General features: G+C 39.1%; 2 protein-coding genes across 12 annotated transcripts; both read left to right on the forward strand.

Annotated features, from left to right (window-relative positions):
• Positions 1-15,334: 15,334 nt before the first annotated feature.
• DOCK10 (dedicator of cytokinesis 10) lies at positions 15,335-231,430 on the forward strand. 11 transcript variants are annotated; one of them, XM_064372931.1, is made up of 57 exons: positions 15,343-15,584; positions 66,692-66,811; positions 81,182-81,271; positions 99,364-99,446; positions 109,532-109,604; positions 109,867-109,989; positions 110,674-110,808; positions 120,870-121,053; positions 122,325-122,410; positions 122,736-122,819; positions 122,938-123,093; positions 132,183-132,404; positions 132,599-132,721; positions 134,293-134,375; positions 139,616-139,738; positions 143,038-143,117; positions 144,900-145,087; positions 145,583-145,648; positions 148,482-148,574; positions 151,751-151,874; positions 152,069-152,190; positions 152,551-152,637; positions 155,019-155,111; positions 157,020-157,138; positions 158,917-158,986; positions 162,443-162,556; positions 167,095-167,166; positions 174,313-174,459; positions 179,941-180,024; positions 182,413-182,509; positions 185,084-185,128; positions 188,704-188,879; positions 189,006-189,122; positions 190,545-190,656; positions 191,373-191,494; positions 191,582-191,696; positions 191,783-191,849; positions 192,067-192,114; positions 192,687-192,788; positions 194,886-195,010; positions 196,682-196,794; positions 198,986-199,123; positions 199,796-199,978; positions 200,504-200,614; positions 201,485-201,700; positions 203,113-203,170; positions 203,499-203,597; positions 207,363-207,469; positions 209,429-209,551; positions 209,689-209,802; positions 218,327-218,473; positions 221,842-222,052; positions 223,600-223,790; positions 225,961-226,061; positions 226,257-226,395; positions 227,580-227,655; positions 230,685-231,430. In XM_064372931.1, the coding sequence occupies exons 1-57, from the start codon at positions 15,423-15,425 to the stop codon at positions 230,744-230,746; spliced, it is 6,621 nt and encodes a 2,206-aa protein (XP_064229001.1). In that variant the 5' UTR covers positions 15,343-15,422; the 3' UTR covers positions 230,747-231,430. The 11 variants fall into 11 exon arrangements, with proteins under 11 accessions (XP_064229007.1, XP_064229009.1, XP_064229006.1 ...); XM_064372939.1 differs by lacking the exon at positions 203,499-203,597 and having other exon boundaries at positions 15,337-15,584; positions 191,400-191,494; XM_064372929.1 differs by having other exon boundaries at positions 15,340-15,584; positions 191,388-191,494; positions 227,580-230,776.
• A 40,563-nt stretch (positions 231,431-271,993) lies between these two features.
• On the forward strand, positions 271,994-284,644 carry CCDC195 (coiled-coil domain containing 195). The gene is made up of 3 exons (XM_064372943.1): positions 271,994-272,228; positions 277,832-278,078; positions 284,521-284,644. Exons 1-3 carry the CDS (start codon positions 271,994-271,996, stop codon positions 284,642-284,644), a joined length of 606 nt encoding a protein of 201 aa, XP_064229013.1.
• The last annotated feature ends 3,714 nt before the right edge of the window (positions 284,645-288,358 follow it).

Raw genomic sequence — 288,358 nt, forward strand, 5'->3', positions numbered from 1 at the left:
AATCTGCCTTTAGGTCTAAAACTTTCTCTGTGGCTTTGAACCATATTGCATGTCTGGTAGCGGCTCTCTTTCTGAATTCTACCCTGGTCCTTTTGGGCCTGTAGGACATAGCCCTGGACTTCCATCCTGTGCTCAGCATTCCTGCCTCACACACTGGGTGTTGCATGTATCCCACACGGGCTGCTCTGACATCAGCAGATACATGTGAACCATGCTTATTGCAGGTTGTACATGGATGGCAGTGAAGAGGAGGGCAGCAAAGGTCACCCCAGTGTCTCAGGGAAAATGATGTAGCTGTTAAAAACAACAAGACAGCCAGGCAGAGTGGCTCACGCCTGTAACCCCAGCACTTTGGGATGCCAAGGTGGATGGATCATCTGAGGTCAAGAGTTCAAGACCAGCCCAGCCAACATGGTGAAACCATCTCTACTAAAAATACAAAAATCAGCCAGGCGTGGTGGTGGGCACCTGTAATTCTAGCTACTCAGGAGGCTGAGGCAGGAGAATCAGTTGAACCTGGGAGGCAAAGGTTGCAGTCAGCCGTGATAATGCCATTGCACTCCAGCCTGAGTGACAGAGTAAGACCCCTTCTCAAAAAAACAAAACAAAAAACAATAGGACAGTTGCAAGGCAGAGCTGGTTTAAGAAACAGACCCCAAAGGCAATGTTGAATTTGGCGGGGAGCAGATTATGAAGACAAAAATGTGGAAATAAGCATATGGGGCTTACAGTCGATTATGAAGCTAGAGGTGAGAATTTGGAGATGCCAGATGTAGGGCAAACAAAGATCTTGCAAGGTTACATGAACACTGAGGTGGAACTGTTGTGTCCTTTCCTTTTCCTGCCTCTAATCAGAAGTCAGCGTGGCCAGTGGAGCTTCTGATCCAATTCCTATTCCTCATTCCAGCTTCTCCGCAAGACAACAGTCAGCCTCTAATCTGTTCTGCCTGTTGCACCCCTCTACGTGCTAGATATTTGTCTCATACCACCCCGATGTCTGGCTTCTGAATCTCCTTTCACCCTGAAATTTAACCTCCCAAAGCTGACCAACCTGCCTGCAGAGTCAAGTTCAAAAGCTGCTCAGTGCTTCTTGTTACCATGTCATTCAGATAGGACCTCTTCGTTATTAAGCCCTGGTCATGTTGCTGATACTCATTGAGGTTATTATGCCAAACACCTGGCTAAATGATTTCACACAGATGTTCTTATTTGACTTTTGCAGTAGATATAAGGGTTAGAAACCATTACCAAGGTGGCCTGCATTCCACCTTGTCTGTGAACAGTCCCTATGTATGCATAATTATTAATAGCACTCTCTCTCACTTTCAGAGGGTTCTGGTTTGGATGGTCAATTATATGGGCACCCTAACTGTCATTACGGTTACTCTCCTCAGTTTACAGATGAGGCGCAGAGAAGTTAAGTCCCTTCTCCATTGTCACACAGCTGATAAATGGCTGAGCCAGGACTTGAACACAAGCAGTCAAATCCCATTGTGGTTGAATTCCAGTCTATAAGTCCCCTTGAAGTTTGGACAGACACCTGGCCTTTTAGGATTTGTTTCTTCTACTAATTCAGTTGTGATATTTTGTGTCATATCAGGCAGCTTATCCTCGTGCACCCCCATCCGACTTCTAGTGGCCACCAGGCTCCACTGTGCCTGATGAGAAACAGCAGATACAGGGTGAACTTTTATCACACAGTGTGATGAAGAGGAGAGAAACAAAGTGCTTGCTTGAGTGGGTAGGAGACCTGAACGAGACTTTTATTGAATAAACACCGGTTAGCCCAAGTAGTGGCCTAGCCATTTATTTTGGACAACTGATTAGTTGACTCAAATTACCCCACAGTCAGTTCCAAGGAAGCAAGTAACATCGATCGTGTAACTGGCTAAAATGCTTAAGAACAAAAATGACATGTAGAAGTTAACCAAAAAAAAAAAACGGGGTTTTTGCAAAAATTGGAGTTTGGATGCCAATAGCGTCCTTTTTGTGCTAAAACAAGCTCTTGGCCGAGAGTGTGAGCAATACACATTAAAAATTCTTCGAGCTGATATAATACCTTTTTCTTAAATAAAACCAAAAAGTTAACAATGCAGCAATCACTTTCCACATTCTGAAAATGAGGGAATGTATTGAGATTTGCACAATTAGCCATGCTTTTTTTAAAGCCATTCTCCCCAGCAATTGATGACTTATCTTTTGGGTCATTTGGACTGAGTGGCTCTCCCTGGCTCTGTATCGTGAGGAAGGAGTGCAAGCAAGTCACTGTGGGCACCTATGCCATGCAACACCCTCTCAATGCTAGAAGAGTAAAAGTTACATTAAAATATCCAAATTGTTCAAACCTAGAAAAAACTACAAGAGGCCCTCTTGTGTATTATTGGCATGAAATAGGTAATAGGTGTCCAATTAAGTGTTTGTTGAATTATATGCATTGATGTTAGCTGATTTACTAACGATGCTTCTTAGACATATGATTTGTGTGTGGCAGAGGGGTGTCTACAGTGAGACTGTCTTCAAGGTGGACTCCAACAATTTCTACCTCTGGATACTCATGCCCTGTCTAGTTCCTTCCCACTCTGAATGGGACTAACCCATAGACCCAATAAGATATTGCAGAAATAATAGTGTGTAACTTAGACTGCTCATCAACTTCAAACTGCAGTAACTTACACTGGTCATTCTGGCTTCCTCCTTATCCTCTTGGATCCCTGGCTCCAGAAGAAGCCAGCTTCCATGTCATGAGGACACCCAAGCAACCCTTGTGGAGAAACCCACGTGCTGAGGAAGTCAGGTCTGTCAGCTGCCCCTCCTGACTTGCCAGCCATGTGAGTGAACCGTGGGAAGGCAGCTGCAGCCTTCAGATGACCATGGGCCCAGCTGACATCTTGTCTGCAGCGTCAGGAAGCACCTTGAGCCAGAACCACAATCTACGCTACTCCTAATTCCTGACACACAGAAACTGTGAGATAATAAATGTTTATTTTTGTTTAAAGCCGTTAGGTTTTGGAGTACGTGTTATTCAACAATAGATAACAAACACAGATTTATGCAGTGTGTGTGTGTGTGTGTGTGTGTGTGTGTGAGAAAATTTGCTTTGTGAACTAGAAAAAGAGCTACATAAAGTGAGTAGGGAATGACACAGTATATACCCTGAATCAGACCAGTTGGAGGAACATCTTGTCTGCCAACACTGGATGTGTACCAATGACCTCTTCCCAGGGAGCTCCCAACATATGTTAGCGCTGATGATTCAGTGTCAGGCCATACTAAGATAGAAACTGCTAGAAAGAAGTAGTCTTTGTTGTGAGAATATTTTAGTGAGTACTGCATTTCACATATTCAATGCGTGGAAGAGAAAACAGAAGTAGAGACTTTCTGGTTGACAGTGTCTTCCACATTTTGGAGACAGTAATAGTAGCTGCCATTTGCTGACCCTGCAGTACTACTTCCTGGCACCATATTAAACTTTTTATACACATTATCTCACTTAATTCTCACAGTAGTCTTCGGAGGGAATTGTGAAGCTTGAGAGGAGTTAAGTAACTTGCTGAAGGTTACCAGGCTAGTAAGAGGCAGAACTGACTTTCAAACCCAGGCTGACTTTTCCTAGAATCTTCCTTAACCAGTATGGATACTACCTCTGATGTCACGTTAAACTTGATTTTGAAGCTTTATATCACCATTAGCTTCTACAGAGGTGGCCATAACATATCACCTCTATGCATCTACACCACTACACATCGCTACACATACGCTACACATCAAGAGTTGACAGGCTATTCTTTTAAAAAATCTTATGTATTAAACAAAATACAACGTGATCTATGTCACCGTTTTTATTCATAGACATGTTGTGATAGACTGTGTTTCAGAAGCCAAAGCATGTTCGTGCGATATGCCTTCTCTTCAGCTCTATATTGAGTGGGGACAAGACCTTTATCAAGACTGCAGTAAGATAATTTGTATTCCCTTCAGAAATGTAATAGGATCATATCCTAACCACACATATTCCTAAGGACCCAAGAGTACAAGTAGTTGATCAGGTTTAAGGGTTTTTCAAGGTAGAACACTACCAGCGTGGAGGCTGGGCTCCTACCTCCACATAACCCAGGGTCCTGGAGCCAAATCTCCATTTGAACTTCAGCTTTGCCCTCTGGCAGCTTGGCCATGTTGGGTAGGGGACAGAGTGGGCTTGGGGATAGAGGGAGGGGGATGCTTTCTACAGTCAGAATTCAGTTGCACTTGAAAATTAAACAGGATAACAATACTTCGCCTAAAAGGTGGACATGAATATCCTGCATCCTGTCTTGCATTCTTCTCATATGAAATGCCAGGATCCCAGTGATTTCTCCCACTTTAGGAGGTTCTCTGTTCTCCCATGACTGCTAGTGCCACCCTGCAATGGAAGGCACAGTTGACTCACTTGGTGAGTTGCTGTGGAGTGTGGATGCTCCCAAGTTGAGCCCATAACCAGTAGAGCTTCTCTTTTTCCCAATGTCTCAGGTGCTGTGTCAAGTGCTCCATTTGGATTATCTCATTTACACCTCCTTGTCATATAAGAATCTGATATAATACATGATTACCGTTCCCATTTCTCCACTGTGTAAACAAAGAGCAAAAGATCATTTGACAAAAAGTTACAAATCCAGGAAATGGTAAATTCAGGTTTGTTGGGCAGCAAAATGATTAAACTTCCGAAGAGACACCATTTGAGTCTTAGTATTCCTTCCATCAACCTGCACCACAGGGCAATGCTGTCTACATATTAGAGTGAATTGGGGTGACTGTTCCGGGCTTTGCTGGACCTCCTTCCACTGCCTGATTTCCAATGCTTTCCTCTTATACCTCACTTTTCAGAGTGCTCCTACCTCTTTTGTGACACTGTTGGTGATGTTTACTATAGCCTTCAAAAAAATATATTGTTAGGGGAATAGGGTATATCCCAGCAACAACTCCTATCTTCACCTCTACCTTAAAGTCCAGACATTGGTCATTGGTGTTCTAGCTGAATCTTTTTGTTAGATAATGCTATAGAATCCTAGACCTGGAAGAACTCATGCCATATGCTCTAACCCTCTAATTTTATGGACAGGAAAACAGATCCAGAGAAAGAGGTGACAAGATTTGTCTGTAGTCCTAATTAGTGTTAGAGCCCAAAGCCAATTTTCTGCTTTTCCAACCTCGTCGCACAGAAAGGAAGGCTGCTTTGGGGGAACCACAGTGGCTTCAATTGTCAGTAAGTAGTACAAACTGGAGATAGTAGGAACAAAAACTTTAAGAATCCACATCCTGCAGTTTAGGTTGTAAGGAGAAGGCAAACATTATCATATCGAGTTAATCTTCTGAATGTTGCCTATGTCTCCTATTCCTGCTGGATTTAAACTTTGATTTGTCCGTGTTTCCTTTCAAAATCCTGGAGTTGGATGCTTTGCACCAACCCTAAAATGATACATTGGGTGGCTCCCCTGAGTCCTGACAAATAATGTAAAATGGAGACACACTCAGGCTGTTATCTTTTTACCTTTAAAATTGATTTGGAAAGAACATTGTAAATGACTTTAAAGACTGCCATTTTCATGTTTGGAAAGCAATTCGTGATTATTGTAAACTAGATTTAACTTGGAATGTTTAAGACGTGGGTGGTTAATTCCTGCCACTATTCAAAGGGGGGAAATGAACACAGAAAATAAAATAGAACAAGTACAGAGAGTACAGTTAATAGCTCATTTATCCTGTGTCATCCAAAAATATTTTTCACATAGCTAACTCTTGAAGATAACAAAATTCACCCAATTTAATCACTAAACTTTTAAAAATTGAAAGTAGTTGCTGATGGAAGTTTTATCCAGAATGTGTCACAGATTTCTCCCTCCTGAGCCCAAGGCCACTTGGACATAATTGGTTTTTCCTGATGCATTAGTGTCCTTGTTGTGAATATATACCAGCAACAACTCCTCCTATATTCACCCCACCATAAAGTCCAAACATCAGCCATTGATGCATCAGTCATTTCCCTAATGCATCAGTTTCATCCTTCGTACTGGGGTAGAACACTGCTTATCCACCTTTCCAGTGTTTACCACCCCCAACATGGAGTAGTCCCAGATACCGTGGATGTTGATTTTATGTTATCTTTTTCATGTTCTCAGATTGTCTGTCATCTAACCCTTCCTTTGGCGGGTGGCTCATACCTTTAAGTTAGCCTGACTCAGTCATGCGCCCTGGGCCCATGGGCTGGTGAAGAGAGGTCAAGGAAACTTCCTGTCCCACCTCTCTCTTGTCCTTGCCACTTCGTTCCAGCGCCAAGGCTCTCTCTGCTGTTTGAGTTACTGTTTCCGCATGGCTTTATTGACTTTGAGCCTTGACTGGCAGGACTGTTATCTATCTTCTTTGGTACTAACTTTGAATAATAATGATAATATCACAAATGGTTGTAATAATAATAGTGGTGAAAGAATAACGTCTGCTGTTTATGCCAGTGTTTTGTATTATGTGCCTTTGTTACAACAGTTCTGTAGAAGGGTTCATCTTACTCTTATTGGCCAATGGAGACAATAAGGCTCAGAGAATTAATGTTTCAAGACAACAAAACTAGGATTCAAACACAGGTGGGTCCTTCAACTCCAAAACTTGTGCTCATTGCTCTGAATCACTTTCTAGGCTGCATTATGTCACCCTCATTTCTTTCCTACGTACATAGCCTCAGCCCTATCAGATGGCTGAGTCTTTGGTGGGCTGGCTTCATAGCTGGGCCCACCACGAACCCTTGAAGAAGCTTTCAGCCCACCAGCCCACCTGCCTTCAGCAGAGACATCCTTCCAGTAGCGATTGGCTGACCAGAGCAGGTCAGAATGATATTGCTTCTGGTCAAAACTCACTGTAAGCTTAGCTCAGCAAGCTCTTTAGAATCCTGCATAAGATAATGGCATTAACCATGATGATAGAAATACCTCTTCACTAAGCCACTACCATAAGCTTCATAGAACAAATTATATGACACCCTTTTCTGGCTCTGGAGAAGTTGTTTCTGTCCCTTTTCAGGACTTGACTGTGATCAGAATAGTTGATGTTGCAAAAGAAATGACCTCAGGATAAGTGAGGTATTACTATATTATTTCAAATTTGTTTACTCATGAAAAATAACAGGAAAGGGGATTTGGAACTTGTGTCACATTCTCATGGGAGATAACTTTAAGGCACAGAGGAGACAAATGCAAAACCTATTCCCCCATCATGCAGGGAACACTGTGTGTCCCTGGCCAAGGAAGAGTAAGGAGATTTTTTTAAAAATACTACTTAGTGGGAAAGTGGGGAGAAAACAAGCAGTGTTTAAAAGTCTTTAGATTTTCTCTTTTCTAGTAATAATTAAAATTTGTTGAATTCTTACCATGTGTTTGGTACTGGGCCTAGCACTTTATGTGGATATTAGATCCTCATGAATATTCACTCATTGAACAGATGAGGAAACTGAGACTTAAAATTTTTCTCAAAGTAGCAAGGGTAATAAACAGCTCAACAGGGATTTACATTTTGGCAAGCTGCTTCCTGATCTTTTGCCTAAGTGCTGCACTATACTACCCTTTATTAAAAATAAGAAAGGTTTAGTATGAGTTGAGAAGAGTTCAATCAAACATAGATGCCAGAGAAAGGTAAGTTATTAATGGAACATTTAAATTATCCATGCACTCTACAGGAAGCTGATTTAGAGAGCAATGAAAGATAATTTTCTGATGCATCTAAATGTACCAACAAAAGAATAATCTGCTTTTGAGCTGCATCAATGCCAAAGGTAGAAAAATGAAGATAAAGGAAAGCTTGGCAACAGCACCTGTATTTTTAAAGCAAAAGAACAGTGTGCTTTTTCCAAAGTGATTAATTGTACAACTCAATAAATGTCAGTACATGGGAAAGATGCCTGCAAATTGGAGGCCACTATAATTAAGTGAAAATGAAGAGAGAGAAATTGAAAGAAAAGATTTCTAGAAATCATAGTTGTTGGGGGAAAAAACCATCATGGGTTGCTATCACAATAAACTTAAGTCCCAAGTCCTTGAGTAGAGGTAGCAGTAGGAGGAGCACAGATGAAAGTTGATAAAGGGTAAGTGGGTACTAGGAAGAATGACTTCACTGGGTTGTGTTTTCCGCTTTTCAGCTAAGAAGGCACTGATTAACTCTCTCCAAGCCATTTAATTCAGTTTAGACCTGAGGGGTGTGGGGCTTACCCATCTAGAAACAGACATGGCAAAAGATTCTCACTAATCTTGCCCTGGAAAATGACCAAATCCCATGACCTGGTTTTACTGACTGAGGGCAAAATCCCCTGTCACTTTTAATCTAAAGGGTTCTCCTCTTTTGGGTCATCTTGTTTAGCAACACTTGCTGAGCCTCTGAAAATTTTACGAAGAAATCCAACATGATTAAGAGCTTGATGATGACGATAATGACGATGATGGTGTGATTTTTATTACCTATTGATTCATTCATTCCACTAATCATTTCTGAGCTCCCATGGAAAGGTAGTACTGTAGCTTAAATCAGTAGATGGAAGTTTCCTACCCTCTGCCTTTGTTCCCATGTTTCCTCCCATCACAGAAAATACTTGTGATAGAGAAGGAAGATGAAACAAAGATTGGGAGGCACTTGAGCTCCCATTAACTTGACGGTCACCTCTAGATCCCCATACTAGCCCAGGAAGGAAAGTGGCTGGTTCTCTCTGCAGCAGTGACATGTGTGAGCTGTCAGCCAGCTCTCCAGGGTCAGCCTCCAATGGATTCAAGAGTGAATGGCAGCTCTTCCAGCATGGGCAACCATACCCAGGCTCACAGGTGTCCTGGGGTGATGGCTTCATTTTCCTCATTCTAATTGGACCCAAAATAGCCTTTTTCTGGGGGCATTTTGGTGTTAACCAACATTTTATTCATGTAGGAGGAAGCACGGAATGATAAAGGGGGCCCATTGTGTCTCTGTATTCTAAATATATGATTTCACAGCCAATTTAGGCAGTTGAGTCACTGCTGACAGTGAATACTTCACACAGTAAACACAGCACATTTAAAAAATTGATTGATCAAATTCATTACATTTAAGAATGTTTTCAATTCCCATCAAAATGCAATTGAAGTCATCACCTTAAAACAATCTGCTAGATCACTAGCTGGTTTCTGAAACTATCATCCAAGAAAAAGTTGCAAGCTTTCCTGTGAGGGACAGACCAGCTCTTAAAGGGAATTTTCCAGGGCTGCCTCACTACCCGCTACCACGTGCCAGTTTTAATTCTGGTCCTACCACTTACTGGCTATGATTATCTGAGGGAATAACTTAATATGTCTGTGCCTCAATTTCCTCAACAGTAAAACAGGTATGATCACAGCACTGCCTCATAGAGGGAGGAGTAGATGAAGCTCAATGTGTAAATATTCATTAGAACTGTGCCTGGCACATGACGAGCTCTGTGTAAGGGCTTGCTTTCTTAGGGGTATCATCATCATCACAATTATTATTCACTGAGCATGTACTCCAAGGTGGGTGCAGGATATATAGTGAACAAAGTAAGCACAATCCTATATCTTACAGAGAGGAAAGACATAATTTAAAAATTACATCAATAAGGATGTAATTATAGCTGGTATGTTAGAAAGGAAACCCACAGGGTACAGTGCTAAGGACTGAAGTTCAGGGCTGTGAAGCAAGGCCTGTTAGGGGAGGCTTTTCTGGGGCAGTATCACATTTAAGCTGATCCTGGAAGCTGAGAGGGAGGAGATCAAGCCTCTGTTATCACCCTAGCAGAGGCAGCATCACACTGGTTCACTGAGTAATTATGTGCCAGGCTCTATGTTGGCCTTTGCAGTTACTGTCTTCCCACCAATACCTGAAAGCATAAAGGACGATCTCCATTTTGCAGCAGCTCACTGTGAGTTTTTCTACTGTGCTCTGCTGGCCACCTCTTCCAGCAGGTTGTCATTTGGACAAGCATCAAATTAGACTTGAACCAGGATGCTCAGTCCATATTGACTGCAGGTCCTGTCAGTCGTACCATAAGTTAACCCAAACTAAGAGAGATCTACTTAGTTTGGGGAGCTAGAGTACTCTGCCTTCTGGCCCTGGGATCAGGGAGAGGAAGAACATTGAATCCTCTCCTTCAGTTGGTCAGACTGACCCTGTTGACTAGCTCTTAGTTTGACCAGCGCACCAACTGCAGTCTTCATTTCAGGATATGTAAGCCAGTCTGCCAGGCCGACTAGATACATACCCAATCCCCACTGGCCACAGCTAAAATAGTGAGGGGCTCCACTGAGGTGCTGACACCTGTGCTAGGTATTCTGGAAGTATTTGCCTTTCTTGGGATATTTGGTGGCAAGTGCTCTCGTGTTTTGTCTATGCTGAGAACAGGGTCCAAGGGCAGTTCTCCAGTTACTTTCTCACATCCAGCCCCTACTTTCGAGAGCTTGGAGCCTTTTTTGGGCTCCGTTGTGGCAGTGGCTGCCATCTGCTATATCCTCTTGCTGTGCCTGTAAATTGTTCCTAAATGCTTCATTTTTAGTTACTAATGCAATCAAACTCACTTTCATCCTTCAGAGATGCTCAAAAATTCTCATTTGCTGAAAAAGTTTTCCCACCTTTTCTCATTTTGCTATAATCAACATATTCCCTTTATACTTGTTTGTTGTCATTTCACTTGGATTTGGGGAACGAGGTAGATTTAAAAATGTACTCCATGTACCACCTTGAGCTAGAAGTCAGGGTCTCTGGACTCCAAATGTGGAAGTGATGTTCTGCTGGCCAGAGGGCAGGCAGATGTAGCGAAAAGCTACTTCAGAGGTGACTCTTGAACATTTGTGTTTTAGAAGCAAGGAGGAAGGTGGGGGTTAATTCAACCTGGGTGGATTAAGAAACTTTCTCTGAGGAGGTGATGATTCACTTGAGGCTTCACTGTTAGAATTTGGTTTTTCCAGGCAAGGTCTTTGTATTGGTCTGCTAGGGTGCTAGGGTTGCTATAAAAAATACCACAGCCTGGGTGGTTTAAACAACAGAAACTCTTCTCTGCACAGTTCTGGAGGCTGGAAGGTGTCCTTAGGGTTGTTTTCTGGTGAGGACTCTCTTCTTTTCTTGAAATGGCACCGTCTCACTGTGGCTTCATATGGCCTTTCCCTTGTGCACACATGAAGAGAGCAAGAGAGAGACAGAGAGAGACATCTGGTGTTTCTTCTTCTTTTTATAAGGACTTTAGTTCTAGAGAATGAGGGCCCCACCCTTAAGACCTCATGAAACCTTATTACTCCCTCAGAAGCCCTTTCTCAAAACACAGCCACATTGGGGGTCAGGGTTCTAACATATAAATTTTGGGGGGACATAATTATACCCTTAAAATCTTAGCCTTTCTCTAAATTTATCTTTATAAATAAGTTCTGATCATGACCTTATTAGGGTCTTGAAATTGACCCGCCAGAAACTCACAGTGTATGAAGCAATGAAACCAAGCTGCATAGCATCAGGTATACCCATTTCTCAAATTTTTTATTTCTCAAATATTTTATCTAAACTCATCTTTGTTTTTACAAGACAAACATCTGTTATCAACAGTAAGTTTCCATGTACTTGATATCTTACAGAGGATAGCAGAAAACCTCTCCCCATCCAAGGTCAGCATTATGCGACAGAAGACTCAGATGCACCAGGTCTTTTGGGGAGGAGAAGAATATGGGCTTCACCTCCATCATGCCAAACATAGTCCAGTTTAACACAGTCAAAATAGATGTATGTATTTTGCGACAGATTAGATATATAGATTTAGACATACAGCTTTTATATAATTTAACAAAGCTGGGAAGGTCCAACACTTTCAATGGACATTATTTATTTAAATTAAATATGTATTTCCTTCCCATTGTAAAAAGATCTTTGGACATATTTTCCCAGTGGTAGAGATATCTATGTGTACAGCCAAATCATTCTCAGGCCAGAAGGTTTTAGAAAAGTGTTCTGAAAACTAAATTCATTACTCAAGATTTGTTGAAGAAGGATGGGCAGCCTACAGCTGGGTAGGTGGCCCCTGAGACAGAGTCCAGAACCCTCCTTGGATTCAGCACAGTATAGGTGGTTTTTGTTTGTCCCTTCCTTCGTATTTTTCTTTTTTTCTCCTTAACTTTCTTTTACTTTCTGAAATGACTTACTTTTTCTTCCTACATGTCTTTCTCCCTGGTCAATATGATGTTAAGATATCTCCCTCCATCCTTCCTTCCATTTCCTGTGTACACTAAGGCTACTCTAATTTATACAACATGGCAATCTCTGCTTTGCAACAAGAATGTTTTTCGCCATGCACAAATTTAAGATTTCGTAAGTGCCGAATAAATTCATATATATGAAATAACATATTATAATATAATATAACATATAATTAATGGCCCAGAATGAAATCTAGCTTCCAACATCTCTTTGGAAAATTTAGCCTTATGAATTATTAGTGACATTTCCTAATCTAAGACAAGAACTTAAAAATCTTGTTTCTAGCATTTTAGGTTTAATAAATATCCTACTGAGTCATGAAATAAGACCCCGTAGGGGAATAAGGCAGATGAGAGAGCAAAGAAGAGTCTCCAAAGGTCATTTATTAGTAAGGCTGTGCACATTTGATATTTGGAGGCCAAATTAATGATTCATCTTATTAATAGTTCAAATGAAAATAGCAGACACCTACTGAAGAGTTTCTACCTAATCTGCAAACTAATCTGAAAATATTTCCTGTGTACCAAAAATTAGCATGGTGTAGTGGTGCACGCCTGTAGTCCCAGACACTCAGGAGGCTGAGGCATGAGAATCACTTGAACCTGGGAGGCAGAGGTTGCAATGAGCTGAGATCCTGCCACTGCACTCCAGTCTGGGCGACAGAGTGAGACTCTATCTCAAAAAAAAAAAAAAAAGAAAAGAAACAAATTCCCATGTATCAACATGGATGTTAAATGTGATAGAAACATGGCCATGTCTCTGGGTAGATTTCTAATTTCTCCCCCAACCCAACCCAATCTCTGGCTTAATTTACTATGTAAAACATAGAGCTCAGAACCCAACCCATTTCTTGCAACTTTGCTGCATGTTTGGAGTCTTTTATGAGAAATGTTGGAGAACATACTCAACTCTTCTTTCCTGCATTTTGTCTTTTTGTTTCTCATCCACTGGATAATGATCGTGTGCATTGAATTCCAAAGAAACTAATCCTCGAACGTTCCTTTAGCTTGATAACCGAGGCTAACAGAGGGAGGAGACGGACAAGAAAGAGAGAGACTATTGAGTCTCTCAGCAGCCCATCAATAACAGGAGTGAATTCCTCAGAGGCAGAGAGGATCGATGAAAGTGGGACTGTAATAGCTAGAAAGCATCTCATTTGTCTCCCTAAAGACTTTGGCATCTGCCAAAACATCTGATTCCAAAAGCCACCCCAGAGGTCAGCCAGATTTAGAGAGAGCTGGTTAGAGAGGAGTTTAGGACGTGAAGTGCATCTTGCCTGCCAAGCCCATGGTGAATAGCTGAGGGATCTGTCTTCTCTCTCCAGTTTCTGACTGGAGCTGGTGGACTATTTAAGCGTTTCCGTCTAGCAACTTCCTGTGTTCAAGCTACGCAGCCATGAGCAGATGATCAGGACCTATGGAAATGATTGGAGAGAGATATGTCCTGGGGGATGGGAGTAAGTGGATGGGGATGGGCACTGCCATATAGGGAGCCTGAGGAACTGTCCTATTTGAAAAGACACATTCACAAACAAGCCTACTCTGCACATTTGTCTCTAGTGGACACCGTTATATATAGATATTCAATACACACAAGCCAGACAGGCTAAATCGTAGCCTCTCTGCAGTAAATGCCCTAGTTGTTTAGAGTAAAAATGGTTTAGATTAGCACCCGGGCAGTCTGACCAAGGTCCGGAGGGAGTTAGAGGACTTGCCAACATCATTAGCATTTTTTTCTTCTTTTTCCAGCAGCACTAAAATATGTTTGCTCAAAACAGAGAGAGATGAAAAACTACTGGCAGCCAGTACTTCTTAAAAGAAAAGAAAAAGAAGCATGTTTTAATTCTTTGGCCAACATACCAATTAAAATGATGTTGTGTTGTGACAGATTACTGAGCAATTAATGCCTAATTGGGCATCATGCTGGATACTTCCGCGAAAGCAACCTTACTGAGGCTGGGGCGGCCACACGTCACAGCAAAGCAATCCTTCCCCAAACTTCCTGCAGCACCCTTCACGCCAAGGAGCCCAGAAACCAAAGAAAGCATTTTCTTTCTTTGAATCTCCGAGAGTTACACTGGAAGAATTAGCTTGGCAGAAAGATCCCGACATTGAATTCTATTGGGGATTTCATACTTTTCTCATTTGTAAGCAAAATCCATTTTCCATGAGATATTTTTAGTGCGAGCAGCCCCTGTTGTCCTATTCCCTTTCACTATACCATTAGATGCTGAGGCCATTCCAGAAAGGACACGTGATTTCTAAGCATCTCTCTTTGGTTCTTTCCTAAGTGACTAGTCTCGCAGGAGTTAGGGAATACTAGACTCTTAACTACCAAAGACCTCAAAGTCCTTCCCACCTCCTTGAATTCTTATTGATAGGATGTTAAAATGCTTTACAGCTGCTTTTTCTAAGAGGTCAGCTTGGCGGAGCTTGCTGAGTGACCTCGGTAATAGAGATATTTTCAGCCCTGCAAGCAGCCTATGTAAATATAAAAATGTATTAGGCTGCAGAACTGCATGTGTGGGAACAGAACAACTATACTATTGAAAGGAAATCGCAGGAGAACACTGGTGTCTCTCACTCAGGGCTGGTTAATGCGTGCATACTTTTGTTAAATCATCTTGATCTAGTGAACTCTATGTTTCAGATAAGCCAATTTCATTTCTGGAATTTATTAACCATGAAAAGTAAAAACCTCAATCACTTAGGGAAATATCCAGCAAAATTTCCTTCAGGAAGTGTTTATGTTTTTAAAAAACAATCCTTTCACTCTTTACATGATGCTCATTTGCCTCAGAAAAATTTGTCAGTGTGAAGTCAGATTTTCAGTTGTGAAAAAGAGTAATTTATTTGTGTATCTGAGTGGGAAAAATATATTTATTCAGACCTCTGATAGGAGAATCAAAGATCGTCATTGTAATGAACAGGAAACATGCTCTCAATGTAAACTGAGAAATACTCTCTGAGCGCAGTGCTCTAATATTCCGAGTGTTTTCAGTTTCCGTGGATCAAATCTTTCCCATCTCTGCATCCAAGCTATTTGGCCATGATCAGATGATCAGAGCTCAAGGAAGTGATTGGAGAGTGAGCCGGCTGCAGCTGCAGTGTAGGCTGTTTTCAGGGACAAGGAGCCACTGTTTTGCAAACATAGCATCAACATAGAAGTTATTTTGTAGGCTCCAGGATGCAGCAATGGGCTGCACTGCCAGCATTGTTCTGCTTCAAGCTTTTCGTTCTGTGGTCCAGAGGAGCTGTCCACACATTTGTAGACGACGCCAAGAGGAACCATCCCACGAAATTCTGCCTCTGGAAAGTGACGATGAAATGAATAGACCCAGAACCCTCATCATAATGGTATGGTATCCGTGGTAAAGCAGCCTCAGTGGATTGAACTGTTATTATAGAGAGGTTACAATTTAGGGGTTTTGGTGTTCAGCGTTAGATAAAGATGTGTGACCTAGAGTTTACCACTTGCAGTACGTTTGGGGAAAATTTTTCAGAACTATTTCTATCACTCAAAGAGTGTATTTTCTTCCTCTTGTATCTGTCATGAAACTGTGCAGCTTATTGGTCTACTAGAAATTCTCTTCTGTCTCACGTTTTGTATGTTGTTGTTAACTTTTGTGCAGAAAATAAGAGAAAATTTTGGAGTTTGGTTTAAGTGAGTGGATTTTATTTTATAACTATAATTTGAAAGAAGAGCCCAAAATGGGTATTTTCTTTTTATGAGATGTAACCATTGAAGTTGTATAGACGCTGTTAGTTAGATCTTTAACTTCAAGATATTTGGGGCTTTTCTTTCTGCCTCTGCAAAGGAAGTGCCTTTCCAGAATGCGTAACGTAGGCACAATATTAGAATAAAGAATTAAGAATTTTGTAGAATGCATAGGTTTTCATTAGAAAGCTGTTTCTTGCCACTTGTCAAATTACATTTTTGTCTGTGCTTTAGTGTAGTAAACAAATGTTGTTCTGTTTTTGTGCATCTGTTTGATCAGCAAGAATAAATTTGAGGATAGAGTTCTTTCTTTCTTGAAGTTTAAAAAGAGATCTGCTTAGTCACTGAAATTAGAATAGGTGATATGGTAAAGTTTCCAAAATTGAAGAGACATTGAAGTCTAGGTGGCTTCAGCATAATCGACTTTTTTCTCTTAGATTTCAATGTTGAGATATCAAGGATGTAGTAAATAATGAATGAAAAATACCTGTTACTCTGAAAGTTCTTAAATGAAAGTCATTTGGCTTGGGCTATGCCTCTGAGTCACAGAATACTAAACTATAATATTGTTTGCCCATTTCTTCAACAAATCAATATTTTATTTTCAAAAAGCAATATTGTTCTTGAATTAGTGGGCTGTGATTATCTCTAAAAGGAAACACTAAATAAGGATAGCTTCATGCTTATTTTTTTCTTAGGTTTTTAAGGATTTGAAACAGTTCAAAGGTCAAAGAAATCTTTGTTTTCCAAGTTTAATGCTTGTTAATAACATTAACACATTCCATAACTATGTATATGGTTCATGCTAGTCCAGTCTTATTTTTTCTAATTTTGTCAGCCTATAAAATTTTGCAGCTAGAAATTTGCAAAAAAACTTACACTTCAAAATAACTGAGAAATTTTTAAAAATTATTCATCTAGTCATAATATTTTTCCAAGAATCCTTTTGATTTATATAACACCTTTATTGACATTAAATAAGGTGATGAAGAGTATACTGATAAAGAAAATAGAGTTTCAGAAAGGTTGAATATCTTAACATCACACAGCTGCTAAATGCCAGCACTCCAACACTTAGAGCAATGATTCCAAAAGCCAGTATATTTTCTAGTCTATTCACACTTTTAAGGAAATAGTGATAAAACTGATAAACTGAATTTATATAAGAAGTCTGGCGGAAATCTTGGACTACTCTGAGGAACACGTGCTCATACAGAACCATCGTGCATCTTGAAAATTTCTTCTGGACCACTCCAAAATTCACACACTCAGGAATCATTTGTTTCTGGCCCGCTGTGGGCCAAGCACTCGTTCAGGCACTTGGAATCTGCCAATGAACAAACCCATCAAAAGTTTCTAACCTACGTTGCAAAGTTTGAAGATGATAGAAGATTTTGCCAGTTTTGTTGTTATGGAAACACTATACTAAAATTGTGACGCTTAATCTACAAACTTTAGCTAATGAAAATGTTTTCTGTTTTCCAAGATGGTAGTTTGAAAATTTTTGTGTATTTCAGAATCACCTAGGAGTTTTCATTCATGCAACTCCTTGAGCTCTTGACCCCAAAGACTCTATATGAGAAGGTCCGGAGTGGAGCTCAGGAATCTGCTCTGGTAGCAAGCACTCCCAGCTGATTCTGACAGAGGAGTAACTTTGGATGACACTATGAGAAACGTGGCTCTGGAAGATGATAATCAAAACCGTCCACCCCCTCTCCTCCTCCAATGTGATGTTCTTATATTGGCCAATCGTCTTCTTACTCTGGCTCTAAGCTTCTGAACAAACTTTGATTTTTCTTTTTTACTCACTTTCCCATTGCCCATTAGTCACCAAGTTTTGTATATTGATTTTTTTTTTTTTTTTTTTTGGTAAGATCACAGGCTCTGGAGCCAGAGCGCCTTGGTTGGAATCCTGACTTCATCACTTATCAGCTGTGTGACCTTGGGCATGCCATTTAACATCTCTATGTCTCTTTTCCTCCTCTGTAAAACGAGAATAGCAATTTCATCACATTAGAGCAGTTATGTGGGTTTAATAAAGTAAGTGTTAAGTGCTTAAAACAGTGCCTGGACGTAATGGTAAGATGTTCGATATGGATATGATCAGACCTGACTGAAAGTGACATTTGAGGAAAGACCCTAAGGAGGCAAAGGAATGAGCCATGCCACTTTCAGCGGGGAAATCCCTTATGCAGCAGGACCTGCCAAGGGAAAAGACCCTAATGTGAGAAGAAGCCTGGGGTGTTAGAAGAACAGCACGGAGGCCAGTGTGTCTGGATGAGCCAAGGAGAGAATTGTAGAAGGTGAGGTCAGGGAGGCAGTGAGGTCAGATCATGTCAGGCACACAGCTGTCAGGAAGACGATGGCTTTTTCCAAGTGAGAAAGGAAGCCACTGGAAGAAGCAGGCACAGAGGTTAAGCGCCTGGGCTATGGAGCCAGAATGTCAGGGTTTGAGTCCTGTCTCTGTCAGTCACCAGTTGTGTGATGTTGACAAATGACTTGTCCTCCTTTCCTCTTTGTGTCCTCACTGATAAAATGTGGAAAGTAACTATACTTACCGTGTAAGATTATTGTGAGACTTCAGTATGTTAACAGGTGCAAATCTCTTAGAACAGTGACTGGAGAATAGTGAGTGCTATGTTAACTATAACCCCACAAATTGGGAGGCCCTGAAACAGGGAAGTTAACAGAGTCTCTGGCTGTAGAGGGTCGAGGGTCAAAGCAGGGAGACCTTTAATCAGGAAACAGTTGCAATGATCCCAGCCAGAGACCTGGATGGTAGTGGTTGAGGCTGTAAGTAGTAGTCAGATTCTGGATAGATTTCAAAAGTAGAACCAATAGAATTTGCCTGTGGATTGAATATAAAGTGTGAGGGGAAAAAAAGGAGTCAGAGTTGACTGTGCTTGTTATGACCTGATCATCCAGAAGGACCAAGTTGCCATTCAGATAAAGAACCCAGGTGGAAGGTTTGGAGAGAGAATCTAAGCTCACTCTAAGGGTGCTGAGTTTGAAATGCCTGTTAGGTCTATACATGGAGGTGTCAAGTAGGAAGCTGTATATATGCATAAGGAGGAGTAAGCCTAGCCCAATGTAAACAACAACAAATGATTGATGAATAATCTTTCTCTTCTAATCTCCTATAATATTTATAGTGTATAAATCCATTTGGAAGTTAAACATGTACTCGTGGTCTATTTAATTGAATTTGTAATTGTTTATTTACTTTGCTGATCACATATTTTTCTTATCTCACTGGTAGACAGGAAACTCCATCTACCAGTGCAGTCCTTTCCTAATTAATGATCTCCTTCTTTTGACCTTGACCCTCAAAGGCAGAAAGTAAGCCTACTTTTCTTTTCTTTTTTCTAGACAGAGTCTTGCTCTGTCACCCAGACTGGAGTGCAGTGGCATGATCTCAGCTCACTGCAACCTCTGCTTCCCAGGTTCAAGCTATTCTCTTGCCTCAGTCTCCCAAGTAGCTGAGATTATAGGCATGTGCCACCACTCCTGGCTAACTTTTGTATTTTTAGTAGAGACAGGGTTTCACCATGTTGGCCAGGCTGGTCTCGAACTCCTGACTTCGTGATCTGCCCACCTCAGCCTCCTAGGATTACAAGCATGAGCCACAGCGCCCAGCCTCTAAGCCTACATTAGTGTCCAGCTCAAAGCCTTTTACAGACTAGAAGCTAAATAAGTATCTGTTGATTATTTGACATTTTTTAAGCAGTTGGCACTAATATGAAAAGTTCCGTTGATAAAGATGCCCACTTAACTTGTAATTGAAATGTTCAAGAGTATGTTAAGGATGAAGAAAGTTGCCAAGATAAATACAAGGATTTGAATATTGATACACTTCAGAAGGCTTTGGCATTCAAAACTTCATAATGGAAGGTTGTATCAAAGAGTCTCATTCCTGGGGTCTAGGTTCTGAATCTTTGTGTAGAGATAAGATTTGGGCTGCAATAATTGTAGTCTAGCTTATATAGCCCAAGGTGGAGAGAATTGCTAAACGTCAAAATTAAATAATGTAGATTCTTATTTACAAGAAACACATGAACCCTGATGTCTGAGACCATTACAATGGCCTATTATAATGCAGTCAAGTTTAACAGGGAAAAAAATGAAGACATTCCTTTAAAGCTCTAATTTTATCTCTCACTCAAAAAATTTGTTTTGGTAGGCAAATTAACAGAAACTCATAATTTTTTTTCTTACTTTATAGAGTATTTTGTTAAAGGTCTCAGACACTAATTTAATTTATGTAGATATAGTATTTTCTGGTTAATGTCTATTATTTCTTATGTCATTTACTCATCACCAGCCCCAGAAGTCAGCTTCATTTTAAGCCTTTTTCTTCCCCACTCCCCTCAAAGAGAATGTTTTTCTGTTCACACTTTGAAGTTTAGAGGTGGCACAAGAGGAGAAAGAAAAGCAGGTGTTGGTCAAGCTACTAGTCTCACCTTGGTTGTATGACCAATACCTACACACCAGATTCACAGATCTCAACTCAAAAGTGAAAAGACTTCAAAATCCATGAACATTCTGGGGTTTCTGTGAAATAGCAGAAACAATAAAATTTAAATTTAGGACTGCCAAAGATGTAGCATATACAGCAAGCCAAATATGGCTTCGTCTTGAATTTTAGTCTAAGACAGGAAATTAACAATAGCCTAAATTTGCGGTAAGTCAGGAAGGTGAAATCTCTTCTGTGAGTCAAGGATGTGTGCACTGATATGGCAAACATTTCTGAGTAAGAGAATTGCAGTTACTGCTCCAAGACCTCCCAGCAAGTCCTCTGTTGGTGCTCTAGAATTTGCTCAGTCCAGCCAGCACTCTGATTAACTAAACAGTTTGTGGATCAAAATCTGCCTGCAGCCACACAGTGCTTGAGCTAAGAAGGATTCTCACAATTTTGAATTGTTATAAAACAAAACCAAAAGCAAAAGGAGGAGGAAAGGGGTGGCGTGGGGCAAGAGACACAGAGACCATGTATGGCCCAGCAAGCCTAAAATATTCTGACCATTTGCAGAAAATGCTTACTGACTCCTGTCTGGTGAATGACCTGGGCTCAACCACAAAGGAACCATTTTTGTTTTTGTTTTTGTTTTAACTTTGACCTCTACAGTGTATTTTTTATTGTCCCCAACAAGATACAAAGGAACTTGGCTTTTTCCCTGAGCACCTGTTGTTCACCTGAGGGTCTAAGAACTGCTAATAAACTAGAGTTCGAGTCAGAGTCTCAAATATGTTACTTAATATTAATAGAAGCCCAGATGACCTAGACATGCTGACTCATTTCTCCTAGTTGGCTAAATGGGGACTGTTATCTGTCCAGTCTGTTAGAAGACCAGAATATTGGCTTTCTTTCTTTTTTGTTTTTTATTTTACTTTAAGTTCTGGGATACATGTGCTGAACGTGCAGGTTTGTTACATAGGTATACATGTGCCATGGTGGTTTGCTGCAGCCATCAACCCGTCGTCTAGGTTTTAAGCCCCACATGCATTAGGGATTTGCCCTAATGCTCTCCTTCACCTTTCTCCCAACCCCCAACAGGCCCCGGTGTGTGATGTTTCCCTCCCTGCATCTATGTGTTCTCATTTCAACTCCCACTTACAAGTGAGAACATGCAGTGTTTAGTTTCCTGTTCCTGTGACTTTCGTAGAATCACACTGTAAACTAATTCACACTGTAAAGCAATGGAGTCTTGCAGGTCAGCAGGCTCACATAGCTTATGAGAAATTCACAGTGGCTACTGTGCTGGTGAGAATTCATTTTACCCATTGGGTAACTCACTCAGCAATACAGGGAAGCGATTTACATTAGGATTTCACTGTATTTGTTCCACACCCAAAGAAGGGTGGTGCAGTGAACAAGAGAGGCCAGGGAGGTTGTTATCAAGCTTCTTTTTGACCTTCAACAAATCTCCACATTTGGGTCTCCCACTTGTAGGAGACAATAATTCTTTCTAGCTCAAGTACTTTGAGAACCTGGTATATGGAAACAAGTTTAATGAAGGAAATGAATTATTTATGAAAACAGTAATTCCATATCTTTGGAACATGCATTTGTTTACATATGTGTCCTACAAATACAATCGGGACCAGAGAGGGACATACTGTGGAAACTACTCCAAGGGAAATAAATTGACTCTCTTCTTATCTCTGTAGTAAATATTCAAACCTAATAAAGTTTTATTATCAATGAATTTTAACATGTTTTGCCCAGTTTCATCTTTTTGAGTGTATATATGAAGAAGATGAAACAATTTCCAGACTCTCTAAATCCTGAGCTAATGTTTCTATTTCATTTTATCAAAGCTGAAACTTGAATACACTAACATTATCAGGTTCCCCAGGGAAAGAAAGCCTGTGTCATGGAGTATGAGTTTAAATGGTCTACCATAGATAGGTATGACGTGGAGCTTTAGAGCGCAGAGAATCTTTGGCAGTTATTTTCCCTTGTGAACCAATTTTGAGTTGAATCCCAAAGCCACAGAAAATGGACAAATAAATTGAACGGCTTCTCTATGGGTATAAGAATTAATTGAATGTAATGAGAGCCTTAGTGATTAGCAACGTAAATCTTCTAGGCAAAGGCTTACTAAACTCAGATTACATCCTGTATCATCTTGTTCCAATAATCTTGCATTTTTTTAATTCTCCAAATTGCAACAAATTTAGAAATGATTAGAAACAAAAAAATACGCAAAATCTAAAAAGAAAAAACGAAACAGCTTAAAATCTAAAACCAACACAGCGATAAAGAAAAGCAGAAAATTGGATCTGGGCGTATTGGTTGGGGGAGGTGATATGTAGAAACTTTTATCAAAAACAAAGCAAATTCAACTAAATGTAGATAGAGATATAGATAAATATATATCATATATACACACACATGCACACACACACATATGCAGAATATTAATAAGTGTTTTGGTGGAAATCATAGTGTGAAGGTGAAAAACATCATATTACCAAGTAAAAACACACAGTTTTATGGCTAGAAGTGTAGACTCAAACAAATGACTGCCAATAAAAAGTCCATTAATTTTTAAAACCTAATCCAATATAGAAAACAAATTGGTATGCTTGTTTTGGGTTTTGTTTCTTTGCCTTCTAGAAGAGTGGGTTTTAGGATTATCCCCAAACACCAGGCTTCAATATAATAAAACTTTGTGAAAACCAAGTAATACAATTGAGAATATAAGCGTCTTTTGGCAAACCAGATATAAGCACAGTATTTTTGTCACGCTTCAATAAGTTTCTTGTGGATAGCTGTTTTATTCTCAGGTTTTATTTTCATGGAGCTGATTTACTCTGATAGGGGCTAAAGCTTAGAATTTTTGAGATTCATTTTTCCAAATCTATTTCATTCTGCTGGAATGTATTTTAGTTTTTAAGACCATGCCCAATACATTCAATTTGCATGCAGTGAGTTTGTCATGGTTAGATTGTCTAAACATCAGAAAATCGGTAGACAATGGAGACAACAGCACCTTGCATTTGGTAGGCACAGATGACAATAGGGTCCCGCTTCCCTGCTCTCACAGCACTTAGAGTTTGGTGGCAGAGACAGAACTCAAACAAATGGAAAATTGGATTCATGATAAGTACTTCCCTGAGAGTTACCTTCTACCTTTAAACTGCATCTTTTGAACATCCCACCTCCTCAAAGCAGTCAGTGAAGGCCTCTCCTAAGGCAGTGGCACTGGAACTGAGACCTGGAGAATAGACACTAAGAAGAAAGAGAAAAACACTCCATACCCAGAAACCACGTGAGAAAATGCCACTTGCCAGCCCTGATTTACATTGCAATGCCATGGGTAAGAAACCAGAGTGTGTGGGTGTGAGTCACTTGCATAAGCACGTGCTGGCAGTGTGATCTCTTGGTCAGTTATTTAAATTCTGTATACCTTGGCTTCCCTGTCAGTAAAATGAGAGTCGCGAGGGTACCTATCTGCCTTAGTTTCCTATTTCTCTTGTCATAATGACCACAAACTTAGTTTTAAACAACACACGTATTATCTTACAGTTAACACACATGTATTACATTTCTGGAAGTCAGAAATCTGAAACGGATCTCACTGAGCTAAAATTGGCAGAGCTGCATTCCTTTCTAGGGGCGCTAGGGGAGAATCTGTTTCCTTGCCTTTTCCAACTTCCAGAGGCTGACCACATTCCTTGGTTTGTGGTCCCGGTTCATCTTCAAAGCCAAGAGCATAGTGTCTTCCAACAATTCTCCGACTCTGACCTCTGACTCTCCCACCTTCTTGTTTCATTCCTAAGGACCCCTGTGATTACATTGGACCCCCCCCCCATGATGCAGGCTCCTCTCCCATCCCCAGGTTAGCTGATTGGTAACCTTAACTCCATCTACAGCTTGGATTACCCTTTGCCATGTAAATGACATAGGCAAAGGTTCTGGGGATTAGGACATGTACATTTTTAAAGGGTTATTGTTCTACCTACCATACTATCTTTTGGGGTTGTTTTAAGGATTCACTGAGTGAATTCAAGTAAAGGACCTGTAAGAGTGCCTGGCACTTGGTAAGAACTCACTAAATTTTACCATTTTTGCATATGTTGTCTTATTGAAACAAAGAAAAGTTTACAAACTTAACTTACTTTAAAGAATTATTATTAAAAAAAAGAATCGAACTGTTAAGCAGGAACTTAATTTGTGCCTCATAAAATGTGTGGAAATGGAAAATCAAAGTTAGCTTATTTATGAGAGCACTGTAATATTTATCAAATATTCACACAAATAGATTATTCAAAGAACATATAAGTTCATTTGAGTTATCCTCTGTGTTATTCACTAATTCTGTGTTATTAACTAAATAACTTTTGGTTTCTTCTGGTTTTCCTTTCATCATTTATTAAAGGAATGTTGCATCCTTTAATACAACTGAAATTAATCATTTAATTTCAACTTTGTTGCTCCCAAATTATGCCAAATTTAAAAACTATAAGGAACGAAATGTTAAATGTTTAGGATTTAAAATCACCACAATCATAAAGAAAAGTAGAAAATCAAGTGAGAGGGAATGCGTTTTAAGTTCAGTAGGTACAACTGAAGTTATTAATTTAGAGATGGAGAATAGATCATATCTTATTTGTAATTTTAAAGTTATCTCAATGTTTTTAATGTGAGTAGATTTTTTTATTACAGATTTGCAATCATTAAGAAACTTAAGAATGAAAAATTATGGAATCTTGATTCTTCTGCCAATAGGTACTCAATCAAAGGTTTAATGAATGAATGAATGCAAGCCATATCTTGTGGGTCATAAAGGTAGAAAGTAGGAATCTGTGGGGTGGGAAGAATATGGATTCATTTGGTAGATTATCAGCATCCTTAATCTTGGTCACTGAGTAATCAAGGGTCTTCTTTGCTTTCATACACTTTATGAGAACTGAGTGACCCACAGATTATCTTAAAATTATGCTTTATAAATAGTCGGAGTAAGTAAACATGAAAAATGTCCAAAAATAATAGTTCTTTGGTGAGCATTTCAATTCTGCCAGTCACGTTGCTACAAACTTTGCTTGGTATTCTTTTTTTGTTGCCACAGCCACTCCTGAAGGATATTGTTATTTTTATTCCAATATAGTAGAGGAAAAAATTAAAGCACACAGAGTATCTCTGACAAATTGAAACATAATGTAAGCCACATACATAATTTTAAACCTTCTAGGAGCCATATTTGGAAAAGAAAAACAAAACAGATTAAATTAATTTTAATAATATATTTTCTTTAAATCTATATATACAAACTATTATTATGTTGCTAGCATGTAGTCAATATAAAAATTATTAAGATACTTCGTCTTTTTTTCACACCAAATCTTCAAAATGTAATGTGCATTTATACATACAACACATTTCAATTTGGATACTAAATGTTTAATCACAAATATTTGTTCAGCATTTAGATTTCATAAAATTTATAGTTGAAAGAGTAAATTCATATTCCAAAGTTTCTCCAAAACCAGTTAAATGCTTTCCAGTTACTGGATAAAATAATCGGTACTTAAAGTTAAATAAAAATTAATTAAAATTAAATAAAATTAAAGATTTAGTTCCTTTGTCACACTAACCACATTTCAAGGACTTCATAGCCACTATGGCTAGTGGCAGCTGCATTGAACTATGCAGGTATAGCTGTTGCTAAATTTGTCCAAAGTCACCCATCCAGTGTGGCCCTAGGCAAATATGTATCTGCCACCTTCCCTGCAGCCCAGCCACGCCCACGTCTTTCACTGCACCCACCTCCCTGCCCCGCTATGGTGCAACCACGCTCACCCCTTTCATTCCATCCACTTCCTCTCCTCTCTTCACCTGCACTCTGGCCACACCCACTACTTTCGCTCCACCCACATCCCCTCCCCTCTTGCAACATGGCCACGCCCCCTTCCCACTGCACCTCCCTTCCCTCTCTGTCTCTCTTGACTCAGGTCTGGAATCTCTTGCGGAGGCATTTTTCTGTTCAATATCCAATAATACAGGGACATTATTCTGCTCAAACGGTGCTTCTCCTTAAAAGTCAGGAGTTTTAATATAGATTATATAGAATAATAAAATGTTAGAAATTTGCTGTTATAGAATCCAGCTGCCTCACTGGAAGATGAAATCCAGGGCCAAACAGGTAAATTGATTTATCTGTGGCTTCTACAAGAGTTGCTGTCAGAGCAAGGATATTTGTTCAGGTCTCAAAATGACGAGACCCACTTTCTTTTTAACTACGTAGTACTTTCTCCTCTTAATCCAAAAATAATGAGCTATAGTTCCAAGGTATGTGCACAATTTTAAGTGAAACTACATAGATGCTAGCTACAAAATACAAAGTAATGTCAATAGCGTAGCAAATCCTATCCAGTTTCTGGTTATCTTAGAGGAATAAATCAATTTGGAGATGAAAGCCAATTTCATCATAGAAATTCTTGCTCCAAACTAGTTTTTTGACTTTTCTTTAAGGATTAAATACAGAGATAATGAGTTCAAGTTAATCTGTAGAGTAGAGCAGTGAGCAGAACAGATGCTGTGGAGATACAGAATGCAACTGTGAGGGTTTATGGGTCCCACGGCAGAGACAACAAAGAGAAAAAAAAGGGAAAATCACTTAGTTGTAATCTCTTCAGATTAAAGGGTTTATAGAATTCTATTTTGGGAACAGGCGTCCCTCTTGTCACCCTGCAAAACTCTGAATCTGGAAATGCCATGTTAGAAAAGAAACAGAATCGTATAATGACAAAAACTGGGTATTGATATCAGGCTTGCTGTGCCATTTGAGAACCGTGGGACTTTGGAGTAATTCCCTGAGTCCCCTGAGCCTCAATGTCCTGATTTGCAGCATGGTAGGGATTCCTCACAAAGCTGTTGATGATCTAAATGAAAACTGAATAAAAACACTGATCACAGTGCCTAGATCACTGAGGGACTGCACCTCTTCTTAGTTTGTAAAATGAGGAAAATACCTGCTGCCCACTTGCGTTGTAGAAATTTAAGTAATGACTTCTGTGAGTAGAAACATACTGTTTATGAGATTGGATTTATTCTAGGGAGACATTTTGATATGCATGACTATTCTTCGGTTCTCTGCTAATAAGGAAACTAGAATATTAAATACAGAACACTCATCAGGTGAACAGAGTTGTTCAAAAAGAGGACTCGGTAAAAAAGCTAGTGAACCCAGTGATATTCCCTAAAGGAAAGTCACTGGAGGAAATGAGTGGGCCAAAAGGCAGAGAAAGGGATCAAGGACAAGGAGAGATGTAGACAAGGAAGAGGCTCCCTGAGCAGGGAGACAAATGAAGCATGAAACTCAAGTGGCCTGTGGTTGTTAAAGGGGACGGTTTGGAGGTTTCCTTTAAAACCAGCCTGCTTTTCTACCACTCTAAAACAACATGATACGTCAGTCTGCGTCATTCCTCCACTCTGGTTTTTATTTCCTTAAAGATGTCTGTTCTTTCCTAGTGGCTATCATATTTTGTCTCATTTTTGCCTATGCTGTTGAAAAGAATGTTGATGAGTTTTAAGTTAAAGATTACATGTATCTATTTCTTTCTTTTAACTCTGAAAGTTGAGTGAAGCATGGCAAATCTGTAATTAATGGCACCGGGGTAGCATCACATCTTCAGAGGCTGACATGATGGGCATCAGAGGCTTTTGTTTTGACCTCTAGGCAAATAAGCCAGTGAACAGCCCTGGAGAACTCATTTGCAAAGAATTGGGGAATAAAAAGTCTCATCACAAATATGTCTTCTTTTTGCACAACTATGATAAACAGAAATGATAAACATATATGTGTTCATCGTGAGACAATAAGGACCTTTGGAATCACCCAAATTCACCTACAGAAACTTTTCAGATCTGTTCTTAGATATCTTTGCTACAGATGTGGTTAAGGTTATTAAAGATCATCAAGATTTTAGATGACTTTCTTAAAGATGGAGATTGAAAGGAGAAATGTTAGGATTGTGGAGTGATATCATCACTGAGTGAATTAAAAAGTAACAAAGGAAATCTGGTACCCACATTTGAGAGGACTGCGACTGCTTCACACAAGTGCACATTGTTAACACCTTTTTGGCAAAAGCCAAGATCCTAATTTCAAACTGACACCACCGAGAAGTAGAAATATCACAGCTGAACAGCTTTGCCCTGGGGTTCCACAGAAGACACTGTGCCTCTCTGCAGCCCTCCTTATTGCCTGGATTTGGCAAGCCCTACATTGAGTTCACCTTCCCAATCTTCCGCCTCTGTTTGATTGAAGTGTGTGTAGGGGGACGGGGGCAGTAGTTGTAAGTGTGTGTGTCTGTGGCTCTGTTTGCTTTATAGTCAGTTAAAGACATGTTCACACCTTGTGTTGCCTTTACACATTCATCCCTGTTCGTATGCATATATGCACTATAAATGTTTGCCTGTGTACATACCATGTAGCTATTAGCTGGATAAGGACTTGTTTATGATATTACATCCATTATCCTGGTAACCAGATTTTTAAATGGACCCTGTATGTATGGAAAAAAAGTCATCTACTACTTTAGTCGGTCAGGACTGAATCTGTTATTTTAGAACCTTGGGAAGGTAAAAGCATTAAGGATGAAATTCTTGAATTAGAATTCATAAATCTTAGCAGCTGTCTCATTTGATCGCTTACTTTCTAGTAGTAAATGTCAAATTGTCACCATTTTTAGAGAGTTACAAATCCCAAATACTCAATACCAAATGGATTAAAGGCAGCTATGTGCCAAAGGCCAGTGGGAAATTAGGAAGAGGGGCTGGGGAGGTTGCAGGAGATGAGAACTGTTGTGTGGAGTTGAGCTTCCTCAGTCCCAGCACCTGCCCTGCCTGGGATTGTCTTTTTCTGGGATTCATATTCCCTGTGGTTTTATGAATCAAAAGTGTAAACTATTCTTAGTTCCTGGAGGTCATTTTCTGGTGCTCTTTTTAAGATACCACATGGGAATTTTCAGTCAGCAAAAATACTGAACATACCATTTTCTCTTAGCGCTCTCCTTGCCATGTTTGTTTCACGCATTCTTGATTTCCCAGCAAGTGCTCCCTTTTACGATCATATTCATGACTTAAATTTAACATTGTTTTGTTCTCCGAAAGGTTATCCTACTCTATGTTCAAACATTTAGATTTGGAGAGCTCAGTTCAAAATTCAACTTGTGATTTCCATTTAGATGTTTTCCCAAAATGCGTAATGGATAGGTATTAGAAAACTACAGTTGCAAAAGAAGTATAAAAAATTAAGACAGAATAAAGCCTCTCCATTTTTTAAATATATTTTTTAATTGTAAAAGAGGTATATACTATGCAAAAAAATATAAATACTGCATACCAGTATAAGGTAAAAAGTGAAAACATTTGAGGTCATTTTTTTGAGGAAGCTAACTTTTTTTTATCACTATGCTTTAAGTTCTGGGGTACATGTGCAGGTAGTGCAGGATTGTTATATAGGTATATCCATGCCGTGGTGGTTTGCTGCCTCCATCCCCCTGTCATCTACATTAGGTGTTTCCCCTAATGCTATCCCTCCCCAATCCCCTCCACACTCCTCTCAGATCCCTATGGGTAACCATTATTAACAACTACATGGATAAGTTTTTTTACAATATGGATTTCCATGACATTTAACATCTCACTCATTAAGAGAAGGTCTTTTTAATTAGAAACTTACACATGATCATGATGTAGTACACACAGTACGAGCCAGTTTGGGGCTTAATTTTCTGCTGTAATTTGGTTAAGGAGGCCTATTGTACTCACTATTCTATTTCTATCGTAGTCACCAAGTAAAGTGGCAACTTCAGAGACCTGATTGTAAAATAACACTTTGGGGATGACCTACCCAAGGCCAAGCCATTGGACAAAAACCTGAAATTGTACTCATTACGGAAATCATTAAGACATCTGAGGGCAAACTTTTTAACACCAGATAAGACTAGAGGATAAGGCTGAGTTTTATCCATTTGGTCCTGATATTCCATGAACAATGGACAGTGTCATTTCATATATTCTTGTTTTAGCACCTACAATATTTTAGACTGAAGGGGCTTGTAAACGTGTGTAATTTCTGCCTCTTTCATCCCTGATACCATGAAATGTGAGCCTGTACTTTTTTAAAAAACCTGAATACCTGCTTCTAGATGAGCTATTGAACTTTATTACTGTGAGCTAGCTGGTATGAAAGGTGTATCCATATTTGTTCACAGCCTCAATAAAATATAATTGGCCATAAATCCAGCAAGTGTTGAGGTCTAGGTCCAAAGAAACTTACTTTGTAGCCCATTTTACTCTTTGTCACACTTAGTATCTTTCTACATTTTAAAATGATAGTTATTCTCCTCTTTCTCAGGGATGCTATCTGGTAACAACTCAGATTTAAAGGCTGTGTGATCGCATATCGGCGGTAGTAGCCTTATTGACTTCCAGAAGGAGGAAATAAAGACTTGAGATTTCTAGAATATGGTGACAAAGCAAACATCTCCCTTAGGTTGACCTAAAAATTACATTCTGGAATTTACAGGTGCATAAAAGAAAAGAGTCAGTCTTATATAAATCTTAGCAGGCCATTGAAAATTTGGTGATGGTTGCTTTGTGTATGCAGAACAGCATGTGTTGCATCATGCTAATAAAGAAGCCATTATTTTCAAATAAGGTTATCTCTCTATAGGGACAATCAGGCAACAGTCAAGGGTCACAGTGGGGGAGGGGCACCATCCAACTGTGCTTTCCTCGTTGCCCATGTAACTTTTAGGTATTAAGAATATGCAGGCCCTTCAGAAAAGCCTCTCAAATCAAATTGGAGGAAGTGAGACAGCTAAGAGCGGGTAGTGTATAGGCTGGACACTCAGTAGTATTTGCCAAATATCTGAAGGCGTCAGAGAGTCTGTTGTGCCCACTTGCATGTTTATAGGAGAATGTTAATCAATTAGTTCAATTCTGCTATAGATAGTAAGTAATTACATTCACTGGAAACCACAGCAATGTGATTAATAATACATTCCAATTTCCCAAAGTAGCATTTCTCCCAGCACTTAAACATGGCTCTTTGAAAAGTACTTTTTTTGTTTATAAAAGATATGGTTGAATTGAAATTCATTTCCCTGAGAATAATACTGTGAGAAGAAAAATATAGTTTTATATGATGTCATCTGACTCTTCCTACATAAATGGATAAAATCTAAGTTTCTTTTCTAATAATTTTCAAATAAATTCTCAAGAAAAAGTATTTTAGGCTTAAACAGTATTTTATGCTATATGGAAGTATTAGGGAAGTCAGTTAATTTCTTAATAATTATGGAGCACCTGCTGTATTCAAGTTCTGACACTAAGTTCCCTAAAGGATAGAAAGGTAATTAAGCTACTATCTGTGCATTTAAGAAAATATCACAACAATAGGGCATTTGGCCTGTAGTAAATACAATCTAAAGGGAAATAAGATAATTTCCACAAGAAAAGCACAAAGAAAGTGTCATGAGGTTTCAATAGAGGGATAAAGAAAACAAGAATCCATGCAAGAAGGATTGTATTATAGACTATATACAGAATCATACTCAGAGAAGAGGGCAGAAAAGTTAACTGCAGACTGTCTGTGTAGGAACACTGACCTTGAAAGAGTGCCCAAGAATGCCTACTATTGGGCATTCGATCAGCAAACGTGTACTTTTCCTACACGCCAGACTCTGCTGCCTCTCTGACACAACATGAAATTTGAGCACTTTTAGGATTATCGCCAAACCTCCTTGAACTTTGCACACACTATGAAGTTAAAACGTTTTCCTCAAATAAGCTATTTATTCTATATACCAAAAAGGCTGAATGATTATGTTTTTGGGAAAATCTGCAGCATGAGATACACAATATAATTGTTTTATAAAATCAACCCTATTCATTGCTAATATTTTTGCAAACAATGAAAAAGTTGATTAATGAGAGTTCTTGACTTCTACCAACAGAATTTCTTTTTTATTTGATATAGTTCTATTGACATAAACCATCAAAGAGAAGTATTTTTGCTGCAGACATCCACATTAGAAATAACCTCGCAGTTCAGTGGGCAACACGTTGTCCTATGTCTCTACCCATAGCCATTGTGAATTATTCTCTCAAAAGGATATCTTGTATCCTTGAAGTATAGGTTCTTATAACCAGACTTTTCTCCCCTTTTGAGGTTCCGTGGTCAAAGGGCGAAGAGAAATAAAGAGAAGGGAAAAGAGATCTGCATTTTTGAGGGCATGTTGCCAGAAGGTGAAATTTAACATTAATTTGATGATATTCAACACCAGTCATCACCTTTTCTTAGAAATATTTAAAGGTCAAACCAGCCATGGTGCCTCACACCTGTAGTCTCAGAATTTTGGAATGCCAAGATGGGCAGATGGGTTGAGCCCAGGAATTCGAAGCTGCAATGAGTTATAACGATGCCACTGAACTCCAGACTAGGCAAAGGAGTGAGACCATGTCTTTATTAATAAAAGAAGAAAATAAAACATACTTAAAGGCCAGGACTTAAAGCTATAGAAAAATCATGATCTTATTCCTGCCCCCATGGTTCCTGTGCCTCGTTAAGCCTTCAGTAAGGAATTACTGATGCGTCAGGTGGTAGCTCTTTCAAAGAGGTTTGTTATTTTAAGATCAAGCTATATTAAAGAATCATTTGCATTTAGAAAATGAACGACACATTAATTTTTATCCAGTCATCAAATACCCTTTATTATTACAGAAGCTTATTATTTAAAGAGTTATTCTAATTCACTTTAAATTCTATGGTATATTTTTTATTACATCCACCTAAATACAGTCATCTAAATTTCACCAGGGAAAACTCACATCAGACGTTTCACCTGTGCTAACCCTCTGCATCCTGTATTTTAGTTCATCTTTCAAACATAAAGTTTTAAATAGGTATTTTGAAAATATATAAGAAATGACTCTTTTGTAAAAAAAAAAAAAATGAATTTTAGACCAAATTGTGAAAACATATGATTGTAGACTGAATAATCCTCATGGCCCTAAGAATCATCCAGCTGGATCGCATGCCCACCACACATACACACATCCCAAGTGCCTCCTTGCCTTCTTGAATCTTCTCTGCCCTATTTTGCTCTGCTGTGTAAAAGATAGGACTGTTATATTATCTCCCCACAATTATTTACATATTCATCTTTGCTTTCCAGGCATTATCACACAAATGGTATTTGGAGAAAGGAGCGATAGATACATTCCAGAACCAAATAGCTCTTTCCCAAATTAAACCACAGTGGGAGTGACCTATGCTCCCTACATGTAAGGCTGATCTTATTACATTTTATTCCAAGAGGATTGAATCCAAGCCTGGGCAGTTGATAATTGTTTCTCATTAATGCTTTGTAAAAAGAATTTCAGAAAAATGGGCTTGAACGTGCACTGGAGAATTTCAGAACTTTATTATAATGTTGACTTCCCCTTCCCAATCCCATAATGTTGCTGCTGCTGCTGCTGCTGCTGCTGTTAATGAAATAAAAAATATCCCATTTTATAGTTACTCAAATTTAAAATTTTCAATTACTTGTCTTTCACAATTTAAGAAAAAGTGGATGCAATGTCAGATTCTTGTTGATATTCACTAACTATTTCTCAATTATTTATATTTTTTATTACTTTTTTTTCTTGCAAGGGAAAGAATTTGATGTAGAGTCCAACTGACTTTTGGAACAAGAAAGTTAAACTATCAGCACTTGTCATTAATCCAAAGATCTCAGAAAACAGTGTTTTGGCATCATGTGTGGATTATACCCCTAGGATGATTTAAAGTCATGTGGTTTAGTGTTGAGAACAAAGAGACCAGAAGGGTACTTGCCTGGGAGATTAGTTAGGTGCACTGAGGAGTGACTCACTGCCTGACCTCAGCCTCCCAGCTTGGAGACCAAGAGATGGATATGGTAAGACTAGAAGAGAAAATGATACTGGTGATTTGCTGGGAAGTTTTCTGGGATAAATTCATAACCAAATAATATCCTCTCACATTAGTAGGAGAAATGCTAGCACTACTGTACAGTCTTTAGCCATTGCGAGGTATGGTAGAATCTTCTAGGACCACCTTTTAAAGTGTAAGAAAAATGCAGCCATAGCATGTCTGGAAACAGTTTCATAAAGTCATCAAATTATTTTAAAAACTTTTGTCTTTCATCATGATTCACATCTTATTACGGATGTAGGGACTCTGTGAATACAGGAGAATAGTATTCCCTTAGTTTTCCAAGGATAAATGAGAGAGGAAATAAAAACATTTGTTAAACTTTATAGCTATACTCTCAGAACATAATATGGTCTTAGAGCAAAGAGTTTTAGAGATCATAATCTGTCACCTTATTTATAGGATTAGGAAAATGACCAGTTCATGTACTGGGTTTCTTACAGTGATGTATGCCATTTCTTTTTTTCTTTTCTTTTTCTTTCCTTTTTTTGGGGGTTGGGGGTGGGGAACAGGGTCTCACTCTGTCAACTAAGCTATAGTGCAATGGCATGATCTCAGCTCACTGCAGCCTTTACCCCCCAGCCCGCCACCAGGCTCAGATGATCCTCCTGCTTCAACCTCCTGAGTATTGGGATTACAGGCGTGTACTACCACACCTGTCTAATTTTGTATTTTTAGTAGAGACAGAGTTTCTCCATGTTGCACAGGCTGGTCTTGAACTCCTGGGCTCAAGTGCTTGCCTCAGCCTCCCAAAGTGCTGGGATTACAGGTGTGAGCCCCTGTGCCCAGCTCACTTCGAAAAGTGTAGGCTAGAATCATTGTAGCTTCATAGATAAATAACAGGAGTATCATGAGTGACTTTTCATGTTAAAAGTCCTTATTATATTTCTTTCATTCTTAATCTAAAATTACTACCTGAAAAAATGTTTTCTTCCCCTTTAAAATAAATCTCTGTCACTTCTTAGAAGTTTTGCTTAACATCATGTTATCTTTATCATGAAGAGGCATTGAGCAATGCCATTAATTGCCACACTGATTTCTCATATGTGCTGACTCTGCCTCAAAATGGTTAATTTTTTTACATTAAAGAAGAAATTTGGTGCAACGTAATGATTACAATGGCTTAATCAATACAAGAAATATTCTCTTGTCCCATACATTTAAGGAGAGGGCATTCTGGTTAGACCAAACAAAGACAATTGTATTACTACATTCAAAATACTGACACATTATTCACATTTCAGAAATCCTCACGAGTAAACTAGTGATCTTTTGCAAACCTGTATCCACTGCCTATATATGAGCAGTAGAAATCTTTAGGATTGTTGTCTAATGTAGCGTGATCAGGAAAGGCTTAGATCAGAGTCTCAATCACAATAGTCTTCCCAAAAGACATGGTCTTAAATGCGGACCCCTTAAGGGTTCCAAACTCCATGCCACCAGACCTCAAAGGGAATAAGAGAAGCAGGCTAGACAAGCAGTCAAATCGGATTGGTGGGTGGCATAGCAAAGTAAGGCAGTCATGGCATCCAGAGGGTTCAGTCACTGCTCAGCTTGGACAACAGCTTTCGTGTCAAAAGGTGAGATCAGTATGGTTAGATCTTAAATTTTTCAAAATAAGCTAGTAACCAGGGCTCATACATAAAAAGCTCCCAATTGTTAAATGCTGGCAACAAATTCATATATCTGAAAACATTTTTTGGCAGCAAAAATACAACTATGGGACTAACTTGAATCCTAGGCTGCCTAATTGTTATTCTCTTCTAAATTTTCATTAGGGTTTCACTTTAATTCAGTGTTCCAACTTCAAGATACCAGTGAGAACTATAATGTCTGAAATCCATTGCAGTATACTTGACTGATATGAGTGGAAAATGATTTTGCTATGAATGTAAATGTAGGATTAAGGATTATACTTTTGACTTTGCGAAACATCCATTCTGGCTCCTGATTCAGAAAGATTTCCACAGGTATAATGGAAGAGTAACAAGTCAGACTATCTTTTCTTGACTGTAAAACAGTAAAAAGGGAATTTGGTAATAAATATCTGACAATTTAATTTTCAGCAACATAATGCAGGTAGGAGATGTGAGTACTAATGCATCAAAAGCAGCAAATCCTTTTAGAAATCTGTTTACAAAGCAGACCAGATATATCACTGGTTATTGAAGAGAGCGAGTAGAGAGTGGACTCTCATGTTCCATATTTTTCCCTTAACTGTGTCATAAATTATTTTCCTTGCTGACTATAGTGCTTATTTAGTGCTTACTATACAACCATGAAAATCTGTCCATGCCTCACTGTATTAAGCTGAGATTTCACAGAGACCCAGTGAACCCAGTGCCACATATCTCTTTTTTTTTTTTTTCCCCCCCGAGACGGAGTTTCACTCTTGTTACCCAGGCTGGAGTGCAATGGCGCGATCTCACCGCAACCTCCGCCTCCTGGGTTCAGGCAATTCTCCTGCCTCAGCCTCCTAAGTAACTGGGATTACAGGCACGCTCCACCATGCCCAGCTAATTTTTGTATTTTTAGTAGAGACGGGGTTTCACCATGTTGACCGGGATGGTCTCGATCTCTTGACCTCGTGATCCCCCCGCCTCGGCTCCCAAAGTGCTGGGATTACAGGCGTGAGCCACCGCGCCCGGCCCCACATATCTAATTATGTGTCGTCTTTTATCGAGTCTCAAAAAATAACTCGAAGGATTTATTTAAGTTGTGCATTCCCCCAACTGATGTCCACAAGTATCTTGATCAAACTGCTATGAAAAGATTTCTAGTAGAGATGAGTTATTTGGCTGGGGTTCATTTCAGGGAAGGAACAGACCAAAATTTGGACAGGTGCAGAGGTCTTGCCCTGAAGCCTGTCAGCCAGCCACCATGCTCTCAATTCTTTATTTTAGCACCAATGCAACCTGGCACCTACCCTAGTTCAGACTTTCGTGGCTCCTCAATAAACTCTTGCAATTCCTGTCCCCCTGGAGAAGATGTCATTGTCATCTTCTTACGCTAAAAATTTGAAATTCTATCTCACTAGGTTTTTGACTGTGTCCCAGTTGCACAGACCATTTCCTAAACTGTGTGACACATAATAAGAAGTACCCTGTAAGAAAATGCTGCTATGAAAAATAAGCATGGGAAATATCGCACACTGTACACAATGGAGAGAGGACTGTATTGCACAATGGCAATTAGAGCTCTGAGAGTTCTCCAGTGAGAAGGTTGTAAATCTCTTCTCTGTAATCCTGACTAACACATTGTGAAGCTCTAGAACACAGTTGGGGGAACACTGATATTGACAAGAGGGGATGCTACTCAAGGCTTCTGAGTTGGGAATAACGTTATGAAACCTGGCTTTAACAAGGCAAGTTGTCGCAATGAGGAGAATTACAAGAAAATATACAATCATTAGAATTTAGTTGGGCTTATTGTGGACATAAGGGATAAGGGAAGTTGAAAATGAGTACCAAGTTTCAATTTTATCACCTAGGTGGATGGCAATGTTATTAACGTCATGATAAAGTTGCATGGAAGAGTATTTGGAAGGAAAGGGAATGAGCTGCTAGTGGATTTGATTTTTTAGCCCTTGAAAGAACATATGGAAGAAATAATAATGAAATTTTCATTTGTTTGACTTTTAGTGCTTTCTGATGCAAATCTCCCATCACAGCACCTGCCAAACCATCTCCTCTAAACTCTGTGAAGCCAAATAAGTTATTTCTGGTTATCCTAAATATTTATCACAATATCTATACCCATTTACAGTGTAAATAAACACATGGTTGCAAATAGGTATATGGTTGTGAAAAGAAAATGACCTTAGCTAGGTCAAGAAAAATAAAGAGTGCAGGTGGGGGAAGCCCCTCAGACCAGAGGAGTGGCTCAGCAGGAGGCCTCAGTAAGCACAGGAGGGAGCAGGACCCCAGGAACAATAACACTAGTAATAATAAATGTGCAGCACTCGAGACACTGTTTTTGGTATAAATCATGGCTGTTTTCTGCCTTTATGTGTCATTCCTCTCAAGGTTCAAGTTCAGAGAAGGGACAATCTGGTTGGTGGAGGTGGGGTCTGGTCACCTTGTTTGACTTGCTCTGGAAGGGGATGGGACAGGGGAGATGTTCCCCACAGGAAAATCGGGGTACAATTTCCACAACAAGGAGGACTGTATATGTCACACCCATATTGACTCTGCCTCTTTCTCCAGTGGATGGAAAGTTCAGGCTTTTTTACAAAGACTCAGTCTTGGCGATGACCACCGAAGTCAGCCCAAGGAGCAGAGGGGTATGAAACTGAACATCAGGCATGTTGGAAAGGAAGGGTTTCCTAGTGTCGGCTTCTGTTTTACAGCTACATTCAAGGCAAAAGTAACGAGATGCTAAAAAAAAACACAACTGAATATTCAGATTTAAGCAAGATATTATCAGTAAATTAAGTGAGTGTGAAAACAGTCCCAAAATTATCTCCAATGCTTTATTTACAAATCATGTCAAGGGCAATGTCATCTAGTGAGAAGGCACAGCTGTTTCCCTCTGAAGTGGAATCTAGCGGAGAGCAGGGAATGAGAGACAGGTAGCATCTTTTTGGGAGCATCATCTGGACTAAATGTGAAGAAAGAGGAGCTCTAATTGAAAATCATTTTTCTTGCCTAATTGGTACTTGAGGTTTAAAAAAGAAAAAAAAAAGGGGATTTTTTTTTGGGTCCAGTCATAGGTTTATCTGGAAATGGCTGATACAAGTTGTGTTATTTAAAAACACACAAACATAGAAGTTTAGAGTTTAAAACAAAAGCTTCAAGACAAGAAGTCTAGAAAGGTTACTGTTTTTCCCGAGATCACTCAACCCATCAGCGATAAATGTTGAATACAGGCTTCCTGATGCCATCCAGTGCTCTCCTCACTGTGAAACAGTGAGATGCACTCGGCCTAAAAGAAAAAAAAAAAAAAGAACTGGTTTATCATGGCAGTCTCCACTCTGTGGTTATGGGCAGTGAGAGAGAAGAAGTGAATGCAAATTCAGAACTGGTTTCTGAAAATATGTTCCTTAATGCCAACCAAAGCAAGAGGGACGCCGATTTAAATGCTGCCGAAGATCTTTTGGTGCAGTCTAGGTATTGGATCTCCTTCCCAATCTATGATACCCTTGCAAAAGAGAAGAAAGCCAGATTAAATGTCTCTTTGTCAGTGTACTTTAATAGTGGCCTTGGAAATTTATGCAAAGGAAGAAGGGAAAGATGGGCGGAAAAGAAAGTGCAGTACTCTTTTCTGCTGTTCACAACATCAAATTGGTAATTATAATGTTGGTATTTTCAACAGGCCAGTAGGAGACCCCGCACCATTGAAACATAAAGAGGATACTGTTTATTGCTCTGTGAATTTACAGTCCCACTTAGGCAGAAAAGTAACCATGAAAAGTTGTTGTTTTTTTTTTAAAGCATATGATATCAGTTAAAACTTGGCTTTCTTAACTTCCTTGGCATTTGAGTCTTTTTTGTGGGATGAAGGGAGATGACAGAAATAGGATAATTGGAACCTTTTGTAGTTGTGCACAGAAGGATTTAAAAATGAAGTAGCCAGTGTTGCAAGACACAATGAGTACAAAGAAGTCAGTTGTGGAAGGAGTGAGTGTGCAGGGGAGGAGAGGCTATTTAACCTAATTATCCTCATCCAAACCAAGTGGGTCTTCTGACCACTCCCTTCCTTTCTGGAGCATCCTATCCCTTTCACTGCCACTTTCAAAGCAGCTGGTGCCCTTTTTGTGCCCGGATCTCCTCCTTCTAATGATCAATGCACGAGCAGCTGGGACCGCCCTGCACCCATAAAGCATACACTGTAGCAGCCTAGCTCAAGAGGACATCAACACAATTACTTCATAATCAAACTTACAACCAACATTGACTGAACATTTTATTATATTCCACACATGTTGCTAAGCACTTCACAAATATTCTCTTACTAAGCCTCAAGACATGTAACGAATTAGTTACTGTGGTTGTCCTTATTTTGCAGATAAGAAAACTCATGTTCAGAGAGGTTAGGGAACTCACCCTGAGGCACTGGGCAAGTGAGTGAGAAGGCCAGCACAGTGGTCTTACCCACAGTGGCCAACCCCAATGACAAGCTTTCATGCTTGAAATGTGTATCCTCATCCCTAATTCCTTGGACCTTTGCCTAGGTGACCAGCTTGCCTCTTCTAAGATATCATTCAAAGTTATTGAAGATTATAATCCGTTTGTAGCTTTTCCAGGCAAGTGAAGCTGCATTTTAATGGAGACATCCCAGATCAGAAACAGAAAACTAGACAATAATAGTGGGGTTTTGAGACATATGGAGAAGTGAAAGAGGGCACTGATTTGAAGGTCAGTAGGTCTGAGGTTCTTCCAAGCAAGTCAGATTGGCTTTCAAGAGGCATTAACCCTGGTCCGAAGAGAAATCTTCACCATCTGCCAGGAGATCCTGGCCCTGAAAGCCATCATCAAAGGATTTAGTGGCTCACACCTGTAATTTCAGCTACTCAGGAAGCTGAGGTGAGAGGATCGCTTGAAACCAGGAGTTCTAGACCAGCTTGGGCAACATAGCAAGACCCCACTTCTAAAAAAGTTAAAATGAAAAATTAGCCAGGTACGATGACACACACTTGTAATCCCAGCTACTCAGTAGGCTGGGGCAAGAGAATCATTTGAGCCCAGGAGTTGAAGGTTGCAGTGAGCTATGATCACACCACTGCATTCCAGTCTGGGTGACAGAGTGAGACCCTATCTCTGAAAAAGAAAGGGGAGGGGGAAGAGAAAACTAAATACCAGATTTAGACCTTGGGTTGGGGAGAGAATTTTCCTGCCCCTCCCCCCGCCCCTGCCCAAGAAGTTCTGGCAATGTTTGAATGGTTGTCACAGGGGGTGGGGAGTTTGCTACCAGCAGCTATGGGTAGAGGCCAGCCAGGGATGCTGCTAAACATTCTGCAATACAGGGGACACCGCCCTCCCTGCAAACAAAAATGATTGGGTCCAAGATGTCAATAGTGCCGAGTTTGAGAAACCCTGATTTAGACAATACCTGAGCGACATGACAAGCATGACCAGGTTTACAAAGTCCAAGCAGAGCAGTAGCCAGTGAGGAGGATGGCTTTATTCCAGGGTTTTCTCCTCTGTTTCCCAAACATGCAGCGTGATCCAGCTGGTTAGTTAATTCCACCTGACTGACTATACATTAAGAAAAGAGAATATTTGATTTTATATAGAAGACCTCAGTATAGTATAAAAATAGTTTGTATTGGGAGGTAGTGCTGTAGAGGGCACTATTAGATGATTTTCTGCCTAAGAAAACTGTTAGGTGAACCAGCTTCTGAGGCATTATTTCTCAGTGTGGTCTGTGTAGCACCTTTCACAGGCATCACTTAGATGCTGTGTGTGTGTGTGTGTGTGTGTGTGTGTAGTCTCGCTCTGTTGCCCAGGCTGGAGTGCAGTGCTACAATCTCAGCTCACTGCAACCTCCACCTCCAAGGTTCAGGTGATTCTCCTGCCTCAGCCTCCCGTGTAGCTGGGATTACAGGTGTGGGTCACCACACCGAGTTCAATTTTGTATTTTTAGTAGAGACAGGGTTTCACCATGTTGGCCAAGCTGGTCTCAAACTCCTGACTTCAAATGACCCACCCCCCTCCGCTTCTCAAAGTTCCAGGATTACAGACATAAGCCACCTGGTTACAGACATGAGTGCCTGGCTATGGTTGCTCTTTATAAAGTCAGATTACTAAACCCCGTGAGAGGTCCTGAGGTCCTGGATAGGGCTGAGGAATCCACATTTTTAACAACTTATCCATGTGATTCTTACAAACACTGGAGAGTCTCTTCTCTTGGGGTTGTCCTTACAGTAGTAATTTTGAAAGTCCTGCTATGTCCAGGTCCCAAATCAAGTCTCAGTGCTTCTGTGAAGACATCCTCCTTCACCTTGGCCAACACAGTGCTCTTCTTTGTTTTCAGATTCTGCAACCCGTATTCTTAATTTGTCACTTCATTTCTGCTCTCTTGTGTTTTATGTGTACTGTCATCTCTCCACATGGACTATGTCTGTTCTTTTCTTTTTCTTTTTTTTTTTTTTTTTTTGTGGAGCTAGAGTCACTCTGTCACCCAGGCTAGAGTGTAGTGGCACAATCTCAGCTCACTGCAACCTCTGCCTCTGCCTCTGCCTCCTGGGTTCAAGTGATTCTCCTGCCTCAGCCTCCTGAGTAGCTGGGACTATAGGTGCCCGCTACCACGCCCGGCTAATTTTTGTATTTTTAGTAGAGACTGGGTTTCACCATATGGGCCAGGCTGGTCTTGAACTCCTGACGTTGTGATCCACCCACCTTGGCCTCCCAAAGTGCTGGGATTACAGGGGTGAGCTACTGTGCCCGGCCTGTCTGTTTTAGTTCTCTCTTTATCACTGATTCCTGGCACTGAACAGACATGGGCAATGTTTGACAGAGAGTCATCTTCATAAATTAGATTAAATAGGTATGGGTGCCCTTATTAGAGTTATTGAATTCTTGTTTCTCTGCTATTTCAGTTCTTCTTGTTTACCTAGTGAGGTGCAGAACAGATACCCAGAGGTTAATTTGTCCTTTAATTGGGTACCTTAACTGCTAGACATCAAAAGGTCAAGAATTTACAGCAGTGTGAGTGGCTTAATAAAGTAAATCCAACAATTCATTACTGCAAAACACAAAGAAAGCTCTTGATTGAAAAGCCAAGACCCTACCATTATTCTCCAATTTCCACAATGCAAGGCATTAAACACTTAAATCAAACTATTTTATTAGCTTTTTCTCCTGGTGGAGGCCTTAAAAGACACAAATGCGTTATGGTGCCATTAAAGAAGGGGTTTGTAGGGTGGACTGGGGTGCAGAGATTGTACCTAGGCTAGCAATCTGATCCACTAGCAATAGATTGTTGGTCTATCTGGTTGTCTTCACACTCAGAATTGGCATTTACACGACAATTTGTTTCCTTCTCAAAATTGCTTAGGTAAGAATGCTTTATCGCCTTTCATCTATAAAGACAAATCCTTCTGCAGTAAAAAGACATTCACAGGAATAAAGTATATGTAATGCTTATATTCCATAAATTGACCAATTTTTCCATTAGAGCTTTACAGACTTGAAAGACCTCAGTCTCCCCACAAAAGTTACCTACACTGTGCTTTCCAGGGTAATTGTTAAAACAGTGGGTGACATTCATATTGAAAGCAAGGTAATGAGCAGTTGGAATGGCTACAGCAGGGCAATTTTAGGCACTTGTGTTATTTTAAAGGAAATAACATTAGTCTGTAGTTAACTTTGCCAGTAGTGGGAAGCTGGAGTAGGATCCAAACTAGCAAGCAGAGAGGATACCTCTGTCTCCAGGGAAAATGCAATCTGAAAACAGTCCCTATAAGGTAAAAGATAACTGTATTGATTCAGATCTCCTCAGCCTCATCTTCCTGGAAGCTACATTTGTGTATCTTCACCTGATCCTGGGTGGAATCAATCTTCTGCTTCAGTTTGGAATGCCTTTCAGTTTTCTTTAAAAGACAGAGGGATAATATTATAATGAAAAATCTATTGCTTTAGAGTTGATTGCTTTTTAATAGGAAAAGAACACTGTATGCTAGGTGAGAATTAGCTGCATGCCTTTGTGAAGAGCATTAGCAGTCCAGCCATATGTATTTTATGAAACATGTTTAGAAATTCTATGAGCTAGCTATAATATTTTTGTTGTTGTCATTGCTGTTATTGTTATGCCTTGGCTTCTGAGGATGGAAGCAAGGGCATGTGAGTTAGAGTTTTTATGGAGATAAGAATAAGTGTTTGTCCCTTAGAGATTTCCCATTTTCAACAACAGAGCAGACTGAAGCTGGAAATATTAAAATACACGTAACTTGTTGAAGACAACTGGATACCTTTAGCAAAAAATATCAAAAACTTCAAAAAGGGTGATTAACTAAATGCCCAACAGGAAATTCAGAAAAGAATAAACCCAAAATCAATGTTTTTTATTTTCTAAATACCACACTAAGATACTTATTGGTAAGATATATGCATATCTCTGGACTATCATTTTTTTTTTCTGGAAGTGAATGTCTGTGACCAGTGATAAAGTCCACTATTGAAAAAGTGTAACTCCCTCACCGCTTCCTGTTAGATTCTAAGATGGGCTCAGTAAACTGTTTAAGATATGAGTTTCTTACCTACCCAAACCCCTTTCCCATCAAATTCTGATTTGATGAGAAAATCTAAATGAGAATTTTCACATTCTAACCTATTGAAATACAGTACTGTAAACAAATACTACAACTTTATACCTGTCTGAAAGGCTATGAATGGAGTGCTATGTTATTTTAATGCAATCAAGATATTGTATGCCTACATACATGTACAGACATACACAGCAAACACACATCATCTACACCACACACACGAGCATGCATCACACACACATTGTGCACACACACAGAGACTTACACACGCACCACACACTCACAAACTGCAGTCTGTTTATTGTTGGCACATCTACATTCTCACATGTGCACAGCACTCTAGTTTCCATGAAATTTCTAAATACTTTATTAGTTTGGCACAAAGGTAATTGTGGTTTTCGCCATTATTTTTAATAGTGCCATTTTAAAATAACACCATTTAAAAAATAGTGGCAAAAACCACGGTTATCTCTGCGACAACCTATATTTCACAGACATTGTCTGCTTTGAAAAACTCTACATTTAGAAATATGAGGTTTTGTCATGTTCATTTAAACTCCCCCAGAGAGGTCTACTCTCATTGGTAATTTGGAGCTGCTCAATTGGGTTGACCTTTCTAGCAGGAAGCAGTGAGCCTCAGTACTACTAACTTTAAGAGCTCATCTGCAGGGGCCAGGCTCAGGAGAGACCACAGTGAAGGAGGAAGTAGCTACTTGCTGCTTTACTTCCTTTAAACAAGGTGTACAGTGGCTGAGCTGAGCCTGCAGATGCACCGTGGATCAGCCTTGTCTTTCCTATGACAGAAAGGCTGTGCAGCAAACTAACCTGCAGGTGCATGGGGAAATCTATTGGAAATGGAAGAGAAAAAAATAAAATGAAGTATCCAAGCATTTTGCAATGATAAAGAAGTAATAACAGTAAATGCCAGAAAGCTCAACAGGTTAAAAAACTTGAAATAAAGATAAGATGTAATAAGGAAGTAATAACTAAAGTGGGCAGAAATGAATAGGAGCCGCCTTACCAATTGCTCAATTTAGGACTTGTGAATCCCATTATGACATCATGTGCATGTGTATAAATTTTAACCACTGTTTCTAGTTACTCTAAATTCCTAATGGTACTTTTGGGGCCATTTCAATGGAATGGATTCAAATGCATTGTCAATGAAAGCCAAGTTTCTGCCCCCTGGTTACTTAGATTCAGTGATGATGCCATTTACAGATTAGATAGCCTATTTAATTGAAAATAATTGTAAGTGAGCATATTAAAAAATAACGTAATTGAGCATTTAAAAAGCACCTTCACATAGTATATTGACTTTGCTTTCTAACTTTTCATCCACCATTATTTTTCTTCCTTTCTTCCATCTTTGTTCAGCTCTGCTGTGCCATTCGACTTCTCACCTTTATTTCACTGCCACTGTTTTCCAGTAAATGATCTAGAAGCCAATTTTCCGTATCCTCCCAGTCATTTGTTAGGTCCATTGCAACCTAGATCTCACCTCACTGATCAGTGGAAACCACAAAAGGCCAAGTGTCTTCCTCGTCTACACCTTTTTCTCAGTACATCCTTGATGTTAAAATTGAAACACACATATACGGAAGTCAAGAATAAGACTTAGTAGACAGTATTTTAAAGATGTCCCCTCCAGGCTCCCTCTGATTATTCAAACCTGAATCTTCATACAGCTGTGAAGGGACTTTGCAGTTGTAAATTAAGATTGATCATCAGGTTGCCTTAAAGTAGAGAAATGATTCTGGATTGTCCTGGTCTAATCACATGAAGCCTTAAAAAGCAAGGCTTTTTTTCCCCCTGGCTACAGCAGAGAGGTACAGAAGAAGAGATAAGTTGGGAAGATGAGGCAAAAGGAGAAGTCAGAAAGATTCAAAACGTGAGGGATTCAGCCGGCTATTTCTAGTTTAGAAAGGGAACTTGAGTTAGGGGATGTGGGTGGCCTCCAGAAGCTAAGAATGACCCCTGGCTAACAGACAGTAAAGAAATGTCCACCTCAGTCCTATAACTGTAAGGAATAAATTTTGTCAACAATCTTGCATATGACTGAAAACAGGTTCTCCCCTAGAGCCTCCAGAAAGGGGCACTACCTTGCTGATACTTAGGTTTAAGTCTTGTGATTCTCCAAGCAGAGAATCAGCTGAGCCATACTATATGCAGATTTCTGACCCATGAAAACCAATCATAAACGGGGGTAGATTTAAGCCACTAAATGTGCAGCAACTTGTTATAGTGGAAGTAAAAAGTAATACAGATTGCCAGAACTTTTTCTTAGGTTTCTGACATCTTAGCATTCAAATTCCTGTGTCTTCTAAATCATGGGTAAGTGTCCCATCTTACTTAATTTCCAAACATCTAGACTCTTCTCTATTGAAAATGGCAAACTTACTTTCACTGACTGGACACCATGGGACCAGACTTTGAATTCTTATATAAGAATTTGTGAGATTTGTACATTTTGGGTGTACATAAATAAATACATAAGACCTGGAAAATACCTATTATATTCAATAATAATAGTTTACATATATACACTATAGGAAGCTTAGCCATTATCCAGATACATGTAGGTATTTTTTTCTCAACTCCAGGGACGAACATATATTGTTTCACAGCAATTCTATAAACTATATACTAATTGTCTATTCTCACATATAAGAGTTAGGCACAAATTATGTCTAGAGCCAAAACTGCAAGGTCTTTAGTTTCCAGCCTGTCTATCTCTCACATTGAATCTTTTTGGACCTTCCCAGGCCCTACATCCATCTCTGCCCAGGTGCCACGCACCACCTTCCTTAACCTCACCTGTTTAGGACTTTGAGCCTCTGTAATACCTCAGTAGTTTCCCCTTGTATCTCTATTCCTTCTCAATATTTCCTGAATTGCCCTCCATCTACCATATGTAAAGGAACTTCAAGACTGTGTTCTTAATTCTGTTAACTCTGTTCTCCAAAAATTCAATCAACTTTTAAACTTTTATGACTTTCTGTTCCATGTCTCCAGTCCTAACTTTTTCTTAAGTTATAGGTACACATATAATAGCTGGACTTTCCCTTTTGATGATCATCTGGATGCAACATTCAACATGTCTAAATCAGCATTGCACATTAAATAAAGCAGGGAAACCTTCCCTTCTTACCGTCCTTTTTCCCTCACTCATATTATCCATCTCCTTTATGTCAGTCAGAAACCTGCTGGCATCTTTGAACTTCCCTTTTGGCTAAGAGGGTGGACTCAGGAGCTGGACCCCCTGGATTTACATCCCAGCTCTGCTACTGACTTTGGGCCAATTGCTTAATTTCTCCAAATCCCAAATATTCCTCTGTCAAACTGGAGTAGTGATAACAATGATTACAATACTTACCTCACAGGGCTGTTGGATGGTTTAAATAAGGTTCCATAAGAATTTCAACCAGCACCCAGCACATAGTACTTGCTCAATAAATTTCAGCTCTCATTTTTTATTTAATTGCTAGATCTTTGTAATCGCCCTGCAATCTATGGTTAATGTTTCTGTTGCCTAATTTTCTGTCTTCCTCCACTCTATGTTAATATCTAGATTAATGCAAACCATCTCTGGATCACATTCTCTGCAATCCAGCCGGCATGTGGCTACTGAATGAATCTTTCTAAAGCACTATTTTAATTATAATTCAAAAATTCTTTAGTGGTTTCTCACGATTTCAGGATACAATGGAAACTTTTCATTATCTTGGCATTCAAAGCCTTCCATGAACTAGCGCCTGGCTTCCATCTTCAATTGATTTTATCTGACCTCTCCTACTTAACCCTGTAGACAGGCAGGTTTCTAATTTTTTCTTAACTACTCTGATTTGGCCTGCCTCTTTGCCTTTGTTGTAACTAATAGTTACTCATACTATGTACCAGGAAAGGCAATGGTTTGACTTTTTTAAGATGTCATTTTATTTATCCTCACCACAAATCTATAAGGTAGTGACTACGCTATCCCTATTTTACAGATGAGAAAACTGAGGCCTGGAAAGGGTGAGTGATTGGCCAAAAGACACACATTTAGGAAGTGATGAATCCAGGATTTGAATCATAGATGATTCTGTAATTTTAATCATTCTACCTTGATGCCTTCCCTATGCTACATTTCCTTACCATTAGGATGCTTTCCTCTACATTCATCTCTTTGATTCCCACCTATTATTCAAAGCTTACCTTAGAGATATCTTTTCTATAAAGCCTCCTCAGACTCCTTCAAACTCTAGTGAACTCCTCTGTAGGGTACGAGCTTCTAAAATCTAGGAAAGACGTTATATATTTCTCACTAAATATATTTTTCAGTGATGTCTTGAGTACAGTACCTAATAAATTCTGATGATTTATTGGTCTTGGATTTCTTTTCTAATGTACTTGGAGGCATCTCCTTGTAACTAAGCCAGCAAATCTCTGATTGCTCCTTATTACTGGTTTTTGCCCATTGTCCTAGCTAAGACTTTTGATTGACAATATGTTTCTGAAACTAAAGCAGGAAAGAAATGTGTTGGAATGGTGTGGAGTGTCTCAAAGAATGGTTGAGAAACAGGCTTGGTCCAGAAATGAGAAGAAAGCCCATAGAGGGTCCACCAGTGCCGTCCCATGGAATACTCCATGCCATGCTGCTGGAATTTCCCCTCCTTTGCATCAACACAGACTCTGTCTATCTGACATCCCATATGCTGATGGGTCATGCCTCTTTTTGCCAGTATTTCAGGAAGCTGTAATTAGCAGCTGAGGAAATGAAGAAATGAGTCATTCTCGCATTGCAGAAGTTGAAGAGTGGGAGGAACTCTAGGATAAAGAACTGTGGCACTTAAAGAGGAATAGAGGACAAAATAGATGCAATATTAGACAGAGAGAAAGTCACTTCAGAGTTTCTCAAAATAATTCAATGCTTTGTAATAAGACAGTATGCCTCTCTTCTAAAACTGTGATTCAGAAATTTAAGGCACCATTGTTAGGTGGATCCACAGATGGTTTTCAGAAGTTTGTGTCCCCTGACGATGCATGCACATTTTCTGAGTGCTTGTATTTTTTCTGATGAGTGGGTTCATAGCTTTTATCAGATTCTCAAATGAGTTCATGACCTAAAAAGGATTGTAAAATATTATTTTTAGCCATCAACATAGACACATAATCTCACCCCAGGAAGTCAGGTGACCCAGAGTCAGACTCTCATAGCACCATATAAGGAAAAATAAATAAATCTGAAGATTCTGTTTGTGTTATAATGTACCTGCTCTTCTGTCAGATGTCAAAGAGTTACTTCGAGGGTGAAATCTGTTTAGCACTAAAGACATATAGTGGAATTTCTACATATCCATTGATGGATTAAAGGACTTCTTAGTGAAATGCTTAGTTTGCCTAACTAAGCCAATTACAAAGTAATGATATGATTTATCTCCCCAGCTGTCATTTTATGGCATCATGCTATCTTTCTGATTGGTTTCAAAAGAAGATCTTCTCAGTCTCCATGCTTAGACAGGAATAATCAGAATCCCTTTGTTCTTGTCTGGCACAAATCACTGCATGACAAGGTAGAAATGGGTGAATGGCTCAAGCCTGGGGTACATGTGTGTATCAACTAAATCTAATTATTCCTGGGGAAAAGAGAACAGCCTAGTCCTGTGGCCTCTACATATTTCTGTTTCACCCAGTAGAAAAACCTGAACATAGTCTATATTGTATATTTATTTATCAATTATATAGCTAATACTTCAAAGCTAATACTTCTATCAATAGCTAATACTTCAAAGCACTAATATATATATGTGTGTATATATATATGTATAATGAGACAAGGTTCACTGATAAGAATAATAAATGTAAATCCCTCATTTATTCTTTTTTGTTTGTTTGTTTGTTTTTTTGTTTTTTTGAGACAGAGTCTTGCTCTGTCACCAGGCTGGAATGCAGTGGCGCCATCTTGGCTCCTGGGTTCAAGAGATTCTCATGCCTCAGCTTCTTGACTAGCTGCGATTACAGGTGCATGCCACCCCATCCAGCTAATTTTTTATACTTTTAGTAGAGATGGGGTTTCACCATGTTGGCCAGGATGGTCTCAATCTCCTGACTTGGTGATCTGCCCGCCTCAGCCTCCCAAAGTGCTGGGATTACAGGCGTGAGCCGCTGCGCCCGGGCTATTCTTTATTAAGCATATATTTACCAAATATATACTGAAAGCCTTTTGAGTGTCAGGTGTTCTAATCAAAGGGGACTCAGTGAATGAAACAAAATCCCATGCTCATGGGACATACAGCCTGGCAGAGGAAGACAGGCCCTAAGTGAAACAAATAAATAAACTGGCAGTTGTGTTACATGTCAGTGATTGTGGTGGAGAAAAACAAAACAGGAAAGAGCATCCTGGTGGGTCTGAGGGCGAAACTGCACTTTTAAATTAGCCCCAGAGAAAGGGCTTGAAGATCTAAAGATGAAGGAATTAACTCTGTGGCTCCTTGTAACTGTTTGACATACAGATTCATGGAGTCCATGTCTGTGTGTATTATATTAAATAACAGTCAAGCATAGTTTCTTTATTTAGGTAGCCAATAAACATAGAATTCTAAAATTTTCTTCTTGGACCCTAAGCAATCACTTTGGGAACTCCTCTCAGAAGATCACTCAGTTAGCCTACACTTAACATGAACAGCTCTTTTCAACACAATTCTCAGACCTCAGTCACATTTCTACAGTTGACTTTTGGGATCTGGCCAGAATTATAAAGTTTAGGTGGCTGTTTTGACAGCCGTGGAGTCCTGTTGTCAATTAACTGTTCAATTCAATCTTGATTTGGTTTCATGGGTGGTTTTTACATCGTATGGTTTATTTAGCTGTGAGCAATTCTCTTAAACGTCCAAAGTCATTTTGTGTTGCTTTATTGCAGGTGAGGAGAGAGAATATATGCACAAAAGCACTATCTGAACAGCTGGTAGTTAATTACTCACAGGAAGTGGTAACTCGACAGTTTTCCTTTCCTTTCTGTTGAGTTACATTGATAGAGCATGAGCATTTCCCTTTTTACCAGGAAGAAAGATTTGTTCGGCCTGGTGACGCTTCAGAAGAAAAGAGTTTAGCGACACTGATATTTTAAAATATTTTGTGACTCAAATTACAGCAGTACGATGAGCTTTCGAGGAAAGGTTTTTAAACGGGAGCACAGTGAATTTCGGAAGAAGAGACGAACAGTGAGGAGAGTAAATCAAGAAGAAATCCACAAATTTAGTTCTGTAGGTATCCAAATGTCAATGTTTTGCTTTCCATCTTTCCTTCAATCCTTTCTTTCAAAAATAATTCCCTCTACAGTGGCATTCTAACACAGGCTGCTGCTGGGTGAAGTCTTATATGGAACAGAAGATTCCATTTGGGTCGTACATATTCTGTTCTACTTACATCATTATTTTTGAAGTCACATTGTTCTCAAACCACATGTAACTCTTTTAAAATATATTGATAGATAATTTAATCATTAAAACGTTACTAGAATTTTTGGAATTCAAGGTTATCTTAATATTATGATACAAATAAAAATTTCTGAAGAAGTTATTCTCTTTATTAAAGAAAAACCTCTAAGTGCCTAAGAACCCAGTTGATAACATGTACATAGTTGTGGTTCTAAGATTTGTCATTGCTCTATTTTACCATTTGCTACTGATTATTTATTTTCAAATTCTTAGGAAAAGTAATCCAAAATATGAAAAAAAGTAAATAAGTATTTGATTAATAGAGTCAAGGAGGACGTTAAAAAGTGATACTTTTAAAGGTTTTAAAGGTTAAAAAGATTTGGTTTTGTTTTACTGTTAAAAACATTTCTGCCTTATTGTTTGCGAACAAAATGAGAGCTTGAAAACTTGTACTTCTAGAACTTTACAGTTCAATAAACTGTAGACTTTATAGAACCTTCGAGTTCTATAAACTACTGACAGTTCAATATCAGAGCTGATTGCTACGGCACTTCAGTGACTTTCATGTAATGTGAAGGGCCCACTTTGTATGTTAAATGGCTACAGCAATATTCCTGGGTAGCTTATTTTAGAAGAATATTCATTTTACAGGGCAGGTCTAGCTTTGCTTGCCTTCTTCGGAGCAGGGTTTCTCAACCTCAGCACTATTGTCATTTGGGGTCTGGGAATTCTTTACTGTGGGGGGCTCTCCTGTGCAGCGTAGGATGCTTAGCAAATTCCTGGCTTCTAACCACTTAATGCTAGTGGCAATACCTCTCAGTTGTGATGACCAATTACATCTCCAAACGTTGCTAAATGTCTCCTGGGAGGATGGTCATTGATCACCCATGTGAGAACCACAGTTCTAGGGATAAAAGATCTTTTTGTTCATAGAAACATCTTTAATATAGAAACAGAGATGGCTTTTCAAAAAAAATATATATATATGCACACACACATGTGCATATATATAGGCTCTTTATGAATATGAATAAGTACATTGCGTCTCAATGAATAGAGGCCCTCTTTATACTAACAATTATTTGGCAGTAACTTGACATGAATAGGGTTTATTAGAGTCTGGCTCAGAGGATTGGTACTGTGTTGTAGTTAGTTCAGTTCCTATCTCAGGAGTGTGTGTCTGATATTGTGAATACATGCAGTTGAGCCCCTAGCCTTCTTCCCATGAAATGTAGTTTGAATCTTTCCACTGGGATTTCATAACTAGAATATACAGGTCCTGGAACTGACCTCTTCCTCTCTGTTGGTCAGAAATAAGAACCTAACCACTTCCTCCCGACTGGTCAGATAGGTCTTCCCTACTGACTCCAAAAGAGCCTCGTCAGCCTGTTAAGGAGGATAACTGTTTCAAAATAATGTCTGGTTTGAGATTAGTTTTAATTTGAGTCTTGTCCCTGAAACATAATTTCCCTGCTGTATTTATCTCAATGGAATTTAGAAGTACCATGGATTATGTCAGCCTGAGAGTTACTTCTTGTGTCCACTAAAAGAGAGAATGCACAGAAGAACATGTCTATCTTACCCAGACCACACATACAGTGTTGGCAAGAGGACAGTCCCCAGAGTCCCACCATACAATGAAGCTAATCACTCTATGAATTATCTTAATTGAATTTGAACGTATTGCTACTGAGTACTATGGGAAAAGCAGCCAGTAAGGACATGGTATTTTCCCACAGCATTCAGTTAGCAATGCATTCAAATTTAATTAAGATCATTCATACAGTGATTAGTTTTCTTCGACGACAGAGGGCACTGGGGATGTTCCTGCTACAGTTGCCTGCTTTTGGTCTGCCTAAGATAGGCATATCTGCTTTCACAGGTTGTCTCTTGTATTGAGTGCAGGATTGTTCTTAAGTATTATCCTGAGATGTGATTTTCATTTTGGAATCCAAGAAAGTGAAATGTGTAATTAGGGCACTAGAATTTGAAGTAGATATCGTGATGAGGCTGTTTTCCCTGCCACTCTCACCTACCATCTATCTATATGGTAGATATAGAGAGATGGTTACTATCTATATCTACCATACAGATAGATGGTAGGTGAGAGTGGGCAAGTTACTTAAATCACGCTAAACCTCAGTTTTGTCTTCTGTAAAATGTTCGTAATAATAACCTATGCTGTGTTAAGATTGCTTATTAGAATTCAGTTTGGGATTGTACCTTCTTGAACAGTGTTCAAACCAATTTGCAAGTGTTGCAAAGTTTTAAGTGTTATATAGCATTGTTAAAACTAAGAAAAATATTTCCATTTCCAAGGACAAGAGAAAAAGGACAGTGAAATTGTCTTTCTAGTGACTGTAGCAATTGAAGTCACTGGACTACAGGTCACACTTTTCTCTTGGAAATCTTTTTTTGATAACAGAGTCACCCAGGAGACAGACTTCTGAATTGCATCAAGCTGAGTGCTTGGGGTCCCAGATTTTTCGATGTGTCAATACAGTTTGTTTGAGAAACACCATGGTTTTTTATCCCCGGTCTAAGCCCATTTACCTGAAACCCACTCACAGCCTGATTGTACTGTGCCCAGCACATTGAGCTAAGCTTTCCAAACTCTAAACCAACATCCCTAGAATGGCTTTAGAGCCTATTCATTTGAATAGTGATAAGGGAAGGAGCAATTCAGTTGACAAAATGCCCAACAAATGAAGATGAGGCCTAAAGTTAAGGAAGAAAGCAATAACGTCTTTTAAACTTTTGGATATACTCATAAATTGTAGTGAAAGAAGAAAAAAGGGACTGTTGCTGACAATTACCGTATTTATTTTTGTAATGATTATGTAGATCTTGCACTCAAGTCATTTCTTAATCTAAAATAAATTAGAAGTGGTTTAATTTTACGGTAATCTTGAATACCTATCCAGAACTCTATGACTTCCTAAGAATTATGCAACCCCAATTTTTTTATACCCTCTTGACCCAGATAGACTATTCTGTATAATGTCTTTTTTTAAAATGCTTTTTGAAGCTGTATATTTTATGTAGAATTTTTAGTTGTTTTGAAAGTTTCCATTATTAATCTAATTTTCAAATGTATTTTGAAATACCACTTATCACAAATAACATACAATTGAGAGACTACAATTGTGTTATGAGAAAAGCTTAAAGAAAATGAAACTGACATGTTAGATCATCAAGTAGAAACACTTCCCTTAATTTTTGAAATGTGTGTGGTGGTCTGCAGTTGATGGTTATCTTTTTAACTGCCTTTCGATTTTTATTTTATTCTTTATTTTACTAAAATGTTTCAGTATGATCTCTGATGCAAAGGAAGTTAATAAAGAGATCATTTCCTTCCTAAATTGCATGTCCTAATTTAGAAAGATTAAAAACAGAATTAAGTTGAATTACCATATCAATCATCTGCACAGTCATAAAAATATGTGAATTTGTTTAAAGAGATGTGATTTGTTGTTTTTAAGTTGTGGCTGATTTGCAGATCATTGATCTGCAGTATTTCAAGGTATTTGGGAAACTGGATACCATGAAAATTCATCCTCTCATCTTTAAAGTACCTATTAGCACTTTAACAGGAAAATAAAAATGAAAACTATAGGTAGAGGATCTAATCTGAATAGCCTTAACATATCTCTAATGTACATTATTTTATATTGTATTGTACTCTTATCTTTCAAGTCAGTTTTTTCTTCTTGAATCTTCCATGTTAGTGTGACCAGCCTCTCTTGCTGATTATCTGTGCTTCATTGGGTGTTATCTGTTTTGTACAACCCTTCATAGGGCATTGTTTATTTAGGCCACTGTGAAATGAGCCAGTTAGCTGAAAAAAAAAACAATGGATGGGGTCCTAGGAGTCAGGATTTTGTTTCTAGGAACAATGAAACAAGGCTGAATCAGGGTCGAAACACAAAGGAAAACAGGAATGAATGTTATAAATGAACAGGTTGAAAAATGCAAAGCAGGAGTAACTGGGGAATGTGAATTCAATCCAAGAAATGGAGAAGTGAGCATTGAAACTTGGTCCGCCTAAGAATCCAGGTGAACCCAGGTCAGAGGATTCTGGGTGTGGGCTGCAAACGGAAACAGCTAGCTCAGGTGCCGGGGAGCTGCGGAGAAGCTGCTTCCAAAATGGAAACGGGAGGAGTACCTGCAATTTAAGAATTTCGGTCTCCCTTTCCCTAGCAGCTGACTGCTGAGGGAGGGAGAAGAGTTAAACCAGAAGTGAGCCACGCTTCTGAGCATGGGCTGGACCATTTGCTAGAGAATGGGAGTACCACCACAGACAGGAAGGAGGGTCACGATCCCAGAAACCCTTTATTTCCTGGATGGTGGCAGGTACAAAACTTTTTATTCATTGTGGATGTTGACATCCACATTAATAGCATTCATTATATGGTTTCTTAAATCTCCCTTTCCATTTTCTTTCTTCATCTTCCTTAACCTCCTATAAAAAATTTTTTCTGTCCTCCTTTTTTTTTTTTTTTTTACGGAGTCTCGCTCTGTTGCCCAGGCTGGAGTACAGTGGCAAGATCTCAGCTCCCTGCAACCTCCGCCTCCCAGGCTCAAGCAATTCTCCTGGCCCAGTCTCCCAAGTAGCTGAAATTACAGGCGCATGCCACTACACCCAGCTAATTTTTGTATTTTTAGAATACACAGGGATTCACCATGTTGGCCAGGCTGGTCTCGCACTCCTGATCTCAAATGATCCTTGCATGCCTCGGCCTCCCAAAGTGCCGGGATTACAGGTGTGAGCCACCGTGGGCCTGGTCCTCTTTGTTCCTTTGAGGTGCCCAGTGAGCTTATACCAGCCCCAGCTTTCTAATGCCCTTTGCTCCAGAAACTCAAAAGGGGAGCAGAAATAGTAAGCCAAATCACAGCTCTATTCTGGAATCCTTCTAATGGGGAGTGAAGATAAAGCATTTCTGTTTTCCATTCTCTGTTCCTGCAAGGCTATGTTCTAGCTGGTGGAGTGGAGTGGAGTGGACTACAGGCTTCAAACTGAGCTGTGTTAAAATACCAATTTTTCCATCAACTTGCAGCCAAGTTGTTGAAGTCTTCAAAATCTAAGCTTCCTCATCCATTAAAAAAAAAAAAAAGCAGTAATGATCTTTCAAGGGTTGATGTGGGCCTTCAGTGAGAGAAGATATTAACAACTGATTATGGCCTTTGCCATTGAATATGATAGTGGTAGGAGAAAAATAACCATTATTGGCATTTACAGAGTAATTTATTTTAAAATGGTAGTGTCTATTATTTGGCATGACTGTTATTTCTACAAGAAAACATATATCAATTAATTTTAAAATAATAAAGATAGCAAATGTGACTCATAAGATGACAATGGCAGGAGGAAGAAAGGTGAACCCTACAATGTACAGCAGATGAGACACCCCTAAACCATTGCTAGCTTAGGTATGTCCGGTCTGTTGTTTATTATAGGAGTTTGCCGGAACTTCCAATACAAGTTTGCTCTCTCCTACAGAGAGCAAAATTATAGTATGTGACTATCATCACTTAAAGTAAATGGGGTCATAAACTCATCTTTTGGCTTCCAGATGTTCTGGTGTCATAGAAGAGTGATGAGTTGAGTGAGTAAGGCTTAACGGAAAATTACAGATTGAGGCTACACTGAATGTATCTCCCTGGAGAACTAGAAAGGTGTGCTTAAGCCCCCATCTCAGGGTGCTTGATACCTGATGTACTTTTCACAGAATGGGACAATCTTGGGTTGCACCGGTAATTCAGGAGTTTACCAAACCTAAATTTCCACACCTCAAAGACAAGGGTCATTGGCTAAAAGAGGTCCTCCTTTAAGACCATTCAAATCCAAATAAACAATAAAATTGAGGAAATAATAGTCCCTTATTCTAGGCACTATTCATTGTATTATATCACGTTGGATTCCTATAGTTGCAAGCATTAGAAATCTACTCCAATAAACAAACACAGTCCAGAGAAGGGGACAGAAGGAAGGGTGGAGAGATGAGCTCAGAAAAGAACCAGGAATGGACTTGGAGAAGCTCAGGACAGTGGAAAATGGGTGGTCTTGATGATTGGAACTAATAGAAAGTCTTATGGGAGTATTGCCCCGGAAATGAAACAATTCCAATCCTTTCATCAACATTTGCATCCTTCTACTCAAGATTCAGAGTTCTGCAGGAAAGGGTTGAATGGGCCTCGCTGGGGTCATATACCCTTGATGCCAGCAAATCAAGACCCTTTAAATAGTCAGACCCAGCAAGGCTGCTTCTGATGGGAATGTGGAAAGAAGTCCCCAAAAGGAAATTAAAATACTAGTACTAAAACAAAGTAGGATGAGTGCTACATAGGCCAAAAGACAACAGATATCCACTATGCATATTCAATTTCAAGTAGCCACGGGTAGAAAAAAAATAAAAGATAGTCTGTTGTTATGGGAAGACATATTGAATTTATAAAATGCATGTTGACAAAACTATTTACATTTGTATGTCTGACATGTATGTGTGTGTACACCACTTGACCTGTGCTTGAATGTTTTTGTGATTAATAAAATAATATCAGAGGTTAAGCTGGTAGCAGCTCTTATCACAGATTTTATATAAATTCATCTAAAATTCCCCACAGTTTACTCCAAGGCATTAATTTCCATGGTGTCTGGCAGCCTCGTAATTGGGTTGTGATGTATTTTTAATGATATTTATTATCATTCCAGTGTTTCTAGAAAACTAAATGAGACGCATAATTTAGTTTGATTTAGATATTCCTGGATATTTTCTACTTCTTTACAAATACAAAGAAGCAGCCACTTTTAAATTTTATTTTTATTTGCTATCCAAAAATGTATGAATTTTAACATGCTCATAAGAGATATACATGGTTGATTTCTTTAAAAAGAAAATAAGACTTCAAAGATTCAAATTTAATTTGAAAGCTCACTTTACATCACAAATCCTAAAAAGCTCATTTGTGTCCTTGCTTTCCCTAATGAAATTAAGGGTTAACAAAATAGAAAATTCTGATTTTTCTAACTATAATGTGTGTGTTGAATATAACAATACTTATATAATATAAGTTGTATAATATAACTCATCTCTTATATCTGCAAGACACTTTATGCTTTATCGACTTTCACCTGCTTTATGTCACTGAAATGGACTAAGACATTCAAAGAGTTACTGCTGATTAATTTCTTCTGAGATCTGTGTCCGTCTTTGTTACCAAGGGAACCATTTCCAAAGTCAGCTTAATCTGAGTTTGCCCAGCTGCACAGTTGTTAACTTTGATTTGGCTGGTGTGTTTCCATTCTCATGGAACTGTGTGGCTCAAGACAGACAGAAGGTTAAAGGGTTAGTATGAGATGGCTTATTCTTTACTTAATCATTTCCTTTTTAGTAGGAAAAACTAGCCTTGTTTCCTGAAGCTCAAACATTTGCGAGGTTCTCCAGGGGAACTCCCTCTGATGAAAGGCTGAATTAAATCTGTCACACGACCCAGGCTGACAGCTGCGGCCTTGGATCCAGCTGTATGGACTTGCTCCAATCTTATTTGTTTTAAACACAAGCGGTGTGGAAGTTGGCTTCATTCCAATTACATTAAGGTCAAAGGGTCCTGGATAAAGTTAAGGTCTAAAGAATCCATGTGTCATTTAGATCTTCTATTTCTTCTAAGAAATCTAATCAGTTATCTTGATATAACGCTGAAATTACTTGACAGCTGTGTTGCTTCTAATTTGTTTTGGAGATTTCAAGATTGGAATTTTTGGGGGATCTCCCAAAAGACCCCATGAACTATCACTGTGAGTGATTTGCTTGTCCATATGCCAAGATGTGAAAAGAATTTCAAAATAATTAGCATGTGGTGCTCTAATAGAGCCTACTCTATTGGTACCAGACTAAATATCTATTTTTTGTTAGTTTTTCTGTGTCATTAACCAGGATGAATAGTTCTGCAAACTAAAGAACCCATTCAGATATAGGATTAATTCTGTTGTGAATATTGAAAATAGAATTAAGGTTCAGATGTATGGGAACAACAGTGCCGGCTGAGGAAGAGGGAGGGAGGGAGTTCCAAATAGCATCACAGGATGCACCACATGTCACAGAAAACATACAACTTCTCAAAGGAAGCAGGGAACACTTTTTTCATAGAGTTTCTGGAAAGTATAGGTTTTCCAAAAAAGAGAACCAAAAATAACTACTTCAGGTAGACAAAACTAGAGCAACCCCAATGGCGACTAACCAAGACATGGCTCCCTAATGACACTCAAAATGCAGATCCCAAATATGTGGCCCTCAGTCACGAGGGATTTGCCATAGAGATGTTCTCTCTTCCCCATTCCATCAATCCTTTTCCTGATTAGCTTTCCAGGGCCGACAAGCTCACCTTGTTATCTGTGTAGGTCAGAGCTACAGAAAGATATTCAAAGTATCTGCAACATTGATTGTTCTTTAGATTTTTCTATTTGCAAAGCTAATGAGTTTAATATTAAACCAATTCTAAATTTAATCCTCTTTTGATCTGCAAGTATAAATACATGAAAATATTTTCTAGGTCATTTCTTAAGGAAAACAAAAGGTAGAATTTCAAAGTTACATTCATTTGCAGATATGCATAATTAGGTAGATTTCTTTCCTTTTTTTTAATGGGGGATAGAGTAGTCTTCTGACTTCATTCAGGAGATTCTGGAAGGAGAAGCTGTCCTTTTCTTCATATGAGTACTCTTTCTTATGACTGCCTTTTTTGACTCCAATAGAATCATTAATTTTCAGAGTTTTATTTTAAGGAAATTTAAATAATAAATATGAAAGCTCATAGGACAGTTCCTGGTACATGAAGAATTCATTGTAGTTGGTTTGATTGGCTGATTGGCATACGTTTCTTGGGTAAAACAAGTAGGGTAATTTTCAGTCATTTTCAAATAAAAACAAATCTACATTTGCTTTTATTTGTCTGATATTCGGTGGTTCACTTACCGCTTTTACATACTTTATCTACTTGATCTTTGCAGCAACACTGCCCTTTTCCCATTTATCCCACTATCACCTGTTGCAAATGACTTGTCAGGTTACATAGCTGTAGGTAAGAGATCCTGAACTTCCAACTAGAGATTCTGATTTCTAATCCTTTGTGACAATGACCGATACACACGAGTATTTAAGTAATTTACCAGATGTTGATGGTTCCCTATAGAGCTGAGAAATATTTTAGTTATTAAATTGTTAATTGCACATCTCCTTTTTGCTAACATTAGCTTCTAGAACCACATATATAATCTGTAATTATTTTCCTGGTCTCCTTTCCCTGGGGTTTTGTGTATCTTTTCTTAATTACTTGAAACTGTTAATGGTTGAACTTCTATGTGAAGTTTCACCGTGATTTTTCTAGGCTCCCTCTCTGGTGGATTTTCGAAGGGTAAACAATTTTAAAATCAAGTAACTCCCCAGTGTTTCCATGAATGGATGACTTTGAGAACCTAAGTTCATTTTCTCACCATGAGGAAATCTATACATGTTTATTATAGAAATTTGGAGAACACAGAACAATCAAAGTAGCAAAATCCTAAATATCATAACTAATAATATTAGGATCCATATCTCTAATCTTTTCTCTTTAAATTTCTAAAATATTGTGTGATTCTTCTGTTGTATCATGTTTATTATCACTTTATTGAACAATAATGTATAAGAAATTTTGCTTTTATTACAAACTTTAAAAAATTTAATTTTAATGGATATGTGTTGTTTCTTAGGATGAATGTATCATAATTTTCTAATTATTTCTTATCCATGATGATTTACTGTTTCCCATTTTTAGCTAGCCTGTACCCTTACTATTCTTAAAGATGTAGGTATTCTGGGCTCAAACTCTAATGTCATGATAGGTATGAATCTAGAACCATTGTCAAGATGACTTGAGCCTCTTCCTTTCCGAGGTAGCAAATGCCCTTTCTTTATCCTTCCTTTTGTAGCAGTGCTTGCCATCTTGATTATGAACTCCAGTCACTTTGTGTTTTCCAAGAAGAAAAGCCAATTATGTGCAAAATATTGTGAGTTCACTAACTTTGCTGAAGAATTAAAGAGTTCGGTAAATTTATGTCATGCAATGCACCATTATTTATGGCATGTACTAATAGTTATTCACTGATTTATGCCAACTCCTATTCTAATTTCAATGTCCTTCCCAAAGTGCATTGCAGCCTTAAGCCTCTCTCCGCCATACACAGTTCTCTGAAAAAGATAGACCACTTGTTTGGAACAGCAGCTGTGGAGTCTTCACTCACTGGGTATAACCTCCACTAGCCTACCTTCCTCCCTTATACCCTTGGATTAGGACGACTATATTTTCTCCATCTTGTTACAAAGATAATATTGCAGAGACATCCTTGTATAAATCTGGGATTATATGTGTGCTTGTTTCTTTAAGATAGAATCCCAGAAAAGGAATTCTTGGCTCTGGATGAAAGAATATAAACTTACTTATTCAACAAGTATTTATTGAGTGCCTACTATTTGCTCTTTGTAGACCTTAAATTTACAATACTGATGCTTTCAGTCCCCGACTAGTGAACATTAAAAACCCATAGCCTTTATCTATTAACATTTGGGTAATGAGAATTATAGGTGTGAGCTCTTCTAGGGGCTTAAAAAATATTATCTCATTTAATCCTGTGAGGTAGAGCCTACTAAACCATTTTACAGATGGAGAAATTAGTGTCTGGGGATTTTAATTACTATGCCTGAAGTTCCACAGCTCATACATGGCAATGCCAAGACTGGAATCCCAGGAATTCTGGCATTAGAGTATGTTAAACTCTCTGTTGTATCTTAACGTAGAAAACCTATTCTCGCACTCTCCTTTATACCTGGGACTTTTCCAAAATAAGGCTGGGTAATCTAGCTTATTTTTCAGTTAGATTGTACTTCCATCCTGGAGAAATATCAAGGTTAGTAATTTAACCACGTAATTTCTAGTGCTACATATTTTAAATGCTTCTTTTCTTCAGTGTCATTTATTCATCCTTTTGCTTTTGAATTATAGCGATGAAAATAATTCAGTTATTTGTAATGGCATACTTTTTGTTCTTGCTTGTTTCAAACCAGTTGAGATGCTCTGGGTAGCCCAGACTATTATAAAGAGTTTTACCACCCCGTGGCTTAGATATCGTCTTGGCGTTCAGTAGTGGATTCAGGTAGAAGGGAAGCAAGCATTTGTTTTTGTGACGGGAGCCCATTCTTCTGCTGTGAAGTTGATTTGGAGGAGAGCTGTGGATTTGGGGAACTAGATCAAACAAATCTCTTAATTCTCCGTAAGAAGAATAGAGCCTCTTACCACTGTGGTGCAACACCCACTCTGATGCATAATAACAGGTACTGGTGGGTGCCTTTTCCCATGTAGAGTGACTTTAGAACAGCTAATGAAATTCATTACTCATTTGAGAGAATGAGAGAAAGAGTAAAAAGCACTATAAAAGTCCAATCCAATTCAGAGTAATCTTGGCACATACTTTATCCCTGTTGGTGCATTTCCAAAAGAAACAAGCACATTAAATTCAAAAGGGACAACCCAACCCTTGTTAAAGCTGTAAATCAATGCTGCTCGGTTCCCAGTTTCACTCAATGTCTCTGCAAGGAGCGGTAGTGAGAAATGAAGTGATCCCAACCTCCTTGTATACATCTGTGTCTTTACACTGAGCAGGCAGCTCCCTTGCTCCAGAGAGAACTACTGGTTATATAGCCTGGATTCTCGCCACTACAGATGCGTAAAGCATCTGCGACAACTCTGGTGTAATCCCAGGCTCTATATGCTATGGAATATATCATTGCTATTTCTTTTATATATAGATATATAATATTATATATATTATATATATATAATATATATATATTATATATATATAATATTATATATATTATATATATATATACTTTTTAAGTTCTGGGGTACATGTGCAGAATGTGCAGGTTTGTTACATACATATTTCTTTTTAAACTTTATGTCCACAAAATTATGATACATTGAATATCTTGAATGTTACACAATGATCAACAAATTCACTGGAAAGATCGGACTTTACCAGTGTATTCCTCCAGAGGCCAAAACTTAGTAAATTACATGAAGTAGATCTGCTGGATTTTGCAGTCCCATGTCAAAATAACCCCAGTGCAATATGCTAAACAGGAAAGGCCTAATAATATAATTCATTAGTTGATGTAAATGAACGAATGAATACCTGAAATGAATACTTAAAATTATGCCTTCAGATGTTTGCAGGCCATAAGTTTTATTTGGGTATATCAAGGAGAGTTAGGATTGAGTTTCTCAGTGGTTTTATTAATAACTTGTGACTGGGAGCTCTGATTTGCCCATTGTCCTAATTTAGGTAGGATTGATTTTAGGTAACATTGGGGTCCTAGTAAAAGATCTTCTTTGAAAGATCTTGTCTCCAACTCCTTAAATAATGCTCAAGTTTGGGACTAATGGGTGATAAAATGTAAAAGATAGTGAGAACCTGATTATAGAAGCCCTCTCAAAACATCCGTATGTGATTTGCCTTTAAACCTATGAATTGCAGTGCACACTAAAGCCACATTGTCATACTCCTACTCACTTTGGTGTGAGGAGGAAGAAGATAAAAGTGTTATTAGCCACATCATGGGCTATTGTTGTAAGTACCAAAGGCCATCGTATACTTAAGCTTAAGAACTCTCAGGGACATAAACAACCAACCAAATCTAAGGCAGACATACGGGCTTCCTGAAAGGGTTTGACTGTACATTTTGTTTTGTTTGCTACATTTGATACCTACACACTTGTTGCAGGGTGAGGTTTCAAAATCAGCCAAGTACTTTGGACTTGAAGGCCTGTGGGGGCAGTTGGTAATATAAAAATAATACTCTGCAGGGTAAGATAAAGACTACTGAGGCCTGCAACTGAACTGGACTGAAATACATGACTTAAAGGCATTCAAAGCCAATTAAAAATAAAATATGTGTGGTGCCAAACCAAACATCTGAAACCCGTGTTTGCCTTTTGAGCTATCAATGTACAATCTTTGGAATTAAACTTTGCCTGGGAAATAAGGAGTTGGAACTTAAGTCTAAATAAAACAATAATATCAAAAGGCAGTGATTCCAAAAAGACTTTTTTTTTTTTTCTACCCAACTCGTGCCATAGCATCTCTGCATTTTCTGCCTCAAAATACTCAATGTCTCACAGGTCTTTCATTAAATATGTTGGTCAACTGAATTTCTTTTCTCCGAATATTGCATAGGGTATTTCTTTTTTACTAAACTAGCCACCGTTTTTGAAGGACTTTCTAGAAAGAATATTCACCTGACATTACCCTTAGTTTCCTTAGGCATTTGTGAAGTGAGCTGGGTTTTCTTGATGTAGGAAGTACACGATGATCCTTGCCATTGGTCCACTATGTTCACATTTTGGTTTTTTTTTTACATTTGGAAAATTATCAAAATATGTATCGACTGCTACTTTGAGAAGTCCATTAGCATTTATTAAAATGTCAATGAAAGTTTCTAGGACTTTATCAGAAGATCTTCCAAAGAAAACCTAAGGAATCAAAGCTAACTCTGCGTGCTTTGTGAATGACGAAGCGTGGCACGTGTGAGTGTGGGGAAGGAAGAGTTTGGTGGGAAAATATCTGTTGATGTCACTTATGTGAAAAGAAAAATAATGTTTTTTTTTTACTTATGGAATCACTTTAGTGTTCAAATTTTGTGGGAACCACTCAAGCTTCTAGGAGCCCCAAAATAACCCAGAGGACCACTGCTTTTCACTTAGGTTGCATAAATGCTTCATCAAAAGGGTTAGAGGATGCAGATTGTGTTGTTGGTTTTCTGTTTTGGATTTTGTTTCATTTTACAGAAGGGGATGTTCCATTTTTCTTACCTTATGAGTTCTGTACAATTGGAGCAAACACATCAACCCTATCATGAAACAATTACATTTCTCCCTCTAGTATTTTATTTGGGGCGCTATAGGAGGCTTCTTTGAGGGGAGTGCTTTCCTTCTTGGCTTCAGGAATCTAATGCAATGTGATTATTGGGCTATTTTTTCAGACTTATCCATCTTCTTCACACTGCATCCATAGTAGTCCTGTCATTTAGTTCTATTAGAAAATGACCTAGCTTCTCTCTGTAGAGACAAAGAGGCTCAGAGCCAAGCAATTGATCCTGACACAAATCCATGCGTCTGTGACAACCAAGGCCACCTGTGATAATTTGATTGCTAGCAAGGTGCCAACATTTTAAAATTGACCCAAGCAGAACTCACGAGGAAGTATCTAATTCAGAAGAAATGATGATAATCATCCTAATACCATAGCCAGAAAGCAGAAGGCCTTTCTTCATGTTGACAAAGATAAAATTTACATAAACAACTAGGGGTGGGTATCGTGAGCCTTGGGTACTCAATAAAAGTAGCTTGAATTTCTGCGGGAGATATCAGGTATTTTAGGATTTCCTCATATTATTTCAAATCTGGAAATAATAGTTACGTGGCTTTGCCCTAAATTCCTGGAGTCTGTGACTGCACGGAAGGATTGTGTGGTAAAGCCTCAGTGATAACTAAGAAATGAAATCCATCCAGATGGTATATATCAGTGATTAATACCATATTTTCTTTTTCTACAGCAAGAAAAGCCTAGGCTTCTTGAGCCTTTGGATTATGAGACAGTCATTGAAGAACTTGAAAAGACCTACCGGAATGATCCTCTTCAAGATCTCCTGTTCTTCCCCAGTGACGACTTTTCAGTAAGTCTTCTCTTCTCAAGCCATCTAGATTCAGGAGGGCCCTACACATTGGGTCGTTGCCTTTCCCTGTAGATTCAGGGAGCCCAGCCCTCCCTGTGGCCACCCTATGTCACAGTCTCCGCAGCAAAAGTTCACATCCAGTCATAGAAAGTATCCCAGGGCCCCTCAAGTTGAAAGATCGGAGGCTCAGAGAGTCAGTGGCCACTGGGGTCTGGCAGAAGACCCAGGACATTGCCCGGTTCCAGCTGGCACTCGTGTGCCCACCAATGTCCGGGTTTCTAAACACTGCCTTACCTGGACTCCCAGAGTACTTGCTTCCTCAGCCATTTCTAACTGAAAGCTTCCAAGCAACTGAAACCAACCAATGACAAAGACAGGACTCTATTAGCACAAAAGATGCAGCTTTTAAAAATCACCCTTAATCTTGGTTTGTCTTTAATAAGAAGATACTTGGAGGCAAAGAACAGTAGGCTGGAACATTGTCATGGAGAGTTTTGCGATCTGAGATAAGTCCCCTTTAGTGCAATGCGCACTAGCGAATAGACAGCCTCTGAGGATAGTAGAGGTAATGAATGAAAAGGAAATTTGCTTTGGAGATAAACATAAAGTTCTGGATGGCGACCATCCACATGTTCCAGACATAAATACTGTTACTATGTGGTCTTCAACATTTTAAAATTGTGATCTGATAACTAACTATGCAAACGGAGATCTCAATGGGCAGTTAGTAAACTTGCCTTTCTCTTCCTAAAAGAAAGGTAGTCTCAGACATCACAAACCTCAGCCTCTTAAAGCAGGTGAAAAGGCAGCTGAAGGGTATCCCTGTGAAACACCCATTGTCCCTGCCAACCTCGATCAGGGAGCATGGGTCTCAGTGCCTACACATTCCTCAAACAGCCTCCAACTTCCATTTTCTCTCTTACTTTGGGGGCAGATCTGGCTTCTAGCTTTTAAAGGATTGTTTGTTTGTTTGTTTGTTTTTTCACATTCCTCCATGGATTCATGGAAAAGAGGTATATGGAAGTTAATAATATTATTTTCCAAGTATAAACAATCATGGAAGAAAGGAGACAGATATGTAAATAGGAAGAAAGAAACTCTTCCGATCTGTTTTTCAAATTTTTAAACGGCTTCCACTTGAGTGCTGGCACATTTTGAGAGAGACTTATCTCATGCAGAAATCTCATTTCCGTGGTTGGACCAGGCCACTTGGAGTTGAACTGTAAGCATAAAGTTAAACCACATTTTTAAAATTTCACATCCTTATTTTCATTTTTCAGACTGAAGATTAACCTGATGAACAGTCTCTCTCTCTTTTTTTTTCTTTTTCTTTTTTGAGACCAAGCCTCACTCTGTCACTCAAGCTTGAGTGCAGTGACACAATCTTGGCTCACTGCAACCTCCACCTCCCGGGTTCAGGCAATTCTCCTGCCTCAGTCTCCCGAGTAGCTGGGAATACAGGTACCTGTCACCATGCTGGGATAATTTTTGTAACTTTAGTAGAGACAAGGTTTTGCCATGTTGGCCAGGCTGATCTTGACTCGTGATCTTAAGTGATCCACCCACCTCGGCCTCCTAGAACACTGGGATTACAGGTGTGAGCCACCACGCCCGGCCTTGAACAGCCTCTTTATGTCAAACAACACCAAAAATCATGAATCCAGGAGCATCTTTTCTCCTAGTTGTGTCCTTCAGAAATATGTCAAATGCTACCTCAAGGCCTGCTAGCTCAAAAAGAGAATGGAGGATGCAGGTAGATGGGCTGTAAGGTTTGCACTGAGTTTGAATTGTTTTGGCATTTTTTTTATGCTCATTTAAATTGAGGAATGTCTCTGATTATTCCTTGATCTTTACCATCCTTAGCAGTATAACAGCAATACAATAATAGCTCTATTTTTCCAATACGAATATTCCAATAAATGCACTGAACTATTACTCTGTGCCTGCTTAAAACCCTTCTGTGGCTCCCCCATTGCCTTCAAAATGAAGTGCAGTCACCTCAGCATGGCCCAGTACCTGCTCCAAGATGTGGTCCTTGCCCATTTCTCAAGGCCATAGCCTTCCCTCTCTCACCCCATCCTGGCCCATCATACACAGTCACCCTCATTCCCAACTAGAGTAAAAGACCTGCACAGTTCTAAACATATCAATATACAATTCTATAACACACCCCACACTATTTCCTTCCTTTATTCATTCAGCAAATGCATAATGTATAATACTGAATATGGGGCATTATTCTATGCATGGAGACAGCAGTAATTAGAAATCACCTGGGGTTCTAAGGGACCTCACCTTTTGGTGGGTTTACTTATTAAAGATTTACTTATTCTAAAAAAAAAAAAAAGTAAACCAATTAATTTACCAGATAATTTCAGATAAAGACCAGTTCTATGAGGAAAATAAAACCAGGCAGAATCTGATGGTAGAATCTCAGTATGGTAAGAACTATGTTGGTCTAAGTGACCAAGGACAAACCTCTCTGAGAAGGTGACATTTAAACTGAGTTCTGAGTTCTCAAGAAGGATCAGCCATACTGGGGAAGGCGTGTTTCAGGCTGAAGGTGTAGCCGGTGCAAAGGCCCTGGAGAGCTCCAAGATTGGAGTTTGGCATGGCTGGACAGGATAAGGCATTTGCATCTTATTCTAAGTACAGGCAAAGGCAAGTCACAGGAGTGTTTCAAGAAGGAGAAGAAATGACTGAGTGTGGATTACTAAATATGAAAAGCTCATCTGGCCTCTGTGTGTAAAACACAAAACGGAACCTAGAGGAAGTCGGGAGTGTGGTTTGAAGAGTCTTTCCCAATTAATATCTGTCCAAGAGCTTTCTGATGCCACCTCAACCTTACTGTCCACAAATGTCACATCCTCCAAATGCATACATTTTAATTTGCATTAAGCAACTCACAAAAGGATAGTGTCAAATACTATCTTTACATAAAATTGCCAGGTTTTGAATAATATGTGGAGATTGTTCCTCATTTTTCCTGCCCTACAGAGTATGGCTTGGCAAACTGTGGCCCAGGGGTGACCTGCTGCCTATTTTTTATGTCCTATGAGCTAAGAATGGTTTATATGTTTTTCAAACATTTTAAGGAAGAAAGATAATATTTCAAAACACATTCAAATTATCTGAAATTCAGATTCTGATATCCATGAAGAAAGTTTTCTTGAACATGGACACCATTCCTTGACCTCTGGTCAGTGGCTGCTTTTATGATGCAAAGGCAGGGTTACAACAGAGTTGCAGTAGTGACTACAGAGAAATAACAGCTGGAAAAGATTTATTCTTTGAAGCTTTACAGAAAGGGTTGGCTGATCCCTGCCCTACAGTACAACTGCATGTGCTTTTGACTTTTATCCTCACCCTCTGTGGAATAAAGACGTGTCTTTAAATCTCTGATGTTACCTGCGTCATCCACAGCCTATGTCACATTTTAGGGATGTAGCACACCAACAGGAAGTGTCCAGCAGTCGGCAAGCATATCATTTCCTTGGCTCTCCCTTGAGCGGTGGGTGAGGCTCCCCTGGGGTGTATGGGGTCAGTCTCCACTGAGCCAATGTGAAGTGGTCATAGAATGACCTCCCCAGTCCCAAGGCATTGTGGGATGGAAGGAGAGGGGCAGCTCCAAAAGTTCCCATCCTCCCTCTAAATGTCCTTCATCCAGTTTCTGCCCCTCAGATTGGAGAATCCAGCTCACTCATATGTTTCCACGTTACCAAGCACCCACACTTGCAGCACTCATGATTCATTACTCGGTTTGTTTAATCAATATTTATTCAGCACCCACGAGGTGCTGAATATAGAACAGCACTTCCTTGACTAGTGAGACTGACAAGAAAAGCAAAAGCCCTGTGTTTAAGGAGCTCATGCCCTTTTATGGATGAAAAGCAAGTTTTTAAGAATGCTTATGGTTAAGAAATACCAAGAATCAGAGACTTCATCTGGTACCTGGTACACCAAAAAGGTTACCTTTCACCAAGGCAGTGTTCTTACATTGTGACTGTATATATTAGAAGTTTTTCTCTATTAACGCTGCTGTCCCAAGCCCCAAATACCCTCTTGTGCCTGGACCACACCCCTCTCCCCAAGAAGTGGCTTTGTAACTGGTCCTCCAGCTGTCTTCTTTGCTTGCTTTGATTCATTCACACACAGTACTCAATGGAAGCTGTTAGGAACACAAATTAGATAATGTCATGCCTCTGCTTAAAACTTCTCAGTGGCTTCCCATTGCCTTAAGAGTCAAATCCAGCTCCTCCCATAACCCCTGCCATCTGGTTCCCCATGATCTCTGAGCCCTCATCTGGCCTGCTTCCCTCTGTCACTGCACAGACGTCGAGCGTTCTTTGTTCCCCTAATTAGCCAAGCTCATCCCTTCTCTGGGGTCTTTACACCCTCTGTATAGCTGGTTTCTATTTTTCAATCACAATTCAGTTTAAATGTCACCTCTACAAAAAAGCATCCCTGACTTCCAACCCTACATTGCCCTCACACCCAGTTACTTTGTAACATCACCTCACCTGCTTCTCTTGACAACACTTGTCACCTCTGGGAAATATCCTGGTTTGTTTTTTCACTTCTCTGTCACTTGTTTCTCACTGTTAGACGGTAGCCTCCAGCAGGACAGAGATGTCTTCTGTCTTGATCACTGAAAGATTTTCAGCAACTAAAGCAGCACTTAGCACAAAGCAGGTGGAAAATAAATATTTATTTCATGAATTATCTTTCAGAAACATCTAGATTGCTAAGATTGCTATTTTAGAGCTTAATATTGATCTTTTGAGTATCTTGAGGAACCGAAAGGCGATTTTAACAAAATTATTGAGAATAAAGAAGATGAAGTAATTGGTTTTTGCTTGATGGTGGGGAAAATACTTCCCTCTTTGGCACAACTCAACATATCACCTTAAAAAACAGCGCTAAGAACACAATTCCCTTTTTAAAGAGGCCTATTCTTCTAATATAGTGCCTGGCTCATAGTTGATATCAACAAAGGTCAGCTTTCTCTCTTTAGCACTTTTTTTTAAGAGATGGAGTCTCTCTCTATTACCCAGGCTGGAGTATAGCGGAAAGTCACTGCAGCCTCAAACTTGGCCTCTCAAAGTGCTGGGATTACAGGCGTGAGTCACCGAATGACTAAGAGAATGTACTGATTCACTTACTCATTCACTTCCTTTCTGTTACTAGGCAAGGGAGATATCAGTTCATATCTGTACTTCAAGTACCCAACACAATGTCTAGTTCATGGGCATTCAATAGATTATCAGAAATTGAATTAAAATAGTTTTCTTCCAGGTTAAGGGACTGACGCAGAAGCACTTTCCTTTATTTTGGCACACCAGGTAAAAGCTCCCCCTGGTATGTGGGTTCTGGGACTAAGCAGTATGAACTTCTGCACTACGTGTGTCCTAATGATTCAGTAAGAATAAGCAGTATTGATGTATTTATTAACCCATTCATTGCAAAAACATGTACTGCTTCAATAATTGCATTTGCTACTTTTGTTCATCTTTCTTTTTCAAGCTGGTAGTAATAGAAACTCTAGAACAAAACAAAAAATAAAGAACTTAGTCACCAAAGCGTGTGACTCAGTAAAGCAGGCAAAGAAAGTAAGAAAAGAAAGCAGGGGCTAAGAGGAATGGTTTCAAGGACACATTGAATCATATTGTCAAATGATTCCGTTTAAAAAGAGGCTGATGCAAAATAGCAGAACAAAAGTTGAGAAAGTCAGAAATGAGTTTCTTCCTGAGCAAAAGATGTAGAAAGCCTGAGGTGGGATCATTTCTGGGAAGTAGAAACCATAGGTAAGAAAGTCCTGATGACTGAAAGCTGGTGACACTGAACACTGTGTAGGAAGACCACCTATCACCTGTACTTCAATACTGCCCACACCAGTAAAACTCTATTTCAATTTACCTTCATGGACCACCTTCGGTGATCTAAGCTGTATATATCCAGGACACCAATAAGATTAAGAAGCAGGCCTTACATTTAAACAATTAGATTTTCAACACTGAACAGTGCGATTTTCAAAGTCAAAAGTCTGTGTCACATGACTACAATCACACCGCCCAGGAGTTTCATTATCTTCTCACATTCCATCTTCATATTAGTAGGCAAGAATTGTGTCCCCGGGAACTCCAAGGCATTCTTCACTTTTCATTGGCTTACTATTAAAACTTAGAGAATGGTGGATATCATAATATACCAATGGCTTGTTCTTTTCATAGTATGTCTTTAGCTAGAAAAAGCAAATGGTATATGGGGACTTCCAGACTCAACCGCAGGGGTCATTCTTGGAGAGGAAGCAGAAAGACCTGAATATGTTTTAAATTGCAACTCAGTAAGGTCATGAGTTTTCTTCCTTTTTTTTTCTGAGACAAAGATTAACATTTTATAAGAATCTCAACCTCTTTTAAATCTGTGGTTTTTGAGCCTGAAAAGCAGGCTTTAAATGGTTCTTGGTGTTCGTGTAAGAACATTATAATTGCAATTTGAAAGCTAAGTAATAGTCTCTGTCGAATTAGATTCTTTCTATGTTATAATATTCTTCTCATTTACAAGATAATGAAGTTAATATTCAGAAAGGCTGTTGTTCAAGGAAATAGGGCAACTGGAAGGACAGAAACCCAACATAAGCACCTTGACTTTTGCTATTAGTTTCCGTCTAAACAGCATGCTTTTGGCCAGATGCTTCTTAGAAAAAGAAGGCACACAAGTTGGAAGAAATATTACCTTCCTGAATCCCACAGCGAGTGATGCCATTACAAAATAAGTACTGTAGTGAAACCATTGTAGTTGCTTATTTCATTTCAGTAAGAATGTGTGTGGAGACTCTGGTCTGTGTTTGATTGTGCTAAGAATGTATGTCCGCAAGACATACATTGGACACAAGTGTTCATAGAAGCATTCTTCATAATAGCCCCAAAATGAAAATAACCCAAATAATCCATCAACTGATGAATGGATAAAAAGAATGTGGTATGTCCACACAATGGAATATTATTATTATTCAGCCATAAAAAGGAATGAAATGTTGACACATGCTACAACGTAGATCAAGCTTGAATACATTTTATTAAGTGAAAGAAGCCAGTCACAAAAGACCACATAGTCCACATATATGAAATGTTCAAAATAGGCAAATCCATAGAGACAGAAAGATTAGCGGTTGCCATGAGTTGGGTAGATGGAGAAATGAGAAGTGAATTCTAGTGGATGTGGGGTTTCTTTTCGGCATGACGAAAATGTTCTATAATCAAATAGTGGTAATGGTTGCACAACTCTGTGAATATGCCAAAAACCACTTAATTCTACAATTTTAAAGGATAAATTTTATGACATATCAATTGTATTTCAATTAGACAGTTTTTTTAAAAAACCATTCTATGTATTAGGATAGAGGTTGTATACATGGTCATAGGAAGGGTACAAAAGAATCATGAAAACATGTATCTGGATACAAGCACTTTATTCTTTAGAAGGAATGAACGGAACATAGCAAAGGAGTAGTAAGGAACATGGAAAAACGCATTTTGCAGTTGTTATATTTTACTCCCAAAGCAGATGTACTGTGGCTTGCTTATAAACAATAAAACACATAGGTAAAATGACTGGCTGAATTCATCAGCAGCATAACCTTTGGGCCTGAAATACTCTATAGGTAAGCTCCAGACTCCATGTGTGCTGCAGGGAGTAAGTAATAGCATTCAGGGAAGAGAAAATGTGTGTTGGATGAATTAGAAAGCTTTTCAAAAGGAGCTGGCACCCATACAAAACCTGAGATTTTGAAAGAATGAGGGAAAAAAAAAAAAGATTTTTAAAGAGGCAGAGGAGATGGGCAAAGGCCCTGTACAGGAATGAGGCTGCCCTGAAGGGGCAGTTGTGGGTTGGAGCCAGTGAGAGTCAGCAGTGCTGGCTGCTCTTCAGTCCATTTCTCTTCCCTGGATCGTGCTGGCTGCTCTTCAGTCCATTTCTCTTCCCTGGATTGTGTCTGCAAGCCTGACAGCAGGCAGGCCTCTTCACTGGGCCTTCTTGGATGACAAACTTGGACCACAGACATTAGAGTCTTTGCCAGGGGGAGGTCCTGGTGCAGTAGGTGTCTTTATATTGATGGAGCACTTTGTTTCTATGAATGTTCACATCTTCCCCTAGGTAGAATGTTTGGTCCTCACCTCTTTAAAGGAGATGAGACACGTTTTGGAGCCTGGAAAATAAGTCGCACAAAAAAAGTGAAATGACTGGCTCAGTGGTTTGTCAATCCAAGAGTAAAACACCTTGAACTTCTTCTTACAGACTTCTATCCCTACTATATAACTTAAATATTACGACACTGTGTCCTCGTGCTTAACTTGGCTGGAATGACTGCTATCCAATAATAGGCAACTGCTCATTATTTGTATATTTTTCCATACAGTTTAACCCCAGCAAAACAAAAAGGAACTTCCCTTTAAAGCACAAGTCAGGTACTGAAGTAATATTCTCGTGTATTTAAACAATAAATAAGATAAAATCACAATAATACTCTTCTGAATGTGATAAAAGATGTTTTTCAAGCAACTAATGTAATCTAAGGACATTCTCTAATAGAATAAAAGGCAATATCAGTGTCTGAGAAAATCACTTGTAAACATGCTGAGGGTTGGAATTGATCATGAAGTTTTAGTTAGTATTTCTTATTGTGAGGCTTACAACTCCCCAAGCTTTGATTGATTGATTAAACACCACCATTTTTGAACAGGTGGAAGCTACAATACTGTCAGAGGAAGCTTTTCTCAGCCCCAAGATAGGATAAGCATCCTTGTTTTAGACTTTTACACTGACGTCTGACCAATTGAGATATGGTCCCGATGATCTTGGAATGAAGTGTTTTGTGGCCAGTGTAGGCAGCACATTGGCAGCTATGACAAAACCCACAAGACCACCCACTGCAGGCTACACGGAACCAGAAAGCGACAGGGCCCCAGGGAAGGATGTCCTAATCTCATGGACCTGAAACTATAAAGACAGGCCTGCATGCCTCATTTCATGACCATTTTTATTTCCAAATGCCTGACCTCTGGACAAGAGATAGGCTCCTTGTAAAATTCTACCACCAAAGGAGAAGCTCAGCTGAATTCCACTGCAGTCTCAGATCCGTTTTATGCTATTGAGCTGTACTAATTGTTGACCAGAGTTTTATAAAAGAGAACAGGAAGTCTCTTGTGGCCAAGGCAATCTGTAGTGGTCTGAAAGCATCTGATTCTCAGAAAAGAAAAACATTCTTTGTAACCATATTAAAACCCTTACCAAATATGACTGTTTATAGTTTCCTTCTTATTTGATCAATTCATTTTTGTTTCAGTGGAGACATATTAAAGGGCTCTAAAATGAGAAGAGATCCACAGTTTTTAAACTGGAAACTTGTGTAGTCCTTGAAAATTCTTTTTCTTTTTTGAGACTGAGTTTCACTCTTGTTGCGCAAGCTGGAGTGCAATGGCGTGATCTCAGCTAACTGCAACCTCTGCCTCCCAGGTTCGAGCAATTCTCCTGCCTAAGCCTCCTGAGTAGCTGGATTACAGGCGCCTGCCACCATGCCCAAATATATATACGTATATATTTACTTGTTTTATTTTATTTTATTTTATTTTTTTTTAGTAGAGATGGGATTTTGCCATGTTGTCCAGGCTGGTCTCGAACTTTTGACCTCAGGTGATCTGCCCGCCTCGGTCTCCCAAAGTGCTGAGATTACAGGTGTGAGCCACCATGCCCGGCCCACTTTATTTTATTATGTCACAGAGCAGTGATCATAGTGGGACAGTAAGTTTGCTACATTGATGGAACAGGGAGCGGTTGTGTCACATTCAAAGTATGATAGAACCAATTTAGATCTTATTATTTATGTTTTATTATAAGCTCAATTTTGAGCCATGTTACTCTGCTCTCCACCAGAATCAGACTTACAGTATTTTTTTTTTTTTTTTTTTTTTGAGACAGAGTTTCACTCCGTCACCAGGCGCCAGGCTGAAGTGCAGTGGTGCGACCTTGGCTCACTGCAACCTCCGCCTCCTAGGTTCAAGCAATTCTCATGCTTCAGCCTCCCGAGTAGCTGGGACTACAGGCACGCACCACCACGCCCACTAATTTTTTTGTATTTTTAGTAGAGACGGGGTTTCACCATGTTGGCCAGTATGGTCTTGATCTCTTGACCTCGTGATCCACCTGCCTCGGCCTCCCAAAGTGCTGGGATTACAGGCGTGAGCCACCGTGCCCAGTCCAGTATTTTTTAAAAAGTCAAGAAAGCCATAATGGAGACTCTAAGTGGAAAACGAAAAGAGGAATATCTTGCATTTTTGTATAAAAAATTTATTAAGTAATGGCCATAATAGAGAAATTTTTTGAATTAGAGAGAAAAAAGTCTAATGTTCTCAGTAGATTCTAATATGTAATATTCCCTGGAAACCAAGCAAGTAAGACCATGTATCTGTAAGTTATCCAATCAAACAGGAAACAAAGGCATCCCAGATAATTTAAATTCAGCAATAGTCCCCAAAGCTCAATATAGCCATGGTTCTTAATATTCTACTACAAAATTTCAATAAGAGTTTATTTTCTGTTTATCTTCTAACAAAGTGAATAGCATAAAAGAAGCAACATTAAGAAGGGAACTCAAAAGGAATTTAAAATATAAAGTGGGGCCGGGCACAGTGGCTCCTGCCTGTAATCCTGTAATCCCACCACTTTGGAAGGCTGAGACAGGTGGATCATGAGGTCAGGAGTTCGAGACCAGCCTGGCCAACATAGTGAAACACCATGTCTACTAAAAATACAAAAAAATTGCCTGGGCACGGTGGCAAGTGCCTGTAATCCCAGCTACTCGGGTGGCTGAGGCAGGAGAATTGCTTGAACTCAGGAGGCAGAGGTTGCAGTGAGTGGAGATCACACCACTGCACTCTAGCCTGGGTGACAGTGAGACTCTATTTCCAAAAAAAATAAAAATAAAGTGTCAGACGCAGTGGCTCATGCCTGTAATCCCAGCAGTTTGGGAAACTGAGACAGGCAGATCACTTGAGTCCAGGAGCTGGAGACCATCCTGGGCAACATGGTGAGACCCTGTCTCTACAAAAAGCAAAAGAAGTAAAAATTAGCCAGGCATGGTGGCATGCACCTGTAGTCTCAGCTACTGGGGAGGCTGATCACTTGAACCCAGGAGGTTAAGGCTGCAATGAGCTGTGATTGCACCACTGCACTCCAACCTCCAACCCGGGCAACAAAATGAGAACTTGTCTAAAAAAATAATAAAATAAAAATTTTACAAATTTAAAAATAAAAAGTAAAATGTAAATATTAAGATCCAGATTGGCTCTATCTTACTTTGCATGCACAGCAACCACTCCCTGTTCCATCTGTGGCACTGTGCTTGCTCCCTGCATCTATGCCTGGTTTGAATTGGTAACCACAGTTCCTCTGAGCTTTGTTCATACAGCTGCAGTCAAATCCTGGAGCAAGTGCAGTGGCCCAGGAAGCTCAGTCCACAGCTGTGCTTTAGGGCAAGCATTCATTTTTACCATTGATGTATCTAGAACCTAGTTTTCTCATTTTTCATTCTCTGATCTTGTTAGATCTACATGACATTCTTCTTTCACAGAATACAAAACCCCTGCTTTCTGACATGCATGTGCACATGCACACACACCCACACTGACACATCACACCCATTCACACATGTACATACACATGCAGACACACTCTACACACACATACCACAACACCACCACACACATTCACACCACACATACACACTCACACCATACACACCACACCCATTCACACGTGTACATACACATGCAGACACACTCACACTGACACATCACACCCATTCACACGTGTACAGACATACACATGCAGACACACTACACACACATACCACAACACACACCACACACATTCACACCACACATACACACTCACACCACACATTCACACCACACACACTGACACATCACACCCATTCACACGTGTACAGACATACACATGCAGACACACTCTACACACAGTCACATTACACATACACCACACACACAATTACACCACACACACTCATATCACACATACACACCACACATACACACATTCACCACACACACTCACACCACACATACACACACCTCACATACACATGACAAACACTCACACCACACATACATCACACAAACACCACACACACACTCACACCACACACACATCACACATACACAGACTCACCACAGACACATCATGCATATGCACACCACACATATGCATACACTTACCATAAACACACACACACCACACATACACACTTATACACACATTCACACCACACATATACACACCACACACAGGCACACACACCACACATACACTCACACCACACATACACACCACACATATACATGCACTCAAATGCAACACACTGTCATGTACACACACTAACACACTCCACACATACTCATTGCACACACACTACACCCAATTGCACATGCTCACAGACTCACACACATACACACACCATACACACTCCATGCATATACACAACACATACACATACATTTACCATAAACACACACACACCACACATACATACATACTTATACCATACACACATTCACACCACACAAACACATACACACACACACACACTCACACCACACATATGCCACACATGCACACAACACATACACATGCATTCAAATGCAACACACTCTCATCGCTCATGCACGCACACTAACACTCCACACGTACTTATTGCACACACACACTACACCCAACTGTACATGCTCACAGACTCAAAACACATACATACACCACACATATACACACGACACAGACAACACAAGTACAAACACACCACGCATACACACATACACACCACATATGCACACACCACACACATACCATACACATACACACCACACATACACACACTCACCACACACACTGCACATACACACACACACCGCACACGAGCACAGTCACTCAAATGCAACATACTCTCACGCACACACACTCCTCACACTCATTGAACAGACACACCCACCCAATTGCACATGCTCACATACTCACACACCACCACACTCATGCTCCCACATACGCTCATCCTCTGATAGAACACACATATACACAACAGTCAGTACATTCAACAAAGAATTACATAGGTGTATCCAACTAGGCACTGAGGTTATAAGTGAACAAAATAAAATGTTGTGCACTCACTGAGCTTACATCAGGAGTGAAGAAAGAGCAGATTTGGAGAAAATAAGAGTCCAGGATTGGAAGAGAAGGAATGATGGGAAGGACGCCACCCTTGGTGGCAGAGCTGCCCACAAGGGCTGTGAACTCGGAAGACAAAATTCCCTTGACCTCTCCCTACCCATCTTCTCCAATACTGAGGATGAGTTTGGAAATTCTTCTCTGTTCCAACAGCTAACCTAGAGCAGTTTAAATGAATAGCTGTGATTTGGGGGATGTGCAATGTACAGGATCTCAGCTGTTGGTACCACGGATGCCACAGACTCATCTCCTGAACCTCCCTATGACCACTGAGGTATATGGACTGAAGGAAGTGGATGGCTGGAAGTGGAAACTTGCTGTTTTAGGGCATCTCATTCTCCTATGCTTCATGGAGCTGAAGATATATAAGATGCAATAACCTATGAAATTCTGTTTTTGATGTTTTGTTTTAGGAAGTACTTTATATATTAGTTAGTGTATAATCATTCAAAAGAATATTGTTTATTTAGCATGGAAGTTGAGAAGTAGTTTGCTTATTTCAACTATTTCAAAAATAAAGACACCAAAAACACGACCTACTTTTTCAAGGTTCAGATTTACTAAACACTCTTCCTTCCCACCCCTAACTATGACTACATGTGCACACACACACATGCACTCGCACAGCTAGCTTCTAAAAAGGACTGTGTTTATCCCTTGATATTTGAGATTATTTACAATATTATTAAAATAATGCTGATTTTGTAAGTTTTCTTTTTCATTTCAAATTTATTTTAGCCTTAGCAGCAACAATAGAAAAGATTCCAATAGAAATAAGCTAAGTTGAAAATATACAGATGCCCCAATTTTTTGTTTTCTGCAAAGAGGGAAACAGCTTAAAACTATGAGCTGCACTAATAAAACAGTAGCTGTTGTAAAAATGCTAGGACTGGTAATCAAATAAATGTCTGCATCTTCTCTCCTAGAGATTAAATTGGGAAGAACTACGGAAGTATCTCTGCCTTCTGTTATCCTTAAAGGCTAAGATTTAAGACAACTTCCCTTTTGCGGTTTCAGTGTGCTGGTCTGCTCAACACTTCTAAGTTGGAGGACTCAGTTTCTTTTCGTTGTTCATTTCAGGCAGCCACAGTTTCCTGGGATATCCGCACATTGTACTCAACAGTACCTGAAGATGCAGAGCACAAGGCAGAAAATTTACTGGTGAAGGAGGTAAGCATGATGCTTCCAATGCTTTATTTATAAGGCTTTTGTTTTTTCCAGGAATTCTCAATACAACTTACTATTATGATAATGCGAAATATTCTAATTAGTGGATTTTTTTTTTTTGAGGGAGGGTCTCGCTCTGTCACCCAGGCTGGAGTGCAGTGGCATCATCTCTGCTCACAGCAGCCTCCACCTCCTGGGTTCAAGCAATATTCGTGCTTCAGCCTCCCGAGGTAGCTAGAATTACAGGCATACGCCATCATGCCTGGTTAATTTCTGTATTTTCAGTAGAGATGGAGTTTCGCCATGTTGTCCAGGTTGCTCTCAAACTCTTGACCTCAAGTGATCCGCCCACCTCAGCTTCCCAAAGTGCTGGGATTACAGGCATGAGCCACCGTGCCTGGCCCTAGTGATGTCTTTCAACTTTCATTACTTGTTAGAGGGCTTTACATCTTCCTTTTAATCATTTCCCATTATCTGGTGATTGTTCAAGTTTTAGATTTTCTTTTCTTTTGTTTTTGATTAATTTAAAACCCCCAAGTCGAGAAATATTTAAGTATTCCTAATACAAATATTTTATTTAATTTTGTTTACATGGATTGACTTTTCAGAACAACCAGACTACATTAGAATTTTGGAGAATGGAGTTCTTATTTGAAGATGTATCTCTTTTGAGTACTAACTATGGAAATAGTTAATGATAAAACCCTGTGGACAGCTTGAAGAGACCATATTAGACCATTGTTGCATTGCTATAAACAAACACCTGAGACTGGGTAATTTATAAGAAAAAGAGGTTTAATTCACTCACGTTTCTGCAGGCTGTCCAAGAAGCATGGTTCTGCATCTGCTTGGTTTCTAGGGAGGCCTCAGGAAGCTTACTCTCATGGCAGAAGGCAAAGAGGGAACATGGTGAAAGCAGGAGCATGCAAGAGAGAGAGGAGTGGAGGTGCCACAGACTTCTTTGATTTTTTATTTAATTAATTATTTATTTATTTTTGAGACAGAGTCTTGCTTTGTCGCCTAGGCTGGACTGCAGTGGCATGATCTCGACTCACTGCAACCTCCACCTCCCGGGTTCAAGTGATTCTCCTGCCTCAGCTTCCCAAGTAGCTGGGACTACAAATAGGCACCACCATGCCCAGCTAATTTTTGTATTTTTAGTAGAGATGGGGTTTCACCATGTTGGACTCCTGACCTCAAGTGATCCGCCTGCCTCGGTCTCCCAAAGTGCTGAGATTACAGGCATGAGCCACTGCACCCAGCCAAATGGCCAGATCTTGTGAACTCAGAGCTAGAGCTCATTTATCACCAGGGTATGGCCCAAATCATTCATGAGGGACTCACCCCCATGAGCCAAACACCTCCCAGCAGGCCACACCTTTCACACTGGGAATTACATTTCAACATGAGATTTGGATGGGGACGAGTGTCCAGACTCTATCAAGGACTGATAGAACATCTCTGGGTGTAGTGTCGACTTCCATTCTATTGGTTTATAGGAGATCTACAAAACATCTTCTTTTTCTTCTAACTAGACTCCAGGTGGCTTTAGAGTGGGAATCGGGCCAGTGTATAGCAGCTACTTAGCAGATGTTTACTGCATAAATAAATGATGCTTATCCTTTCCTTGTAGAAACTATGGTGATAAAATTTAGCCCGGCACCAGTCAAACTGAAAGTAGTGGAATCTAAGTTCAGTCTTGAATCCTGAGAAAGTGGTGTGTCGCAACTAGGATTTCATTAAAACTTCATAAAATAGCAGTATATTTTCTCACCTCTTAATACGTTGATGTTATATAAGCTAGCCTTATTAGTGTACATATTAATATTAATATGACTGTACATATTTTCTGTTGTACTGTTCAGTTCAGATCATTGTTTGCCATTTTTTTACCTGCCTTTTTTTTCCAAGTCCATTATTTTGTATGTATTTCCCAAAATTCACATTGCATTACAATACCTTTTAAGAAGACAGAAAGAGGAAAAGTTCAGACTCAGATAACATCAGGATATCTGAGAATACTGTCTTCATATTTACTGATAAAAATAGTGTGTGATATCAGTACTATAATATTTTGTTTAGAGTTGCCTTAGAGAAAGTCTTAGCATACAGTAGGGCATCACTGTTCTTTAAAAAAAACAGTTGGAAAATAATTTTTTATATCAGATAATCAGACTTATTGAAACCAGGTCTGCAATCAATATGTGTTAACTTAGGCAGGATTTGACATTTTTTTTTCCACATTGACTTCCTTCTTATAATTTAGTCACAAATGTGAGTGGAATTTTAAAACTCCATTTCTTATTCTTACTATTAATTACTGATATTTTTAAAGACCTGTTGATTTCCTAATGTAAATAACTAGCTTGTTAAACTCTTATCCTAATAGTTCATATTTAATTTTGTAGGCATGTAGGCATAAACAATTAAAATTTTCTTCTCTTCTATTAAGTATATAGTTTCTTTAGTTTTTATTGTATTCTACTGTCTACTATCCCTAAAACAATGTTGAATAATAATGCTAATACCAGGCAATATGCCTTTTGAATTTAGGGGGAGACCATAGAATCTTTGATGCTTTATGAAGGATGGTGTTTTATGTTGGTTTCTGGTGTTTCTTTATTGTGTTTTAAAAGCTGTCTTTCTATGAAACTGTAGAGTGTTTATAAAGACTGACTGTCCTGTTATCACATGCACATACAGCCTATTGATACAACAGCTTTCCTGTTTTATTTAGCATTGTAATAGAATCAGTGGGCTGTTGCCATGTGGATTCCTACTTGTACTTCTGGTATAAACTTTGTACTTCAAGTTGTATTATTACCTTAATACCCTGTTGCCTTCAAAATGTTTTTAGTTTATGTCAAATTTTGGCATTTACATTTTGAGTGAAATTTGGCTCTGGTTTTCTTTTTTCCTTTGGTATTAGAGAGATGCTAGCTTTAATAAATAAATTGGGGCACTCTACATCTTTTTCTGTATTCTGGAATAAACAAATAAACAAGCGAAACAAAAAAGTACCTAGAACAAATTTAAGTGCATACAATTAAGAAATAGTAAAGATGGCACTTAAATTCTCTGGGAAAGAGTGGACAAATACTACTCAACTATCCATTTTGGAAGAAAATAAAGTTATATTCATATCTCATTTTATATACAAAAATAAATTCTGGATGAATAAAATAATCTAAATTTTAAAAACAAAAGTTTTAAAAATGTAGGGAAACGTTTTTAAGTAGGAAGTTAGGGAAAACAGATTTAACCAAATAAAAATTTAAACTTTGTATATAATTAATGGTACTGCAGATACAGTCAAAAGTAAATATTTAATTAGAAAAGTCATTTGTAACTCATTATATCTTTTGCCGAACACACAAAATTAAAGAATCCTACAAAATTAAATTAAAAAGACAAAAACTCAAGAAAATGTGAGCAAAAGATATGAGCAAGCTGTTTGAAAGAAGAAATGCAGCTGGCTAAGAGGCATACAAGGTTGCTCAGCCTCGCTAGTAGTCATGGAAATAGAAATTAAAAAAATTTTAGGGAAGAAAAAATTTAAGATAAATACTTTAAAATAAATATCATTTAGCAATGATAAGAATATAGTGAACGAAACACTGTCACGTGATGTTTGAAATACATCTGTAACTTTTGAAATGCAATTCACAAGTATATTTAAAGTAGCATATAAAAATATACAAATACATAATATAAAAACACTCGGGAATAAAGATCCAATTAACGGACATGTATGCTGCATTGGAAATTTTGAATTATCAATTAGTAAAGGTGAGGCTAAAATTTTTTTCACATTTTTATTTTGTAGCAATATACACCAAAGAAAAAATAATATATATTTAAATAGCTTAGTTGTGGCGCCCATAATGTTTTGTTTTGTTTTGTTTCTTTAGAGGGAGTCTTCCCTCTGTTGCCCAGGCTAGAGTGCAGGGGGCAGGAACTCTGCTTACTACAACCTCCGTCTCCTGGGTTCAAGCAATTTTCCTGCTTTAGCCTACCGAGTAGTTGGGATTGCAGGCACCTGCCACCATGCCTGCCTAATTTTTGTATTTTTAGTAGAGATGAGGTTTTACCATGTTGGCCATGCTGGTCTCAAACTCCTGACCCCAAACGATCCACCCATCTCAGCCTCTCAGAGTACCGGGATTACAGATGTGAGCCACCATGCCCGGTCTGACACCCATAATATATTGTTAGGAGGAAAAGCAAGTCACAGAATTGTAGTATGATATCGTGAAAGATAGAAAACCTATACTTATATACACAAATATGTTTATATAAGACTAGAGAAAGTATAAAAGAATGCATGCATCAAACTGATAACATTGGCTACCTCACAAGTTTGGGACTGTAGTGGGAGGGGATCGATTTTCAACTTATATAATTCTCTTTTATCGTGATATTATACATAAAAGCTATTTGGGAAAAAAAAAAAACTAGGATACATTTTTAGTAGAGAATTATTAGTTAGAATGTATTTTCCATAGAGATTTTTAGTAGAGATGGGAGGCTGGGAATGATAGCTCACACCTGTAATCCCAGCACTTTGGCAGGCCGAGGCGGGTGGATTATCTGAGGTCAGGATTTGGAGACCAGCCTGACCAATGTGGTGAAACCCCGTCTCTACTAAAAATACAAAATCAGCTGGGCATAGTGGCACATGCCTGTAATCCTAGCTACTTGGGAGACTGAGGCAGGAGAATCGCTTGAACCCGGGAGGCAGAGGTTGCAGTGAGCCAAGATCATACCATTGCACTCCAGCCTGGGTCTCAAGAGCAAAACTCCTTCTCCATTAAAAACGAACAAAAAAAAGGTATTTTTAAATGCTGCCAGAATTGGAAGTGACCCAAGTCTATTGCCTAAACTTGTCTTCAAAAGTTAAAAATCCAACACAATTCTTCAAGTCATTGGATAATTACCTAAAAGACTACTTCAGATTCATTTTTATTGTTTTGGTTTGCTGATGAAAATGGCATGTGGAGCACTCAAACTCTCATGCCTGTCCTGCTTTAGGATTCCACCTGCTGGGCTTGTCTGTCACTCATAGAAGTCAATTAAGTTCAGCGGACATAGTCCATTTTCAGCCGTTTTTAATGCAACTACAATGAATATATAAATGTATCATTTAGGGACTTTTCGTTTCATGGTCCTTTTGCCTGCTGTCATTGTGGGTATATAGGGCATTTGTATATTTCCAGTTTTCAGCGGTTTCCAATTGCTCTCACATGAACAAGTTTTCCTAGCTCATGGCTCTGGGTATCTAGAACCCAAGGCTTTCGCAACCTTGGATTTGGCTGGCGGCCTCCTTCAACTCCTGCCTACTGCCTCATTTTATTGTCAAGCATGCTTTCAAAGTAGGGCCAATTGGCCCGAACTCTAAATTCTGGAACCATTCAGAACCTCCACCCCCAATCTCTAGATCCAACCAAGGTTTCAAGTGTAGCTACTTTTCCAGGGAAAAGATGGCATAAAAAGCAGGTAAGTGGATCCATACAACAGGAGACTTCAAAAGACTATTCTAGTGCCCCCAGGGGCCTTCAGTTTTGTTTGTGTTTCAAGAGCTTCTACCTCGAAACATCAGATGTCCAGATCTTTTCATCTATCTGTAGTTCTCAGTAAATTTTATGGTCAACCTGTCACATTCAGCTGAGGACAGGTTGACCACAAAATTTGCCTTTATCTTGTTATTGCTCCTGGGGGGAAATTTCTTACCTTCACTTTTGTTCCCACTTTAACTCCCTTTCAACTGCTTGTAGCCTTCTCTTCTCTCTTGTACCTCAGCGTCTTACTTCTCTAAGAACTGCTGCAAGGAGAAACCAAGTAGACTGCCTTTCGTTCTAGATCCCAAATATCTGATAAACTTTTATGTTGCAAAACTCAGGACAGAACATTCGATTCTCTTTGGCAACATGAATGAATCTTCCTGCCATATTTTTCTCAACTGTATGGATCTAAAGTAGAAAAAAAAGAAAGGAGGAAGCCTGAGACAAAACTCTTTTCTTTCCTGATAAATTTTCTGTGTCACTAGTACTAAAAACCCTGCAAAAACTCCACATTAGTCCTTGGTTTTAAGGATAGAGATAAAGTGAAACCTGTGCTTTACAGGATGGAAAGAAGATAAGCCCTACTTAGAAATATCCCATGATGATAATGAAACATGAACAGTCAGGCCTGGAGACAGCAGATAAAAAGAAAGAGGTCACCACAGAGCTGGGCTAAGACTGAGAAATGGTCCTAGGGAATTACACTGCACAATGTCTTGATCCCAATTGCTAATAGCTGCTAACCTTTACTGACTACTTAACTTTGTGCCAGATACACTTCTAAGCCCTTTACTTGTAATAATTACATATGTTTGTTATTATCATCGTTATCACCTTTTAATAACAAGGAAACTATGTCATGGAAATATTAAGAAGTTTGCCCAGCCAGCATTAGACAGCCAGGAATAGACAGATCCAACATCTGGACACTTGCCACCAGCCCCGCCCCTGGGCTCCTAACAGCGATGCTAACTGCCAATAGGGTGCTTTGCTGTAAAATTGCTATGTTCCTCTGGAAAGAATATTTCTCTCAGTCTTCACCCTCACAGCCCCACCGTGGTTTCTGCCCAGGTGACTCTGATGCATATGGTCAGTGGACCACACTTTCAGGAACATTGGCTGGATTTTTGAAAGTAGATTATGCTAGCACTGAAATGAATTCATTGACGTCGGTACAGCTTTGTAGAAACACTTGCTTGCCCTACCACAAGTGTATTAAGCAACACTATTGGTCCACCCTGTGCTAAATTGCCCTGCGGCTCCCTGTGGGGTGGCAAGGGCAAATACCATGGTTGCTAGGCAACAGATTGGCAAGAATCTAGTCTCAACACATCCAGCTCAGTAAAAATTTTGGGGTTTTTTGTCCTCACTGCTCTCTACTTTGACAATTCTCAGCTTCTTGTGAAAGGCATTAGGCATTCTTTCCTTTTTTTAATCTTGAATGACTTCATATTTGAATGGGAGTTCACTAAAATGAACAGCTTCTTCCATTCCTGTTTCATCTGTTATTAATTCTCCTGTCTCTTAAATGTAAAATTAAATATTCCCCACACAAAAGCATAGGCTTATTTCACATCCATTAAAACACTGCATGCTAACATCAAGTTCTAGTTGAGTACATAGTTGTATAGACATTGTGCATACCTGAAAACTTTTGAGCATTCTGTGAAATAGGCATTATGACCTCATTTTACAGCCTAGAAAACAGGCTCTGAATGAATAATGAACTCTCCCAAGTTCATACACAGCCAGAATTAAGGCTCTGTTATTTTTGACCTCATATTCCATGTTCTTATGCATTTGATTGTATCTGATACTTTGATAAGTTTCTTTAAGACACATGCTCACTAGTCCACCGCTCACAAGGGAATGTATCTTCCATTTTGGCAAACTATTAACCTTTGTGCCTCAGTTTCTCCATCTTTAAATAGGGATATTAATAATCTTAGTGCTGTGATTCTGAAAATAAACATAGCAATAGTATGAAAACACTTGGAAAACAACTACTGGAGAGCATTGTCTTTATCTGAATCTCATAAGTGGCTTAAAGTGAACATCTATAATCATAAAAAAAAACGTAAACACTTCCGTGATAAAATAAGCACCACTCCCACAGGGGGTTTGAGGTGGAGAGCGGGATGATTAAAGGGATCTATAAATAGGATGCAAACTTCCTAAGCAAAACTTCTCTAACAAAGTTTTTATTTTAATATACACAAAGAGATCATATAAAGTCGGAAGGAAACTCAGCACACCAATTAAAACTAAGCTCTTGGTTCAATCTCTCTTAACAGAAGGAGATGAGGGAGCAGAGAATTGAGAATAATACAGTGGCTCAAGAGGGAACAAAGGTCTAGGGACCACTTGAACTGAATGGCTGAGAGAAATACAAGGTAGCAAGTTACTCTGACAACAAAGCCCTCTCCGATTCCTGGAAACCAGCCCTGCTGCAGTTGGAGAATAATGATGAGATGAGGAGAAAGTAATGAATTCGAGAATCCAAGTTTCATTTTGGTCATGGCATAAAGTCCCCCTTGGGGACTTAGGAGGTATGACAACATTGAAAGAACAGAAGTGGGCTGGGTGCAGTGGCTCACACCAGTAATCTCAGCACTTTGGGAAGCCAAGGCAAAAGAATTGCTGGAGCTCGGGAGTTCGAGACCAGCCTGGGCAATATAGTGAGACCCCCATCTCTAAAAAAACTTTTTAATTAGCTGGGTATGATGGTGTACACCTGTAGTCCCAGCTACTCAGGAGGCTAAAGCAGAAGGATGACTTGAGCTCAGGATTTCAAGACCGCATGATTGAGCCAGGTATATGCCACTGAACTTCATCCTGGGCACCAGAGTGAGACTCTGTCTGTAGAAAAGTAAAAAAGAATAAAAGCAAATACTTATCTCTACGTCCATATCTACACATGTACACACACATGCACTATGATTATGTACTGTCTTCATCCAAATAACACTATGTTACTGGGGCAAGGAAAAGTTGAAACCAGAAATGAATTTTGGAAAGGAAAAAACAAAAATGAAAACAGGATCCAAGACTAAATGGTAGATACAAATAAGATTTAAGGCAAAGTAAATGTTGTTGAAATCTCTAGCTGACCATAGAAAATTCACGCTGGAAAAAAAAAACAGAAAAACTCATGGTTTAAATCAGGGCAGAACCCAACTTTATGTAGGTATAGAATGTTCTGTAAAAAGCCAGGTCTGCAGGATATTCCTAAGTGTCTCACACACACAGAAACACACACACACACACACACACACACACACATTCAGTCTTTAATTAGCTAATATCCATCAAGACTGTCTTAGAAGGGAAAATGAAATGAAACATTTCTAAAATGTATTTGACCATGTGGAATGTCTGTCCATTTTTCCCCGAGTATGTTTAAGAAACACCTGTGAGAAATGCTCATGTGAATGTGATCCAAGGAGATCGCCAGATACTGGGGACACAGCCTAGTTCAAGTAAAACAGAATCAACTATTAGGTGAACCTGAGTGAACATAATCAACTATTAGGTGAAACTGAGTTCATTCCGGCTGATTCTAATGAAGAAAAAGAAAATATTAAAGCCCCTAGGAGATCAGATAAATTAGTTGTTTCTTTTCATGGCCAAACCTCTATTCTTAATTCTTACTGATAGCATCGAAAATGTCTACCTGTGTTCAAGGAGGCCATGCAATTCTAAGACAATTCCACGTAAGCCCCAGGAAGTTCTGTGGACTTACCCTCATACAGCAAATTATAAGTATAAATAATGTTAATCTCAAAGTTTGAAGTACTTAACAATGATCATAAATGTCAGTGTAATACTCTTTTGGCCCTTAAATTTCTCCCCTCATTCCCCTACCTAATTGTCAGATTATCATTTCTCTTGTCCTAAGGGCAAATGTTAATCCAGTGGCATAAATGAGGTATATAAGAATCTGCTCATTGCAATTCACTTAGGTGGAGTTAATTATCCTGTCTTTACAAAGAGTGAAATTTACATAGAAACTTCCTCTCCCACTGATTTACTGTTAATACAGATCACATTGTGTCAAAAGCTAAAGCGTATGTGATAAGGTGCATCAACCATTGGATAGAAGAATAGACGAGGTTCATTAGCCAACATTTATTACTGGCTAAGCAGATGATACCATGTGGATGTAGCGCAGTCCCTGCCCTCAAGCTGCATACCATAAGGCAAGAAGTAACAGACCTATGATCAGATTTCTACAACACACTCAGACAAGTACCCCCTGGAGTACTACTTTAAGACAAACAAGATCAGGTTTGCATGTCAGAAGAAACAATTAAAAGCATACCAGAGTATGGATTGGTTGGCTTGGGAAGGATTAAGACTGAGGAAAACTTGGACGGATAGGAGACTATTTGTTTTAATAGTCCAGGTGCATGATTAAAAAGAGCTGTACTAACATATGGCTATGTGACTGTGGTACCAGTAAAGACCTATTAAGGAGATAGAATTGACAGGAGTTAGGGACTGAAAATAAAGTAAAGGAGAAGAATGTGTTTGTGATGACTCCCATAATTATGGCTTGGGCTGTTACCTAGATGGTTGTGCCATTAATTTAAATAAGGTGCTCAGAATAGATTGAAGGATGAAACAAGGAAGATAACCTCATTTGCCAACATGCAGAGAGAGACGTCGAAGAAGAAAGTAAATACATAGGTCTGGACTACAGGAAAGTGTGGGAAGTTAACTCTGGATTTGAAAGTTGAAGCTTCGAACCTGAAAGAGTATGCCCATGAACACCAGAGAACGGGCCAGAGTTGAGCCTGAAGGCAGGTCCCTGAGCCACAATCTCACTAAGGGGAAGGCAAAGAGGACCCTGTATAGGAATGGAAAATGAGTGGGGAGAAAGGAAAGAAGGGAACAAGGAGACATTGCTATCTCAGAATTAAGGAAGAAAGGTAATAGCGAGAGAAAGTGCATCAGTGGCATAAAATGCCAAAGAAGAATCAAGATGGGGGCTCACTGGATTTGGCAATTCAGGATCATTGGTGGTCTTTAGCAGACCAGTTTCTGAAGCTGGGAGCACACCCTGATTACAATGGGTTAAACTCTGAAGAATGAGATGTGTTTCTTATCAAGCAAGGTGTTCATATATTGTTGTCCCTTTACTTGCAAAGCATAAACCCACTTCAGGAGTAAACCCAATAAAAATATTATAATTCTTCAGGCAGAATACCCAATACATACAAAAGTTAAAAAATAGTTCCATAGGCCATTTATTGATCTTTAAATTATGTACCAAAATACTGCTTAATGTATTGCAGAGCAAAATTCGGTAAACATGAAAAACAATATGATCCAATGAGTGTAAGATTGGAAATGAAATTTCTTTCTCTTCCTCTTCTTCCTTTGCACCATTTGGACTCAGACAAGTGGCATTTAATTAATTCAGGAGAAAATTATGAATATTCAAGATAGAAGCCACATCATGTGACTTCACGGAAGTAAAAGAGATCTTAAACAATTTAAGAGTCCTAGACATAGTGAAGAACGTTACAGAGGAGGAAGTTGGCTATAATTTAAAAGTACTTCATGCTGCTCATTTTTAACTGAAAGAAATATATCTAACTAGAATGAAATTTATCTTGTCTCAAGAAAACACAGGGAATTTCTTTTCTTACTTTTATAGTTAAATTAATTCTATATGCTTTGCGGTTAATTTTGGACTGTATATTATTTAAGTTGACAAAGAAACCATTCTTTTGACCAAAATGCCTTTGTTTAGTATACTTTATACTAACTTTCAAATTTCATGTGTAGAATAATGTGCACTCACACTTGCCCAGAAATAAGAATGTCTCTTAATAGTTGAATTGGGAGAATGGGTTGCATGTATAAATAAATTAAATAAAAATGAATGTTGTTTTCTGATCCTGAAATACTGGAGAGCAATTGAATGACTCCAGTGCATTTATTAACTTTAGACCAGAGCACAGTTAGCATGGAGTTTCTCATCTTAGAACTAACTCCTATACTGTGACCTCAGGGCATATTGAGAAGAAAATGAAATTACAAACATTGCTTCAAAATTTTTAAAAAGTTACATTCTTTCTTAATAAAATTCAAGTAGATAAAAATATTTGTTTGTATGTTTTATTTTGGTTTTGTTTTAGGAGTTTGGGATTTTTTTTTTTTTTTTTTTGAAAAATAAGGCTCTTAATTTACTAATGAAGGACTTGCTGATCTTGTTGGAAGTTAAGAGACTTTTCATTTTGTGTGTACTTTTTACAAATAAATTTAAAGCCATGTTTATGTTATGACTTTAAAAATTTAATGGAAAAATTAAGATATTAAAATCTGTTGTCTTACATTTGGCCTATTTATGTTCATGTGTGGTGACTATATTCCTAAAGCCAAAACAAAATGGATCACCCCAATTTTTTTTTACACTAAATGTATAACACTAAAGGCAATAAATACACAAAAAGTAATTAAGATGAATTCAAGGGGATGTATTATTTACTGAACTTAGGATAAAATATATCTGGAAAAACAAACTATTGAAAACTAAAAACAAAATGATTACATATTTCATGTTAAGAATCTGAAGAAATTTATTTTCTGTTCACTAAAATTTCTAGAATAATAGTCTTGTTTCCGAATATGAAAACCTGTTCCAATTCTAAGTTGGCTTTTCCTTCTCCACAATAAAAATCCCTCTGAAATATTTGGCAGTAATTGAGTAAAACACAGATGTACAAGTTAGAGGTCTTGGAGCATAAGAATAAAAAAAAAATTTTTTAAGTTTAAATGTAAAATTTCAATTGCATTGAAAAATGACCCGGTTTTTATGCCTTACATGGGAACAATGATTGGATCATAATAGTACCAAGGTGTTTTAGTACCATCTGTCATTCATGTCCTGACAAATGACTTGTGAGATCTAGCTGGGAAATTAGAGTGCATGTTCCCAGGTCAAAAAGTCTACTTTTATAGTTTGTTCAACTGCCTTAACACAGCACATTTTGAAAAGAGAAACCAAATATTTTGGTTCACTTTCAATTTACCATCAATAAAGATATTGAAGAAAAATTTAGGCTAATATTAGTTCAAAGCAACAAAATCATCTTAAAATTATTTTCCTCTGGATTGGTGCTTAATATGGCATTATATTTTACAAATGGGTATGTATGCTTAGGTACATAATAATTCTACCTCGTGTCAGGTAGTATTTTATTTAAAAAATCAGGATCAATTAAATTAGATCATGCTGTGATTTCTGAAACTGAGACATACTTGTATTTACATTATTTGTTTTGCCCAAATTCATTATTTTTACTTCTCCCTCAAGAGAATGGTATACGTTTTTAAATATTACTAACTGTTCAACTGGTTTGTATAGTACAGAAGCTAATTATTGCACTTTAAAAGAACACATAGTGTGATCTAGTTGAAAACCAAAAAAAAAAAAAAACATTTTCAGTGCCTTTTCCCTTTTTCACTAAAATATCAATGTATTGGGTAACCATACATCCTAGCTCACAGGAATAGTCTCACGTGCTAAGTGTCAGCCTGTCAGCCTTGCTAATAGTGCCTCCTTTCACTCTGAAATGTCTCAGTGTGAACAATAAATTATCTGGCCACTTTTTCAATGCATAATTTGCCTAAATTCACTTAATTTCATGATGCTTCATTTTCAACATTTATACAATAGCCACAATTACTTCTCAACTTTATAAAGAATGGCATGAATATTAAAATTGCCACCATCGTTTCACAAATACAGAATTATTTCCAGTGGTGACTAAGGGCCAAAATGAGCATCATTTATGCTGGCATTAATCTTTCTAGCAAGAAACTAGTCAGGTAATTAAATAAACCTCTATAGCCAGAAAGAAAAATAATTTTCCATCTAAAAAAAAAATCTGTTACCTGCTTATTACTATGTAGCTGGAATTCAATAATCAACCCTTTTATGAGATGAACAAATTGTATTGCCAAACCCAAATTGCTATTTGAGGTATATAATACGATTTGAATTGATTCTAATGATTCTCTGAAGCACAGGAACAAGGAGAAAAATGAAATATTTTCTTTATAATAGTCCACTCATTTTTAAAGTATTTAGATTTTTAGAACTTTCAAAGTATTGTTTAGTCATTCCCAGAAGAAAATGATATAGAAGATCACTGATTAAACAAATAAATATTGAATATCCACTATAAATAAAACCTCACACTGGAGTTGATATGTCCTTTTAAAAGGCTGTGTCTAGATGAGTGAAAACAAGCAGATAACTCCAGCTACAAGAATCCACTGTGTGAAACTAGGACCCCAAGGCTCTCAGTTCATGGTCAGACAAGGCTGGACCACATTATCACTGGTGAAGTAGCAACATGTCTCCATCTCCTTCAGAATCATCTGTAGTACTTCTTACAATGTAGATTTCTGGTACTCCCTCTAGAGATTCTGATTCCATGGATCCCAAGTGAGATCCAGGAGCCTGAATTGTAATTATCAACTCCAAGGACCATGGACACTATGCTTTTTAGGAAACTCTATCCTCACGGCATGAAAGCCTTTGACCATGTTGACTTTGGCCTGCTTTTTGGTGTCTAAACACATACAGGCAGAGATGGCAAGGATAAAGGCTGAATAAGCAAATATAATAAATTTAAAAAAGGATAAGCCAGGCATCGCTGTTTGGAGTAATCAACCATCTCAGAAAGCTCTTGCTTAATATTCACACCCTTTGGTTTTGAAGCTGACTATGGCAGCCTCCAACTGAAAGGGGATAAGGAGCTGGTATTTTGAAACAGGTGCCGTGGGCTGGGAAGTCAGTAAGGGAAAATTGGAGTCATTGTCTTACTGTAACAAGGAGAGTTGTAGCCTGTGACTTTGAATTTGCAACAGATCATTTCAGCTTAGTTTTTGGACAAAGAGGAGCTGTAGTCATAATTATAATAGTTTTTAATGATCTCCTTAGAGTGACTGTGTGGGCTGGAACAAAGAATAGAGAATAATTTTCTGTGCTTAACATTTTCAAAATGCCATAACTATGTAGGAGAAATGGTTATGTGTTTGTAAAATGCACTGGCTTTCTCAAAATCAGAGAAATCACAGATTTAGAAGGATTCTTAAGAGTCATCTAGTCTAACTCTGATTCTCATCTACCCACCACCAGATATAAAAAGCCTAGCAAATAAATTCAGAAACAATTTGATTAAACAGAACTCTTCGATAATCAGGCCTATTTCTCAAAAACTTCATTTTTAATAACTAAGGAATACGAATTGTTATTAACTGTTGTGAATGTGAATTATAGGTTGAAACAAACGTGCTGAGAAAACTGATGTTAAAGCAAGTACTTATTGAGTGCTTACACTATACAAGGTGCTTTAGACGAATTATCTGATTTGATGCTAGCGAAGGTGGTATTACTTACGTAGATAAAGGCATTTAGAGATATTAAGTTATTTTATATCCCACAGCTAATAAATGGCAGAACCAAAATTCAAAACCAGGTCTGTCTGATTCTAAAACAGAAACAGAAATACTACACAAAACATCCCAAATGATGGTCCAAATGTGTGGTTCGTTTTTAAAGTTTGCAACCATCAGACAATTTATAAATTAGCTGAACAGACTTTTAGAATCAGACAAATCCAATTTGAAATTCTGTTTCTACCACATTTGGTGCCTAGGTCAAAGATCTGAATCTCTGCTTGCCTCTCTACTCTATAAAATGGGAATAATAAAGTCTCATAGAATGCTTGTTAAGACTGTATGCAAAGTGCCTAATAGTGCAGTATCTGACAAACATTTACAGCTCTTTACGCTCTTGTTTTTCCATTTTAAAATTGGTTTTGTTTCATTTGAGAACAACAGCAAGGTACAAAAAAAAAAAAAGGAAGAGAGAGAGAGGATGAGAAAGAATTATAACCATGAAAGTTCTGTCTCCATGGCTTGGGATACTGTTGACCCATATGCTCCTTGTCTAAATCCCTGGCCATCTTTATCTAAAATGAAGATAAACATTTAAGCTAAGGGGCATATTAAGGCTCAATTTTCCTCTTATTTCCAGAAACATGTGCTTTGCAGAATTGGCTCAGGAATTGACAAGTTGCTACAGCTCACTGTACCATTTCGCTCAAATTCTCTCTTCATTCTAGTCCTCCCAGATCCCCTGACTTCCCTTTTACTATTCTTGTCTACATTCGTCTGTCTTGCGGCTGTTTTAGTTTTAAACTCCCCTTTTTCCTGTGTTCATAGCTGTCATCCTCCTACGCCCATTTCTGTCCCAGGGTCACTCCTTGTTTTGTCCTCAGTCCGCAGTTTGTGCGTGGGCACCTCCCTGAACAAATAAAGCTGTGGTGCTGAGAGAACTCCAGGCCAGAGAAATCCAGAACAGCCCCATCCCCTCTCCCTGCCTTTTTCATGTATCTCGAGCCTCATGCCTGGAACGTGTGTTCTCCGTCCACCTTTCTATGATGTCCACTAGGCCACCCCCTCCGTCGTTTCTGCAAAGGCAGTGCTAGCGCTTTCTTGCTGCAGCAGTCCTGTACCTTACCTATTCCCTTCTTGCTTACAAAGACAATCACAAGTCGTCATTCCTGACAGTGCATTAGGTTTATTACTCATTTCCCTCCTAATGCTAAAGAATAGATGTTCTTGGTTTTGTTTGTTTGTTTGTTTGTTTGTTTGTTTGTTTGTTTTTGAGACAGAGTCTTACTCTGTCACCAGGCTGGAGTACGGTAGTGTGATCTTGGCTCACTGCAGCCTCCACCTCCCTGGTTCAAGCAATTCCCCTGCCTCAGCCTCCCGAGTGGCTGAAATTACAGGTGGATGTCACCACACTCGGCTATTTTTTTAATTATTATTTTTAGTAGAGATGGGGTTTCATCATGTTGGCCAGACTGGTCTCGAACTCCTGACCTCAGGCAATCAACCCGCCTAGGCTTCCCAAAGTGCTGGGATTACAGATGTGAGCCACCTTGCCCAGCAAGAACAGATGTTCTTATAATCCCAGTGATAGCTGCTTACTCCCCAGAATCATGTAATTTTAAAATAGAAAGGAATCTCAAAAGCCATTAGGTCCATCAGGTGAAATCCCATTACAGATCTATGATCAGTATGGCACTAGGTGCATGGTAGGTGTTTGGAAAATATTTGCCATCCATAAATATTATATAATCAGTTATCATGTACCACTATATGATAACTATGTTGTGCCATTAACGTTTCTAAAACCATTTTTGCTTATCAGTTATTCACATCTGTTTATAAAATCTATAAATAAACTGGAGATCATTATGTTAAGTGAAATAAGCCAGGCACAGAAAGACAAACATTGCATGTTCTCACTTACTATGGGATCCAAAAATGAAAACGATTGAACCCACAGAGATAGGGAGTAGAAGGGTGGTTATCAGAGGCTGGGGTGGAGGGGAGGTGGGGATGGCTAATGGGTACAAAAAAGTAGTTAAAATGAATGAATAAGGCCTACTATTAGATAGCATAACAGGGTGACTATAGTCAATAATTTAATTTTACATTTACAAACAACTAAAAGAGTGAAATTGGATGGTTCATAACACAAAGGATAAATGCCTGAGGGGATGGATACTCCATTTTCCATGATGCGATTATTACACATTGCAGGCCTGTATCAAAACATCTCATGTATCCTGTAAATATATGCACCTACAATGGACCCACAAAAAATACAAATAAAATAAAATAGAATCTACGAGTAATCACAGAGAAGACTGTGCTGCAGTTTAGGGCTAACAGGAGCAATGATACTAAAAGGAAAAGATTGGTTACTGAAGTAAGAATAAGAAGAAATGGGCTAAAATCATGACACAAGGCTCTCATATAAATAATAACATCTTCACCTACTAAGAATTGTTAGATTATGTCAGGACTTGCCAAGGGGAGCTGAAAAATGTTGGTTCTTGAGGTTAGCAGCCTATCTGGTATGATTCAGGGGTGATTAAATTAGTTTTTTGATTGAGTAAAATATAATAAACATGTTAAATAGTTCCTCCTTCATGAGTCTGGAAAAGGTTAGATTTCCATTGGAAATGAAAAATGATTAGAAAGAGCAAGCTCCTTACGTACCTTAAAGTTGCTAATATTCACACCACCCCAGAGGCACAAGACCTGTCTTCATGGTACTTCCTTTTTCTCAGGCAGCTGATTTTTTTGATGATAATTTTTTTTTTTTTTTTTTGAGACAAATCTCTCTCTTTCACCCAGGCTGGAGTGCAATGGCGCGATCTTGGCTCACTATAACCTCCGCCCAGGTTCAAGCTATTCTCATGTCTCAGCCTCCCAAGTAGCTGGGATTGTAGGCACGTACCACTATGCCCAGATAATTTTTGTATTTTTAATAGAGACGGGGTTTTGCCATGTTAGTCAGGTTGGCCTCAACCTCCTGACCTCAGGTGATCCACCCGCCTCAGCCTCCCAAAGTGCTGGGATTACAGGCGTGAGTCACCGTACCCAGTCTTTTAATGATAATTTTTGTATTAATACTTGTCTTTTTCTTTCTTTCAGGCTTGTAAATTTTATAGTTCCCAGTGGCATGTGGTAAACTACAAATACGAACAGTATTCTGGAGACATTCGACAGCTACCCCGGTAAGAACCTATTATGAGCAATTACTGGCTTTTTCCAAATGTAGATGATGTTCTCTGTTCTCGTCCTGTCATTGTTTATGAATACATGTACATTAATCATGTGTCAAGGCACATTTTCCACAATGTATAAGTAAAAGTCAAGATAGTACATTTTGTTCAACACAACATTGCATTTTGTGTAGCTTGCATCTTCACAGAGTGTGGAGTGAGATATAAATATACTCTGATTTAATTTTTAAATGTAATTTCGACTTTCATTTATCGTTATATTATTATTTTGTGAGCTGTTATTTTGTGAGCTGTCTTTTCAATAGAAGGTACAAGAGGATTAGAAAAGTACCATGTGGCCAAAGAGTTTTTCTGACAATATTCTGTGTAGCAATCATATTTGTTATTTGTTTTATGCATTTCTGTGCTGGGATATCAGAAGTCATTAAAATAAACAACTTCCACAAAAGTTATATATATATATATATATGAACAACCAAAAGGAAAATAAACACCAACTTTGTCCCTGACTCTCAGAAACATAAGCCTTTGGAGAAAGTAACTTTGTTCTGCTTCTGCTCAAAAGTCATCGCCACAGAAAAGCTCACCTGACTACCTGAACTAAAATAGAAATTAATTCAGTGTCTGTTTCCCTTCTAAAGTAAAAATTCCCAAAAGGCGGGGACTTTTCCCTGCAAAATCCCCTGCAGGCTGATAAAAAGAGGCACATAGTAGGTGTGCAGTACTATAACTATTGGATGAACAAACTGAGTAAATGGCAAATTTTAAAATATAATATTCCTGGATGGGTTTGGAGTTGCTCATATTTAAAGAACTACCTTGAACTGGTACTACCTAATTCACTGGTTCATCAAGCTAAGATTATGCAAATAATTCAGAAAAACACTTGAGACAATCAAAAGTTAAGTTTTTATTAACACTTTGCTCAAGTGGAGCATTGATATGATATACATTGGATCTAATTTTTAATGGATACATGGTAGAGAGTTGGGAAACACTTTGCTAGATTTCCTGTGGCCCCCGAAGCATTTTTTCGAGATTTGCATACCAGGAAGCACTGTCCTCCGTTTGTGAATGTGGAATTTGAAAGAGGAATAATGCACTAGATTTAAGAAGGTGACATTTGATCTTAGATATGAATGAACAGTAGCTGCCAACACAGGCATCTTGGAAAAGGATTCTGGGGATGATGCAAGGCAAAGACCCTGAAGTAGTGTAAACCAGTATTGTCACTGGAGTAGAATGAGTCAGGAAGGCTGGAGGTTAAGGCTGGAAGGGGCATAGTAAGATGAAACCAAGGACCTTATGCAAGGGACTCCGCGTGCCCTGGAAAGGAGCTTGGATTTTCCTTTCATTGCAAAAAAAGCCTTGGGAAATTTCAACCAGGGATGTGGCATGATCTAGTTTACCTCTTTGAGATAACCCTTGGGCTACTCTATGGAGAATGAGACTGCAGAGGTGGCAATCGAAGTAAAAGACAGAAGGGGGCCACTTTTTTTGGGGTTTCATTACCGTGAAGAGAAAAAAAAAATATGCTCCTTCTAATCTGCAAATCTTTTTTTTCAAAACATTGAACAGTAACGTTTACCAGATCTTTGAGCATTCTTTTAGACTCGAATGGATTCTGATAGACAGCCTCCAGGTTGGGAAGGTTCACCATACCCTAGGCATTCGTGAGTAATTGTTACATTTAGAATGTCTGGGTGATTCAGAATGTCAGTTGTGCCTACACACACTTTTTGTAGGCACAACTGAAAAGCAAAGCATCTTTTAACATCAGGACTTCCTCTTTCTGAAAATAGTTCTGAGAAGTGGTTACAGCTCAGAAGCTGTGTCCAAAAAGTTGGGAGACTGCATCTTAAGTTGAGAGGATGGAGACAGCAGTATTTAGCTGTCTTTATAACTAAATGTGTTCCCGCCGTCTTTAGGTCCATTGCACAATTCAGTGGCCATATCCCCAAACACTGTTCATCTTTCCTTATATTCATGGTGCTGTAAAGAAAGCAAGCAAATTAGAGATTTCACATACACAGTTTTCTTCCTCTACTGAAACAATAGAATAAGCACCTCAAGAAAGAATCAGTCCTGGACATTATTGTTGAATTGCAATTCACATGGTTTGCAAGATTAATCTCATGAGAAGAAATGAAAAAAAACTAACTGAAATATTGTTGAGAATTTCCCTTACTTTAAAGAAAGTGGAAGTTGATACCAAGAAAGGGAAGGATCAGACTGTCACAAAGTAAGAAACTTCATGTACTCAAACTGAAAATCAGAAGTTCTAGAATATAACCCTTTCACATATACCCCAGAACAATGAAGATGAGCACTGAACGGCAGAATTATTATTTAAAAAGATTTTACAGAGCTAAGCATTCCCCTCTGAAGACCACATGTATTTAGGTCAGTAATGGAAACAGACAATTTACTTGGGTCTTCTGAGGCTAATAGAAGTAAATCATTTTCATACCTCCTGGATTAGAAGAATTCTCCTATGTCTGCTACCAATTTAAATTGCTTATTTCTTTTTATGAGTTGCTGAAACTGCAAAATGAAAATTCGCAATTCTAGAAAAGCAAAAAAAAAAAGGTGAAGTTTATTATTTAAATTTAAATTTGTATTATTGACCCTTAAGATCATCACTTTTATTTTTTAAGCAAGAGTCCATAGGAAGATACTGAAGAGATAGATTATTTCAGGCTAGAATGTAAAACACAAGCCTTTACACATTATGAATAGAAATCAGCACTGAACTTGGAGGTCCTAGAAGAAAAAAGTAGCATAAAAATATGTGATGTCACTGATTTCGTTAATCCACCAGGTAAATTACAGAGATGTGTGACATATTAAAAATTTTTACCATGGTTGATTTGATAGAAAGAACATGTAAAGAAGAAAAATTCTTAAGAGTATAAATTTTAACTACAGATAAAATAACGTGTGACCAGCTTAGCTGGGCTGAAATAGAACATGTATTTTTTTTAAATAAAAGAGCATTTTCTTGAATGTCTACAGTGAGCTGGGTGTCATATATGCATTATTTCATTTAATACTCATAACCCTGTGGAGTAGGAACTGTTATCCCCATTTTATAGAAGAAACTCGGGAACTGAGAGGTAATTTACCCCAAAACTCACAGCTGATAACTGATGGCACTCAGTCATCCCACTCTGGGCAATACAGGTCATTTGGGGGAGAAAGGAGAAAGGAGGCTGCCTATAGTTAAAACCAATGTTGGATTCAGATATGGAAGGGTAAGGTCTGGGATAAGCCCTTTATCTTGGGATCCCCAAGGCTCTTAGAGACCACAGAATGGTCCTGGGGGAGGAATTTTAAAGCCAATAGCCACAGGTGCTAATCTTTTCATGTCCTTTAAAAGAGAGAAGTCATTGCATGCTAGCCCCACAGACAAGGGACTGAGCTTGAAAACTGCTCTTTAAAGGCAGGAAGCTGTGCCCTGTGGCTTATTAAAAACCGGATTGGGAAATAATCTTCAGTAGCCCTCAAGCTTCAGTAATGATCCAAGCACTGTCTTCCTTACCTACCCAGGGGCATTGAATAGGCCTCCCTCCCACGGCCCTCCCTCCTGCACTGTTTCCAGCCCCTACAGCCTTCCTTCCTGGATGCTCCATGCTTGGCCCCTCCTCAGAACCTGTAGTCTTGCAGCTTCCTCTCCCAGGGGATTTTCCCCCAGATCGTCACACAACCAGCTGCTTCTCCTCCTCAATTTAAATGTTACCTCCTGAGAGAGGCCATCCTTGAAGAGCCTTTCTACAGGTAGCCTATGCCATTTCCACAAGCATCACTCTTTGCTCTTCTACTCTTTGATTATTTTTTTTTTTTTTTTTTTTTTTTTTTTGAGATAGGATCTCACTCTGTCCCCAGACAGGAGTGCAATAGCACCATCTCAGCTCACTGCAACCTCCACCTCCCAGGTTCAAGGGATCCTCCTGCCTCAGCCTCCCGAGTAGCTGGGATTACAGGTGTGGGCCACCATGCCTGGCTAATTGTTTTGTGTTTTTAGTGGAGACAAGGTTTCACTACATTGGCCAGGCTGGTCTTTAACTCCTGACTTCAAGTGATCCACCAGCTTTGGCCTCCCAAAGTGCTGGGATTACAGATGCTCAGCTTTGATTTTATTTCTTTTAAAAAAAAAAAATCTTTTACTATTATTATTACACTTTAAGTTCTGGGATACATGGTCAGAACATACAGGTTTGTTACATAGGTATACATGTGCAATGGTGGTGTGCTGCATCCATCAACCTGTCATCTACATTAGGTAATTCTCCTAATCCTCTCTCTCCCCTAACCTCCCACCCCCGACAGGCTCTGGTGTATGATATTCCCCTCACTGTGTCCATGTGTTCTCATTGTTCAACTCTCACTTATGAGTGAGAACATAAGGTGTTTGGCTTTATATTTCTGTGTTAGTTTGCTGAGAATTGTGGTTTCCACCTTCATCCTAACAACCATTTTCATTTGGAGAAATTATCTTGTTTATTTATACTTAATTCATGATTGACTCTCTCCTCCCCTAGAATACAAGCTTCCTCAGTTCAGGAAGTTATTTTCTGATATGTGGTTGACATTACTGCCACTCATCTGGGTGCCAGGTAATATCTGGAAACTGGAATGTTGAATGGCAAGGGAGAATGGCCCCCAAGAATTAAGACGGCTCTCAGTAATGCACATTGATTTAAAAAAATGCACATCGAATTTGATCAAGCAAATTCAGAATTAAGAAAAGCCACCAATGAAGTGGCACACTTACGTTCACTGCAACCCCAGACCCAGATAGGACTTAAATTGACACTCACTGGTCTGCACAGTTTTTTTAAATGAAAATTAAGATCAGCATGAATATGGCTAGGGACTACTGGGGTTTGCTGAGCTTTGCTATTGGCTTCATTGGTGTTCTCTGTCTCATAACTTCTGAGTTATTTTTAAATAATTAATGCTTAAAGTGGATGTTTAAATAAAGTTTTATTTTACTAAAAAAAAGAGTATGGGGATGTCATTGTAAGGGTTAGTGGGATCTCGCTGAGTTTAAAATGAAGAAACTGAGGCCAGCACAAGAAGATCCAATGCAAAGGGTTTATTCGGCTCCCAGGCAGGGTTCTGCGGTCTGACAGGAAAGGCCGGAGAAGTCTCACGGACTCCTCTCAGACGTGGGGTTTTATAGGGAGTGGAGGTGTTCAATTGGTTGTGGGAGAGCAGGGTGTAGGCAAGGTAAGACTGCTATTGGGTAGGGTTACAAGACTTCATTTACATACAAGACTCAACTGCTATTGGCTAGAGTTACAAGACTTTGTTTGCATACAAGACTTGACTGCTATTGGCTAGGGTTGCAAGACTTCATTTGCATACAAGACTCGGCTGCTATTGGCTAGAGTTACAAAACTTCATTTTCATTTTGGCAGGGTTTTTAAGGGAGGGCTAGGCTGTGCGAGGGGGTGGAGGAGCTCCCGGAGGTGGGGGGTTCGAGCTCCCGGCAAGGCAACTGGCCTTACAGTCATAAGTTGTAACATAGTGTTAAATTTGACATCTGGGAAATTCCTAGAAACATTTCCAACCATTTGTCTGAAGCTCTCATCTCTCTTCTCTAAATTATCTATTCTTCAAAAATATCAGAGAAAAATTATTGAGAAATTTTTACTCAACCTTTTCTTTGAGAATAGTTTATATGTATTTGTCATACAATTTTTTATTATCTCTACTCTAAAAAGGAATCAGCTCAGAAGATACCATTTTTGGTCACTCTGTGTACAATTTCAACACTTTAAAAATGTTCACACATCACTTTAAAGATTTTAACCTAGGAAAAAGCTAAAAGACTGGTGTACAATGAATCCCACTATTCCCACCATCTAGAAAGTGTCTTTTACATTTTGCTCTACTTGTTTTTTTGCACTACCTGTCCATCCATCCATCCTTCTAGGCATCTATCCATCTGTTTTATTTTTTGGTCATTTTAAAGTGGAGTTTAAAACATTAACACATTTCCTCTCTAAACTCTTCATAATGCACACCTTTAAATACAAATATAGATGTCTGCAGTTCATTTTTTCTGTTTTGATATCAAATTTACATACAATAAAATGTGCAAATTGTAAGTGAACCATTTGATGACTTTTGACCACAGTACACCTGTGCAACTCAAACCTCTGTTGAGATACAGACAATGTTATCACCCCCAAAGTGTTAATTACCAAGCCTCCCTGGTTAATCCTCTCCTCTCCTTTTCTCTTCCCCAAGAGACAATCAGTGATCTGATTTTCATAACCGTGGAATCATACCATGTGTGTTCTTGTTAATGGCCTTTTTTACTCAGCACAGTGCTTCTGACTGATATCCACGTTGTTGCACGTATTAGTAGCTTATTTTCCTTTCTGAGTAACATTCCTGTGTGTGGATCTACTGTAGTTTGTTTAGCCATCCTCCAGCAACAGACACTTCTGCAGCATTCTGAGCTGAGTTGGTCATAAGTCACTTTAAATCTATGGGCTTTCATGAAACTGTTGTGAAATTTATAGACTATCTCAGTCATTATTTCCACTTCTCAACTGGAAGATTTGTGAAAAAAAATTCACAAGCATTTAGCCTTTCATATTGAAATTCATGAGAACCTTACTTTGTTTCTTCACTTTTTTGTTTTACATCCTTACTAGTTTGAAAGACTTTATCGCCTCCTTGTTTATAAGGATCTTGTGGAAATTGATATTGAGACTCCTGGCCTGTAGTGTGATCCACAGTTATTGGGAACAAATGCCTACAAAATTATTCTTTTGGAAGAAATGATAAGCCATGCTGGCCAAAAAGGACAGAATAGGAGGTTCAGAAACAAATGCAGGTCAAATGAAACTGATGGGAAATGACCAGCATGGGACCAAATGTTGACATTCCACGTTCAAGTTTGTCTTTGTTGCCTCTTCCTTGGTTTTCCCGATTCACTCTTTTTTCACTCACTTGGGATGTTTTCTCTGTTCCTTTACTGCTGTGCCACCATTTTAAGAATCTCAGAACACTCATCATCTATTTCCTGCAGACAAGTCACCTCAAGCAGTTGCTCTGAAATAAGCCATTGGAATCTGCCTCTAAATCTCAGGCAACATGTCATTTCTCACAGAACAGGGAGAGAGGGAAGGGTTGTGTTTATTTTGCCAGTCAAATTAAAAGGCGAGAGAGACTGCTTCTTGTTCAGAGCATGTTAGATCACATTAAGGAGAAAAGGAATATTTTTGTTGGGTAGGAAAAATTTCTCAGTGATCCTAAAAGAATTCTATGTCCTCTGCTACTTCCTCTGCCTGCCTATAAATTTGACCCTGACCAAAATAGGCAGAACAAGTTAACATCAGTGCAGGCAGTACTGATAGGCTTAACTATCTCTAAGTTTCTGCAAGAAGGAAAGATAACTTCCTCTGGAAGAGAGAAATGGCAGCAATCTTCCTCAATGTGCTTATTAAAGATGGTTATAATTCACCTTTCCTAAGGCTTCTAATACCATCTCTTAAACGTGGTTAAAATGATCAATCTTTATATTATGTCTATTTTACCACAATGAAAAACACTTTTTATCAGGAAAGGAGAACATAGTCCTGATCTCAGACTTTTCACAGTTTAGCAGTGATGCCCATGTTCCTATGTTCCTTTTGTGCTCTAACTTTCCCTTCTGAAAATGAAAGGAAGGTAAGAGTATTTTGAAGCCCCTGCTTAGCACCTATACCTTACCTTATGTGAGTGCACAGTATGGCAATTTTATGCATACTTAAGTCTAAAGAGCGCTGATCATTCACCTTCCTATCTGGAATACCATCAACATAGGGAATAATTTGTGATGTGAATACTAAATGCACCTCTGATCTTTCTTTCTCAGTAGTCAGATTCAGAAGTTGCTTTTACACAATGTAAATCATCTTAAAACATATGTTGTTTTATTATCTCTGTTTATTTGATTTTTTTAAGATTCTACTTATAAATGGGATCATACAATTTTTTCCATGTCTGGCTTATTTCATTTAGCATAATGTCCTCCAGGTCCATCCATATCATGGCAAATAGCAGAATCCCTACTTTTTAAGGCTGAATAATATTCAGTTTATACACACACACACACACATTCACACACGCATACATATTCACATATATATTCACACACACATACAAACACACATATATTCACACACACATATATACACACATATATTCACACACATGCATACAAACACATATTCACACACATATACATACACACGTATATTCATACATATACACATGTATTCATACATATATACGTGCACACACAAATATATTCACACACCATATACATACACATATGTATATATTCACGCACACATATACATACATACACACACACATATATAGAAACATTCTAAGTATCCCTTGACAGAGGAATGGATAAAGAGAATGCTAGACACACACACACACACATATTAATATATTAAACATTCTGTTAATCCGTTCCTCTGTCGATGGACACTTAGAAATGTTTCCATACATCAGCTAGTATGAATAATGCTGCAATGACAACAGGAGTGCAGATATCTTTAAAAGCTACTTAATCTCCTTCGAATATATACCCAGAAGAGGAATTGCTGGATCATATGCTAGATCTTATTTAATTTACTTAGAAACCTCCGTACTGTCTTCCATAGTGCCTGTAGCAATCTACATTCTCACCAACAGTTACCAGGGGTGAGAGGTAACGGGGAGAAGTCAATGAACTGATGCAAAGTAGCACGTGTGCAGGATGAAGTCTAGAGAGCGAATGAACAACATGAGGACCAAAATTAGTGAAATCGTATTGCACTAGTGATTTTGGTTAAATCTGTAGATTTTACTGCTCTTTTTACAAAAAAGTAACTATTGACATGATCGTTATGTTAATTTGCTTCACTATAATACCATTTTACTATCTATATGTGTCTCTCCCATATCATCATGTGGTAAACCTGAAGCATACCCAATAAAATTTATTTTAAAAAAGAAAAACATCCTGTAAAATTTCTATACATAGGATTTTATGTAGTAAAAGGGGCCAAACAGCTAACCATCAAGAAATGCCTGGACTTTGGATGGTCTTGTCTGGTTTCCATTCAGCCATTAGTTATGGGATAGAATCAAGCCAAAGAAAACTTAATTCTGGCTTATCTTACCATTTATAAAACCAGGTGCACACTGTTGCTTCTCTGAGGTGGTCGGAGATGTTGTGACTTAAATAGGCATTTCTAGGATACTGTGGAAATGCACAAAGTGAGTGTAATTGCTACCAGCCCCTTTGGTGCACATTTTTGAGGAGGCCATGGTTAGGAAGTAGCACAGCCTAGTGGCCACAGTACAGACTGGTTCTCAGGATCATGGTCCTTCAGGGCTGGACTCTTCAAATGACCACTGTGTGTACACATACAGATGACACAGAAAACACAGTGAAAATATCACTACTTAATATTCTACTTACAAATGTGGAGGAAGGAAAATAGAAAGTCCCTCACCTTTCAAACTGTCCTTCTTGCCTACATCTAACTCAAAAAGATATGTATAAATATATGTAATTAGAAGGCCAAATGCTGGTGGCTCATGCCTGTAATCCCAGCATTTTGAGAGGCTGAGGCGGGAGGATAGTTTGAGGCCAGGAGTTCAAGATCAGCCTGACCAACATCACAAAACCCCATTTCCACAAAAAATACAAAAATGGTGGTACATGCCTGTAATCCCAGCTACTACTGGGGAGGCTGTGGCATGAGAATCACTTCAACCCAAAAGGCAGAGGTTGCAGTGAGCCGAGATCACGCCACTACACAGTGAGACTGTCTCAAAAAAAAGTTTTATAATTAGTAACACCATGGTTTAAAACAGAGATTCATATACTGGAGATAAGATGTCATGGTAGAAGAAAGTTAATACTTTCAAAGGAAATGGAACCCTCAAAAGATTACATTATTTTACAAAAATTTGTAAGAACACCAGCACCATAGCTGTTATTGTTACCTGGGGAGCAACTTAAAATGAAAGCAGTCTCCAATGACAAATCAGAATCTTTTTCTTTTTCATATCAGAGCAGAATACAAACCAGAGAAGCTTCCTTCACATTCCTTTGAGATTGACCATGAAGATGCTGATAAGGATGAAGTAAGTAAATTGTTGAAAGTGACACGTTTAAAGCATGAGGATAATCAGTTTCTGTCTTGCACTAAAAGGTTTCGCATTCTTGTAAGTTGTAGTAGCTCTTGGTGGTAGGGCTTTTAGTGAAAATGAATCACGTTTGTTTTGAAACTGAACATGCTTATTTAAGATGAGTCAAAGAGAGGAAAAGAGTCCCTTTTTTAAATGCAGTGTCTAGAATCTGGGATCCACAAAAGATGGTTGTGATGCTAATATGCCTTTCCTACAGGATACAACTTCCCACTCATCTTCCAAGGGGGGTGGAGGAGCGGGAGGAACTGGCGTTTTCAAGTCTGGCTGGCTCTACAAGGGGAATTTTAACAGCACTGTGAACAACACCGTTACTGTCCGGGTAAGGAGACATCATGACTCATCTTTGTCTCTGTCACCTTTCTTTTTTTTTCAATGATATGATGAATAAATCATTTTTTTAAATTGCATTTTAGGCTTTGGGGTACATGTGAAGAACATGCAAGATTGTTGCATAGGTGCATACGTGGCAGTGTGATTTGCTACCTTCCTCCCCTTCACCTATATCTGGCATTTCTCTCCATGCTATCTCTCCCAACTCCCCACCCCCTGCTGTCCCTCCCCTATTTCCCCCCAACAGACCCCAGTGTGTAGTGCTCCCCTCCCTGTGTCCATGTGTTCTCATTGTTCAACACCCGCCTATGAGTGAGAACATGTGGTGTTTGATTTTTTGTTCTTGTGTCAGTTTGCTGAGAATGATGGTTTCCAGGTTCATCCATGTCCCTACAAAGGACGCGAACTCATCGTTTTTGATGGCTGCATAATATTCCATGGTGTATATCTGTCACCTTTCTTAACACTCCCTCCTCTGGTCACAGCATAGAGGAAAGCCATTTGCATTGAGTTTATGTTTCATATAACATTTTATTTATGAGGAAGTAGGATGTTCTACTCTAGAAAAATGTCCTAGAAATACAGCACTCCTGAAGAAATTAGAATAATTCTAATTTCTATGAGTAATAACACACTACAATTTGAATAATTCTTTATCTTTTCCTTGATTTAGTCATTCAAAAAGCGGTACTTCCAGCTGACTCAGTTGCCAGATAACTCCTACATTATGAATTTTTACAAAGATGAGAAAATATCCAAAGAACCCAAAGGATGCATCTTTTTGGATTCCTGTACAGGTGTGGTGCAGGTGAGTAGAAATCCCTTTTCCTCCTTGGGATTTTTTTAATTTGAAAAGTATATTCAACAAATATTCATGGACTGTCTGATATGAGCCAAGAGCTGCTCTAGACTCTAAGGCTTCTGTGAAAAACAAGGCAGCTTGATCTCTGCTTTCACAAAACTTACTTTCAAGAGAGAAAGAAAAACGGGAAATAGGCAAAGACATGAATAAGAAGAATGGAATCAGCTGCTAAATTTTTCAATAAAGAAAATAAACAGAGTAACAGGGCTGGGTGTTGTGGCTCACACCTGTAATCCCAGCACTTTGAGAGGCTGAGACATGTGGATCATGAGGTCAGGAGTTCAAGACCAGTCTGACCAACATGGTGAAACCCCGTCTCTAAAAAAAAAAGAAAATAAACAGTGACAAAAGGGAGACAGAAGAATGGTGAGGTTGAAAAGGAATATTGATACTCAATAAGGGAGAAGAGCATTTTTGAAGAGACATCTTTTGATCTATAGACTAAAGAATGAGCAGAGGGCTGGGCGTGGAGGCTCACGCCTGTAATCCCAACACTTTGGGAGGCCAAGGCAGGCGGATCACTTGAGGTCAGAAGTTCAAGACCAGCCGAGTCAACATGGTGAAAAACTCTGTCTCTATTAAAAACATGAAAATTCGCCAAGTGTGGTGGCATGTGCCTATAATCCCAGCCACGGGGGAGGCCGAGGCAGGAGACTTGCTTCAACCCAGGACGCGGAGTTGCAGTGAGCCGAGATTGTGCCACTGCACTCCAGACTGGTGACAGAGCAAGACTCTGTCTCAAAAATAAAATATAATAAATAAATAAAAATAAAAACAAAACAAACAAAAAGAGAATGAGCAGAGGCAACAAGTGCAAAGGTCTTGTGGCAGGGCAAGTCTCATACGTTCAAAGAGAAGCAGAAAATCAGCTTCTGTGTTTGCTGCTGTGTAGAGAACCTCTGAGATAACGAAATTCAGTAAAGTAATATGTAAATGACATAGTATTAACATATGCACTTCACAAATGTTATTTTATAATTAGCTAATAATGATAGAGTAAGTTGACAGTGTACATCTGCATCGTCTTTCTTCTAAGAGGTGGTTTTCTTCAAAGACAAGGATTCCATTGATTCCAAAGTTTAATTTCAGAAACAGACATAGTGCTTTTAACAGATAATGGTCTGTAAGCTCTCAGTCTTCAAATTATTGTCCTTAGTATGAAATTCAACATGGACCACTATGGCAAAAGGAAGCAGAATAATTCCATAGACCCCATTTGGACATTTTACTTTCAAAACACCTCTTCCTACCCTGATGATATAACTAACCTTATTCCCTTTTATGTAATCATGGAAGCAATCAAAACTGTTTAAGCAATCTTCCCTCAAATTTCACAATATGGCACTGGCTCACTGGGGTCCAGGACACTGTTTCTGGTCACAGGCCATTGGAGAAGTGCTTCTGTTACCCTCAAACCTCAGCACTCACCTAGCTTGTTACGAGCTGAGATTACATCATGGACCACCACCGGAGGCCCCTGGATATGCGGACTCAAGTAGAGTTCTCTCCAGTCATTTAGTCCTGGCCTATTTCTGGATGGTTTATCTGTTAAAATCTGGAATTCTTCCAGGAAGTAATAAGGCTGAACTTTAAAAGGAAAGAATTAATTGTTTCTGAGCACTGCACTACAAGTGAAAGATAATTGCATTTTAACACAGATGCCAGCTTTCCATATGGAAAGGGCAATAATGATCTTAATGGAGGGTGGAGATCGTTTTCTATTGTTGGTCACAAAGGACACTTTTTGGCCTTAGAAATATGAAGTAAAATGTTAGCAATAAAGATCAATAACTGCATTTTATAGACACTGAGCTGAAAATTTTAACTATTATCCTTTCCATTTGTACTTAAAAGCTTTCTTTAGCAAATGAGTCATCATTTTTTTAAGAAGTATCATTGTAGTCTTTTGTTATATATTAAATTTGCAGAAACACAGGTTAATATGTTCTATTTTTCTTCTTCAAAGAATCATAGAACTTGGTGCTGAATACATGCCTTAGTGCTCTAACCTGACCTTCCTGTGGAGGAACTGCTTCTCCATCATCTCTTACTTAGATTGTGTTTCAGTCTCTGCTTAAACATTGCCACGGAAAAAAGGAGTCTTGCAGGAGAAAACACAAGCTTGGTATTCACATAGGTCAGCACTGAAATCCTAGTTTTACCATTTACTATCTGAAGACTTTTAGAAAGTTACTGGACAAATTTGATCCAGGTTCCCTATCTGTAAAACTAGAATGATGTGAAAAGAACTGGGGAGGTAGTGTATTTAACCTCTCTCATCTTGTTCTTCTATTAATTTTAAAGGTCACAACCTAGGATATAGACATTCCATTTTGGGAAAGCCCTCCTAGAAAACCTTGATTTACCTTCCTGATATTTTTTCCTAACTGTGCTAATTTATCTATTTCTTTATTTATTCATTAACCTATTGATTCATTCAACAAACCCACTTAGTGCCTTTGACATGCTAGAAACTACACCTAGATGTGGGGAAGTCAATTCTTCATTGAAGTCGGTACCAGAGGGGCATCGCTACTTGCTCGCTATCACACAATATCGCAAGAGTGATGATGGAGGTATGAATGGCAGAGCCCATGGAATACTCTGGGAACATGAAACAATGATGAACTCTTTCAGCTCAGGCTGTAAGTCTGTACAGAAAAAGCTGAACCTGTCTATAGTATTCCCCAAGGTGGATTTGGCACATACATCTTTTAAAAAGTTCACCTCTATCCCTGCATTTATATTCCTCTTCATCAAGAAGCTTTATCAAGTATTCTCTACATTCTTTGTACAGGCAAGGACTGGTTTCTTAGGATTACTCTGGGGAGACAAACCCCTGGATCACTTGTCACTTTGTGTGTGGGTCCCAGTCCTTACGTATTTGCTTATAGTTCTTCCAGATGTATAAGTTTTTACATCTGGAGAGAAGAATTTGAGTGAAATAGTGCAAGTTTAACCATTGCTCTAGTAAGCTCTCAGGCATAAAATGTGCCTCAAGATGAATCATGTACACACAAAAGCACAGAACAAATGAATAACTAGGATGAATCAGACAAATTTTGTGAAGAATCATTGCCAGGTTCCATTGAAGCAGACAAAAAGTCTCTGCCTCAGAAAGTACTACTTAGCATCCGGCATTCTTAGGGAGTTCAAGTTCATAATAATCCTTAGTGAATATGCCATTTCAGTTTGATTCATTCAGACCCAATCCATAGCATTGTTTTCCCTAGACTAATTTGGAAATCTTAGACATATACTACAAGGGTGGGCTTAAGTAGAGAGAAACTCCTTCCCAGCTTTCTGAGAGACTTTAGGTAATGTTTATGACTGACAATTTCCTGAATCTTGGCCAAAACAAAACAAAACCTAATCATGGTTTCCTAGTTTTTCATAACATCATCAAACAGTAATAGATCTGTTTTATGGGCCTATGCCTCCCAATCTGGAAGAGAACTTGGTTTTTGCTGCTTCAAGTTTTTTTCTGGGACTAAGGGATATTTAGGTCTGTGTTATCCTATCTTGTTCCTTCAGTTCATATATTCATTCATTCATTCTCACATTCATTCATCTATACATGCATTCATTCCAGGTTCTGTCACTGTAGAAGAGAATAACAACCCAAGAATCCCATCTGTCTTAGGTCCCTATCTCAGCAATGATAATGGCTGATGTCACTTTAGACAGGCTTACATGGGTGTGGACAGTATGGCGGACACAGTTCATTTCCTCCTAGGTGCTGAGTCTGCCACCATGTGGATATGGGTTCTAAGATAATGGCTTCATGTGACTAACCAAAGGCTAGAAATGCAGATACCTCCTGGAGGTCAAGCAGCCCCCTACATGTGTGAAAAGAGGCCAGATGTGAGAAATAGGGGCAGCTTGGACCAGTAGACCTGGAGAGTGCCTACCTAAAGAAAGCAAGTCAAATTGGGAGCAGGGGAAGGAACAGTACAAGGAAAACAAATCTAGAAGCCAAATATGACCTGTAAGCCTCCTGTTAGCAAACTAAAGCTCTGGAAGCCTCACTTCTGAGAATAGTAAGAACCAAAACGATACTTGTAGTTTTCCTCATCTAATATATTATTTGACAGCACTTGATGGAACATGAATTACGATTGTTCCATTTATTAAAATAAAATTCAGAGAGATAGAGTGGCTTTCACAAGTCACAGAGCTAATGAATTGCAAAGTTTAACTTGAGGCAGAAGAATATCCAAAATTACAGACAGTTGCCTAAAGAAATGATGTATTATATGTAAAATAGACATACCCACATACATGGAGAGAAGAATTTGAGTGAAATATTATGTTTTTGTACAGGCAGGAACCAGGTTAATATTCTACCTACATAAGTTATGTGGGCAGAAGAAACACTACAAAGAGATGTTCATGTGGAGCTTTAAGCAGTGAATTTTAGATATGGGATTCATTTCAGCAATATACTGTATATACTAGAAAACTCACAGTGTGCAAACCATTGTGAAAAGAGCAAACTCTGAAAATAATGTGGCTCATGTCTTCGAAGAGATTCCAGGTTATGGGAAGGATGCACAGAAAAAAAAATATATAGTACATGCAAATAAAACAAGTGACACACCTCAAGCAATAAGTCCTAATAACATATGCAAGATGAAATTACATTTATCACTGCATGATGCCATATTATATTACACATCTATAATATATATATGTGTATATATATGTGTGTGTATGTTATCTTTCTGCTTATTTGCTGCCTGACATTTCATTACACTAGAAGGTAAGTTCAATGAGGGAAAGTACTTTACTTGAATTTTTTCAGTTCTCTGTGGCTGAAACATAAGAGGTACCCATTTAATTTTCATTGAATGAATGAACAAATAAACCTACAGAGAGTGGAGAGGATTTCATGGAAGGCAGCCATGAATACCAGAAACCTTGATTTGATGTTGTATGATTCCCTTAAGACTCTTCTTTTGTTTCTGCAAAATTCTGTACAAGATACTAGCCACGTAATAGGTATAATTAAATATTTGGGTTGGGTAGCTTCCCCTTGGATATTCAGTCCTCCCTTGGCTTTAGTGATTTTCTTGGAGTATCAACGATTTGGAACTTCTTCAGATGAACATTGTGGAAGCAGAACAGTTTGCCACAACTCATTCACCATATCATGACAATAGGACATATTCACAGATTCCCATTATTTATGAAGCTACGTAGATATACCAGGGTAAGGTTGACTGAACAAAGTAGTTGCCCTAGAGGCCGGGAGCAATGGCTCAGGCCTGTAATCCCAGCACTTTGACAGGCCAAGGCAGGCAGATCTCCTGAGGTCAGGAGTTTGAGACCAGCCTGCCCAACAAGGCCAAACCCTATCTCTACTAAAAATACAAAAAATTAGCTGGGCATGGTCGTGGATATTTATAATCCCCTGCTCAGGAGGAGAATTGCTTTTACCCGGGAGACAGAGATTGCAGTGAACCGAGATCATGCCACTGCACTCCAGCCTGAGTGACAACAGCAAAACCGTCTCAAAAAAATAAATAAATAAAAACAAAGTAGTTGCACTGGCTGCAAAGGACACTGATAAAAGAGAAACAGGAAAACTGGGGGGGAGTAAAAATAAGAATAGGATTACTTCTTGATTACCATTTAATGACCTAACAATTATACTTCAAAATTATTAAAATGTCCTATTGAAGTGTCCCATTGATTTTCAATTTTTATCCTTTTTGCTGTTCTATATGACATTATCTTTGAGATTCCAGACAGCAAGATCGAAAAACACTCAGGCCTCTTTATCTTTCCCAAACTAAGCTTCTCTGGGTCGCAAATAGTTCTATTTCTCTTGAAATAGAAGAAGGTAATTTCGTTCTTGAGAAGCTTCAAATTGAATATTTATCTTAATTATCAATGTCCCTCTTTGAGAAACGAGATTGTAATACTTTGCTCAAAGTTTTAAGAATATTTTTGATCATATTGTTGAAGTTAGCAATCATATTTAATTCATTTGAAATACAGAATGCAGTTTATTTATTTTTTATTTATTTATTATGCTTTAAGTTCTGGGGTACATGTGTAGATCACGCTGGTTTGTTACATAGGTATACGCGTGCCATGCAATTTAGAAAATCAAATCAACTTGTTTTTATTTTGTAATGTTTTATTTCAAAATTTTGTTACATCTTCAGCATCTTCATTTTAAAGCAGGTTGCAGCTTGATCCACCTTTAATTTGGACCCAATATAAGCATTTTAGATTGCTTTTTATCTCCCCATTCACATTATTTGCAGCATCAAATTAAGACAATTCTTTCATTTGTTTGTTTTCAAGACAACACTGAGATTTGCTTGTATTTTTCTGTAAACAAGTACCTAAAAATATTCTAGCAAAAGTTGTGCCCCAAACTCTGGACATTTCTTGTTCTTTTCTGAGTGTCTTTTCCCTTCCTTTCTTCCTTCCTTCCTTCCTTCCCTTCCTTCCTTCCTTCCTTCCTTCCTTCCTATTGTTTTGTTTTTTGGTTTTTTTTCTTTGTTTGTTTTTGAGAAAGAGCCTTGCTCGGTCACCCAGGCTGGGTGTGCAGTGGTGTGATTTCGGGTCACTGCAACCTCTGCCTCCTGGGTTCAAGTGATTTTCTTGCTTCAGCCTCCCAAGTAGCTGGGATTACAGGCATGTGCCACCATGCCTAATTTTTGTATTTTTAGTAGAAATGAGGTTTCACTATGTTGGCCAGGCTGGTCTTAAACTCCTGGCCTCAATTGATCTTCCCGCCTCAGCCTTCCAAAGTGCTGGGATTACAGGCATGAGCCACTACACCAGGCCCTGAGTGTCTATTTATATTCCTGTTGTTTTTTGAAGGAAATGGGACTGTGACAGGGCACCTGTCTTTCGTTTAAACCTGCTCTGCAGCCATCTTACCTTTGCCCTTAGACTGTCTGTCAGTGAAGGTTACAGGAAGTTTTGTAGGTCTTCATTGTCAGAACGTCCCAGAGCTGCGTGTGAGGGTACATGGAGAATTAGGAATCTCCATTCCTCATAAGGAGAGCAGGGCGTCTAAAAATCTGCCTTCAGAAGGAAGCTACCTAAATGTTTGCTTTGCACACAACGTTTGAGACCATGGGCTTTCTGAGTACCCTCCATTCTGTTTACACTGCAGTCAAAATGATTTTTTCAAAATGCAACTCTGACCTTTTACTTGTCCAATTACTTCTATTCTATGTTCTCATAGAACCCAGTACCTCTTTTTCAAAACATTTATACAAAATTTAAGTATATTGGTTTTCTGATTTCACATTTGTATGATTAACTGCTTAATGCCTGCCATTCCTATTCTGCAAGCGCAGGGACTGGCTATGTTTTTGCCCAGCACAAAGTATGAATGCAACAGATACATCTTTGATGAGTGAATTATATCGCTGCACTAAGCACTGAGGATACAAATTTAGGTTCTGCCCTTCTAAGACTTGTGAACTATAAAGAGCCAGGCCTGTGACTAAGTCATTACAAGCCACATAAATGAATAAATAATATTTGACAGTAATTCAAAAGTATGGACAGGAGCAAAGGGCTCATCCTTGGAAGAGTCTAGAATGGGATGTTTGAGCCATGAATTTTCACATAGTTAGCATTTTAGCCAATTCTTTCTCCTTTAGTTCCTGAACTTTACTTTTTCTTGAGGCTACGTATTCTCAAGCACTGAGAGAAACCACAACTCCCAGGCCACAGACGCCTTTGTTGTGCCAGGGCAATGTCAAGAAAGGAGACCAGCATCACCTGAGCATCTTCTGTGTCCCTGGCTCTGTGCCATGTATAAGGCAGCTCAGTGGATGGGATTAGTTGTTAGAGTATATAGGGCTTATTTTCCCTTTTCTACCATTTGCTATCAATATAATCCCAAACACATTTTAATTAATCTCCCCAAGCCTCAGTTTCATCATATGTGAAATGGAATAATGTGATTTTTCCCATAAGGTTGTTACACATTTAAATTAAATAATGGCTGTAAAGTACAGAGCCAGTGTTTAGTAATTGTTGTGTTTGCAGTCATAATCTTGTTATTGTGAATGTTGAAAGGAACAGCTATCTGGGGACAGTCTGTGAGAGCATCCCAAAGAAAGAGGACATTGCTGAAGGGGTATTATAAATTTTTGCTTGTCACCAAGAAATAGCAATCCTGTTCTCAAAAAGAATTGTATACGTTGGTATTTAACCAAAATCCTACACCACTGATCTTATTTTATGGCTCTTTTCCTTTTTGTATTCTACTTAATAGAGTTGTCCTAAGTCTTAGTGTTTGCTCTATTACAATTATGAGTAAGCTACAGGCTTTAGAACATATTTATAAAAATTGAACACCTGCATAGGAATTGCCTGGAGCAAATCAAATATGAAGTATCTTCAGTAATCTTTCCAACAACCACTCCTTTAAATAACACCAGTTTGTGTCATTAGGGGAAAGTTTGCACTTTGAATGAACATTCTGATCTCATGGCAGGAATATACTATATTGTAACAATTTGTTCTTGGGTTCCCCCTGCTTTAAATGTCCTTCCCTGAACTTTCAATAGCCCATATCTCCTTTTTACAGATTTCAAATCAGAGATCTCCTTTGGGGAAAGAGCTGCTTCTGACCACTCAATTTAAAGTACCCACTAATCACACCAGCACATTTTAGTTCTCTGCACAATGGAGAACCTTTGTTTTTCAATTATTTGTTCATTCCTTCAATCATTCACCCATTTACCTCTTCTCTACTAGAATGTCAATATGGAATAGAAACCTATTCCAATAGAATAGGAACCTATTCTGTTCCATTAATAAAATACGACTGTTTTTGAACCCACCATTATTGAATCCTTCAAGTGTCAGCACTATTACACAATATGGTGGTTAGCAAAACTGGCCCAGTCCTCACGGAGGTAACCTTACAGGAGACATGTGTTTGTCAAAACAAACACACAAAAATGAATAAGCAGATAATTTCAAATCGTGGTACATGCTCTGGAGGACAAGACCTTTGTCCCTTTGTCCTAGACTGAAAAATTGAGGAAAGTTTCATTTGTGATCTGAAGGGTGGATACAAATCCTGTAAATACATAAGGGCACACACCATGCTCACTGTGCTTTTGAGAGCACGTGCGGTGGAGGGGGCCAGCCTGCCTCAGGCCTTCCTAGCGGCAGCAACAAGAACATGGCAGGAACACATTCAGGAACTAGAACAAGGCCTGGTGGGTTGGTCACAAAATGCCAAGTGGAGATGTCAAGTTACAGAAGAGTCTGGAGGTTGGTGAAGCCAGAGGCAGGAAAGGAATTGGGGTGTCACTGCACATGGGTGTCATTTGAAGCCATTGTAATAGATGAGAAATAAAGGAGAGAAAGGAATCTGAGGCTTGGCCATGATTCTCACTAGAGGTCAGGAGAAGAAGGAAGAGCTGGCAGAGGAAGTTGAAAAATGGCAGCCAGTGAAGTGGAAGGAAAACCCGAATAGAGTGTTGTCATGGAAACTGGAGAAAGGTGAGTTTCAGATAGGAGGAGGCAGCCATCGTGTTAATTCAGCTGCAAGGACAAGGAAGATATGAAGAAAGAAATGGTCCTTAAGGTAGTATGGCAACACAGAGCCTGTTAGTGATCTTGGCAAGAGCTGCCTCTGGGATGTGATAGGGTCAGACACCTTCCTGCAGTGAATCACAGAACATAAGGTGAGAAAGTCAGGGTAGAAACTCAAAGAAACTCTTACAAGGAGTTGAGAATGTACTCAAGCACATGCCCACGACGAAATGTTTAAGCTAACATGGCCATCCAATCAACTGAAACCTAAATAAGATATTTCTTAGTACAAAAACTTTGAGAAAAAACAAACAAAATGATCAGACCCATCTAAAATTTTGTCTTGTTTTGGACAATTTTCTTTATGTTACCTATCTGTATGGAAAGACTTTTGGAACCTCAAGCCCACATAAATTGTCTCTCTCTCGAAGGCTTATTTTTTGGTATTCTCTTTTTCTTTCTTTCTTTTTATACCACAGAATAACAGACTAAGAAAATATGCCTTTGAATTGAAAATGAATGACCTGACCTATTTTGTGCTGGCAGCTGAAACAGAGTCAGATATGGATGAATGGATCCACACCCTCAACCGCATTCTGCAAATCAGTCCCGAGGGGCCCCTCCAAGGGAGGAGGAGCGCAGAGCTCACTGATCTGGGGCTGGGTGAGAGCATATGAAGCTGTCTTCCTTCCTTTGTCCAGCATGACCCGTGTTTTTGATTCACTAAAGCTGCTAGGCATTGTAGTCGCTGTCTGGTCTAGCTCATCCATCCTGGAGCTGTTTGTTCCAAGAAATCACTACACTCCTGAATCTTTACTGCACGGTAATGGCCACCACACATAAGTACAATTTGGAGTCAACTGGCAATGATTTGAGGCTGTTCCCCAGCAAATGATGTTGGGAATCATTTCTCACAGCATCAAAAATGTGCTCATGTCCAATGGGACATTACATTATAGGGGGCATTTTGTGTTTTTTAGCGTTTCACTGAATTTAATTAATGAATCTTATGCTCTGTAAAGGCAAATATGCATTCCTTCCTTTTAGTTAAAAAGCATCGTTCGTTTATGCTTTTTGATCATACTGTGATCAGCTTATATGTAAAAGTTTCAAAAATTATGCATGGTAATGGAAATTTTTATAAGATTAAAACTTTTTTATGCCCATCCTAATTCCTTCGTAAGAGTCTATTTCATTTTATGCAAAGAGAAGGGAAAACAAGAGAGGAAAGAAAGAGTGAAAAGAAGATTAGAAAAGCAATTCTGTAGCTACATAGAAGGCAAGTTCAATACCAGCAGAGTCAGTCACTCCTCCCAAAAGAAAACTATTTGAAGATAACTTGCACAGCACATGGTACATTAGAAACCAAACAGCTTTAAGTGCTCCTGGTCTAAGTCTCATAGGCTCTAGAGTGAAAGAGCCATGGGAAATTGAGGAAAAAAAAAACTATTGTTGATTTTAACACAACTACTGTATGCCACAGTAGGTGTTTTACATTTATGATTTACTTAATAATAACAATCGTAGTATTAATGTTTACAGTGTCTTACAGAGTTTTAAGTAGCTGAAGCAAGAAGGTGGATTCTAAATTGATAGCCCGAGAGCCAGAATTACCAAAAATGCATAAATATTTAAGAAAACTTTAGTATGCATTAATGAAGTAAGTCAAGACACCCCAAGTATAAAAATCCGAAGTTCTTGTGGACACAAGATGTTATCATGGCAAGAATCCCAAAATGATCATCAGAGAGTCTGATTTCCAAGCCCAGATCACCCAACAATATGGAGTTCCGGAGTCAGAACACAATGAAAGTTTAGACTCACCAACATCCCTGTTAGCTCTTAAGTCTAACTTAGTTTTGTATGTCACAGGCTAGAAGAATGTATGATTCCTGAGTAATATTTAATAACTTGACTTGGCATATCTTTTTAAGATTCACTGGATAATTCTGTAACTTGTGAATGCACACCAGAGGAAGCAGATTCATCAGAGAACAACTTACACCCAGACTTTGCAAAGGTAATAAAGTTGGCATTGTACTTGCAAACAGTTTGAATTATTTGTAAGTAATTGCTTGCATGGAAAAGACATAGATACTTTCTTTTAATATTTAGATTAATAAACTAATTCAAAAGTTTCCATTAAGCTGTTTTTCTTAACATAGGAAACATGTTTTCCTTAACCTTCCTCAAAAAGGAAAGATACTTTTACAAGATTTGCCAAGTGTTAATGGATAATACTAAAATGGTTATAACACTAAGAGGCTGCTTCTTGGCCACATGGATGTGTCTGGGGCTGTATCTGGATATTTAGACACGAAGGACTAACACAGTTTTCTCTGTAGTACCTCACAGAAACAGAAGATACTGTAAAAACAACTCGAAATATGGAGAGGCTAAATCTCTTCTCGATAGATCCAGATATAGATGTAAGTCAAAATTCTTTCTAAACAAATATGAACTTGATCCAGACAGTTGGGAATTATAATTTAGAATTTCTTTTTTATGTTGGATGTTTGGTGACTAAAACGTTCAAAACTTTTTTAGACCTTGAAACTTCAAAAAAAAGATCTCTTAGAACCTGAGTCTGTGATCAAACCATTTGAAGAAAAAGCTGCCAAGAGAATCATGATCATCTGTAAAGCCCTTAACCTAAATCTTCAGGGATGTGTTACAGAGAATGAAAACGATCCAGTAACGAATGTAAGTTTCTCGTCTGTTACATCCTATACCATTCAGCCAACATTACACCACCCTAGTCAAAATCTTTCCTATTCCTGCTAATTCCAGGTACTAATTTCACACTATCTAGTGTATCAGGGAATATTAACAGCATTTTCCCACATTACACAAGTGTACAAGTTCTAAAGTAGAACACTTTATAATATACTATTTGAATAAAGTATAATGAAATACTAATATATTTTATCAATATACTATAATAAAATTTTCCTTTTAACTTAAAGAAAAGCATCAAAAGGACTGTGTCTTAGGATTCTTTCTATTAAATCAGCATAGTGGCTTAGAGTTTCCTATGACATTGTTTGTATCTTCTTAGTGGTACTCAAGATGGCTTTTTTTTTTTTTTTTTTGAGACAGTCTTTCTCTGTTGCCCAGGCTGGAGTGCAGTTGCACAGTCTTGGCTCACTGTAGCCTCAACTTCCAAAGTTCAAGCAATCCTCCCACCTAAGCCTTCCAAGTAACTGGGATTACAGTCATGCTCCACCATGGCTGCCTCACTAATTTTTTTGTATTTTTTATACAAATGAGGTTTTGCCATGATGGCCAGACTGGTCTAGAACTCCTGGGCTCAAAGTACCCAACTGCCTCACCTCCCTAAGTCCTAGGATTACAAGTGTGAGCCACCACACCTGGCCAGAGATGGCTTTTACATGGATGTTTTTACTTTAATATTTCTTTATTTATTTTCATGTATATTAGAGAAAAATCAAAGCTAACAACTGTGACTTCACAGCCTTTATTGCTAAGGACAAGTGTAAATAGTGAATCAGGTAAAATAATATTAGATGGTTGTTAAATAAATGCTAGTATGATGGGACATGTAAATAGCAGAAATGACAAAGGAGCTTCACTGATGTTTGTGTGAGCTGTCTTGAGAACTTCCTCTTAGTACTTTATCTGGCAGTCTCACTAGACTGTGAATGTATGTGTCGAAAGGGAGCATTTTATGAACATAAACATTATTAAGTGTTGAATTATTTTTTTTAATCATTATTTTATATCAGTCTTGATTATATTATATCCTAATTAATATAAGAAACAGTTAATATTTTGGCATATTTCCTTTTATTCTCTTTTAATGCATTCTGTTCTAATTTCTAATCCATTTCACTTCACAAAGGAAAACTGATTTCCAGATTCTTAATAGGAGTCACATTGGCTTTGGAAGGCAGAAACCACGTTAAGTTTTCACTGTAAAATGGGTCCACACAGTCCCATGCCTTCCTCTAGTTATGATCTGGTGAAACTAGCCTTGTTAGTTGTAACAGTGAGTGGTTGGCAGAAAGGATTAACCCTTTCGGAAGACTTTACTTGATACCTATTAACCTGTGTCTTTTTTTTTTTTTATGTAGTTTAATGAATTGTTTGTTTTTGGTTTTTTGTGTTTTTGTTTTTGTTTTTAAATATTTTATTGCGTTTTAGGTTTTGGGGTACATGTGAAGAACATGCAGGATTGTTGCATAGGTACATACATGGCAATGCGGTTTTCTGCCTTCCTCCCCCCATCACCTGTATCTGGCATTTCACTCCATGTTATCCTGTGTCTTTAGCACCTCAGTGATTTGCTTTGAGCCTCCTATCCCCAGGTGTAGATAGAGCAGGACCTCCGATTTAATGAGGAGACTCAAATGAGATGTGCCATTCTGGAATTAGATTGCCTGGCTTTCCGACTCACAAGTTGTGCCACTCTGGGCAACTGGCTTATTCTCAGTCTTCACTCCTTTAAATGGAGATAATAACAATACCTATTTCAAGTGATCACTGTGGTCACACTTGGTACCGTATCAAAGGTACTCAGACATTGCTTGGTACAAAGTAAACATTCATTAAATATTTAACTGTCATCTAAATATGTGAGAAATTGCATTGAAATTTGTCAAAACTGCATGCAAGTTATTGATATTTGTATTGATATATGTAAGATTTTTGTTGACAGGTAAGCTAAAATGAAAATGTGTCACCAATAAGAATCTTGTCGAACAATGGAGTTTTTTATATTCTGCAACTTTAACTGTGTACTAGGTGTGAGTAGAAATGAAAGTAGTTGAAATCAGGTTTATTCATTGTCCAAATATACTTATTCCATTTGTCTGTTTTAAGCTAAACTTGTCCTAAGACTGGGAAAACAGGAAGTAACTAGATAAGCAAGGTCCCTAGTCTCTTGAAGATTAGATTCTTTTTGAAAACGGCAGAAAGTAAACAAGAAAACTAACTATTTAAGTGCACATTGTGCAGAGTTCTTTAAAAGAAATAAATATGAAAAGATGTGTTGTAGAAGAATTCAGGAAAGGGTTACTTTAGACAGGATGGCCATGGAAGGCCCTCTCTGCAGAAGTGACTTTTGAACAGAGACCTAAATGTTGGGAAGGACAATAAGGCAGGTCAGGGGAGAATCTTCTAGGCAGGAGAAAGAGAAATAAAAATGCACTGAGACAGGTAAGCTTTAGCAGGTTCTAGGAACTGAAAAAAGATAGGGAGGTGAAGGGCATACCAAGATGATGTAGGAGAAACAGAGATAAGATGAAGTAGAGCCTTAAGCTATAGTGAAGAGTTCGAATTTATCCTAAGTGTGAGTGAAAGCTATTCAATCATTTAAAGTACTTTAAAAACAAGAGTTAAAAAAATAAAAATAAATAAACAAGGGTTGTCCAAGGAAAACAGGAGGCTATACCACCATTTATTACATAGCTTAAACGAGGGCTAGCAAGGGAGAAGGAGAGAAATGGATGGATCGGACTAGTGTTTTGTAAATTGAGCTGAAAGACTTTCCTGATGTGTTGGATATACTGGATAAGGGGAAAAGAAATCTCAAGGATGAGTACAGGTTTTTGCTTTGGACAGTTTTACACATGGTGATGCCGTTTACTAAAATGGTAACACTGGAGAAAGATTTTCACAATACAGGTCAAAAATACCATTATGGGTATGTTTTGCTTGTTGAGACTATTAGCTATCCAAAGAGAGATGTCTTATGGACAGATTCAAATGCAGATTTGGCAGCTGGGCACGGTGGCTGATGCCTGTAATCCCAGCACTTTGGGAGGCAAATACGGGCAGATCACTTGAGGTCAGGAGTTCGAGATCAGCCTGGCCAACATGGCAAGACCCTGTCTCCATAAAAACACAAAAATTAGCTGGACATGGTGGCACACGCCTGTAGTCCCAGCTACTTGGGAGGCTGAGTTAGGTAAATTGCTTGAACCTGGGAGGTGGTTGTTGCAGTGAGCCGAGATCATGGCACTGCGCTCCAGCCTGGCTGGCATAGTGAGACTCCATCTCAAAAAAATAATAAAAAAAATGGAGTGGCCATGAATGGAAACACAAATTTGGAAGTCTTGTTCAAATTTTCATGATGTGGGTGGTGGGGGGGATCTAAAAATGTCTACGACCATAGAGAAGTGGCCAGGAACCAAATATCTGAAGGATGAATAGAGAAGTGACCAAAGAAGACTAAGAAGGAATGGCTGTTGGGATAAAGATAAACCAAGGAATACTGTATTATAAAACCGAGAGAGAACAGGTCAGCTGTGGGAGTGGAGCCAAGAAGCTGAGGAACATGTGAAAGAGGAGTTCATCTGGTAGATATGGCAAAGTGGAGGATGTTGGTGACTAGAGCAAGAGTAACTTCCATGGAGTGGAAAGTGTTAGGAGTAAAGTGATTATGCTTTCTTGTAGGATTTTAAAATAAAAATAAAACAAAAACCTAGAAACTTAGTCCTGGAAACCATTTGGAAATAGCAGGAAAGTTTACCTGTACTAGTCTGTTTTCACACTACTAATAAAGACATACACAAGATTGTGTAATTTATAAAGGAAGGAGGTTTAACTGACTCTCAGTTCAGCATGACTGGGGAGGCCTCAGGAAACTTACAATAACGGAAGAAGGGGAAGCAAACATGTCCTTCACATGGCAGCAGCAAAAAGAAATGGTGAGCAAAAGAGGGCACAGCCTCTTATAAAATCATCAGATCTTGTGAGAGCTCACTATCATGGGAACAGCATGAGGGTAACTGACCCCATAATTCAATATCCTCCCACTGGGTACCTCCACAACACATGAGGATTATGAGAGCTACAATTTAGGATTATGAGATTTGGGTGGGGACACAGCCAAACCGTATCATTACCTCAAATGGTAATGTCACTTAGTCACCGTGTTAAATAAAAATAGATGCTTTTTTTTGACCCAGAACATATTTAAATGTGATTTAAAATGCAATTTAGAAACTGAAAATCAAAGATAATGGGCTTTTCTTTCTACTGCCAGGGGCATATGACTCCCTCCACGTTGATTCCTTTCTTCATACTAAGACCCATATTGAGAAATGAAATGTTTGTATTTGGGCCAATCTCCCAAGGCAAGAGAACAGAGCCAAGTACAGAGACCCAAGTTAGTGTGCCCCTTGGTATCTGTCAGGCCAACGGGTTAAGCTGATTTGGAGTGTTTTGTATGTCAGTGTTGTTTTTCGTTTTACAGTTGATAACATATGTTGAAAAATTAGGAAATTACTTTAGAAAAATAATTTCATTGTGCTTATGAGCAATAATGCAAAAAAATAATGTCAGCCTCACCTTCACAGCAGTTTATTTAATGCTATCTTTTAAAATCATTGCATATTTATTCAATGACACTTTCATTAGTGAAACTATTTTTAAACTCATTGTTCTTAATTCAATGAGCATGTTTTAAATTAATTGAAATATTTCTCCAAGTTGCTTAGGAGCCAACTATTGCATTTAATGAATGAGATTCTAAAGGCTGCCTGAAATGACATCCTCATGATGAGAAAACAATGTTTGACAGCATGTAATTTTTTAGTCAGTAAATTGAAAACCAAATTCAAGTTGATGGTTTTAGAGTATAAAATATTTCTTTGAAAATAGAAATTGACTCCAAAAATCTGAACTAATAAAGCTACATCACAGTAGAACTACATTTAAAATTTCACTTTGCAAGTTTTTTTTCAGAAGAGTACAGAATTCTAAACACAAGAAGCCTATGACTTAATTTGTTAGGCTTTGCAGATGCTTTGTTAAATGAATGCTTACTGAAAAGCCAGTGATTTGACATTTATTTTGTAAAGGTGTATTGGAAGAAAGAAATAAATCACCACATGAGCTTTAATTCTTGATGGGCTATCAAAGTAGGTATTTATTTCCATTCATGAAGTAGAAATGAAAATCAAAAAGCAACAATTCAGGAAAAAATAATGATTTTGCTTTGACCTTCAGTGCATTTTGAGTTCCCACTGGAGCTGTTTTTCTGTAATTTTTGCATTTTTCAACTCTTGGCAGACTACCACTACCACACAACAAATAATTTAAATTGATATGCTATAAAAATTTTTACTTTGTAATTGCTTTATATTTTTAAAAATAATTTGTTGAGTTTATCTTATATGCAAAAACTTTTTTTCTAACAGTAAGGGAGCTGGAAAGTATTGCTAATATTAAGAAATTGAACTTGTCCCCCGGTATAAACTAGTCACATTACTTACTACGTTTCAAAAGACAGCAGATATTGTTAAGCGTTTAACAAAACCCATAATATGAGTGAGTCTGTATAATAATAAACTGGATCACAATATGGCGTTTCACTATAATCTGCTTGTCCACAGAATACTGGTAGAGACTGACATCAACTCAAAATTAAGTAAAATTTTAAAACAGTGAAAATGCTTGTTTTTATAGGCGTATTCCAACTGTAATCACATAAATGTGTAACTATGTGTATGTACCTTTATGTAATATATGTATATATGTACATATATGTATGTAATTACATACACATATATTACTTATTTTGGTCTTTGTCTAATTTAATCTCCGTTGTACGTGACATTTTTCTAGTTGACCATTCTTTCCTTCTGGAATCTTTCTTTGCTTCTGCGATACTCTGGCAGCATTTAAAAATTTTTTATTAGTTTGCTTTTAAAAATTTTTTCCTATTTTCCAATCTGTTTTACACATTGTTTTCCCTACTCACATCTCCATCTTTTTCATGTTGATATTTCCCAGAATCCAGTTCTGATTTCCTTCTATTTCATGGATTCAGTAGGAATCCACAAACAAAATATTCTCAGGTCTAGCTCTCCAACCCAGTTTCCTTGACTCAGCTCAAAACACACATCCAGCTGCCTACTGGGATGTCCCACATATGACTTTCTATGTCCTATTTAGAATTCATCTTTGTATCTTTATCCCCTGTATCAGCCAATGGTATGATCATCCACTTTGTTTCATGTATCCTCAAACCTAGGAATTTCCTGTATTCATGCCCCTGTGAAACTTTTTCTCCAATCAACCAATACAAACACATGCAAAGAATTTCCAAGCTCTTTGATCATACTTCCTTAATGTTTCCCAAGTGCCTCTCCCACAAACACCTCCTACCAATTTTTCTTTTTGCCTCCACTCTAATCCCACTCTAATGTTCTTCTCCTGTGCTCCTGGATGTCTTATGTCTTTGCATATGTCACTCACGATACCTACAAGTTCCTTCTAACCAACTCTTTACCTAATTCCTACTTCTTTAAAACTTGACCAAGAAATTTCTCCTTCTTCTCATCTTCCATAACTTTCCCATTTTCACATCTTCCACTTCCTTCCTAGCCTGGGGGCTAGAGGTTAAGAGGAAAGCCACATAGAGGCTTGGATTTGGGTGAGCACCCAAGAACTGAAGGGGGAAGAAAGCCATGAAGAGGCACAGAAGCAGCCTGCCCTGGATGCTTCTGCAGGTGCAGGGCAGCCCAGAAAAGGCAATTAGAAAAGATGGCTGGTAAAGGCAATTAGAAAAGATGGCTGGTATGGTAGGGAGACTGGTTACTTTGAACCAATAAGTAATTGGTTGAACAAGTAAGTAAACAGATTCATGGTAATGAGATCCTGGTTGCTCACTGTTGGAGGACCTACTTATCAATATGAAAAATGGGAAGGCTAGAATGAACCCTCGAGTGTCTGTATTGGAAGCGGAAATATAAACATGAACTAATTGGTGTTTAATAAGTATACATATACAGACAGAGATAAACTCTGTGTGTGTGTGTGTGTGTGTGTGTGTGTGTGTGTGTGTGTGTGTTTCTTGCCTCCATGTGATGGAAGGGCACAGAGGTAATGATATCCCAGTGACAGTGAGCACAACAAGCACCTAGATCTTGGTTTGTAAATGTCACCCTCGGGACATTTACAAAGGAACCAGGGCTTCTTGGAGAAATATCTGGAGCATGAGAAGTGTTATAGGGTAAGCCTGGAGCATCCTATTTGATAAAGAAGTACTCAAAAAATGATGGAGATCTGCCAAAAAATACCCAGAAGTTATCTTAAAGGAGTGCCTGTAGCCAAATCTGGGACAATTTGAGCATCACATTAACACTGATTATCATGAGAGCAAAATCCATTGAATAAAACAGTAATCCACGAGTCTATACTTGTATTAATCAATTAATTAATTGATTAATATAAAAATAAGGGAGAAGGGAAAGCTCATCCTTACAGTGGAATACCAGCTAATAAGTGTAGAATGATGGAACTAGAACATCACCATTGGTCGCCATCATGGTGGTAGTTGACTGCAATGGAAGTTATCAATGGAGATGAAGAGTAGGGTGGGTTGTGTCTGATGAGTAGCAAGACATGAGGGTAATCTCAGAATATACTTCCACAAATACAAATCAATTGCCAAAGGGAAAATGGTGACCTTTATAATGGAGAAAATTGGCAGATACCAACATGACCAGAAGATCAAGGTTAACATCACAGTTGCTGAGGAAGTTGACACTGTGTGCTCTTGATACAATGAAGTATGAAAATCCAGCATCAATCTGAGATTTGACTGCCATAAAAGCAGGATCTGAGTCCTGTCATGAGGGCACTTACAACAGACCCAGATTGAATGTATGTCAAAATGTATGTCCTGTATGCTTTAAAAGACCAAAAACATGAAAGAGAGAAAAAAACTGAGGAACAGTTTTGACTCAAGTAAATTGAAGGGAAATAGCAGAAAAATATAATGAGTATTCCTAGGTGAGATTCTGGACCAGAAAGAAAAACAGAGACATTATTGAGTCAACTGGCAGCATTGAAAGGGGCATGCGAGTTGCACAGTGGCTTTAGACAAATATGCTTTCCTGACTTGGATGGCTGCACAGTGATTAGGCAGGTGAGTGTCCTCATTTGGGGGAAACACTCACTGGAGTATTGAGGAGAGAAATACTATTGGAAACTTGCTCCCAAAGCATTCAGACTGGTTATAATAGGTATCTGTGTGTGTGAGTATGTGTGTGTGTGTGCGTGTGTGTGTGTGAGAGAGAGAGAGAGAAATAGGAAGTTAACAGTTGAATCTGGGCAAGGGGGATAATTAAAGTGGTTTTTTGCACCTTATACACAACCTTTCTCTCTATTCAAAATTATTTCAAGATAGGAGAAAAAATAGTTAATATCTGTTTTAAAAATTCAACGAAGATACCAACTTCTCTTAGGAAACTTCCTGCCCTCTCTGCCAGCAGACTCCCTCACAGCCTGATGCTCACCTACCTACTTGCCACAGTGTTTTAATACTTATCTGTGACACTAATGTATTAGGAGTGCCTTAGAAACCGTGACAAACACATAATAAATGCCAAATAACTGTTAGCTATTATTACGATTCTATCAAGCTGTGATAAAAAACAGAGATGTGGCGGTCCTAGTGAAGTCCAACCACAGTGCAGTCTAGAAACTTCTAGGATTTCATTACAGTTTTCAACGGCCTAGGAGACTGAGGTGGCATGTATTCGCTAAGACCGTAAGGGAAATAACTGGAAGGACTGTAAGGCCCAACATACATGCAGATGCAACATAAGAGAGTTCTTGACAGGGAAACTAAAGAACCAATGAGGTACAGTACCGGGATCTAAGGCACCTGCTGGAGGACACGATCCCGGGTCACTGAGCCAAGGGGCTTGCCTGCTGCGTGTATTTTATCAACTGCTTTGTTAAATGATGAACTAACAAGGCTGTTGCATGCATAATGATTTTATGTCAAAAACATCTGTTCTTCCTTTTTCATGCAGATTGAGCCTTTTTTTGTGAGTGTGGCACTTTATGACCTCAGAGACAGCAGAAAGATTTCTGCTGATTTTCACGTGGATCTAAATCATGCTGCTGTCAGACAGATGCTCTTGGGGCCATCTGTGGCTTTGGAAAATGGCAACATTGACACCATCACTCCAAGACAATCAGAAGAACCTCACATCAAGGGACTTCCAGAGGAGTGGCTAAAATTTCCAAAGCAGGTGGCACTTTTGTTTACTTGTGATGAGATGGAAAATACTTGTTCCGTTATTCTTACCAATAGATCATATAAGATGGGCAATTTCCTGAATAAAAATTCCCTTAAAGCGATCCTTTCTTTTCAAAAAAATGGAATTTTGTAAATGTCTACAATGTTGTTTCTTCCATGCTTATTAACTGCTTTCTTTGTACATAGGCTGTATTTTCCGTAAGCAATCCACATTCTGAGATTGTTTTGGTGGCCAAAATTGAAAAAGTCTTGATGGGAAATATTGCAAGTGGTGCCGAACCTTATATTAAGAACCCAGACTCCAACAAGGTAATGTATAATCTTATAAATAACTTAGTTTTCTTTTTTTTTTTTGAAATAGAGTATCACTCTGTCGCCAGGCTGGAGTGCAGTGGTGCGATCTCAGCTCACTGCAACCTCTGCCTCCCGGGTTCAAGGGATTCTCCTGCCTCAGCCTCCCCAGTATCTGGGATTACAGGAGCACACCACCACACCTGGCTAATTTGTTGTATTTTTTAGTAGAGATGGAGTTTCACCATGTTGTCCAGGCTGGTCTTGAACACCTGACCTCAAGTGATTGGTCTACCTTGGACTCCCAAAGTGCTGGGATTACAAGCGTGAGCCACTTTACCTGGCCAACTTCATTTGCTTTTAAGAAAAAAAGCCACACTTTCTTGCTGAATTATCAAGTGTGTATGTCTTGAAATATTCACTTATTGGTGAAATGAATATCCACCAGAAAAATTTTTAAGTATATTTTTTCGGTTTACATTCTTTTGACCCAGTAATTTCTGACTTCTGAGAATCTAATGGTAGAAATAAATCCAAATGTGGATAAAACTTTCACTCCAAGGATCAGAGTATTAATAATAATGAAACGTTAGGAATCATCTGAGTAAAAGCAAGTGAATGAGACATCAGCAATGCTGATGATGAACAAAGTGAAATGAATAATTGTATATCAAATTATAATAACACTTAAGTGAAAAAAGAAAGAGGAAAGAGAACGCTGTGCTTTGAATGGTGGAACTACAGGTGATACATTTCTCCTTTCTTCTTTTCCATTATATTTTCTTTAATAATCAAATATTACTGTTTAATAGAAAATAAATATTAAAAGTCTGTATTTTCTATGCCAAAGAAATATATTGGGGAAATAACTTACAAGAATTGAATCTGAGCATGTATGACAATTTAGGGCAGAGTTTAACATATTTATGAGAATACCTTAATTCAGTGTTTGGCAAACTATGGTATGTGGGCCAAATCCAGCCTACCACCTGTTTTTGTAAATAAAGTTTTATTGAAACACAGTCACATTCATTTATGGATTATCTATGCCAGCTTCCCTGCTACAGAAACAGAGTTGAAAACTTGTGACAGAGAATATATAGCCCATGAAACCCAATATATTTACTATATGGCACTTTATAGAACCAGTTTCCTGCCCTTTGCCATAACAAATAAAAGGGGATATAGAATAAACTGTAAATATAAATTTGCTAATACTTTCCATTGAAGATTTTAAAATCTTTTAAGACAAAAAAAAAAAAAAGGAAAATAGGTTGACATTCCAGGACATGGATATTTTCTACATTCGAAATTTCCAAGCTAAAAAGAAAGAAATAAAAGTTTGAACACAGAGCACACCATTTGGTTCTTTGTAAGGTGAAATCCATGGGCCAGTAAAATAGAGGTATGCTGTTTCAGTATAAAATAATATGAAAAAGTATTTAGTATTATTTTATATGTACAATTTGTAAAGTGCTCTTCTAAACAATATTTGTATTTGTATTTATTTTATACAATACAATATAAAAATATTTGTATTTTTTATATAAATACAAAAAAATAAATATTTGTATTTATTTTTTCTTCAGTATGCACAAAAGATACTAAAATCCAACAGACAGTTCTGCAGCAAATTGGGAAAATACCGTATGCCTTTCGCTTGGGCAGTAAGGTAGGTTAACAGTTGCAACCAACAGACGAGAAATACATTTAATGTTGGGATTGGAAGCTTCAGCTTTGAACATTTTTGTGTTACCTATTATTTTTAACATGTCTACACCTAGAAAAATACTAATATGGTCATCTTCATAAACATCTTGAGCTTCCCTGAGACATACATTTTACAAGACATCTTAGCAATACAGTTTATGATAGAGGGCCATGGCACATGTACCATGCGTGCATGACCAGGTATGCTTTCGGTTCTTGGTAGATATCAAATCAATGTCATAACTTGTTTATTATGTATATTTGACTTAACAAACCTTTGACATTATGTCAGCCTTGAGAGTCCGGTGTGCCTAAAATTCAGATGGATGCACTATTTCTTATGCAGCTGCATGTTTTCATCTATGCATAGAGCTCAGGCCTATATATGGATGTCCAAATGAAACCATCAAACCAATCATTTAAACTCATCTTGATTTTGATACTCTTCAGCCTAGCCAAATTTATCAGTACCAGTTGCCTCTCTGATAGAAAGGCTGAGTTCTGTGGACACAGGACACGTCATTCACTTGGATGCATAACCTCTTCATGAAGAACCATAATTGCATTTCAGATCTGTTTAATCATTAATTATTATTGTCCTCCTCGATCTCTTTACATCTTTATTAGTATAAGAATTTCTTGAATGAGGAAGAACCTGGCATAGACTCATAAGATTAAAAGGTCAGGAATGTACACACTGAATGAACTAAGAAAGGTTAGAGCTACAAAATAAGACAGCCTATCAAGCATTCATTCAAACTTTGGTAGCATTATCTCAATGTATCCAACTTTAAAATCCAGAAGAAAGAGAGAACCTGTTGATTATGCCATTTTTAAGTCTCACAGTTCCCAGTGATGTATATCCAGGGGAAACTTACCGATATTTATCATAATTTGGAGGTTGTTATTTAAAGTTGGAGGTGAGTAGGTACAGGAAGGAGAAATGTGGAAGTTTGGGCAGCAGTAAACCAAGATAGATTCATGCAGTCTCCAGGAATTAGCTTGCCCTAAAGCAGCATCATAGCAAGGGAGGGAGAGTCCAGGCCTAGGAGTCTGATAAACACGTAGATCAGGCCACTACTTACTGTGACTTGGAACAAGTTTCTACTCCAAGTCTCAGGGTCCCCAGCTATAAAATGAAGCTGACAATACCTGCCTTATGAGTAGTACGTGCAATTTCAAGCGCAGAAGCATTTGGCATAAAATACCTCGTGAATAGTACTTTATCCTCCCTTTTGTATCTCTTTCTATAGGAGCAACTACTGCCAGGGCATTCTGCATGAAAAAGATGGGATTTAGACATACAGAACCCTTTATAATGAATTTGCTTTTATTTCTCATAAGCTTCAGGAGAAAGGCTAACTAATTATAATTCACTGATTAAACATTTTTGATATTGTTAAGCATTCTCAATTCTCTCCAGAAAACCTGCTGGTGCAAGTAGAGGCAAGATGTCTGTTGTGACATATTCTAGTATAACAAAATTATTATCGTGCACACGTTTTTCACTTTAAGGATCCAACATTGCTCTGAGATTTTAGAAGCAGGTATTTTAGAGCCAGAGCTGAGCTCAAAAATCCTAACTCTGGCCAGGCGTGGTGGTCCATGCCTATAATCCTAACACTTTCGGAGGCCAAGGCCTCCTGGAGGATCGCTTAAGGCCAGGAGTTCTAGACCAACCTGGGCAACATAATGAGACTCAATCTCTAAAAAACATTTACAAAATTAACGAAGGGTGGTAGCATACACCTGTAGTCCTAGCTACTCAGTAGGCTGAGATGGGAGTATCACATGCACCCAGAAGCTGGAGGTTACAGTGAACTAAAATAGTACCACTGCACTCCAGCCTGGGCAACAGAGTGAGACCCTGTCTCTAAAAAAAGAAAAAAAAAAACACTCTATCCTTTATTAGCCAAGTGAAGTTGGACAAGTTACTCATAACCTGCCTTTACCTATATTTTTAATATACAAAAGAGGAAAATAAGAATATCTGATTTACCGTTATAAGGACTGAGGAGCACAGCTATGTACCCAATAAAAATTGTTATTTTTAGAAATCATTTTTCTAATATTATTACTAAAAGTCACTTACAGATCATATCTACTTCAACAAGTCCCCTTTTCCAATAAATTTGGGGCAGTGAAAAACAATATAAAGCAGAGAAGTCAAAGAATTACCCATTATTGAAAGAACCTGAGAAGTTAGGAGAAGTGACAATCCGCTAGTGACAACTAGAAGTTGTCTAGTAAAATATGCTGGAAAAAAGACAGATGACGTCTCTAGAGAGGCTGACAGTATTACTGACTATTGAAATTATTCCTAGAATAGGAAAGCCAATGAAATCACAAGCTTATACCGTGTTAATGCCCAATTACTGGTCTGGTTGTAGGTTAGGAAACACCACCAATCTGTATATATACATATGTGATTTACTTCCACATAAATTTCTCTGACAACTGAGAAAGACAGTTAGCAGTACAGTTCTAAAAATATCATGTCATACAACTTGGATTACCTAACCACAAAAAAAGTACAAAAGATCCAGCCAAAGATTTTAATTTCTCTTTCACAATGTGGAAACTGCTTCACATAAATGTGAACAAATCAGAGGAAGGCTGATTGTTGCCCATGTCATTGCCAGCTTCCCGATATTCTTCAATACCTGATTGATACTGCTGATTCTGCAGCTACTGCTCCTTCCTGTTCCTTCCTGTTACGCTTTCTAGATTGCAGTTTGTTTGGCAGTATAGCTTTCAGTGTACCCTAAGACATTTTGGCCCTTACAATCAACTGTCATTAAAAGAGTAGAATTGAAAATTTAGATTATGACCATATTTTCACCCACATCTAATCATCCCTCCCACTGCAGTGTGCACAGATGCTCGCCGCTGTGAACAACACTTTTTCTGAAATTAATTTGGTGTTCCTATATTTGGCACCAGCTGCAGTACCATTTTATACTGAAAAGGTTATCCTTGAGGGAGGAATAGAGAACATACGCAGATGACTACACAGCGTATTTTGTACTCATTGATTCAGGAGAAAATTGACCCTTCCAAATGTGTCTGGGTTGTGAACGGGTCTCTTTCCATGCACATCATCCCCAGAATCATATGTGCCAACATCCATGCCAGGACTCTTTTGTGATTTCTTTGACTATCTCCTTTGATATTCTAAATAGACCAGCACTCAATGCTGAATTTTTTTTAATTAAGCAAAATTAAAATAAACATTTTATTCTCATGTCTCTACAATTGTGGACGGTGCACAGTGCAACTATCATTTAATTCCCATACTGACAACGTCTTCAACAAATGGTTGTCCAACTTCTTTTTGAATCCTTCCAGTGACAAAAATCCAAGTGCAATCCACAGTGCTTCCTTCTGTCTTTTTAAATCCATAATTATTCAATAATTTATTTTTCAAAATAATCTTCGGCTGTCTGAAAACCACTTTTATGTGTTCTCTTCCATAGCCACAAAAAAAGTATGTCTACTTCATTCTACATGTCATGGCTATTCATGCTGTTTGTGAATGAATCTATCAGGGACACCTAAGGCTCTTTTCCTTTGGGGAAGAAAACAAAAAACTTGTACAAATGGTTTTGGAATGGCTGGGTCATATTTTATGATCCATATGATCATAACCCAAATATCATAGTGCTGAGACCCTCACAATATGCTGATCGTTGTTCAACTGTAGCAGTTGGAACTGGGCATAGTGTTCCAGCCATCACAAAACCATCTGTGTAGATGAACCCATTCTTTTTTCTCCTGCCAGTTATATATCTATTGAGCAACCACAGGTTGTACAGCACTGTGAGCAAAACTTCTCCCATGGTGCTGTACTCTTCATTCTCTTTATGAAAAGTGTTCAATGTAAGTGAGCAATTTCCATGAGAGAGTTGTGGATAACAGGAAACTGAGTTCCACAATTCACATCTATCAAAGGGAAGTCACTAGTTAATTAAAAAGCTGTTGCCCAAGCTCAGTTTAGCTTTCTCTCGTATTGGAAATTGTGACATGTTAGTTTCAACACGTGACACGTGGAAGCAAAAGCCCTTTAGAATATTTAAATAAAAATAATGTTCATGTTTAATATTTTTATTGTCTCCCCAATGTTATTTGCCTTTTTACCTTCCCTCATTGACTACTTAACAGAGAAAAAAATGAGGAGACAAGTTGAATGTGTCTAAAAATACCATTCTGATAAAATCTTGGCCCATTTTCTTTTAGTGTTCTATTTAATACTAAAGCTGTATGATCTGATATCCATATAAATGGCCATTTCAGCCTGTGCATTAAATTATTCGGTTAAATTAAAGAGTGATAAAATACTCTAGTTAAGCCCCTACATTAGAAGTAAGAATTCAGTGTTTCTCTAACATTGAAGTAAGAATTAAATATTTCTCTAACATTGAAGAAAATATATGGGTCTAATTTTTTAACCACACATTGTACAATGAGATACCAGGAACTTCATCTAAAACTGACATCTAAGCATGGTGCATATGTGAAGCAAGTATTACCTGACATTACTGTATTATTTGGACAAAAACAATTTATGTATTTCAACTAAGCCTAACATTCCTTGGTTCCAATGAAATAGACCACGGAAGAAAGTAAGTGGCTCGGATTCATAGTGTTCTCTTTCTTTAAAACAAAAGTCTGACTCAGGTGCCTTCCGTATTATCTTTGTCACTGATCTAAGAGTTAGGACATGGGCACATTTAACTCCAAGAAAATGTGTCAAGAGTATGGCCTTCCACACTCACATATACAAGCTTATCCCTGTGCCACTATTCGTAAATCCTAGTAGTGCCACCCAAATTGAAGTGACTCTGTCCTGCCCAGGTTTAAGGTGTCATGAGGAAATAATTTAAATGAATAACATGTGTTCCTTTTCTCCACTTCCCTAATACTCCAAAGTTGATGTAAGTTATTAAATGTGAGCCATCATAAAAAAATTGTAAATATGTAATGTTATCACTTTGGATACAGAGTTAAAAATAAGAAATTAAAGATAACAAAGATAAAGTGTATAAAGGAAACATTTGTACAATAAGTTTTCTATCTTTTTATTTTATAAGCTCTTAGAGTTTCTCTGATTGTAAATAAGAAGTTTAATTAATATAGTCACCTTAAACGTACAACTTCATGAAAAATATCCAAATACCAACCTGAATAAATATTTTCTTTCAGATCAGTATTTAAGGACAACCAGGGAAATGTGGACAGAGACTCAAGATTTTCACCATTGTATAGACAAGAAAGCAGCAAGATTTCAACTGAGGACCTAATTAAACTGGTGTCAGATTATAGGAGGTACGGATTTTTATTTGAAATTCACATAAATTAGCCATGTTGATTTGTTATTGCCTCATAAATACCTGAGGATCTGATTTCTCGAATGCTCAAACCTCCAGAAAGCATGTATTTTTCAGGTGACTCCACATATGCCCAAATAGTGCCACAAAAGTAAAAATTGCTAGAATTATATTGAAGAACTGTGAAATGTTAAACTATGCCAGTTATTTATTGCTGCATAACAAACCACCTCAAAACTTAATGATTTAAAATAACAACATTACTATACTAATTGTGCTCCGGAGTCCACAATTTGAGCACATCTGAGTGAGAAGAGCTTATCTCTGCCACACAAGGCATGGTCTGAGAGAGATCAGCTGGGGTCAGAGTATCCACTTTCAAGATGGCTCATTTCCGGCCAGTCGGTGCTGGCTGCTGGCTGGAAGCTCAGCGGGGGCTGTGAGCTAGAGATCTCGGTCCTTCTCTGAGGGATTCTCTTTATGAGATTCTTTTACTTCCTTGTGGCGTAGTGGCTGGTTTTAAAAGTAAGTGTCTCAAGGGGCAGGAAATGATGACTGTTGATTTCAGGCTGGGGCCAGAAGCTGTTACAGTGCCATTTCTGCCATAGTCACCTGTCAAGCTGTCACAGAGCCCAGACACAGAACCTAGATTCGAAGGAAGGGGGCATAGACATCTCTCAGTAGGAAGAGTATTAAGGAATTTTAGGACCATGATTTAACAATTATTTTGCTGTAAATATAATCACTTATAATAGCTCCATCAATACTTTTAGAAAAGACAGTGGAAATTATTGCCAAAAGAGGAAACATATGCATGCCACAACATTTTTTAAAAGAATAACCATACATCCAACATCTAATGATGACGAGGTCTTTCATTACAAGCTATTTATCATGAACTACTGACCCTCTAATACACACACAGTATTCTTGTACACTTTGCCCTTTCCCAAATATTGACTCTCTGCCTCTCCCATCAAAGAATCAACAATCTCGTATCCCTTCATTCATTTGTCCAAAATGAAAATAATATAATATTACAAAACAAGAACAATTGATATTTTCTGCAGCTTCTGTAGAGGATATACTCTATGTGACAAGAAGAGAAGTTTTTCCCAATGTGCTGTTGATGTTGTTGTTCTGGGAAAAATAAACCTTAGAAAGCAAAATAAACATGGAAAATAACATCTGGGAGGAGTCTGGAACCAATCTAACTTCTTTTTGATGCTGTAAGACCATTCCTGCCAGGCACAGTGCCTCACGCCTGTAATTCCAACACTTTGGAAGGCCAAGACAGGAAGATGGCCTGAACCCAGGAGTTCAAGACAAGTCTGGGCAACACAGTGGCAACATCTTCTCTAACAAAAATTTTAAAAATTAGCTGGGTGTGGTGTCATGTGCCCATAGTCCTAGCTTTTCTGGAGGCTGAGGTGGGAAGATCCCTTGAGCTTGGAAGGTTGAGGCTGCAGTAAGCCACGATTGCACCACTGCATTCCAGCCTGGGTGACAGAGTGAAACCCTGTCTCAAAAAAAAGGGACCACTTCTTACATGGAGAGAGCTTCCTCCCCTTTAAAGTAATGAAACATCCTGGCCAAAATTCATACCACTTCCTAAAGCCCAGCCTTTCCTCTTTACCTTTTTGCCAGTATACTGAAGTGTGAAAAGCTGTAGTGCTGAGCAGAAGAGAACAGGCAGAAGGTTCTGGAGTGATCTGTTATAAACAGAAAAAAAAACTCTTACAAAACGCATGTTATCAGTGAATAGCAAGGAAAGTTATTACTGTGACAATTAAAAGGGTACCTTAGAATACATAGTGCAATGCTGATATTAAATTATTTCATGTCAGCTTCACACTTTATGGCTTTTATTCTCAGTGAGGTGCTGACAAATGTTTCACAACCAACTCTCCAAGGAAATAACAAACTTGTACTGATGACTGGTGTCTATGCTGTAAATACTCCTATCACTGCTGATTCCAACCTACCAATGGGGCTTCACTGAACATTGGGTTAGGAAGAGATATACGCCACAATACAGCCTTTCCACTATACACTTAGAGGTGTACAGATAATCTTACTATATAGTAAAATAATCAGAAAGTGGTGAATTTTGAGTACTTATTACCTTTGGGTTTAATGTAATTTGTTTAACGATGTTTATATAACTTAATTTTTATTAATGGCTGCGTTTAACTGTCAAGCAAAATTCCTGAAAATTGAACATTCAGCTCTCACAAGCTGAGAAGAGCTGACTCACCCTCCACTGTAATTATTCCACCTTTCAAAGTAGATTTCCTGAGAAGGATAACACTTGCAACTGTTATCAGCAGCTTCCACATTACTCTAAAGGAAGATTGGCGAGAGGTTTTAATAGAGAGAGAGTGGGAGGGAAATGCAAGGACTTGAGCCAGGGAGTGCATGTGAGTGAGAAACGGCTAGGAAAGGGGTGTCCGCACACTAGGGGTGGGAGAGAGCAGAAGAAACAGCGCTCAGGGAAGGGACCCTGTCCTCCTTGCTTGTGGGTGACGAGGAAGAATACGGGCCATCCACTTCGCAATTGTAGCAAAAACCAAGCTTGCTATCAAAACTTTTTTTTTTTTTGAGACAGTCTCACTCTGTCTCTCAGGCTGGAGTGCAGTAGCACGACCTTGGCTCACTGAAACCTCTGCTTCCCGAGTTAAAGCAATTCTCCTGCCTCAGCCCTCCCACACTATAGTTGCACACCACCACACCTGGCTAATTTTTGTATTAGTAGTGGAGAGAGGGTTTCACCCTATTGGCCAGGCTGGTCTTGAACTCCTGACCTCGTGATTTGCCTACCTCGGCCGCCCAAAGTGCTGGGATTATAGGTGTGAGCCACCTTAAAACTTCTTAAAATTCATTATGAGAGTGAATCACTTAAGCCAGTTTAAATACTATTGGCTTTTGTTAAGAAAAACTCTATCATTTACTCTTGTACTATTTGATCATTTTTATGTTATCTGAAGTAGAAGGAAATAAACCTAAAATCTTTTTCAGAAAATCTGTAACTTGACCCCTTCCCGATTTGTATTTTTATTTGCAATTTCACATGTATTTTAGTTTGCAAAATTAAACTAACTAAACAAAATCATTCACAAGATTATTTGAGAGTCTGCTGTTTACCCTTAACAAAGTTCAGAATTGTAGATGACTGCTTTTTCCCTGAAAATTGGAATAATACTGTGTGTGTGTGTGTGTGTGTGTGTGTGTCTGTCTGTCTGTCTGTCTGTCTGTCTGTCTGTCTGTCTGTGTTTCCTTGTTCATGCATTCTTACAGGGCCGACAGAATAAGCAAAATGCAGACCATTCCTGGAAGCCTGGACGTTACTGTTGACAACGTTCCTTTGGAGCATCCAAGTATGATGATGTCATGGTTTGGTTGCAGAGTTTTTAATATTGAATATTTAGTGGGGTTTTTTTTGGTTGGTTGGTCGGTTGGTTGGTTACAAGGTTTTTGGTTTTTTTTTAAGTTGAAATACATGGAATTCATGATGCTATAGAAATGTGGGGCTTCTTTTTGCTTCATTAAGAAAGATGATGAGTTTTGTAGGGCAAGAGCCATATTCAGGGAAATCTAACGTTTATCTGGTATGCACCATGCACCCAACAAGGTATTAAATTATATCATTTCATCCTCAAATCCTGGAGGGTTGCAAAGGAGGAAAGTCAGATTCAGATAGATTAACAAACCAATAACCCGTAATGGAAGAACATATTCTACCCAGTTCCTCTCACTCAAAATAAAGGCTGGTTCTCCCATAGTGTGCTGCCATAGGGTTACTCTGAACACTGTGTGTAGCCACTCAAGTGGCGATGCAGTGATTATAATTTAAATATTGTCAGACTGCATTATTATATAGAGAACATATATATTTTTCAGAATATGGTCAAAGTCTTGTCAGCAAAAACTTTTAGAAGGAGCTTCTGTTAACTTTATAAATAAGAGTTTCAGAATTTAATTTTTAAGTGATAAAATTGGTTTGTTTTGTTATTTCTGATTCTACCTTTTAGTGACTTGCTCAGCAAAGCAAAAAAATGAATAAAGGCCTTCTATAATGAACTCTAAACAGAGAGAGGACTATTGCCATGGGATATTTGGATTACCATTGCACTATTAAGTTTTCCATCCTTGTAACTTTCTACAAATCATTTTAATATGAAATGTAATGAGCATTCTAACTTAAGACATGGCTCCAAATCATTTTTATATTGATTGGTGTGAAAAAGCAGAAGATAAACTAAGCCATTTCCTCTACCTGATTTGGGACTATTGCTTTTATTACCTATGGAAGGGAAACACAACAAATGAGGCATTAAATATTCTCTTTGGAAGAATGGTAGGACATTAGAGAAATTTGAACACATAATAAAATATTATAATTGGTTTTTGAAAAAAGAAAACTGTAACCTGATTCTCAAGCATTCGTAGCTAATCATTTTGCTTTTTAGAACACAGTCAGATTCCAGGTGGGACAAAGGAAGGTAGAAGGCCTTGCTCTTTCAGTACCACAACTCCAGCCTTCAAACTGGTGACAGGAGTTTTGATTTATACATTCTTAATCATTTTTTCTTAAGCTGTTCTTCCAAGGGTAGTTTTCAAAAAGTGGTAAAAACTGAAGAGAAAAATAAATAAACTGCATCTACTGATGTAGAGAGGGACTTCACCCATCCTGTGAAATCTATTTCATAGAGAGATATTGCTATTAATCCATCTGGTACTGTCAGTAATAGATCTATTCGACAAAGCTTTGTTCAGTCATATATCATGATCTGTAATATTTTTATAGTGTTATAGCAAAGATTCATTGATTATTTCTTAAAATAGTTGGTTATTATATTCAGTGGTTCATTAGTTAAAATTTATTTTTATGGGAAACAATACAAAAAGAAAATGTTTATAAATCCATCTAAAAGGCTTACTGGTTTTTCTGAGACATCAGTTTTGAAATTAAATAATGTAGCTTGCTGATCTGCCATGCCCACCTCCTACAAATTTTTCATGCTAGCTTAAGTTAATACCAAATGGTGTATAAGGCTAGAGTGTCTGTCTTCAGTGGGTTCATTTTAAAATATGTTAAGTATTGTTCACTTTAAAAGAACCATATTAAATGACAAACTCTTATTTTCTGATTTTTTAAGACTGTGTAACATCGTCCTTTATCCCTGTCAAGCCTTTCAACATGATGGCTCAAACAGATCCCACAGTGGAGGTAGAAGAATTTGTTTACGACTCAACAAAGTATTGTCGGCCTTATAGAGTATATAAAAATCAAATTTACATTTACCCCAAACACCTCAAGTATGATAGCCAGAAATGCTTCAACAAGGTATGATAGAAGTTTCTGAGATATCATCTTTTCTTTTCACCATACTTAGACCATATAAGATAGTTCCTGAATGTGCAAATACAAATTACTACAGGGCAACACTTTCTCATAGAAAACCATTTGAAGAAAATGTTTAGTAAGAGACAGGGATGAATTTTATCTTAGAAGTGTTTAAGGATGCAGTTTTGTAGCATATTAATAATCTTTTCTAAATCAGTCAAATAATTATGTTCTAGACAATTATTTTTTTAGTTTCTTAAGATATTCTAAAAATAGCATGCCTGCCCCCTTTCAATATGAGCTTTTACTTCCCTTTTAAGTACTCTCTCCAGATCCTTCTGTTATTTCAGAACATTATAGATAATGTCACAAGAAAATGTTGGGTATTCTACATTTTGCAGATTTAATTAGAAGCTACTTATTTTAGGCACTTGGGTTTTTTAATGTTATTTGATAGGAAATTACAATTTCCATTCTTTCTCTCTGTAATTTCAGGCACGAAATATAACTGTGTGCATTGAATTCAAAAATTCCGATGAAGAAAGTGCCAAGCCCCTGAAGGTGAGCCAAGTCAGCAAAGGGACCCAGCATAAAGGGGGAAGGCGGGTGCAGGGATTCTTTCCGCCATTGCGGGGCTTTTTGTGTGAGTGTGGTTGAAAGAGCAGTGATTTAACACATTTGTTTTAGATCTGAAACGTACCTGATTTAACAGTCATCATTAACTAGTTCTGTTACGCCAGTCTTGTCGCTCTTTTAGCTTTTCATGACCTGGGAAAAAAGGAAACCGTTCTAATGTGAAATAAATGCAAAGGCTCCCTGTGGAAGATGCAGCCTTTTTCAAAGATTAGCCTGACTCTCCGTTCAGCATGCTTGATTTAAAACAGAACATCCCAGCCGGCCCTCGTGTGGTCTGCGCAGAAGCACTGCGGCTGCATACTGGCCCAACGGCTAACGCAGTGGGGCCGGTGGGATGCTAACCATTATGGAAGGTGCACGTGGCCAAGTACCTGAGGAACTGAAAAATGGCTCTGAGAAGTCAGGCCCAGTTTTTGATCATGTGATTTGGTAAAATCCATAAAACTATGAGGTGCCGTTTTACTCTATAAAACTGCAACTGAATGGCATTTTTTAGAGTTCATATTTAATATATCGTATGCTGCTTTTATGTTAGGCATTTCAAACAGCATAAAGTAACCCATAAAAATTAAGGGGGAAATTATTTGTAGTGGGCCTGCTGCCAAGCTTAACAGTTTCAGCAAATCGAAGGTATGAGGTAGTAGAGGACAAAGCTAATTTCTAACTAACCCACACCATTCTCTGAGGTAGCCTCTTACAGCACACTACCGGTACAGATTGGGTCTTCTGATTTGCAGCATTAATCAGAAGAACAATATTTAATTGAGTGATCGAATTAATCAGGCAGAGTAAAGACAGTCTTTTTTTTTAATAGTCTTGAGCCACTGTCAGCATCCACTTGCACCAAACTCCAAACTAGTGTTAGCATCAGGAGAGAAAAATTCAAGTGAAATATAGTCGTCAAGCAAACAGAGGCAATGATGAGATGGCAAGCATGTCTGGCCTGTAGAACAGTGTTTTTATGGGAAAATTCTAGGAAAGAAGGACAATCACAGGTGTGCGGGTCCCCTGCTTCACTGCATTCTAAAACACCACACAGAGATACAGCAAAGCCAAATGTCAGACTCGAGAAGAGAAGTCCTGAGCTTTGGACAAAGGGGGCTTATAAGTTATAAAAAAGTGTCATATCACAGGCCCTGGCCTGATTCAGGGCTGGACAGAATAGTAGCATACTGTGGTGGAGACCATAACCAGCCTATCTCAGAAGCTGGCATGTCAGGAGCTGGGGTCCAACCAATCTTTGTGGTTGCACAAGACCTTAACTCTAGACCAGAGCTGGTTCCATGACGCCTGTATTACTCCGTTCTCACACTGCTGTATAGATACTACCTGAGACTGGGTAATTTATAAAGAAAAGAGATTTAATTAACTTACAGTTCTGCATGGCTGGGGAGGCCTCAGAAAACTTACAGTCACGGTGGGAGGGGAAGAGGCACGTCTTACATGGTGGCAGACGAGAGAGAGAGAGAGAGAGAAAGAGAGAGAGAGAGAGAGAGAGAGAGAGCGTGTGCAAGTACAGGAAAAACTGCCATTTATAAAACCATCAGATCTCTTGAGAATTCATTCATTCACTATCATGAGAACAGCATGGGGGAAACTGCCCTCAAGATCCAATCACTTCCTTCCCTTGGCATGTGGGGATTATAATTCAAGATGAGATTTGGGTGGAGACACAAAGCCTAACCATATCAGGGCCGGTTCAGGAAGCCATTCTACAGGAATCAGTCTTAAACAAGTTAGCACTTATCCCATGGAAATCAAAAGTCACATTGGTCCACATGATACCCTTGGGCTAGGGGAGGTCCCCAAACACTGGCCATTGTCCCAGGTCATTGTCTGAGTCATTGCTATTGTCCTGGGCTTGGTAACTGAAGAGTCTGGCCTTTTTTCTGCTCAGGGATAATTTCACACACTCATAATTGTTCAATTCATAACTTTTTAAACAATGTATTTAGGACCTCAACCCCAGCCGGTGAACAGGTTCTTGACACTGCCACAAGAATGAATTCAAGGATGACTCAAAAAATGTGAAAGTACAGAGATTTACTGCAAAGCAAAAAGTACCTACTCAGGAAAGAAGAGTGTGGGTGTACTCAAGAGAGACAGTCGTCTGCAAGAAAGTTTAGGGCTTCTATCTTTATGAGTTTCTTTAACCATGGGTGGAACATTCATGAAGATTTCTGAAGTAAGGTGAAGATTTCTCAGAACTGTGGTGCCACCTATATTTGTGGCAAATATGGGTGTTCCCAAAACTGCCCAGGTGCTAGTGGGGGTGTGATTTAGTATGTTAGAGAGCATGAGGTCCTAGGAGAAACCTAGGTCAAATCCAGCACCATGCTGGATGCAGTTGGTCTTAGCCAGCTTGGCCCACATCTTATTTTTTGGGGTCTTATTGGCCACTGACTTATGCGGTGATTTCAACAGTATACTTTTTGCTAATCGTGTGAAACCTCTGCCTGGAATTGTCTGTTCTCCTGTGGCCACTCTGTATTATTCCTGTCTCACAGGTATTTGGCCCTGGTGTGTTATCTATATGATGAACAAAATCCATCAAATTATCTTCAGCAGCTCCCATTGTATAATAAACCCAGGGTAGTAGGCCAAAGAAGTTCAAGGTTAATTAGATGCCAGCTTAGCCTGGCAAGTTACCACAAAGTTTCCCATTGTCCCAGGGTTGGTAACTGAAGAGTTATGGCCTTTTTTTCACCCAGGGATAATTTCAGACACATAATTGTTCAACTCATAACTTTTTAAACAGTGTATTTATGGAAAACCTGGAGGGCCCCTCTTCACCTCAGCCGCGTACACAGCAGTTCTGCATCACTCCCAGAATCCGGATTTCTCAGATGAGGTAAGGGCCAGCCCTCCGCTGCCCCCAGTGGCTCCTAAGAAAGGTGGGTGAATAGTCAGATAACCGTGCAGTGAGAAACACTCTCTCTAGATCTCATCTGGCTAAGGACATGCCTTGGCAGGTGTGTACTTACCAAGATTTCTAAACTATATTAATTGACAGTTGTTCCAGGAGTGTGTTGCAAATTCATGTATTTCAGGACAGGAGTGACCTTTAAAAAATGGGATTTTTAAAGCTTTTATTGTATCTTTTCTTTTTAAATGAGTAATTTTTTTTCTTTTTTTTTACTGGCCAGTGAAGAGATTGTATTAAATAGCTTTACCAGTCAATAGCAGCATTTCATGTCATAAGGAAGAGAGCAGAGAACTAGAGCCCGAGCCAATTCCATTACTTATAAACTGCCTAAACTTAAGTAATCTTGGACCCCCTCATCTCTACACATAACAGGAAACAAGCCTTGCGCTGGCCAACTTTCAAGACTCCTGCTATGTGCCAAGCCTCAAGCTAAATTCCATGCACACATCACCTCACTGAATCCCCACAGTAACTCCAAGAAGCTGGTATTACCATTACTTTCCTATCTGATGGATGAGAAAACTGTGGCTCAGAGAAGTCAAGTAACTTTACCAAGGGCACATAATAAGTGAGAGAAATCAAACCAAACCATGTGATTCCAGAGCCTGAAGCTTCACCATTCTGCTCTAACACATAGAAAAAGTAATTGGACTTCTGGTCAATTACTATACATGTTAGCTTACATTACAAACAACTTTTTACAAACAAGTTCCAGTGATAAAATTTAATTTCTAACCATAAAGTGAAGGTCTGACTAGTGTGACCTGCTGATGTTCACAATATCACGCCTTTTGTAGATGTTTTCTATGCCTGCTTTCACACATTACCTCCATTTAGCAGCTTAAAACAGCATGCAATTGTTATCGTACTGTTTTGGTGGTTGGAAGTCTGAAATGGCTCACAGGGCTAAAATTGAGCTTGCAGCAGGTCTACAAGACTTCAGGAGGTTCTAGGGAAGATTTCAGTTCCTCTTCTTTTCCAGCTTCTAGATGCTGCCTAGATTCCTTGGCTTTTGAACTTTCCGAACCATCCCATCACTCTGACCTTCTGTTCTCACTTCTCTTATGACCCTGCCTTCCCCTTATGAGGACCTTTGTGATGACACCATCCTCATTTGGAAAATCCAGGATAATCTCCCCATCTCATGGTCCTTAACTTAAAATCACATCTGCTCAGTCCTGCTTACCATGTAAGGTGGCATATTGGCAGGATTAGAACATGGAGGACATCTAGGGGGTGGTGTCTTCCTGCCTCCCACACTGTGGACATTAACTGTTCAAAAACTAATTAAAGGAACACCAGTGAAACTACCTGCCTGACCTTATTTCACTCTTCCATATGCGTTTAATTTTCTCCCTACAAATTCAGGACAGAAAGTGAAAAACAGTTACGGGAAAACCATGACCACATTGCAGAATATTTACTGCTATCAGTTGACCCTTTGACAAAGCCCATTTGGAAGATGCGTTTTCTGTAGATACATGATTTTTAAAAAATTAATATTCTTACTGTTGTTAACTGTTTTAATCTTTCTCATTTTCATTTATTTCCTGGAAGCTTCATGAAAGCCATGAGCTTTTTCACATGAGAATTTGTACAATTCTGGGAACCACTCGATTGCTGATAGTGAGCTGCCTGCAGCTTACCTGAACAGGATCCTGGCATTCCAGTGTAAAACGATGATCCCAAGATGTGGGTTCTCGTCCTGGAAGATCCTCTTACTGACCACACCACATTAGCACCCAGAGCCCCCTAACATGTGCAGCCTTGGTTCCTAACACTGCGCCTTTCTACCTCACAAGGCTACTGGGGAAAATGAAATAATGACGTACGTGGCAGGGCTTTGAAAACTCAAAAGCATGATAAAATGTAAAGAGTTAGTTGAACATATTTCTTTCCAGAAATAGGGCATATGCTCCTCATTCGATAGACTGTTAACCTAGTTCAATTTTTATTTTATGTTCATTCAGAAGCATTATTTGTATAGCTACAGCATGGCCACTTCCCAAAATGTCTCATTAGTTCTCACAGTAACACAGACATGCTTGTTAGTTTTAAAAGAGATAGATTCCATGCGGAAGCTGCACCATTTACTACACCATATTTCTCAACAATGGGCATATGAATTGCCTGGGGATCCTATGAAAGGGCAGATTCCAACTGAATGTGTCTAGATTAGTGTCTGAGACTCTAGCCTGGGCAACAAAGTAAGGCATCTGTCTCTACAACAAGAATAACAAAAATCAAAAAGTTAGCCAGAGGTCAAGGCTACAGTAAGCTGTGTTTGTGCCACTGTACTCTAGTCTGGGCAACAAATGCAAGACCCTGTCTCAAAAAAGAAAAAAAATTCTGCATTTCTAACGAACTTCCAAGTGACGGTTATGTAACTGGTCCCCAACCGCACTCTGGGAGGCAAGGACTTACTCTTTCTTCAATTTGTGTCCCCTAAGGACACTTCTTCAATGTGTGTCTTATCTATATTCTGCAGTTATATCTGTGTGTGTTTATGCATATGTATGTGCATGTATTTAATCTATACCCTAGTAGCATAAATTATCTACTGAGAAACACTAGGTATTCTAAATTATCATCATCCATCACAGTAAAGAAGCAAAAATATCAACATGTGAATACATCACTGCTAGCAGAAACAATATTTATTCAGCATTTAATCAGTGCATCCAACACTATTAAACATGGACCTAGATTTCAGTTAAAGAACTTTTAGGCTGGGCGCAGTGGCTCATGCCTGTAATCCCAGCACTTTGGGAGGCCGAGGCGGACGGATCACTTGAGGCCAGGAGTTTGGGACCAGCTTGACCAACATAGTGAAACCCCGTTTCACTACTAAAAACACAAAAATTAGCTTGGCATGGTGGCACATGTCTGTAATTACAACTAATGGGGAGGCTAAGGCAGGAGAATTGCTTGAACCCTGGGAGGCAGAGGTTGCAGTGAGCCTGAATTGCGCCATTGCACTCCAGCCTGAGTCTCCAAAAAAGAAAACAAAACAAGAATTTTTAAAAGCTATGCTTTGTCTTGCTCTGATCTTGGGCAAAATAACTTTAATCTCAGTCCAACTATGGTTTCTTTCCTTGCAGGTGAAAATTGAGCTACCAACACAACTCCATGAGAAACACCATATTTTGTTTTCTTTTTATCACGTCACCTGTGACATCAATGCAAAAGCCAACGCCAAAAAGAAGGAGGCTCTGGAAACATCAGGTACCACCGGGAAGCAATCTTAGGCATAGTTACATGTCTTCTGTTTGAATTGGTTTGGAGAGTATTTCGAAAGCTCTGATTTACTGAATCATTTTTCATGAAGTTTAGTATTCATAAATAATAAATAGCATTATTGTGACTTCTCACCATGGAAGTTCATACTCAAAATTTTTGTTTGTTATTCCTTTACACAGTTGGATATGCTTGGCTTCCTCTGATGAAACACGATCAGATAGCTTCTCAAGAGTACAACATCCCAATAGCAACAAGTCTGCCTCCTAACTATATAAGCTTTCAAGATTCTGCAAGCGGAAAGGTATTGAATAATGTATCATTTAAGATTTTAAAAAAGCATACCAGCGAAATGGCGTAAGTTTATATTCTTTCTCTGCTATTTAAATTAAGATCACAGTGGATATGTCCCTGGTAGCCTTGTCCTTATGCCACATCTCTTGTTTAGCTTATGGCCACTAGAAATGATCTGTTAAAAATGATCCCGATATCATATTGGTCTCATCTACCAATAATGCTAAATGTATTTGCATCTTTTATTTTCCACCTCTATGGTGATACAAGATCAATGGATCATAAGAGCACATTAACATAAACTAAATAATCTACTTATTTTCTTTCTCTCCAATGGTCACAATGACAGTAAACAAACTTTATTTTGCAGCATAGTGGGAGTGACATTAAATGGGTTGATGGTGGCAAACCGCTTTTCAAAGTGTCGACATTTGTTGTATCAACAATCAATACTCAGGTGAGTATGTTGACCTGAAATACTAGCATTTTCTCTAACTCACAGCATCATGAGGTAATTCCCATATTCACAGGATGAGTCTGATCATTTCATGAAGTGTCAGAAAGGTAGGTATCTGAATACTACCAAGGAAGAATGTTAAGGGCATAATTTGATGCTTCCCTCAAGAAAGATAGAATCCTAATCCCTTAACCCCAGACACCATAAAACTTCAGACCAAAATACCAAAAGTATGTTAGGATCACAAACCCCTTGGAGTATGGTTTGCTTCCACTGACAACACTCAAGTGTTAAAAATGTTAAATGTTAAAAATAAAGACTTCAGACCTTTACCTGAAAACCAAATTCAATCCCCAGTGCTTTCCCAGGGCTCACCTAATGGGAATGTCATGAAGTTGGCAGAACTGCACTTGAGAGCCACCCCACCTAATTTCTGGCTCAGTGACCCTGGGCAAGTCACTTTAGCTCTGATGTCCTCATTTCCTCCTCAGGAGAAGGATATTAACAGAGTCTCTGCTACCTAAGGTTGTAGCAAATGTGATCCAGAGGAGAAATATTTCAAAATGTGATCAAAATATTTCATGAACTGCAAAAGTCTATATGCATATAATTATTACCATTGATAAATTACCACAAAGCCATTCCTTCCATGGCAAGGAGGCTTATTTTACCACAATGTGAGTTTTCTGGCAACAGTTAAACTATTCTTATTACAAGTACATAAAATATGTATTTCTCCTTTCTTAAATTCAATGAGTATCTGCTTTTCATTTTTTGCTTCATGCTGCTTTATCTAAAAGCCATACCTGATCCATAGGAAAAATGAAAACGTCCAGGTATCATGTATACATTGGACCAAAATTTCTCTTGGCAACCTCTGATGCTTCGAGTCCAATTGAGTTCTTATCCCCAGCCCTGCACCCACAACTATTTAAACCTATCTTTTCTCTGATGCCATCAGCCCTGGTCAATTTCCACAAAATGCTCCATCTCCACCAAACCCTGTATTTTTGTGTATCTCAGCAGCTCCTCAGTTTCTCTTTCTTATGCTTCTAGCTGCTTTCTCCAAATTAGCTGAGGTCTCTAACTCACCACGACACACCCTTTCTCTGCCTCAACTTTCACCACCCACACACTGGCAGCCTTTTCCTTAGTTTTCAGACAGCCAAGGCCCTCCAGGCAAACAGCATCCACTAGTTTCCCCAAGACCCCGTAATCCCTTTGACACTTAGCCCCTGTTCAGTGGGGAAGGGAAGCTCTCCCACTCTCCCTCCCTTCCCCTTGTTGGCCTGATGGGTTCCTACCCATCCTTCAGCTCTTAACTCAATTGTCACTTCCTCAAAGAAGCCTTCCCTGTTTCCTGACCCAACAGGCAAAGCTGGGCCATCCTGTCACTCATCCAGATGGCACCTGCTTTGTGTCTGAAGCGCTAATCAAATGTGATTACACAGGTGTGTGTGGAAGTCATGGTGTGGTGCTGGCCTCCCCTCCATGATGGAAGATACACAGAGGAAGGGGTCGGGCCGCCTGCCTTGCCCTCTGCTCCGTCCTCTCTCAGTGCCTGCTAAGAGCCTGGCATGCAGTCAGCTTTCCGTAAATAATGACCAAACAGGCGAATCAGTGAAGTGATACTTAAAAGGAGAACAGTTGCCTCTAGTCAAAAAAGAGCTACATTTAGAAAACAAAATAGCATGCACACACAGTAAGCTGAGGGAAATGAGGGAAAACCCAGCTCCAGATGCCTTTCCGGAATTGTAGAAAGCCAGAGAAACATTCAGAGTGTGTCTTCATACAAATTCTTTATCTTACTGCTTAACTCTGTAGCTCCCGCCCTCAGGGCAGAACTTAGAGAATTTTCCAGGTACCACCTTCTTCAGGAAATAAACTTCAAGTGTTAGAGTCCGTTTTATCTGAAGATGTGAGTTGTAGATTTTCTAATATGAGGCTAATTCAGGCATTCTAAGCCTGAAAATACGCCTGTGGATATTAAAGAGTATGCATTGTCATGTGTGTCAGGATGGTGTAGAAGAAATCGGTAGGAGTCTATCGAAGAAGCAGGAGTGGGAAGATAAATGAAGAAAATTTTTCTAAAAACAAAAAGCACAACTACAGGAAGTAATTCTCCAGCCATTGTCATGTGGTTGAACAGGACAACAAAACATCTTAGAATGAAATGAGAGAGAGTGGGCTTTGTAGTTCAGGCAGAGCCCTCACTAGGCCAGAAATGTCCACATCAAAGCTTTGTTCCTCTGATTCCTTAATAAAGCATTTGCACTTCAAGGCATCAATCCTACAGAAATGCTTACCTCACATCGCAACGGTTTGTGTTTGTAACACAGTTTACGTGTCATCAGAAATAAACACTTGTTTTGCTGTTGTAGGATCCACATGTGAATGCATTTTTCCAAGAGTGCCAAAAAAGAGAGAAAGATATGTCTCAGTCACCTACCTCGAATTTCGTCCGCTCTTGTAAGGTAATACGACATGCAAGTAGTTTCAGTGACCTCCAGGGTAAAAACGGGCAAATGAGACCTTTATTTTCCACTGATTGGTAAACTGGGAGGTGATTATTACTCAAGATTTTTAAATACCTTATCAATTCAGAGAGTAAATGATTTTATTTCATAATTTCTGAATAGTTTCTGTTTCTTGACTAGAAAGACAGCCAAAAATCAGTTTTTTTCAAAACAAAAATAATTGAAAATCAGAATCGATTTATTTTAAATGTTATTAAATCAAGAGTCTTTGCAACATTACCATCATGACTACATCCCATACTAAATGCAATAAAGAATAAAGCCAAAGCCAGATAAAGGTGGGCTACAGTGCTCATATTCAAGTTCTGAAAGAAATACCAGCAGAACATACTTTTTTTCCTAATGTAGTTATTCATTTTTTAATTAACAAAGAAAAATTGTTTACCTTTTTTGTATACAGTATGATGTTTGTAAATATATACAGTATGTAAGAGCTTCATTGAATTAATTATTGTATTTATTACATCACATACTTATAATTTTTATGGTTGTAACACTTAATATCCACTCTCTTAGAAATTCTTAAGAATATAACACATTTTTTAAGAAACCTGCATATTCTGCATATGTACCCCAGAACTTAAAGTATAATAAAAATTAAAAATTTTTTAAATAAAATATTGTTTTAGTTATTCTCAAAAAAAGAATATAACACATTTTTATTACCTATAGTCACCATGTTGTTCAATAGATCTCTTGAACTTATTCCTCCTAGCTGAAATTCTCCATCCTTTGACCAACATCTCCCCAGCACTCCCCTCCCTAGCCCCTGGTAATCACCATTCCACTCTCTACTTCTATGAATTCAACTTTTTTAGATCCCACATATAAATGAGATCATGCGGTATTTGTCTTTCTGTGCCTGGCTCATTTCATTCAGCATAATATACTCCACATTCCTCCATGTCGTTGCAAGTGATCTAATTTCCATCCTTTTTAAGACTGGATAGTTTTCCATCATGTTTATGTACCACATTTTCTTTACCCATTTCATCTGTTAATGGACACTTGTGTTGTTTCTATATCTTGGCGTTTGTGAATAGTGCTACAATAAACATGGGAACATAGACATCGTCAACACACTGATCTCATTTCCTTTGGATATACATCCAGTAGTGGGATTGCTAGATTATATGGTAGTGCTATTTTTAATTTTTTGAGGACCCTTCATACCATTTTCCATAGTGGCTCTTCTGATTTACATTCCTGCCAGCAATGTACAAGTGTTCCTTCTCCTTCACATCCTCTCCAATAAGTATTTCTTTCACCTTTTTGATAACAGCCATTTTAACAGATATGAGGTGATATCACACTGTAGTTTTAATTTGCATTTCTCCAATGATTAATGATGTGAACATTTTTCATATATCTCTTGGCCATTTGTACATCTATCTTCTCTTGAGAAATGTCTATTTGGGTCCCTTGCCCGTTTTTTCATTGGATTATTTGTTTTCTTACTTTTGAGTTGTTTGAGTTCCTTATATATTTATATATATTTTATATATTGAGTTCCTTATATAACCCTAGAAACTCTATATAAACCATATAACCCTTTCTAGGATATATGGTTTATAAATGTTTTCCTCCATTCTCTAGTTGTCTCTTCACTCCATTGAGTGTTTCCTTGGCTTTGCTGAAACCTTTTAGTTTGATATAATGCCATTTGTCTGTTTTCACTTTGTGGCTTGAGCTTTGAGGGTCATATCCAAAACATCATTGCCCAGTCTAATGTCATGAAGCTTTTCTCCTTATGCTTTCTTCTCAAAGCTTTATAGTTTCAGGACTTGAATCCAGGACATGTTTAAATTTAACCGTTACCATTTTTTTTCTGCCAATTTGCTACAGAACTTATTGAATGTGGAAAAGATTCATGCAATCATGAGTTTTCTGCCTATAATTTTCAATCAACTCTTCAAAGTTCTGGTACAGAATGATGAAGATGAAATAACCACAACTGTCACCAGGTATCCGTAACACAACCTTAAATGAAGAGACTTTATAAACTGTAGCTACACAAACTCTTGATTATAACTAAACAGCCATCTACCATTGTGTGTTTACATTTATTTGAACACATCTCAAGTACAAGCATTTCCCGCTCTTGACTCCTTACCTTCTAATCTCTTATCATTAGCAGTAAAGTGTTAGACCGCGTTTTCTTTGATTTTTTAATTAACCTTTTTATTTTGAGATCATGGTGAATTTATATGCAATTATAAAACATAATTCGGAGTTTCCCATGTGCCCTTTACCCAGTTTTCCCCACTGGCGACATCTTCCATACAGGTGTGGAATCATACAGTATGTAACTTTTTGAAATTGGCTTTTTCACAAAACATAATTCTCTGGAGTTTCTTCCAGATCATTGCATCTATCAGTAGTTAACTCCTTTTCGTTGCAGAGTAATATTCCACAATGTGGATGCACCATGTGTGTTTAATTATTCACTTGTTGAAGGACATCTGGAGTGTCTCCAGTTTAGGGCTATTATGAATAAACATGCTATGAACATTCATGTACAGGTTTTGTGTGAATGTAAGTCTTCATTTCTCTGAAGTAAATGCCCAGAGTGTAATTGCTGGGAGACTAGAGTGGTCGCATGTTGATATTTAAGAAAGTGCTCATTCTCCAGAGTGGCTGTATCATTTTGCATTCCCTCAAGAACGTTTTTTTAAAATATTAAATTTTTTTAACTGTTCTCAGTTTAAATTTGGCAATACCAAATTCTTCCAACATCTCTAATCTGGCCAATGCCTTCACAGATCACAATTTCTTATTTATAGTGATTTGAATTAATTATTAAATCATCTATTTGTGCTGTTCATTTTTTATAAAAACTTAGTTATAGCCTTCTGGAAAAAAAAATATTACTTTGGCATTGAAGTGTTTCCAGTATCTTTCTAATTAAAGACATATTATTGACCTTTCTCTAAATGAGGGTTCTTAGCCTAGTTTTTAAAGCAGAGCCTGAAAGCCTAGAAAATTTAAATATCTCTAATGGCGTCACAACCATCCAGTTCTGGAGCCACATTAGAGGATCCCAACTGTGCCTTCAACTCATACTCTTTTCAGCATGCGAATGTGTCCGTGTTGGCAAGACTCCTAAATATTGCAGCTGATAGATCTGTTGAAATTCTGAGATATTCCTAAGCACTATAACCATGGAGCAGCTGGTAGTATTAATGTGGAAAAAAAAAAATCGACCTCTACCATCATTGCTGCTAGAAACTCCAACCCAGCTAAGGGAAAAACAAAGCAAAACAAAACAACTGCATCTTAGCCTAATTACTTCTTCCAAAACCATATATAGTGCCTATGCGTTGAAAGGCAAGCCCTTTTCAAACGAAGTATGATTATTAATTTGAGATTAAAAGTCTTAAGTTTAAATTAGGTACTAAAAATAATCCCTTTTGCAAAAAGATAGTGTCAAAAAATGCACAGACCATAATTAGCACATTCAACTTGGGCAAAAAGTCTCCACTGTGATGTTATAACCATAAGACACTACTTATATCTTTGTGTTTCAAAGTTTCAAAGTAGGAAATGGCTAATCAGTGCTATCGCTGTTAAATGCCCAGTATTGGGTATGGGGGTGAGGAGGGCAAGGAAACAGTTAGAGATTCGTTCATTCATTCACCCAGTAACTATTAAATACCCAATTTATGAAGCATTCTAATGACAAACTAAAGTGGGATTTTTCTGCCTTCTCCAGAAAGGCCACTGATCAGCTTTTCTTTTCCAGGGTTCTGACCGACATTGTGGCCAAATGCCATGAGGAGCAGCTGGAGCATTCTGTCCAGTCATATATTAAGGTATGAAGTTGCCTCCTGGAAATTGCTCATATCCCCTTGTGCTGTGTGGCTTGTCTCATTTCCTGTCTGCAGTAAGTGGGAAGTTTTCTCCCTTTAACTGAATGGTGCCCACCACACTAATATCAGGCCCTTAGCTACTTAGAATTCCATCTCTTCGCATTAATGGGCTAGATGAATTTTTAAATGTATAAATAATGTGTACATGTGCAAATAAATATTTAAATGGGGAGAGAGAGGAGAGAAAAGGATAGAGGAGAAAACTAAAGTCAACATGACAAGTAAATGATATTCCCGTTAATTTAAGGAAGACTTTCCTATTGGTTTGTTGAATGCTCTGTGTTTCCTCTGCAATGTTTTCTTAGCTCTTTCTATTGTTTTCTCAGGCATTATTTCATTTTCCCAGTTACTGTATATTTGTACCTGCTTCTGGTATGTTAAGTCCTTTATCTTCTGGCATGAACCACTTGCCCATTCCATCAGTGTGCACTGCTTCTCCCAGAATCCTATGTCAAGTGTTCACTCAGAGACGTTCTATTCTCATTTCCAGTTGGCCTGTGGATTAATGCCAGTGAACTTGTGATGATGTTTGCACTTTCATAGTTCCCACCTAAATGTCATCCTCTTGAATGAAAAGAAAGAACCCATCTAGAAATACAGAAGAGTATCTTAAATTACTGTATAATACATAGAGGACCTCAATCTCTGTTTTTTTCCTATGCATAGATCAAATCTTTTGGAGACAGATTTTTCATCAAAAAACTATATTCTCTTAATATGTATGCACAGACAAACACTCATATATTCAAGATGTCTAGAAAAATAACTAGAGAAGAATTCAGTTCTTTTGTGTCAGAAACTTGTATTTAAAAAAACAAAAATCCATGCTCCCATAAAAGGAAGTAACCAGAAATTGCACTCTGGAGCAAATTCCTCTGAGATATCGTCTGTAAGGAAACTTTTTTCATTGCAGTTTTTATATCCATATGTTTTCTATCTGCCAGAAATGTTGTTTGTCTTCCCAAATACCAAAGCATGAGTATGTGCCCTTTTTAAACACAGGCAATATGTCAAAAATAGTTATTTCACAATAATTTCTCTATGATATAATTTTAGCCAGTAAGAGCCACATCTCAACTGCACAAAGCCAGTTCCACCTACAAATGCCTTTTTAGTTTGCTAAGATAGGATCATAGCTTACAGAGTATCGTTGAATTTATCATTCAACAGAATCACCTGGAGAACTTTCACTCTCCCAATGTTTCATTTCAATCCTTAAAAGGACTGAGAAGAAGAAAAAAAGTTCTTGATCCATCTTACACACAGGCATCTCCATTTCAACACATATTATTTTCCTCGCCAGGCATGGTGGCTCATGCCTATAATCCCACCACTTTGGGAGGCCGAGATGGGCGGATCACAAGGTCAGGAATTTGAGACCAGCCTGGACAATATGGTGAAACTCGTCTCTACTAAAAATACAAAAATTAGCCAGATGTGGTGGCGTGTGCCTGTAGTCCCGGCTACTCAGGAGGCTGAGGCAAAAGAATCACTTGATCCCGGGAGGCAGAGGTTGCAGTGAGCCAAGATTGTGCCACTGCACTCCAGCCTAGGCAACAGAGCAAGACTCCAACTCAAAAAAAAAAAAAAAAAAAAAAAGAAAATTACATTAAGAACCTCTGGTATTTTGACTATTTTTGTGATTACCAAGGCTAGTTCTTTGTGAGTACCTCAAATCTCAGACTCTACTGATGAGGCTCTTGGAGAGATCCATTAGGAATGCATCCTGGTTGGCCTTTATTTTTAACCAGGATATCTGAAATATCCCAACAAGACCGTCTCACTTAATAACATAATATTTAGCTTACTTTAAGTGGTTCAAATCCAAAAATATACCTATCTGGAATTTGGAGCTGATAACAATTTTGTAATACATTTTAACATAGCTAAAACAAATACCTCCTAATAAATATAATCAACTCGCACTTTACTCTGGAAATAACACTAAGCTGGCAAGTAAGACACTAGATTCTAGTCAAGGTTAAATAGTTAACTTGAGCGGTGAGCCTCTCTGAACCTCAGTTTTCTCCTTTGTGACATGAGATGAAATGACCAAAGGAACATTCAGCTCTATCATTCTGTGATTGGACTCTTGTTACAGTGTGTGCTTGAATGTCCTTGAAAGATGTGATATTCAATGCATTTTATATTTATTCAGAAGTCATCAAAACACCATTTCAAGTTCAGTGGTGCTAAATGCTGTTAACTCACTTCATCTACAATATTCAAAATGCACACATACACCATGTCTTTTTCAAAGATGCGTGTCTAAAATCAGTCTAATTAAATGCCATGGTTAACAGTGATTTGTAGCACTGATGGGTTATAGTTGGAATTTTAAAATAAGAATATTTCAGTGCTAGTTTAAATGCCCTTCAGGCTAAATAACTGTGCATGGCATGAGCTCATTGGTGATGACATTACTCTCATCTGAGGTATAATCCATGAGAGGGAAAAAATATATTACTCTTGATTTTATCTAGTTTCATGCATCCATTAACTTCATCTTTCTCCTTTGAGATGAGCTTGGAGAAGTCAAATCCCACCAAGACAAGTTGGGTGCCAATGTGCTACAAAGTTTAAAGAAACAGTTATAGATGCAAAAGCTAATGTGCCTCTGTGTTAAGCCATTCATTCTTTTTCCTGCCTTCACTCTGAATTATAGTGAAATCTGAATTGTGAACATTACGAAGAAATGTCCTTCCATGAGGCAAACCCAATTCATAAGTGAAACATTATAATTCAGTAATAAGCGTTTTATATTTGAAGTTGATATTGATATTCTTAAAAGAGATGAAGAAATAACTGAAAACTGGCCATTACGTGCACTCAGTGGTGCATGCCAAAACCAATCTTTTGGGGAAAAATTTAAAAAGTAAGCAACATTTGTTATCTTACTGATGGCCAAGGTTCATGAACACCTTGATAGATGTGTCTAAGCATGGGATGATAGACCCTGGGTTTGTGGGGAGCTCTCCTACTGGCCTCTGGAAGGCACTGGCTTCCTCACTTGGCTTTTTGAGTGGGTGCTCTACCCTTTCAGGATGAAGAATTGCTACCATGCCACCTGTTACCAGTGGAGGAAGGAGAAGGGGAATGTGTCCTAAGTAGGTGGGTCAAAGCCCTCCATGTTTCCTTGAACTTGCTAAATGGCTCTCTGGCTCCTTCTCTTGATTTCTACAAAGAGTTTTGAGGAGAGCTTGGGTGAGCAAGGCCCTACCTGTGCAAAGCCCTAAATAGGAACAGGTGTGTACTGCTCTTATCATTGGGCCTGCATTTATTTTGTGGCAAGATCTGGCATGAGCAGATAATTTTGAGATATGAGTTATTCACATGATATAACTTTTGAAGCTTCGTTTTAAAGTATTTAACTTTATTCACTTTCTGGATTTTCTTCAGTTTGTGTTCAAGACCAGGGAATGCAAGGAGAGGACTATACATGAGGAACTGGCTAAAAATGTGACTGGTCTTTTGAAATCAAATGACTCAACAACAGTAAAGCATGTCCTAAAGGTAAGAATTGAAAGATGGCCCTTTAACTGTGAGTACTAGGCATGGATCATGCTCACCCTGGAAAATAATAAGTCATTGATTTTCATAGACTGTTTCTTTGCAGTTTCTGGCATAAGGTTTATATTGAAACTTAGCATATAAAGATACTAAGCAAGAGAGATCTATATCAAGATAACATAGGAAAAAAGTAGAATGGGCCGGACCCAGTGGCTCACTCCTATAATCCCAGCACTTTTAGAGGCCGAAGTGGGCAGATCATTTGAGGTCAGGAGTTCAAGACCAGCCTAGCCAACATGGTGAAAGCCCATCTCTAGTAAAGATACAAAAATTAGTCGGGCACAGTAGCACGTGCCTGTAATCCAGCTACTCAGGAGGCTGAGACAGGAGAATCGCTTGAACCTGGGGTGTTGACAGAGAAAGAAAGGAAGAAAGAAAGAAAGAAAGAGGAAGGAAGGAAGAAGAGAGAGGAGGGAGGGAAGGAAGGAAGGAAGGAAGGAAGGAAGGAGAGAGAAAGGCAAGGCAAGGCTAGAATGGACCCAAGTTAAGTGCTTTGGCCTAAAGGCAAATGGATAACTATTTAAAATGATCTAAAAAGTGCCAAGTGTAGCACAATAGTTTGTTGGGTTTTTAGTCACAGAAAAAGAAAAAAATGTGCAACAGTGGAAAGGATTAATGATGTCGTATTGGTAAATAGGCTTACAACAGAGAGGAAACTGGGCAAAAGCCATTGTTTGGCTCTGAAAATTTGAAATGCATGCATTAGTAGGAACATAAAGAAGAGATGGCGACAAGCTTATAAAAAGATAACTCTCAATTATTTTGGAGTCATGGATTTAGTCCCAAGTTAGATTTAATTGTATGCTGTGGCTTGACAGATGAACAATTGATTAGTAAATAGCGAGGAAAAAAAGCTAGGATCCATAGGCCTCAACGTAAGTTCACTAATATCATATTATCCTAGGCCAAGCAATCTGTTTTTTGAATTAGCTTATGAGTATATTCATTCCATTTATTCAACAAATATATTCTGGTTGCCTCTCATGTGACGGGCACAGTCCTAAGCAATTGGGATACATCAGAGAACAAAACAAAGATCCCTGCCCTAGGGGAGTTTACATTCTACTAGGGGATAAAAACAATAGACTACAAATATAATTAAAACCATAGGCTGGCTACGGTGGCTCATGCCTGTAATCCCAGCACTTTGGGAGGCTGAGGCGGGTGGATCTCCTGAGATCAGTTCAAGACCAACTTGGCCAATATGGTGAAACTCCGTCTCTACTAAAAATACAAAAAATAAAATTGGTCGGGCATAGTGGCAGGTGCCTGTAATCCCAGCCACTCAGGAAGCAGAGGCAGGAGAATCACTTGAACCCAGGAGGCAGAGGTTGCAGTGAGCCAAGCTTGTGCCATTGCACGCCAGCCTGGGCAACAAGACCAGATAGATAGAGAGAGAGAGAGAGAGAGAGAGAGAGAGATGCATTGGAAAAATTGTAGAACACGTAAGAATTGGGCATTGTGAGTGCTGAAGGTGTAGATGAGATTTGAAGTTTTAAATAGAGTGGTCAGGATGTATCTAATGGAGAAGGTAATTCTTGAACAAAAAAAAAATGTGAAGGTGAAGAGGGCGCTGGTCATGGGGATGCTCAGAGGGAAAGACCTGCGTGAAGTCATCAGGCAGCAGCACGGTCGGTGTGTCTGCAGGAGACAGGGAAGCCACTGTGGCTGGAGCCAAGTGAGCAGAAAAAAAAGGAGGATAAATTCATAGAAGCCACTGGAGGCTTGGCGGGTAGCTCGGCCTGATGTTCCCACTCAGGGCAGAACTGGGAGTTGCATCGCTGGAGGGTTTTGAGCAGAGGAGTGATGTTTTAAACCAAGCCGACCTTGGCTTAAAAGGATCCCTCTGACTGCTGTGTTGAGAATGGACTACAGTGGGGTAAAAATGGAAATTGCAGCCACATGAGGGGCTGTCAGGGAAGCAGGATCCTCTGGGGAGAGTCACGCTCAGTTAAAATATGGGGTGAAGGGAAGGCTTGCAGAAGAATTGCATCTTCAGGAGATTGTGCTGATGATGGACCATGTGCTCTGGGGGGTGTGGCAGGTGGGTTCCAAAAGATGGGAGGCAGCACAGTGTGTGGATACATAAGGGAATGTGCGGAGAGGGCAGGAGAGGAGTCGAGGAATCTGTCATCAAACGTGACACAGGCAAAAGCTCAATTTCATTAGTGCTGGTGGATTCAATGAAAATAGGGGAGGCAGACCAGAGTGCTAAGGGTTAGAGAGCGGTAGGAGTCTGTCTAATTAAGAGACAGATGTTGGAACACTTGACATGATGGCTAAAAACAGTTCAGACAAGACTGGGGAAAGAGGATTGCAGCAGCATGCCCGGGATTTATTCATATTCCTAAGAACATGTTTCACTTCTAGTAGCCATTATGATGCTACTGGAGTGCTAGAATAGGATTGGTAGCCATTCCATTTCTTCTTACTAAGAAGTGACCACTTCGCTAAGCCAGAGCTGCCTTTGTAGAACATCAGTCCCTATATTTTCAGAAGTTTATAGCATCATTGTGTGTATGAGCTTAAAACAGGACATAATCCAAATGCCCATTGACAGTAGAGCAGATAAGTACATGGTGATTACGTATGTCATGTGGTGACCATATGTTATCCCCCAGCTACACGCTTCCAACATAAACGAACCACAGAACAGAATTTGTTGAATGAAAAATGCAATCTTAGAAGAATACGTGAGGACGGTTCTGTTTATATGAAGTTCAATGGCCAGATAAATATCCCTCCAATGTATAAGTATTCATGGAAAAATTGTGAAGTAAAGCAAGGCAATGATTAGCACAAAATTTAAAACTGTTATCTGCGGTGGAAGGGTGGGAAGCAGAGAGAATGCAAGGGGTGCGTTCCTGAAACTGTACATAGATGACATAACTTTTTGTAGCTGGGGATAAATGTCATCCTTAGGCCCAGGAAAGAAGGGCGCCCATCCTGGGATATACTTTGTTCTTCTACTGCACCAATCCTGATAGGCAAAGGTTTGAGAGGAGCTAAGAGAATAAGCCCACTCAGAGCACCTACCTCCCCTTCTAGACCTCAAAGAAACCCCAAGACCCCTTGCTCGAGGTCCTATAGGCAGATTCCCAGGCCTGCTTCAATTTCTTTCCCAAGTCCATCCTCCAGAGGACAGGTCTTGGTACCTGAGTACAATGCTAGACCCCAGGAAGGAGCTATTTGTGGCAAGGAGAAGGGCCAGGTTGTGGACAGCACTCAGATGTGCAGACTGGACAGTTACAAAAAGAGCTCAGGTGAACAAGGTCCTACCTCTGCAAAGCCCTAAGTAGGAACAGGTGTGTACTGCTCTTATCACTGGGCCTGCATTTATTTCATGACAAAATCTGGCATGAGCAGACAATTTTGAGATATGAGTTATTTAGGTGACATAAGTTTCTTTGTTTTTTAAAGTATTTAACACATGCGCACCAGGCCCCTCAAGGGACAGGACAGAGCCTTGGGCAAGAAGAGAAGGGGTAGGCCAGGCCCTGCGCCCCCCAGGACCTCACACTCTGGTGCACCTTTCCAAGGTGTTATGAAATTTTATTTGTCAGGGTAGGAGGATCAAACATATTTTGTTTAACAGTTTTTCAGCTTGACTTCCAGCTTCTAGATATTTAGACATATGACCTTCCATTTTTACCCTTACTTCTAACCTTTGAAATTTTGGGGGTGAGCCTGGTAAAGTAAAGTTTATTTAGGTCAGGTGTGGTGGCTCACAACTATAATCCCAGCACTTTGGGAAGCTGAGTCAGGAGGATCACCCAAGCCAGGAGTTCAAGACCAGCCTAGGCAACATGGTAAAACCCTGTCTCTACAAAAACAAAAACAAAAAATTAGCAGGCATGGTGTGCATACCTGTAGTCCCAGCTGTGCAGGAGACTGAGGTGGAAGAATCACCTGAGCCCGAGAGTTCAAAGCTGCAGTGAACCATGATTGCACCACTGCACTTCAGCCTAGCAACAGAGTGAGACTGTCTCAAAAAAAAGGAAAAAAAGTTTGTTTAGTTTTGTTTAACTAAATGAAATAATTAGAACATCCCATGAATAAATATTTCACAAAACAACAGCTTAGTCAGTCATGCCAAGTAAACTGGTAACTTGTTTTAGTTTAAATGTTTTTTGAGAGGATTGAGAAACTGAAATGTCTGGCATTTATTTTTACCACTAGAACTTTTTATCCCACTTTATAGCGGAATAAAATATATTCTCTATTATAGTGGGATGGTTTTTATTCTACTTTGGAATGAATTAGAGCCGTAATATATTCTCTATTATAGTGGGATGGTTTTTATTCTACTTTGGAATAAAAACCATCCCTCTATAATAGAGAATATATTACGGCTCTAATTCATTTAGTTTCAAAGAATACATTTTAACACAACAATGTTGTAGTGCTACATATTGAAAAGAAAAACATTATCATTATTTTACCATAGGATAATAAATATGTTGCCTTTTTTTTCCTAACAGCATTCCTGGTTCTTCTTTGCAATTATCCTAAAATCGATGGCACAGCACTTGATTGACACAAATAAAATCCAGGTAAGAACATAAGGAATATAATATTATAATATTTTTTACAATATTATCCATCAATTACACTAATGATTATGCTGTTATTATTTCCATCTTTATTTGCTTTGTAAACCTTAGCAATTTATGATAATCACTTTGTAAGTAGAAGAAATGATTGTGTACATCAGCACAGGCCCTTCAGAAGCAGATGCCAAGACAATATTGGAAGTGCAAAAGATGTATTGGAGGGAAATAACTCTAAAGGACAAAAGGAATAGGAAAAAGAAATGGGAAAGTCTGATACCTGTGAATGAAAAGGGGGAAGGAAGGAGGATTGGCTAGGAAGAGTCTCACAGTGATAAGGTTTTAGCTGGGTTGATGGGAAGTCTGAGAGCAAAGAGTAGTCATTAGAGGAACCCTGCACTGGGGAGGCCATCTGACTCCAGGACCTCCACAAGCTCAGTCAATTGACTGGGAGCAGCCTGGGGAGAGAGTAGCCTTGGCATGAATGCTGGAGTAGATCCCAAGATGCAGCAGCTCTTGATATTCCTCCCACTAGATTCTGTCTCGAAGGAACATTTGAGTGATGTGCATTCCTGGCTGCCACAGTCCACGGTTTGCATGACATATTGGACATATTCATGAATCTGCTTCCCCATAGTTCCATGGACCTCTCTTCCTGAAAGGAAGCTTAGAAGAGGGATGCTGGTGGGATTAACTACAGCCCCTGCCGTGGCATTTCAGGAGCCTACATATTACTCATCATCTCCTGCCTCAATTCTCCATCTAGATTCCTCTCACTCTAGCTAGCAGCTCTGAAGGTTTTAGTGACTCACCTGGTGATGTGACCCAAACTCTCATTCTAGAGTGGTCTCAGTCTTTGGTCCTCATACTCTACTGACACCAGAGTTGGTACATGTGACCATTCACAGTTACAACGGAGTAAGGAAGACCAAAAAGCATCCAAGTAGATCACCTGAGCTCCACACATTTTTCTCAGGTCCCATTGTGGGTAAGGCCAAGGGAAGACCTCTGGCATTGCCCCTGCCCCACCTGGAGGGTAAATCAGAACAATGCTGCATGAGGTGGGGTTGGTGGTGTATAGTGATGTTTTGATTTACTCTTTTGGTGGGAGAGAAGCAGTGTCAGAAGCTCCCACCTGGCCTCCCCCACTAGGATACCGCCACAGACCAAGCGCCCCATGCAAGGTTACCTCAAATGATGCCAATTTTATTAATACAAATTATACATTTGGGACCAGTTACACGACTATTGTGGGTATCTCTGAACCCAGTGGAACTACTGTTAACAGAACTTTAGTCAGGACTCCATTTTTAATCCCTGTAAGTCCCCACTCTCTTACGGCAGACATGGTGATGCTTTTCATTTCTGGATATCAGTGTCAACTCAGATCCTGCGTCCAACAGTCCTTGAACTACATTCCCTTCTCCTCAGTGTACAGTAGCCTGAGTAAATGGCTACAGGGCCCTTTGGAGAAGAATTGATAGACTCACTACAGTATGTACCTACTGCATTGTTACAGGGGGCTTTCCTTTAGGGACCCCGAAAGGACACCGTCACCTCTTCAGTCAATGTGTACCAGATCTGAATTCTGACCCAGGTCCAGGAACAGAGAAAGGAAACATGACCGTTCATTGGAATGAACATCTTCATCTTCCACTTGCCCATTCTTGCCTTCTTTGTTAATATGATGTACTACCATTGCTGGTTGCTGTCTGTTTTGTCCCTAGGAGTCCCAGGTATCATTAACCAGCTCTACAACTCCCTGAGAGTCGGTCCCTCTTGGCTTCCCTAACAGTCTTGCTATTTGTCATGATACTCACAGCCCCCTGGCTCCTGGAGATTAAGCACAGCGCACGGCCTCTGTTGTTTTGGTGATCCCTGATCCCCATGGCTGCTCATGAGCCAACGCTGTGACTGCCGCTCCTGCCAGCAGATGGGAAACATCCCTGACCTTCTTAACAATGTTGGTCCCGAGCACCTTCTTGGTGGCCATGGGGCATGCTGTCTTCTGGGCCTGTCTGGGGAGCTTGATACACTGATGGATCTTCTGGTTTCAATTAACATCCATGCCCACATAGCCACCTCCCTCCACCTCTTTATTTTTTCCTCTATCCTCTGCCAGGACAACTCAGACATTTCCACTTTGTTTAAAGTAGGCCATCTCCAGGATTCTCAGAGCCACCCTAGCAGTGAGTTACTCATCCCGTGAGTTCCTATTTAATCCCGTGTTCTGAAAAAGCACCCCCATGTCAATGCATTCTAAGTTACCTACCCTTACATTCTGGCCCACATCCTCAATGTCCACTTGTAGAGGTTCCACCCTGCTGCCTGGTGGTACATGCTAGCTAATTTTTATAACCCCTTTGGGTGTATTCTCTTTCCTGCTTTATTAGGAAAGCAAGTCTCCAGCTGGGTTAAGCTAGGATTTAACCCACAGGTATTGCCCTGATCACCCAAAGGAGAGGCGGGACAACTCCTGAAGGGTTTGCCTAATTTCTAGCAGGGAGAGACCTTTGCAATATCATCTTGCATGGGAAGAGGTGTTGACACTTAATAAGGAGGAATTAAACTTCTCCTAGCACTGAGACTTCAGGGAAGTGTGTGCAGAGCCACTTCCTTAGAGTCATCCATCCAGAGGTCCTCAGCCATGCTCCCAGGCCCTGGGTCTTTCTAACCATGGCCTTGATCTTAGTATGACAGAAATGCCTTGCTGGACCTCTAATCATCTGTAGAGTTCCATAACTCTTAACTCGTAAGTCCTATGTTTGCTTTTCTGCTCTATCTGCTCTCCACTTCTGGAGATGAGAGCCTCCGACCTGGGAGGGGAGAAAATCTAACGCAAACATAAAAATAGTTCATATCTCCCTGTCATTAAGCTGTATTGGGGTCAGGAAACCTCACTGTTGCAATTCCTGCTCTGTCACTAACTTGTTAGCTGATAAAAATGACAACATCTCAGAGCCTGTTTTCTCTTTTGTAAAAAAAATGGATTGGACTAAAATTATCTTCTAGTTCCTATCAATATGCATCTGCTTGTACAGATAGGTCACAAAACACACCTGTGAGCAGCCTAAGAATAAATGAACTGATCATAACTAGTATGATTGTGTCCAGCAGTTTATCTTCCCTGACCGACTTTGCTTTTCATGACCCCTTTCAGTAATAACCCTCACAGCCTAGTTTTCCTTCAGGAGCCCTGCACCTTCCGCTTTCTAACCATCTCTAATCATCACAGTGGGAAAAGACCTGATATCATTTTTTTTTTTTTTTTTGAGACAGAGTTTCACTCTTGTCACCCAGACTGGAGTGCAATGATGTGATCTCGGCTCACTCCAACCTCCACTTCCCGGGTTCAAGCGATTCTCCTGCCTCAGCCTCCCAAGTAGCTGGGACTACGGGCATGCACCACCACACCCAGTTAATTTTTGTATTTTTAGTAAAGATGGGGTTTCACCATGTTGGCCAGACTGGTCTCGAACTCCTGATCTCAGGTGATCCACCCACTTCTGCCTCCCAAAGTGCTGAGATTACAGGCATGAGCCACCACGCCTGGCCCACATTTTTTTCCCTTGAGACAGGGTCTCACTCCCATTGCCCAGGCTGGAGTGCAGTGGTACAATTGTAGCTCACTGCAGCCTTGACTTCCCAGACTTAGGTGATTCTCCCACCTCACCATCCCTAGTAGCTGGGACTACAGGTGCAGCTACCAAGCCCAGCTAATTTACATATATATATATATATATTAGTAAAATGGGGTTTCACCATGTTTCCCAGGCTGATCTCAAACTCTTGGGCTCTTGGCTTCCCAAAATACTGGGATTACAGGCATGAACCATTGTGCCTAACCCTGATAATACCATTTGACACCAAAGCATTCACAATAAACTTTTCCCAAGCTATTTGTATTTTCTTTTTAAGTTGTCAAGTGAATGGCTTTCTCCACTATTAAAGGAATTTCTGACATCCAAGGAGTAAGTGTGGGAGATTTGAGGAAGTCAGGGGAGATATCTGGTTTAGTCCTCTGAGAGGTGGAATGTGGTTAGGCAGATTGGAACTCGCATTGCCTCTTGGCCAATGCGAGTTCCAATTTCCTGGGAATGGCCGGGTGCAGTGGCTTATGCCTATAATCCCAGCACTTTGGGAGACCAAGGTATGCGGATCACCTGAGGTCAGGAGTTCCAGACTAGCCTGGGCCAAAATGACGAAACCTCGTCTCTACTAAAAATACAAAAGTTAGCTGGACCTGGTGGTGTGCACCTGTAATCTCAGCTACTCAGGAGACTGAGGCACAAGAACTGCCTGAACACGGAAGGTGGAGTTGCAGTGAGCTGAGATCGTGCCACTGCACTCCTGGCAGGGTGCGACACAGCAAGACTCTGTCTTAGAAAAACAAAGCAAAACAAAAAACAAAAACAATTTCCGGGGAATCACTGAATGTCTTCTCAACACTATTCTCTAGTAGCTCATTAAACCTGTTGTTTCCCATCATCCTCCTTGTTTCTAACGAAACTCCCAAATGCCTACAGTTCTGCCCATGCATTCCAGGCCTATTCCTTGACCTTGCCATGCTATAGCTCAGATTCGTGGTGGTCCAGCTCTGCAGCTTGGGAAGTGTGCGACCATCTCACTCCCCTCATCACTTTTCCTGAGACAAAAAATTCACAGTCTCTACAGGAATTCTTCCACCTCGAGTCTTTAGGATATACTTCTGGAAAACAGTTTTACAAGTACTCATCTATTTATTAGACAGACATCTTTGGGTTCAGAGTGAGAGCAGGCCACAAGGAGACTTTGAGAAGAAGGGGTAAAGAGGAGGGAAGAAATGGAGTTTTAAAGCCCAAGGCATTCGTGCATATGCATGTGGGAAAAATATAGGCATGATGTGCTTAATGAATTTGAGAGGACTAACAAAATGAGAGGGGGAAACTGAAAGTGTGCTTTGATTCTTTAAAAGGTGACTGCTGCTTTTTGTAGGTTGTTTACCTTAATTACCCAAGTTGTATGGAAGAGAATTTTAAAAATGCTGTGTCATCAAATTAGTTAAGCTTATTAGTTGTTAATTTATTTGATTTCAACAATAAACTTTAAATATATAGAGTAACCATGAGGTTTTCAAAATATCCAGGCAGTGGTGTCCTGGTAAAGTGGCTTAAAAATAGAATCCAGCCTAGCCAGGCAAGGTGGCTCACGCCTATAATCTCAGCATTTTGGGAGGCCAAGGTGGGTGGATCACAAGGTCAGGAGTTCAAGACCAGCCTAGCCAAGATGGTGAAACCCCGTCTCTACTAAAAATACAAAAATTTTCTGGGCGTGGTGGCACGTGCTTGTAATTCCAGCTACTCGGGAGGCTGAGGCAGAGAATTGCTTGAACCTGGGAGGCGGAGGTTGCAGTGAGCCAAGATCATGCCACTGCACTCCAGCCTAGGCAACAGAGCGAAACTCTGACTCAAAAAAAATAAAATAAAAAAATAGAAGTCAGTCTAACCCAGCTCAAACATCCCATTAAATTCCATTAAATCTCTGTTTCATACAACTCCTATAACTTCAGTCTTTGTGATTTTTATTCTTGCAGCATGGAAGGCTGGGTGCTCACAATTTATAAATACATGGTTTAGTGTGACTCTAAATTCCATATTTCTATCTATAGTGAAAATGTGTCTGGGTCTAATTTTTAAAGCCAACTTGTAAAGATGAATGAATCTTATCAAGAAGTAAGCTCACACTTTTAATCTTAGCACTTTGGGAGGCCGAGGAAAGTGGATAACTTGAGGTCAGGAGTTCAAGATCATCCTGGCCAACATGGCGAAACCCATTGCTACTAAAAATACAAAACTTAACTGGACGTGGACCACAGGTGGATGCCTGTAGTCCCAGCTACTTGGGAGGCTGAGGTGGGAGAATCACTTGCACCTAGGAGGCGGAGGTTGCAGTGAGCTAAGATCACACCATTGCACTCCAGCCTGGGTAACACAGAGTCTGTGAAGAAGAAGAAGGAGAAGGAGGAGGAGGAGGGGGAGGGGGAGGATGAGGAAGAGGAAGAGGAAAGCAGAGGCTGAGATGGAAGAACTCAGCTGTCTCAAATGTTCCTCTCATGTGCAGGAGTCCAAACAGGAGGAATGGATTTCCGGACCTGAAATGGTCTTTTGGGATGTATAAAGCTTTATTCAGTGGATGCAACATCATCTCACAGCCAAGCCCATCTTTATCTTGACTTGTGAGGTCCCACTCGTGCCTCTTAACTGCAGCATATACTGGGACTAGGGAGTTAAGGCTAGCTGGGACTCACCACACATCAGAGGACATTTCAAACCAATATCTGTACTCATTCAGTTATTCATTTATTAATTTCTTAGAGTTGTTTATTGGGGGAATTCCTAGTTTAAAAAAATCAAATTAATTGATGTGGGTTTTTTGTTTTGTTTTGTTTTGAGACAGAGTCTCACTTTGTCACCCAGGCTGGAGTGCAATGGCGCGATCTCAGCTCACTGCAAACTCTACCTCCTAGGTTCAAGCAATTTTCCCACCTTAGCCTCCCAAGTAGCTGGGATTACAGGCACACCGGCATCATACCTCAGCTAATTTTTGTATTTTCATAGAGATGGGTTTTCACCATGTTGGCCAGGCTTGTCTTGAACTCCTGACCTCAGGTGATCCACCCATCTCGGCCTCCCAAAGTGCTGGGATTACAGGCTTGAGCCACCATGCCAGTCCAAAATAATTGATTTTTAAATGAAATAGAGAACTACATGTCAAAAAAATCTGGAGTATTGTTCATTAAACCATTAATAGTAGTTATTCCCTGAGAGAGAAAGGAGGAGAAGTAAGATTTAAGAAGTCACAGAAAAGGTTCATGGTTTACTTTGTACATTGCTACATTGTTTCAATAGTTTGCAATTAATATTTGTTATGATTGACTTTTATTATAAAATGAAAATTTTATTGACTAAAATTGAAGGAAGCATTAAATTAAATTGATGGCAATCATGACCTAGAAATTAAAAGACTTCTATTTTATTTTTACTTTCAGATTTTCAAAAGGACTCTTTTTATTTGATGATCTATAAAATAAAGTAAATCTTTCAGTTTATACCTCCTCAGCTTAATATTTTACTTGCCACATTATAAAGAAATAATCTGTTCTTTTCTTAGCTTCCCCGGCCTCAGAGATTTCCTGAATCTTACCAAAATGAATTGGACAATCTTGTCATGGTCCTATCTGACCATGTGATTTGGAAATACAAGGATGCACTTGAAGAAACAAGAAGGGCAAACCACAGCGTCGCCAGATTTCTCAAGGTACAGTTATATGAGGTCACAATTCTATTCAGGGCCCCGTGTGGGTGGATGCAAGACAGTCTAAACGTTCATCGGTTCGCATCTTCGTGTATGATGAAAAGCCAAAACTAGCGCTGTTAGATGAAAACTTCCATTTATACATCTTTCCTCCTTGAAATGTTTTTTAATTTTTTTTTCCAATTTGAAGTCTTACTGAATAAAAAGGCTAAGGTTAGCAGAAAGTATCCATTTAAATGTAATCAAATTATAGTACTTCTAAATATATTTAAAGAGAAAAATGAAATTTTTGAAGGGGAAGCTGCACTACAGCAATATTATTCTCTTGGGTATTTCTGCCCTGGAAAGTGATGGTATAATGGTTTTAGCTCTGATAGTGATACCAAATAGCCACTTTGGGAAAACCTTCAGGAATTTAGCATTTTTGTTTATTATCTCCAGGCTCTCTCTTTCTTTTTTTTTTTTTTCTTTTCTTTTCTTTTGACAGGCTCTCACGCTGTCATCCAAGCTGGAGTTCAGTGGCATGATCATGGCTCACTGCATACTTGACCTCCCTGGGCTCAGGTGCTCCTCCCACCTCAGCTTCCCTAGTAGCTAGGACCACAGGGACACACCACCAAACCTGGCTAATTTTTGTATTTTTTGTAGAGACAGAGTTTTGCCACGTAACCCAGGCTGGTCTTAAACTCCTGAGCTCAAGTGATTGGCTTCCCAAAGTGCTGGGATGACAAGTGTAAGCCACCGAGCTCGATCCAGGCTCTTTTTTACATGATGAAAAGATCACACTGATTGCATGAAAGGAAAAATATCAAGTAAAGTATTGAGTCATTACTTACTAAACTGGATATGTATGGAAATTAGTTATATGTCATTGAGTTACAACCATTTATATTGAACTGAGAGAAAAAAATGCAGAGTCAAAGAAAAAACTAAGATACGTAATTACAGTATATCATTTAAAGATAATGTGCGCAATTAGAAAGATAATAGTTTTCTGTGCCTCCTTCTTTTGTCTAACTCTTGACTACTGTAACCTTTATGAAGTCACTCAACTTGTTTCTTAATGGTAGTCACCAGAACACATGGATGGGTGTGAGAATGTATAAATAAATACTAATAATATACAGTTAAGAGCCTACAGAAGTGGAAAATGAGCCCAACCTGTCACTGGCGTGTTTTAATCCAGCCTAATTTATTTTTTAATATGTTAAAAACTATTTCAAATTAATATGTTAAAAACTATTTCAAATTATACATTATATGTGTTCTTATCCTGAATTTATTTTTTCCTTCAAGGTTTTGCCTCTGGTTTTTACTTTCTTCTTGCTTCCAGAAAGAGACAAGAATCATAAATGTTAAAAGAGAAGAGTTTAAAAGGCGGGGGTGGAAATTACTGTAGTTTTCTACCACATTTTAAGACTTATGAGAATAAAGTTTATTGCTATGCTAGCAGTTTACTAGGAAACTTAGAAATAATTATATGTAGTCCAGTTTGTAAATAAAATATATTGAAAGAAACATCTGAAATATTCTTCCCTAAACTGCAAAAAAATGATGAATAAGCAAGTCTCTTAAAAAGGGAGAAGACCCCATAGTTACCCTCCTTATTTCTAATTTAAAGTTTTAATGGCACTTATTTGACACATAAAATTTTTTTAAAAATCATTTTGGAACACTTATTGGATGAATCATTTGAACTAGGAGCTAGAAAAAGAAAGGAAAATAAAGTAATTTTTGAAAATGTAAAACCGAACATAGTCATTTGGTGCAATACCAATGAACTGGACTTTGAGTTTTCAGCCGCTCAGCACAGCCCACTTCCAGTGCTGACATCATAAATCTCTTTTATTTCCAGCAAACAATAGCTATTTGCTCAACTGGGGCTTCAAATGACTGCGACTTCTTTTTGTATTGAAGTCTATATTAGTTATCAAATACCGTGAATTAGTCGACATTGGAATTTAACAATTAAAATATTGTAACTCCATGGGTTGTTCAAAGTTGGTTTCCAAGAATCAAGAAGAACCTCTGGGAATCAGTGTGTGGACATATAAAAATGTTCTACATAAAAAGGTAGCCTCCCTTACCCCACATCCTGGGAAAGTAATGTTTTTTCAGCAATTATGCCAAAAAGCTTGTACATTTCTCAGCTGTTCTCTCAGTGAAGTAGATAGGATTCTAATTAATGCAGCTTTTGTCATTTTTCTTTTTGCCACCCACCTGGATCACAGCTCCACTTATCTGAGCATACCTATGTACTCTTTTTATGATGCACAATACCAAGATGGTAGCAAAGGCAGATTCATTCTGATTTTTATTTTCCGGATCAGATAGCCGTATCTTCCAGCCCATTTGCCTGACTAACCACTGCTTTGTTGCAATGAGCTTTTGAAAACCACTTGGAAATCACCTAATATTAGAGAGAGACTTGGTTTTTTAGCAAACTATGTTTAAAGAAACATCTGTGGTATTTCTCTCTAAACATCAGATAAAGATGGATAATTGAGTCTCTAAAAAGGGAAACTCCTTCATATCTACTCTACTTGGCTTAAATAGCCTGTGCTTTTGGAGTGAGTGAATGTTTTCCATAGAGCTCCTCTGTGCAAAATTTGCTGCCGGTGGTATCCGAGCTAATGGTCTAACATGGGGACAGAGGAAAAGTGTCCAAGGTGAAAAAGAAAATGGGGGTGTGGGGGGCAGTGGATTTGTAAATTATGTAAGGAAGAGACAAAACATTCAGGTGGTTTGTTTTGAAATGTGGAAGTTCCTAACCCATCTCCAAACCAATTGTAGAGTAAAATTCTCATTGCTATCACAACTGGCAAAATAAAATAAAGTTTTTATTGTAATATATTTTAACAGGTGATTTAGAATATTTGGCCCTTCGTTTATTCAACCAAACTGAGAAAGAGTTTGGTAGGGTATAAGTTATCCTCTAAATTAACAGTCTGCACACATTTTATGTAAAGAGCCAAATACGAAATATTTTCAACTTCATGAGCCATACAGTCTCTGCCACAACTACCCAACTCCGTGGCTGCAGTGCAAAAACAGTAATAGACAATTCACCACACACAATATGTAAAGGATTGAGTGTGACTGTGTTCCAGTAAAACTTTTATTAAAAAAAAAAACCTGGCAGTGGGGCAGATTTGGCCCATGGACCATAGTTTACCAAAGCCTGCTATAATTTATTTTCTATTAATATAAAGGATGAATATAAATTATCTTAAAATCAGAGAGGCCCCTCCAGGCCTCAGCCATAAGCAAGCAGCCACTTCCCCTGGGGGTCAAGAAGATGCTAGGATGGACCAGACTCAGCAGGCCCAGGGCAAGAGGAACATACTTGGTAAAGCTTGACCTGAGGGAGGGCTTTTTACAGGAAGAGAGCTGACTCTACAGATCTTTCACCCTAGGAGTGACCCCCTTTCTCCCTCACTTCCCCTTGGAAAGAGGATGCCAAGCTGACCACATAGAAAATCTTTCTTCACAGTCAAGAAACCTCAACTTGATTCTTCTACTCCGCAACACTGCCTTCTCCCCACAATTCCCATTTATGAGTGCTGGAGACAGGTCTCCTTCAAAGTTCACAGGTCTGATCTGCAGAGTAGCTGCCGTAGGCTCCGGGATGTGGCAGTCGACATCCCTACTCTGGACTAGCTCAGAGAGGGGACTCACTAGTCTCTCCTCCATTGAGTCAAACTGCCCTGAATCTTCACCAAAGACTTCCCCAGGGCTTCTTTCTTTTTCTCTTTCTTGGCAAGTTTCCAGAGCCTAGAGATGTGCTGAGTGGTCTTCCTCTCCTCTGCAAGATGAGACCAGGGCCCCCTGATATTCCAAGGGTGGCCAGGCTGGGACTTCCTCCTGTAAATGGAGAGCCTGGGAGGACTGGACACAGGTGCCAGGAGGCAGCTCAGGGCAGAAGGCACCAAAGCCCGTTTCCATCTTCCCTCCCGCTTCGGGTCTGTCTTTTTAGCCTATAGTATACTGTGGTGTCTACCTCTCTCCCACTATTCTGTTGAGATATCTGAGGACTCGGAAGCCATTTACTTTTTACTGAATGAAGAGTTATCGAAAGAACTAAAATTCATATTTAAAATGAAAATACAGATAAGGCAATGTACTAACACAGTCATGAATAGGTACATTTAAAAATTCAGAAGAAAGCAAAGAGAAATTGAAAGGAAAAACAAAACAAAAATATAAAAGACCTTAACAATTTGAAGAATGTTTTTGGAGAAAATAGCTCTTGTTTACACACAGGTATATTTCAAGGGGAGACTTTTCACTTGGTCCACTCTCTAAAGCAAGATTTTATGTGTAGTCCTGTCTGAGAAAAAAGAGCTGTGATTAAAATTGAGGAGAGACCCAAGAAATGCGAAACCATTTTAATGGACCATCTTGAACTCTTTGGACAAGAAAGAAGCACTCCACACTCCACACCAGCTGTGGAATTTTCCTAAGCTGCCTGTTTACTCACACCCACGCAGGTGAATAGAATGAGACACACACCAAGTGATGAGCCACAGATCCACTATGGGAAACACCTGCTCTAGTGCCTCCCCAGATCCAACACTGGTAACTATGGTCCCTGCCTCCTGCTCCACACTTTGCCTGTGCAGTCTTTGACCATGGTAGCTTGGTTACTGGTTACATGACCATCTGTCTTTTGGAGAAAATCCAAATGCTCCTCCAAGCCTACTTACCGTTTAAGACTCTCCTTGAGGTACCCCAAAACCTAAAATGCAATTAAAAAAAAAAAGACTCTCCTTGAGATAGTAAAGAGAATTTGACCACAGAATAAGAAAGGTAGTGAGCAGCTCACAGATAGAAATCTTAGGATCGCCTTCCCTCGGCCTTCAAATACAAGCTTCCTCAGCTGATAAGGAGAGGAGCTACGCTGTTTAAAGGGGCCAGTGAGATTTGAAAGCCTTTCCTGACCCATCTCTACCACTCCCCATTATGACCCAGTGTGTACAGAAGATCTACAACCCCGAAAGTGTGAAATTGAATTACCAAAAAAAATAAATAAAATGTAACTAAGAGGTTAAAAAAGTAGAAAACCGAAAACTAAAGCTTTCTATATTAAAAAAGTAGGGGCTATAATATTTTACTGCAAAGCTCCAGTGACATTTTATTAAATTAATAAATATAGATTTGTAACTTTCTGATTGATTGTTTTGTTCATTTATATTTTCATTTTGTTTTTCCTTTCAATTTTTCTTTGTTTTCTTCTGAATGTTAAATGTACCTATTAATTGCTCTGTTAGTATATTGCCTCATTTCTATTTTCTTTAATATAAATTTTAGTTCTTTTAGGTGTCATATGTGGATGGCTGCTTAAACATATTTTAGAGATTTTTAAAATAATTATACAACACATTTAGTTCAATGTTATTTGACTTCAGTATATTTAATCATATTTTCTAAAATCTTCAATGATTCAAATAAAAGTGTTTGAGTTTAGAATTTTATCTTTTTTAGCGCTGCTTTACGTTTATGGACCGAGGATATGTGTTTAGGATGGTCAACAATTACATCAGCATGTTCTCCTCTGGTGACCTCAAGGTAAGAATCATGTACAGGAGTGATTTCTTTCTAAACTACGGCATAGTAAATAAATAAGTAGTCTCTGTGGATATCTGCTTAAATCATTAACCTACCCATTCTCTGTATCAGAAAGTGATTTCTATGCCAAGGAGAGGCAGCCTTTTAAAGTGTGCCTCCCAAGTCCCTCCTTAGTGGGGACAAAGCAGAATGGAATGAAAGTGTTTACATTTTATTTCATTTCCTGTGGGTGGTAAATAGAATGACTCTTTGCAGCTACAACTCCTACAGTCCAGTTTGCCCTAGACTCACTTGGTTTTAACACTGAAAAATCCTACTTCCCTGGAAACTTTCAAGTCCTGGGCAATTTGGGACAGTTGATTGCCCTACCCAAATAGGGATGTATGTTGGGAGATATAAAGAAAACTCTAGAGCAGTGGTTCCTAAACCAGTGAGTAGCATCACCTGGGAACTGAATTGCTGCCAGTGGAGCCCAGAAATCTGTTTTAACAGGACTTTCAGGTGATTCTTATGCACTCTCAGGTTTGAGAACCACTGAGCTACGGTTATGGCATGTGCTGGAGGGAATTAAGACTGGAAACGGGCCGGATCATGAAAGTTGGATCAGTTGCTGTTCTTTGGGTTGCAAGCAACAGAAACTGACTCCAATTTGAGCAAAAGGGAATTTACTGGAAAGATATTGGGAGTAAATAGCATTTATGAAGCAGCTACAGAAGCAGGCTTTGAAAAGAGCAGGGGCCAAGCCCTTTCAAGCACAGGAATACAGTCATGCGTCACTTAATGACAGAGACACGTACTGAGAAAAGCATTGGTAAGCAATTTTGTCACTGTGTGACTATCATAGAGTGTACTTACACAAACCCAGATGGTATATATCCTACTCCATTATATAGCTCCGTTATCATTGAATGGGGCCACCATTGTATATGTGGTCTATCGTTCACCAAAATGTTATGTGGGTCCTAACGATAATTGCAAATGAAGAAACATTTGGCGAGGGTGCTGCTGCATCTGCTTAAATGAATCAACTGAAGCCATTTTTTCTCTCAACACACTGCTTCAGATTCACTTTCCATAGAGAAAGTGTGTGGACCTGCTTTGGGTCACATGCTTGCCTCTTAAGGAGGGAAGACAGGGCATCTGAATTAATAATTCTCTATTAACCTTTTGTGAAGGAGGTCAGTCCTCACAGGTAAATTGTCTAGGTATTTGAAAAGAGCAATAGATTTAGATGAACCAAAAATAAATAATGAGATTCTTACAGCCTTTCATGTCATGCTTACATGCTTAAACATTATTTTGGGGGAGATGGGGTGCAGTGGAGATTTACTTTTGACCAGAGGAGTTACCTGATTATATGTCATTTGGTTTTGAAAATCCAATTCTTTCTCTAAATATTTTTGAAAGAATATTCTTCATTTGTGCTCCTGTCATGCATGAAATTTGCAGAACGTCCATTTAATTGCAACAGACCTAAATTATATATTTTTTCAAAGACCAAACGGAATGTTCTCAATGTAAAATAATTAACATATAATTTAATAATGCTCCTGTTCACTTTGATGTACAAAGGTGTAAGTCAAATACTATCCTTTTTGAAATGGCAGTATTTTAAATTATTAACTGAAGTTGCACAAGATATAATTCTAAAATATCTGAGAAAATGGAATATATTTTATTTTGTGAGCTGAAATTAGTGAACATAATGATGATGACTGAACTTAGTCTTAAAACATAGAACAGTTAGGAACATGCTAATTTTTCCTACTGATGTGGCTATTCTTGACTCCTGTGTTACAGTAGACTTTGACCATTCCTGGATTCCATTTATCTCTGTCTAACTCAAACGTTATTGTGAAGATAGACCTCTTTGCAAGGGCAGGGAGGAAAGTGGAATTAAATAATATACTATGAGAACATGTGGCATACAGAGTTCCACTCTAATTTTAGGGGATGGGCACCATTGTCTTCCTTAGCTCTGAATGGTAGGAGCTCATTGTAGAGGTCTGTTTCATTATCTGAGTGAAGTCTTTGAGAGAATTTTGTGGATGTGTTACAGCAGGATTTTTTTCAGAATAAATGTATTATGATATATGCTAAAAGAAACTAAAAAATATGACTCAGTAGGAACTTATCTCATAGAAACTACATATAGATTACCAATGGGATTATTTCCTGAGAAGGCCTTGACCAGTCTCCAAAAATAGGGAGCTTAACTACTACAGTTCAGAGGGGACAAAATCCTTTCAACTTATCTAGTGGTCCCACAAGTATACAGTAACTACTTTTTCTTTTTAGGGATAAGATTCAAGTGCAGATTTTGTTTGTTTGTTTTTATTCACTTTCTTGGTTTGTAAGTCATAGTCATTTAGTTTGCCTCTCTTTCAGACCTTGTGCCAGTATAAATTTGATTTTCTTCAAGAAGTATGTCAACATGAACACTTTATTCCTTTGTGTCTGCCCATAAGATCAGCAAACATTCCAGGTAATAAAATTCCCAGAGTTTTCATCAGTTCCTATAAAGTGAATGTTTTTGTTTGTTCGCTTTACCTTTTGCTTATTATTATTTTCCTGTTTCCTCAGTCATAGTTTTGCTTGAAGCTGTCACGAGGGTGTCAAACCCAGGTAATCAGAATTAAACGAAAACGCAAAAGAGGTTGTTGGCATGTGGTGATAAATACGACTTCATATTCCTCAATTTTTGTCTGTTTCCTTTTTTATTAAAGAGAAGGCCAACAAAATTATAAACTGGTGATTGTAAATCAAAGAATTTGAACTTAGAGGCACCTTACTGGCTCCAAAAGACACTTTTCCTTAGATTTTGAGACACAAAATTATAGGGAGAAAAAGTACTTTATGAATATAAATTCATTTAAAATTATCAATGTGTGTATTTATGTTGAAATGCAGTTCTTCAAAATGAACTGTACAAAGAGAAACTGCTATCTTGGAAGGAAGGGAGGGAAAGACAGAGGGTAGGAGACAGAGAAATGCAACATTAGAAATACTTGACACTTCTGGGCCCAAGGAGAGGAAGAGGTTGGGTGCTCAGGTAATAATGGGCTTCATATTTTGCTTATTATACTTACTATAGCATAAGTAGTCTACAGGAAATATGTGTATTTATAGCATTCATAAACTAAAATATTATATATGGTACATAAAATTTTATAAAAATTATATATATAATTTATAAATATTATATATAAAAAGTATATATTATGGTAGAGAGTATTATCCATCTAAGCATCAAAAACTAATCAAACATCAAGATGCAAATAAAATACAAATATTATTTAGGAACATGAAATCCTTTACTACCAATCAGTGAGTAAACTATTCATGAGGTGCAGTTTTTTGGGGTTTCTTTGTTTTGTTTTGTTTTTGAGGCAACATCTCACTCTGTCACTAGCCCAGGCTGGGAGTACAATGGCATAATCTCGGCTCACTGCAACCTCCACTTCCCAGGTTCAAGCGATTCTCCCACCTCAGCCTCCTGAGTAGCTGGGACTACAGGTGCCTGACACCACACCTGGCTAATTTTTGTATTCTTAGTAGAGACGGGGTTTTGCCATGTTGGCCAGGCTGGTCTCAAACTCCTGACCTCAGGTGATCTGCCTGCCTCAGCCTCTCAAAGTGATGGGATTATAAGCATTAGCCACCATGCCTAGCTGAGAGGCACAGTTCTGATAGTCATAAAAGCAAAAACTAAGATTGGTAAAGAGCCTCATTATACCTCCTTAACCTATTAGCTTACAGTAGTATTCTAGAGGGAAAATTACATTATCAAGCCTATAAACATTTTGCCCTTTTAATCTTAATCTATATTATTCTAATTTTTTCTAATTTTGTAGCATATTTCATGGAAAATAGGGTAGAAATTATATATTAGATAGTAACATTTTTTGGTTTTTACTTTGTTCTGAATTTATTTTTTTTATAAATTAGTGCCAAGTTATTATTGGTTAGCCAGGCAGGTTGAGATATTCAAGAGGACCAAATCTTTATTTGGTCGTTTTTATTCCAATTGCTTACTGTATTAGTTCATTTTCACACTGCCTTAAAGAACTATCCAAGACTGGGCAATTTATGAAGAAAAAAAGTTTAATTGACTCACAGTGCCATATGGCTAGGAGGCCTCAGGAAATTTACAATCAAGGCAGAAGGTAAAGAGGAAGTAAAGACCTTCTTCACATGGTGGCAGGAGAGAGAAAGGGAGAGAGCAAGGAAGTGCCACATTTTAAAAGCATCAGCTCTCAAGAGAACTCACTTACTATCATGAGAACAGCATGGGGGGATCTGCCCATGATCCAATCACCTCCCGCCAGGTACCTCCCTTAACATGCGTGGATTACAATTCAAGATGAAATTTGGGTGGGGACACAGTCAAACTATATTACTTAACTATTTAGTCAATAGCTCAGAGAAAAGCCCGATAATCTCTTTGTAGATCTGGTACTATAAATAATGAACATAAAAATATGTTTCATAGCAAGCAGAGTTCTGATGATAGAAAAATAGATGCCTAAGTAGAAGGCTAAGAATTAGAATAATTCTGCTCATGACTTTCTTTTTTAAGAAAACAAATAGGCAGGGTGCGTTGGTTCATGCCTGTAATCCCAGCACTTTAGGAGGTCAAGGCGGGTGGATCACTTGAGGTCAGGAGTTTGAGACCAGCCTGGCCAACGTGGCAAAAACACATCTCTATTGAAAATACAAAAATTAGTCAGGTGCAGTGGTGGACATCTGTAATCCCAGTTACTCAGGAGGCTGAGACAGGAGAATCTCTTGAACCCAGGAGGCGAAGGTTGCAGTAAGCCAAGGTCGTGCCACTGCACTCCAGCTTGGGCGACAGAGCTAGACCCCATCTCAAAAAAAAAAAAGTAAAGAAAACAAATAACCTAAGACATTCTCCTTGAAAAATGGCAACACTGAAGACTCACCTTTTTAATAATATAGTTTAATTGTTGAGTATAAATTACACATAATGAATATATATGTATCTGAGTATGCATATATATATATATGTGAACTTTTTGTTTGTTTATATTAAATTCAGATCCTTTGACACCTTCAGAATCAACTCAAGAATTACATGCATCAGGTAAGTGATATCTTATCTAAGCATCAGTAACCACCTATTAATCTAATAATACTGACAACTATAAATACTATAAATTTCCAGCTTCTGGGTGCTATTAAATAATTATATGATATTTAATATCATATAATAAAAATTGCAAAAGTTGACTTGTTGAATTGTTTTCTTGTCAACTTCTGAATTCCCTAATTTCAATTCTTGAAATGATTCCCTAATTTCAATTCTTTCACATTCTCCAGAGGAATTATTTTTTACTTCCCAAAGCATCTGAAATTTTCTTAATGTGTATCATAAATGAAATTCCCACATATATATAATAACGTGTTTGTTCAATGTAACTGACTTTAGATGATATGATTCCTTTGCTAAACCACAACCCTGTTTGATCAATCTTGTTAAGACAGAAGATATAAGTTTATTTTTATCTGAAATGGGTTAATAACTTAAAACGATCTTGGCAAACCTTTTCTGTAGTCATAGATGGGAATTTAAAAGTTGTGTTCTATTCCTGGATCCTGAATATTACTATGTCACTGAGAAATTTATTTAACCTGAAGCCCTGTGATTTTAGTTTCTTGAACTACCACATTCCTGAATTTCCATATTCAGTAGTTTCTTTATCGAGGCTAAGTCAGTATATTTAATTTGCTAGTGGTCATTTTATGAGCTGGAATATTCTAATAGTTAATTATATTAATCATACCTCCCTTATGGGTTGTCCTACAGATCAGATGGGACAATGAACATAAAGTGCTTAGCCTAGTGCTAGCAGACAGCAGGTTGTATACATGAGTGCTAGCACTGCTCTTCTCCCCCAGCCTTACTGAGGTAAAATTGACAAAAATTGGGCTAGGCGCAGTGGCTGAGTCCTGTAACCTCAACGCTTTGGGAGGCCGAGGTGGTTGGATCACTTGAGGCCAGGAGTTCAAGATCAGCCTGGCCAACATGGTGAAACCCAATCTCTACCAAAAATACAAAAATTAGCTGGTCGTGGTGGTGCACACCGGTAATCTCAGCTTCTTGGGAGTCTCAGGCACAAGAATCCCTTGAACTCTGGAGGCAGAAGTTGCAGTGAGCCGAGATTGTGCCACTGCACTCCAGCCTGGGCAGCAGAGCAAGACTCTGTCTCAAAAAATAATAATAATTTTATATATTTAAGATGGAAAACATGATGTTTTGATATATGTATGCATTGTGAAATGATTACCAATTAAGCTAACACGTCATCACCTCATATAGTTCTGTTTTTTATGTCTGTGCAATGAGAACAGTTAAGGTCTACTCACTTAACAAATACCAAATATACAGTATAGTATTATTAACAATTCTTACCATGCTACACATTTGACCTCCACAATTTATTCATCTTATAACTAGAGTTTGCACCCTTTGATTAAAATCCCCGCCTAACAATTTCTCCCATTCCCCAGCCCACAGCAGCCATCTTTATACTCTGTGCTTCTAGGAGTTTAACTTCTTTCATTTTTTTTGTAGAAACTTAAGGGGGTACAAGTGTAATTTTGTTACATGCATACTTGCATAGTGGTGAAGCCAAGGCTTTTAAGATATCCATCATTCAAATAATATACATTGTACCCATTAAGTAGTCTTTTATTGCCCACCAGAGTTTGACTTCTTTAGATTCCACATATTAGATGAGATCATGCAGTATGTGTCCTTCTGTGTTTGGCTTATTTCACTTAGCATAATGACTTTTAGGTTCATCTGCACTGTCACAAATGGTAGGATTTTTCTCTTGTTTTTTTTTTTTTTTTTTTTTTTTTGAGGCTGAATAATACTCCATTGTATGTATATATCATTTTTTAATCCTTTCACCTATGGTCAGTCACCTGGGTCGTTTCCACACTTGGCTATTGTGAATAATACTGCAACGAACGTGAAAGTGCAGATATCTCTTCAACATAATGATCTGAATTCTTTTGGATATATACCCAGAAGTTGGATTGCTAGATCATATAGTAGCAATATTCTTAGTTTTTTGAGGACCTTCTATACTGTTTTCTATAATGACTATTTCACCAATCGTGTTCAAGGGTTCCCCTTTCTTTACACCCTCACCAACACTTGTTCTCGTTTGACTTTCTGATAATAGCCATCCTAACAGGTATGAAGTAATAGCACATTGTGGTTTTGATTTGCATTTCCCTGATGATCAGTGATTTTGATCATCTATATCTTTTGGCCATTTGTATGTCTTCTTTCAAAAAATGTCTATTCAGATCCTTTGCCCATTTTTTTAATTTAGTGAATTTTTTTCTTTGTTTCTTTGTTTGTCTGTTGCCATTATGTGGTATGAGTTCCTTGTAGAGTTTGGATATCAGCCCCTTATCAGGTATATGGTTTGCAAGCATTTTTCTCCCAATCCATAGTTTGCTTTTTTACCTCATTGATTGATTCCTTTGCTGTCCAGAAACTTTTTAATTTAATATAATCCTACTCGTTTATTTTTGCTTTTGTTTACTGTGTTTTTTGGGTGATATTCGTAAAATCATTGCCAATGCCAGTGTCAAAGATCTTTCTCCCTATGTATTCTTGTAGGTTCAAGTAAAATTATTAATGGTTACATTTTAAAAATCCTTTGGACAATTTGAATAAATCCACTATTACTGAAAATTTTAACATTCTTTTCTCTATAATTCAGGCTCAAAATTTGGCAGTGACTTTTCTCTCTCCTTGCTCCCTCACATACTTCAGCCAACTTTTCCTGGTGATTTACTCCTACCACTCAGTTTCTGCTACCCCAGCCCAGATAACACGTTGTCACTCACCCCCTCCCTCTCACGTTGCTACAATGTCCTGTATTGTATCCCTCACCCCACATCTCCCCACAGTCTAACTCATTTACATCCTGCCACACTATATTAATAAGTTAGTAAAGCACAAGACTTATCAGGGCACTGATCTCAAAGCTGTCAGAAATAAATACAAATGGAGAGGGACTTAGATGCCAGCTAAGGAGATTGTACTGTTTCTCTATCACCTAGGCCCAGCCTCTCAAGCCTAATTCTCTCACCATTCCTCTTCTAGCCACTGTGCTTATTGATTCCCACATACCTGTGCTCCCCTCCATACCTGCTCCCTTCCATACCTGTGCTTTCAGAATTCTGTGTCGTCAAAAATCCAGTCGCTTCTTCCAGCCTCCTGTCCCTTCTCCACCACCTCTCTCTGTTCCCACAAAGATCTGCACCTCCAAACTTTAAGCATCCTCAGAGGCTCATCTTGACAGATTCCTACTGATAACATTTCCTGACTCCTCCAAGCAGAAAATTTGTTTCTCCTCTCTCAACTCCTATAATCCTGTAAATATACTGTTATTATGGAATTCAACAGTTGATGTTGTGTGTTAGTTTGTACCTGTATTTGGTTTGCATGCACAGAATAGTCCTCTTACTGAATGCTCCTTGAGGATACAACACACCTCATTTCTGTAGCAAGACTATTCCTGAATCCCTCCTAGTGGTAAAAGAAGTTGATGGTAGTTGTTTGGCATATACATCTCAATTATAAAGTGATTATTTGATACCCAATAACATGAGTTATTTTCCTTCCTCACAAAGATATGCCTGAATATTCAGTCACGAATGAATTTTGTCGCAAACACTTCTTAATCGGAATTCTGCTCCGAGAAGTTGGCTTTGCCCTGCAGGAAGACCAAGATGTCAGACACTTAGCTTTAGCTGTCCTAAAAAATCTAATGGCTAAGCATTCATTTGACGATCGATACAGAGAGCCAGTAAGTGATCTTCCTTTCTGCCTTCCCTAAACACCATTTAATGGCTCACTGCATTAAATGCATATGAAGCCGACAAGCCTATTGATTTTTACGTGAATCATTTCTTTTGGCTACCTTTTCACCTAGAGAAAGCAGGCCCAGATAGCAAGCTTATACATGCCCCTGTATGGCATGCTGCTGGACAATATGCCAAGGATTTATCTGAAGGACCTGTATCCTTTTACTGTCAATACATCTAATCAGGTACGTTTGCACAATATGTCACATTTACATGTTAATAAAGAATTTGTGTTTTTTAAATTATTTTTTGCCCTGGATAGCCATTGCTTCTCATCTGTGAACATACTAGGAATTGAACAACACTTTCTGCTGTGTACTCACATCAATGTGTCATTTGTTCCAGATAGGTCCCTTTAGCCTTCTGCGTGATCCAGCCTTCAGCATTTGGCTTTCATTTCCCTCTGTTCTCTGTATCACTTTCCAGCTCTTTCCAGCTCTTACAGCTTCCTCTGTAGCAATTATGGCCCCCTCCTCAGTGGACACCTTCCCCTACCACTTTCTACATTACCTACATGCCCACCTCGTGTCAGAATAAATAGCCAAATGCCTTATTTGTAGTCACAACCTGGGAGTGACTATAATCCTTCCTCCACTAAAGCACTACAGTGACTAGGCACAATCCACTAGAGATCTGTTGCCATGTTCAAATCTCAGATGAGATAACACAGTGCTGAATCCAATAATACCAGGAAGGTATTACCATCTAGGAGTTAGGAGCTATGACCTATGGATTTTTTTTTTTTTTACCTTGTTCAAATCCCAGCAGTATCAGTGACTATCTGAGTGATATAAGTTAGTCAACCTCCTTAAGCCTCCATTTCCTTCATTATAAAATGGAATAAAATACCTAAATCACAGCATCTCTATGAGGATTAAATTGTATACTAGAAAACAATTATAGAGCCTGACAAATAGTAAATATTTAAAACGTAGTTGTAGGCCAGATATGGTGGCTCACATTACTAATCCCAACAACTTTGGGAGGCCTAGGTGAGAGGATCACTTGAGGCCAGGAGTTCAAGACCATCCTGAGCAACATAACAAGACCCCACCTCTACAAATAAGAAATTTTAAAAATTAGCTGGGCATGGTGGCACATACCTGTAGTCCCAGCTACTCGGGAGGTTAAGGCAGGAGCATCACTTGAGCCAGGAGGTTGAGGCTGCAATGAGCTGTGATCATGCCATTGCATTCTAGCCTGGGTAACAGAGTAAGACTCTGCCTCTTAAATAATAAAATAGAATAATAAAATAAAATGTAGTTGTTAATAATAGTAATGTATATAAGATAACTCATGGTAATAATGATATCTATAATGTGATCCATGAATATATCAGTAACCAATCCAGCCATGTAGTTGTATATCTGTATCTAAAAGATTGTTTCTACAACATTATAAAAAGGTCACATAAATCAAATTATAACTACGAGCATGGTTTTGGCTGTATTCATTTTCACTGCCTACTTTAGCAGAAAACCTTTGCGGGGATATAAAAGAACAAGTGAAATATCACTTAATTGGAAGTGTAATGAAGAAGGCATATGTGGGTTAACAATGTTGAAATACCATGATTCCCATTAATCTTTACTACACTTCGAATACAGGGTTCTAGAGATGATCTAAGCACCAATGGAGGATTTCAGAGCCAGACAGCTATGAAACATGCAAACTCCGTGGATACATCATTTTCTAAAGATGTTTTAAATTCCATAGCAGGTACTTGAGATCTTCTGAGAACACTTATTTTTAACACTCATCCATGTTTACATTGTATAATCATTGTGCTTTTTACTCAGTCCACAATTCATTATGCATAATCTATGTGGCAAAGTGTACTACATTTATACAACCAGAGTCTTTTTACATATTTCTTTGAATTCCATCCAGTGACTTCCTCTTCTACTTAGTGTTCATTTTTACTTGGCTTAAAGAGCAGTCTACTTAGATGTTAGCAAATTGCTTTATTCTGGAAACCACCTTTAAGTTTTCATTGCAGACAGCCTTTTAAAAGATAATGGCTTTTCAACTTCAAGGAGTATTTTTAAGAACTGTTTTGGAAATGTCATTTCAATTTCTCATAAACAGTCAAAAGTTGAAAGCTCCTTCCCAAAAGTATCTTTATGAACTTTTACTAAAGCGTTTTTAAAACAAGAGCTATCCTAATTTAAAAAGCATGTTGAGAAATCAAAGGAAGAAGCTTTGTTTACTTCTACCTATAACGGTCCAAATTTTAAATCTTTAATGGCCATTGTAATAATACCTAAAACGTTGCATATGTTTAATGCCAATCCCAGACGCTGTTATGTTGGTCTTCCACAACACTGCTGCCACCTCAGTAATCAACATCTTTTTGGTTCATCATGTGAACCTTTTTTTTGTGTGTGTGCCCATACATCTCATTCCCATATGTGTGCTGTGGCTTACGTTTACAGCATTTTCATCAATAGCTATTTCTACAGTAAACCATGCTGACTCCAGAGCATCTTTAGCAAGTCTTGACTCCAATCCAAGTACCAATGAGAAGAGCAGTGAGAAGACGGACAACTGTGAAAAGGTATGACTTCCCTCCCAAACCTACTGATCATTACAAGGCAGAGGTCACTCACTCTCACTCAGTCCTGATTGGTTCTTGAATTCCCAGATCCCAAGACCCTTGTCTTTGATTGGCTCAACTCTTCGATTCGACAAGTTAGATCAAGCAGAAACCAGGAGTCTCCTGATGTGTTTTCTTCACATTATGAAAACAATTTCGTATGGTAAAGAGCTCTCTTTAAAATTAATTTTTTTGAAAAATGGGAAAAAAATTATTCAGATTCTCATGCTACCTGGTGTTTCCTTTTAGAGACCCTGATTGCCTACTGGCAGAGGGCTCCCAGTCCAGAGGTGTCCGACTTCTTCAGCATCTTGGAGTAAGTTTTAGATTTGATGACATAACACTTTTTCTGGAAACTTCTAAACAGTCCACTATACCATGTTTCATTTCAAGAACCCATGTAGTAAGTTATCATCAATAATACATGAACTATTTAAAGCAAGTTTAATATTTTTCTTTCAATATACTTAGATGAACAATTTGTATAATGAAAGAATATGAATAATTAGAATGTGTTTTGTTTTTCTTTCTAGCGTTTGTCTTCAAAATTTCAGATACCTAGGAAAACGCAATATAATAAGGTAATAATTTTAAATTCCAATAGGTTAATCTGGTCTTTTAAAAAGCATATGACATGTATTAATGTATCAGGTTAGAGTTATAAATATATGTTAGCAATCTTAAAATGCAAATAAATATTATTAGGTTGACTTCACATTAGACACAGAAGTTTGAAGATTGCCTCATACACGTTGTAGATCTAGGAACAGTTCATGTTGTCTAGGGAGAAAATCACAAAACACTTATTTTTAAAAGAAAACCACATTTCATGTATCTTCGGAACTAGTTTATCAATATATAAATATAACTTGGAAGATACCTATTTCAGAAAACATTTCTAGTAAACTAAAAAAAAGAAACAAGTAATCTGAAATAACTTTGCACTGTCATCATTTTTTCATGAAACAACATTTGCAGAACCTTCACTAAATCCCATTTTCCAATTTCCAAAAGAAAACAGGGTTTTATTTTTCACTAATTCATAGCATGTGAAATATTTCATTGTTCAGTAATCATTTTGTCAGTTGCCATTCATTTTTATATGTAAATTACAAACACTGAGCTATGATTAAAACTTCCATTTTCATTGCAGAAAAATTGCTGCTGCATTTAAATTTGTGCAGTCCACCCAGAACAATGGAACTCTCAAAGGATCCAATCCTTCCTGCCAGACATCAGGTCTCTTGTCACAATGGTAATGTCACATTTGCTTGGTATTTAAAATTGTATATAGCTCTGTGTGTGTGTGTGTGTGTGTGTGTGTGTGTGTCTATATATGCATATGTCCAAGGTAAACATACACACACACACACAAAAAAAAAACATATATTTCTATTTATATATTCAAACCAAGTGCAGATTTCAAATAATCACCTGTCTGTCTTAAGAAACTTCTTAGACACTTTACTGTTTGCCCTACTAGCTTGTAAAGACCAAAGAGATAAGGATTACACCATATACATGTGCACTTAGAGCACCATCCCTTGCATAGACTGAACATTAATGAGTATTTTCATTTAATGAAACCTGAAATATAGACCTAAGTCCAATAAATGCCTCTTTTAATGCTATCAAATCTTCCAGTGACAAAACAAAACCTGGGTTCATGTCTCCCTAGGCTTTTCAGTAATTATAATATTTTTGCGATATTCTTGAAGGTGAAATTGTTTTTTAAAGAGTCAAAGGCAATGAGGATGCATGGATGGTCCCATAACCCACTTTAGATTTCCTAGTCATTAGACTGATTTGACTAGCAGATAAGATCTGGAGTCATCCTTCACCAGCCTAACCAATGGAAAACATTCGCCCTGAAATTCTACCTCAGAGCTCCTCTGGGTCTTGTAAATGAGAATTCTTTGCAAAAATTGCCCCCACTTTGATTTATTCTTCCCAGAGGCATTATCATAGCATATATTATGAATATTTTAGAAAGGGTTTTAGAAAGAAATATGAGAGTAGTACATAGTGAATAAATCGTAGAATAAATTTTGCCTCCCTCTATGGGAACCCCTTGAAATTGGCCCCTTATGAGAAAGTAAATGAAAAAAAATGTAATGGACTTCCTTTTTTTGCAAAAAATAATAACATAAAGGACAGTAAAGAATTAATTTCCATGTTTAATAATAATAGTGAGCCACCTGAGGTCACTGAAGTTTTGTAGATGTGTGGTGGGTTAGATTTCAGGCTCCTCCTGAAACATCTGGTCAGGTCCTGGCCATTTCTGACCCTCACCTCCTAGAAACCAGGGTTTTTCCTCCACAAGTTCAGACTATACTACACTCAAAACCTAGAAATTACCCAATCCAAATGCCTAAGCCCTACAGCCAAGGAATCACTCACTCCTTCTAGCTTCAGGAATGACCCAGGTGTCCCTGGCTATTGAAAGCCAAAGTCACATCCCCTGAATCTCCATCCATCCAGGTTTTCTGATCTAGCCAGAACCAAATCAGCCTTGAGCAGTGGGAGAAAGAGAAGACTACTGCCTCATTTCTAGGTTAAGGCTTAAAGGAGGAATTAGGAGCTACTTCAGGGTATTTCCAAATGCTGCTTTCCTTGCATAAGTGTTTTTATAAATAGTTTTTATGACAGCGCATATCCCAAGAATTATCAATCTATTTCCTTGGCCAAATGATAAAGTCAGGAGTAGGAAATATTCTTAGTTCTACAGTAACACCAGCTCATTTTTCCCAGCTGGAAGTCCCATGGGATGTTCAATGAGTCATTGCAGACAATTGTCATTGCCCTGAAGGCACAAAGGCACAGAGGTCCCTCAACTACCTACCTCCCACAACCATCGCCTGTCAGCCCCCTGTGGACATGACACCAGTGAAATGATAAATCAACAGGAATTTCCAAATACAAACACCTAGGAAAGCAAGGGTTGTTTTAGAACCTGATTTTACACTTTATCTCTTAAAAATACTTAAATACTTTCCTACTGTACTTTTTAATGTCCACCACTGTGTCTTCCTGATCAGCCAGCAGCCAACTCATTCATGGAATCCCATTATTTCATAAATAATAACGAATGTGCTTGAATAGATTTCATTCAAGGATCTGTTATTTTATATATTATCTTTCTGAACCCTATTTTGGCTTAAAGAAAATTTCTCCAAAAGTACTTTAAAAAATCTCTCTCATCGTGTCACCTATAATTAATATTTGTAATAAAAAGTTGCTTTCAAAATTAGTTTTTAGTATTTGACTCAATCTAGAATATTTGAATGAACAAATACTCTTTGGCTACAACATCCCCAAATAACTCTAACCACTTTTCTTATTTCATTTTCAGGATGCACTCCACTTCCAGTCATGAAGGCCATAAGCAGCACAGATCACAAACTTTACCTATAATTCGAGGCAAAAATGCACTTTCTAACCCCAAACTCTTACAGATGCTAGACAATACCATGACCAGTAAGTAAACCATAAATAATAGGAAAAAGATGGTTACCATTTTTTCTCTAGGTATGTGTAGGACATGAAATGCACTAAAACCACTGCTTTTAAGGTTTGCTGTACCTCTGGGAATATTTCTTAGAGGAAAGCCTCTAAGAAATAGAGGCTTTTTTTTAACCAGGGAGTGGTTAAAAAAAATGTAGTGCCCGATGGGGAAGAAAGGGCAGAGGCAAAACCCTCAATATGATATGTGTAGCACAGCTCCGCTGGAAATGAGTGACTTTCAGCATTGTGCAGGTCATGGGGGCTGCTGTCAACCAGATGCTTACTGCTTCCTCTGTGGGGAGGGGATAAAGTTGCCTATGTCCCGGAAGCAGCAAGGATGACATCTTGAATCTAGAGATGCACACACTCCAGCTTGTGAATGAGGGAAAAATGGAGGCCAGCGTTTTATAGCATATAATTTGAGGACTAAACTCTGACCTGTTTTCTTCTCTTGCCCAAATTCTTAAGGGACTTGGAAAGTCACACCCTACCAACTATAAAGTCTCATCAGACAGGTTTTAGTGAACTGTATATAACATGACTTACTTTCCAACCAAACTCTGGCATAACATCACATGACAGCTAAGGAAAGAAATCAAAATATTTTACCTTCAAATATGTTTGTTTCCTGTATCTGGAAACAGCCCTGCAGAGTTGTCTCTTGTGGGGAAAAATCTGCGTTCTGTAAAGAATCCCCTTTCCCTTTCCAGGTCTTTTTCTTGATCCAGGAGAGAATCAACTGAGAGTCTAGCACCTTTTTCAGTCTTATAAGAAACATTTACAATCTGTTCTCTCTGAAGTCTGCCATTTGGAGGCTTCATCTACATAATAAGAACCTTGGTCTCCACAATCCCTTATCTTAACCCAGACATTTCCTTTTTATTGATTCCAGGTCTCTATATAAACTATTTCAACCAATGGCCAATCAGAAAATCTTTGAATCCGCCTATAACCTGGAAGAACCCCTCTTCCACTTTCAGTTCTCCTGCCTTTCCAGTCCAAACCAATGTACATCTTACATGTACTGACTGATGTCTTATGTGCCCCTAAAATGTATAAAACCCAGTTGTAGTCCAAATGCCTTGGGCACATGTTCTCAGGGTTTCCTGAGGGTTATGTCACAGGCCATGGTCACTCATATTTGGCTCACAATAAATCTCTTCAAATATTTTACGAAGTTTGACTCTTTTCATTGATAGATTGTTAGCAATTATGGGCACATGGCCCACAGTTACTGCTTTGAAGGTATTTGCCTTAACCTATAAATACACTTTGTGACTTTCTGAGGGGACATAAAGATAGTCCACTGAGATTGTACATTTCATTTATTAGCCCAGAAGCCTAGAACTTGAGACAGCCTGATTATGAAAGAAATATGACCCTGTCTTTGGCCAAATTAACGGAAAACAACTCAGAAACAATGGAAACCCCACAGCTAATAGATGCAAAGGGCACACACACTAAAGACTCTAGTATTTTTAATTCAGCCAATAAAGAAACTGAAAAAACAAAAACATTTTTATTTAATAGCTTATTAATCAAATTGCCAGTAAACTTTGAATATATTGTAATGGAAGGAAATCCTTTATAGGCTGCAAAGCATTGTCTTAGACTTTTATGCATGTTTTACTTTGTATTTTGTAGGCAACTCCAATGAAATAGACATCGTGCACCACGTAGACACTGAGGCCAATATAGCTACGGAGGTTTGCCTCACTATTCTAGACCTGTTATCCCTCTTCACTCAGACTCACCAGGTAAATATGATCTTAACATTTTCTGCAAAAATGATGAAATGTAAGGTAGAAAAGCCATGTGAAGTCAAAAACATGTTTTTTAAAATTATTTATGAAATCAATTAACCTTATATAAATCAACCCAAGTGTGAGTGGAAAACATGTTAAAGATGAGATTTTGATTTTATCACAGGTTGATTAATGTTTGCTTGATATGTACATGTATGCATTTCACTATTGTCAAATAGTCTTTCTTCCTCATTTATCTTGCTTCACTCTCAGGCAAGCTGGGCTGAGTAAGAGTGTGACTCTGTAATTTTTCAGTAGAAGAGGAAGAGATGTATTAAATTTACAACTAGATCCAAAGAAAACTAATAATGTTGAGCACCTTTTTGTCTACTTATTTAACGTTTGGATATCTTTGACAAAATGATTATCACTACTTAGAATGGCTAAATTTAAAAAGAGTGACCATCCAAAGTTCTGGCGAGGATGTGGAGAAACTGGGACTCCCATTTACAGACAGTGGGAATGCAAAATGATAAAAACACTTGGAAGAACAGTATGGCAGTCTCTGAAAAAGTTAATCATACAGCTATCATATGACCAGCCATTCCAATACTATACTAGGTATTTACCCAGGAGAAGTGAAAGCGTATGTCCACACAAGGCTTTGTACACAAATATGCATGGCAGCTTTGTGCATATAGTATATGAGCACATACGTAACTCAAGTTATGTGCATATACATAAATTAAGTATACATCGACAAGTAGATAGATTTAAAAATCTGTGATTTATCCATACAATAGAATACTACTCAGCAGTTAAGAGAAATAAACTACTGATACATGCTATGACATGGGTGAAACCCAGAAACCAAATTTAAAAAGATTATATACTATATCATTCAGTATATATTATTTCATTTATATAAAATTTTAGAAAATGTAAATGATGAAAACAAAAAGCTAATCAATGGTTGCCTAGGGATGTGGAGGAAGGGTGGGAGGAAGGAATTACAAAAAAAAGTATTTATAAACTTTTGGGAGTGATGGATATGTTCATTATCTTGATTGTGGTGATCGTTTCATGGGTGTATGCCAGTGTCAAACATTAAATTGTACTCGTCACATGTGTTCAATTTATTGCATGTCAATTATACTTCAGTAAAGCTATTAAAAACATATAGAGCTCTACCAAATGAGCTTAAACACCTAGGCTAGCACATTAAGGACTGAGCCAGTGCTAGTTGTGGTGGCTTATTCCTGTTATTCCAGCATTTTGGGGGGCCAAGGCGGGAGGATCTCTTGAGCCCAGGAGTTCCAGACCAGCCTCGGCAATATAGTGAAACTTTGTCTTTATAAACAATTGAAAAATTAGTCAACTGTGGTGGCACATGCCTGTAGTCCCAGCTATTCAGAATGCCGAAGTGGGGGGATCACTGGAGCCCAGGAAGTGGAGGTTGCAGTGAGCTGTGATTGTGCCACTACACTCCAGCTTAGGTAACAGCGTGAGACCTTGTCTCAAAAAAAAGGAAAATAAAATGACTGAGCCAGGAAAATTTGGATTCTTCGAATAAAGTCTACACCGAACAGCATAATTATGCCAAGAAAGCCCTACTTTCAGGTGAAATGTCAGCATGGTGATAGAGAAAGCAATGACTATATTGATCCTTTATTGGGCCATGAAAATGTCACTCAAATCTCACACATTTTAAGGACTTTACTATGCCTTCGAGAATGTGTGACCTCATCTCCCATTTCTCCCCTGACCCCACCCCACTCACCATTGCACCAGATATTCTGCTTTTCTTTCTCAACCCTGAACTCACAAGCTCCTCTCCAAATCAAGGCCCTTGTACCAGCTATTTCTCCCCCACGGGACAATCCTCCCGGATCTCCCCAGGAGAGGCCCCTTGAGCTCTCTAATTTATCCATTAGAGAGGTCTTTGCTATCTATGGAAGTAATCCTACCCCCAGAGCAACTATTTGCAATTACATCATCCTAGTCTATTTCAATTTGTCATGTTTTTTTCAATCACTGCTATGTAAGCTTCACAGTAAACATGAACTGTGTCTCCTTATTCAATCTTTTATTTCCAGAACTCACAATTGTGCCTTACCACATGACAGGTTCACAATAAACATTTTTTGATAGAATGCAAATGTTCTTTCACTTATCCTGAGTAACATCTGCATTGAATTTCCAGAGACAACTCCAACAATCTGACTGTCAAAATTCGTTGATGAAAAGGGTCTTTGACACCTACATGCTCTTTTTCCAAGTCAATCAGTCAGCCACAGCACTGAAGCATGTGTTTGCCTCCTTGAGACTGTTTGTATGCAAGGTAAGGATCTTCCAGGTTTCAATGAAGCTTCGGTAGGATGACAGTAAACCCATAGGAATCCTTGCATCTCTCAGTAGGGAGAGAAGAAGGATTGTTTTTTTCAATTTAGGTTTTATTAGATGTTGATTCCTGGTCTCAAAATGAGTTCACAGCCTTGACAATTTGTCTGCTCAGATACCAGAAAGTATTAGCATCTAGTGACCAATTAGCATCTGGTCACCAGTTCTTTGAGTTATCGGTGTTTGTGTCATCAAATTAGGTAAAATGCACACCTTGAACTGGCATATTCATCCATGTGAAGTTAAAGATTCCACAGTAAAGTGGATACAGTCACCACCTTTGAGGATGCTTGTAAATAACACCTGTGATTTTAACAATATCAGGTGAATTGAGGTCATTTCAAAGCTCTCACTCCATTATTTTAGATTGTCATCAGTTACTGACACAAGCGATACTTACAATGTAGAGAATAATTATATCCAGGAAAAAGAGACAAATGCTAACATAGACCTTAATAAATTATAACCTCCTCACTTGCAAATGAAAAAAAAAAAAGACTAGGTTGAAACAAAAAAGAAGAGGGATTTTGTTCTAGGGAATTTTAAAATATGAGAATGAACAGAGCAAAACGAAGGCATGTTGCTCCCTTCACCCTTTCTTCCATTTCTGCAGTTTCCTTCAGCATTCTTTCAAGGGCCTGCTGACCTCTGTGGATCATTCTGCTATGAAGTCCTAAAATGCTGTAATCACAGGTCACGGTCAACTCAGACGGAAGCCTCAGCCCTTCTGTACTTTTTCATGAGGAAGAATTTTGAATTTAACAAGCAGAAGTCAATTGTCCGGTCCCACTTACAAGTAAGTGCTGCCAATGTTCATTAATGCTGTTGTTAAAACCACTGATCTGTTTCAGCAGTGCTTACAGCCGTCTGTCCTCAGGGCAACCCGTCACTAACTCCTCTACCAGAGTCCTCCTTAAAGACGCTGTAGCACTCAGTTCTGTTTAATAGAAGTAGCACAGCTGGGCAGAAATCAGCAGAGCCCTATCTCCACTTGTACTGTCCTTTCTTCTGCCAGGAAATAGAATCACATGGAATAAACAACATGGCTAGCTCTAGCAGGCCAAACCCCACCAAATTCCAAACCTAATTTTTTTTCTTCTAGGCATCCCAAGACTCCAAGATTCCTGCAGCCTCTCTTAGGTATTTAAGATTATAGGAAACACCCTAGATTTAATAATACCTTCTGGAGATTTAATGCATAAACACTTCTCTCATTGCACCTACAGGGAGAAACTAATAAGACATTTACCCAGCCCAGTGGATGTCTTTAAGAATACTATTTCTGATCTTATTTTTGAGAGTTCATTTTTTTCTCTTCCAGCTCATCAAAGCTGTGAGCCAGCTAATAGCCGATGCTGGGATTGGAGGCTCTCGGTTTCAACATTCACTTGCAATTACCAATAATTTCGCCAATGGAGACAAGCAAATGAAAGTAAGAAATGCTTGGTGGGCTTTTACAAAATAATTTTTAAAAAACTGAAGTGGATTCTTTTTGTGAGATATCAAAATTATAAAAATAGACCAGGTACAGTGACTTACGCCTGTAATCCCAGCACTTTGAGAAGCCAAGGCAGGACGATCGCTTGAGGCCAAGAGTTTGGGTTTGAGGCTGCAGTGGGCTATGATGGCACCACTGCACTCCAGCCTGGGTAACAGAGCAAGACCTTGTCTTTAAGACAAAAAAAAAATTAATTGTTTATTTCGTTTATTGAGACGTTGAGCTTTGAGCACTCCTCAAAGTAAACTATCAAGTTTATTGTTTGAATTGCTATTGACAGGCTATGCCCCTAGGCATGTTCTCAGAAATTTTAAGGACCATGGTAGTATCTTAGTAGAAAATCTCCTTGTTTGATAGTTCCAAATTAAGTCCCGCAACTGAATCTCTTTGATCAAGATTAAATCATATGCTTATCCCTAAACCAATCACTGTAGCCTAGAGGATCAAACAATACAATTGGTCAGGCCAGTGTTACGTGCCACCCATGATCCCTAGGAGCAAAGTCAGACCTGTTCAAATCACATGCACTAGAGCCAGGAAGGGGAATATCTCAAAGAAATCAGGATGTTTTACCAGAAGGTGTGCTTGAAGACAAAAGAATAGAGCCTCCTGAAATTTGTAATCTTCAAATGTGTATATCCACAGTCATAAAACACAGAATGCACATATATAGAGTGCACACATTTATGCTATATATGGAAGGTGCCAAACTGTAATGCCTAGCCATAATTAATAGCATCACTTGAAGTCAGTTAATTTACAGATTCTAAACAGATCATGACCCAGGCTCTCTCTTTTCCAAAGAACAGCAATTTCCCAGCAGAGGTGAAAGACCTGACTAAGCGTATAAGGACTGTTTTGATGGCCACGGCTCAGATGAAGGAGCATGAGAAGGATCCTGAGATGCTGGTGGATCTCCAGTACAGCCTGGCAAACTCCTATGCAAGCACTCCTGAACTACGGAGGACCTGGCTGGAAAGTATGGCCAAGATTCACGCCAGAAACGGAGACCTATCTGAGGTGATTAGCAAAGGCTCGGTCATTCACCATCAGTATTATCCTCTTTATCAAGAAAATTCGATCTTCATTCACAGCATGGACTAGAAAAAGATGCCATGTTTTTCCACTAATCTAGACTTCACTCAGTTATATGTTATATACAATAAACTTGCATATAGCATTCAAGGATACCTGGCTCTAAGTAATTGACATCAAATAAAGGCCAGAGTCAGTGGGGGCAACTGCAGGTGTATAAATTGTAATGCAGCACTGAATGCTAAAAACCTGAGGCTAAGGAGGAGTGTGGTAAGAGTGTCTGAGAATTGAGTCATTAATGTTCTGTGTTTTAAAACTTCTTCTCTGCAACTAGAGTAGAATGGGGAAGCTTGCCACCATAGTGAGTAAACTCAGCAGGGGGAAATCTGTCCTCATTTACAGCTAGTCTGAACTGGCCATGGAAAAATTAATGATCCTTAGTGCCACGTGAAGAGAGTCCACTGTGTGAAGATTATATGTTAACACTTAACTTTTTATGTCAGTTTCAATACTGGGTGGATCATTTGCAGCAATTCACAGCACCCAAGGGCTTCTGAGTACCAAATGGGAAGTTCTATTCTATTCCAGAACTGTGTTTCTTTGGGGAAGAGATTAATTTGTCTAGGATAGTTCTCAACTCCAAAGTTCTTCTAAACACATGTGGTAATCAGCGACTCTGGAATGGAAACCAGAAGGCTGGCTTGGCAGTTTAGTGAGGACAAGACTGAGAAGCCCTTGGGCTGCTCTGAAAGTGATGACATTCCTCCATGAAACCTCAAAAGGAAAAAGCTGAAGTCATTTGGAATCTTCAGCAAGTCAAGTTTTAATATGTGTTCAGCAATGTTCAGGGCTTCATAAAAGATTAAGAGTAAGATATAACATCACCCATATAATCTGGTTTGTGGGGAGCACAGGTGTTACATTAGGTCACATCTGTGAGGTGACCACTTTAAAGGCAACACAAATTCAGAGGGGCTATTCCTGGAGGTAAAAAAAAAAAGTTACTTAGAAAGCAGATTATTTTTATTTCCAATTTATATCTAGATATAGAGTTACAGTTTTAATTTTAAAAGAAGGCCTATGATTTTTTTTTTTTAATCTAGGCTTAGACATAAAGGAAGGAAGATAATCCTATGGGAAAATTCTTCAGGCCAGCTCCTTCACCCAGCTCCAAACTAATCAAGAACAAACAAACCAACAAAAACCCAAATGTTCATCTAATTCTTGACGGTGAATTTTTTTGGAAATACAATTGATTCTTGCTTTCAATTCCATGATTACAAAGGATCCTTCCGCATAGCATATTCTGATATGGAATACTGGCTCGCCTTGGATGATTAATGCTCATTATATTAAACTCCATCCCCTGAGCCTCTTTATTTTCTTTCTCGTTACAGGCTGCCATGTGTTACATCCATATTGCTGCTCTCATTGCAGAATATCTGAAAAGAAGGGGTAAGATGACCACGTGAGGAAGGCAAAAAGCCCAGATATCAACGCATGGAAGCCTAATAGATATAACGTATTAATTTTACATTTCATTAATCTGTTATGTTTAATTAAGTAATAATTGCTTTCACAGATACTTCTAATTATGCTGTACTTTTAACATTTTCAGTCTATCATGTCATTGATGTGTTTATTCCATGTACAGCAAAGGTTAACTGGATGGTCAGCTTCTTAGTTCAAAACGAGAATGCATTGGCTAACGATATGTAGTCTCAAAAGCTTGTATTAACATAAACATGTAGCAATGTCCTAACCTCATCTTGCACTACCATAGGTTACTGGAAAATGGAAAAGATTTGCACAGCATCCCTGCTCCCGGAGGATACCCACCCCTGTGATAGCAACTCATTACTAACAACTCCCAGTGGAGGAAGTGAGTGATCTAACTGCTCATTTACCCCAATGCAGAGGAAATCAACCTTCCGAATAAATTCTAGTTCAGTGAAACCTTCTTAAATAGATTCTTAGAAGCAAAAACTATCTCAGATCTACACAACTTACTCTGCCAAATACTTAAACTCCTGCCATTCAGAAATCCCATCCAAAATGTATGAAATTTAAATAACTGAAAAGTTGTCAGCAAATAGAACTGCATGTTCTCCAACATTCAAGTGTATGAGTTATGGCCATATTTAATTTAGCTACCAATCTGCATGCCAGTTTGCCATAGGGATTTTATTCTGAAATTGATAAATTGTTTGAAATTGCAAGAGGAAACTATTTTTATTTTTAAATATAACAGAAGTGTTTATTTCAAATAAAAAATAGGGCCAGGCATGATGGCTCATGCCTGTAATCCTAGCACTTGGGAGGCCAAGGTGGGCAGATCACTTGAGGTCAGAAGTTTGAGACCAGCCTGGCCAACATGGTGAAACCTGGTCTCTACTAAAAATACAAAAATTAGCTGCGCATGGTGGCAGGCACCTGTAATCCCAGCTACTTGGGAGACTGAAGCAAGAGAATTGCTTGAACCCAGGAGGCGGAGGTTGCAGTGAGCCAAGATCACACCACTGTACACCAGCCTGGGCAACAGAGTGAGGCTCCATCTCAAAAAAAAAAAAGAAAGAAAAGAAAAGAAAAATGAAGACATATACTTATACATATAATGTATATGTCAGACTTTATAATCAGCATGTTCCATTTCATTTTTCAAAAGTATAAACTGACAGTTTATAACATATGGTATATGGTACAGATTTCCTTTAGAAATATTTCATTGCTAATGTCTGATTTTTTGAAATTATAACGACTAAAGAGTTACTCTTTGCATAAAAAAATGGATGATATAGTTAACACATTTAATCTACATTCTCTTGCAAAAATTTGTTCGAACCCAAATTTTATGAACTGTAGTCTATTTGATAACACTGGTTTAACTTCCAAACGCAGTGGAAAATTCAGTGTACAAACAACAGAAATACATTTTTAGATGTGGGAAATCAAAATACTTTAAATGTAAATGGACTTTACTTGCTATATTTCAGAAACATAATTCATCCCTTATGTAAATTTAAATATTTGTATATTTTCTGAAAGGTCTCAGTAGATTTTCCATATAAGACATTTGAACCAAATGACCAAAGCGAACTGAGGAACAGTGAGGCTACTTGCTTGAGGACCTTGCTTGACGAAGAAGCCAGATGTGGCACCATGGCTCACGTCCACCCTAAAATTCAGGAATCTTCTTGCTTAGTGTCCCACTTCCCATTTAGCCTGATTTTTATATACAAGTTGTCAGAAACATCATTGCCTTATTTAACATGTCCTTCCTCATCTATTGCTTATCATAACCAGCTGCCATAATGTTCCATAAAGACTGTTTCAAATTCTAAGAACGAAATTGAAGAAAACTGATAAAAGCAGGTGTTAGTTTGAGAGCCTGTGGAAACTTATCTCCTAAAAAGTTGTGTGAATCTTTAATATTCAAAATGCTTTAAATGCCCAGTGTTAGACCTAAGGTGTTATGAGAATATAATGTGCCCATCAAGAAAAGGATATATTTGTTTATTAAACTTTAAACTTGGGAAGGTGACCATCTATGATACATTAACATATATCTGATGATACATAAGCTGATGATGTGTGCTATGATGCATTAGCATATTCTGATTAGCATATGTCATCAGCATATATGTGAATGTCATTGGCACATATTTGAAGCCCTTCATATACTTTGCTATTTTGATATTTTTGAGTCAAAGGAGTAAACTATCCCTTCCCTACAATGTGCACAGTGGTATGCATACAGGTGAATATGAGTGACCCCAGAAAGTACAGCTGCTTCAGTTGTACTTGTAAGTGATCATTGGTCGGGCGCAGTGGCTTACATCTGTAATTCCAGCACTTTGGGAAGCTGAGGCAGGCGGATCACAAGGTCAAGAGATCCAGACCATCCTGGCCAACATGGTGAAACCTCGTCTCTACTAAAAATACAAAACTCAGCCAGGCATGGTGGCACGCACCTGTGGTCCCGGCTACTGGAGAGGCTGATGAGAATTGCTTGAACCCAGGAGGCGGAGTTTGCAGTGAGCCAAGATCACGCCACTGCACTCCAGCTTGGCAACACAGCGAGACTCCATCTCAAAAAAATAAAAATAAAAAATAAACAAAATGATCATCATCCTGCAAGAAGTATATTGTGACTTCTACAATCAGCTCTCATATAGTTTAATATATGTTTAATATTATTATAAAAAGAAAATTTACGTAAAAGCAAGGATTAGATTGCAATAACTATTATATTTATAATTTCTAGCATGTTTTGGGGTGATCATTTAGTTACATAACCAATGAGCTGATTAATAAAAACAAAATCATTCCACAAAAGTATTAGCTATAACTTAAAAAGCACTTACTACATAGAAGGCACCACACTAAGCCCTGCCCCAGCAATATCTCAATTAGCTGCCAGTAACAAGTCTGAAAGTTAGTTGCTATTATCACCCTGTTTATAGCTGAGAAAACCAAGAGAAGCTAAATAATCTGCCCACATGTCATGGTTAGCTTGTGTCGGAGCCAAAGCTCAGGGGCTGCTGTGTCACTCCAGCTAGTCCTAGTCACTCACATTCCCCACCATTCAGATCTGCTCTCCTCTGGGAATGTTACCCATTATAAACTGCTTTCACATGTATCTGTAGAGACAGGCCTTTTTAAATTTTGGTGGCTAAGATACTAAGAAAATTTGAGAAGGTTTCTACATAATATAAAAGAGTGAAAATGACAAGTATTGGCCAGGCATGGTGGCTCATGCCTGTAATCCCAGCACTTTGGGAGGCTGAGCTGGGCAGATCACCTGAGGTCAGGAGTTCAAGACCAGCCTGGCCAACATGATGAAACCCCGTCTCTACTAAAAATACAAAAAATTAGCTGAGTGTGGTGGTGGGCATCTGTAATCCCAGCTACTTGGGAGGCTGAGGCAGAAGAATCGCTTGAACCCAGAAGGCGGAGTTTGCAGTGAGCCGAGATCACACCATTGCACTCCAGCCTGGGTAACAAGCGAAACTCCATCTCACAAAAAAAAAGCAAGTATTGGGCATTCTCTTGTCTTTTTGGGGGGCATAGGGGGAGAGATAGGGTCTCACTCTGTCACCCAGGCTGGAGTGCAATGGCAGGGTTGATAACCCACTTCAGCCTCAAACTCCTAGGCTCAAGCAATCCTCCTGCCTCAGCCTCCTAAGTAACTGGGATTACAGGCACCCATTACTCCACCCAACTACAAGCATTTTCTTTATAATGTGCTGAGTGTACCAGGTATTTTTTCAAATATTATGTTTTGAATCCTTTCGACATCCTTTGAAATAGATATTAATGTCCCCAGTTTAACAAAAGAGGGACACAGTCTCTGAGATTAATTAAACCAGAAGATTGGAACTACAGCATATACCACAAATCTTATGTTCTGTTTATGATCCCATGCTATCTCTTTATAAAAAGTGTCACCTGAAAATGATACAAAAATTATAAAAAGAAGAATATTGCTTGCCTGGCAGAGAGTATCAATAGTCATAATCTAACCATCTTGTTGATTGTGTGAGCTTTATAATACTACCAGTTGGTAACATCATGAAGAAAGGCATTATCTGATCTGAGTAAAATCTGTCTCAAATAATAATGTTGTATTCTTCTTGGTCCTCCCAAGGCATGTTCTCTATGGGTTGGCCAGCCTTTTTGAGCATTACACCAAACATTAAGGAAGAAGGAGCGATGAAAGAGGATTCCGGAATGCAGGATACACCGTACAATGAGGTTAGACCAAAATTATCTCATGTACAGTAACTAAAGAGATGCATTGGCTTGTGACATTAAGCTAAATAAGGAAGAAGCAAGCCTAAAGCTATTCTATAATGTAACTTAATTAGACAAAATGAAATGCAGGCTAAAATTAAGCCAAGATTAGTAGATACCAGACTTCAGTGAAAATTTAAAATAAGTTTACTTCTCTAAGATGGGCTCAAATGTATATTATCAGCTCTTCTATAAGACAAAATCTCCCGTCTTTTGGTAAAGGTGTTAAGTTTCGTGAACTGATCATAGCTTCTTTTCTAAAAGCATTAGCAAGTTTATTTACAAATGCAGTTGGATATAGAAGTTCACTAGTTTCTGCATAAAACCTTCTGTTATGGAACATAACCAGAGTTATTTTTCGTTAATTAAAAAAGAAACTTTCTGGCCAGGCGTGGTGGCTCATGCCTGTAATCCCAGCACTGGGAGACTGAGGTGGGTGGATCACCTTACGTCAAGAGTTCAAGACCAGCCTGGCCAACATGATGAAACCCCATCTCTACTAAAAATACAAAAATTAGCCAGGCATGGTGGTGGGAGCCTGTAATCCCAGCTACTCAGGAGGCTGAGGCAGGAGAATCGCTGGAACCTGGGAGGTGGATGTTGCAGTGAGCCGAGATCATGCCACTGCACTCCAGCCTGGACGACAGAACGAGATTCTGTCTCAAAAAAAAAAAAAAAAAAAAAAAACTTTCTACTGGGAATTACTTAGCAATAAATCTCGTGAATTAAATAGAACTCCTCTCATTAAGTAAGTAAAATATTTTATAAACTAATTTTTAAGACTTAGTAATACATAAATGAAAAAATTATGCAGAAAGTAAATTTTCAGATGAATTTTGTACGATTTTACATATGGTTCTACATCAATTTAGTATATATTGCCAACAGAGTAAATATAGTTACATATTTATGTTAACTATTTAAAATAATGTTTAAGAACCTTTTCTTAAAAGAAATTGTTGAAAATATTCCAACAATATTATACATTTCCTTTAAACCTTACATAACTTAACTTTATTCATTTGGAAATTTATTAAACCGCTAGCATATGAAAGAAATTGAGGTAAGGGCTGAAAAAAAAATAAAGCATAATTCCTGCTCTCAGAGAATTTAGAATCTTGAGAAAAACAGAGTTCCTACAGGGTGGTGAATGGCCAGGCAAAAACAGATGCCCAGTCACTAAATCTAGGTATCATCTACAATTGCAATTAAAAGGGGAACTTTGTTTTTACATGAAAGTGGTTGAAATGGCAATGAATGGAATGTAAAAGCTCTTCATATTTTGTGTGCTGAGTCTTGATAGGACTTGAAGGTGTGAAGGAAGAGAAGAAGGTTCTTACAGGTGCAGCTATAACACAGACAGAAGTATGGAGGTCAGAGTATTCCAATAATGGAGTAGTATATGGTATGGCCAAAGTACAAAGTCAAGGACAGAGCATTGAAAAAAGGAGTCACCAAAAGAGGGGTTGGTTCCTGATTGTGGAGCTTCTTGAATGCCATGCTAGAGTTTGGACAACAGTTTACATACTGGAGTTCCCACATAGGTTTAAGGCACTGGAGATCGCATCATCAGATTTATGTTTTACAAAGAAAGATTACTGGAGAGCAGCGATTGGAGAGGGAAACAGATTTGCTCAAAACTATTGCAGGGATCAGGGAGTACATAAGTTAGTAGCTGAGGGAATGGGAAGAAAATCTGAACGCATTTCAAAGACTTAATATAGCACTTTTGGGGCACTATTTAGGTAATGGTAATGCAGATAGGCAAGAATCCAAGATGACACCACGATCCCCTGCTGGGTTTTAAATGTCAGTAACAGAGGAAAAAGCTTGACAATGCAACAGTTTTGAAACCAAGTTCCAGGCATGAGCCACAACCTTAATCATGTAAAATCTCATTTCGATTGGGGGAAATCGCAGAATATCCTGGTGGAGCAGCTATACATGTGTGTGGAGTTTCTCTGGAAATCTGAGCGATATGAACTCATTGCTGATGTCAACAAGCCCATCATTGCTGTCTTTGAGAAACAACGAGACTTCAAAGTATGTATTCTAGCCCCCTAGAAGTTAGTTAAAATATCCTCTGTTGAATTGGAAACCACTTACAGTTTTCAAAATTAAAAAATCCCTATTTGCATATCAGCATCATCTTCATGAAACTCTTTCACTTATGGTTTCAGAAACTGTCAGATCTCTATTACGACATTCATCGATCATACCTGAAAGTGGCAGAGGTGGTGAATTCAGAGAAGCGGCTGTTTGGTCGCTACTATCGTGTGGCGTTTTATGGGCAGGTAAGTTCACCGGAAATAACATGGCCCATGAATTCTGCTGAGAAGTTGAATGTTGTCTTTCATTCTTTATAAGACATCTATGTGTGCCAATGAATTGAGGGGTGTGGGTGTGTCTGACTATACTTGAGTGTTTCTCTGGATGTGATGGTCTATATATTGCCCATAGGAATGAACTAAGTTGAGAAACAAGTGAGCAAAGAAATCCATGGGTTAACAGTGATTTCTAACTTCTTGAAGAAAGAGGGCACTTATTTTTCAATATTCTCTTCTTTCCAGCTCACCCCAAAATATCTAATTATAGGTTTATATCATATATTAAAGTGAAATTAAATTGAACATGTTTTAAGAAATAACATTCTTAATATCCTAGGAAATAAGAGAATTCTTAGGGGCTCCACCATATCAAACCTTTGATTTTACAATCACACAATTTCTTTTCTCTTATTTTCAAACTACCACTGTGTCTAGACAGAATACCAGATGGTTCTTTCATTTGCTATATTGCAAGTCAATGTAATTTCAAAGTTATCCTTCCCAGTTTACTGCATAAGCAATGAAGAAGATGGAAAATATTACTTAGCCACTGTATTGGTCTGAAAGTGGACATATTATAAATTAATTATGAATGTCTCTGAGCAGCATTTTCAATGGGATAAAGCCAGGCACCATTCATTTTATTTTCAGGAAGGCTTACAGCGCTATTATATTTCAGCAGACACATTTTAAACTGTTGCTCATGTGGATAAACAGCCCGTGCTTTTATTTTCAGAGTTGCAGTGGCTCTCAGACCTCATACGTCCTCTCCCCGCAATCAGTGTAAGGCACTATTGCACATAGCTTCTTGTTCTTCTCAGCTCCTTGTTCTTAAGGCTGCAGCTGAAGGAGTCAACTCCAGCATGGTCACTCTAGGTCACCTCCCACTGAAGTTGTTTGAAAAATTCGTACTTTCCTCTGCTCACCAAAAGCAGCTTAAAAACTAACTTCTGAATTAATAAAGATAGATACTTTTTACCTGGAAAGGAAAAATGTCACCAAGTAGCCACTTGTCACAAACAAATTAATCCAACCAGGATTTTTCTCAGGACACAGCAACATCAGGATAGTGGAGACAGAGAAACCAATGGTCTGAAAAATGGAGATCTGCATAAACAATCTATAGGGGGAAAAAAGCAAATTTAGACATTTTGGGGGTCCATGGAAAAGAATCTGAACTATCTGAAGTGAGAACATAGATGGGAGAGAGAGAAGTGTGGGAACATTCAGGAGAGGAAGACAGAGAAGAAAAAATAGTATTTTGGAGCCATTTTGGAAGCCATGAAGAAAACATACAATTTGTAACATTGGTGAAACATTAGCAAGAAAAATGGCAGAAAACGCTATGAGTCAGGAAGGGGATGTGGGAGTGGAGGAACTGAAAGAGAAAAACAGAGTTTCAAGGGAGATGGCCACAGGCTAACTCAGCAGCGCAGGAGTAGCACAAAAGATGTGCTTTTGGGGCCAGGCGTGATGGCTCACGCCTGTAATCCTAGCACTTTGGGAGACTGAAGCAGGCGGATTGTCTGAGGTCAGGAGTTCAAGACCAGTCTGGCCAACATGGTAAAACCCAGTCTCTACTGAAAATACAAAAAAATTAGCCAGGCATGGTGGTGTGCACCTGTAATCCCAACTACTTGGGAGGCTGAGGCAGGGGAACTGCTTGAACCAGGGAGGTGGAGGTTGCAGTGAGCCGAGATCTCACCACTGCACTCCAGCTTGGGAGACAGAGCGAGATTCCATCTCAAAAAAAAAAAAGGTGTGCTTTTGGGTCACCAAGACATGACCCTGCAATTCCTCAGGCATTCTTTCCAATGAAAAGTGAAAATCTACATTAATACCCTGGTCATGGAAACAGAATTGCCTACCAGATGATTTCTGCAACCAATCAATATCCGAGATACAGGCTCTAAAGAAGCTAGACGTGAATCACACTGCTTTTCAACTAGTTTTTAATGCAGATGTTTACTCTTTTCTTCTTTTGGTCTTGATTGTTCCAGGCCGTGGTAAGTTCTCACTCACTATCGCTCTCCATTTGCATGCTCTAACCCTCCTCACACTTCCCTCTGTATGGTTTTACTGAACCTTAACCATTTTGTGCAAATCAACATTTGGTACAAAGGGTGAGATAATCCTGCTTTCATTCATTTTTGGAATCATCTTGCATTTCTTTAACTAAGTTGTGTTTATGCCAGTTATCTGAATTACAAAAATGTATTCTTTGTCTTTCATACATGTGATCTTTCTGCCTAAAGGCAAACGTAATCTGAAACCCTTACATACACAAACACACACAGAGATAAGTATGGGTACCACGTATCTTAACTACATGTAATATAGACTTAGTATTGTAAATTGTCTACTTATTTCAGGCCACTATGAGTTGCAGCTTATTAAGAAGACCAAAATGGTCATAATTTTGGAAGTTGGAGTGATGGCTATTGGTGGGTACCTTTCGAGGATACTGAAAAAACTGTGCCTTTTTCAAAGGAGTATCTTAGAGACATGAGGGTCTATGGTGGTGAGCTCTGAACATCCTCAGAGGAGATGGGACTAATTCCCAACATAAAAGGTGAACCAGGGAATAAATCTTTACCCAGTAGTTTAGAGTAAGTCTCCAGAGATGCAGAAAGGAGCAAGGTAAGAAATTTGGAAAACAAGCCACATCTGAAATAACCTGCCAGTACCCGAAGAATTTTCTTCATAGTATTTTGAGCCATATGAAATTGCCTATATTCAGCTACTTTTTTATGTACAAAAATGGCAACTTTATATGGTTCAACGTAATTATTGTCAGTTAAGCTGGAAAGAGAAAACATTTAACAGCCACACATTGTCCATATTCAGTCCTGCTTATCTGACCAGTAGATACTTTTTTGTAATTCTTTAAATTCCTTCCCACATCCATATCATACCGGCATTTTCTATGTTCATTTATAAATTGGGGATCATGGGCCTTTAACTCACCTACTAAAAGAATACTTGAAAACCCCTGTACTAAATAGACTGAAGGGGGCACTGGGGAAGTATTGTGGGGGAGCTCCTTGCAAATGACCTAACTTTGTTCTTCTTTCAGACTCCTCAGTAAAGTGTGCTGACTTTGCACCTGATTTTTTTTTAATGCTGCAGTGTTCTCATTTGTCTACTAGTGAGATATAAAGATAAAAAATTCCAATCTGAGCTTAAAAGGCAAAGTGTTTTGTTAAATCCTCAGGCTAAGAACCTGCCTAAGCATGACACTCCGTAAGCTCAAACCCAACCGCCTTTGAACAAGGAAAACTAATGGAGGTCGTCCTGATAAGCAGCAAATTAGAGCCTCAGTCATCACTGCTTAGATGAGATTCAAATGCCTGTCTCAAGACACCACATGGAGAGTGAGAACTATGGGATTCCGCAGGAGCAGACAGCACACATCACACTCAATGATAAATAAATACCAAGTAGACTTGATAATTCCCCCAAATGTGTACAGAATGAAGGCTCCAAAGATTTAAGATAAAATCTTGACTACTTGATTAGCATAATCCCGATGGTCAGAAATAATTTCTTATTCATGATGGTGCTTTGTGTCCCTGTAAAACCCACCTTTTAATATCCAAGTTGACGAGTCTTGCATTGACGTGAAAAAGATTATGGAAATGCAATACGCAGTAGGCTGTTTGCCTGCACAGAGGGCTTTGGGTATATTTTTTAGTGTCCCATGTAGACCACTGCTCTCATTTTGTAGTTTTGGCTGGGGTATTTAATACTAATTGTGTCTGTGATGAGACAGACACTAGAAAACAAGTTTAAAACTGATCGTTCATAGCAGGAACTTTAAAAAAATGCAAGTCTTGCACAACATGAATTGTCTAATGCAACACCCGGCATCAGCATCAATGACTATGGAAATTTGACATATAGCAGCCTATACAAAGTGTCCTCCAAAGTGTCCCTGAAGTATTGATTTCCATGGTAATGAAACAGCAGCTGTGAGCAAACATCAGCTGTAATCAATAAAGTCCTTAGGTGCTGGTATTTAACATGAAAGCAAGTGAATATTCATTACATAACTTAAAATATCAGATGCCCCTGGTATTAATTAAGTAAAAGAACCAGGAGAATTTTATTCTAGCCACCAAAGGACATAGATTGCATAATTTGCAGACACACCTCTATGGGTGTACCTGCATCTCAGGATCTTAATAAAAAAGGAATTCCGGGCCAGGTGTGGTGGCTCACGCCTGTAATCCCAGCACTCTGGGAGACTGAGGCGGGTGGATCATGAGGTCAGGAGTTTGAGACCAGCCTGGCCAATATGGTGAAACCCCGTCTCTACTAAAAATGCAAAAAATTAGCTAGGCATGGTGGCATGCGCCTGTAGTCCCAGCCACTCAGGAGGCTGAGGCAGGAGAATTGCTTGAACCCAGGTGGTGGAGGTTGCAGTGAGCCAAGATCGCACCACTGCCCTCCAGCCTGGGCAGAAGAGCAAGTCTCTATCTCAAAAAAAAAAAAAAAAGGAATTTGAAGGAGGAGGGAAGGTGCATGTGTACTATGGAAAACCACCATCTCCACTTTGGGATGTGAGAAAGTTCTCCACCTACAGGAAAGTCGCTGATCTAGGCCACATATCTATACTGTAGAGTTAAACATCGTAGTTGAGTTCAGATTTATATGCTAAGAGAAGCTACATGAATGCAGAGAAATGATGTAGCTTCTCTTCTCTTAGCATTTAGCCTAGTGTCGACATTTTCTGGCCCATCTTTTGTAGACTAGGTTCTTCTTCAAATGCTTTCTTCCCTTTGTGAACTTTGAATGAGTCTAACATAATAGCAGGGGCCCTTCTATTTGATGTCGCAGTGATGAACCAGGGACATTACAAGATTCTCAAGTACCTGCAAAAACATCTGAGAAGGAGTCAATGCATTTAGTTGTCAGTTTATTGAAGTACATTTTTACCATAACGTGTTGCCTTAAAGTTTCCTAATTCTTTCAGTCCTGGTTTAACTAGGGTGTGTTGTGTCCTAACCAGAGCAGGTCAAGGTGTTTACTGCATTGCAAAATGACACTTAAAAAATCAAACCAGCAAGGGAAGAGCAGAGATCACATTTCCCATTGCCTTGAAAGGCAGTCAGCTTTTAACCTTGGGGCTAAAGCAAAAGAGAAACTGACCCTGGTTTTCATCACTTTGTGTCCCTGTTTATAAATCATTTATATCATAGGCAGAGCTGAAATTGAAGCCTTCCTTCAGACAGTGTCTGTAGCTCAGTGGGCTTTGCTTTGATAGTTTCCCTGGGTATAAGGTAAGCATGCATTCCAAATATTTTCAGAGCTGCCATTTGTCTGGCTTCAAAACTCTTTACAGAAACCCCAGTGGACAGCAGATTAAATGCTTTATTCTGCTCTTCCATCTCCTTCTTACTCATCTTACAAAATAGGTTTACATTTCCAAACTCTTTTTTTAAAAAAAAGGGTTCCAGCCGGGCGCAGTGGCTCATGCCTGTAATCTCAGCATTTTGGGAGGCCAAGGCAGGTGGATCACCTGAGGTCAGAAGTTTGAGAGCAGCCTGACCATCAAGGTGAAACCTCGTCTCTACTAAAAATAAAAAATTAGCCGGGCGTGGTAGCAGGCACCTGTAGTCCCAGCTACTCAGGAGGCTGAGACAGGAGAATTGCTTGAACCTGGGAAGCGGAGGTTGCAGTGAGCCAAGATCACGCCACTGCACTCCAGCCTGGGCGACAAAGCAAAACTCTATCTCAAAAAAAAAAAAAAAAGTTCCAGTCACTGATTGATCACTTACCAAAATATTGAAATGAGTTTCAGTAGACCTTTTAAAATTAAAAAAACTGCATTGCCTAGGCAAGAGCAGTTGAAAGTATGTATTTTCAAGCACTGAAAACTGAGTTAAGCTGCATAAAAGCAGAACTCAAATTGATGTATAGATACACAATTTTTCAACATTGTTGCCATCACCACCAGCATCATCATCATCACCATCCTCAACACAGCTAGCACTCACCAAAGGCCAGGTGTTTACCAAGCGCCGTCCTTAGAGCCTCCCAATAGGCTGCTGAGTCTGAATTTTCCCATCCCACAGCCCAAGGAGGAGGGATGAAAGAAAGTCATGGGCCTTGACCAAGGCCGCAAAGGTCATGATGATGGCAATTTTTACCTGCCTCCCAACATTCATTTTTTGCTCACTCTGGATTCAGAAATTTGTCAGGGGAAAAATTTTACAGTGAAAACGTGTCTTTTTACTAGTTTTCACGCTATGGTGAAGAAGAAAAAAATCTTTTCCTGAAACTGAGAGACATTGAGACATTTTTCTCCTTGAAATTGAAGTTGCAAATGTTCCTTCAGCTTTGGCCCCGTGAGGATTCTGCCTGAAGGCTTCAGAAGTCTTATTTCTCTGATGTGTCAGTCTGTCAATTATAGCCACTACCTCCTGACCTTGAATCAGACAAAACTCCACAAAGACAGCAACAGAGAAAAACATAGCGGCTGGAAGTCATGTGGGAGTGGAGTCAGACCTCACTACCCCTACAAAGTCTACACGAATGACAGGAGCTGCTTTTCATGCATTCAACATCATACGACACTTTGTAGCAGTTTGGGGTCAAGGCACTTATAATTACTCATATTTTGTCTTGAACATTTCTCAAAGAAATTGTTCAATAAAAACATCTTTATGTAAAGCCATGGACTATTTTTCAGTTATACTGGTGCGCGTATGCCTTTTTAAGATGTGTGCCCTTTGAGAACTCTTTGATTCATCTGCTTATTCAACAAATAGAGTGACCCCCTTCTTCAGACCAGGCATTGTGCTAAACACTGGGTAGGCAGTGTGGAAGACGCACTTCCTGCCCTTAGAAGGCCCAAAGTCAATTAGGGAGGTGTGCAAGGAAGCAGGCCATTACCTGATTGGCAAGAATTCTGCTATGGAGTTAGACTTTGTTCATTGGCTTCTGCAAAGGTACAGCTACTGCCCACTTAGAATACAAATTACTCTGTTAAAGATTATCCCATTTACATATATGAAAGTGCTTTTGAAGTATGAAGTATCATATAGATGTAAGTTTAATCAGTATTCTTAGATTGTCTCACATTAACCATGAAAAAATATAGCACTAGAAAATTTTGTCTATGCTTTTTTAACATATGATTAATATTTTTTAATAGTCAAAAATGATTTTTTGGTATGGCTAAGTTTTCTTTTGACGTCCAGTGTCTTCACTTAGACCTCAAAAGCCATTTCCTTATGGGTCGGCTCTACAATCAGAAGAAACCAGATATAGCCTGTAATCCCAGCACTTTGGAAGGGTGAGAAGGGTGGATATTCTGAGGTCAAGAGTTCAAGACCAGCCTGGCCAACATGGTGAAACTCTGTCTCAATTAAAAATACAAAAATTACCAGGGCGTGGTGGCACACAGCTGTAATCCCAGCTACTCGGGAGGCTGAGGCAGGAGAATTGCTTGAACCCAGGAAGCAGAGGTTGCAGTGAGCCGATATTGCACCACTCCACTCCAACTTGGGAGACAGAGCAAGACTCCACCTCAAAAAAGAAAAAGAAAAAGAAAAGAAAAGAAACCAGATATCCTTGGGTTCTTAACTCTGAGCTTAATCTAGTATTCTGAGGCCACATGTATTCCACAGGAAAAATGCTTCTTTGTCTCTTCAAAGAGAAGGAATTATAAAGATTGCTTCACTTAGTTATCTTCAGAGAATAGAATCTTCTCTTCCTGCTGCTTCAAACCAGAAAAATAAATAATAGAGGCTAAAACCTACTTGCTCTTGCGGAATAAAAATGATGATGTGGTTGCCATTTTTAATCCTATAATGTCTTCCTTTTCAAGAATGTAAAAGATCTATTAGTAAAGTAAATTGACTGATTAAGTTACCTATAGCTGAGTTTCACAGGTCTCTGAAGTCATTGATGTAAAGTTATTTTTCAAGTAGCAGTGCTTGGGAGCATAACATGTAATTTCTGTTACAACAACCATATAAAGTATTGTGATTTTCCATCTAAGATTATTTGGGATACAAGTTACCCATTTAGATAGCTTTACATGCCATACACTGTTTCCTATGCTAGTTTCAAAGACTTATAGATCTTATTAAAAACGATATTGATTGCTCTATTTGAATGCTGCCAAAAATTGCTCCATATTTCATGTTCTACCCCCAGCTGCCACAAGAGGGCATTCTTCCCCAAAATATATGCAAGTAGGTATTACCATTGAGTTCTACAAATAGAGAAAATATTTGTGAGATATTTCAAGAGTTTCTTTGGCCTGGTTAGAAAATATTTACATTAATGTCTGATTAAAAGATGACATCTTATTTTCTTCACTTTGTTTTCTTCTCTGATTTTGAATTTTATAGGGTGTTAACCAATGGATTGGATGACAACCAAAAACTCAATATATTTTTTAAGTAAATGGCTTTCTGTTTTGCTTTTGATTTATGATTAGCATTCTCTAATAAAATTGGTGGTTCATTATGTTCCACAGGGCTTTTTTGAAGAAGAAGAAGGTAAAGAGTATATTTATAAAGAGCCTAAACTAACAGGTCTGTCCGAGATTTCCCAAAGATTACTCAAGCTCTACGCAGATAAATTTGGAGTAGACAACGTGAAGATAATCCAGGATTCCAACAAGGTAGAGGAAAATCAGTGTTCACGCAAGTGCTAAGAATTGACTGAATTTTTTACTCTTTAACTACATTAAGTTTTAATTTTCTGCCTGACGATGGAAGTAAATTACCAAAACGATTTCAGATGTTTTGCTTGTTTCTCTATTGGTTGGTTAGCTGGTTGGTAATTTGTGGGGAGGAGGGTCAAAAACGCTATATATGTTTATTTGGGTAACTTTTAAAAAGAGCTTAGTAAATTCTCTACATCTCCATTGGTTACCTGCATTTGAACAGCAATCAAAGCCTTACAGTAATTGGGCTCAGTGGTGGAGTTGGAGACAACAGCAAGTTGAAAATATTTATTCAGTCAAGGAAGTCTTTCTAGGCGTATTAGTCAGGGTTCTCTAGAGGAACAGGACTAATAGGATAGATGTATATATGAAAGGGAGTTTATTAAGAGAATTGACTCACACGATCACAAGGTGAAGTCCAACAATAGGCCGTCTGCAGGCTGAGAAGCAAGGAAACCAATCTTGTCTCCCAAAACCTCAAAAGTAGGGAAGCCTACAGTGCAGGCTTCAGTCTGTTGCTAAAGGCCCGAGAGCCCCTGGCAGATCGCTGAAGTCCAAGAGTCCAGAAGCTGAAGAACTTGGAGTCTGATGTTAGAGGTCAGGAAGCATCCAGCACAGGAGAAACATGGAGGCCAGAGACTTAGCCAGTCTAATCCTCCCACGTTCGTCTGCCTGCTTTTATCCAAACTGCACTGGCAGCTGATTAGATGGTGCCCACCCAGATTGAGGGCAGGTCTGCCTCTCCCAGTCCACTGACTCAAATGTTAATCTCCTTTAGCGACACCCTCACAGACACACCCAAGAACAATACTTTGCATCCTTCAATCTAATCCAGTTGACACTCAGTATTAACCATCATACTAGGTCATACCAATTTTGAAACCTGTTCCCTATAGTAGAAGCAGACTTGCCAGTTACATTACATAAACTTTTGAACATCCAGTTACCCTCCTCTTGGCTACAGAAGGCAAATACTTACCTTTTCTCTTAGATTACTCAGCATCTTCTTATACACTCTTTTCAGTTAGCCAACCTCTATCAAATGCCTACTGAATGCCAAGCCCAGACTGGGAGATGAGGCGCACAGACTATCTTCCTTCTGGAGTTCACAGTTCACATGGGGCTAAGAAGAGAAGGACTTGTACAAACAGCCAGTTAAATAGATTACAATAAAGTATCACCAGAGAGTTAAAGTCCAAGTTGTACAAAGAAAGCTCAGGGCAGGGACCTCCCTTAACAGCTAATTCTTGATTGGGCAGCATTACACAGAGGGGATGATGTTTAAGTTAGTTTGCTGGAAGCAAAGAGCATGCTGAGATGCCCAGCACATGCAATGATGGGGAGGAATGAAAGGGGGAGATATGTTTAGAGAATGGCAGGTCTTTGAAACACAGGTTGGACAGAAGAGTGTGTCAGAAGATGGAGCTGGAAAAGATGGTTTGTGTCCAATGCCATATAGTTCTATTGGGCTATAGAAGAGGTCTTTTTTTTCTGTCCTCTTTTACAAGCTCAAGTTTGGAAGCATCTGGGCATGAAATCTTTGAGTCTGGGCAGAAGTTTTTGTGAATGTGTTCATCCTTCTCCTTCTTAGCTTGATGGCTACAGTCACCTTCCCCAGAAAGGCAGGCAGCTGGAACTACTGTGTTAGTGGTTCTCTTAAGTAGAAAGTGTGTACAGAGTTTTGGGAGTGGGGTGGGGGGATGAGAAAATGCACAATTTGGTATCAGAACAACTTGAGGGTTCATTCCACCCGCCCACCACTTACCAGCTGATGATCTTGGATAAATTAGTTCGTCACTCTAAACCTCTATTTTTGATCTGTAAAATGGTTACAACTATACCCACCTTACAGTGTAATTAGTAGCAGCATTACAAACAAATTCGGGGGGTCCCTCAAATCTCTGGGACTGGATAGGCAGTGGATGGGTAGACAGATGGAGAAAATTGGAAGAAGTTTTAAAATTCTTCAAGGTTTCATTAGAAAAGAGGCTGAGAACACCATCTCTTCCAACTCCAAAGGAGAGCAAGTGCGAGTTCTGGGATTTTCTTAGTACCGCCAGCCTGTCTTCCTTGCTGTTTGTCAAATTCACTCACCAAAGCAGTTTGTTTAAAAAAAAAAAAAATGCATACCATGACTTGTTACAGGTAAGAGAAGGAACCTGACATTAAAAGTACAAAATTCTGCAATCATATAATAGGCTTATCAGCTAATCTGCTAAATTAGACAGAGAACCTCCCAGTGGCCCCAGTCTAGATACATGGGTAAAATCATAGAGGGACAAAAAGATATTTTTTAAAAGTTTTTATTCGAATTACTCTCAAAAAGCTTGCATTCTAGGGCTGGGCGCAGTGACCCCTGGCTGTAATCCTAGCACTTTGGGAGGCCAAGAGGACAGATCTCTTAATGCTAGGAGTTTGAGACCAGCCTGGGCAACATGGCAAAACCGTCTCTCTACTAAAAATACAAAAATTAGCTAGGCATGGTGGCACATGCCTGTAGTCTCAGCTATTAGAGAAGCTGAGGCAGGAAAATCGCTTGAACCTGGGAGGTGGAGATTGCAGTAAGCTGAGATTGTGCCACTGCACTCCAGCCTGAGAGACAGGGCAAGACCTTGTCTCAAAAAATAGTAACAATAATAATAAATAAAAGAAAAAATAAAAGAAGTTTACATTCCAGACAAAGGAAATTGGACATTCATTGCAGAGAAAAGAGAAAATAAAGGACTAGGCTGGGCATGGTGGTTCATGCCTGTAATCCCAGCACTTTGGGAGGCCGAGGCGGGCAGATCATGAGGTCAAAAGATGGAGACCATCCTGGCCAACATGGTGAAATCCCGTCTCTTCTAAAAATACAAAAATTAGCTGGGCACGGTGGCGTGTGCCTGTAGTCCCAGCTACATGGGAAGCTGAGGCAGAAAAATCACTTAAAGCCAGGAGGTGGAGGTTGCAGTGAGCCAAGATCACGCCACTGCACTCCAGCCTGGTGACGGATCATGACTCTGTCTCATTTAAGAGAAAAAAAATGAATGAATGAAAAGAAAAAAGAAAGGACTAAATAACATGCCACAGGCAGGCACGTCTGGAAGAGCCTCAGCTACTTGGCGAGCTGGCTCCAATACCACCTCTGCAGACCTGGCTACTCAGCGGCAGTCCAGCCTTCACTCTTTGTGATCCTGCCCAGCTCTGAAATGATGTGACTGCTCATTTTTCTCCAAGGGCAGAGGCACAGTCTCCTTGGGATGCAAGCTGAGGGAATAGGAGCTTCCTGCTTTCAGGAGCACTCCAGGGCTTACTACTCACATTGCCCATATCTGTTAACACAGGTAAACCCCAAGGATTTGGACCCCAAATATGCCTACATCCAGGTGACCTATGTCACGCCATTCTTTGAGGAAAAGGAAATCGAAGACCGGAAGACCGATTTTGAAATGCACCACAACATCAACCGCTTTGTCTTCGAGACGCCCTTCACGCTGTCGGGCAAGAAGCACGGTGGTGTGGCGGAGCAGTGCAAGCGGCGGACGATCCTGACAAGTAGGTGCAGGCAGCTGGGCCACGCGTGTGGGCCCCAGCACAGGCCCCTTTATAGGGCTGGATCAGTAGGAATCAAGGATTATTTCAGTAGTCCTGCAGACAGAGAAGTACCCAAAATGTGCTAACTTGGAAATATTTGCCAAGAAGAGATTTCCACCTCTTTATTAACAGAAGTCAACCAGAGGAGAAATTGTCAAGAGTTGCTTTGCATACCTACTCCCTTAGGTTGTAAGTCTGAAGGGTCTTGGGGTCAGTGCCTCGGGAAAGACACAAAGCACTCTGAACTTTCCTCTCTGAGTCCACCTTCAGTTGCTTCTGGGTTAACAGCTCTCATCATGTCCTTTGGGGCAAGATTCTAAACCACTCTGGGATTCAAATTCTTCATCTGCAGAATGAATGCAGATGTCAATGTCCGATATCCCTCCATGCACTCTCTCGATCTATGCTGTGAGCTCATCATCCTTTCATTCCCTCAGCACGCATTTAATGAAGTCCTACTAGAGGCTGGGCACTGTTCTAGGTACTGGCAATGCGAATGAAACATGATTCCTGCCCTCAAGGTGCTCACAGTCTGGTAGGAGAAAGAGCCGAGTAAGGCAAGAATTTCAGGTGAGCAGAGCAGGAGAAATGAAACGAGCACCCAGCAGGGGCTCCTAAGGCTGGCTGCAGGGAAGGTGAGTGAGGGCAGTCTGCAGGAAATGATGGAAATCAGTAACCTGCTTTGAGAACTGGGTCGTCCTGGATGAGGCCACAGCCTATCAGTAGCACTGACGTCTAAACTGTGACAAGCATCTGCCTTCCATAAATATGTCCAAAACTTTTGTAATAAAAAAGCCACAACAAAGTTGTGTCAGTAGATACTATTTGGTATACATTTAAGCATTCTGTATTGTGGGTTAGTGTAGTTTTATATGAATTACAAGTTGCTGTGGAAGCTATCATCTTTTCAGTGTTTAGAAATTCTAAAGGCCTGGCTGGGCGTGGTGGCTCACGCCTGTAATCCCAGCACTCTGGGAGGCCAAGGGGGGTGGATCATGAGGTCCAGAAATCCAGACCATCGTGGCCAACATGGCAAAACCCCGTCTCTACTAAAAGTACAAAAAAATCAGCCAGGCGTGGTGGTGCACGCCTGTAGTCACAGTTACTCAGGAGGCTGAGGCAGGAGAATTGTTTGCACCCGGGAGGCGGAGACTGCAGTGAGCCCAGATCATGCCACTCCACTCCAGCCTGGGTGACAGGGTGAGACTCTGTCTCAAAAAAAAAAAAAAGACAAAGAAAATTCTCAAGGCCTAAACAGCTCTGAGAATGAGGGGCGGTTAGCAGTGAAGGCAGAAGAGCACACCAGCTCAGAGGAGTTCGGGCAAAAGCTAAGAGGTATGAGAGAGGATGACTCCTAGCAGAAAAAGTAACTCCCACGCGTGAAAAGCATGCAGACTGGAAGGCGCCATGTGCCATGAAATGATACATGATCCTCTGGTCCTTCAGGGAAACCCTTGACTCTTCACTGATCCTTAACCCTGAAATCCTTTTGTATGTCTTTTCTGCAGCGAGTCACCTGTTCCCCTACGTAAAGAAGAGAATACAAGTCGTAAGCCAATCGAGCACAGAACTGAATCCTATTGAAGTGGCAATTGACGAGATGTCCAAGAAGGTTTCTGAGCTTAATCAGCTTTGCACAATGGAAGAAGTAGACATGATCAGACTACAGCTCAAACTGCAAGGAAGTGTCAGCGTGAAGGTGAGTGAGCATTGCCCAGGGCTGAGATGCACATGGCCAGTGAAGCCTGGTGTAAAGTGCCTGGGGAACTTTGTTCACAAAGAATACAAGAAACAGTTTTCTATTTGTGAGAATAGAACACCTTTATGTGGGTCTTTAAAATTGCGTCTAGTTATCAATTTACATTGATTTACCCAACACCTGTAGATATGCCTTTCTTAAGTTTAGCTGAAATAAAATTTCCTCTTCCTCTACCCTGCTATCCCATCTTCTATGGATAACTGTGTTCTATATCTGTATACTAACAAATGAATTAACTAATAAAGAAGCACCACATTCTTGTACACACCTGTCATTAAGAGCCTTATAAAATTGTTCTGAAAAAAATCCAAGAAGAATGATTACTAGTTCATAAAAGGTGCATGCATGTTTATCTGTCAGTCAGAGTTGTGACAGGAAGCAGACAGCATGCTCACAGTGAGTGATTGAGGAGGACAGAATAAATAAAATGTTCGCAAAAGTGTGTGATGCATTTGGGAAAGCCAGCAAGGCTGGCACGAGGGCTGGCAGCACTCAGAAGGTGTGACCACGTTAGACCTGAAGATGCAAGGAGGGGAGGGTTAGTGGAACCAGACAGGGGAGCTGAGAGGTCCGTCTGATGACAGACAAGCAGACAGGAGTGGCCTCAACTAGCAACGGAGAGGCTTCTGCAAGAAGGAAGCACCAGGGCCAGACAGGTGAGGCAAGTAAGGCACTCACCTTGGGCACCTAATTAAAGGGAGCCCCACGTAACTCAGGAATCAAGGCATTAATTTTATTTACTGTATTAATAAATTGATGCTAAATATTTATAAGGAACAAAGTAATTAATTGTTAAATAAAGGAAGATCAGTAGTAGCACCCTGCACAGCTATATTGGAGCCTAAAAGTCAAAGACAAAATTAGTGCTACTGATCCTGACACTGACCACCCTCTCCTCTTCCCCACCTCTCTCATCTGTGTTCCCCATGGGCTGAGAAGGCCAGAAAGCAAGAGAGCCATTGTCCTACCCCATACAGGCTGACTTCCCTAGGCACACAGCTGAGTGGAGGGAAGTGGAGATTGGATCTGGAGAAGCAAAAGATGCTACACTCTGTACCAGTGACTGCATCTGCCACACTGGCCATGCCTGCTGGTCACAGGCCACTGAAGTCAGCTCCCTTCTTCGTTTTTTTCCCTTTTTCCTTCCCAAGCCCAACAGCCATATTAAAAGCTTACGTGCACTAAGGGATGTGGACTCCCGTACAAGTGAGGCCATCCATGTGCATGAGCATGAATTGAACCCAGCATTGTGCATTCATTCAGCAAATCTGATAAATGCCTCCTTGGGCCAGAATCTAAGCCAGACCATCAAGGGGAACCCAGTGAAACGGTAATTCCAGGGCAGTGCCCCCACCACTACCACTGTGCATTATCCTTTTATAATAGTATGTGTTTATTTGAGTGTTAATAGAAAAAAAAAACAGCACTTCAAACATTTGATTTTGCAGATGTTAAATTTAAATAAATATATTGGAGTTAATAGAAGTGAGTCTAGTTTTAAAAGCTATTAAGAAAACAGCAGATTTGGTGGTTGGGTCATGCCTGTAATCCCAGCACTTTGAGAGACCAAGGTGGTTGGATTGCCTGAGGCCAAGATTTCAAGACCAACCGGGACAATGTATCGAGACCTCCGTCTCTACAAAAACTTTTTTTTTAAAAAATTAGCCAGGCATGGTAGCAAACACCGGTAATCCCAGCTACTTGAAAGGCTGAGGCAAGAGGATTACTTGAGCCCAAGAGTTTGAAGCTGCAGTGATCATGCCACTGCAGTCTAGCCTGGGCAACAGAGTGAGACCCTGTCTCTAAAAAAGAAAAAAAGAAAGAAAGAAAATAGCAATTCATGCAATGGGCAGATACGGCAAAAATTGTGAAAGGGTTGGCAAAGGACAAGTTTGGGAAGTTTGTCAGTGAAAGGCAGAGCTCAGACTCATGCTTTATTGAGAAGCTGGAGAACAGCAGATCAGTCAGGTATACAAATGAGTAGACTAGAAGTCAGTGTGTGAGATCAGGGTACCACGCTATTACTGCACAGCTGCTACTCCTTCCAGCTGTGGAGAAGGCTCCATGGAGAAGGCAGACCATCCTCTACCAATTCTCTTCTCCTCAACAGGTTAATGCCGGGCCAATGGCCTATGCACGAGCTTTCCTTGAAGAGACCAATGCAAAGAAGTACCCTGACAACCAAGTAAAACTTCTGAAGGAGATCTTCAGGTAAGCTTCTCTTTGTTGGAATGTTCTTCCTTGAACTTCCTCAGATAGGGGGTCCTGAATCCCCCAAGAAGCCACCACACCAGAACTCACAGAGGTGGCAGAGTCCATCAGCAGCCCGACTCTGAACTCACAGTCACTGAACTCAGTGCCACTTCCCAGGGCTGGTTTTTAATGTGTTTAATGCTGTCGCTAAAGGCAATTTGCAGATGCATGTGGGCAGGCCCTTGACGTGAATGAGCGCCTCATCAAAGAGGACCAGCTGGAGTACCAGGAAGAACTGAGGTCCCACTACAAGGACATGCTCAGCGAACTCTCCACAATCATGAATGAGCAGGTGAGCGCTCTTTGGTGCACACGCACTATCAGTGGACAGAAAGTCCCTTTCACCCCCAGTGCCAGAAGAATGGGAAAGAGGCTCTTTTCTTGCTGCAGAAATCACTGCATCAGCGCCATGTTGCTGAGTTGTTCTCTTCCCCATGCACACCACCCTCTTGCCCCAAAGCAGAAGTCAGGTTGGGAGAAAATCTGTAGAAAAAGATTATGAGAAGTCAGACACTTCCCACAGTTCACATGAACGCTTGTTTTTCTAGACTATGTGAGTCCCATTAAACACTGAGGAATACTTGGTGGTATTCCCACGAGGGTTGCTCCCACCCTCTGCCATCTCTGGTTAAGGAGCTCACAACCCCGAGACTGGCTGTGATGTGGAGTTCACAGTTGAGGGGGTCTCTTCACCACACTCAGGAAGAACCCCAGGACTAGTCATGGCTATTTACCACCAAGACTGCCTTACAGAGGCTGGACCTCCTGCAGATGTGCAGAATTCAGATAAAAGTCAACCACCCACCCACAGGCAAGTCATCCATGACGTCTGGGATATATGCAGCATGTTCTGTAAGGCTACACGCAAAATGTGGGCATTCAGTCATCTCAGTACTTTTTGGTTAAAAATCAACAGGTTAAAAGCCAAGTACTGCTTCCTGGCCGAGTTCCTAGAATCCGTACCCCGACACTCTACCTGGACATCTCATCGTCCCTGCTCCCCTGCAGGAGTTAGATGTGTTCTCTACAGAAAAACTGAGGGACAGAACTTGAATTCTTCTCCTCCTGTAATGCTTCATACATGGTAGCCACCCACTGAATACGCACTTCCCTTGTTTTCCTTAAATGGCCTGGCACCATTAATACCACCCACAAACCATGAAGTGTGTTGTATGAATCTGTTTTTTCTAACTGCATTTCCCATCTTACTTCTCTTCTTTTTTTCCATCTTCTTCCATCCTGATTTTTAGTGGAGATAGTATTGGTTTAGGCTATTTGAAGGGTGATCAGAATTAAATATTCAGGAGAGATGACCTGATAGAAAAGAGAAAATCATAAATCTGGGAATGAAATAAAAAGAGCAAACAATGGATCTGAAAGTTCGGGAAGGTGGTGAAGGAATGTTTGTCTCCAACTGTAAATCACATCTGACCTGGAAACTTTGGACAAAAACGCTTTTCTCTTTTTTCCTGGCAGCTCTGTCGAGGTCCGTGTTTGTACAGCTTCTGTTCCTCTGTTTCTAGTATTTCCCTCAGTACTGTAAGCAAAAGTGGTATGTTTCTCTTTCTTTATGTCTATTCCGTCATTTGTGGCTTTGTGGTGTACCCCCTTCTTCCTAGCCATTCAGTTTCTCCAGTCACCTCCATAGTGGCTAGTGCTCTCTAAGTTCTGTTTAATTAGAACAATTTCATTTACATTTCCAGGTAGGTCGATGGGGGAAAAAGTCTTATGATTAAAACTAAAGTTCACAACATAGCTTTTAAAATGAAAACTCATACTCCAACTTCTAAAATATATTTGAGCTGATTTGTTTCCAAAATAAAGATATACTATACAAAAATGTGCTAAAACAAAAGTATAAAGACAAGGACCAGGTGATTAGGGGGAGAGAAAAATCATTTCTTTTCCTGGACACCTTTGCTAAAAGAAGCAAAACTTGGCTCTATGCCTCGTGGAAACTGACACAAAGGAAAGAAACTGGTGGATTGCACAGGCCTTGTTATAGAAATAGATCTGTAAAAAGGTCTATCTACAGGAAAGATACATTTTCTCCTAGTCCTGGACTTAAACGGAGATTTGTCACATAGGTCTCCCTCTGTGGGAATACCTTCACATACCTATCTATTCATGCACATATTCTGAAAACAGGTACATAAAAAATTACAAAGAAGAAAAAATTCTATTGAATGTTTAAAAATAGGAACAGGCTGGGTGTGGTGGCTCACGCCTGTAATCCCAGCACTTTGGGAGGCCAAGGAAGGTGGATCACCTGAGTTCAGGAGTTTGAGACCAGTCTGGCTAACATGGTGAAACACCATCTCTACTAAAACTACAAAAAAATTAGCCAGATGTGGTGGCAGTAATCCCAGCTACTCGGGAAGCTGAGGCAGGAGAATCGGTTAAACCCAGGAGGCAGAGGTTGCAGTGAGCCAAGATCACACTATTGCACTCCAACCTGGGTAACAAGAGCAAAACTCCATCTAAAAGAAAAAAAAAAGAAACAATAAAAATAGATAGTTAGACATCAAAATATAAAAAAGAAATAAAATAATAGGATTAATGTGTAAGCAAACCCAGGTTTGGCTACTCTCTGCTCAAAAGCCGAACACTAGAAGTGAGAGTTGATGGGAGGAAAATCAGGTTTATTCAAAGAGCCAGCAAACACTTAGAAGGTGAACCAGCATCCTAAAGCACCATCTTAACTCAGTACACATTTTCAGCTCTTTTTATGTTAAGGGAAGGGAGAAAAGAAGGGGGTTGAAATCAAGAACTGTCTAATGACCACAGACATTTGGGCACCGGCAATGGTCTGAGGAGGTTGGGAACCACTTTGTCCTTGGTCAGGTCACAATGCTCCTATAAACCTTTAACAAAACATAGTCAGTTATTTACATACTTCTTTCATCCCATAGTTAGTTTTAAAAACTACATGAGGCTGGGCACAGTGGCTCACGCCTGTAATCCCAGCAATTTGGGAAGCCGAGGCAGGCAGATTGCCTGAGGCCAGGAGTTCGAGACCAGCCTGGCCAACATGGTCTCTACTAAAAAGACAAAATTGGCCGGATATGGTGGCATGCACCTGTAATCCCAGAGACTTGGGAGGCTGAGTCAGGAAATCACTTGAATCCGGGAAGCAGAGGTTGCAGTGAGCCAAGATCGCACCACTGTACTCCAACCTGGGTGAGAAAGTGAGACTCTATCTCAAAAAAAAAAAAAAAAAACTACGTGATTGCTGTTTTTTCAGATTATATCAGTGCTGTAAAGTGATCCCAGCCTACATGCAGGAATGGGTAAAGGCCCCATGATTAAAACTAAAAAATGTAATTATGTTTGTTCTTTTGCTGTTTCAGCTACATTTGCAATTCATTCCAAAGTGTCTAGAAGAATATTAGCTACAGGAGTATTTTGAAGACATTTAGTTAATGAAGAAACTTTCAATATAGGGAAAGAGACAAAACAAGATAGAGTGGATGCTACTATGTAAAATGGAGATGTTGAGATAAAGTAGTTTGAGTTGTCACTGACCAGCAGGCAATAATTACTTTTATAGGTGCCAAAATTCCATACTGTTTAATAAATGGCAAAAAACATAAAAGCCTTCTGTGACTGAGGCCAAAGTAAGGCATATAAGCATTCAGATTAAACCTCAGTATAAGATGCCCATTTGGAATCTGTTTCAAAATTCAGTAAGAATAACAGAATAGTGAAGTCAACTGTGATGATGGGTATCAAATAAAAAATGCAGAGAAAGTAACAGACCCAATCTGGTGCGATGCCTAGCATAGGTATACGCACCTGGAGTCTACTCTTTGAACATATCATCGGCCAGATTACTTATTCAGAATTTGTGATATTGACCATAAAGAGAATTTATTGGTAGTATAGGATATGTAGATGCTGAGTGCTCTTTGGGGAACAGAAGTAGCAATTCTATCTTGAAAGAGGAGTAGAGATAAAGGTCATGGCACAGTAAGACAATGTGTGAAGTTAGTGGAAAAATCTTCACAATTAGAAATGTAATTAATTTCTCTTCTGGACAAAGACATATTTTAGAGGTATCTGGAGTTTCTGTTGTTATTGTACTTAAGTGTCATTATTTGAGTCAATCTGATAAAGCATTTTTTAGACACACGAGCATTATTTTCTTTTTTTTTTATTTTCAAAATTAAAATCAGGTCAAGACCTTTTTTTTTACTATATTTCCTTTTATGCAAACACTTAAATAAGGTTTCTAATGTTCCCCTTTTTCAGCAGATGCTGACAATATAAATTATAAACTTTTAGAATAGAATAAAATCCTGGAATTACTCAGATATATTTGTAAGTTTCATCCAGACATTTATAAATTTATATCAAATAGCAGAAGAGGATTGTGAAACTATTTTAACTTTCACCAAAACGGCTAGCGCATGGTCTTGGGGAAAAATTCTTTAGATCTACTTTGATATGTATCTTTTCATAATTTGCATAAATTATCCTGTGGGGAATAAAAACCTCTATTCTGGGTTCTCATTTTGTGTTTGGGATATTAACATTAACCTCTGTATTATCTTATTTCATTGTGCTTTTTCCTGTCTTAAGATTACGGGCAGGGACGACCCGTCAAAGCGCGGAGTGGAGCAAACCTACACTCGAGTAATTAGCAAAGCAACTCCGACCCTACCCACCGTCTCCATCTCATCTAGTGCTGAAGTCTGAGGGGTCTGCAGCATCAGACCCACCTCTAAGAGAACTTTCTAAATTTGCAGCTAATCTCGGGGAAGAGAAAGATAGATTTAATTTATTTGAAGTTTTCATGGTGTTAATATTTTTGTTTACCTCGCTAGCTTGAGAATTTTGCCAGCCTCTGAATTTGCACATTTTGTATAATTTTTTTCTTTGAGCAGTGTTGATCAAGCCAAGTTGAATATTTGCCATGAAATTCCAGTGAATGTGTAGCTCATATGCAAACCCCAAGTTTGCTGTCAGATATATTATGTTCAGTACCCTAGTCCCAGTACACAGATTTTAATGGTTAAAGTGAATGTTTTTGTAACATTTACGCATATTTCAGATGTAAATAAAAGATTGTAAAATATACGGTTTTTACCAAATTTAAAAGATCCCTTTTAGTTAATACTGTGACAGTACTAAAAATATATGAATAAGGTTTCAGATACCATTATATTAAAATATTTGTGTATGTGTACAAAAGTGTTGATAAATACTAATCTTTAAAATTTGCGGAGTTTCTTTATTTATAATATATGTGCTCTTAAAAGCAATGGGATGTGAAATTATGAAAGTATTTTGTTGTTCATAGAAATAAAAAAGACAGTTACTTTGCATTTGGTTTCCCCTTGAAGAGTGGGTGAATTACTGAGAAAAATGGTTCATTGGCTATCTACCGAATGCAAATCTAAACTCAATACTTATGATGCCGTGCCAAGAAGCCAAGAAAGGACTCAAGTCTCAGCTAAGAAGTTCCTCCAAAGATGAACTGGGAAGATCAGAGGTTTCCAAATGAAAGAGAGACTTAGAATGACTTGGGAAAAATATAATGAATCCGAATCTTAGGGTTTGTAGAGGTTCTCAGAGGGATCACAAATGTTCCATTTCTCTGCTCTAACCTTGTGTTAAGATTGCACTTTCCTGCCTCTTTTGAAGGCAAGCATGACCATCTGACTTGCTTTAACCCTTGAAATGTTAGCAGAAGTAACACATGTTATTATCAGGCAGAGGCGTCAAAGCCAGTGAGCAGTTTTCCCCAGTCCCTTCCCCTGATGTACTTACCTTTGATGTACCTGAAGCCCTGATTTACTTACCTTTAATGTACTGTGTCAACCTCAGTACCCAAGCAACCACAATGAGCAAGACACACACACATGCTCCCTGCTAACCCTATTGGTCATATAGTCCGAGTGAGAAACAACATTTTGCTGTGTTAAGATTCAGGATTGTTACCGCTGTGTCATGAGCTTAGCAGAGCTGTGACTGATAGGTGCTGACCTAGCTTTGGGAACCACTGACATTTTCCACCCTCTGACCCACTTCCCTCCCCCAGCCAACATTGGCTGCCATGGACCTGAACTGACCTGCTTCTAGGTGCAGAAGGCAAGCTAGAGAATCTAATTTCATATTCACCTTCGGCAGTCATTCCAAAGCCCCAGACTCAAAGAAGGAGACTTTAGCTAAGCTGATCTTTCTGCTATGCAAGTCCACTGGCCATATCAGTACGTGATCATGAGGACGGAGGTTAGGGGTTGGAATGCATATTTAAATGCTGTGTACACAGAAGTGATAGAAAGATATTTTGAGTAAGAGCTTTGATCCCTCAAGACATGTTTGAGTTTTTTGGGGTTTTTTTTTTTTTGAGACAGAGTCTCGTTCATTGCCTAGACTGGAATGCAGTGGCACAATCTCGGCTCACTGCAACCTCTGTCTCCCAGGTTCAAGCAATTCTCCTACCTCAGCCTACCGAGTAGCTGTGATTACAGGCACTTGCCACTCACCATCACACCTGGCTAATTTTTGTATGTTTGGTAGAGACTGGGTTTCACCATATTGGCCAGGATGGTCTCAATTTCCTGACCTCGTGATCTGTCTGCCTTGGCCTCCCAAAGTGCTGGGATTACAGGCGTGAACCACAGCGCCTGGCCTCAAGACACATTTAACTGTTCTTTTCTCAAATAGAGCTCACTTTTTTATTTAGAAAAGATTGCCCTGTGATGAGCTCTGGCTCAAAGCATTAGTCCCAGCTTCATCTGGCTCCAGTTCTCTTTGTTCCTGACTGTGTGGGTCAACATTTCTGGTCTTTTAATTTCCCCATTTGTAACTTTAGGCCACCTTAGACATTATTACTCTTCCAGGCACCCAGGAAGACACTGCCTCTGATATCATCTTCCACCTAATTCTCCACTGTAGGCTCAAGTCCTCTTGCCCATGCCAATCCACCCATCTCCCATGCCCCAAGGACATGGCTGGCAATGGGTTGTCTCCAAATCTGAAAATAAATCTTCCAAGAAAAGCCTAAGGAAGTAATTGAAAATAATAGATCTTTGTACCTGTGCTAAGTACCAAATATCTTATTTTTTGCATGATAAACCACAATATCTTTGATGATGTCACTATTTTGCCCCTGACATGGTTCATAGAACAAGAAGTTTAAATACAACTACTCTAAAGAGAATTACCTAGGACCACTCTGCCTTAACAGCATTAACACTCACCCTGTACAATCCCAACATCTTTTATTTCTTCCTTTCTCTAGACCAGACGCATCAGACTGGCTGCTCAGAGATGGAATCCAGCATGCATGTTTTATCTGCCAAACACATAGTCTTTATTTCAGTTAGGTGTCAACACTTTAAATACTAGGAGACTTTGTATACATTTCTAGCTTCCTGGTATCTGTTGAATGCTCAGGCCATTTAGCAGTATTGGAATCTCACTCCCCCATCATAACAATGAGTGAAAATTGAGACACTGTTGACCCCTTTATATGTGTTTTCCAGCTTGCAGCAATACGCACCAAGCCTTAATCAACTTATACTAGGCAGCCCCTCTTATTTATATTCCCTGCCTAGATCCCATAGGCATGTGTAGACCCCAGTTCAAACAATTTTTTTTTTTTGATATGGAGTCTCGCTCTGTTGCCCAGGCTGGAGTGCATGTGATCTCGGCTCACTGCAACCTCTGCCTCCTGGGTTCAAGCGACTCTCTGCCTCAGCCTCCCAAGGAGCTGGGACTACAGGCTCATGCCATCACACCTGGCTAGTTTTTTGTACTTTTAGTAGGGACAGGGTTTCACCATGTTGGCCAGGATGGTCTTGATCTCCTGACCTCATGATCCACCTGCCTTGGCCTCCCGAAGTGCTGGGATTACAGTTGTAAGCCACTGCACCGGCCCCAAGCAAACTTTTAATATCTATCTCACTGAAGTAATCACTCATGGACAGAAAACTACTTGCTTCAGAATCAGACAAAACATATGTTAAAATGCATATTTCTGTGGGCCATAAGACCTTCAGAAACAGAACCCGCTGGGGTAGAGTCCAGTACCCAGGCCCACATGATTCTTAGACATACTAGGGTATACAAACTCCACTGGGTCCTCCACTAATTAGCTACCCCTAAAAAAACTACTGTGCAGATGATAAGACCTTGTAAAACAGTGACCCAATTTTGAATTGCCATGAAATCAAATTCTTATTTTACATTCTTTTTCATCTTTACATAAAGTTAAATTAATACTCTTCAAAATAAGTTCAATAAAAAATGGTAGTAAATCTCCCAGTTCTACAGATGGATAGGATGAAAATTAGACAAATGGCATTTTCCCCTATAATTTACCCTGGAAGGGATCCAACACAGAATACATGGCTCTAATACTTGGGATGTCAGCCCTGGCTCTGTCTCCTCATTCATTCATCATCCCACTCAGTAGCTACTTCCCTTTTCATTCTCATTTCAAAGTGCAAAATGCCCAGACTATAAAAAATCAACATATCCCCTTATTTGGGGGACAATTACCTTACAAATGAGTGTCCGTTATCCAAACCTCACATAGTACATCTCTATTCGTGTGTTCTCACTCATTTGGACACCAATACAAATGGTCCAGTCACCATGTTTCCTTCCTAATGACAGCTATCTTGGGGACATAGTCACAGAGCGATAGAGAGAACAGTGCTGGGAAGGCTTGGCTTTTAGATCCCTGCTGGTCTCTTTGCAGGAGTCCATCATCTTTGCAGGTGGATGATTTATCATCTTAAATTAGTCAAATCCCAGAAAGCCAAAAATATATATATTATAGGATTACAGAACTCCCCTGAGCAGTTAGGAAATAAAAATCATTTTTGGCAAATGTGACAAAATTATGCTAAATCAAAGTTATTATTTGTTCATATTACGAGTGGCCCCCATATCCTCCACCCTTACACTTGTAGCAAAAAAATTATATACCGTATATTAAATGTTATGTGTTAGTATATATTTTGTTCAGAAAATGATGAAGTGCAGGTATGATTGGCCTTCAAGATTCTCTGCAAGGAGCCCCTTACCTTCCCCTTAATTTCATATCCTATCTGCTTGCCTATGCATAACCTTCACGAAAGCCGCAATGTTTTGCTCACTTAAAAAAAAAAAAAAACTTGTTCCTCCCTCACACACAGAAATGTTCCTCTCCCTTTTCTCCAACCACGCAAATCTAACCCATACACATCAGGAACCAGCTTAGTTCACATGAGCAGTGGATGCAGCGAAGTCATACCTAGATCCACCCTCGGGACTGAGGCCCCCTATTTCCCCAGCTACTTAGACTCCCAGTGGCTTTAAACTAAGTCCCTCTTGCCCGAGGTCACATCACCAGCCCAGAGGGAGCTCACTTCAAAGACTGGTTGAGGATAGGAAGCACAAAGGCACTCACTGCCCAACTCTAAAGGCCATCCTGGTTCTCCAACTCCTACCAAAAGACCTCTTGCAACTGCTTCACAGTTTAACTCCTCTCTCTCAGCAAATTATCAGGAAGCACTGAGACCTGCTTTGTAAATGTCTTGCACGTAAATCTCCACTTCAGAGTCTGTCTCTTGGGTAGTGAGTAAAGTCAGCAGGTTTTCCAGAAGCTTCACTTGTGTTTCTAGCATGTCTGAATTTTTCATCCTCTGTCCATGTCTGGCAGGTGTTGTCTGCATCACCCATACCCCTCTTCTCCCCAGTTATGCCATCAGTTATCATGTCATTGTTGTGTTTTCTTCCAATCCTGTTATGGTATCCCTGAAAGCAGACTGTGTCTTTAATATTTGTAGTCTTGGCAGTTCAACTTATTGACCTGCACTTCAGAGTTTTGGAGTCAAATCAAATTCTCAAAGTTCTGTTGGATGGAGTCATTCCGGAGAAAATGCTAGGGCAGGGCAGGGAATGGGGAGCAGAGGAAGATGGATTGGGGGCCCAGACTTCATTGTAGGAATGACTGTCCTTGAATCTCTTCTATAAGGGAATATTTTTGAAAGTATCTGAGTTTACCGAATTCTAGTTTCTTTTCAGTTCTCAGCCTGAGTAGGGTTTTGCCACTGAAGTATTTGGTACTGGATATATTTATCTGCAGGAGCAAACTTAGGCAAAATTGTTAACAACATGATCTTTTTATTTGGAAGTTTCCCAAGTCCTTTTTGCTCCAAGCTCCTTTAGATTCTTGTCCTCTCCCGTCACCTGCTACCTACCGTTAACTCACCACAGTCCTTTCTCAGCCTACGACCAGGCCCACCTTGGATAAACAGAGTCTCCACCCCCTCTCACTCGGCCATTTTGTTTCCAAAGGGACTCCAATTCAAATATCAACTCCAACCAAAAGGAAGTTGTTTCCTCAAATACTGGGTTGAGAAGGAGTGTGTGAGGCCACCTCTGCTCCTGGGAGGTCTGAGGGTCTTGTGAGGCACTGGGCACTGGCGTTAGAAATGGCAGGTCATTTTCTGTGTCTTTGCCAATCCTGTGAACCCTGCTCAAGGCTAACACTAATTCAGCTCAAACTAGAATGCAAATGGCTGATTACAGGAAACAGAGCCACGGTTTCCTGAGAGAAATTACTATCTTCAAAAAACAATCTTTAACCCAAGAGGATGAATTTCTGATTTGGGGGATATTAGGTTTTTAGGTATTCTACCACTAAAGTTCTTCTCCACCCGCAGCCCCTCTTCACCATCTCACTGCACGAGCAATCATCTAGGTCTAAAGCCAGCCCTAAACATATTCATTCAAATCTAGGTGGAATAGTAAGTCACGAAAAACCATACCTGATAATGGTCATAAGGCTCATATAGGTATGTCTTTGAGCCAATCAAACTCTTTAATCGTCTCTAAGAGGGGAGTATAATAGCTACTGAACAAGGTGTTACAACAAAAGACAGGAGGACATGTGGGTACTTTGTAGAGTGGTATATATATGTCATATGATAATCCTGAATTGACAAGTTCCAATCAGCAATCCGAGCAACTCATTCTAGCTGCTTAAATCATTACAAAGCAACTGGCATCAATGAGATGCTCAGACAACATCCAAGGTCTGAGAGCTACCGAGAGAGCTGCCTGTGAGGAGTACTAATAAAAGAAGTTTTAAAATGTAAGAAAGTTTATGTAGGATCATGATTTTTTTAAGCAGATGGAGAGAAGTGTAAGTGATGGCAAGAGCTGGCATCTGAGAGCCAGTCCTCTGCACATCCACTCAGCTGCATTCTGAGCCTTCACTAGACGATCCAGGGACTACTTAAAGAACACAGCCCCATCCTGACCATGAAGTCACTTGCCTGAGATGGAGCATGACAAAAATTAATTAGGGTTTAAAAGGCCAATCTGGAAGGGGCTTCAAGATAACTAGAAGCATCTGGTACTCACCTCCTCCACAAAGAAGAACCAAAATAGTGAGTAGATAATCACACTTTGAATACATCATTTTAGATAGAGCACTGGAATTCAACAGAGAAGTGACAGAAACATAGAAGGCAAAGGAAAAGGAAATGAGGCAGCCTGCTCTGCCAGAGCATCTGGAAGCCTGGAGAAGCTCCCTAATGTGGGCAAACAGTAAGAGACCCCCAGCAGTCCACATTCCCACTATAGACTTCTGCAATTCTAGCCACAGGAGAGCTGCTTGACACTCATGGGCCCTCAGGCTAACATAGGAGCTGCCTGGAGATTGCTTGATGACATTGATATAGAGAGGGAGCTCACGCTGGGTCCCATACACCCCTAGTTCTAAGCAGCTATAGCACAGCACCATTCTGGAATCCCAGCCTTCATCAGAAAACATTCTGCTTGGGGTCCCAACAGACCCTATGTCTCTACACCCCTTTGACCCCATTGACATGCCTCACCTTCAGCTCCTGCTACAACTGACTGCAAGCTGGCAAAAGCCACTGGGAGCAAGTGCCACACCCACAAACCCCCATCAAACAGAGGAACTACCATGCATTTCCATGCACCTTGGGGTCAGGCTTTCCTGCCCACAGTCACCACTGCTCCCAGCTGCCACCAACAGGACCAAAATTCTACCTGGATATCCATACATCCTCTGAAATCTAGGCAGAGGCTCCCAAACCTCAGTTCTTGACTTTGGTGCACTGGCAGGCTCAACACCACATGAAAGCTGCCAAGGCTTGAGGCTTACACCCTCTGAAGCCATGGCCCAAGCTGTAACTTGGCCCCCTTTAGTCACACCTGGAGAAGCTGGGATGGACAGCACCAAGTCCTGACTATACACAGCACATGGACCCTGGTCCTGGCCCACAACACCATTTTTTCCTCCTAGGCCTCCAAGCCTGTGATAGGAGGAGCTACTGTGAAGGACTCTGACATGTCCTAGAGACATTTTCCCCATTGTCTTGGTGATTAATGTTCTGCTCCTTGCTACTTATGCAAATTTCTGCAGCTGACTCAAATTCCTCCTCAGAAAATGAGATTTTCTTTTCTATCACATTGTCAGGCTGTAAATTTTCCAAACTTTTATGCTCTGTTTCCCTTTTAAAACTGAATGTCTTTAGCAGCGCCCAAGTCACCTCTTGAATGCTTTGCTGCTCAGAAATTTCTTCTGCCAGATATCCTAAATCATCTCTCTCAAGTTCAAAGTTCCACAAATTTTTAGTGTAAGGGAAAAATGCCACCATTCTCTTTGCTAAAACATAACAAGAGTCACCTTCGCTCCAGTTCCCAACAAATTCCTCATCTCCATCTGAGACCATCTCAGCCTGGACTTTAGTCCATATCATTATCAGCAGTTTGGGCAAAGCCTTTCAACAAGTCTCTAGGAAGTTCCAAATTTTCCCACATTCTCCTGTCTTCTTCTGAGTCCTCCGAACTGTTCCAACCTCTGCCTATTACCTAGTTCCAATATTGCTCCCACATGTTCAGGTATCTTTTAAGCAGTGCCCCACTCTACTGGTACCAATGTATTGTATTAGTCTGTTTTTGTGCTCCTGATAAAGACATACATAGGACTGGGCAATTTACAAAAGAAAGAGGTTTATTGGACTCACAGTTCAGTGTGGCTGGGGAGGCCTCACAATCATGGCAGAAGGTGAAAGGCACATCTCACATGGCGGCAGACAAGAGAAGAGAGAGCTTGTGCAGGGAAACTCCCATTTTTCAAACCATCAGAACTCATGAAACTCATTCACTATCACAAGAACAGCGCAGGAAAGACCCGCCCCCATAATTCAAACACCTCTCACTGGATTCCTCCCACAACATGTGGGATTTGTGGGAGTTACAATTCAAGATGAGATTTGGCTGGGGACACAGCCAAACCATATCAACACGTAACAAAGTATCACATGCACCTCACAAACATATACAAATATTATGTATCAATTTTAAAAATTTAAAAAGAGTTGATTAACCTATGGGAAAACAAGAGGATCTGCTGTGGGTGGGGGGCAAATAAACATGTTTGGGCTCAGAATATGGGTGATTATAGTGTTCCAGGTAAATTGTGGAGATGAGGAAATGTCAGCCAAAAAAAAAAAAATATCCCATGAAAGTTCTAAACTCTCTTGCCTTCCCCTTTCCCCTTGTTATTCTTGTAATGGAATGAATGTGGTGGGGGATGGGATGTATGAAAAGAATAATTTGATGGAGAAACCATAAGTCACAAGACTCAAGAGAGACACTACAGTGAGCACTAGGGTTATCTTAGAGCAATAAGTAGTGATAGATAGATCAAAACTTTCCCATATGGCTCAATCACCATTATCATCACCAAATAATTTGTACTGTTACCTTCTCCAAGTTATTACTTTGTAAACATCTCTCAATTATTGAGCCTGAATAATTGAGCAAAGTTTACAAAGAATAGCTTTAAATAACACTGAAATGAAAGATTCTCCAGAGGAATCTGCTTGTAGTTTTCTTTTCTTTTTTTTCTCTCTTTTTTGAGACAGGGTCTCACTGGGCCAGCCAGGCTGGAGTGCAGTGGTGTGATCTTGACTCACTGCAAATTCTGCCTCCTAGGTTTAAGTGATTCTCCTGCCTCAGCCTCCTGAGTAGCTGGGACTATAGGCACATGCCACCACGTCCAGCTAATTTTTGTATTTTTAGTAGAGACAGAGTTTCTCCATGTTTGTCAGGCTGGTCTCGAACTCCTGACCTCAGTTGATCCACCCGTCTTGGCATCCCAAAGTGCTGAAATTACAGGTGTGAGCCACCACGCCCAGTTGACTTTTCTTGTACATCAACAAAAGTACTGCAACTATAACTACTAAACCTATGGTGGGCAAGGTGTTGTTGTTGTTGTTGTTGTTGTTGTTGCTGTTATAAATAAGACAGTGATATTTCAGAATTTTTTATTAAACAGTGTGGCCCATGGACTGAGAAAGTAAGTTTGTTTAATAACACTTGCATGGAGATTAGTGAGTTCCCTCAGATTTTTAAGGAACCTGTCTTCTGCAATGTGACTTTTCCCTTTAGATTACTGATTTTTTAAACAAATAAGAATAACAAAGTTCTATAACAATTTAAATCCAATAAATGATAAATTTTTACTTTATAACAAGAGTAATATGAACTGAAAATTTAGACTGAAAGGATCTGGGTGGTTCTATGGAAACATTTCCAAACAGCAACCCCCAACCCCAGGGAATAGGGCTTTCACTGCCTCCCTTCAAAAACGTTCCTTTAAAATCCTGCAGTCAAATAGGCCTATCATGTGCTACTGAGTGGTTTTGAATCTGCAGTGTCTTTCTTCTTCTGAGTAGTTGAGCAAAAAGACATCAATTCCCTTATGTTTATTCAACTGACTCTTCCTGACTTAAAGAATTTATTGAGTATGTGACCCCTTACTTTAACATTTAGAAGAGCTGAAAATAGAAGTCCTCACCAAAAAGAAACATTTTTTGTTAGGATTTTAAGCCCAAGAGTTGCAGATAATGATGCAAAACAATCATTACTCTTTTCTTCAAGGGACCCAGGTTTGCATGTTATGGTTATTTATAGAGACTACTGGAAAAGTTGAGAATGAAAAAATAACAGCTCTTTCCAAACCAATGTTCACTGCCTTCTATAGCATAACTTGGGAATGTAACTGTGCTAACCGAGTCTAATACTTTTGCCCATTTTTCTTTCCTATCTCACTATTGCTTCTGCTTGGAATGAGTCAGAATCCCAAGAGGGGATGGGTGGGTACCACACCCCAGAAATGGGGATTTCCTAACATCATACATTTGGCAAGAACGAAAGGGCTGTTTTTAAAAATGCATGAAACACAAATAAATTCTAGCCCAGCAAAGTCAGCCAACAATTCCCTGAGACCAGGGCGAATCACTGGCCCTGGAGGATCTGAGGTTTCCCATTTACAAAAGCTCTCACATCATGAGGCATCTGTTTGTTTCTGGTGGAAAACATGGTAACACTATTTTATACCTTATTTGGCCTTATTCATATGTACAGCATTAAAAGTTAGATTTTCAAAACAAATTGTCAATACAATAATAGGATGCCTTAAATTTGAATAATAGGTTTCAACATGGCTTTGTGTTACCACCGATTTTCCCACTCCCCTCAAATGCAGCTTTCCTACTCTTTTCAACATAAATTGATAATGACTTTGGTAAAAATGCAGGGCCCATGGAGGACTGTGTAGCTGCAATTCAGTTGCATCTTCTGGAGGCCACAGAAATAATTCATAGCTGGAATCATAGATAATCCTCCCATCCTTTCACCCTACAAATGGCCTTGAGTGCGGTGCTTATCCTGGGTCAAAACCCATACTTTATCCTCTAAGCAGTTTCATCTTTTGAATGGAATTCACGACTTCTTGGGTTTCCTGTTTACCATATCAGATTATATTCCCTCTGAGATCTAAATGTTAGCATATTCTCTTTTTAAAAATTAGCAAATAGTACTTTCCTTGTCAGAATAACCCACTGATAGCTTCTATACCACAATATCTTGACATTTGAATAAACAATATCAGGTCTGAAAGACTCCTACTGCCAAGGGTAGGCAACAAACACCTTCTCCTGGTCTCACACAGCTAAGATGTTATGTGGCGCCAGAGTAATGAAAAGAGAAATCCATGCTGGAGACCGAAAAGAAATAATTAAATCCATGGAAGTAACTCATGAAAGGCAAAGATCATGTCTTATTTGTGTCTATCAGAGGCCTAGCGAAGTGCCCAGCACAGAGATTTCAATCAGCACTTACCAAACACATGGGTGAATGAATGAATAAATGAATCAAAAAACACTTGAGATTAGAGTTCCTTGAGCAATTTCATACTGACTAGTGACCCTTCATTTCCCTACTCGTACCGTTGAAGGTGGAAAGTTCTAAATCAGAATGACATAGCAGTGTGGAGCACCACTCTGGCTCTGGAGCCAGGCTGCACAGATCGAAGAGTCCAGCTCCACTGCAAATTGTCTGTGCGGCCCTGAGTGAGTCTCCTCAGTGAGCTTCAGTTTCATTATCTATAAAACGGTAATAATAAATACACATATTTTGAGACTGGGCCATTTTTTCCATAGAAATAATGGGTTTTTTCAATAAATATACAAATTGACCCTCCTGGTCTTAAAGCTGAAAGTTACATCTGTCTTCTCTGAGTTCCCTTCTCAGAAAACAGACCCTCAGTCCTCCCAGATAGTATCAAGGAACTGAAACTTACCAGAACTGAAACATTCAGATGATAAGATGGCAGACCCCTATCTGTCATAATTGCCTAACTGACTACCTGCTTCCTATTGACCAATCCTCTTCCTTACCCCTCCCAATTCCTGTTTTCCCACACATAGTTACATTCCTTCCCCACTATATAAGACCCTAATTTTAGTCAGTTGGGGAGACCAACTTGAAACCTACCCCCCCATCTCTCAGCTGATGTCAACTGCATAATAAGTCTTTCTTTTCTGGCAATACTTATTGGCTTTCTGTATAGTGAGCAGTGGGACCTTGTTTGAACCCCTGGTACTTAGAAACAATTTCTTAAGGTTGTTAAGAGGATTAAATAAAATAGAAAACTTAAAGTCCTTAGCACAGGGCCAGACAACAGTAAGCACTCAATATTTGCAATGTCACTCATAATTGAGATATAATTATGAAGATGGTACCAAATAGAACCCAAGTGAGACATGCAGGATTATGACTTTAAATTGTTCTTCCAATTATCTTTATTTTTTAAATGATACAAATAAATGAATAATAACAAATGCATAAACTAGAAAATGGGTAACTCATGTTGTCTTCTTACATGGTCTCTAATGAACAACCTGGCGCCAGCTGGAAAACCTGGGGTGGTTTTCTTCTCTGCAAGATTTCTTAGGGCAGAAACATATCTTCTCAGAGACTAGCAGAGCGCACACTGCATTGTGGGTCTTCTGAAAGCGTTCAAAGCACAGAAATATTACTCATTATCTGTAAACGTCTCTAAGGAAAGATGCTAGCTACTATTTTTGCTTTGGAGAAGCCCTCTGAGATTGTCCATAAAAGATTAAAGTGCAATTGCTGACAAAGAAAATGAACACAAAAAAGACATTGCTCTGTGGCAGCAGACCTATGCAAGCCCAGCCACAAAGGCCGAGGAAGTTAAGAGCCCAAAGAAAGAGGCTGACAAATCCAGTTTCTCAGAAAGAAACATTTAATAGTGACTTACAAATAGAAGCCATACTTTCCGGTGGTGGTGAGGTAAGATGGTGGATCCTGGCACCATTATCCCCCAGACCCAGGGCTTCTATATGATAGGGTAGGAATGTGTAGAACAATTGAAGTCAAAGAAAGGCAAGAATGTCATGTGAATCTGTCTAAGAGCAGGATTTATGGTCAAAATTGTTTTGACCTAAGGACAGAATTTACTCAAATTATATGCTCTTATACAAGGAACAATAGATAAAAGAAATCTCAGAGGCATTCCCAGAACTGGGGCTAATCAGAAGTCAACATTAGCATCCAAGATGGAGTTGCTTTAGTCTCCACAGGCATGATTTCTGGGGTCCAGCTGGATGAGACAGTTATTTGTATAAAGATGTTTCCTTTTCTTCGTCAACGATGTCAAAAATAATTTTAAGATTTGACTTCTCTGTTAGGGGGTCAACTTGATCTTTCATAGTGACAAAAAGAATTAAGAAGATGTACGGTTTTGTGGTATTTAAAATGCTTAGCAGTTATGTAAAAACAAGAAAATATATAATCCTGACCTGCCACATGTGTTAAAAGTTGAGATTCAATCCTTTGAGCTGGAGGGTAAATTTAAAAATAAATGAAATAAAGTTGAGATCGGAGACCAACTGAATTGATTAATATTCTCAGCAATCATTTGCTGTAATTAACACCCCTCAAAACAGATCAAAGATGGAATTTATAGCTTTTCAAAGCAATGATTTGAAATAACTAAGTAGATATATGCATATGTATACATGTATTACTGTGAAATAAATATAAGACAAAATTCAAATGGAGAGGATAAGGAGATGGGAGAGCGAGCAGAAAAGAAACCTAAAGTCAACTATTCATTTAGTCTGGGTGCAGTGGCTCATGCCTGCAATCCCAGCACTTTGGGAGGCCAAAGTGGGTGGATCACTTGAGGTCAGGAGTTGGAGACCAACCTGGCCAACATGGTGAAGCCCCATCTCTACTAAAAATACAAACATAGCTGGGTGCAGTGGCTTAAGCCTGTAATCCCAGCACTTTGGGAGGCTGAGAGAGGTGAATCACCTGAGGTCAGGAGTTCAAGACCAGCCTGATCAACATAGAGACACCCCACCTCTACTAAAAATACAAAATTAGTCAGATGTGGTGACGCGTCCATGTAATCCCAGCTACTTGGGAGGCTGAGACAGGAGAATCACTTGAAGCCAGGAGACAGAAGTGGCTGGTGAGCTGAGTGCGCCATTGCACTCCAGCCTGGGCAACAAGAGCAAAATTTCATTTCAAAAAACAAACAAACAAACAAACATTAGCCAGGCATGGTGGCTCATGCCTGTAATCCCAGTTACTTGGGAGGCTGATGCAGGAGAACAGCTTGACCTGCGAGGCAGAGGTTGCAGTGAGCCCAGATCACGCTATTGCATTGCACTCCCGCCTGGACAACAGAGTGAGACTCCATCTCAAAAAAAAGAAAAAAATAAACCCTATTAATTTACTAGTTTATTCTAAAGACTAACACATGCACATGCATGTGCACACACAGGAATAGTGTGATAATTTTGACTAGAGAGCAAGAGTTTATGCACATCACAATGAGTGTAAAATAGAAGAAATGAATAGAAAAATGACGGACTGCTCCAACCTAGCTACATTATAAATGTTGGATTTTAGATTAAACAAATTGGAGTAAATAAACTGATGCCATATAGTGCCATATAGTGTTGCACATACTTAATCTATTCAGAAGAACAGCAGAATTTCCAGCCAAAAGACTTTTTACCACACTCCAGGATAACTTGGGAATCATCTCCGAGGACTCCATAAGCTGCACAGAATCCGTTATACTTTTACACAAGGTTGATGTCTAGGTTGTGCCCTCTGGTGGTGCTTTAGGAAATTTCGATGGATTGGGGGTAAGAAGAATGGAGAGAGGAAAAGCAAAAAAAGAGAAGGGCAGAGTAAAGAGCAGAAGTAGGGGGTGAGTTCCTTGAGTGCCCACTATTTACACCATGCCAAGCAATTTTACCTACATGATCTCACTAATCCTCTCAACTCCACTGTGAATAGGTATCCTTAGCCTCATTTCATGGCTTAGGAAATGGAGGTCTAGGGAAGTGAAGAAATTGGTTCAATATCACAGTATAATAAGTAACAGAACAAGATTATTCTCAGTTCTGTCTGTCTGCCCACTGCTGTTCTGCAACTTACCAGGTCCCTGCACTTGCTTGACCCTAAACCAGATTCCTCAACAGGTCACCAGCAACCTACCTGCATGGCCATTTAGCCATCACCCCCCATGTCATCAGGTTCCCTTCCCGCGGGCATTCCCAGTCCTGTGAAGGACATCCCTGATTCCACGTGAGGTTAAGGAGATGTTGTTGCCTACCCGTTTCACTCTAGGGAAATTCACATGATGTTTTTCACCCTAAACACCAAAAGCCAGCGTTTTTTACAATGAAAAAATCTCTTCTGAGTAAACTTGAAGCCTACTCTGGAAGGCAAATTTGTCACCAGAGGGCTGCATAATGAACTTAAAGTTACTATACTAGACATAGATGTTTTAAAAGATATTTCATTCCAGCCAAGTCTGCTAAAGCCTGTCAAAAAACATTCTGACTTATTTTATTTGAAAAGAAAATCTGTGTTCCCTTTCAATGGTATGCCTTTCTATAAACTGAATTATTCACAACATTTTCCTCTATTCCAGGAACTGCATACAGTAAACCTTGAGAAAAAATATTTTTCTCCAAATTCCTTTTTCTTGGAAATCTATCGACCACTCTGATTTTCATTCTCAATGCATAGCTACTTACATTTTGTTTTCCAATTCTCTTTTGGGATGTGTTCACATTCATTTTGGTAGCCATTTTAGTTTGTCTCCTATTAATCTTTGATTTTATGTTTATTTCCATCAGAGATACTTCATTCTTACTTACTTCTGAAATTTGCATTTCTGGCAGAGACGGCTAGCTGCCTTTCCAATACCTGTTCTGCTCTTCTTTCCCAGTAACGCAACCATGATTTTATGCAAGGGATGAAACTGCTGAGACAAAAGGCTATATTTCTCATCCAACCTTGCTGTGTGTATGTGATTAAGGTCTGATCAATGACATATAAGTGGAAGTGTCAGGTGACACTTCTAGAAATGCTTCTTGACAGAGCACCAGACAGCTGGCCCAGCCCTTTTCGCTCTTCCTCACTTCCTTCCTCCTGCCAGGTGTGTGAGCCTGAGCCCTGGTAGCCATGTTGGACCAGAGGGAAGATTATCAGCCACATATTACAAGGGGCAGAGCAGACAGGATACCAGGTCCAAGATAATGGTGGATTGCCATGCCAGTCCTACACTGCCTATTTCTGGAGAGAAAAAAAGGAAACTTATGAACTTGTCTCATTTAAGCCTGTGTTGCTTCTAGTGTTGTTACTAGTATCTTTACACAATTGTTAATAAATCCAATCTTCCTGGACTCCCCTGAGGATACGGATTCCTTTCTGAAAACTACAGATAGATGAAAGATACTTAATTTTCATCTAATCCTTTGGGATATGACCAAGTGAAATGTTCTAAGATATTAAAAGTCTAATTATGGCCAGGCACGGTGGCTCACGCCTGTAATCCCAGCACTTTGGGAGGCTGCGGCAAGCGGGTCATGAGGTCAGGAGATTGAGACCATCCTGGCCAACGTGGTGAAACCCTGTCTCTACTAAAAATACAAAAAATTAGCCATACGTGGTGGCACATGCCTGTAGTCAGAGCTACTTGGGAGGCTGAGACAGGAGAATTGCTTGAACCCAGGAGGCGGAGGTTGTAGTGAATGAAGATCGCGCCACTGCACTCCAGCCTGGGTGACAGAGTGAGACTCCATCTCAAACAAATAACAACAAAAAGTCTGACTAAAGGCAACTCCTATGACAGTAAATTCAACTTTGAATCAAACTTCTATAATACCACTGTACTACAAAAACTGGCAAATAAAATTTCAATACAGCAACTTAAATACCATATTTATTAAAACATTCATTGTCTAAATGGCTGATCATGATGTGTAAACTGAAAAATATTAAAAACTGGGTCATGGCTATGGACCCTGGGTTGCAAGAACTAACTTAGGAAAAACAAAAGTATTGGTTTACCTAACAAAAAAGTGCAATAATAGACTCGCTTTCCAACATGGCTGGATCTTCAGGAATCTGTCTCTCTTCAGCTCTGATTTTCTTTTTATTGGTTTTATTCTGAGGCAGGCTTTTTCTATACGGCTGCAAAGCCAACCACTGACAGGTCCAAGACTATAGTTCACCACCTTAAAAAACCAGTGGAAAGAAGGCACTTTTTCTCAGATGTGATATATTAGATTATCATTCAGTAAGAATTCATTATCTCCCCCTCAACTTTCATGAGAGCCTTTGATGTCACTATTGGTCATACGATTTGTTTTGGCCAATGGAATATTAGTAGATGTGACATGAGTTAGGCTGAAATAGGCTTGCACAGTGGGACGTGGCTTGCTTTCATCATTAGAGGACTATGCTTTGAATTGAGTAGCTACTGGCCCAGGGAGGAGGAAGGACACATGGAGCAAAATTGGAGCCAAGCCCAGCCAATCTTACTATGTGTAAAAAATAAGTAAATGGTTCTCAACTGAGATTTGGAGTGATTTCTCATACAGCACATGTGCGGCAACAGCTGACTGATGCATGTGAAATTCCAACAAAATTGTTTAATCTCATTAACTCAGGTCAGTAGTTCCTAAGTGTGGTCTTCGGCATTGCCTGGGAACTTGTTAAAAGTGATTAGGTCTTACCCCAGACCTACAGAACTATAAACTCTGAGGTAAGGGAACAGCAATTTTTGTTTTAACAGGTGCTCCAAGTTATTCTGATTTCCCGTCAAGTTTGACACCCACTGACTTAAACCAATCTCAGTGCCTGAGGATTCAGGCCTGGAGCTGTAGGATGGCTAACTGGCATCAGAATGATCTGAACGAGGGAACAGAGTCTAAGAGTGAACATTTCCGACAAGTTCATAGGTGATGCTGATGCTGCTGGTTTTGGGACCACACGTTTGAGAATCACTGTTGAAGGCTATGGGTGTGGCAGGAATGATTCCCAATTGGGAAATCAGCATCTGTTGACAATCACGACTCCATTCTCATTAAAAGAAAAACGTTCTTACAACCACAGATATTCTCCAACAATTCTGTAGGGACAGGGGAATCTGGAGTAAAAAGAGAAATCTCATCTGCCATTCAGTTTGTGAAATTGATTGAGACATAAACTGATTTTTTTTTTGTTTCTTCAGTGTTGCCAAAATTCAAAACAGAGCTGAGGGATCAAATAAACGACAGCAGTTTTTGCTAGAAAAAGCCATGTATCATTTTCCAATGTGATACAAATTGTCACATAAATCGTTCTTAGTACAATTCACTGAAGATAAATATGGTGCTTAGGAAGGTAATGTCTATACATCAAACAACTGAGTCATTTTGATCCATTCTAATGAAACTAAGACAGTAGCCTATAGTTTTGAGTGATCCAAGATAAAAAATAAGAATCACAGCCCCTGACTATTGCTGTCATTTTTAATCTGTTCTTGGAATCTAGAAATCAAAGAATTTTCGAACTCAAAGGACCTTAGAGATCATCTAGGCCAGGTATTACAACCACCAGACAAAGGGCCACATGTCACCTCAAAATGTGTTTTATTTGCCCTGCTGCACTGTGATTTCACAACCAGATCTCTTCACTTGTTTCCAGGGCCTGTTGTGGTCCCATAGACATTTAGGTTGACTGCCTGTCATCTAGACCAACTCCACTGTTTGACCAATGAGAACACTGAGATCCATAGTGATGACCAACTTTAATGCACACCATCTCTGCAGGGGCAGACCAAGTCTGCATTGCCAAGTTTTTCCATTTTTAGAATGTAGTTTCCCTAGAGACAAGTTTTTTTTTTTTTTAACCATAAATAAGAGAATTGCAAAGTTTACCTTTTAAATTCTACTAATTTGGGGCTGGCCCATGCCTATAATCCCAGCACTTTGGAGGCAAGGCGGGGGGATAACCTGATGCCAGGAGTTCAAGACCAGCCTTGTCAACATGGTGAAACCCCATCTCTACTAAAAATACAAAAATTAGCCAGGTGTGGTGGCACGCACCTGTAGTCTCAGCTACTTGGAAGGCTGAGGCAGGAGAATTGCTTGAACCCGGCGGGTGGAGGTTGTGGTGAGCTGAGACCATATCAGTGCAATCCACCCGGGGCAACAAAGCAAGACTCCATCTCAAAAAAAAAAAAAAAAAAAAAATTCTGCTCATTTGGCCATTCTTAGTGCATCACACCTATAATCCTAGCCCTTTGGGAAGCCAAGGCAGGAGGATTGCTTGAACCCAAGTGTTTGAGACGTAGCAACATGGGCAACATAGCAAAATCTTGTCTCTACTAAAAATTTTTTAAATTAGCCAAATATGGTGGCATGTGCTTGTAGTCCTAGCTACTTGGGAGGCTGAGGTGGGAGATTGCTTGAGCCCAGGAGTTTGAGGTTGCAGTGAGCAACCTCAAACCACTGCAATCCAGCCTGGGCAACAGAGCATGACCATGTCTCAAAAGAAAATAAGTAAATAAATAAATACATCCTGCTTCGTCATACTGAGGTAGGTGATAAAATTAGTAGATTGCTTATTTCAGAAATCCAAAGAAGAACAAATCCATGAACAATGTAAGAATGATAGACCACAAGTTTAATGTGAAGTGATTCTTAATTTGAATTAGGTAACTTAGATAGTTTTAATTCCTTTGGCTAGAAAGTTATGGGTTTTTTTCTGTTTAAAAGTGATTTCTTATACCTTATACCCATTATGATGGCTACTATCAAAAAACACAGAAAATAATAAGTGTTGGAGAGGATGTGGAGAAATTGTGATCTTTGTGCACTATTGGTGAAAATGTGAAATGTGCAGCCACTGTTAGCAAAACACCAGGGTCTAGGTCCTGCTGCTCGCTGCACAGAAAGCCAATCACCGAGACAATGAGTATTTCCAAGAAAAAAGGGTTTAATCAAGTGATGCTGCCAAGAAGATCAGTCTCAGCTCCATCTCCCTAACCAACTGAAATTAGGGGTTTATATATGGAAGAAATGGAACTGTGTGTGGGAAAACAGGAATTAGGGAGGGGTAAGGAAGAGAAGTTGGTCAACAGGAAGCAGGTGATAGGTTAGGCAATCATGACAGGTGAGGAGTCTGGTGTCTCATTACCCAGATGCAGTGATCTGGTACATTTCAGTTCCTTGGTACTATTTGGGAGGACTGATGGTTGGTTTCTTAGGAAAGGTACTCAGATAAGACAAATGTAACTTTCTTATGTTTTAAGACTGAGAGAGTCAATTTCTATGTTTATTCAAAAGAAATTATAAATATTAGTTCCATGGGACAATTGGGTTGGTTTCACCACTATAGAAAATAGTATGGCAGTTTCTCAAAAAAAAATAAAAATCAAATTACCATATAATCTAGCAATTCTGCTTCTGGGTATATACCCATAAGAATTAAAAGCAGGATCTCAGAGACATTATTTGTACACTCATTCTCCTAACAACACCATTCCCAATAGCCAAGATAGAAACAACCTAAATTTACCTGTCCATTAACAGATGAACAGATTTCTACAATGTGGCATATATATGTGTGTGTGTGTGTATAATATATGCATATATATATGTGTGTGTGTGTGCATATATACACATATATAATGGAATATTATTCAGCCTTCAAAAGGAAGGAAATTTTGATACATGCCACAACATAAATAAACCTTAAGTACAGTATGTTAAGTGAAATAAGTCAGACACAAAAAGATAAATACTGTATGATTCCATTCCTCTGAGCTATTTAGAATAGTCAAATTTATAGAAACAGAAAGAAGTATGGTTGTTGCTGGAGACTGGGGGAGGAATGAATGAGGAGTTATTGTTTAATGGGCATAGAGTTTCAGTTTTAAAAGATGAAATAGTTCTGGAGATCATTTGCACAACAATGTAAATATTTTTAACACTACTGAATTGTACACTTAAAAAAGGTTAAGATGGTAAATTTTTGTTATATGTTTTTTATCATAATAAAAAATAATTTTTGAAAAAGAATTTCTTAGTTAAGTCAGCTAGTTTTGATTTGTTTTGTTTTGTTTTTTGAAATCTGGTGTAATTATTACACAGGTCAGAATGTGGTATCCAAAGATGAAATAAAAAGCAGATATGTCTCATCCTGCTGAGGCTAACTGAACATTCTGGATACCTCTGGGGGAGGAGGTCTTCCATGTACACCAACATAGCTAAACAAGTACAAATACAAAGTTAAACTTTAAAAAGATTTTCTTGAAATGATAAGTGACAGAATGTTCTCTAGAGCTGAAACTGATAAATTCTTATATTAGAATTTCACTTCACTCCAAAAACTACAATAAAAATGTTTATATTTAATATGCTTCAAACTTACTCTAAAAACGTAATGGGTAAAAAATTGAGGAATTCCACTGCTATAATCAAGAAAGTTCAGATATGTGGAGAATAGAAGCTATACTTTATAATATTTAACCCATCCTGATCTTTAGGATAATCTAGTTTTTATATTTTAGTAATTTTCTCAATATAGATTAATTACCTCTATTCACTAATCCTAAAGATCATTGTTTCTAAAATTAACAGCAAGGTTGCTCACAATGTAATAGTTGTGATCATCAATCACTGAGAAAATGCAAGATTGGTGTCAATGTCCCAGAAGGCAGTTCTAATGCAAATGACCTTCTGATGATTTTATAATTGTTGACCTATATTTGTCTACTGAATAAGGGTATCTGTAAGCCGCCAGCATGCATATCATTTTGTCTGACCAGCTTTCCACACTGACTCCTCATCTCTAAAGCCTGTCAAGGAAAGCACCACACTCCCAGGTATCCCAAAAGCAACTCAATGGGCTTGGTTCACTGGATATGTTTCATTCAGCTCCTCTCTGTCAATGTTTCTTATAGACACTCTTATAGAAGCAGAATCATTTATTCAGCTCCTCTCTGTCAATGTCTCTTATACACACTCTGCTATCAGACACTCCTCTCTGTCAATGTCTCTTATAGACACTCTGCTATAAGAGACATTGACAGAGAGGAGCTGAATGAATGATTCTATTCAGCTGTAAACAGTAATGTCCAGGCCTATGGAATGGAAACTGGAATCTACCCAGAAAACAGATTAGTCTAGTACTCTAAGGCTAGGCCATCCTTGAAATGCCAATTAAAAATTTGTGTGAAAAATTATAAAGAAGCCACAGTTATTATCTGTGTCTTGAAGCTTAGTTGCACCAATGAACATTATCACAATGTGACAACAGTCTTGTGAATTCTGTGACTGATGAGGAAGGGGCATAAGGGGAGAGAAAATAAAACATTGAGACTAGTCTTTGCTCCTAAGAAGTTTATATCCTAGTCAAGGAGATAAATGCTATTTACATGATTCCAGAAAATGCATGACAGTCTATAATCAACTGTCAAAACTTGTGATTACTTCTACATTTATTAAAAGAATTCAGAGGAAGGCTGGGCATGACGGCTTATGCCTGTAAATTTCAGCCCTTTGGGAGGTTAAGGTGGGAGGGTCACTTGAGGCCAGGAGTTTGAGACCAATTTGGACAACATAGTGAGACCCTGTCTCAAATAAATAAATTATTTAATTAAATTTTAATTAGCCAGGTGTGATGATGAATCCCTAATGTCCTAGATACTTGGTAGACTGAGGCAACAGGGTCACTTAAACCCAGGAGGTTGAAGCTACAGTGAGTTATGATGAGCCCACTGCACTCCAGCCTGGAGAACAGTGCAAGACCCTATCTCTAAAAAAAGAAAAAGAATTCAGTAGAGGAAAAGACCAAGGTGATGTAGGGTGTCAAGAAGGGTTTTGTGAACTTAATATGGTTTCCATTTGATAGAAAGGTTAAATGTGTATACAAAAATAATTTGAGATTAAACCACCCATGTGCTCCTGTCTAAGTTCTACAATAAACACTTTCTATATTTGCTATATCACATATTATGCTAAGTGACACAAAAGTCTACATACTTTATGATTCTACTTATATGAGACATCAAAACGGGAAATCCATAGAGACAAAAGTAGATTAATGGTTGCAGGTGTTAGGTGGGGGCAGGCATGAGAAGTGACTGCTGATGGGTAAGGAGTTTCTTTTGGGGACGATGAAAATATTTTGGAATTAGATTGCAGTGATGGTAGCACAACCTTGTAAATGACAAGATCTTGAAGAAATCTGAGATAGGACCCAAAAGGTCACTGGCTACTACCCTTAACATCTTAACTCTTGTATGGAAAACCTGTTGTAACAATTAACTTTTTTTTTTCAGACAGAGTCTCACTCTGTCACCCAGGTTGGAGTGCAGGGGCATGATCTCGGCTCGCTGAATCCTCTGCCTCCTGGGTTCAAGCAATTCTTCTGCCTCAGCCTCCTGAGTAGCTGGAACTATAAGCACGCACCACCACACCCAGATAATTTTTGTATTTTTAGTAGAGACAAGACTTCACCATATTGGCCAGGCTGGTCTTGAACTCCTGACGTCAGGTGATCCACCTACCTCTGCCTCCCAAAGTACTGGGATTATAGGTGTGAGCCACCATGCCCGGCCTGTAACAGTTAACTTTATATGCCAACTTGACTGCACCACAGGGTTCCCAAATTAAACATTATTTTTAAATGTGTCACTGAGGTTGTTTCCAGATGAGATTAGCATTTGAACTGGTGGACTGAGTAAAGAAGATGGCCCTCTCAAGTGTGTGTGGGCATCAGCCAATCCATTGAGGGACTGAATAGAAAAAAATGGCAACAGAAGGAAGAATTTATCCTTTGCTTTCTACCTGCCTGCATGAACTGGGACATCAGTCTTTGCCTGTCCTTGGACTTGAGACAAAGCAGGGACCCCTCTGAGGGGCCTGTGGGCACCCCATACCATGGAAATAAAACAAAATCTTTAGTTCCTTCAAGGGAAATTCCAGGCACCTAGCTAGCCCTGAGAAGTAAATGAGCAACTTGGTAAGAGGAAACAGTAGCTTAAAACAATAGCCAAGGAAGTGAGAGTTAGAGGATGTTTGGTGTTCCCTATGGAAACTAAAGACAACATCCTAATCCTAACCTATGTGCCTCAGTTGTTTTAAAAAACCTGGATCTCCATCAAATAAACATGCTGGCATGTAGATCTCAGGTAAGGGAGAACTGAGGAATGAACTCTGCTGTTCTTTATTCTAAAGTTCTTCCTGAGGGGCCTGGAGGAAATCATGCCCATGAGCCAGAGCTAACATTCTTTTCTGCTAACTCCACATTTTTAAACAGAGGTTCTCTTCCTCTGCTAATTGCAAATCAGAAAGTCTTCGAATCTACCTGTGACCTACAATCCCCTGCCTTAAGATATCCAAACTTTCTAGGCCACCTCAGTGTGTAACCTCTATGTATTGATTAATAATTTTTACTGTAATTTCATCTTTCCTAAAATTTACCCCCACCTTTAAATAACACTCACTTACAAGCCATCAGGGGGGTCATGTCTCAAGCGTAAGCTGCCCAATTCTTCAAGCTTGGGCCCCTCCTTTCTCCCTCTGCAAACTTTCATGTAGATGTTGGGCATTATGGCACAGGGTGAGCAGATCCCAGTTTGGTTTGGTAAGAGATTTACACAGTGGTGCCCCTGGTTCTTTAGGCCTTTGGACTCATCTAGGTCTTCATCCTGCAAAAGGTAGATCACAGGCGCATTCATCCATTCTCACACTGCTATGAAGAACCACCTGACACTGGGTAATTTATGAAGGAAAGAGGTTTAATGGACTCAAAGTTCCTCAGGCTGTACCAGCAGCATGGATAGGAGGCCTCAAGAAACTTACAATCATAGCAGAAGAGAAAGGGGAAGCAAGCACGTCTTACCATGGCAGAGCAGGAGAGAGAGAGAAGAGGGAAGTGCAACACACTTTTAAACCATGAGATTTCAGGAAAACTCACTAACATGAGAACAGCAAGGAGGAGATCTACCCCATGATCCAATCTCCTTCCACCAGGTCCCACCTCCAATTCAACATGAGAGTTGGACAGGGACACAAATCCAAACCATGTCATTCTGCCCCTGGCCCCTCCCAAATTTCATGTCCTCACATTTCAAAACCAGTCATGCTTTCCTAACAATTCCCCAAAGTCTTAATTCATTCCAGCATTAAATCAAAAGTCCAAATCCAAAGTCTCATCTGAGACAAGGCAAGTCCCTTCCACTTACGAGCCTGTAAAATCAAAAACAAGTTATTTTCAAGATACTATAGATGTACAGACATTAGGTAAAAGCTTCCATTCCAAAGGGAGAAATTGGCCAAAACAAAGGGGCTACAGGCCCCATGGAAGTCCAAAACCCAGCAGGGCAGTCATTAAATCTTAAAGCTCCAAAATGATCTCCTTTGACTCCATGTCTCATATCCAGGGCACACTGATGCAAGGGGTGGGCTCCCAAGGCCTTGGGCAGCTCTGCCCCTGTGGCTCTGCAGGGTATGTATAGCTCTTGTGGCAGCTTTTACAGGTTGGCATCAAGTGCTTGTGGCTTTTCTAGGTGCAAGGTGCAAGCTGTCAGTGGATCTACCATTCCAGGGTCTGGAAGATAGTAACCCTCGTGTCACAGCTCCACTAAGCAGTGCCCTAGTGGGGACTCTGTGTGGGGACTCCAACTGACACAGCTCTCAACCTATGGGACCTGATGCTATCTCCAAGTAAATAGTGTCAGAATTGAACTGAGGGACACCCAGCTGATGTCTACTATAGAACTGATTGCTTGCTTAGTGTATAGGAGAAAAACTCCTATGCATTTTGTCACAGAAGTCTTCTATATTGATTGTTATTTGAATGAGTGAATAGAAGAAAGCACAGTTTGAGTCTTATCCACTCAGAAGAGTGATAGAAAAAAATAAAAGTGCCTTTCTAATAATGAGGTATAACAGAGCTATTCTTGATGGTTAGAAAAAAACGTTTTTTTTCAAGAAAAGGTTAGTATCTGTGATCTATTTGCATTTACAATTATAGCTAAATGTTTCCCAATACTTAATTGCTCTCTGCTTTTTTTTTGTGCTTTTTTTTTTTTTTTTTTTTGGAGACAGAGTCTCACTCTGTCGTGCAGGATAGAGTACAGTGGCAAGATCTCGGCTCACTGCAAACTTACCTCCGGAGTTCAAGCGATTCTCCTGCCTCAGCCTCACAAGTAGCTGGGATTACAGGTGCCAGCCACCACACCCAGCTAATTTCTTGTATTTTTACTAGAGACGGGGTTTCACTATGTTGGCCAGGCTGGTCTCAAACTTCTGACCTCAAGTGATCCACCCACCTCAGCATCCCAAAGTGCTAGGATTACAGGCATGAATGCTCTCTATTTAAAACAAACAAAAAAAAGTAATGAATAATAGCCTAGCAAGATTTCCTGTTTCTATGTCACATTACCACTATTCAATATCTCTAAACCATTGCTTTTAGATGTAAAAAGGCAATACATATAAGATATATGAGATACATAAAAGAAGATGGATTTTAATACCAAAATGCTTTACTGCCAAAAAATTTGTAAGGAAGAATAGAGGACCCAAAAACTCAATTCCAAAAACACAATTTGATTACCTACTTAGATCAAAATAAATAGTCAGAAAAAAAATTGGTAATGGCGATATAAACACAGAAACTCTAATTTTAAAAAATTTATTCACATCCTTTCATTCCTGTGATGCTTTTTAAAGCCCACCCTCTGATACATTGCTATTCTCTATGTAGCAACATACCAAAAATCACAGATGGTGTCCAGGTCTCTAAACAAGAATAACATATTTTCCTGTTTGAATCACAAAACCTTAGAGCTGGAGATGACCTCAACACTTCCATTCGGCAGATGAATGGCTATCTAAAAAAAAAAAAAAGAAAAAATACAGATGGCCATTTTCTAATTTATAAGCATTTCCAGAGACCAAGAATTTGAATTGAACCCAAACAAGAATAAACTGCAAAATATTTGATGGAAAAAAATGTTCAACAAAATCACAAATGCACATGAAGTCTGTATATTTTGTTTGTTAACTTTAACCTATATGTTTTTATACTCACTACTGAAGTTTAATATAAAAACCAGTGAAATAAATCCAATATAAATCTCATGAAAAGGGAAAACCAGAGGTGAATCAAACTTCAACCCATTTTCATCAAGTTGCCATTGTAGCTAGCTCAGGAAAAGAACTCAGCTCACCATCAGTTTGTGCAACAGCCCCACGGTCAGATAACTCCTCTGCCCTGTGAAACCACTGCCATAGACTGGCTTGTCTCTGCCACAGTATAAATTATTGCTATGAATAAGAGCTCCATCTCCATTCATCATGGCAGAGGAGTTGAGAGCAGAAAGAGGCATGGGAACCCTATTTCAGGACCTCCAACCCAGCTAGACTGCATGCAACACATGCCAATGACTTCACAGAGATTTAATCCAGAGTTAAATAGTCTCATCATTTGCATTATTCAAGCTTAAAGAAGACCCAGGCAAAGGCTCATTTGTAATGACACTAGCCATTTTTTTGAGTAACTAAATGAATTTAATAGGCATTTTAGTGCTCATTCTATTGGCAGAGTACCTTCTACATATATATTTTTTAATATTCAGAGAAAACTGCTATTCATTTCTTCCTTTCCCAAACACACCCTAATGGCATAAGGAATAAAGAATGCTCTTTGTTCTACTATAAGGGCAGTAGTCAAAATAGCACAGTTCATTTGGAACAGTCTCTAGTATAAACTAGTAAGAGAACAAAAAGTAATAGTTCGTCTCTTCTCCTCTTTGAAATAAGATTTCTCCACCAACACAGAAGTTCCACCACAAACTTCAGTTAGACTATTTATCCTCAGATAAATCCAAGGATGTCTTGCAATTTAAAATAGTCAGACATGTTTAAATAATATTTCTTAAAAACTAAAATGTTTTTCCTCACCACAAACAATGCAGTCACCCAGAAAGCATGACTTTTGCAGACAGGTCATTACAAGATCATTGTTGTGAAGTGTGGGATTGAAAATTATTTTACCAAAAGACCATGGATAGGAAGAATTTCTTAAATGACATTGCAAAATTTAATGAATTATAATTTAATTTTTTTCTTTCTTTTTTTTTTCCTTTTTAACACCTGGGGATTGCAATTCAATATGATATTTAATGAATTATAAAAATATTTTATCATAAATCATCTGGTCTCCTCACTAGGATTTATTTCCAGTTACTTATTGTCACTTAATCCATTCTTCACTGAACAGCCCAAATGATCTTTTTAAGGCTTAAAAACTTAAAATAAAAGCCAAATTTCACCATGTGGTCTACAAGGCCTTTTATAAGCTGGTTGAATTTTTTGTGGGACTCTCAAGTTCTATCCCGTTATGACATAAAGAGTTCTTCCTGAAATTCTCCCTAAAGAAGATTGTCCTTGGTGGTTTCTTTCTAATACTAATCACAAACAAACCAAAATCTATGTTTTGATTATTTTATGTATTTCCTTTGTTGTCTCCAGTGCTCAGGATAATACATTACATAGATAGATGCTTAATAAGTATTTGCTGAATATATGCATGAATGTACAAACACATGAATGAATTGTTTCAACCTCTCAAATAGTGTCTCTCTCTCTCTCTCCCTCTCTTTCTCACCCCTGACACACAGGTGTCAGGCTTGTGGTAAAGGAACCTTTCCAAACTATTGCATCACTGAGTTAATAACTTCAAATATGTTGTTCAATTCAGGCTAAGCTACCAGGTATCCCATCAGCCTGGATTTAAAAGCACTGAATAACCAGGGATAAATGATACCTTCCCTTCACCCTTGGAAAGAGAGAACAGACTCAGCAGTAACAGGGAAGCGTGGTTAATATTTGCTGAACATTTGTGATGCATTTTGATTAAGTCCCTTTGTTTGACCAGTGAATGGAGAAAAAAATCTGAGACTGAAAGAAGTTTTAGAGAATAGGCATTTCAGAGGTCAGATCTGAAAGTAGCATAATTACTTCTGCCCACATTCCATTGGCCAGAACATAGTCACATGGTCTCAGCCAACTGCAGGAAATGTAGTTTATCCACAAAAATAAAACAAATTTGGTAAATGCATTAAATAAATTCACTTCAAATATCAAATTTTCCTCTGAAGATCATTATAATAGATCTCAAAGATTTTCCATCATTTTTAATTATTTTAATTTCCTTATTAATACATGGCTGTTTTAAAATTTCTATTAGTTCGGTGCAAAAGTAATTTTAGTTTTTGCCATTACTTTCAGTGACATATTTGGCCAGTCTCCTAGGGATGGAAATAGAGATCTCTCCTCTTGCTTATGTTAATTATCTTCAGAAAATGTGACTCATACATTTCTGCCGCCTTATTTTTAATTTCCAGAGGCTCTTTGTTTCTCTAAATGTTCTCTTTTTATGTACATTCTGTTTTTGTTTCATTAACACTGATCTTCACATAGTTTCCAGGAATACTAATTATAGTTACTTCTTTGAATTTTCTTCGTACATTATCTCTGTTTCCTACAAGTACTTTTTTGTTTGTTTTGGCCTTTGTCTTTTATGTTAGATGATTTCCTCAATTTGTTAATGATTTACTACCCATCTATACTCAAAGTGAGGCACTATCTGCTGACATTAAACTCAGTGAATGTGCACATGTGTATACACATGTGCATGAGAGAAATAGAAAGAACACCTATCAGTGGGCTTCGTTGTTGAGTGACCAGACCAGATTGGGCATTAACTTAGGGAGCCATCTATTGACAATATCTATAAATCTTTTTTCCTGGGCTGGTCAGTGTCCCAGAAATCAGAGAGAATCACTAAGGATTATAAACTGTTTGGCCAAAGCTGGTTCTAGCATTTTCATCATTCAGCAGGTAGAGCATCACTTAATCCTGTTTTCAGTATAGGATTCACACTTTCAACTTGGTGTTCCAGGTCAGAGAAAATAATCTCCTGTTTTATATTAATGCTCAGGTAGTTGATTGTCTAAATGGGGTGAAGAGGGTATCAGAAATCTAACTGCTGGCCGGGCGCGGTGGCTCACGCCTGTAATCCCAGCACTTTGGGAGGCTGAGGCGGGTGGATCACGAGGTCAAGAGACCGAGACCATCCTGGTCAACATGGTGAAACCCCGTCTCTACTAAAAATACAAAAAATTAGCTGGACATGGTGGCGCATGCCTGTAATCCCAGCTACTCAGGAGGCTGAGGCAGGAGAATTGCCTGAACCCAGGAGGCGGAGGTTGCGGTGAGCCGAGATCGCGCCATTGCACTCCAGCCTGGGTAACAAGAGCGAAACTCCGTCTCAAAAAAAAAAAAAGAAAAAAAGAAATCTAACTGCTTCAACTAATTCTCCTTGTTTTGGACCTTCCCATATCTGCACATTGATCATTACCTGATGTTTCCAAAATCTCAGGTTCTGCATGATGAATTAGCTGTTTCAAAGACACAATCTAGGCTTTCAATCTTGCTTCCCATGATTTACTATGGTTAAATGAGATTCATCCCAGAGATGCAAGGATGGTTAAACATATGCAAATCAATTAACATGATACATCACATCAACAGATTCAAGGACAAAATCCGTATGAGCATTTCAATAGATGCCAAAAAAGCATTTGATAAAACTCAACATTCTCTTTCACAACAAAAACCCCCAATAAATTGGGTATATAAGCAGCTTACCTCAACATGATGAAAGCCATGTATGACAAACCCACAGCTAACATAATGAATGCGGAAAAATTGAAAGCCTTTCCACTAAAATCTGGAACAAAACAGGAATGACCTCTTTCACCATTTTTACTCAAAACAGTGTTAAAGTCCTAACCAGAGCAATTAGACAGGAGAAATTTTTAAAAAGACATCTAAGTTGGCAAGGAAAAAGTCAAATTATGTTTGTTTGCAGATGACATGATATTATGTTTCAAAAAACCTAATGGCTCTACCAAAAAAACCTCTTACAACTGATAACAAATTCAGTAAAATTACAGGATACAAACTCAACATACAAAACTCAGTAGCAATTATATATGCTAACAGTGATCAATCTGAAAAAGAAATCAATCTAATCTTCAATAGCTACAAAGAAAATAAAATACCTAGGAATCAATTTACCAAAGAAGTGAAATATCTCTACAAGGAAAACTATAAAACACTGATGAGTGAAACTGAAATGAACACACAAAAAAATGGAAAGATATTTCAGGCCCATCAGTTGGAAGAATCAATATTGTTAAAATGTCCATACTACCCAAAGCAATCTACAGATTCAATGCAATCCCTATCAAAACACCAACAACATTCCTCACAGAAATAAGAAAAACAATTGCAAAATTTGTATAAAACTACAGAAGATCTCAAATAGCTAAAGCAATCTTGAGCAAAATGAACAAAACTGGAGGCATCACACTATCTGATCTCATATTATACTACAAAGCTATAGTAGACAAAACAGCATGGTACTGGCATAAAAACAGACACATAGACCAATGGAACAGCATAGAAAACTGATAAATACATTCACACACTTAGTGACAACTCATTTTCAACAAAGGTGCCAGGAATATACAGTGTCTATAACAAATGGCATTGGGAAACTGGATAACCATATGCAGAAGAATAAAACTAAATCCCCATCTTTCACCATATACAAAAATCAAATTAAAATGGATTAAAGACTTAAATGTAAGACCTGAAACCATGAAATGACTAGAAGAAAACACTGGGAAACACTCCAGAACAGTGGTTTGGGCAACGTTTTCTGGGCAAGACCTCAAAAGCACAGGCAATAAAAGCCAAAATGGACAAATAGGATTACCTCAAGCTAAGAAGCTTCTGCACAGCAAAGGAAACAATTAACAAAGTGAAGAGACAACCTACAGAATGGGAAAAATATTTGCAAATTATCCATCCAGCAAGAGATTAATAACCAGCATATATAAGGAAAGCAAACACCTCAGTAGCAAATAAATAAATAATCCAATTCAAAAATGGGCAAAAGACCTGAATAAACATTTCCCAAAAGATGACATACAAATGGCCAGCAGGTATACAAGGGAAATGCGAAATAACCATGATGAGATATTATCTCACTCCACTTAGAATAACTATTATTAAAATAACAAAAAAAAAACAAATGCTAGCAAAGATGCAGAGAAAGGGGAACACTGGTACACTGCTGGCAGAAATGTTAAGCAGTAGGGCCATCATGGAAAACAGCATGGAGGTTTCTCAAAACACTAAAAATAGAACTACTGGCCGGGTGCGGTGGCTTATGCCTGTGATCCCGGCACTTTGGGAGGCTGAGAAGGATGGATCACCTGAGATCAGGAGTTCAAGACCAGCCTGGCCAACATGATGAAACTCCATCTCTACTAAAAATACAAAAAATTAGCCAGGTGTGGAGGCACACGCCTGTAATCCCAGCTACTTGAGAGCCTGAGGCAGGAGAATTGCTTGAACCCTGGAGGCAGAGGTTGCAGTGAGCTGAGATGGTGCCACTGCACTCCAGCCTGGGCAACAAGAATGAAACTCTGTCTCAAAAATAAATAAATAAATAAATAAAACTACCATACAACCCAGCAATTCCACTGCTGGGTATATAACTAAAAGAAAGGTGATTGGTATATTGAGGAGATATCTGGCCTCCCTTGTTTATTGCAGCACTATTCACAACAGCCAAAATACGGAATCAACCTAAATGCCTATCAACAGACAAATGAATTTTTTATAATGTAGTATATATACAAAATGGAGAATGATTCAGCCATAAAATGAAATCCTGTTATTTGCAACAGCATGGATAGAACTGGAAGTCATTATATTAAGTGAAATTAGCCAGGCTTGGAAAATTAAAGAGCACATGTTCTCACTCATATGCAGGAACAGAAAACGTGGATCTCATGAAATTAAAGAGTACAATGATGGTAACCAGAGGCTGAAAAGGGAGGGTGAAAGGAAAGGATAGAGAGAAGCTGGTTAATGGGTACAAAAATACAGTTTCATAGAAGGAATACATTCTAGTGTTTGATATTACAGTTAGTAATTTATTGTATATTTCAAAATAGCTAGAAGTGAAGAATTGTAATATTTCCAACACAAAGAAAAGATAAATGTCAGAGGTGTTAGATATCCCAATTAATCTGATTTACTCATTATACACTGTAATGTGCATCAAAATGTCACATGTACCCCCAAACTATGTACAACTCTGATATATCAGTGGAAAACATCCCCAAAAACCTTATAAAAAGTGGAGATCTCATATAAAACCTGAATTTCCAGCTTCTTTTGGAAAGCTCTGTGAAAGCTGTGGAAGCCAAGATGGAGTTACTTATATCAGACCCAAACCAAAGCAGAGCCAGGAGATCATGAGTGAGGGGACCTCATGCATGTATGTTTGAGATTAGAACTATTTTGAAGACTTTCTGAAGGTCCCTATTCACATATGCCTATGATAAGAACTATTTCAAGAACTCTCTGACAGCACAAAAAAATTCTAGATAAGATGCTATTATGAAGACATCTTTCCAACGCATCAGCATTACCAATGAGTAATCAACAGCTACTGTAGTGATCCTCTGTGACTAATGAAACTAGTTTCAGGACAACTTGTGTGAATTTCTGCTTTTTGCCTTTAAAAACTTCCTCTTATCCTAACCTCCTTGGATATGCCCATGATCTGCCATAGCATGCATATCCTGAATTATGATCCCCTGCTCATTCCAGAACAAACTCATTTATTTTGAGAGCCACTCTCTCTGTTGTTACTTGAGGTTGACAGTAGAAAGAATTGGAAACACTGCAATTATGATCCTTTGTGGCAGTCACTGGCTGGAGCTGAGTAGTTGCCAAACTCAGCATCTCTAGTCATTTATTTTACCTGACTTGCTCTGTAAGACATTTATTTATGATTTTTGCAATGTCTATATTTTATTATTGAGATTTAATAATGAGTTACTATTGTTAAACTTATGACAAAGCAGAAGTTAGGACCTGGGATCTTCACCCTGTCCATTGTATCAGTTCAAATTGTTTGCACACATGCCAGTCAAATAGGAATTTGAAATTCCTATTTTCATTAGAAACTCCCGACGGTCAAATGGCAGCTTATCAAATGTTAGATGTTCCTTCCCATACCTGTCTCCAAGGAAGTCCCTGCATTCATTCACACAAACATAATCAAGTCAAGATCATCTCATGTCTGGCTGCACAAGGAAGCAGCTAATCTCTTTCATGCGAGTTGACCCAGGGCCTCCGTAAACATCCTTCTCACAGACTCATCAGCATTTCGTGTATGTTGTGCCCAGCAAAAACTTCTCATCTCCTTTCCTTTCCACATGACTGCTCTGACACTTTGTGGTACTCAAATGTCAAAACAACAGCAAAATGGCAGACTGTCAAATCTGGTGCTGAGTCTGGGCTCATAGAAACACCAGATGCTTCTGGTCACCTGGGAAATCACTGTGACAATAGCTGCATATCAAGTTCAAGGTCAAAGTAAATTTTTGGCAAATGCTGCCAAAGTAGAATTTCTCAGCAGCTGTTTAAGTAATTTATAACAGCAGGATGTATGTCTGCTTGAAAAGTAAGACATAAGATTTCATGTAAGTGACATTTTCCTATTATGTCATAGAGGGTTAGGCAATTGGTTAGCTCTTCATAGAAGGAAATATGATCGAGTGCTGATGATCCAGTCAAAATCCCTTCTTTTTATTCTGATCTTGCTCATCCTTTGTCATTGACCAAATGGAAGGTTCTGACAGGTAAGGAAGTCACATATCAACCCTCCACACCATATCCCAGCAAGATGATTTTATGTCTAGAAAATGTAAATGTTGTGGTATTTGTTTGAGGAGGACAGGAAAGAGGTACTTGCCAACTTTCCCGTGTCTGAAAAGCAGACATCCTAATGTGGCTAATCTTTTTTTCTAAAATGTTGCCCTCAGACCTGAGAAGAGCCAAAGACCTACTCAGCTCCCACAGTGCTGACTCATGCTGGAGGCTGGAGGCTGGAGGTATGGTTTTTACTAGCTGACGCAGGAGACGAGGAAATTAGCTACATAGATGCCTAGGGAAATCTTGGCCTATTCCACTACACAGGACATCCATGCACTTTACAATATATACGTGTGTGTGTGTGTGTGTGTGTGTGTGTGTAACCAGATGGGCATGGTGGCTCATGCCTGTAGTCCTAGCACTTTGGGAGGCTGAGGTGTACAAATCACAAGGTCAGGAGTTCAAGACCAGCCTGGACAACATGGTGAAACCCCATCTCTACTAAAAATACAAAAATTATCTGGCAGTGGTGGCACATGTCTGTAATCCCAGCTACTTAGAAGGTTGAGGCAGGAGAATCACTTGAACCCAGGAGGCGGAGGTTGCAGTGAGCCGAGATTGTGTCACACACTCCAGCCTGGGCAACAGAGCAAGACTCTGTCTCAAAAAAAAAAAAAAAAAAGAAAGAAAGAAAGAAAGAAAAAGAAAGGAAAAGAAAGAAAGAAAGAAATTCAATTAAGACTTCTTTAAAATATTCAGTCTCCTTGCCAGGAAAATAGTTTCAATTTTCCTAAGTTTTCTTTTATATCTCAGCAAAATGTTAGTTTTTTTAAATTATAAACGTTACAAACTTAAAAAAAAAATACTTGGGCATTTTATAAGTAGAGTGCTATTGTCAGTGGAATACTTTTCACTTTTTTTTTCTATTGGTCATTGACAGTATTTTGAAAAAACTATTGATTTTTATGTGCTTATTTTGTAACATAGGAGTAGATTACAAAGTAAAATTTTGGATTTATTTTGTGTATTTTTTTTTTTTTTTGAAGTAAGGGCTTGCTCTGTTACCCAGGCTGGGAGTACAGTGGCACAATCTTGGCAGCCTTGACTTCCCTGGCTCAAGCGATCCTCCCACCTCAGCCTCCCAAGTAGCTGGGATCACAGGCACATGCCACTATGCCTGGCCTCAAATTCCTGAGCTCAAGGGATCCACTTGCCTCAGCCTCCCAAATTTCTGGGAATACTCACCCAGATTTATTTCTTGGGCTTTCTAAATATATAATCAAATTGTCAATAAATAATGATATAATCTTGTCATTTCTAATAACTATATAAGTTATTGTCACATTCTGCTTTGATGCTGAATGCAATTTTAAGAATTAAACACAATTTCAACACTGAGTTCAATTTCAAGAATAAATTTTACTGCCCATTTTTGTGGAAAATACCACAAAATACCACAAAATACTTTCTGGAAGCTGCAGCAGTTTGTCCTATTCTAGTCAGGTGCATTCAGGAGAATGCCGTTAGAACTGGATATCCTAGTTCAAGAAATCTATCAACAAATTGAAACATGTCAAAAGAGAGTCCAAGATGGACTCCAGGGCCTGGAACACACATTAGATTAAAACAACAGCTAAAAATACTAAGGCTGCTTATTCTGAAGTGTAGAAACTCACTGAAACATGATGGAACAATAATTTTTATTAAAGCAAAGATTAGACATGTTACATAATGTCTCCAAAGAGTAGAGTTGAGAGAGATCCAAGATGGCTGACCACTAGCAGCTCAGGATTGTAGCTCCCAGTGAAAGTGCAGAGAACGAGAGAACGCGACACTTTCGGATGAGTTTTTGTTGCTCATGGACCAGGATATTCCCAGCAGAGAATCCCCACGGGTCACCAGCGCAACTCTTGTGGCCGGCGTGGTGGTTTTGCTGGCACCTCAGCGTGGCAGTTCTTGGTGCAGAGTGAGTGGGACTGGGTCCCCTTTTGGCAGATTCCTGGGCAGAAAAGCACCATCAATCTTAACACCGCTGTTTTGGCCGATGTAGTGGATTGCTCAGATTTCAGCGCTGGGAATCAACAAGTTGGACGTCCACTCAGAAACCTAATTTGAAAGTCGGAAATCACAAAGACGACAGGTGGATAAATTTACAATGATGGGAAGAAACCGGTGTAAAAAGGCTGAGAATACCCAAAATCAGAATGCCTCTCCCTCTACAGGGGATCACAGTTCCTCATCAGCAACAGAACAAGCCCTGATGGAGAACGAGTGTGTTACATTAACAGAAGTAGGCTTCAGAAGGTGGATGATAAGAAACTTCTGTGAATTAAAAGAACTTGTTCTAACCCAATGCAAAGAAACTAAGAACTTTGAAAAAAGGTTTGACGAAATGCTAATGAGAATAGATAATTTGGAGAGGAATATAGGTGAATTAATGTAGCTGAAAAACACAACACGAGAACTTCGTGAAGTAAGCACAAGTTTTAACAGTCGAATTGATCAAGCAGAAGAAAGGATATCAGAGTTCGAAGACCAATTTAACGAAATAAAATGAGAAGTCAAGATTAGAGAAAAATGGATAAAAAAGAATGAGCAAAGTCTCCAAGAAATATGGGACTATGTGAAAAGACCTAATCTACGTTTGATAGGTGTACCTGAATGTGATGAAGAGAATGAATCCAAGTTGGAAAATACTCTTCAGGAGATTATTCAGGAAAACTTTCCCAAACTAGTAAGACAGGACAATATTCAACTCCAGGTAATACAGAGAACACCACAAAGATATTCCTCAAGAAGACCAATCCCAAGGCACATATTCATCAGATTCATTAGAGCTGAAATGAAGAAGAAAATACTAAGAGCAGCTAGAGAGAAAGGTCAGGTTACCCACAAAGGGAAGCCTATCAGACTTACAGCAGATCTCTCAGCAGAAACCCTACAAGCCAGAAAAGAGTGGGGGCCAATTTTCAACATCCTTAAAGAAAAGAACTTTCAACCCAGAATTTCATATCCAGCCAAACTGAGCTTCAAAAGCAAAGGAAAAATAAAATCTTTTGCAAACAAGCAAGTACTTAGAGATTTCACCATCACCAGGCCTGCTTTGCAGAAGCTTCTAAAAGAAGCATTATACATATAAAGGAGCAACCGGTATCAGCCTTTCCAAAAATATATCCAGCTAGCATCAAATGGCAGTATTAAACTCATATATATTATTAACTGGATAAAAAGCCAAAACCCATCGGTACGCTGTATCCAGACCCATCTCACATGCAACGATACACAAAGACTCAAAACAAAGGGACAGAGGAAGATTTACCAACCAAACGGAGAGCAAACATCAATAAATTAATAAAAAGCAGGAGTTGCAATTCTCACCTCTGATAAAATAGACTTTAAAGCAACAAAGATCAAAAGAGGCAAAGAAGGACATTACATAATGGTAAAAGGATCAATGCAACAAGAAGAGCTAATGATCCTATATATACATATACCCAATACAGGAGCACCCAGATACATAAGACAAGTTCTTAATGACTTATAAAGAGACTTAGCCTCCCACACAATAATAGTGGGAGACTGTAACATCACATTGTCAACATTAGACTGATCAACAAGATAGAAAATTAACAAGGACATCCAGGACTTGAACTCAGACCCAGAACAAGTAAACTTAATAAACATTTATAGAACTCTCCACTTCAAATACACAAAACATACATTCTTATCAGTACCATATCACACCTATTCCAAAAGTGACTATATAATTGGAAGTAAATCACTCATCAGTAATTGCATAGTATTTCATAGGTTTAAATGAAATATTGGTTGGCTGCTTGTTTGTTATTTTCTTCCCTTATTCCTTCCTGTCTCCATTGTTAAGCACAATTATTGGCATAAAAGAGGTTTTCAATTCCCATTTTTAGACTGCATTCTAGCCTGGGCAATAAAGCAATACTCCCGTTCTCTCTCCCTCTTTCTCTTCCTTTTTCTTCCTCTTCTTCTTTTTTTTCTTTTCTCTTTCTTTCTTCTTTTTTTTTCTCTCTTTCTTCAAAAAAATAAAGAGTAGAGCTAAGAACAAGCTGTGTGGAGACCAATTTTTGGTCAATATAAATATTTTAATTAAAAAGCAACATAAAGAAATGATAAATGCTTGAGGTGATGGATACCCTGTTACCCCGATTTGCTCATTATACATTGTATGCTTTATCAAAATATCACACGTACCCCTTAAATATGTACAACTACTATGTATCCATAATAATTAAGAATAATTTAAAGAATATCTGATGAGGTGGGCACAATTCTAAGGCACACAATTATTGTTGGGTATGTAAACTTTTGAGTCACACTGCCTGCATTTGGTATCCCTGATCTAGGGCAAATCTCTTCAACGTTCTAGGCCCATTTCCTTTGCTGTAAAATGGGGATAATAATATTGCCCATCTCAATTATGAGTAAATTTTCTTAAAAAGGAAATAGCAGGAAGGAAACTCTCCTACGAAAGAAAGGCTCAAATATAGGGTCAGTGATCCACTGCAAAGATACTGTGGGACAGATCTGAACATCCACTAGGTGGTCAGAATGGATGACCTTTCCAATCTCATCTTACTCCATAGTCCACATTTCTACAACCTACTTCTAGAGCCTCTGGAGTGGCACCTGTTTACTGAAATTCATTTAAATACAAATATAAATAGCATATCAAAAGGTCCTCATCATTTTTATATACTGACTTTTTAGTGAACATATCCTTAAATTCAAACATATAAAATAAATGTGTGTGAATAAAAAAGAAGTAATACTTTCTCCAATCACTCCTTCCATGTAAACAGCCTTGGATCAATCAACAAATATGTATTAGGATGGGCAAATACACACACAGAGACAGAAAACAGAAATGAATGTGAAAGAAAATCTTTCCAATTAAAAGTTTTCTAATTATTCTCACTCTATTGCAAAAGATCATTTGTGTTTAAACATTAATTGAATTTCCATACAGATACTGCTATCAGGGCATATGCTATTTAAGATTTGTACTTTTCATTTCCCCACAAAGAAACGTCTTCAGGAAATAGGTAACAAAAGCTATAATTGTCACATGTCTCTCTCATTCAAGATTAATGTTTAGCCTGTATCTTCTTACATTCCCAAAATATCCCTAGCAGCCTTTGCCCAGGCCAACGTCCTAGAACTACATAATGTAAGGCCGGTGCCTCCTTGGGAACCGAGTGGACACGCCCCCCCCTTCTCTCTGCACCTAAAAACTACGTCATCATTCTGAGCGCATTGCTCAGCATTTGCCCTCTCCACACGGACTCCCCCTCTCCCATTTCCGCATTCCAATCTCAGCCCTGCACCCGCCAGAAATTTTGGAAAAGACCGCCAAGAACCTGCCCTATAGTAGCCCCCCGTACGTTCTCGGCCAGCCCCTCGTCGGTGCTCACTCCCTTTATACCCAATGGAAATGCCCCCGCTTTGTTCACCTAGCCCGTCTCCAGTCTTTTAATAACCAATAGAACTACCTCGTCTTTGTTTCCCCCGTAGTCAATCAGCTACCTCTATTCCCTATAAAACCCCGCGCCGCAAGAAGAGAAGCACGACTTCTCTGGCCCCTTCCCGGACCACAGAACCTCGCCTGGGAGCCAAATAAATTGGCTTTTAATTTCCTCACTCCGGTCTCTGTTTCCTCATTGAACTCTGCGAGAAGTCTAACACATAATAGCAAAATGCTTGTGTGATAGAAACTTGCTGAGGAGTGATTATATCTGTCCTTCCTTGGCCTATCTTGAGGGATTTAGGTATTAATTACCAACATCATATTTAAATAATATCCCTGCAATTCATATGACTCCTTGTGATTAATGTTACCCTTCCTTAATCAATAGGTGTCAAAATTAATAATTTAGCAAAAAATGCAGAACTATGGCATATTTGACAGAGAAGACATGGCATAATTCTTCTATGCCCATTTTGATGCACTTGTGGCAGCTGGTGATCCTGAGAAACATCTGATCCCAGAAGTGGAAACAGAAAAGACTGAGTGGCTGCCATGATGGTAAGTTCCTGATGGAAACAAGAAACTGTTCCTCACTGAAATTTGTGGAGTGTTTTCTTATCCTCCCACACAAAGCAGTATTCTAGAACTGTGGATTGACATGAAATGAAAGAGAGAAAGAAAATCTCTGTTTTGAAAAACAAAACCCAGAATGAATAAGTCATGGAAGATCTTTTACCTCCCGAGACAGCCTAACCCCCCAGGCGCTGAAAGATGGCGCAGAGAAGAGTGACGGCTATTGTTCAGGAAGGTTTATGAGCAGGATCAGCCAGACCCACTAAGTAGATTGTGTTTTGGGCTCATGAGGAAAATTCCATCTGTCTCTCCAAAGGAAGCAAACCAGAGTGACATAGAAAGAGGCAATGGAAGCTAATATCCAGCTTATGAGAGTTATCCAGGAAATGCGGGCAGAGATCCACAAACTGGAGAAAGAGAATCAAGCCCTCCGGATGAAACTCGCTGCAAGTAGTCAGAGAGCCTCAGGCTCAGGGGTAGAATCAGGAGATGAAAGGGAGGAGGAAGCTCCAGGACAGTCTCCAGCAACCCTTCAGGGTGCCGTTTCCACTGATGCAGCACCAGCAATGCAGGAACGCCAAGGTACCCAAATGTTCAGAGCCCTTCTGGGCTTAGCCCATTTTGCAAATATCGTGAAACAGTAAGTGTATTGTGCTGATCACATAACTACATAGTTTGGTAATAATGGTCGTGGGTTTCATCCCTTTCCTCCTGGCAGATTAGCTTTGAATCCCTAGACAAAAATGTCTTTAGCATCTTCAAGCAACATATTATAGCAACACTAAAACTACTTCCATATTTGCTGGGAAAGATAAGAGAGATAGGTTTGTGGAAATCAGTCACCCTAGGAATAATGTGGTCTTTTTCCTCTTTGACTTCAACAATTTAAATGCTGCATAATAGAACACTGAATGTGTGTATGTTAAATGGCACACACACTTAGAAGGCTGGAAGAGTACTGCACATTAGGTAAGGGAATGGATGTCAGAGTCAACAAATACGGTTGCCAATGATTTGTCTTTCAGCCACTTGACTCTGAGCCAATTATTAGACCTCTTTCATCTCCGTTTTCTTCATCTGCAAGTGTTATAGTACCTATCTCTCTAGGTTGTGAGGATTAACCATAGTAATATGAACAAAATGCTTAGTATTGCACCTGGCCAAGGTACGACAAATGGCAGATACTGTTTCCTATCCATGTTTTACCAATAATTTTATTGTCCTGTATGAATGAACGCTGCACATAATTCAGCCTGCTATACAGACTGAAGACTTCAAGATACAGGGTCAATGTTTGATATATTCTAAGATTCAAATCTCTCACTTTTTATGAGAAATATTTTGACCATGAAGGTTACACATGGGGTTAGAGATCAGCAGAGGGAGAAATACACTCTACATTAAAATCGTCAATACTTGCTTACACACAATGTATTCAAATAAAACAATTGATATATATAATTAAATACTCAAAACTCTTAAAATCATCTGTCAGAGGCTTCAGGCACTGTCAACTAGAAGTTCTGAACAGCTTGACAAAGGAACAGGTCATATTTGCCAGTTGGTTATCCCAGTTAGATATGTGTCTCTCTAGTATGAGACCCTATATTTGTTTTTTGTTTGTTTGGTTGGTTGTTGTTCTTGTTGTTGTTCTGAGATGGAGTCTCGCTCTGTCAACCAGGCTGGAATGCAGTGGCGTGATCTCAGCTCACTGCAACCTCTGCCTTCCGAGTTCAAGCGATTCTTCTGCCTCGGCCTCCCAAATAGCTGGGACTACAGGCACATGCCATCACTCCCGGCTAATTTTTGTATTTTTAGTAGAGACGAGGTTTCACCATATTGGCCAGGCTGGTCTTGAACTCCTGAACTAGTGATCTGCCCGCCTCAGCCTCCCAAAGTGATGGAGATCTTATATTTGAAAGCTGAGAACAGATTTCATCAAGGTCTTTTTCCCTTTTCATAAGAACAACTCTGGATTGAATAACTGTCTACTGGTTATTTAATAAAACTGTGAAAGAGTAACCTAAAGGAGGTTATATATTCTCCTGCTAGAAAAAAAAAAAAAAGATGTGAACATTTGTAATACATGCTTAGTTGAGGGTTTTTCAACCTCTGCACTACTGACGTTGGGGACTGAATAATTATTGTGGAGGTCATCTCGAGCACAGTAGGGTGTTTAGCAGTTTCCCTGTTCTCTAGCCACTAGATGCTGGAGTACTCACACTTCCCCTTCCAGTTATGACCATCAAAAATGTCTCCAGGCATTGCCAAATGTCACATCCCACCCACAATTGAAAGCCACTGTCTTGCTCCAAAAAAAGAGACAATCCTTCAAATCTATTCTCTGTGGTACTTATCCCAATAGAAAAGTAAGTTGCATCTTAGAACCAACTGTCCAATTTTAAAACGTGTATTAACACTGTTCAAGAACAGAGTATTGACCTTTAAATTATCAAGGTCTAAACATCATCAAGCTTAGAGGAGATTAGAACATATTAATAAGAGTTAAACACACAATTAATATCTTACTTCTTCAGCATATGGGTGGTAACTTCCAATAAGAAAGTTAGCGTTAACTTTGAAAAGGGTTGGTGAGGCCAAACATTGTGGCTCACACCTGTAATCCCGGCACTTTGGGAGGTGAAGGCAGGAGGATCACTTGAGGACAGGAGTTCAAGACCAGCCTAGGCAGTATAGTGAGAACTTCACCTCTATAAAGAAAAGAAAAGAAAAATTTAGCCAGGCGTGATGGTGTACATCTGTAGATTGAGCTACTTGAGAGCTTGAGAGGCTGAGGTGGGACGATTCCTTGAGCCCAGAAGTTTGAGGCTGCAGTGAGCTAAGGTTGCACCAGTGTACTCCAGCCTGGGTGACAGAGTGAAACCCTGTCTTAAAAAAAAAGAAAAAGACTGGTGAAAAATATTGGATGAAATCGTAGGAAACCTTGTTGCACAAATAAAACACAGAAAGAAATTTGATTTAGATTTGTACTAGGGAAGCCAGTTGAATTACTTTAAATGATATTTATCTGTTTCTGAAATGTTAAGTGCTATTATAATAGCAAGTGATATAAGCAGGAAGAACATTGTCCTGAGTGTGGAGACATCTGCGTTGTAGTCCTAGTTGTTTTGTAACAGTTGTTCAGCATTGGGCAGATCACATAAACTTTCTGATCTTAGCATCCTTATGTAAAAATAAGTGGATTGGGCTAAATGTTTTCCTTGTGCTATTCCAACTGCAAAATTATATGATTCTATGAATGTAGAGTGATGTAGAGCTTTTTATAATCACTCTCCTCATCTGTAAAATGGACGTAATGATGGAACCTACCTCATAGGGCTGCTGAGAGGAGTAAATGAGACAGGGCGAGTAAGACTCAATATAAATTACTAAGTAATGGTTGTCGTAATATCACTGAACATGTCAATGTTTGACTTGAGCGTAAGTTTTTATCGGTAGTTTTTTTTTGTTTTGTTTTGTTTTGTTTTTTTTGAGACGGAGTTTCGCTCTTGTTACCCAGGCCGGAGTGCAATGGCGCGATCTCGGCTCACCGCAACCTCCGCCTCCTGGGTTCAGGCAATTCTCCTGCCTCAGCCTCCTGAGTAGCTGGGATTACAGGCACGCGCCACCATGCCCAGCTAATTTTTTGTATTTTTAGTAGAGACGGGGTTTCACCATGTTGACCAGGATGGTCTCGATCTCTTGACCTCGTGATCCACCCGCCTCGGCCTCCCAAAGTGCTGGGATTACAGGCGTGAGCCACCGCGCCCGGCCCTTATCAGTAGTTTTAACAGCATTTGCCAACGTCAGTTGAAATTCATACTTAAAATTAATTGAATCATAGAAATCTGCTACTAGAAAGAAACGTTAGAGACCATCCAGTAGAAGTTTCCTTATTTACAATTGAGAATATAAGCCCCATAGAGATTATCTTACCCAACTTGTCCAATCCTATTTTGGAAACAAAAATATAGAAACCTATTCTTTTAGAAAGGATAACGTGAAATCAGAAATATGAGTCTCACTTTAAGAAAGGGAACAATTAAGGAGGACCTGGAAGTGGATCACTTAGAGTGAAAAGTTCTTCCATGCGTTCCTTGGTATGTGTAGTGATATGAAGTGAGGCCATCTGTGAGTGGCAAACCCTACTTCCCCTGAAGTCACCTGAGGACACAGAGCTATGCTACAGCCCAGGAACACAGCTGTTTGGTGATAAAATATACTGAGAATGCAGAGTGCCTGCTCAGAATGAATACTTGCTGGATAAATGCTCGTGAAAACATCTGTAATAGTGCATAAGTATTTGGTAGATATGAAATCTAGCCAGCGCTTTCAGGAATGTGTCCCAGCCCCTCTTGCCCTGTGGAACATTGAGGCAATTTGCCACAGTGAGGATAAAAGAAACAACTCTTTACAGCATTGCTGGACCTCTGATTCTCTGCTCACATCCTTTGCTGGCAAATAAACTGCATTTGGCTGTGATCTTTGAAATTATTCTAATGAGCCTGTGATGCTGTGTTGAATATCTTTTCTGTTTTGTTAATAAGAAACTAAAGGACACAGACTCTTTGTGACCCATGGAGATGAACAATGAGCCTATATGCTAATCACTCCCAAATTAACTGCAGGTCCCAAGTAAAAATAAATGTAACTTTGCTATCATCAGCATAATTTCCTGTTGTGTTTTCCTGTGATTCAGTATCAAAGGATTGTTTTATAATCCTTCCAAACAAAAACTTTTATGTTTGTAAGTAGTCACTGATCTGTTTTTAGATCATCATAGAAGTTATGTATCATGACCAAGAGGAACATTTAAAGATAATTTATGGATAATATTTGCAGTTAATCATTTCAGATAGATTTGAATTTAAACTCCCTCTAGTTTCCTCCTATAATTCAGCCTTCTGTTCTACAAAAAGCCAAAACAGCCTCCACCTTTTGCAATAACCGTAATGATTTTCTGTCTGCTTTCTCCAGAAGTGGTCAGCAAACATAAATAAAAAATAATTGTGCTCTGGCACTAGCAAGGTCTACCCATAATGCAGTGCTTTTTTTTACACTTTCCTGCTTGTTCATAGCAAAGCTGCAGTGAGAAAAAATGAAGATTCCACAGTCATTCATAAAGTGCTCCAGAAAATGAAAACCAACCCATGAGATCAGTGTTGTAAGCCACATGGACAACACCGGACATGCAAGTAGATGTTGGATAATCACCAGACATCCAAGTAGAGGTTAAATGACCCGCTTCAGATCACAGAGTTAATGCAGCGTAAGAGCTGGCATTCAGACGTACCAAGACCTTCTAAAATAAAGTCCTTTTAATTAACATGTTTTAGTTATTTAAAAAAAAAAAACAGGGAAGATTTGCTTTACCTCAAAGAAAGAGTTTACTGGGAGCCAAGTATGAACAGAAACTGAATTGGAAGACCCCAGAAACTAAAGCCACAAATCTCTCTGTCTCTTTCAGGGGCTCTCCAGTTTCTCACACCATGCATCTTTGTTCTTTGCCATGTGTCTCCTTTGCATTCATCTCTCATTCAATAAACGTCCTCCTAATGACTAAGGCCAAGACACGCATTCATAGGCCAGTTAGCACCAACCAGTTAAACTACTGCGGTCATTCAGGTGATCAGACACTGTGGATAAGCCTCTTCATCTAGAATCAGGAATAAGAAGACCATCAAGAATTGGCATGTCTGAAAGATTCATGTTCTCCCAATCTTAAGGTCTTTTTTTTAATATCTGCGTATGTCAAGTCCCTGCTCTAATGTTGTATTCTCAGAAAGGTCTTCCCTGGCACACAACTGAAATAGCCTCAGAACACCTTCCTGCATCTGTCTCTCTCCCCTTGTCCTCATCAGCTTTATTTGTCATCCTAGAATGTATTACTACATAAATTGTGTCATATGTTGTTTGTTTACTGTCTGTGTTCCACATAAGAAGGTGAACTCTGGAATTTTCTGTTGTTCTCTACAATATTCCCATCTCTTAAAAAAGATCCTGACATATGGTTGGCACTCAATTAGTATTTGTAAAATAAATTAATGAATGGGTATCTTTTATGCCAAAAATAATGAGGAACAATAGTTCTGTCTAGTTAGTTTCAATAAAATTCTATCATTTTTTGTTTGTGAGTGTCATTAGGGTAGAATTTTTTTAAGTTGAATTTTGTGTCTTTTGTACAGGCAATGTCATGATTGTTAGACGCTATTCCATTTCCTCATCAGTTTGCTCGTCTGCTGTAAATGATCCCTGGAAAGCTGGGAAAAGATACCCAAAGAGCAGAATTCTAGAAGCTCAGGGAACTCTCAAGTCACTGGCACATTCTCCAATTAAGAAGCAAGACTCAGAAGAAACGGTGTTTGCCGCAGATTCTTTCACCAGCAATAGTACCAGCCAAAGAGCTTCTCCTGAGCATGTTTTTGGTTGCAGGTAAGATATAATATGCTTCAAGTTGGTGTACAGGCACATACTGAGATGGTTACTGAGATATTCCCCTGGATAAGTGAAGTCTTACCTAGTGGAGGAAACAAAACCAAATAGCATATAAATAATTTCCATCTCACCTATGTCCATTTTGGGAATTTAAAATAACAAATTTATTTGAGGTTATACAGCACCCTCTAATAGATGCCTCTAACAAATGGACAACTTAGTATTCATTCATTCATTCATTAAGCAGTAGTGATCATATTCTAAGCCAGGCACTGGTGATACAAGATTGAGCAAAAGTAAGCCATTACATTCAAAACTCTCACTTAGTGACAAAGGCACACAAGTAAGCTATCCACTGCAGCAAAGTGCTTCTCAGGGAGAAGGTACAGTTACTTTAAGAGCTGAACACAGAACTCCTCTCAGGGAACAGCTGCTCTGGTGGAGGCAGGTGCCTTAGTGGGCTTTGGGGGAAATTGTTTAAAAAAAAAAACTATTTAGGCAGAACTCATAAGGTCCAAGAGACAAAGAGAAAACCAATTTGCTCTCCAAAATATGTGAATTGGTATTTAGAGGCTGGAACAGCCTGAGAATGGGAGGGATGTGAGACAACAGTCAAGAGAGCACTTTGGGAGGCCGAGGCTGGTGGATCACTTGAGGTCAGGAGTTCAAGACCAGCCTGGCCATCATGGCAAAACCCTGTCTCTACTAAAAATATAAAAATTAGCCAGGTGTGGTGACCTGCACCTGTAATCTCACCTACTTGGGAGTCTGAGGCAGGAGAATCGTTTGAACCCGGGAGGCAGAGGTTGCAGTGAGCCAAGATAGCATCACTGCACTCCAACCTCGGGGGCAGAGTAAGACTCCATCTCAAAAAAAGAAAGAGAAAAAAGAAAAACAGGAGCCTGGGCGTGGTGGCTCATGCCTGTAATCCCAGCACTTTGGGAGGCCAAGGCAGGTGGATCACCTGAGGTGATCACCTGAGGTCAGGAGTTTGAGACCAGCCTGACCAAAACGGAGAAACCCTGTCTCTACTAAAAATACAAAATTAGCTAGGAGTGGTGGCGCCTGCCTGTAATCCCGGCTACTCCAGAGTCTGAGGCAGGAGAATCTCTTGAACATGGGAGGCGGAGGTTGCAGTGAGCCAAGATCATGCCATTGCGCTCCAGCCTGTGCAACAAGAGCAAAACTCGGTCTCAAAAAGAAACAACAAAAAAAAACGAAAGGAAGAAAGAAAAACAGGCCAGGATCTGTTAGAGGAAACTTTGCCAGTGGCTCCTGAAGTGGTAGAGTCAAGGCCTCTAACACCAAGTCCAATTTATCTGCATGACTGTGCAGGAGCGTGCACAGCCCCCTCTCTCCCACACTCTGCATCCCAACTTTCCAACTCCCTATGAGGCCCTAACTCTTCAGCAAGATCTCCATATATTTGACTTGTGTGAGTAGAATGAAAATCAAGAGAAGGGAACTGGGTCTAACGATTATTAGCTTATCACAGGGAAAAGAAAATGCAAAAATATGATTGTTGAGAGACTAAGTGCACCATCGAACTCAGCAGTGGCAGGAAAGCAAATCAAGAGATAATCATAAGCAAAAGGCCAGTAGGAATTCTCATAAATATCAGAAAGGACACTGGACTTCCCACAGGATGTGGGATACAAAGGTTGAGCCAGCTTTATTTGGATTTCCAAAGACAGGATGAAAATTGTGTTTCCCCTGCAGAAGGTTCTATCCTATGAGCAGGGAGAGTAACCTGACTCACCAAGGACTGCTAGGTTTAGCCAAAGAAAAGCAGAAAGGTCATCCCAAGTAGAATGAAACAGACTTGAGGATAGAAGAAGTCACGCCTTTGGGAGAAACTAAAAGTAATAAAACAAATGAGGATGGAGAAGTGAGACACGTTCATCACTAAAGGCCACTCGTGGAATGCTAAGGAATATGTGCTTTATTTAACCTGACGTTATTGGAAAGCCAGAGTAAGTGTCTTCTGAAAACTTCCAAAATACAGGAATATTCAGAAATTAATGTTATATGCACCAATATATTCATCTGAAAAAGTTTTGTCATATTTGCTTCAGATGTTTTTATATATAAAAGAAATAAAATGTGGCTGGATGTGGTGGCTCACCTCTGTAATTCCAGCACTTTGGGAGGCTGAGATGGGCAGATCCCTTGAGCCTATGAATTTGAGACCAGACCAGGCAACATAGTGAGATCTCATCCGAAAGAGAGACAGAGAGACGAAAGAAAGAAATAAAGAGAAAGAAAGACGAAAAAGAAAGAAAGAGAGAGAGAGAGAGGGAGGGAGGGAAAGAAGGAAGGAAGGAAGGGAGGGAGGGAGGGAGGGAGGGAGGAAGGAAGGGAGAAATCAAATGTTACTAATAAAGAAAGTCTTATGTAACTTTTCCTTTCTCCTCCCAGGGGCAAATGTCATCATGAGTTTGGTTTTCATCTTTTCAGTCTAGGTTTTTATACTATTTTTATTACATTCATTCATTCAATACATATATCCTGAGGGCATACTGCATGTTGGGCAGGATTCTCCACCCTGCAGATACAGCAGGAACAGAATTGTCAAAAACCCCTGCCCAGGTGAAGCTTATTCCTTTGCAACATGATAATCAGTAAACATGCAAATATATAAAGTGTATATTATGTTAGACAGTGTTAAGCAAAAAATAAATCAAATAAAGAAGGATTAGAGGAGCATGATGAAATGTTCGATACCATGACCAAAGAATGCCTTGCCATCTGAGTAAAGAAGGGAGAGAAAGAGCGAATCCTGATAAAAGCCGAGGCAAGAACTCTCCAGGCATTGAGAAGAGCAAATGCAGGAGCCCTGAGTGGGAGCATCACCAGTGTGTTCAAGGACAGGCCAGGAGCCTGGTGTGACAAATGAGCAAACCAGTGAGCTAAAGAGATAGGCAGAGAGCCAAGGATGGCCTTCCACCCAATTCCAGTGACTGGATTTATTCTAAATAAATTGGTGTGCATAACTTGCTCTTTTCATTTTGTAAAAAGCTCTTGGGTTGGAAACCCTATTGTGAAAAAACTTTAAGGGAACAATATCGAAAACAAGACCAGACTGAAGGCTATAAAATAGGCAAGAGGTGATCATTTCTTCGCCAAGCGTGCTAACAGTGGGTGTGATTTCTAAATGTGCATCAAAGGTGGAGCCAACAAGATCTATTTATAGATCAAATGTCGGATATGGAAACAAGAAATGAACACTCAACCATTGGGTTCCACTGGTCACGTTTCTTAAAAGAAGGAAAACAGAAGAATGGCAGACACATACCCTTTTCCTTAAAAATAAAGTGTGTGTGTGTGTATATACTTATATATATATGTATATACATATATATATAAGTATATATATATACTGTAAGTATATGTCTCTACTAAATATGTATATATATACTTTTTTAAGTATACATACATGTATATGCATACATCTTATGAGTATAGATGTATGTATATACATTTATACGTACACATGCACAAGTATACATCTATATGTATACACGTGTGTGTATACATGTATGTTTACATGCATATATACATGTATATGTGTACATGTATGTATACATGTGTGTGCATATGTGTATGTATATGTGTATATATGCATGCATGCATGTATATGTGTATACATGTGTGTACATGTGTGTATGCGTACCTGTGTGTATGTATGCATGTATGTGTGCATGTGTATGTATGCATTATGTGTATGCATGTATGTGTACATGTATGTGTGCATGTATGCATGTATACATATACATATACATGTATATGTATACGTATATATACACATATATACTTAATGCTCTTATAGAAATATATATATATATATTTCCAGTTTTATAAAAGCACTAAATATTTATGATAAAAAAAGTTACAGCCAGGCATGGTGGCTCATGCCTGTAATCCCAGCAATCTATGAGGCCGAAAGGTGTGGATCACCTGAGATCAGGAGTTCAAGACCAGCCTGACCAATATAGTGAAACCTCATCTTTACTAAAAATACAAAAATTAGCTGGGCGTGGTGGTGTGTGCCTGTAGTCCCAGCTATTCAGGAGCCTGAGACAGGAGAATCACCTGAATGTGGCAGGTGGGGGTTGCAGTGAGCTGAGATCGTGCCTCTGCACTCCAGCCTGGGTGACAGAGTGAGGCTCCATCTCAAAAAAAAAGTTACAAAATATAGAGGCAAATATACAAAGTAAAAACATTTAAAAAGAAAATCCTTCATAATCCCACTATCTGAATAACTACCATTGAGATGGATGGCTTATGTCCACATATTTTGAAATTATACAGTGTATATATCAGTGTTTTATTTTTTGCACTCAAGCCATTCTCACAGACCTACAATGCTGAGAATTACAGTACTATTAGTTTTTCCATTTCAATTTATATTATTTCCTATGATAGTGTGGGAACCTAACCAACATTTATGAGGTATTATTTTTCTGAAACAAAATGTTTTCCAACTTGCAAGCTACTAACTAATGAACTATTTAGAACACAACCCATTTCTAATATCGAAGTTAATTTGAGAGACTGAGCCAACTGCAAGGTCGTATTAAAGGAAGAAAGCCAGTACTGGCTTAAAATCAACAGCTGTATTGGCATGAAATCCGCTAGAACTATTGAGTAGAAATTGAGCATTTTTTAAATTGCAGTCCTTTTTAAATGTTGTCTTTTATATTCTCCGGAATTAACTAGTAAACTAAAATGTTATTATATTATTCCTTTGATTATTTGGTAAATTAATTTCCTTACTGATAGCTTTGAAAGCATTTGACAAATATGTATCGAGAACCAATTTGTTTGCACTGACTTTTGAATCATATCAAACGTCATACCTAATTTGCTTGTGAACTTTTCCATTATTATACCAAGAAAGTATTTTATAGAATACCAATGTCAATATTTCTAAGAATCAAAGCTTTCCAGAAACTAGAGATAGGATTTTAATTTTTCCTTAATTTTGACACAGAAATTATCTTTTCTTCCTGTGTTTTAGAAAAACAAATTTCAGTTGATAAGCTTAGGGACAAGGGCCCATATATAAACAGTCAAAATTAGAAATGCTATGCTATTCTGTTTACTGATAGGGTAAACCAGATTCATCAAAAATAAGTACATTCTCTCCTTTTCCAAATCCAGAAAGAAGTTTAAGGAGGCAGCTTCCAGAATCAGATGGCCAAAATTTCACCTCCCATCATCATTTACAAACAATGTGGGCTTGAAGAAAGTTACTAATTTGTCCTGTGTCACAGTTTATTCTTCCATAAAAAGGGAATCATAAAGGCAGTTACCTCATGGTTTTTGTGAAGAGTAAATGAGGTGGTTGAGTGACTGCTCACCAAGTGGCAGTGGTTATTATTTTATAGATTCCAGCGCTTGGAAGCACTGGCCTACCTTCTTCCCAAAAGAGGGTGCAGCTGGCCTGGCCAGGAATGGTGGCGCACGCCTGAAATCCCAGCATTTCAGGAGGCCATGGTGTGCAGATCACTTGAGGTCAAGAGTTCAAGTCCAGTCCGCCAACATGGCAAAACCTCGTCTCTACTAAAAATACAAAAATTAGCCAGCATGGTGACATGCACCTGTAATCCCAGCTTCTGGGGAGGCTGAGGCAGAAGAATTGCTTGAATCTGGGAAGCAGAAGTTGTAGTGAGCTGAGATCATGCCACTGCACTCCAACCTAGGCGACAGAGTGAGACTCTATCTCAAAAAAAAAAAAAAAGGGTGTAGCTGTGTTTTCTGAGACACAGCTGCAAAATGCCATTCAGTGAAATTACTGTCTTATCTACCCACAAAAGATAACAGAAATGAAGAAAAGGCAGTCATTTTAAACGCTGTTCTTTGGATTTATTCCTAAGAGCAGTTTCTCCTGGTTAATGTCTAAATTTATGTAATATTTTAGAGGTAAAAGGAGAAGTAGGCAAAATGAAAAGATATAATCCCTCAGAGAACACTGGGCTATTGCTCTTACCCCCTTTACTCTTCAGGAATGATGGATATTCAGTTAATTCACAGTCAAAGGAGCAGATTTATCTGGATTATAAAATAACTGCCTCAAGTTTCTGCTTCATTTCATGAGCTGAAGAGATTTGATGCAAGAGACTCTTTGCCTAAGAACAGGATATTCTTTCACGCTGAACATCAAACTAATAATCATTCCTCAGCCATACAATCTCTCCCTCAATAGTTTTAAATTTTTGTTTTATCCACACTATTTCTTGGATTTAATTAAAAGGCCATTCCAATATATATATCCTTACAGCATTGTTGTACAACTTAACAAAAAATAGCATGTTATATTTTAAGTGAACTTTTAACACTGTAGGCTGTATTTGGTGATTGGGGGAAAAAACAGTCAATGTTCCGTCTAAAGGTTCACTAAAAAGTCTTTTTCTTCTCTTTATTTTGCTTCCTATAGGGACAAGACAAAGACAGTCAGTTTCCTGTTACCCATGGACACGTCTTCATATGCCAGAAAGTCAAGTTCTTTCAAACACTCACCAAATCAGACCACAACCCAGCTAAGTATCATTGCAGAATAGGGTATGTGAGGTGATGAAATGTAAGAAACAGTTGATTCTTAAGAGATAGGAGCATCAAGGTCTAGCTGGGTCAGGGTCTTTCCCTATCAAGAACTCTGGCAAGATGTCCAGTAAGGCACACAAAATACTTAGTATTGGGTCAATGGACCTGTTTGGCCAAGGAGTGGAAGTGATGACTTTTTGATGGTGCTGAATACTAAGAACTGGTAATGTGTGCAGTAGCTATTGTAGACTATGCAACATGTGAGTAATTACATGTGATTGTATCTAAGTGTCCATTGTCTGTACTATGCCATCAGGAAATGCTTCTGTTCACTTTCCAGATGCAGCTAGAACAAGCCTGGAAAAAAAGTTCTGGTTTTGATTAGTGGCATAAAAGCAACTGTCCTTTGTTTTCTGTGACATAAGTGTGACTCTCCTTTCAGCTGATTGTGTGTTATTTCACTGACACTAGCTCATTTGTTCTTTAAGAGCCTGTGTCACAGGTGTGTGAGTTCAAACACAGCAACATCCATAGTGTACATTGTGGACTCAGAGCAATTGTGAGGGGGCTAAGGATAAACACACTAAACCTGATAGGAAGGAGAGAAAAAATGGTTCAGCTCATCACCACTCAAGGGATGGAAGTTCTCAGAACTCCCCCAGTTCCTGAACGTCTAGTCAACTGAATAGCTCCTCTTCCTGTTTATAGCAATTGAGTTTCTAATACAAATACCCTTTTTAAACAAAAAGATCTTATTGTAAAGAATCTCCAGATTGTTAAAATGAAAATTCCTGGGCCTCACCCCAGAACTACTGGATTGACTGGGGGACCTGGGGAAGGCAGAAAGAAGATGTGAAATTCACATTTTAAATGAGCTTTCCAAGTTGACTTCTGCCGTGCAGCTCTGCTTGTGATCTACTGTTGTAAATACCAACAAACATGGTCCAGGGCCCTCGGATCTTGCACCAAGTGGAAGCAGTGAAGCCAAGAAAGGATAAGAATGGTTCAAACCATTTGTAAGAATACATTTTAATAGTCACAGGCTTCTAGAAAACAGAGAGATAAAACAACCAACACCCTGTGGTAAAAGTCATGTAATAAAATTAAATCCTTCTTTTATTTATGGTATTCATTTAATAGTAAAACAATTCCTAATAACAGATATACAATAGGACGAGGTCACAACTGGAGGGGAAAGATACAAATTGGATGTGAAAATACACTCCTCAGGGAATAAAGACACACACTGAGTAGGTAATTAAGCTATTGCCTATGAGATAGTTGGCATTTTTAGCTTGTGCACAATTATATTATTTGTATATTTATAAAATTGGGAATTTCACCTTAACCTCAGTTAAAAAGAAACATTGCTCAAACAGTAAAACTTTTTTAAAGCAATGCATGACAACTATCCAAGTCGTAATGTCATAACTGGCCAAGCTAATGCGACAAACATCCCCAGTGCCAAGCTCAATGATGAGTATGTAACTGGCATTTCACCCATGTTCAATGAGTTACATGAATCTAACTGTTCCCAGTGAAAAACCACCACACTATAAAATGTTAAGCTTTGAAATTAAATCATTTCATATTATGATTAAAGAAACAAAGCTCTGTTTCTGTTCCCTGGGTGAATATAGTGCTTAATAATAAGCCCTTGGGGCATATTTTTAAATATAATGAATTAAAAAGAACATGAAGTGCATTTTGGTCATGCTCTGATCAACCAATTATATTTGTCTTCTTCTATGCCCAAAACTTCCAGTGGTATGTATGAAACTAAGTCAGGAACTCAAATGCCTAGCAGGGATAGGAAAGAAACAAAACTGAGTGAGGATTCTGGAGAACGGACATGTATATGCTCCATCTCTACTAAAATACAAAAAAATAGCTAGGCGTGGTGGTGTGCACCTGTAATCCCAGCTACTCAGTAGGCTGAGGCAAAAGAATTGCTTGAACCCAGGAGGTGGAGGTTGCAGTGAACTGAGATCGCACCACTGCACTCCAGCCTGGGCAAGAGAGTGAGACTCAGTCTCAAAAAAAAAAATTTTTTTTTCAAAATATATTTTTGTCTATTTTATGTTTTACACTTGTAAAGTTATCTTGGAAGGTAAACAACACGTAAACAAAAACAATCACTCTGGCCGATTTTTCTCCCTTTTGATGGGAAAAGGAGATTCTAAAATCACAAGATCATAAAATATTCCCGCAAAATTCCAGTTCCAGGCCATAATTTCATAGACTAAGAATAGTCTGCCCCCATGATCCAATCATCACCCTCCCCAACTCTTGGGAATTACATGCCCCCCAACTTGAAACCTGGGGATTTTAATTCAAGATAAGATTTGGGTGGTGACACAGAGCCAAACCATATCAGGCGTATTTAAGGATCAAATAAGCTCATGAAGGCCAGTATGTTGCATAAAGCGCTAAACAAATGCAGACTCTCCAGTTCCAGGCCATAATTTCATAGACTAAGAATAGCTCACGGTGGTTGCTTCACTAACCTGAAGTGACATGGTTAGTTTGCAGCAAAGCCAAAACCAGAACTTTTATTTCCTGATTCCTTCTGCAAGAGTTCCATGCTGTCCCCTAAATATATGACACTAAACCAGCAAATTTAAATGTTTGTAATTTGAGGCATTCTCAAAAGTGAAGATAATCTCAATGTTCTCAATGTCTGGGGTTGTATTAGCTTGTTTTCACATTGCTATGAAGAAAAACCCAAGGCTAGGTGCAGTGGCTCACGCCTGTAATCCCAGCACTTTGGGAGGCCAAGGAGGGCGGATCATGAGGTCAGGAGTTCAGGACCAGCCTGGACAATATGGTGAAACCCTGTCTCTACTAAAAATACAAAAATTAGCAGGGTATGGTGGTAGGCGCCTGTCGTCCCAGCTACTCGGGAGGCGAGGCAGGAGAATCACTTGAACCTGGGAGGCAGAGGTTGCAGTGAGTCGAGATTACACTACTGCATTCCACCCTGGGTGAAGGAGTGAAACTCCATCTCAAAAAACAAAACAAAAAAGAAAGAAAAGAAATATCCGAGACCAGGTAATTTATAAAGGAAAGAGGTTTAATTGACTCACAGTTCCACATGGCTGGGGAGGCCTCAGGAAACTTACAATCCTGGCAGAAGCCAAAGGGGAAGCAAGGACCTTCTTCACATAGAGCATAAGAGAAAAGCAAGGGAGGAACTTCCAAACACTTATAAAACCATCAGCTCTCAAGAGAATTCACTCACTATCACGAGAACAGCAGAGGGGAATCTGCCCCCATGATCCAATCACCACCCTCCCCAACTCTTGGGAATTACATGCCCCCCAACTTGAAACCTGGGGATTTTAATTCAAGATAAGATTTGGGTGGTGACACAGAGCCAAACCATATCAGGCGTATTTAAGGATCAAATAAGCTCATGAAGGCCAGTATGTTGCATAAAGCGCTAAACAAATGCAAGATACTGTTATTTTGTTCCATTCAAAACAGACTCTCAACATACACCTAATTTGTGTCAAAATGTTAAATTGATAAAATTTAGATGTGAAATTTCTAGCTGTTGTTTTTTCCTAGCTTTTGATTTTCTCTAGGTTGAACTGAAGAGTGACCAGCTAATAGAGGGGCAGCAAGATACTTCCCTAGTGCTGGGTCATGTGCTTTACCTGTAAAGAAGAGAAAGATGGAGAAGAAAAAGACAAAGAAGAAAGGGGAGGAAGATTCCATGATGTACTCTT

This window comes from Aotus nancymaae, unplaced genomic scaffold (genome assembly GCF_030222135.1).
Source record: "Aotus nancymaae isolate 86718 unplaced genomic scaffold, 86718_ANA_hifiasm-v0.15.2.pri h1tg000008l, whole genome shotgun sequence".
Lineage (NCBI taxonomy): Eukaryota > Metazoa > Chordata > Mammalia > Primates > Aotidae > Aotus > Aotus nancymaae.

What these genes read in the sequence shown, in the direction of transcription:
- DOCK10 (XM_064372928.1), top strand. Translation starts at nt 15,423, where the DNA reads ATGGGCTGCACTGCCAGCATTGTTCTGCTTCAAGCTTTTCGTTCTGTG. An exon ending in AAAATTTACTGGTGAAGGAG is followed by an intron (nt 81,272 to 99,363) that starts GTAAGCATGATG and finishes TCTTTCTTTCAG; the next exon opens with GCTTGTAAATTTTATAGTTC. An exon ending in GGCTAAAATTTCCAAAGCAG is followed by an intron (nt 132,405 to 132,598) that starts GTGGCACTTTTG and finishes CTTTGTACATAG; the next exon opens with GCTGTATTTTCCGTAAGCAA.
- CCDC195 (XM_064372943.1), top strand. Translation starts at nt 271,994, where the DNA reads ATGGAAGCTAATATCCAGCTTATGAGAGTTATCCAGGAAATGCGGGCA. An exon ending in AGCAATGCAGGAACGCCAAG is followed by an intron (nt 272,229 to 277,831) that starts GTACCCAAATGT and finishes TCTTTTGTACAG; the next exon opens with GCAATGTCATGATTGTTAGA. An exon ending in GAGCATGTTTTTGGTTGCAG is followed by an intron (nt 278,079 to 284,520) that starts GTAAGATATAAT and finishes TGCTTCCTATAG; the next exon opens with GGACAAGACAAAGACAGTCA.